Source organism: Thamnophis sirtalis, unplaced genomic scaffold (genome assembly GCF_051295495.1).
Source record: "Thamnophis sirtalis isolate CommonGarterSnake01/CBP01778 unplaced genomic scaffold, rThaSir2_p1.2 scaffold_5, whole genome shotgun sequence".
Taxonomy (NCBI): Eukaryota; Metazoa; Chordata; class Lepidosauria; order Squamata; family Natricidae; genus Thamnophis; species Thamnophis sirtalis.
Genome location: NW_028261385.1, coordinates 88,662,793 through 88,951,150, shown reverse-complemented (window position 1 = coordinate 88,951,150; position 288,358 = coordinate 88,662,793). Strand labels below are relative to the sequence as shown.

At 41.2% G+C, this 288,358-nt stretch overlaps 5 protein-coding genes and 1 pseudogene across 10 annotated transcripts; 3 read left to right on the top strand and 3 right to left on the bottom strand.

The window, feature by feature from the left end:
• Window positions 1–49,951: 49,951 nt before the first annotated feature.
• Window positions 49,952–107,230, top strand: SHOC1 (shortage in chiasmata 1). The gene is made up of 28 exons (XM_087717016.1): window positions 49,952–50,050; window positions 51,188–51,272; window positions 51,930–52,059; window positions 54,920–55,001; window positions 59,492–59,676; window positions 62,094–62,259; window positions 67,418–67,511; window positions 68,956–69,109; window positions 69,267–69,374; window positions 70,336–70,453; window positions 73,238–73,332; window positions 74,904–75,146; window positions 77,643–78,092; window positions 82,263–82,394; window positions 83,430–83,610; window positions 85,301–85,404; window positions 85,775–85,956; window positions 88,556–88,628; window positions 89,310–89,379; window positions 89,500–89,684; window positions 90,950–91,067; window positions 92,330–92,441; window positions 93,801–93,922; window positions 95,288–95,381; window positions 96,739–96,870; window positions 98,587–98,736; window positions 100,327–101,269; window positions 107,130–107,230. The coding sequence occupies exons 2-28, from the start codon at window positions 51,204–51,206 to the stop codon at window positions 107,228–107,230; spliced, it is 4,593 nt and encodes a 1,530-aa protein (XP_087573142.1). The 5' UTR covers window positions 49,952–50,050; window positions 51,188–51,203.
• A 7,872-nt stretch (window positions 107,231–115,102) lies between these two features.
• GNG10 (G protein subunit gamma 10) lies at window positions 115,103–147,690 on the bottom strand. The gene is made up of 3 exons (XM_087716165.1): window positions 147,486–147,690; window positions 116,103–116,234; window positions 115,103–115,490 (listed from the first exon to the last, which is right to left on the bottom strand). The coding sequence occupies exons 1-2, from the start codon at window positions 147,564–147,566 to the stop codon at window positions 116,109–116,111; spliced, it is 207 nt and encodes a 68-aa protein (XP_087572291.1). The 5' UTR covers window positions 147,567–147,690; the 3' UTR covers window positions 115,103–115,490; window positions 116,103–116,108.
• Window positions 121,487–123,702, top strand: LOC148045460 (E3 SUMO-protein ligase KIAA1586 pseudogene; annotated as a pseudogene).
• A 9,106-nt stretch (window positions 147,691–156,796) lies between the features above and the next one.
• On the bottom strand, window positions 156,797–164,049 carry DNAJC25 (DnaJ heat shock protein family (Hsp40) member C25). Its single transcript, XM_014054107.2, has 4 exons — window positions 163,619–164,049; window positions 159,378–159,530; window positions 157,720–158,190; window positions 156,797–157,120 (listed from the first exon to the last, which is right to left on the bottom strand). The coding sequence occupies exons 1-4, from the start codon at window positions 163,937–163,939 to the stop codon at window positions 156,998–157,000; spliced, it is 1,068 nt and encodes a 355-aa protein (XP_013909582.2). The 5' UTR covers window positions 163,940–164,049; the 3' UTR covers window positions 156,797–156,997.
• A 4,275-nt stretch (window positions 164,050–168,324) lies between these two features.
• Window positions 168,325–245,383, top strand: ECPAS (Ecm29 proteasome adaptor and scaffold). 3 transcript variants are annotated; one of them, XM_087716162.1, is made up of 50 exons: window positions 168,325–168,397; window positions 176,767–176,897; window positions 177,409–177,525; window positions 179,671–179,789; window positions 180,349–180,498; window positions 183,454–183,625; window positions 184,415–184,554; window positions 186,571–186,652; window positions 188,506–188,625; window positions 189,243–189,328; window positions 190,070–190,148; window positions 191,565–191,614; window positions 193,564–193,630; window positions 193,733–193,855; window positions 194,863–194,966; window positions 197,441–197,564; window positions 197,977–198,057; window positions 205,413–205,632; window positions 206,638–206,730; window positions 208,798–208,889; window positions 209,758–209,892; window positions 210,437–210,602; window positions 211,866–212,038; window positions 212,601–212,702; window positions 213,636–213,759; window positions 214,940–215,085; window positions 216,285–216,339; window positions 217,220–217,334; window positions 218,170–218,238; window positions 219,470–219,587; window positions 219,887–220,054; window positions 222,702–222,781; window positions 223,620–223,725; window positions 224,302–224,349; window positions 224,513–224,634; window positions 227,306–227,456; window positions 228,952–229,017; window positions 229,639–229,728; window positions 231,062–231,128; window positions 231,717–231,808; window positions 231,897–231,963; window positions 232,218–232,409; window positions 234,061–234,269; window positions 234,835–234,878; window positions 236,489–236,681; window positions 240,774–240,918; window positions 242,044–242,149; window positions 242,526–242,614; window positions 244,538–244,609; window positions 245,096–245,383. In XM_087716162.1, the coding sequence occupies exons 1-50, from the start codon at window positions 168,364–168,366 to the stop codon at window positions 245,233–245,235; spliced, it is 5,634 nt and encodes a 1,877-aa protein (XP_087572288.1). In that variant the 5' UTR covers window positions 168,325–168,363; the 3' UTR covers window positions 245,236–245,383. The 3 variants fall into 3 exon arrangements, with proteins under 3 accessions (XP_087572288.1, XP_087572287.1, XP_087572290.1); XM_087716161.1 differs by lacking the exon at window positions 168,325–168,397 and adding an exon at window positions 168,579–169,027; XM_087716164.1 differs by lacking the exons at window positions 168,325–168,397; window positions 206,638–206,730 and adding an exon at window positions 168,581–169,027.
• A 5,176-nt stretch (window positions 245,384–250,559) lies between these two features.
• Window positions 250,560–283,259, bottom strand: SMC2 (structural maintenance of chromosomes 2). 4 transcript variants are annotated; one of them, XM_087716157.1, is made up of 25 exons: window positions 283,192–283,259; window positions 281,893–282,104; window positions 281,197–281,346; window positions 280,859–280,981; window positions 279,094–279,132; window positions 278,895–279,005; window positions 278,737–278,781; window positions 276,840–277,073; window positions 275,526–275,675; window positions 274,002–274,235; window positions 267,243–267,402; window positions 266,178–266,295; window positions 265,838–265,976; window positions 264,548–264,667; window positions 263,050–263,254; window positions 261,963–262,098; window positions 260,827–260,951; window positions 259,029–259,222; window positions 257,481–257,624; window positions 256,752–256,946; window positions 255,564–255,764; window positions 254,940–255,056; window positions 253,661–253,821; window positions 252,738–252,885; window positions 250,560–251,254 (listed from the first exon to the last, which is right to left on the bottom strand). In XM_087716157.1, exons 2-25 carry the CDS (start codon window positions 282,058–282,060, stop codon window positions 251,063–251,065), a joined length of 3,609 nt encoding a protein of 1,202 aa, XP_087572283.1. In that variant the 5' UTR covers window positions 282,061–282,104; window positions 283,192–283,259; the 3' UTR covers window positions 250,560–251,062. The 4 variants fall into 4 exon arrangements, with proteins under 4 accessions (XP_087572283.1, XP_087572284.1, XP_087572286.1 ...); XM_087716158.1 differs by lacking the exon at window positions 252,738–252,885 and having other exon boundaries at window positions 251,117–251,254; XM_087716160.1 differs by lacking the exon at window positions 252,738–252,885 and having other exon boundaries at window positions 251,130–251,254; window positions 253,661–253,778.
• Between the last annotated feature and the right edge of the window lie 5,099 nt (window positions 283,260–288,358).

Here is a 288,358-nt window from a genome sequence, read left to right as displayed (position 1 = left end):
GAGGATCGGCCTAGCGCCTGCGGATCCACGCTGAAAGCAGGTAGGCAGGGGTTTGAAGCCCGGGTTCCCTGCGGCCGCTGGAAGGAGAAGGAGGGCAAGAGACAGCGTGGGCACTCCACGTGAGGCTCCGGGCTTAAGGCGGCCCTCCGCGGTGATCCGCTGTTCAAAGGAGGCCGCGCGGCAAGACTAGAGGCCTGGAAGCGAAAGCGCACCAAAACAACTGTTTAAAATGGCGGGCTATCGCGCCGCGCGCGCCTGGAGCATTGTCGGGCTGGCACGGAGCCTAGCGCTCCTGTCAGGGGCTCAGGAAGGCTTTAGCTGCCGAATCGCCCCCCCCCACGTACTCACTGAACCAGCGTTTAGGGAGAGGCCGACCTAGAAACAGCCCAGGTGGAGGCTGGGCTGTGAGCGCCCCAGGGAGCCTGCCTGCGCGATGGATTCAAGCAGAATTCTCGTAGAAGTGGAAAAGCAGGATAAAAATACCCTAACTACAACCTATCTATCCAAACCAACAAAAAAAGGAGCTACAAACTCTCTAGGAAATACTAAATTGGGGTCCAGCTTGCTGCACAAGGACTGGAGCCCCTGGAAATACGTCCTGTTGGGCGACTGAGTTTTTTAAAACTGAGCCTCTGGAGCAACCAGGAGGCGGAGCTACAACAGAAAAAATCAACTCAGTCCTTAGGCAGTAAGCTGAAATTAAACCCGAGCTTGGACACTCCAAGCAGCGCCTAGGAGAATGGAGCGTTTTTGCAAATGGCTTAAAAATGGGGAGGGGGGATTTTGTCTCTTATCCTTTCAGTCTGTGCTGACCTTCAGAACAGGGTGAGAGGCAGGAATATCCTCCTCCACATTTTCAAGCCGTTTGCAAAAACGCCCCATTTTGAGCCTTCAGTGTGAATATGCAGATGAGAAGCCACCTCTTATAGGCATGAAAATCCATACACTTGGGACATTGGAAGAAGCCCCGCGAGGAGACGCTGCTGCCGAAGTGCAGGAAATCTCCCCCACACACACCTGCAGATCGTCCTTTCAAAGAGGAATTTCAGTGGTTCCCCAAAGAAAGTCAAAGACAAAAAGCTCTTTTTGCACCATCGAGGAAGCCAGTCAAACGACTCAAATCCCGAGTACCTCGCGGGCTCCTTCTGACATCCCCCCGCCCACAGCCTTTTGTTTAATAGCGATTCCTTTCTCCAATGAACTAATTGCGAAGTGTACCAAGCAGATAATCAGCGCACCTGTTTTTAATCCTAAAAATAAAATAAAAAATAAAACCTTAAAATAAAAAATAAAAAAAATGAAAAATGAAAAATAAAAATAGATTTGCCAGCCCGCACGCCAGCAGAGGCGGGTAAAAAAAATACCACACACATACACACACACACACACACACATACACATAATAAAAACAAATTGCAATTACTTAAATTACAAATAAATTGAATTCCTCCCCCCTGCCCCCTCCCTCTGACCCACATACCTTCCAGCTGCGTCAAAAATGCAAGATTTGGTCTAGCCAGGGCCAGGCAGGCTAGGCTAGTTGCTGCTAGAGTCACCACGTGGATGACTCTGCTTAAATGTTTTAAAATAGCCTCTAAACCAAGTACCCTCTGCAGGAGGAGGTGGGAGAATCACGTGCCTCATTTGCATGTGGAATTTTTTGCTTTTTAACCCTTGGTTAACTCTTAAAAGGTGAAAAATTCCTTATGCAAAGGAGGCCCATAGTTCTCTAGCCTCCTCCTACTAACTGCACTAAGCAGACTCAGAGTCACTGTGACAGAGTCTGGGAGCAACTACCTGACCTTTTTAATTATTTTAAAATTTGTTTCCTTTTCCTAAGGAGACTGGTGAGGCCCCGCCTCCCCTGCCTCTAGTGACTGCACGTCACTGCTTCAACTTACAGCAGTTCATTTAGTAACCATTCAAAATTACAACAGCATTGAAAAATGTGACATAACCATTTAGCACTCTTAAGGCCATCCTCATGGTCACATGATCAAAATCCAGATGCTTGGCATCCGACTCATATTGCAGTGTCCCAGGGTCATGTGTTCACCTTTCATGACCTTCTGACAATCAAAGTCAATGAGGAAGCCAGATTATTTAACTGTGTTACTAATGTAGTACAGTGATTCACTTAACAACTCTGGCAAGGAAGGTCATAAAATGAGGCAAAATTCCCTCAACAAATGTCTCATTTAACAACATAAATTTTGGGCTCAATTGTGGTCGTAAGTCAAGGACTACCTGTGTTGATTAAGTAGACGGATGTTTGTACCATATTAAATGAAAAATAATAACATTCTATTATTTAGGTAACTTAGAGTGTTAAAAGGAGAAAAAAGTATTTTTATTATTTTGGTTTGTCGCAGTCAGTCAGATGTTCAGAGTGGATTTGGCATTTTTGTCCACCTATCAAGTCCTTCCCAAAGATCTGGGATAGGCAGAATTTGATGTTTGATAGTGTTACAGATATTGTTGCAGGATGCAACCTGTTCTGAATAAAGCTGCCTTTTGCAATTGACCTGTCAATTCCAATAGTATTCAAGTGATGCTCCAGTTGTTTTGGGATTGCACCCAAGATGCCTATTTCTAATTGGTATTACCCTTTGCTTTCTTTTCCCAGAGTCATTATCTTTCTATTAGCAGATGTTTGTATTTTATTTATTGGTATTTATTTATTTATTGGTACGATTTATAGGCCGCCCAATCCCGGAGGACTCCAAGAGGCTTACAACGAAGGAAAAAAGAAATAATAAAAAAAATTTTAAAAATAAAAAACAGGTTAAAATCAACACACATACATTCGTTATGATCAGGGCTGGACCTCAACAATGAGGTCAACAGCCCCAGGCCTGCCGGAATAGCCAGGTTTTAACAGCTTTTCTGAAGGCCATGAGAGTGGGTAAGGTCCGGATTTCTGGGGGTAGCTCATTCCAAAGGGTCGGAGCAGCCACAGAGAAGGCTCTCCTCCGGGGAGCCGCCAGCCAACATTGTCTGTCAGCCTCTGCTTTGCTATCGCTTCAGCTGCCATGAAACGGGGAGGGAGGGCATGGTATTTGGGAGGGGTTAATCATTGTGCTGGAGGAAGGTTCTGGAGTTCACCGGCTGATCGGACTACGCATGCGTGGGTGTTCCCGCCAGGACTAACGGCACCGACATTCCATCTTCGTGATGCCTTTTGAAGTTATCTCACACCTGACACTTGGAAGAATTATGATTGGACTGGAACTGTGATGCCTAGGGGTGGGGAATGGGCTATTCTATATATCAATCGCTTTCGTGCCTAAATAATCAGACTTCGCTTCACTATGCCTTTAATCATTCTTAATTAGTAAAAGTACACTTGATTTCCACACATGGAGTCTCGTGGTCTTTCTTTCCTAATTAATTAATGGAGAGGTGCTGACAGTAAGCGAAGTCTCATCAACACCCTACCAGGAGAATACAACCTTCCGTGGGGGGTGAAAACTACAAGAAGACGAAACAGAGAAAATGTCTTCGCACGCTAGCGATGAAGAAATTGAAAAAGAGACCACTGATTTATTATTACCCGAGAAGTTGGCTGAGCTGGAAATAACGGGCCCTGCGACCCACCCCCCCTGTTGGTCCTTGTCGGTGGGACAAAGAGAAGATAGTGCAAGCTGGGATGCTGGCGTTACCAGAAGGAAACATCAGGAAAGGCCGTTTGAAGCGGGGGCCGAACGAAACCCCGGGAAAGAGGTCAGCCTGAAAACTTGGAACAGAGGTACTCTGGGCAAAGATTTGGGGAGGGAGAAGAGGCCGAGAGGGGGTGGGAGCAAGAAAACCCACGGGCAGCTTCACACACACCCCCAGCCAGGGGTGCTGCCAGGCCAGGGGCCCCACCCCCAGAAGACGCAGAATGGCTAAAGTCCCCCCCTTAACTGTAAAGTATGATGGAAATCCTAAGAAGCTCGGGTTTTTCATTATGCAAGTTTATAACTTCATGGAAATTTATGGGCCCGGTTTTGAATCAGATGCCATGAGAGTGAGGATGATATTGCTTGCTTTGGAAGACGAGGCCGCTGACTGGTGGATGGGTTTGCACCAGACCAACTCCCCCCTCCTGAGGAATTTTAATGTGTTTATGGATGCGTTCAAGAGACGATTTGATGACCCCCTAACTGAGAAACGGGGTAAACTGAAATTTATGACCCTCACACAGGGAGATAGGCTGGTGACTCAGTACATTCAGGAGTTTCAACACCTTTGTAATTATATGAGAGGATGGAGTGAGGAAGCCCTTTTGGATAAATTTGCTTTGGGCTAGGATGAAGACATTTATCAACAATGTGTTAATCGCCACCTTCCCAAGCGCCTTACAGTTTGGTATGAAAATGCAGCTGATATTGAACTTGATTTAATTAGACTCCGATGTGCAAAGGAAGAGAGGGAGAAGGAAAGAGAAAAAGCAGCGAGATCTTCCCCCCCCCCCCAACCCGCAAACCCCCTTTCGGAGTGAGAAGCGAAGGGAGAGGAGGCCCCACAGGAAAAGCTAAACCTTTTACATGCTTTCATTGTGGAAAGGGAGGCCATCGCGCGCCAGAATGCCGCGCTAAGCTACCCACGACCGCCTCAACCCCTGCCAAGAGGGAGGGGAGATCCAGCAAGGCCCCAGACAAGAAGAAAAAAGAAGCCGCATTCACTGTGGATTCCCCCCCCCCCCCCCGCGCGTTTCGGACAGGCCCTGGAGGGAGAAGCTGATGTCTCCACCAGCTCCTCTGATGACTCCTCTGATGACGCCTTGCCTCGCTGGGTGAGTTCAAACAAAGGTCCCATGCTAATCCCAATAGAGTTAAGGATCCCGCCCGATGGGGTGTCAGAACGCCTTCCCGCCCTCCTTGACTCAGGCTGTTCCCGTTCAATGATCAATCCTGCTATGGTGGAGAAGCTGGGCCTCAAGTTAAAGACTTTGAAAACCCCTATTGTCTTTTGCCAGATAGATGGGTTCATAGCAGGGGGGGCGCCCATTTCTATACTGAACCCCTAGAGATGAAAATGGGCTCCCACACCGAACTAATCTCCTTTATTGTAGCTCCTGGGATGGACAGGCCCCTCATTTTAGGCTCCAGAAATGGAACCCTCGCATAAATTGGAGGGAGGGTTGGCTACGCATTCGCACGAAGACACCTCCGGAGGGGGAGGGCGTTTCCTCAGAGCCTCCTAGCTGCAGTTCTGATTTGGCCGCCAGAGGGCAGGAGAGGATTGAAGGTGAGGAAAAAATTCCAAAAGTGTATTGGGACCTGAGAGGAGTTTTTAGTGAACAATCTTCAGATAAACTTCCGCCCCACAGGCCTACTGATTGCTCAATCGTCATTTTGCCCGGGGTGAAGCTCCCAAAACCCCAAATTTATTCCATGTCGCCTAGGGAGATGGAGGAAATGAGGAAATTCATTGATAAAAATTTGGAACGGGGTTTCATTGAGCCTGCGCGCCCAAAGGTAGCTGCCCCTGTATTATTCAGAGAGAAGAAAGATGGCTCCCTGAGATTGTGTGTTAATTTCAAGAATCTTAATGGGATCTCGGCCCAAAACCTCTACCCGCTGCCATTGATGAAGGACATGTTAGCCCAATTGGGAAAGGGCCGCATTTTCACTAAACTGGACCTCAGAGAAGCATATTATAGAGTCCGTATAAAGGAGGGGGGTGAATGGAAAACTGCGTTTAACTGCCCTCTTGGTTGCTTCCAATTCCGGGTCATGCCTTTTGGCCTGCAAGGGGCGCCTGCAGTTTTCAGGCAATTAATTAATGAGATCTTGCACGACCACCTTTACAAAGGCGTTATCGTATATTTGGACGATATCCTTATCTATACTCAGACATATGACGAACACGTCGCCTTAGTACGCACTGTCTTGAAAAAACTCAAGGCCGCTGAACTGTATGCCAAATTGTCCAAGTGTGAATTTCACCAGGTGAAGATTGACTACCTAGGATATCACATCTCTCCTGCCGGCATTGAGATGGACCCAGGGAAGGTGAAAGCGGTCACTGAGTGGGAGGCGCCCCGAACTCGCCAACAATTGCAAAAATTTTGGGGTTTTGCTAATTTCTACCGTCAGTTCATTCCTTCTTTTGCCAAAATTGCGCTTCCTATCACGAATTTGCTGAAGTCCAAAGGTGGGCCTAAACCTAAGCCCAGCAAACCACTGGATTGGACCATGGAATGCCAAGCTGCCTTCGAGAAACTGAAACGCCTCTTTGCTGCGGAACCTGTCCTGAAGCATCCCGACATGGACAAGCCTTTCGTCGTCCAAGCTGATGCCAGTGATGTCGCTGTTTGGGGCCGTCTTGCTGCAAGCCAACAACCAAGGTAATTTGCAACCTTGCGCTTACACCTCCCGCAAGCTCATGGACACTGAAAGATGTTGGGCCGTTTGGGAGAAGGAGGCATTTGCAGTCCGATGGGCTCTAACCACGTGGCGCCATTTTCTGGAAGGCGCTAAGCACCCATTTGAGGTGTGGACTGACCACAAGAATTTGGAGGCTTTGAGGACCCCACGCCGTCTATCTCCTAAGCAGATGCGTTGGGCCCAACATTTCAACCGTTTCAATTTCACACTCAAATACATCCCTGGGGGAAAAAATTTCATGGCTGACGCTTTGTCCAGACTCCCTCAATACAACTGTTCTAAACTGAGTATTGTTCAGCCCGTTGTTCCCACATCCAGCCTGGCGGCTCCGGTGGTCACTCGCCAGCAAGCACGCTCAAAAGTAGAGGTATCTCAGGATTTCCTCTCTGACCTCAAACACGCCCTTCCCCAGGATGACTGGTTCCAAAAGCATCAGGATGAGTGCACGATGAGGGACGATTTACCGTGGATCGGCGCCAAGCTTTATGTCCCCGCCTCTCTTCGTCTCCTCGTCCTCCAACGAGCTCACGATTCCAAATTGGCGGGTCACTTTGGGTTTGTAAAGACTTTGCATCTAGTGAAGAGACAATTTTGGTGGCCCTCTTTGAAGAAAGATATTGAACTTTATGTTGCCAGTTGTCCGGTTTGTGCTGCCGCTAAAAGGGCACCTGGAAAACCACAAGGCCTGCTTCAATCTGTAGCCCGACCTGTCGCCCCTTGGAAGGAAATTTCGATGGACTTCATTGTCGAGCTTCCCGAGAGCCAGGGGCACACTGTCATTTGGGTTGTTACGGACTTATTTTCCAAACAAGTTCATTTTATCCCGTGCCACAAAATTCCTTCTGCTAAGGCACTGGCTAAACTCTTCATTTCCCACATTTACCGTTTGCACGGAGTGCCTGATCGCATTGTTTCTGATAGAGGTGTCCAATTCACCTCAACTTTCTGGAAGGAGTTTCTTAAACGCATTGGCTCCGCCCAGGGCCTTAGCTCCACCCACCATCCTCAGACTAACGGGGCTTGTGAGAGGACTAATTCTGTTTTGGAACAATATTTACGTTGTTTCATCAATTATCAGCAAGATGATTGGGTTGACTTGCTACCACATGCTGAGGTAGCCTACAATAATTCTGTGCATACCAGCACTGGATTCACCCCTTTTCGAATTGTCTTTGGTCAAGATTTTGTTCCTATTCCTGAGTTGCCTCGTGACCAGCCGCAAGTTTCTTCCGTCGCTGAGTGGAGCGAACGTCTGAGCCATATTTGGCCTTTGACTCTTGCTACTTTAGATGCTGCACATCGTGCTCATAAAAAACAGGCTGATAAGAAGTGTGCGCAACCTTATCAGTACCGGGAGGGTGACCTGGTTTACTTGTCCACGAAATTCCTTCAGACCACACAGAAGTCCAAAAAATTAGGACCTAAGTATGTTGGTCCATTTCCCATCATCAAGATCATCAATCCTGTTTCCGTTCGATTGCAGCTGCCTAAGCATCTCAACCGTGTTCATCCCATGTTCCACGTTAACCTCATTAAACCTGTTCGTGTTTCTTCTTTGCGTCCGCCTGACCACCCTCCTCCCGCTCCCTTGTTGATTGATGGTGAAGAACACTTTGAAGTTCGTGAAATACTGGACTCCCGCAGGCGGCGTAATCGCATCCAATACTTAGTGGCTTGGCAGCATTTTCCTCCCTCTCATACGGAATGGGTTGACATATCCCATGTTCGTGCCCCCCGCCTGCTTCGGAAGTTTTACGCTACTTATCCTGACAAACCTTGATTCCCCCCCCCTTTTTTCTCTCTCTTTTATGTTTTGTTGTTCGTCTGTTTGTTTGTGTTTTCTCGTTTTCCAGGCCTGACCGCCTTTTTCCGGGGGACGGCCGGATGTCAGCCTCTGCTTTGCTATCACTTCGGCTGCCATGAAACGGGGAGGGAGGGCATGGTATTTGGAAGGGGTTAATCATTGTGCTGGAGGAAGGTTCTGGAGTTCACCGGCTGATCGGACTACACATGCGTGGGTGTTCCCGCCAGGACTAACGGCACCGACATTCCATCTTCGTGATGCCTTTTGAAGTTATCTCACACCTGACACTTGGAAGAATTATGATTGGACTGGAACTGTGATGCCAAGGGGTGTGGAATGGGCTATTCTATATATCAATCGCTTTCGCGCCTAAATAATCAGACTTCGCTTCGCTGTGCCTTTAATCATTCTTAATTAGTAAAAGTACACTTGGTTTCCACACATGGAGTCTCGTGGTCTTTCTTTCCTAATTAATTAATGGAGAGGTGCTGACAGTGTCTGGCTGATGGCATCTGAAGGAGGCCCACCCTGTGGGATCTCATCGGCCGTTGGGAGGAATGTGGCAATAGGCGGTCTCGCAGGTATGCTGGCCCTAAGCCATGTAGGGCTTTAAAGGTGATAACCAACACCTTGAATTGCATCCGGAGACCAAAAGGTAGCCAGTACACCTTGAGGAGGATAGGTGTAACATGGGTGTACCTAGGTACACCCAATATCGCTCGCGCGGCTGCATTCTGGACTAGTTGCAGTCTCCGAACACTTTTCAAGGGTAGCCCCATGTAGAGCGCGTTGCAGTAATCCAGACTTGAGGTGACTAGGGTGTGAGTGACCGTTTGGAGTGCCTCCTGATCCAAGTAGGGCCGCAAAGGCCCCCCTGGTAACAGCCGACAAATGGTGTTCCAGTGTCAGCTGCGAATCCAGGAGGACTTCCAGATTGTGGGCCCTCTCTGAGGGGTGTAAGTTTTCACCCCCCAGGATCAAGGATGGACTGTCTGGATTGTCCTTCGGGGGCAACATCCACAACCACTCAGTCTTGTCGGGATTGTGTATGAGTTTGTTCACCCCCATCCAGATCCTGACAGCTTCCAGGCATCAGCACATCACATCCGCCGCTACACTGAGCTGGCACAGGGCAGAGAGGTACAATTGTGTATCATCAGCATGCTGATGATACTTAACCCTGTGCTGTCGAATGATCTCGCCCAGTGGTTTCATGTAGATGTTAAATAGGAGGGGGGATAAGACCGAACCCTGTGGCACACCACATTTAAGGAACCTAGGGGTCGACCTGTGTCCCCCAACTAACACCGACTGCAACCTGTCAGAGAGGTAAGAGGAGAACCACTGTAAAAGGGTGCCTCTCACTCCCACCTCCTCCAACTGTCGCAGAAGGATACCATAGTCAATGGTATCGAAGGCCGCTGAGAGGTCAAGAAGCACTAGGATACAGGAATGCCAGGAGGGGCACGGGTCCAGTAAGCAGGTGGAGGCACTCATTGCTCCCATGGCCTTGTCCACTTCCTCAGGGGTGACAAACTCGAACTCATCCCAGCAAATCTGACTAAGACTCTCCCTCGGCATCTCAGCTGGTGCTGTCCAAGTAGAGTCCAGGTCTGCCCGAATCTGAGTGATTTTATCCGACAGAAACTGAACAAACTCCTCAGTTCTTCCCTGCAGGTGTTCCCCCACTTCCTCACCTTTCAGGAGGGAACAGGTCACCCTAAACAGGGCGGCTGGGCGAGATTCTGCAGATGCAATAAGAGCGGGAAAATGTGCACATTTTGCCGCCCGTATCGCCACTAAATAAGTCCTAATAAAGGCTCTTAATAGTGTTCAGTCAGATTCGGAGTTACTAGCCCTCCAGCGTCGCTCTAGGCATCTCTTTTGGTGCTTCATCTCCCGGAGTTCCTCGGTAAACCAAGGTGCCCTCCTGGATCCACTGCCGCGAAGAGGCCGCAGAGGCGCAATCCCATCTACTGCCTCAGCCGCCGCAACATTCCAGGCTGCAATCAAGAAGTCTGTCAGATTGTAGGCAAGGGAGTCAGGTATCCCTCCAAGCTCCTTCTGAAATCCTTCCAGGTCCATCAGGTGCCTGGGGCGGAACCACTTAATCGGCTCCACCTCCCTGCAATGGGGGAGTAGCATCCCAAAGTCAAGCCTCACAGGAAGTGATCTGACCATGACAAGGGCGAGATCTCTATTCCCCTTAATTCAAGATCACGTCTCCACTGCCCCCAGAAAAATACAAGGTCGAGTGTGTGTCCCGCTTTATGAGTTGGACCCTGAACTACTTGGGTCAAGTCCATGGTTGTCATGGAAGCCATGAACTCCTGCGCCCCATCAGAGTGTTCACCTAGGGATGGCAAGTCCCCCAGTACCATTAGCCTGGGGAACTCCACCGTCAGCCCGGCTACCACCTCTAGGAGTGCAGGCAGGGCTCTTGTGACGTAGCTGGAAGGTAGGTACGTCAGAAACAAGCCCAATTGAACCCCTAGGTCCAACTTCAGGAGGAGAGACTCACACCCCACAATCTCTGGGGCAGGGATCCTGCGAGGAGCTAACGACCTTCGGATAATAACTGCCACTCCCCCACCCCTTATCTGATGTTGTGGTTGATGGAGCACCTGGAACCCATCTGGGCACATTTCTGAGAGGGGGACTCCTCCCTCTTGGCCCAGCCAGGTTTCAGTTATACATTTTGTTCTCTCTTCCAATTCTTTCTCTCCTGGCGCAGTGGTTAAATGCAGCACTGCAGGCTATTTCAGCTGACTGTAGATCTGCAGTTTGGCTGTTCAAATCTCACTGGCTCAGGGTTGACTCAGCCTTCCATCCTTCCGAGGTGGGTAAAATGAGGACCCGGATTGTTGTTGGGGGCAATATGCTGACTCTGTAAACCGCTTAGAGAGGGCTGAAAGCCCTATGAAGCGGTATATAAGTCTAACTGCTATTGCTATTGCTATTCTAATCTTTCCAGGTACTGCCACATCTACTATCCAGACTTGTCTTTTTTTATTGACAATTATTAAGTCTGGGGTTTTATATGACAAGTGTCTCTGGGTTTGAATTCTGAAATTGGCTACTTCATTTCCTATTATTTTCTCTACATTATGGTCCCACAGATTCTTGCTTGCAGGCAAATGGCATTTCTTAAAGATCTTTCAATATACTATTTTAGCTACTTTGTCATGTCGTTGTTTGTCACTATGGTTCACTGCACACTCAGCCAAATGTTCAGTCTGGATTTGACATTTTTATCCACCTACTGAGTCCTTCATAAGGACCTGGATTGGTACTATTGTTGTTATTATTGTTTTTGGCAGCTTCAAGTCCTGGCAATTCCTGCAGTTTTCTTGTCAAGATTTCAGAAGTGATTTGCTATTGCCTCCTTCCCAGGACTGAGAAGGCATAACTGGCCCAAAGTCACCCAGCTGGCTTTATACCTAAGGCAGAGACTGGAACTCACAATCTTCAAATTTCTAGCTTACTACCTTACGCGCTACCTACAATAAACTGACTCTCAGTTACAACGTAGGATATCAATATTACCAACATTACTGTACATATTTGATGTTTTCATTCACAGTTGAGTATATGATTGAAAAAAGAAACTGCTGTGAATTTCATCAAAGTATTTGTTGTATGATAAAGGTTTCCATTTTAGATTAATTACTTAGTATTAAAGTTCCCATTGTATTGTTACATTATTTATCTATTTACATGTTCCTAAAGAAAAAAAAATGTAACAAGACTTAAAATAGCAAAAAGTAGGGGAGGGGAGGAAAGGGAAAGGGGGAAAAAGCATAATGCTGAAAAGCTGCAGATAATATATAACCAAAAATAGTCTTATTCCTTGGATTTCTTTAAGCATCTTTTCAGACTATTCATTCTTTATCCTTTATTCGGGTTAGGGACTATGTTTCACAGTAACGAGTTGCAACATGCAATTATATGAAATTAAAGTAGGACTACTCAGTCTCACAAGCCACAATCACTATGTTCATTCAGCATAGTAAGCCAAACATAAGTAAAACATGTTATGGATTAGCTCAAGGACTATGGGATCCTTGCTGCTCTCTGTTCTTAGCTGTTTTCTTGCAGATGTTTTATTACCAAACTTGGTAACATCAGTACAACAGCCAAGGTCAGCTCAGTTCAACCCAGAGCTACAAATATTCTCTTCCCTCAGTTAGCTCAAGGAATTTACAGCAGGTGAAGAAATTTTTTATTCAAGGTAAATAGCTCTTTAATTATCTTAGCTGTTCTTTCAGTTTACTTGATCCCGCACCGCTGCTGGTCCACCGCCATTTTGGTTTTTAGTGACTGCATGTGCGCAATTCACTGTAAATTGTTCTGCGCATGTGCAAGGAACAATTTACATTGAACAGTGCATGGACACTTAGGGCACAGCTGGCTCACGCAGGAGTTGCGAACAGGTAGTAGAACCGGCAGCAACCCACCCTTGAGTGACACTTGCCTAGAATACCATTACTAATCTTTTTGTAAACAAATTTCACTATCATGCTATGTTATGTTAGCTTAACAATAGGTTAATGAATAAACACTTAATTGACTAGGTTCATACAGCAAATTAAACCAATTCCAAACAAACAGGAAGTGACAGTCAGCATGGCAATGAGGAGGCTGTGAAAGAGGAATAGATTTGGACTAATGGGCAAATATTATACTGCTCCAAGCCCTGTAACATGGGTGGGTTTGAGAATTGGATAGATGGGAGAATGTGTGGGAGACGGAGAGAATCTTGTTGTGAACCCCTTAGAGCAGTTGATAGTTTACCAAACACAGAATCAACATCCTCATAAAGGAGGAATGGCCTCTTTCCAACACAGGCACAAAAAGGTATCTGTAACTCCTTTCTTGGCTAGAAATAAAAGTTTGAATATTTGGGAAAAGATTGTATTAAGGTAGAAACAGGAATGAAGTTACTTGTTTTCCAGAGAAAAGGAATTTCAAATAAATTGCTTCAAAGGTTTCTATTTTTGTAGTCAGGGGTTGGCAACCTTAAACACTCAAAGAGCCACAAAGGTCCTAACTGGAAGCCCCCCACCCCTTCAATTCTGAAGCCAACCGGAAGTCCAGTTCCCCCACCATACAGTCTCCTTCTAGTGCAGTGTCCTTTTTCCTCTGCCAATCGGAAGTCCGATTCCCCCACCATAGAGTTTCCTCCTAGCACGGTGTCCTTTTTCCTCTACCTGTCCTAACCAAAAGTCCTATCAATGGAGCCGATCAGCAACAGGGAGCCATAAAAGAGGGATGAAAGATCCACATGTGGCTCCAGAGCCGTGGGTTGCTGACACCTGAACTAAGTGAACATCTAGCTAGAAACTGCATTAAGATCCTTTGATTTTTGAGGGCCTCTGTGTTGCTAAGAATCTATGTTTTCAAGGTCATCTATCATACCAATATAATTTATCATTCTTGGAAGATAAAGTTTAATCTCTTGTCTAATTGCAAATTATTTAGACTGGTCCAAACAGGCAATTTTGCATTTCCTATTAAATGATCAGGATCACAGTGTTTCTAGAAAAGTGACAAAATTATATGGACTATCAAAGGTAATTGGAAGATGTACATAATCTTGGTATGCATAGTTCCTGCTCCATGCAGGCCATAATGTTGATTATTTTTTATTTTAATTTCTAGGAGGGGTTGGTCTAGAGCTCCAAATTTTTAATTAAATTATTTGCTAATTCTCCTAACAAGTTCATATTTTTAATCTAACATTTTAACATTTAATTTTCAGAAAGAGTTGAAGAACAGGCTGTCTTCTACAACTTCTTTATGAAAAAAGCATAGCGAGGAGAAGACTCAATTATCTTTTTTTCTCTGTTCTGTTTCTAAAGAAATATCTAAAGTGGGGAAATAGATGCTCTGTATCTTTCTTGGAATATATTTTTCTTGGAATGTACCTAACTGAAATAGCAGCTCTTCATTCTGAACTGTATTGGGGCAACCAATAGTTTTAACCCATGAAAGATTGAAAAGTATACTGTGGCATATTGTAGTGTTGTTACCATCTGTCTCAGTGTGCTATATGCCTGAAATAGCTCTGTGTGAGTATTAACATATCATAAGAATATTTTTGTTCTAACTGGAAAGACTATGACATAGCTACTCTTTCCTGGAAATCTCAACAAGGGAAGTAGATATTATTTTCCAGTTCAGGAATCTTATAAATTACTTATTTAACTTTGTGTGTGGTTTCTTGTGGCCGATCTCATGAATATGCTAATAATAGCAATCAGTCTTCCTTCCTATTTGACCTAGAAAAAGCACTCTCCCAACATTTTCATTGCTTGGCAAGAACTGATATCTGAATTCTACCCAAATGGCTTAAATTCTGTTTAAGCAAGATGCATGCAGGAGACTGAAATAAAACAGCTCCCCAAAAACCTGCCAATCAACACATCTGGGTTTCTATCATTCATTGCCAACTTGGAAAAATGCTCACTACAACTTGATCATCAGTTCATAGTAATAACAAATACACTTTTCAGCATAGTTAAATGAATAAAGTGCTTCCTGGAATTTTATCCCTCCTTTATTTATCCAAATGAGTACAGCAAGAGAGGTGACCATGAAATGTAAAAATAAATACAACTTAACAAGATCCTGCCAATTATCCTTCAAAATCTTAACAGAATTGGAAGGGACCTTGGAGGTCTTCTAGTACAACCCCCTGCTCAAGCAGAAGACCCTATACCATTTCATAGAAATGGTTGTCCAGTCCCACATTGTCTGAAGGCAAGCTGTTCCACTGATTAATTGTTCTCACTGTTAGAAAGTTTCTCCTTAGTTCTATGTTGCTTCTCTCCATAATTAGTTTCTATCCATTGTTTCTTCTAGCATGTCTACATAGCCAGTTACGTATATCTACCCTCTTTAAAGAAAAAAAAGCAGTCCATACATAAAAATTATACAAGATAACAACTAATCTAGAACCCACATAAAAAGATGTCAGAGCTCAAGAATGTGAGAACTGGTAGAAACTAGAAAGATCAGTTGATGGAGCAGTAGGGCATGCCAAATTTTTGTAATTAAGTAACTACATAAATATCATAACTGTTTAACATTTTGTTTGTTACATTTCTGGGAGCAGAGAAGGCGCTTTGTATCAGATCACACCGCTAACAGAAAACACAAGGGATCACAGTGGAATAGGAGCTTTTCAGCATCAAAGTTTGCCTCTTATCATTGAACTAGGGGCCCTGCTTCAGGCTGATATGCTAAGCATGTGGGTGGCAAAGTTTTTTTTAGTTAAATTTAAATGCATAAATTACAATAAAAGCATTACTTAATTGTTTTTATTAAAAGTTAAAAGTGATTGCCCTCCTGATGGACAAAATCTTTTGAAATGAATGTGGTATCTAAAAATATTAAGTAAAATGAAGATTCTAGTGTTCTTCTCATTCAACATTTCTTTCTTACATCAAATCCCAGTCCTATCCCAAATAAAGGAATAACAGAGTTGAAAGGAACCTTAAGAGGTCTTGTAGTCCAACCCACTGCTCGAGCAGAAGACCCTATACCATTTCAGACAAATGGTTGTCCAATTTCTTCTTAAAAACTTCCAGTGTTGGAACATTCACAATTTCTGAGGCAAAAAAAAATGTTTTAGAATTACTATCAGAAGATTTTCAAAACTGTCTCATGACATTCTTAAGTAATTGATGGTTATCCTACCTTTTTTCACTCTGGATTAGTTTGTTGTTGTTGTTGTTGTTGTTGTTGTTGTTGTTATACAAACATAAACTGGATCTAGTAACTCCTTGCTTCATTTCCTACTATTGCTCATTGTCTGAGCTTGTACAATATATTTGTGGGTAACTGGCCCAATTTTCTAAATTTCTGTAACATTGAATCATAACTATGCCAAGTGGTTAGATTCACACAACATGCAAACCTAAAATAAAATGGACAAGATGGGTTCAGCATTTTGTATGAAAATGCTAGTCTTGGATTACTGTGGGGAAAATCAGAAGAATGCCTAACACAGCTACCCAGTACAGCTTGGGACACTAATTTTACAACCTATTACATTTTTCACAGCCCATGGATTTATGTTCCATGGGAGAACAGTGTCTGTGGTGATACTCAGACATGAAGTTTATCCTGAACATATTCAGACAAGTATTTGGGGAACTATTAAATATTGTTGCTAGAGTGTATAGATTCATTTAACAAAGGGAGAGACTATAAGTATGGAATGGAGACCAAATATGTACAGTAGGTAGCTAAAGTCATTACATCTTTCTTCATTAGCCCTGGATCAGATTGGCATAGAGACTTCTCAAAGAGGTTTCACCTGCTTGCATTTACATTCCTATGGGTGAGGTTCCCATTTACATCACTTCCTAAAATATTGGGAAAGTTGCATGTTTGTTGGGGCGTGAGAACTATGTAAAGGAATTGGAAATGATGTTTTGGCAATTTGTCTTTGGGCTAGGCTCAGCAGAGCCTACACACTCGGATTGGGACTGTTTGCACTATGGGTAGCCTTTATCTGACATACAATTGAAAAAGTCTTGCTGCTAACACTAAGAAACACTAAGACACACCTATAAACAAAATACATTCAATAGCACTGAAGAGGAATTTCTTTCTTAATTAAGCAAAGTTAGTTTTTATAATACGTATGTGGACCTAATTTATTTAATGTTCACATAGCATATTGTACAAGGTCAATAGTAACAGCTTAGCATTGTATACAAACTATGTATTTATTTATATCCCTCCCTTGTTATTTTTATAAGTAACTGAAGGCAGCAAATGCTCCTTCCTCATCCTACTTTCTCCACAACAACTCTGTGAGTTGAACTGAGAAAGAAAATGACTTACCCAGTTGGTTTTTCATGTTTAAGGCAGGCTCACAGTCTCCTGGTTTATAATCCAGTACTTTAACCACTGCACCAAATTATGCCATTTTAGCTTGTTTAGTAAATCATAGATTTAACAAATCTGACATAGCTTTATGTATAAAGCAACCCTAAAATCATCTATCATTTATGCTAGAACAATGTCAACTGTCTGCTTATTTAATCAGAGTAACAATAATGTCATATTAAATAATCCATAAATTAGATGTACCTGTTTCCCTGAAAATAAGACCTCCCCAGATAATAAACCCAATTGGGCTTTTAAACACATGCACTAAAATAAGCCCTCCCCTGAAAATAAGCCCTCCATGAAAATATTGCAACACAGCAGCAACCATGAGGTGACCATGCTCGCCACCTCCTGCACCTCAAAAATAATAAGACCTCCCGAAGGAGGAGCCACGTCACGATGTTACAACATGCAGTCTCGATACTCTGAGACCACCGTTGACACTTTTGCCGCTGGGGGATCCATCCAGTAGAGATGGTGATCAGGAAGACAAAGCCTTGCTGGTCTCAGGGATATCCCTGATAGACCCAAGGGAAGTGCTTCAAGCCATGGTAAACAGGCAGCCCCTAGGCTGATAAAATCGGGACGCTCCAGAAGGAAGGAAGTGAAAAGAGAAAGTGAGTCCATCTGGTGAGGTGTTGTTTCTATTTTGCTAAAGACTGCCCAAAGAAATGTTTCTTTAAAGCCAAATTAGATCCTTAAACAAAAGAACTGAGCGGCGAAAATAATCCTAATGGGATCGCTGTGGAAAGTTTTTTTTTCCTTTGTCTTTCTAACTATTTTTTGTGGATTGAAATGCTCGTAACGTTCTTCATCTCTCCTCTTAAAGTGAATGGATTGATTTTTTTTCTTCTGCTTGTTGCTTTATTTTTTGACTTCTGGATTAAAACATTCCTTTTTATTTTAACAATTCTTCCTACTACTTGTTATTAAATCACACTAAAAGCAATCTAAAGAATTTGTTTCCTACAGAAGGTGAAAATTAACTGCCAGTCAGAGTTTTTTGAAACAACATATCTCTTTCACAACTTCATTAACTTTGCAGCTGAAGGGTTTGCAACTTGTTTACAGAAACTAATAAAAAACCAAGGGCATGAACTGTTTTCATAGGTGCCTCTGAGAATTATTTTGGCACAGAGAGAGAGAGAGAGAGGGAGGGAAACGGGGAACAAAACCCTTCCCCTTTGAAGAGTATAAAAGAACTTGTGTTTAAGTCAATTTAAAATAAAAGTAAGAGAGGCTTGGAAGACTAGACTGGCAGTCATTATTCTTTTTTTTCTTTTCTTTCTCTCTTCTGTTTTGGAAATATGGGTCAATACTTAGATGAGGAAACCTTAAAATTCCAAAATATCTTGGCTGGAATTCAAAATCGATTAGAAGGATGTGGGAGAATGGAGAAGAAGCTGGAAAGACTAGTCTTCCTCACAGCAAAAGATGAAAAATTAAAGGGAGAGTGAAGATATAGAAGATAAAGATAAGACAATAGATGAATTTATTAATGGAGCAAATGTGGGTGAAAATGGAAAGGGAATGTGGAAAAGGGAATTCGACGAATTGGAGCTCTACCCCAGATTCCATGACACAGAAGAGAAAAAAAATACTAATGATGATAGACATAAGAAGATAATTTTTTTCAGAAGCAAGATTGACAAACAAAGACAAGTTAACTTTAGTAGCAACTGATGGGCAAAGAGATTATCTGAGAGACCCTTCAAGCAACAAAGTGTGGAGAGAAGCCTATAAAAACCTTATAAAGGAGATAAAAAGAAGACTGACTCCACAATTGGCAAGAGAGATTAGACTGTTTTGTTACTGGAAAGATACAGGTTGACAATGAAAGTTGGTAATAAAAAATGGTTTTTTAAATTGGTGATTAATAAGTAGGAATTTTGTAACTCCTAGATTGTTTTAGATTGTTATTAAATGTTTACTCGCTAACAATTAATCTTAAATAATAATGAAATGATAATGGATACAGCGTAATGATATATACATGTATTGACAATTTAGTAAAAGAAATTTGGATATAAATTGTAAATTGTGACTTGGGAAAAAGACCTATAAATTTTATTAACAATTTTTTTATTTAGATCTTGTTATAAAGGTGTAAGGTTTTTTGGGGCGAGGGCTGATGAGAGGAGATGGGGCATAAATAGTAAATGATTTTTAACCAATTATAATAACAACAAGGAAATGTTAATGGACATTGTTTAACAATATATATATGCTATGGTATTGGCTAAAGTAACTTGGATATAAATTTTAGTCAGTGAGTTGGAAAAAAGGGGAGGGAAAGGCTTAAAAACTTTATTAATTGACTTTTACTTGAAAGATGCTATAAAGGTGTAATGTTATTGGAGGATTTTTTGAAATAGCTAATGAATGCCATTATGTGGTTGTGTCTTTAAGTATGAATGATTTGAGATAAAAGCATGTTCAAATAATTGTAGTCAAATGAGAATTGTGGTACATTGATAGTAAGATATACAAAGATTTTTGACTTAAAGTGTATAATCTAATATGAACTATAAGTAATGACTGTGGAAGAAATGCACGAAAGTTATCTGTAACCAATCGACATGCTTTCTACAAGATGTAATGAAGGATGATTCTTTTTTTGTGTCTTTGTTCAATTAAAATAAAAAAAATTCAAATAACAACAACAATAATAATAATACCACCTCCTCAAAAATAAGGCCAAGCGCTTATTTCGGAGGTCAAAATAAAACGTCGTAGTATTTAAGACATCAGGTTCAAAACTGGGAGACCATCAGTTTTATTCCCACTTCAGCACTAAGCCTGCTGGGTGACCTTAGATTTCTCTCAGTTCTAGGAAGGAGGCAATGGCAAGGAGGCAATGGCAAAGTTCTAGGAAGGAGGCAATAGCAAACCATTTCTGAAAAAGCTTGCCAAGAAAATTGTTCAAACTTGTTCAGGCAGTCTCCAAGAATCAGACAAGACTTAACAGACACCCCCACACACACACACACACACAATTACCAGATTCACAGACCAAATAATGGCCTGCTGAAGTGAAATGCAAAAAAAACACGATACCATAAGAAATTTGCTGTTCTCATTGCCAAACCCTATTGCCTATACTTCAGTTCATTGCCGTTACGCCTAGTGGGTGATGGGCAACAATAGCAATAGCAATAGCAGTAGACTTATATACCGCTTCATAGGCCTTTCAGGCCTCTCTAAGCGGTTTACAGAGACAGCATATTGCCCCCAACAACAATCTGGGTCCTCATTTTACCCACCTCGGAAGGATGGAAGGCTGAGTCAACCCTGAGCCGGTGAGATTTGAACCGCTGACCTGCTGATCTAGCAGTAGCCTGCAGTGCTGCATTTAACCACTGCGCCACCTTGGCTCTTACAAATGCCTAACAGATTTTATGTGCTATTGGAAAGTATCAGAGTAGAAAGTAAAATATGTCTCTAATATCAATGCTAACAAAGACATATAAGGCTATTGGTTTAGATCCAGATGAAAGCAGAGGGACAGAAAAAATGTTGCCAGACCATGTTTAGATAATTCTAAGCCATAGTTAAACTATGGCTTGTTGCCAGAGTAAACTGGATCACATATAACCCAGATATCAGGGTTTACAGACTCCAGTTGGATTCACATAGCATAAAAGGATGGGAAGGAAGCTTAGTGGTCTAGTCCAACCCCCTGCTCGAGCAGGAGACCCTATACCAGCGATGGCAACCTTTAATTTAATTAATTTAATTAATTAATTTAATTAATCAGTGGTTCATGTGCTATAAAGGGGGGAGTTCAGGGGGATGGTGCGTGGGCGTGCCACACCCATAATGCAACGCATGAAACCCCCCCCCCTAGTACGCATGCGTACATGAGAGGCACTTCCCATTTTTTGCATGCTTTTTTTTTGCCCTCCCCAGGCTCCAGAGGCTTTATAGGAGCCTGGGGAGGGTGAAAACAGCCCCCCCATCCCCTCCCGAAGTCCTCTGGAGGCTTCAGTGACTTTCAGGAGGCTTCCCTGAAGCCTCCGGAAGCCTCCAGAGGGCTTAAACCGACTCTATGAGCAAACCAGAAGTCCGTTCCCAAACTTCCAGTTTGCCCATAGAACTGGTTTTTTGTGCTCCAGAGGCTCCAGGGAAGCTCCTGAAGCCTCCGGAGGGCCTCGGGGGGGGGGAACGCTCTTTTCACCCTCCCCAGGCTTCTATAAAGTCTCTGGAACCTGGGGAGGGCGAAAAATGGCTTTAAAAAAGGCTGAACTCAGCTGGCCAGCGCACACATGCATGCTGGCCAGCTGACAGGGCAATGCTTCACGTGCCCTGACAAATGGCTCTGTGTGCCATAGGTTCGCCATCTCGGCCCTATACTATTTCAGATAAATGGTTGTCCAGTTTATTTTTGAAAGCCTCCAGTGATGGAATACCCACAACCTCTGAAGGCGACCTGTTCCACTGGTTAATAGCTCTCACCATTATTTCTTAGTAATTTCTCCTTAGTTCCTTGGTTTTAGACATTTAGACATTTTATTGAGATTTATAGGCCGCCCTTCTCCCTGAGGGGACACAGGGCGGCTTACAATCACAGGGAAAGGGGTGCAATACCAAAAGACAAACAGTGAGTGAACAAAATAAAATAATAAAACACAACTTGCATTCAACAGTCAACACTCGGGCGGGTAAATTAAGAACCTATCCCCAGGCCTGCTGGGAGAGCCAGGTCTTAAGGGCCGTGCGGAAGGTCTGGATGGTGGTGAGGGTCCGAATCTCAACGGGGAGATCGTTCCACAGGGTCGGAGCTGCAACAGAAAAAGCTCTCCTCCGTGTAGTCGCCAGTCGACATTGACTGGCAGATGGGATCCGGAGGAGGCCCAGTCTGTGCGATCTAATCGGTCGAAGGGAGGTAATCGGCAGAAGGCGGTCTCTCAAGTACCCAGATCCACTACCATGGAGTGCTTTAAAGGTGGTCATCAGTACCCTGAAGCGCACCCGGAGATCGACAGGTAGCCAGTGCAGCTCGCGGAGGATGGGTGTAATGTGGGCGAACCGCGGTGCGCCCACTATCACTCGCGCGGCTGCATTCTGGACTAACTGCAGACGCCGGATGCACTTCAAGGACAACCCCATGTAGAGCCCATTGCAGTATTCCAGCCTAGAGATCACAAGGGCTCGAGTGACTGTTGCGAGAGCCTCCCGGTTCAGGTAGGGCCGTAACTGACGGACCAGGAGAACCTGGGCAAATGCCCCCCTGGTCACAGCCGACAACTGATGGTCAAAAGTCAGCTGTGGATCCAGGAGGACTCCTAGGTTACGGACCCTATCTGAGGGGTATAAAATTTGACCCCCCAGCCTGAGTGTTGGAATATCAGCCAAATTGTTGGGAGGGAAACACAACAGCCACTCGGTCTTGTCCGGGTTGAGTACCAGTTTGTTAGCGCTCATCCAGTTCTTAACGGCCTCAAGACCCTGGTTCATCACGTCCACCGCTTCATTGAGTTGGCACGGGGCGGACAGATACAGTTGCGTATCGTCCGCGTATTGATGGTATTTTATCCCGTGCCTCCGAATGATCTCGCCCAGCGGTTTCATGTATATGTTAAATAGTAGGGGGGATAAGACCGAACCCTGTGGCACCCCGTATGTTAGGGGCCTCAGGGACGATCTCTGCCCCCCGACCAACACCAACTGCGACCTGTCCGAGAGGTAGGAGGAGAACCACTGCAAAACAGTGCCTCCCACCCCCACCTCCCGCAGTCGTTGCAGAAGGATACCATGGTCGATGGTATCAAAAGCCGCTGAGAGGTCAAGGAGAACCAGGATGGACGCATGGCCTCCATCTCTGGCCCTCCAGAGATCATCGGTCAATGCGACCAAAGCGGTTTCAGTGCTGTAACCAGGTCTGAAGCCGGACTGGAAGGGGTCAAGATAAGTTAGTTTGTTTGTTTGTTTATTGGATTTATATGCCGCCCTTCTCACAAAGAACTCAGGGCGGTGTTTCCATCCACTGTTTCTCATCCTCCTTTTTGGTGCTTTTGAAAAGAGTTTGACCACCTTGTCTTTGTAGGAGCCCCTCAAATACTAAATTACACATTATGCTAAGCTAAAACAAAGCCATATATAAGTCAGCACACTGGAGATAAGCAACATACTATTTTATCCACTTAGAACTAACCCTATCACCCTACGCACATTTAACTGGAGTGAGTGGGGTGGGGTGATTTGCATGGGGGCAGAAGGGGGACTCGGCACTTGGCACCAAAGGCTTCACTCCCGAGACGCCCCCATCATTCTACTTATAGCCGTAGGTATTGAAAGCCTGAAAATGCCACCCCCGTATATTCATGAGGGCAAGCAGCTCCATGAGTTGCATCGGGGAATCGGGCCAATGGACAGTGATGACTGGAAAGGAGAGACATTTTGCTTTCGGGGCTCCTGCTCCACTTGGCTCCTGGGAGGGGTTAGGCAGGGGCGGGGGCAGCAACTCCTGAGGAGTGATCATGGCCACTGTCTCCCCTGAGCTGTCCGCAGAGTCTCAGGCACCTGTCGCTTGCAGGAGGAGGAGGAGGGGCGGCATAAAGCAGCGCCATCTTAAACCAAAGCCTCTGAATAACTGGCAAAGAAAGCCACGCTTGGAACCTGCCAAAAACCACCGCTAGAAAAGCATGGCTTTCTTTCTCAGTTACTCAGAGACTTTGGTTTAAGGTGGCGCTCCTTTATGCCGCCCCTCCTCCTCTTTCTGCACTAGATTTATTTTCTTCCAGAATGGCAGGGGGGGAAACCACCTCATCTCCAAGCTCCAACACTGCAGCTCTGCCAGAAGGGGAGGAGACAGAGTGCGCGCACACACCATTTCCCTCATGTCTGCCACTGACAGCGGTCAAAGCGAAGGAAGCAGTGGGGGGACTTCTTCCAACAGCTGAGGAAGGAAGAGGAGCAGACAGAGGCTTTGGCTGTTGGAAGAAGCCCCACACTTCCTTCGCTTTGAGAAGCATCCTGTTTTGCAAGCTGCTTGTCAAAGAGAAAAAAGCGGCAGGGGAAGGCTTTTTCAGGATCCCAGACCACAGCAGCATTGAAGCCGATCCAAAGAAGGAGGAAAAAGGCAGTCCCTAGCAGAAGCTCGGCCTTCTCTTCTTCGCTAACACATGGATTTCTCCCCCCTCCCCATTGGAAACCAGGGAGCTGTCAAAGAGAAGGGAGGGCCCGCCACATGGGCTTCTACCAACAGCTAAATCCTACCCTCCTGTTCCTTCTTCAGCTGTTGGAAGAAGCCCACGTGGCACACACTTCCTTCTCTTTGACAGCCACCTGGTTTCCAATGGGGGAGGGGAGAAATCCATGCATTAAAGAAGGAGGAAAAAGGCAGTCCCTAGCAGAAGCTCAGCCTTCTCCTCTATAACACATGGATTTCTCTCAATTCAATTCAATTCAATTTATTGAACTTGTATGCCGCCCTATTCCCGGAGGGACTCAGGGCGGCGAACAAACACATAGGGAAGGGGCCATACAAAACACACAAGACAAAAACAGAAAACAGAGACAATTTAAAACTACTCAACAGACGCAGCAATTCAAGTGGGGCCGGGAACTCATCAGCCCCAGGCCTGCCGGAACAGCCAGGTCTTGGCGGCTTTGTGGAAAGCCTGAAGGGTGGTGAGGGTCCGAATCTCCACGGGGAGATTGTTCCAGAGGGCCGGAGCAGCCACAGAAAAGGCCCTCCCCCAGGGGGTCACCAGTCGACACTGGCTAGCTGATGGTATCGGAGGAGGCCTAATCTGTGGGATCTAATTGGTCGTAGGGAGGTAATTGGCAGGAGGCGGTCTCTCAAGTACCCAGGTCCGATACCATGTAGGGCTTTAAAAGTAACGACTAGCACCTTGAAACACGTCCGGAGTCCAATAGGCAGCCAGTGCAGCTCCCCACAATCGCTCTCGCAGCTGCGTTCTGGACCAGCTGAAGTCTCCGAATGCTCTTCAAGGGCTGCCCCATGTGGAGCGCATTGCAGTAGTCCAGTCTTGAGGTCACAAGGGCATGAGTGACTGTCCTGAGAGCCTCCCGGTTCAGGTAGGGACGCAATTGGTGCACCAGGCGAACCTGGGCAAATGTCCCCCTGGTCACAGCTGACAAATGATGTTCTAGAGTCAGCTGTGGGTCCAGGAGGACTCCCAAATTGTGAACCCTGTCTGAGGGGCGTATAATTTCACCCGCCAGCCTGAGAGATGGAAAACAAGGCCAATCTTTGGGAGGGAAAAACACAAGCCACTCGGTCTTGTCGGGATTGAGTGCAAGCTTGTTCACACCCATCCATACCCTAACAGCCTCCAGGCACTGACACATCACGTCAACCGCTTCACTGAGTTGGCACGGGGCGGACAGATACAACTGTGTATCGTCCGCGTATTGATGGTATTTTATCCCATGCCACCGAATGATCTCACCCAGTGGCTTCATGTAGATGTTAAACAGGAGGGGGGACAGGATCGAACCCTGCAGCACCCCATACTTAAGGGGCCTAGGGGTCGACCTCTGCCCTCAAACCAACACCGACTGTGACCTGTCGGAGAGGTAGGAGGAGAACCACCGAAGAACAGTGCCTCCCACTCCCACCTCCCGCAACCGTCGCAGAAGGATACCATGGTCGATGGTATCGAAGGCCGCTGAGAGGTCAAGGAGCACTAGGATGGAGGCATGACCCCCATCCCTGGCTCTCCAGAGATCATTGATCAGCGCAACCAAAGCAGTTTCCGTGCTGTAGCCAGGCCTGAATCCGGACTGAAAGGAATCCAGATAATCGGTTTCATCCAAGGACCGCCGGAGCTGAGAGGCCACCACTTTCTCAACAACCTTCCCGACGAAGAGGAGGTTGGAAACTGGACGATAGTTACTTAAAATGGCTGGGTCCAAAGACGACTTCTTCAGGAGGGGTTTCACCACCGCCGCCTTTAGGAGGGGCGGGAAGAATCCCTCCCGAAGAGAGGTGGCAACTATCGTCTAGATCCAGCCCCGTGTCACCTCCCTGCTGTTCGCGACCAGCCAGGAGGGGCACGGGTCCAGCACGCAAGTGGAGGCACTCACCGCTCCCATGGCCTTGTCCACTTCCTCAGGCATGACAAGTTGAAAATCAATCCATAAATTCCGCTCAAGACCCTCCCCCGGTACCTTGACTGGCTCTGAGCAATTGGAGTCCAGGTCTGCCCGAAGCCGAGCAACTTTATCTGCTAGGAACTGGGCAAATTCCTCAGCTCTACCTTGTAAAGCGTCACCCGTATCCCTCCCTTTCAGGAGGGAGCGGGTTATTCTGAACAAGGCGGCTGGGCGCGATTCAGCGGATGCAATCAGAGCGGCAAAATATGCTCTTTTTGATGCCCGTATTGCCAGAAGGTAGGCTCTGATGCAAGCTCTCAACAGTGCTCGGTCTGACTCAGACTTACTGGCCCTCCAGCGGCGCTCTAGGCGTCTCTTTTGGCGTTTCATCTCCCGGAGTTCCTCAGTAAACCAAGGGGCCCTCCTGGATCCGCTACCTCGGAGAGGCCGTAAAGGCGCAATCCAGTTAAGAGCCTCCACCGCCACTGAGTTCCAAGCAGCGACCAAGGTCTCCACCGGACTGTGGACCAGAGAATCAGGTATAACACCAAGCGCCGTCTGAAAACCCTGAGGGTCCATTAGGCGTCTGGGGTGGAACCACCTAATCGGTTCCTCCTCCCTACAGTGGGGGATTGGCCTCCGAAAGTCAAGCCTCAGTAGGGAGTGGTCCGACCATGACAGGGGCAGGATCTCAATACCCCTCAATACCCCTCAAACCAAGATCACGACTCCACTGCTCACAAACACCCCAATGGAAACCAGCTGTCAAAGAGAAGAGAGCACACACCACGTGGGCTTCTTCCAACAGCTGAATCCGCCCCTCCTGTTCCTTCTTCGGCTGTTGAAAGAAGCCCACACGGCGCACACTCTCTTCTTTTTTACAGCCGCTTGGTTTCCAATAGGGGGAAGAAATCCATGCATTAGAGATGAAGGAAAAAGGCAGACCCTAACAGAGAAGGGAGCGTGTGCCGCATGGGCTTCTCCCAACTGGCGAACCCTCCCCTCCAGCAAAGGAAGTGGGTGGGTGGGGCAAGCCTAGTGCGGACAGGCGCAGCAAGAGAGAGAGAGAGCAGTGATCAGGCAGGTGATGGCAGTGAAGAGGAAGCAGGCTTGGGGAGGGATCATTCCAGTATGGGGCCTCCAGAAGCCCTGGTATGGGAAGGCATGCTAAATTCTTCGAACTGGTACACGTGTACCAGTGCATACCGGCTGAAACCCACCTCTGAGCATACTACATAATCCAATTTATCTGGATTTAGCATATCATCATGTTCAAGACAACAGATAAGGTTGAGAGCTCAAGTAGATTGCTACGTTCAAGTAGAGAAATTCTGGCATCCTTCACAAAGAAGGTATAATAATGCATTACAGTGTGAAACATAATTAGCAATGTACTGGCCACTATGGAGTCAGCTAACATGGAATAATAAGCCCTCTACCTTATGGAACACTATTTCCAGGGTGAATAGTAGGCCCCCAGCTTTTTAGGCTTTTGGAAGGACATTAAGACATGACAGTTTACCAGTGTGCTGGGATAGGATTTTATAGATTGAAAGTGTACAATGGGGGCAACTGGAGCTTGCTGCAGGACATCACAGGGCAATGATTAAGGCACAGAGTTTTTATCATTTTATTACTTTATAGTGATTGGTTTACTGTTGCTATGAGCCATCCAGAGTTGAATAAGATGGGCAGTCATATATATATTTAAATCTATCTATCTATCTATCTATCTATCTATCTATCTATCTATCTATCTATCTATCTAATATGTACTACATATTTACACTCCTCTTTCTAGAATTAGACCAACTCATTAAGTATAGGAGAAATTGTGGCTGAGCCTGTAAGTGGAGTCTAAAGAGAAATCAACCTAGGGTCTCTATGTTCACACAAGAAGTCCAACACCTCTTGAATTCCGTTACTCCTTATCTAGCGCCAAAATAGTGCTACTTACCATTTGACTAGATTCCCCTGCAGAGACATGAGCAATAAACCAGTTCAATTGCAACTTAACACATGGACCTGTTCTTTCACACCTGACATTAACAGATTTACTGTAAATAAAGCAAGGAATCTTTCTACATTATTGTTAGCCTTTCAAGGTAATCACACAAAATTAAAACTATGGGCATTAATATTACCTTTGTTGCAAGGTTACAGTATCAGAATTTTGCAAGTCTAAAAATATTCCCCCTCCTCGTCTTTATTTTTACCTTCCAAAGAACTAGGGAGGGTCCCTTCTGAGACACTTTATCCACCCCATCCTTCATTTGGATTGAGATTTCTCTTATCAAACCATTGTCTAGCTGTAGCTCTTCCTTCTGTCTCTCAAGGTTATACTCACAGCCCATTACAGCTATTTAGTCATTCACTGGAATAGATTTGATATTAATAATGATAATTATCATTATTAATATCAAACCTATTCCAGTGAATGAACCACACTAGATGACTATGAACATACTATAAAATATGGGTTTCCTGCATTGTATCAATTATGTGTCAAAGCTAATTGGATATATTTGACACAAACTGACGTGGATCAAATTAACTTATACATCAGGCTGAAACTATAATTCATTGCTGAGTGAAACATTGATAGCCATCTTCCCCTTAACAATTGGATCAAAAGGTGTAGCAATACTCAGAGGAAATGCCAAGTTGCTTATTTTAAGTTACCCCAATAAAGGAGGCAAAATTTCCCAACTTCAGCTTCCCAGTGACATTTTATTTATTTATTATTCATTTATTTTCATAAGTCCTCCATTTTGTTCATTTTATTAGTTTTTGATCAGGAACAGAAGAGTTTATCTCATTCCTTCTTTATTCCTTTTCCATACACTTTCTATATTTATTTAATATTATATTAACTGTCAGAAATATGAGCCAGCTGCTAAATGGTTGAATTTTGATCACGTAACCCCAGGGGTCATGTGAAAATCGGTCGTAAGTCACTTTTTTCAGTGCTGTTGTTACTTTGAATGTTCACTAAACGAATGGTTGTAAGTCAAAGATTATTTATAAACTAGCAGATCATTCTATTACATAATAATTAGTAATATTAATAATTATATTAATAATTATAATTATATTACCATGTGCCAACTATTTCTTCCAGGTGTTGTTTTGCTTCCGCTTCCATTCCATTCCCAAGTAATTTGGCTTTAAAATTCCAACCAGAGACCTACGTACATTAAGGTGACCAGACGTCCCGCTTTTGGCGGGACACACCCGCCTTACAACGCATTTTCCCGCGTCCCGCCCGCCTTTTTAAAAGGCACGCTTTTTTTGGCGCTCGCAGCTCCCGCCCATCAGCTGCTGGGCTGGCTCATCGTTCTGTTCTATGCTACCTACAAATTTAAGCCAGCCCAGCCTGCCGCTCATTGATTTAATTGGCCTGGACTCCAGCCAATCAGTGAGCTGGCTAGGATGGAAAACTTTAAGCACGCACGAGGGTGCTTAAAATTTTCCATCCCAGCCAGCTCACTGATTGGCTGGAGTCCACTTAAGCACGCCGCGCAAGTTGTGACTCTCACGAGTCTCCATTTCATTTCGCCTCCGCTGTTTGTTTTTGCTGCACTGCCCTGGTGAGTAACTCCGGTGCCGGTGGGAATCGGGAGGCTTCGCCGCTTCGGGTGGGCGGCGGTGGCCTTTAGCAAGGGAAGGGAAGGCCTTCCCTTGCGAGCTACTCATGAGAGGAACTGGGGGGGGGGGAACCGGGCAACCTGAGAGAGGGGAAGAAGATCGTCCCTCCCCGCAACTCCCCAGATTTTGGAAGCCGGGTGTGTGTGGAAGGCGGGGTTTTTGAGGAAAGCGCTTGGCCATCCCTGTTAGCCGCAGCCCCAGACGGAGGAGTGAAGCCCGAGCTTTCATTGCCGTTCCCGCCAGTCGCAGCGGGGAAGCCGGCATCGGTGACTCCGAGGTGCGCTAACTGAAATGCGGTCTTCCTTTAGTCTCTGCTTGCAGTCTCTGGGATGATCGTTGGCGGGTGGGGGAAGCGAGGGCGCAGCTGAGCCGGGGAGGCAGAGATGAGAAGTGAGGGCTAAAAATGCAAAGCGCGCCGAAGAGAGCAAGCGAAGGATCCCCAAAGCGAAGGACGGGCGGGTAGCGCTTGACCAGCATGTGAGAAGGCAGGCTGGAAGTGGCCGCGGAAGGGAAAAGAGGCGGCCACGTGTATCGGTTCTCCTTGTGGAGGTTCGTAGCAAGGGTCCGCTGGCAGGTAGGTTTGGGCGGGGCGAAGGCCTCAGTCAAGGGAGTGAAAATGGGTGGGGAGGAAATGGAGCCGAGCCCGGGGAAAGCAGGGAGACTAGCCGCGAGGAAGCCACGGTGCCTGCCCTCCAGCTCAATGGATACCTGGCCGGTAAACTCATGGTACGGGCGAGGGTTGGCCGGCTGGGGGTGGGGGTGGCTGCTGCCGAGGCCTCCAGCCTTGCAATCCTGGGCGGGAAGGCGAAGGTTAGCTCCGGAGCTGCGGAAGACCGTTGCACCGGGAGGCCTCCGCCCTGGGGATCCCCTGCTCCACCCATTCAGATTAGCCCCAAACCCAAAGGAGCCTGGGCGCAGGGGTGCAGGCCAGGGATGACGGGGTTTGGGCGCTCGGAAAAGGAAGGGGTGATCTCCCCCTCCATTCGTCTGTCCCGCTGCAGAGCTCCTCCCAGGGGAGGGGGAGGCAGCGAGTGCGCTGATCCCCGTTTGCAAGGGAAGCGCCGCTGCCCACACAAAGCCTCCCAATTCCCACCGCCGGAGTTACTCACTTACGTGAAGCTGCCCGCCCTTCCCTTTTTCTTTAAACGAGCTTCAGTTTCCAAGGGGGGAAAAAAGCTTTATGTGCCACCATTATTGAGTTCCTCATCAATTGAGATCCGCCCACGATCAACTGAGGCACCTGCAAAGCAAAGGCATCACATCGCCACCACCCATGTTCACGAGGCGCCAGGCATCGCAGGGCACAGAGGAACTCAGCAGACAGACGGGAGACCGGGGGGTGGGGGAGGAAGAGATCCCGTCCAGGGTAGGCTCTCCGCTTTTCCCTCTTTTTACCCTGGATGGGATCTCTTCCTTCCCCCCTCCCCCGGTCTCCCCTCTGTCTGCTGGCTTCCTCTGCGCCCCCCAACTGGCAACGATCAATTCCAGACCCTCTAACTGGTAAATAGACCTGAGGCCATAAGTGGAATTGGGGTCCGTGGGGTCCGTGCAGGGAGGAGAAGAAAGATTCCTCCCAGCACGAACTCCACTGACTAAAGAGCTTTCACATGGAGGGAGGAATCTCCTGTCCCCCCAGCTCCCTTTCGCCCGCAGCAGAGATCAGGCGGGCCAGAGGAAGCACTTTATTCAGTGGATGCATGCAGGGAGGAGGGGATATATTCGTTCCTGCGCATAGTCCACTGATTAAGGTACTTGCTTTTGCTCGCCCGAGCTCTGATGCCGGCAAAAGAAAAGTCCTTTCCTTCACCTGAATCCTGCCCGAGCTCTGATGCAGGCACCGTGGGGTCCGTGCAGGGAGGAGAAGAGAGATTCCTCCCAGCACACACTCCACTGACTAAAGGGCTTTCACGTGGAGAAAGAATAAACTGACAGTTGGTCGGAGGGAAGGTGGGGGTGGGGGTGGAGGCTGAGTGTCCAAGGAAGCCAACCCAGACAGGCATCGCAGGGCGCAGAGGAATCCAGCAGATAGACGGGAGACGGGGGGGGGGGGAGAGGGAGGAAAAGATCCCATCCAGGGTAGGCTCTCCGCTTTTCCCTCTTTTCACCCTGGACGGGATGTCTTCCTTCCCCCCTCCCCAAGTCTCCCCTCTGTCTGCTGGCTTCCTCTGCGCCCCCCAACTGGCAACGATCAATTCCAGACCCTCTAACTGGTAAATAGACCTGAGGCCATAAGTGGAATTGGGGTCCGTGGGGTCCGTGCAGGGAGGAGAAGAAAGATTCCTCCCAGCACGAACTCCACTGACTAAAGAGCTTTCACATGGAGGGAGGAATCTCCTGTCCCCCCAGCTCCCTTTCGCCCGCAGCAGAGATCAGGCGGGCCAGAGGAAGCACTTTATTCAGTGGATGCATGCAGGGAGGAGGGGATATATTCGTTCCTGCGCATAGTCCACTGATTAAGGTACTTGCTTTTGCTCGCCCGAGCTCTGATGCCGGCAAAAGAAAAGTCCTTTCCTTCACCTGAATCCCGCCCGAGCTCTGATGCAGGCACCGTGGGGTCCGTGCAGGGAGGAGAAGAGAGATTCCTCCCAGCACACACTCCACTGACTAAAGGGCTTTCACGTGGAGAAAGAATAAACTGACAGTTGGTCGGAGGGAAGGTGGGGGTGGGGGTGGAGGCTGAGTGTCCAAGGAAGCCAACCCAGACAGGCATCGCAGGGCGCAGAGGAATCCAGCAGATAGACGGGAGACGGGGGGGGAGAGGGAGGAAAAGATCCCATCCAGGGTAGGCTCTCCGCTTTTCCCTCTTTTCACCCTGGACGGTTTTAAAGATTGACGGAGGGACGACGCGCAGCCAGGATTTCAACTAACAGAACTCTTTATTCAGGTGACGGCGATTCAAGGGACGGAAAACTCGCGCCAAGGTATTTATATTCTTGTTTAACCAATCACTGGCCGGGGACGCGACAGCAACTGCTGACGTCAGTCCCTCGGCCAATCAACAATAACAGTGCGTCGGCAACACCCTCTGGAGCTCTCAGCCAATCAGAGAGCTCAGAGGGTGTTACTGACAGTCAGAATAAATAACCAATATTTAACACCCCTTTCCCCCAGTTCTGCGCATGCCCGAAACGGAGCATGCGTAGTCCTTAAGATATGCTGGGCGGCGCCGGACCCGCCCAGATCTTCTCATTGCAGGAGAAGTCGTCGGCGGAGGAGGACCTCCTCGTAGTAGCTCCTCCCCGAAGGGAGTGTAGCTCCGAGGCACGCCCTTTCGGGAAGGCCCAGAAGGCGGGCTCAACTGCAACGGTAGGTGTAGCCGTGGGGGCGCGTCACTTGTCGTGGGGGGAATTCTCTGTGCGTCCTCGGATTGAGTTGTTGGATTGGCGTCCCCTTGGGCGGCGCTTGGGTAAGCAGGGCCTGGTGTGGCGAAGGCCCTCGGTTGCGGACTGCCGGATTGAGGACGCTGTTGTTGAAACAGGAGGGGGCCTGGTGTGGCAAAGGCCCATGGATGTGGTCTCTCGGATTGAGGGGTTTGTGCTTGGTGCAGGTTGAGGCCTGGAGTGGCGAAGGCTTCACATTGCAACCCCGGGGCTGCGGTGTTGTCGCTCAGGGGTTCGCGGCCACCAGCCTGCGACGGGAGACGCCTCCTCAATTGATCCAGGTGGCGTCTCCATTGGGTTCCATCAGCCAATTGGACCCTGAAAGAACATGGGCCAGTCAGGGCAACGATAGCACCCGGCACCCATTTTGGTTCCCCCGTAAACGACCGAGCCCACACTGGATCTCCTAGCTTAAAGGACCGGGGAGGGAGGACCCCCAGATTGCTCGGCTGATCCCCTGAATAGAGCGGGTGAAGCCTATCCAGGGAAGTCCGCAGGCGCCTGCCCATCAAGAGCTCCGCGGGGCTTTTGTTGGTAGTTGGGCAGGGGGTGGAATGTTGGCTTAGCAGGTAAGCCGCCACCCTCGCCTGCCAGTCGCCCCGGTCCATGCGGCTCAGTGCCTCCTTAGCTGAGCGGACCGCCCGTTCCGCCCGGCCATTGCTGGCCGGGTGGTACGGGGCTATGGGCGCATGCCGGATCCCCTGCTCGGCCAAGAACTCCTGGAAGGTGGTGGATGTGAACTGGGGCCCATTGTCCGACACCACCACGTCCGGCAACCCGTGGGTTGCGAACATCCTCCGCAGGGCCCTGACCGTACTCTCGGCTGTGGTGGAGCCCATGAGGACTAGCTCCACCCATCGAGAGTAGGCGTCCACCACTACCAGGAAGTCTTGGCCGTGGAAGGGACCGGCGAAATCGATGTGGAGACGAGACCATGGGCCTCTCGGAGCCTCCCACTCACGAGCAGGCCCGGCTGGGGGGTTGGGTCTGGATAATTGACAGGTCGTGCAGCGGCCCACATGGGCCGCTATTTCTGTGTCCAGCAAGGGCCACCAGACATAGCTACGGGCCAATGCCTTCATTCGTGCTATGCCCGGGTGGTCCTTGTGGAGCAGATCCAGAACCAGTGGCCGGAGTGCGGTGGGGATCAGCACCCGATCCCCCCAGATGAGACAACCCCCGTGGAGGGAGATCTCAGCCTGGCGATTTTTAAAGGGCTGGAAGCCCTCTGCCACTTTGTCTGCTGGCCATCCCCTTAGAACCCAGGAAGAGACCTGGGACAAGATCGGATCGGCCTTTGTGTGAGCCGCCACGTCCGCGGCAGAGAGTGGGAACCCGGAGGCGGCAATGGAGAGGACTGAGAGAGAGGGAACGGGGGCGGTGTCCGTCTCCGGAAGTGGGCAACGGCTGAGGGCATCTGCATGCCCTAGCTGTTTGCCTGGACGGTACAGCAACGTATAAGAATACGCTGCGAGGAACTCCGTCCAGCGAGTCATGCGGGGGGATAGAATGGAGGGGGTCGGCTTGTCCCCCGCCAAAAGCCCAAGGAGTGGCTTATGGTCGGTGACAAGGGTAAAGTGCCGACCATAGAGGTAATCGTGGAACCTCTTAATCCCGGACACTGCAGCCAGAGCCTCCTTGTCGATCTGGCTGTAATTGCGCTCCGCTGAGGAGAGTGTCCGAGAATAAAAGGCCACAGGGGCTTCTGAGCCATTAGGGAGGATATGGCTCAGGACAGCCCCTACTCCAAATGGGGAGGCGTCACACGCCAACGTCAGAGGCAACCCATCATGATATTGAATGAGGACTGCCGATGACGTCAGCGTCTCTTTGACAGCCGCGAACGCATGCGCTTCGCGGCTTCCCCAGTGCCAGGCCGCGGATCGGTCGAGCAACCGATGCAGCGGCTCGGCTAGTGACGCCTTGTGAGGAATAAAGGGGGCGTAAAAATTGAGCAGCCCTAGGAACGCCTGTAGCTCCGCCCTGGAGGTGGGAGCAGGGGCGTTCCTAATGGCGGCAATCTTAGAGGGTGTAGGGTGAATGCCTTGGGCATCTATTAAGAAGCCCAAGAATTCTACCTTTGGGACAGCAAATGAGCATTTGCTGCTTTTTAATTTTAATCCCGCGCCCCTGAAACGACAGAGGACCTTCCTTAATACTTCGATGAGTTCTGAGCGGCTTGTAGCAGCGATCAGAACGTCATCGAAATATGGCACTACCCCCGGAAGTCCATGGAGCAGGCGCTCCATGAGACTTTGGAAGATCCCCGGGGCCACGGATACGCCGAATTGTAGGCGGCGACAACGAAAAGCCCCACGATGAGTGACGATGGTCTGGGCAGCCGCCGCATCGTCATCCACCGGGAGCTGTTGATAGGCTTGCGCCATATCCAGTTTGGCAAATATGCAACCCTGCCCCAGGGAATGGAGCAGGTGTTGCACAACAGGGACTGGATAGGGGTTTGCCTGAAGGGCCAAGTTGATCGTCGACTTGTAGTCGGCGCAGATTCTCACCGAGCCATCCGGCTTGACCGGAAGAACTATGGGTGTCTCCCATGGAGCATGATCGACTGGCTCGATGACACCCTGCGCCAATAATTTGTCAAGTTCGGCGTCAACCTTGGCCCTTAAGGCAAAAGGCACCCTGCGGGCTTTCAGCCTAATAGGAGCAATCTGAGGATCTAAGCTAAGGGAGATGGGGGTTCCCTTATAACACCCTAGCTGTCCATCAAACACATCAGAGAACTCCTGCAGGACGTCCTCAATTGTCGCAGTTTTCACTTGGTGGACCCCCCCGATGGACAGTCCCAGTGTCTTAAACCAGTCAAGGCCAAGAAGAGCCGGCAAATTGTGTTTTACAATTATGATAGGCAGCTCTCCCTTGAAATTGCCATATCTAACAGGGATAGGAAAGGATCCCAGAACAGGGATCAACTTCCCTTGGTAGTCCCTTAAGAGTACCCGGGATGGGGCTAACTTATTTTGGGGAACTGTAGGGCAGAGGTTTGAGAACATGTCCCAAGATAATAACGATCGGGAGGAGCCGGAGTCCACCTCCATCTGGCAAGGCTGACCTGCCAGGTGGACATTGGCCGTGATTTTGCGGTTGCCTGAGGAGGCCTGGTTGATGGAAGTCTCCACTTCCTGCGGCTCGGAAACAGTGTGGCAGTCATCTCCTCTGCGAGCTGGTCTCTGCTGGCGGCGCTGTTGCTGCTTGGTCCTCTCAGAAGTTTGGAAGAAAGCAGGGGCCGGCAAGGAGGCTCGGCACACTTGGGCGAGGTGCCCCTGCCTCTGACAGCGGCGGCAGATCGCATTTTTGAATTGGCACGTTTGGCGGTCGTGGCGGCCTCCGCAGCTAAGGCAAGGCACCCTGGCGTTTTGCGGTGCGGCTGTGGATTGAGCAGGTGGCTTCCGCCGTGGTTGTGCGCGGACTTGATCGATGTTGTCTTGCTCCCGGTCCTCACAAGGGATTATATCATCATAGTCAATGTCATGCACTTGTGAGGCCGGTGCCGGGTTAGTTGACAGCTGTAGCCGCTCCAAATCGGCGGTCGATTGCTCCGAGAGCTCAGCTGCTCTGGCGATCTCGACTGCTTGGAGCAGCGTAATGTCATGGTGGCGGAACATGCGGCTTCTTAAGTGTACATCCCGCACACCGCACACAAACTGCTCGACTAGGTTTTCTTCTAGGTTCGAAAAATCGCACTGGGCCGCCACAGTGCGCAGGGCTTCCAAAAATTGACTGATCGTCTCCCCCGGCTTCTGTACCCGCCTCCTGAATGCGAAACTGCGGGCAATTTTGGATGGCGTTGGGGCATAGTGCCCCTTTAATTTGGCCATCAAGTTGTCCCAGCCCAATTTGTATGCGGGTCTGGGAGCAGCCATGGCTCTGGCTGAGGCAAACATTGAGGGTTCGCAGCACGATAAGAAAAAGCTGCACTTCTCCTCATCCGTTTGAGCCTGATTTTTAGTTGCAATTAAATACGTTTCAAAGCGCTCCATGAATCCTTCCCAGGATTCGCCGGCGGAGCCGAAGGGAGCGAAAGGCGGCAATGAATTCATACTGGCTAAACTGACTTGTGAGGAGCGGATGGACTGAAGTCGTGACAGGAAAATTTTCCTCAGCGTTCGGTGCTGGCGCGGACAGCGACTTACAGCAGCTAGCTGGAATAAACTCTCTGTCTTTAAACCTAGGCTTGCGTGGAATCGCCGGATCCCATCCTCGTCGCCAGTTTTAAAGATTGACGGAGGGACGACGCGCAGCCAGGATTTCAACTAACAGAACTCTTTATGCAGGTGACGGCGATTCAAGGGACGGAAAACTCGCGCCAAGGTATTTATATTCTTGTTTAACCAATCACTGGCCGGGGACGCGACAGCAACTGCTGACGTCAGTCCCTCGGCCAATCAACAATAACAGTGCGTCGGCAACACCCTCTGGAGCTCTCAGCCAATCAGAGAGCTCAGAGGGTGTTACTGACAGTCAGAATAAATAACCAATATTTAACAGACGGGATGTCTTCCTTCCCCCCTCCCCAAGTCTCCCCTCTGTCTGCTGGCTTCCTCTGCGCCCCCCAACTGGCAACGATCAATTCCAGACCCTCTAACTGGTAAATAGACCTGAGGCCATAAGTGGAATTGGGGTCCGTGGGGTCCGTGCAGGGAGGAGAAGAAAGATTCCTCCCAGCACGAACTCCACTGACTAAAGAGCTTTCACATGGAGGGAGGAATCTCCTGTCCCCCCAGCTCCCTTTCGCCCGCAGCAGAGATCAGGCGGGCCAGAGGAAGCACTTTATTCAGTGGATGCATGCAGGGAGGAGGGGATATATTCGTTCCTGCGCATAGTCCACTGATTAAGGTACTTGCTTTTGCTCGCCCGAGCTCTGATGCCGGCAAAAGAAAAGTCCTTTCCTTCACCTGAATCCCGCCCAAGCTCTGATGCAGGCACCGTGGGGTCCGTGCAGGGAGGAGAAGAGAGATTCCTCCCAGCACACACTCCACTGACTAAAGGGCTTTCACGTGGAGAAAGAATAAACTGACAGTTGGTCGGAGGGAAGGTGGGGGTGGGGGTGGAGGCTGAGTGTCCAAGGAAGCCAACCCAGACAGGCATCGCAGGGCGCAGAGGAATCCAGCAGACAGACGGGAGATGGGGGGGGGAGAGGGAGGAAAAGATCCCATCCAGGGTAGGCTCTCCGCTTTTCCCTCTTTTCACCCTGGACGGGATCTCTTCCTTCCCCCCTCCCCAAGTCTCCCCTCTGTCTGCTGGCTTCCTCTGTGCCCTGCAATGCCCGGCGCCTCGTGAACATGGGTAGCGGCGATGTGATGCCTTTGCATCCGTATTGAGGTTGGCATGTTTCCGGTGGTGCTCTGGGAGGAGGGGGAATGATGGAGGGGAGGACGGCGGCGCGGCGGCCCGTGCCTAGAGCGGAGCCAAAAGAGGTCCGTGACGGTGGCTCGGAGCAGAACGGGAAGAAAAGGCGCTGGAGGCCTGGGGAGTGGGGGAGCGGGAGGAGCGCTGGTGGTTTGTTTTTGGGGTGGGGGGCGTGACGGGGAAGGGGGTGACTGCGCGGAGAGGCTCAGAGGCAGACCGCGCAAGCTCCCTTTCCCAGCGCACGCCCCTCTCAGCACCGTCCCCATCGACTGCCAGGCGTATCCGCCTCTGAGCCTCTCCGTTTTGTTCCGAGAACGGGCTGCTTGGTGAGAGGAAAGGGAGCTCCCTGGGAAGCGAGAGCAGCGAAGAGGTGATGCAGTTGCAGAATTCCCCGACACTCGCTTTTTTAAAAAACCCAGCCTACCTCGTAGGGTTGTTGTTACGGGGCTAGACTAGGAAAGGCAGCCTCTCTCCCGTTTTCGAGAAAAAGTAAGGATGTCCATCTGGTAGAACAACCACCTGTGCAATTTGGTGGCGATCCGCGAACGTTCAAGCCATGTAATGCGTGGGAAGGCATAGAATAAAGTTAGCATACTTGAAGTGAAATAGGCTTTGGTTATGTTTAGGTTGCATTAGCTAAAATGTGCCAATACCGTCCTTGTTGGTAAGAATTGTTGTCATGTTAGAAGAATGACTAAGGCTGACAGCCTAATCTACTCTGTATTAAATAAATAAATGGATGGAAGGAAATGAAAGAATACAGAAAAGGTTGGTGAGGCATTTAGTGGCCTATGGATGAGAATGGTGGCTGTTTAGTAAGAAAATCTGTTTGGAATGTGCATATATATTCATATGTGGCCATAGCAAAATAATAAATAGAAATAAAAAAGCATGAGTGATTTTTACTGTTTTTGATGAAAGTGAGAGGATTAGAGAAGGCTTGGTGCAGCAAGGATCCCACTATCTTACCATTTTATTTTTCTTTATGTACACTGAGAGCATATTCACCAAAGACAAATTCCTTGTGTGTCCAATCACACTTGGCTAATAAACTATTCTATTCTATTTTACTCTACTCTATTCATTTCTATTTCAATTCTAACAAGGAGTTTAGCTTCTCTCTCTTGAAAATGTAAGCTGGCATAAGGCATTATAATGCAAGTCTCAAACAGTTCATTTAGTGACCAAAGTTACAATGGCATTGAAAAAAGTGTCTGATCACCATTTTCACACTTAGCGACCATTTTCACACTTAGCGACCATTGCAGCATCCTCATGGTCACGTGATCAAAATTTTGATGTTTGCAACAGATTCGTATTTATGATGGTTTCAGTGTCCTGGGGTCATGTTTGACAAAATATAAAATTTTTAATCAAGGCCCCCCCCCCCCCCCAGTCAATGGTGTCCCTCTTTACCAATCTGAAAATCTGGTCACCTTAACGTACATTTACCTAAACCAAAATAGTTACCTTATGGTTGCATCCAAAGATTCCCATAATTGTTTTAGTTTTAACCAGATACTTGTCTTATTTCTGGCTTAGGAGAAAAATTCACAGTAACAAAACAAAAGAAAACAATGCTGAATGTTGAACCATTTTTAACCAATAATATCTATGTTGTCAGTTGTAGATTGCTAAGAACGTCATTGTGTTTTTCCATGTCATATTTTTCCTACATTCCACTAGGTGGACCTGTTCCTTGTGATATGTCACACTACAGTTATATAAGACAGCTTAGGTTGAAAAATAATGATTAAATTATTTCAAAAGATTTCACAAGTGAATCAGTATTTCAATGCAAACTTTCCTAGTGTTGCTTTGCATCATACTTGTGGATTCAAAATATCCAGTTTCTCAATCTTAGTTTTTTAATAATTCACAACAGTTTTAAAATGCATTAGAGAAAAACAGAGAACACAGAAAACAAAGAATAGAAATACAGCTAGAGCACTTGGCTTGGCTACAAGCATATTAACCATGTTTAAACTATCTTTTAAAAAAATCATATTTAGTCAGTTTTGATCCACACTAAACCATAACTATTATTTACAAATCACAGTAACTGTGTTCAGACTATCTATTAAACCAAGAATATACAAGGGTTTTTTTCAGCAGTATGACACAGAATGAGTATAGAACTTGACCTCAATCGAACACTGTAGTTCAGTGCTAAACTAAAATCAAACCAACCATATTATGATTTACTGCAATATCCAACTTAGTTATATAATATTTGACATAAGATAGAACTAAAATTTACTTAAGGAAATATATTTAGAATTGTAAATAGAACAGAAAATAAGTTAATAGAAAATGTATATGAAATGCTTGCTATAACTTCTATTATTCCCAGGTCTTTTTATTTCTTCCTGCCAAACATCCTTATTTCCAATTGATGACTTTATTCCTCTGCCAAAAATCCTAAAGCAGATTAGGCTAATGCATCAAATTCACATCTATAAATGCTAAATAACTACTGCAGATTCAGTTGGTGTCAGGAGGACAAGCTCTATCAAGTTTATGTGCTGAAAAAATTGACTGCCAATGAAATTCATTATAGTTGCCAAAACTGGATATTTGCAGTTGAAAAAAGCTACCGGTATTTGTCTACGTTTGTAGTTAGGTGAAATTTGCTTACCAAACTGATCTGTCCGCCCCTTCACGGCTCTTAACAAACGCAGGCAGACAAACTTAAAAAGAAGTCTTTTTATCAGTTCTCAGCTCAGACTGGCTTCGAGCCCAAAAATAACAGAAATACAGTCTTTGACCAGATAACGTAATGAAAACAAATCTTTCTTATGGCAACTCAATTTGAACAAAACGAAAGCAAAACACTTCTTCCAAAGTCTCTATGAATCAGGATTACAGACATAGAGAGCACTTATCCAAGTGAATCTTACATAAACCACAACTGATGATCAAACAATGTTGTACAAACCAAGGCACGAACGAAGGAACATTGACTCCTGCGACTAGGGAGTGGCAGCATCCGTCCTTTTATCTCCAAACCTGCCTCTACAAGCCCCAGCTGCATAATGAATCTTGTATCCCAAAAAGACTCACAGCAGACATCTGCTGAGTCACAACACTATCCCCCACCGCAGGGCCCTTTCCCCGGGGTTCGATGGTCTGGATGTGGTGGGAATGTCATGTCCACAAGATGACCCGCACCCATTTCCCTTGGTGCCTTTTTCATGAATCCCAAACCTCTGGAGGCATAGCCCCCTTGAATCGGAACTCTTTAGGTATCCAGTGGCCACCATGTTTCCTTCCGCCCTTCCCGGCTTCGACACCCCGTCCAGGGTCATCCACCCTCCACAAGACCAACCCACCAGCCCCCCTACCATCGGAGGTTGATGGCAGTTCTACCAGCTTCGGTCGAGCCTTAACACCCTGTCCAGGGTCCTCCACCCTCTGCAAGGTTGACCCACCAGCCCTCCTACCGTCGGAGGTTGATGGCAGCTCTACCAGTTTCGAACGAGCCTTAACACCCTGTCCAGGGTCCTCCACCCTCTGCAAGGCCGACCCACCAACCCCCTTTCCGTCGGAGGTTGACGGCAGCTCTACCGACTTCGGCCAAGCCTTAACTCCCTGTTTAGGATCCTCCACCCTCTGCAAGGCCGACCCACCAACCCACTTTCCATCGGAGGTTGGCAGCAGCTCTGCCAGCTTTGGCCGAGCCTTAACTCCCTGCCTAGGGTCCTCCACCCTCTGCAAGGCCGACCCACCAACCCCCTTTCCGTCGGAGGTTGACGGCAGCTCTACCGACTCCTGCCGAACCACCACGCAATCCCCTCCCGCAGAGCCCTTCCCCTGGTTTCAATGATCGGGGTGTGGCCCAGAAGGGTTGGTGACGGCCTCCCTGGAACATGGTCCAAGACACTGGTACACCACTGGGAACCTAGAGACAAGTCCAGTGTTGCGGGGACCGGAGTCGACAACGGCTGGAATCTCGGCGGAGTTCTCTTTGTAGACCTGGCCCAATGACACTGGGCACATGACTTCACGCACCTCCGTACATCATTTTTTAGATGGGGCCACCGAAATTGACGGGAGGCCAGGCCCAACATCCGAACAAACCCCCAATGTCTTGACGCAGACGCGCAATGAATCTGCGCGAGCACCCGTCAACGGATGTGCCCTGCCAGAGCATAGAACCAGCCCCGACACTTCAAAAGATCCCCTTCCAAAGTCCATGGGGACTCCGGCCCCACTTCCGCTTTTTGTCGCTCCACCCAGTCGTCACCCCACTGCGCATCCCGTATCAGAGCCTGCATGCTCACGGGATGACAAACGGCAGCGCAGGATGCAACGGGTAGAACAGTCCGAGGTGCAAGCGAGTTCGCAGGGTCGGAGTTCTTTACTTTACTCGGCAGGGCATCCGCCCTGGGACTCCACACACCCCGAACGTATGCTATCTTGTGTGAATGGGGTAACACGGCCGCACCAATGTGCTGGTTGTCCGACTTGATCGTGCATTGCTGAGGGACGGCTGCAGTCCGCGCAACCCTTCTGTTCTTCTTGGGGCAGCTCCCTGCCAAGTGTCCAAGATCCCCACAGTAAAAACACAATCCCTCCGCACGTCTTCTGTCCATCTCTGTCCGTGACACTCAAGGTCGAATAGCACCCAACTCCATGGGCTCCTCCCAGTCCACTGCAGTCCCTTGCTGAACCGGCATGCTGGTGGTCTCCTGGAATACATGGCGAGGCCTTTGCCTCTGCAGCCGGGCGTCTATCCGGAGGCACAGGTGGACCAACGCGTCAAACGTTGGTGGCCTGTCCACCCTCGCCAGTTCATCCTGCAAGGCCTCAGACAATCCATCTTGGAACGTGTCCATTAGAGCTGGTTCATTCCATGTGGAATCCTGGCTACGTAGCCTGAATTCAGACACATAGTCCTGCAATGAATCACGCCCCTGCTGCAGTGATTTCAAACTTCTGGCAGCTGTTTCCCCTTTGATCGGATCTTCAAACATCCGTTTGAAATGCTGACAGAAGCCCTGGAAGTCATCCAACAAAGGGCTCTGCTGAACTAACAAGGGGGTGGCCCAATGGGCAGCTGTGTCTGAGAGCAAGCTGATAATGAATCCCACCTTCGTCCGGTCAGTGGGAAAGTCCTCCGTTCTCAGGCTAATAAACAGCTGGCATTGTCCCAAGAATGCTGTAAACATGGCCAGACTCCCATCATATTTATCTGGCATGGCTACTGGGCACTTCCTCCTTGGCTGGGGGGGTCTTACAGCTCTCTGCAATTGTGCCATTTGATCCATCAGGACAGCCATTTGCTGCGCGAGTTGCGTATGTGCAGCATGTAATTGCTCCATAGTCAATGAAATGGAGGCTTATCAGGCAGGAGTCAATCTGTTCTGTCCCCCCCTTCATGGCTCTTAACAAGCGCAGGCAGACAAACTTAAAAAGAAGTCTTTTTATCAGTTCTCAGCTCAGACTGGCTTCGAGCCCAAAAATAACAGAAATACAGTCTTTGACCAGATAATGTAATAAAAACAAATCTTTCTTACGGCAACTCAATTTGAACAAAACGAAAGCAAAACACTTCTTCCAAAGTCTCTATGAATCAGGGTTACAGACATAGAGAGCACTTATCCAAGTGAATCTTACATAAACCACGACTGATGATCAAACAATGTTGTACAAACCAAGGCACGCACGAAGGAACATTGACTCCTGCGACTAGGGCGTGGCAGCATCCGTCCTTTTATCTCCAAACCTGCCCCAGCTGCATAATGAATCTTGTATCCCGAAAAGACTCACAGCAGACATCTGCTGAGTCACAACACCAAACTGTCTATTCTATTGAGTTAATATTATTTGTTGCAATGAAATTCTGAAAAAATATAGCATGAAATCCTTTGAGTGACTTTGGAACAATCACTTTCTTTCAGCCCACCCCACCTCATAGGGCTGCAGTTGTGAGGAAAATAGGAGGAGGAAGTCAAATTAGGTATGTTTGCCATCTTGAGTTACTTATAAAGTAATAAAGGTGGAATAAAATCCTAATAAATAAATAAGGGTACACAACTTCCAGATTCTTTGGCTTGTAATCACATAAATCCACATAAATGGAGATGGAAGATAATGCATGATCATAATTGTAATGCAAATCTCTTAAGAATATTTGGTTTTTTACTCTGGCAAGATGTACAGCACCTCCTAAAGTCATACCTCGTAGTCAAATTTTATGAACTGTTGCTCTGAATTTATTAGGTGTTAAGAGTTGGGCTATGCCAGATTTCATCAACCTGCCCTCCACATGTACTGGGACTATAATTCCCTGAATTTCCTGAAAGTCAGCAAGTATAGGAATTGTGGAAATAGCAGTTCTCTCCAGATATGGAAGAAACAAATTTGAGCTTTCCAACTGGAGAATTAACGTAACAATAAGGATGTAAGTGCTTAGATATCATTTGAAACCAGTAACGTGCGGTGAGCTTTATGGCTGGTGAGGCAAAGCCCTGGCGCGGCTTTCCAAAAGCCCCACTGAAGCCCCGTCGCTGTGTCCGCCATACAGGCGGGATGCATCCCGCTCTATAGCGGACACAGTGCTGGGGCTTTGGCGGGGCTTTCCGAAAGGGCAGCACTCCGAACGCGGCATAAGCCGCGGCCAGGGCAGAGGGGAAAGCGGCGGCAGCAGAGGAAGCGGCAGTGGCAGCCGATGAAGTTTCCGCGATGCAAAGTGCCCGTCTCCACAAGAAAGAAGCGAGGGCTTCTCCCGCCTGGCTCTTGCAAGGAAACCCCCGGCTAAGTGTTTTATGGATGGCTGAAATGCACGGACATTTCCAGCCACCCACAGGGCGAACAGCTGCCCAGCTGCCGCCGGAGAGCAGCCCCCGGTGCCATTCTTGGCATGTTTTTCTCCGGGTAAAGTGGAGATGGGAGGGGGACTAGGAGGGAAGGGGTCGTTCCTCGGGAGTCTATCTAGCCAGCAGCCCCAGGAGACACCACCCCCCAGAGAAGAATTGGGGCCACCAAAGCTCCCACACCCACCCACCTTTGGGATGCAAGAGACGGCAAGGCTCTCATGCATTCTCTTCTGACAAGAGCGGGCCTCCTCCTTCTCCCCCACTCCTCTCTCCTCTGAAGCGCGCCCTCCGAAATAACCCGCCCAACGTAAGCGTACTCAACTGCAACAAGGCATGATTTGCTGCTCCCAGATCAGGAGGCGGGATAATCAGTGCCTCCTTTGCATATGAAATTTTTCACTTTTTAACCCTTGCTTAACTTTTAAAAGGCGAAAAATTCCTTATGCAAAGGAGGCCCATAGTTCTCTCACCTCCTCCTATAGTTAACACTAAGCAGACTCCAAGTCACTGTGACTTGGAGTCTGGTAGCAACTACCTTGGCTTTAATTATTTTTAAAAAATTCTTTAAAATTCTTTCCTTTTCCTCAGGAGATTGGTGAGGCCCCGCCTCCCCTGCCTCTAGTGACTGCACGTCCCTGTTTGAAACTAACATTATATTGGTCTAAAGTTGCAGAAGAGAGTATATTTACAGTGTAGTAGTATTATGAAGAAATGTACATGTAGTCATTGTCTTATAACCACAACTGATGTCGGAATTTTCATCATAAATTGTTGCAGTTGTAAATAAAGTTGGACCCCATTCAAAGATGTAATGGACTCCTAAAGAACTTCTAAAACTACAAGAGAAAGATCAATTTTATTATTAGGGTTGAGTACTTATTAATTTATTAATTTTGACTAATTGTGATTAGCATTAACAATTAATATATATTAATATTATGAGGGGAAAACAGTTATTATGAGATTACTATTAGAGAACACTATTATTATTACTATGATGAATATTACTCAAAAGAATTGTAACCAGACAACGCAGTCTATATGGATTTTGAACATGTTGCTCTTTCTATTTATATTAATTTAGAAATTTTGACATAATGGACTCTATATTACAGGATCTAAAATGCCTCAATTGTGAAGCTAAAGAGAAGCTAATATTGCCTTGCTCTCAAAAGAAGATCAAAAACTATAGATTGGTTTCTTTTTTGAATAATGATTATAAATCTTTTATGGCAATGTTGCAAGAGAGATTGAATATGATTTTGCAGAACTTTATATATAAGAACCAATCAGGTTTCTTATTAAAAAGGTAATTGGAGATAATGTCAGAACACTCCTGAATGTTATTGAATTTGCAATATTATAATGAGAGTCAAGGAGCCTAATAATAAGATACAATAATCTTAGATAGAAAAAAAGCTTTCAGCTACCTTAAACTGAGCTTTCCTGTAAATACTTTTGAGGTAATGACATTGGAGAGTAATTTATTCAAGGTATTAGATTAATCCATAAACCCCAAAATACATATATTATGGTTAATATGTGTAAAGAATATGAGATTGAAAAAGGACAAGAATGTTCTCTGCTACCACTGTTTTTTCACTAGTTTCATCCTAAAGCTTTTGAATAAAGATATTAGACAAGATGAAAAAATTATGGATGTGAAAATCAAAAAAGAGACTTATAAATTAAGAGTCTTTGTGGATGAATCAGTTGTATTTTTGCAAGACAAAAAAACCCAGCTTGGAATGTCTGATGAAGAAGTTGAATGACTGAGTCCCTCCAGGAATAGGGAGTCTAATAAATACAGTCTAATAAATGGAATGGAGTTTTGGCAATTTTAAAGAAAACACACAGGTTAGTCAAGAATATGACTGCATATGAGCATGAAATCTTAACAAAAAAAACCCAGCTTTTAAGGTGGAGAGAAAGGTAAATATATTCTAAAATATTAATTTTATCCCATACACTCAGTTTAAGTGAAACTCAAACATCCAAATATGTTGCAATTTATAATAGTGCTATTAAATTAATACTCAATGCATGGCAAGTCATTGCCTGAGCACCATCAAAACAACTCTGGGATCACTAATTTTGACAACAGCCTTAAAGGACATCCGCTTTAATTTAACCAATTAACATTAGATTGTGAAAAAGCTCCACATCTAACATTTGGACTCACTGTAACTATCAGTGACTTCTTGGCACAACCTTAAGTGAACTCTTTATGTTAGAAAGGAAGCACCTTTTCTAATTTGCATTTAATAGCTACACATTCCTGCAATTTTGATACTGAAGATTCAGTTTTATCAATAAAAAACCCAAGAAATTATCTACAAACAATAGTATTTAATACTACTCGCCCATGTAACAACTCTATTTGCATTGACTACAAAGCATATAAAAAAAGCAATAAATCAAGCAATAACTCAAAGGACCCTGTTGAATATCTCTCTCCCTGTGGAAAAAATATCAGAGTAGAAAGGAGTGCAAAGAAAACCTTCATAAAAAAATTGAAGACTATTTGGGAGAACTAGCAAGAGAAAATAAATGACAACTCAGTCCTGAGAGAGGAGGAAATGTGAGAAAGATTTAACTCCACATTAATGCTATTTTGTGTAAGAAACAACAGGCTCTTAAGATTCTGTTATTATTGAAGCTAATTAGATGACTGTCAATCATTCTCTCTCAGCCACACAAACCTCACAGGCTTGTTGTGGAGATAAACAATTGGAGGGAGGACTATAGATTTCTATCTTGTGTTACCAAATGGAAGACAGGGTACAAACCTAAAAAATAAATAAAATAAAATTTTCAAGTGTATTTTTGCGCAGAATGAAGAAAAAATTAAATCCTGAAGAAAAGAATATTTTTTAAGAATAAAATGTCTTGCCAATATATTTTACATTTTGCCTAGGTCACTTAAAGTTAGGATTCTCCAAGGTCAATATCAAATCCCCAAAAGCTGGACTGTCCATTGTTGTTTTAGTATTATTTGTAGTACTATTAAAATCATATTAAATCATATCCATATAACCAACATTTGGGGGGGGGGTCAATGAAAAATCTGAAATTTCATGAGGGAATCCATAAACTGAAGTGTTTGGGGATTCCTGCTTTAACTAACTGTTAAGTAAGCATTTAGCCCTCATGATGAACCCTTTGCATATTGAAATAAAAAATAATTCCTGGTATATTATGACCCTTGAAATAACAATAACAATTTTGATGGTCGCAATTCCACACATATGGAGGATATTGTATATAGGAACATAGAATCATACGATTGGAAGGTATTTTCAAGGTCTTCTAGTCTAACCCCCTGCTATAGAAGAAGACCCTATACCAGTGATGGCGAACCTTTTTTGGCTAGAATGTCATAAGCGGGGGGAGCGCAGGGGGGTCGGGCGCAGGCATGCCGCACCCATAATGCAATGTGTGACCCCCCATTGCACATGCACGCATGACAGGCGCGACCCCCCCATTTTTGCATGCTTTTTTTGCCCTCCCCAGGCTCCAGAGGCTTTATAGGAGTCTGGGGAGGGTGAAAACAGCCTCCCCGCCCCCCCCCGGAGACCCTCCAAAGGCTTCAGGACCTTCCCTGAAGCCTCCAGAGCACAAAAAAACGGCCCTAGGCAAACCGGAAGATCAGGAATGGACTTCCAGTTTGCTTGTAGGGCCGTTTTTAGTCCTCCGGAGCCTTCAGGGACCTTCAGGAGGCTTTCCTGAAGACTCCAGAGGACTAAAAACAACCCTACGAGCAAACCGGAAGTGACTTCAGTGTGATTCTATAAAAAGCACACCTTTCCATCTCTCCTGTGTTATATGAGAAACATTTTCAAATTTCAAAGTAAGATCATTTTCCTGGGGTAGGAAAGACAGAGGGACCGTGGACTGGTCTACAAGAAGGATGACCAATGTGGTAAAAATGGCACACACCCTAATACCCCCCAGCACCCACAAAGCTTGAGGGAAATAATTGCCTAAGGGTATTCCTGAGACATAAACAAAGTATATGGGCCTTTTTTTAAAATCCTTTTTTCATGATGACATCTTAGAAGTTTATAAGCACAAAAGACGGAAGGATTAAAATGCCAAATTAAAAAAAAAAACCAAGGGGAAATACTACATGGGAGAATTTGCTAACACTTTCTCCCTTCCTTTGTCCCCCCCAGCTGTTAGTATCTACTTACATATTTATTTGATGCCTTTCATCCTTCATACTGTTTGCTTATCTCCATTTCAGCTGTTGTTTTACATAAGTCTTGGGAATCTTTTCTTCCAGATTCCAAAATACCTAAATTTAAGGTGTTAACATAAGGGGAGCAATTCCTACTTACGTCTGGTTAAATTTTCACATACAAACACACACGCAACACACATAGTTGAGCATTGCAAGAGCAAGATCCTGATTCTCCCTCAGACCACAGAATTTAAAGGATAGGCCCGAGCTATAGAACCAGAATCAGAGGCTGCGAGGGCCTCACTAGGAGGCGATTTGAAGCGAGGTAATGTTGTCTTATAATTCCTCCTTCCAAAGCTTTTTTTCCCCTTCAGAAATACTTAAGGATTCAGCTGAGTCAAGAGGGAGAAGCCTACTTAGGTCTCAGCTGGCTTGTCACAGCCTTATTGACTTAAAAGCAGTAGAAACAGTTTAGTCGCATGAGCTCAAATCTAATTAGAATGGTAAGATTATATGTCTATGGGCCTAGCAACAATATGTGAAATCAGCCTTTCTGGCAGCAGCATTGCGCAAGTTAAATGAGTACTATTCTTAAATAAGACTTAAGCTGCATTGCTTGCAGAAATTTAAAATTAAAATTGTTACCTTACCGAGGTGTGTAATCCATAGTAATCTACAGTACCATGGGAGGTTTGAAATTATAAAACCAATTGTGAATGCACTAACACTCACAGTTTTACCACATGAAATGTTTAGTGGGTTACTTATAGTACTGGTTGTAAAGTTACTTTTTTGTCACCATCATAACAATGGCTAAACAAGGCAGTTGCTAAACAATAACTACCTGTACTACTCCTACTACTAACAGCCAATATGGAAAGAGGCTTTTACAATTAGGAGTAACACTCATTTAATATTTCTACCGTTAGCAACACAATCCTATCCTGGCAAAAATCTTTCCAAGGCAGTTTTGGGATTTTCTGCTTTTTTTTTTTTTTTTTTAAAGAGCGTGCAATTCTGAATTGGGAGATTCAGGGAACAGCTTTTTCTATGATTGGAATGGGGAAAACAAACAAAAAACAAAAAACTAGGCCAGTGAACTTAGAGATCATTTACTAGCTGCCTTTTCCATATATAAAAGCGAAAGAATGCAAAGCATTTAGTTCTTTTAAAAAAAATAGAGTATATATATCTAAATACACTTTCTTGATTGTCAACATATTTAAATCAAGTAAAAATTGCTTCCACTAACACTTTTCCACAGACTTTTAACATTGATTCAGTTTCTATGTCCTATTATGCTTATCAAATCGTCAAATTTTATTCATAAAATAATCATGCTGACTGTATATGTTCATGCATCAAGCATGCTGCAAATTATATTTATATTAAATCACCCCAATTCTGTCTTAAAAGTTCTTGCCATATACAATCATGTTGTCTGTTTCCAAAATCCCACTAAGCAATTGCAGAAACAGCATAGCAAATTATGCAATAGAATTTTTTCCTAATAAAAATGATTTGTCTTCTTGGCTTTGTATGTAAAAGATCTATTAGAAATTAGAAAGTGTAAAAGATAATGATATGTACCATTATAATTTATGTACAAGATGGCCATCTTTTCTATTTTCTTATTTCAGACAGTTAAATTTGAAAATGTATCAGAAAATGAGAAATACTATGTTTTCACCTGTGAAGTTCCATGCAATTGACTATACTTATGAGGTATGCTATCAAAGTTCTAAATGTCTTGGAATTTCAAAAATATAATCAGAATAGAAAAAGAAGAGAAAGCAAGAATTAAAAGTTATGTTAGTCATAATTGTAATAAAATTAATAATTTTATTAGCCTGATTTTTTTGTTTTCAGTAATATATTTATGCAAAGAACTATTTATTTGATCATATAAAATTATATCATTTTAAGAAATCTGCCAGAGTATTGAAACTGTTTTTTTTCCCTAATGTCTGTATATCTTACTTAAGAATACACTTTGATGGAAGACATTTTTTATTTATATTTCCTTTTTCTGGGGGGAATATATTGAGGGTGGAAAGGTATTAAATTTATTTTATTTTTCTCTAATGTATAGAGAAACCAGGAGCATAACCCTATCCAAATAAAAAATGTACATATGCTAAATCATCCTATTTAATATTATAACGAGAGCTATAGTCTTAAATATACTCAACGAAAAAGCAAGCGCACTAAACATAGTTAGCCTTACTTTAAAATGAACATATACATGTTACGAAATACCCCAGTGTGACTTAAATTTTAGCTTTATTGATCTATGAAAATTAGGACCTAGGTGAGAATTTCTGCATTTAATCAATTTGGAAATGTTTACTCAGGATCATGTGGTCTATTTTCCTTCTGCAGAAACTGGAAAAAGAGAGAATTACCTTTCAGTTGTTATCAATTCACCTCCCTTTTAGTTTATACCAGGATATACATTACTATCATAATGGAAAATTGATTGATAATAAATATAGAAGACCCTGGACAAGAGGTATGTAATATCTAACTTTCACTTTTTATATCTTTTAAATATAATAGCTTTGCTGCAAGAGAAAGGCAATATATTATTAACTGGCAGAAATATGTTTTCTCAATAGGCTATAACAGCCCACTGCTCTCACATAATTAAAATAATTGTTAAGGACAAAATAGAGCTATTCTGATTTGTGTAAAGATCTACTGTAGATGGTACCCACTCTGCTATTTTTTAAAAGAGCCATCCACCTAAATCTTTTGGTGGAGGAGAATGAGCTCACTTGTTTTGTTTCCATCTGTTTGTCCTTGCTATCTTGCCCTCTTTTATCTTGATTTTTTCCCTTTTATTGCTTTTATAGGTATTGTAATTTCTTTGTGTTGCTATGATAACTGACTGGGTTAACTTTAGGATATAACAGTGTTTTTCAACCACTGTGCCGCGGCACACTAGTGTGCCGTGACATAGTGTAAGGTGTGCCGTGGGAAAAAGACTTTATATATAGTCAATATAGGCACAGAGTTAAAAAAATTTAACATTTTCTAATGGTGGTGTGCCTCGTGATTTTTTTCATGAAAAAAGTGTGCCTTTGCACAAAAAAGGTTGAAAAACACTGGGATATAGGATTATATCTCTAACCATTTTACTTGTTTCACAGGATATCCACTATCTTTTATATCTTCTAGCATCATCCATCCATTACTGAGACAATGTCCTCATTATTGTTATTTTGGCCCTACAATATTGGATGGCTCTAGAATATGTTGCAAATCACTAGTGTGGTTTCTACCTTTAAAAGGTTTTTTAAAAATGTTTACAGTCTGTATTCTATGAGTAAAGGCAAAACGGAGAGTTGTAAACTCTGAGCATGTACTAGTTTTATGCACAAATTAAGTATACAAATTGATTTTTGAATATGAAATTCTTAAGTGACAGTGGCTAAGACTCTATGCTGTTACAGTAGAACAAAACATTGTGTAGATTAAAGCATCAGAGATAACATATATGCTGGGAATACAAAAAACAAGATACTTAGGAAGATGGGTGCAAATTTATATTTATATAATACACAATGACCTGCTACTTCTGTAATGATTAATTTAGTTGTCCTATATTTACAGATGGGTGGGCCAAGGTATTCAGATTGTCAATGAATAAGCTGCTGTTTTTATTTTTCCCTCTCTTAATTTTTTGATTTGTCCTTATTTTTTTCCCTGAACTTCTGTAGAATCTGGTCCATTCAGCAATTATAATTAAATACTGTTTTGAGACATGCATTTTGATATACATTCAGAATGGCTGAATGTATATTAAGGTGACCAGATTTTCAGATTGGTAAAGAGGGACACCTTTGACCCGGGGGGGGGAGGGGCTTTTCATATAACGCAAAAATAGTATTGTAATTTTTTTTTATTTCAACATAACTACAATTTACAAATATAAATTGTAACTGTTGCCAAGCATCAAATTTTGATCACGTGACCATGAGGATGCTGCAACGGCCGCTAAGTGTGAAAATGGTCACTAAGTGTGAAAAATGGTCATCAGTCACTTTTTTCAATGCCATTGTAACTTTGGTCACTATACCACCTTTCTTGCCACAGTTCTTAAGTGAATAACTGCAGCTGGTATTTTATATTTTGGATAGAATCTTTTTTTAAATAGTCTAAAACAATCCACACAGAATAAATTGAAGTAAAACATTTCAAAGTATTGTGCATAGAATTTTTAAAAATGGTTTCACCTCAATTTATTTTGGATAGAATCTTTTTTTAAATAGTCTAAGTCAATTTAAAAAAGAATTCACACAGAATAAAACTATTTTAAAAAATCCTATGCACAATAAATAAAATATTATTTTAAAATACATTAAAAAAATAAAAGAAAAAAACCCAGCTCACTTACCAGCAGGCTTGCACTCCAAGTCAATCCAGAATGATGTAGATGTTAATACAAAGAACTGAGCAAATTAAAATGGTGAAATTAGTCAGGGAAATATTTTTCAAAGAAACTTTGCCACCATTTTTCCCACACGAGCCGACCTCCAACCTCCGTGCCCCTCCCCTCCGGAAAATCCAGGAAGGAACACTCGCGACTTCTCTAGCCAAGTATTTCCTGGAGCTCTATGGTACTGGGTCATTTTTTCTTATAAAATGAGGTAAAAGGGCGGAGGGGTCCGTTTTGTTGCTTTAACGTTTTAATATCTTCAATGAAAGTACTGAGACAGAGAGAGGGTTTAGACAGAGTGTCTTTTGTCTTGCCCTGATTAGGATTTCTTAAGCAAATCCACTGGGCTTTCAACATGAAGCCAGAAAATCGGGACTTTTTAAAAATGCCCCGAGACATGGGACAAATTGTTAGAAATCATGATTGTCCCGCCGAAATCGGGACGTCTGGTCACCTTACTCATTATAGTAATTTTGTGGGAAAAGAAAACAACACCATTCTATAACTATCCATCCTTCATTTTTTACAATCTTTTTAGTGGGACAAGCAGTTTTATATACTCTGCTTTCATTAATTTAAGAGTTGTATTGTATTGTATTGACTATTATAGTCAATACACTCTTTGTCCTTCTTACCTGTTCATTTGCAACTGCACAAAATGTGCAGATTTTTTTAAAAAAAGGTTACATTTCCAGAATTTCAGAATATTATAACGTCTTGATTTTGAGATTTGCTCCATATCATATGACCAGAAAAATGTTATTTTTGCAATGTATAGAATCTCTGTAAATACTGTGAACATTACTCAAATTAGCTATACCAGCTATTTCTTTATTATAAAGTTTAGTTCAAGATTCCTCCTTGAAAGATAAATAAAGAAATAAATAGTTATTGTATTTTTTTTCTGACTGTTTTCTTTTTTTGGCTCTAGCTTCAGCTGATTCCACTGCGATGAATATTTCAGTAGCTGATATTTGGAAAAAATGTTTCTTCACTGAAGATTTCTTAGAGAAGTGAGTCTTCTTTTAAATTGGAAGCGACAATGTTGCATTCCAAAATTAATTTACATAGGGATTTTCCAAATGAAGGTGCCAGCAACCTGATAATGAGACATAGGTTACTTCAGGTTAGAGAAATGCTGTTTCAAGGCAACAAATACTAATTCAGAAACAGCACGGTATTGTTGCCTTGTGTTTGAGGCAGACATTCATGCTCCTGTTGGTAGAGGATCCTTGACTAGTCCTAACTCTTGGTATCTGGTGGTAGAGTCAGCTAGTGTAGTTTTAGAAAGTCTAATTCGTTTATTAAATTTATAGGCCGCCCAATCCCAGAGGACTCTTAATTGCAGAATTAGTACCATGCCAAAATTAAGAAATGGGAATGTAACAAGACTTGTTGCCTTGATAAATGGGAAGATTTTTACTGTATTAACCTTCCCTTCTATAGCTTATTAAACTACCTTATGTGCTAGTTCTATGTGGTGGAATCTGGGCTGAAAGGAAAGTTATAGTGAAAAGACTGACTAACATTGAATTGCTATGGGGAAAAAGCAACAAAAAGCAAATCCCCTCTAGATCTTCAAATGCTTATTTAGCAGTTTCTGTAGTCGGTGCATTATTAGTCTGGTGAGATTCCTATCAACAGGCAAGTAGCAATAAACATATTCTGATGAACTTCCTGTGTCATTCTAGTTCCTTGTGCCTAATAGTAGCCTTGTTCAAAAGAAGCAATCCAAACATTGTCAGAAATTTGGCAATATTTTGTTTGAGTTATTGATAATTTTAAATTGTTTGTAGGTGGCAATAATTACTGCTTATCATTTTAGAACATAGAATAATAGGATTGGAAGGGACCTATGCTATTCTGGACAAATTGCTGTCCAGTCGCTTCTTGAAAAATCTCCAATAACAAAGCACTCACAACCTCCATGCCACTGATTAATTATTCTTACTGTCAGGAAATTTCTTCTTGATTCTAGGTTGGATCTCTCTTTAATTATCTTCCACTCATCATTTCTTGGACAATATTATGCTTGTTTATAAACTTTTTAAAACATATTTGTATAAGAGTTAGCATATACCTCTCATCCAACTATTTCAAAAAGTGAATGATTTTCAAACTCTGTTCTAAGAAAACGTGACTTTCTCAAACACTCCTTGGTGGTTCTTTATCTTAATCTGCAATGTGCTAGACATTGGATGAATTGTTTGTATAGTAGATTTCCATTTTAAGTGCAACCCCCATTTTGCCTAATGGGTTTTTTTAACACTTAATTGTCAGACGGGTTTAAATAGGGTTTTAATTCCCAGAGAAAGTGGCACAAAATAGTATAATATACATTTAAAACTTACCGAATTGTGCTTGTGATAGCACTTATAATGTTCAAAGGAAGAAATAACAGGTCTCCTTTATGCTGCATTTAAACACATGCTCATTCATTGCATTTTACAGACACAGTTGCTAAGGAAAGGAGAATCTTTAATATCACCCCTTCAGGTGAAATTGCTGAAAGCTTCCAGACAATGGTGCTTCTGACCATTGGAGGAAATGTTACCTTTTTCTTATCCCACCAAGTCCTCACACCATGACTCACCAAGTCTTGGTTTGTAATTGTGACCTATCTTTGTGCCTGGGCCATTTATACTTGGATGTGGAAACAAATGCTTCTTCAGAAATCCCAATTTATCACTACCTTGAGCTTCAAGGGGCGGTCTATATTTCCATTTGAAAAGATTCCTGCCTTCTCCCATCCCATCCCATCCTACCTCCTAGCTGTTTAGCTCCATTTATAGCAACATGATTGTATGCTCCAGGAAATGTAGCTAAATACAGAATTGGTGTATGCCACGGCCTAGAACCATTAGGAGTCAGGCAATATATAAGTGATCTGAATAAATTAATAAATTTTGTATATAAATATATTGATTACAGAGTCACCTAACCTTCTATTATCCCAGAATTCAGGACATATAATAATGATTTTAATTTATAGAAAGACAGTTTATCTTCAATGTTAAGAAAATATTCTAATGGTAAGTAATTTAAATTAACAATGGTTGACTTCCATATGCTGGACATGCTCATTCAGGCAGAGGTTGATATCCCTCTTCAAGGGTGCTTTAATTTAGACTGATATCTTGAGGAAGACATTGGCGGGATGATTTAAATGACCTTTTCCAAATTTATGATATTGAGGACATTTCCCATAGCAGTTTGAAGCAGACTTGCTCTTGTTTTCACTTTTGCCAGTCTTGTTACCTTCAGAACATACTGGGAACACAAAGAGCCAAATAGGGCCATTGCACATGCTCCCAGGTTCAGCTTATAGTCACTCCTTCACACATATGAGATCTCTCAACCCCCCTTGCTCTTTACCTGGATGTTCCAAGTAGATGTGCCTAGAGCAGAGGTGTCAAACTCGCATCATCACAACAGTGTTATGTGATGTATCACAACCTTTTTCCCCTTCGCTAAAGGTGTGGGCGTGACGAGCCCATGATGCAGCCAGCCCATGGGCCATGGGTTTGACCGCCCTGGCCTAGAGCATACAAGATAGACAATGTAGATCAACAACCAGAAAATTATTAGGAACACACTAATTAGAAAATTAGGGAAATAATTAGGAAATAACTTTCATCCAAACACTGGCGTGTCAGGTTCTGATGGAATATACAAAATCCAATTAATTCACAATGATAACAAAACTGTATTTATTAGAATGTACAGTTGCTCTCTCATACACTCATACCTACTTACCCACCTGTTTCTAAACTAGTAGGGTATGTCAAATTTTTCAACTTTCAATTTTCAAACATTAGGGGTACTCAAAAGTTGTGACTTGTCTTAGGGATTATAAAGATATTTTGGTTACTTTAATATAATTTGGATGTGCTTGGTAAGTAACTACATAAATATCATACCATTGTTAATATATTTGTTTGTAGACTGCTAGGCATTAGCGAGAGAGACAGAAGCCACCAAGTCTTGATCCAGGATGACTCCCAAGAGTGGGTGGGCTTCAGGATCTTTTTATCACCCCAACCTTTGTTTTATTCTTTCACAAGGGTTTGGTAGTTACACTTGGCTTGTTGCTTCACAAGTCTGGTAGCTTTCAGTGGGATTAAGAGGTGCTTTCAGTGTGCTCAGCATACAGCATCCTTTTCCATCTTCTGGTGAAATTTCTCCTTTAATCCTTAACTACCTGGTTCCTTCTCATCTACTTCCCAAAGGAATCTTTTTGATAAGTCTCCTGGCTTTTGTCTTTTTTGCATTCATGCCTCTGCGGCATTTTTATATTACGGTGTCTGGACTGCCAATCTGGAGAAACAATCAATTACTACTATTTTCATAACTACAGTTCATTTTAATACATCTTGTGTAGAGTTCTGAAAACTGTGTCCTTGATAGGATACTTAACTTCATGGACATATATTTCTGCCTTATTTAGAGATATAGGTGCATCACTTCATTTTAATGAAATGTCAGAGTGGATCCAATCTACCTTGATAATAAATCTATCCTGCTATCAGCAGCTGCTATGCACTAACAGAAACTACTGTGACTAAACAAAGCAAAACAGTACAGTTGAATTATTCTATGGGTTAGAATCAAGGTACCTTCAATTTAATAGCCAATGATGCAAAGAAAATCTATAGAAATCTGCATAGCAAATTTCTTAGCAAGGTTTTTCAGAAGTGGTTTGCCATTGTCTCGTTCCTAGAGATGAAAGAAACTGGTTGGCATAAGGTCACCCAGCTGGGCTTTCTCTCTAAGATAAAACTAAACTAATAGTCACCCAGTTTCCAGCCTGATGTCCTGACCACTATACCAAAGTGGCTCTCAGTAGTAGAATGAAAATGTGTGTTTACCAATTATTAAAACCCTGCTGAAAATTGTAAAAGTAGAATGATACTACGTCAGCTCTGTATTTATATTCTTTTCCTAATTTCTTTCACTGTGGTTACCGGTTACAGCATTGACTAGGGTGGGGGAGAAAGGATTTCAATAAAGCTCATTCTTTTTAGATTACAAAACCTAGAACTCTTGTCTAGGCTCTTCCATAACAATTTTACTGTTCTTCAACTGGAATAATAAAAATTCCCTTAAGGCCAGTTATTTTTCATAAAAGGGAAAATATTAAAAACCAAACAGCCTAACATTTTGCACCATTCCTATTTTGTACCTACCAAAAGAAGAAGAAAAAGAGACAGATACTTGGACAATTTGAGTTAAACATTTAACCTGCCAAAAATAAATTGGTTGAAATGTTGAACACAATCAATGATGTGGGACCACAAAGACTGAAGCTACTTTTGAACTGGTACAAAGTCTGAGTTCGATTCTATCTTTACAAGGATGGAATAGATGTCATTATTACGAAGTTGCTTGGTAAGTAACTAACACAGCACTTTGCAAATCTGTCAGAAATACCATAAATAACCAGTGCAGATCATTAACATATCGTATTTCATGGACTAAAATATTTTAACTTTTCACTATTCAGGAAGCCTGTTTCAAATATTGCCTTCCATACTCCTAATGAAGATGTTGAAATTATTCCAAGTTCAAATCCTTCTTCTCAATTCAATACACAAGATTATATGCTTATGAAACTTGACAAGGGGGAACTGGCTGATAGACATAGCTTGCAGCTGGATTATGTTCCAGTTGCACTTAAACAAGAAGGTAAAATTCATTCCATTTTTCTTACAGCCAAGACTTCTAAATTACTATGGCATGGCGCACAAGTACAAAATTGTACATACCTTATTAATTCTCTACCTACATATAGCAGAACGGTTTTAAAAAATTTCCCAAAAGAGGCTTGTTGTTGTTGTTGTTGTTGTTGTTGTTGTTGTTCTTCTTCTTCTTCTTCTTCTTCTTCTTCTTCTTCTTCTTCTTCTTCTTCTTCTTCTTCTTCTTCTCCCTCTCCCTCTCCCTCTTCTTCTTCTTCCATATCCGTCATTGGATGTTGGCGATCATGTTGACAATCTTATTTTTGTCAACAGCTGCATGAAAAAGTACTGCTGAGTTTTGTCCAAACCATGTGTTTATATGTGTTTAATTCTGCTTTATTACACTCTGAAAGCTGTGATAAATTTTTTTCTCCCCCTGAAGTAAAATTAGAGTTGCATTCTACTCTTCTCATTAGAGGACACTATTATTTTGTGACTATTGTGATTATTGTTCTTGGTTGGAAATTCATAATGAGAGCCTCCTGAAGCTCTTGCTATTACAATTAACTAAACCTAAACTCAATATACTCTTAAGTGTGTGGGTTTGGGTGTGGGGGAAAATATTGTATTTACTTCAAAAGCTTATACCGTTAATGTAACATTGCTGGTCCACCCTGCTTCTACCATATCTGCACTTTGGCTTGAAGAAGCAATCTTAATCATTCTCAAAAGACATGCCAATGTGGTGCAGACTTCCTTTCATCCTCAGCCCAAGATTAGATACTTTTTTCTGAGCCAAAACTGAAGAGGGATTTTCCAGCCTCTCCAGACAGAAACCTAATGCAATGCATCATGTTTGATTGTAACAGAGATGATGACACAACAAAGGCTAGGCTTTTCCAAACTTCCATCAGTTGCTTTTGGATGGTGTAGACACCCCTTCCCCTTTTCTAGTCATTTGCAGGGGATAATAGATTGAAGGCAAGCTGTAGGGTGAAAGGAGAAGTAATTTATTCTCCTCTTCCATATTCTTCTCGCAGCATATCAACAGTCATATGTCAGTAGGCAGCATGGGGATTGAGAGCGTGCCGAAGCTGCTTCAGCCAGCACTTCTTTTTAATGCATAGTGCTGGCAGATGATGTGTGATCACAGTTCTGACAATAGCAGGAATCCTCTCACTTCCGTCGCTACTCAATACCCATGCAGTACTCTAGAAGGTTCTCAGGAGGTTCTGAGAAAAGTGTATGACTGAAGTAATCTTAACTCTCAGTACCCCCATGTAACATATTGAATGGGATACCGGCAGCCATGTGAATTAGGAATTTCCCACTAAAAAAAGAAAGGAAACTCCTTTTATTAGTTTTCCACCTTCCTAATGGAGGTGGGGTTCTAGAGGCTAAAACTGATATATGGGATGGGTAAAGTTTCCCAATACAGTAAAGCAGAATCAGAAACTCTCACCTTACAGATCAAGTTCTGACAGTTGGGCTAAACCTACCACACTAAACTTGACTCTTTCCCCAGCTCCCGTCCATATTTGGGAAGGCGGTGTATGTTTTCCCTGCCGTCAGGACATAGTTTATGCTAAACTGTTCAGACCAAACTACTCATTGCCTTCATTAACAAGAAAGAATAAAGGCCAGCACGTTCGGGCTGGTATATTTTGTGCTGCTTCACAGATTGGAGGATAGTGTTTTAAATCTATGGTCTGAGGAATTCATTTGTTTTAATAGGAATATGAGTTCTACCTAGTCTTAGCGCAATAATACCACTGCCAGGTGTTGAGAAGAAATAGTTTTAAACACTAATTTGATAATGATTAATTTAATCCTTTTAAAACTAAAAGAAAATGGATATATGTGACAGACAAGAAAGAAAAGAGAAAAGGAATATCTCATTCAAGAGTTTCCACTAAACTAAAGATGTGTATGATCTTTTTTTTTCTTAGAGCAACAAATCATCACACAACATTGCAAACATCTGTAAAGATTCTCTCCAAAATCTGTTTGCCATGCTGTAGTGACCACTCCTGTCTGAGAAAAACAAATGTAAAACCTCCTTGGGCTCACAGAATTAGTATCATAATTCTTTCAAACAAAATAATCCGGAGGAACAGGGATATCTGCCATGCAATGTATTCATAAATATTAATTGACTGTTTTTTTAAAGTAAATACATTTTGATTGTAATTTTGTATCTCTGAAAAGGTAGTAATTTTTTGCTACAGGAATTATTAAGTTATGTAATGTATCCAAAATACATAAAAATGCAGTCAATATAAATAGTTCACACATACAAACATACATAAGTACGGTAAAAACAAGAAGAAAAAGGAACCAGAAATCTTTAACTTAGATTTCTATGGTATCTTTCAAAATGCAAAATGATTGATAAAGATGTCACATTGATTTTTTTGTTATTATATTATTAAGGTTTATATATTGAAGAAGAACTTGTTTTCACTAATAATTTGGCACAGTCTGCTAAATGTCTACCTTCTCTGCAAACACTCTTGAGCCGACTAAATGTTTTCCAAGTGCAAGATCCCCTTTTAAATTTTAAAGATGACAGTTTCATGGAAGAGAAAATATTGAGGTATTATACTACTAAATAAGATGCAATAAGGGATGTACATGATTATTATCTTAATTTCTGTTTTTGATTTTATTTCTACAAATTTTGATGGTTATTTAGGATGAAGTAGAACATCACTTCGATAAATGTTTGTGACTTTTAGTAATTATAATAGCTTTGGTTATTAACTGTAGTTTTACATACTGGCTATGCCAACATGGAACAATAAACTAAAATTATGGAGAATTATTGTAAATATGCTGCATGATATCCCTAGACTGTTATCATTTTTTATATTTGTTCTATTCAGTGGCTCATGAATGCAAAAATTCAGTGGCTCAAGAATGCAACAGTGCTTATGTGTGATTCTTGAAGCCATTTTCAGCCAAAGCTTCAATATCTGTCTTTTTTGGAAGCAAAAGCCCAGAATCCCAAGATTGGGGGGAAATTATTAACAATATATTTATTTTTGTCTTATTCACAGTTATGAACATGAGGAGCCAAAAAGAAAATAACAAACTGAATGCACTCATTAGTTAGTTGTTGCTTGCATTTCAGGCCCTAATTTGATGATCACCTAACACTATTAGTATCAATGCTGATTGGGGATGATGGGAAATGCTATTTGACATATCTAAAATACCAAGCAATGAAAAACTGCTATATACAAATGACCTATTGACTGCTATATACAAATGACCCAGAGACACGGGAGAGGGCCGGAGCATTACGGTCGTAACAGGGAGGGGCAGATATGGCGGGGACTTTAGGGCTGGCCATTACCGGGGAAGGAGGGTTCGCTACGTTACAGAGATCCCTCCTTCCGGCCCTATGAGTTCCACTCCGAGGCCAGATGGCACGAGTAACCAGGACCCTGGTCTCAGGCTGCTGTCGCTAAATGCCAGGTCTATGGTTCACACGGCTCCTCTCGTCCGGGACTTAATTTTAGACGAGAGGGCAGACCTGGCATGTATTACTGAAACCTGGCTGGGCCCGGAGGGAGGAGTCCCCCTCGTAGAGATGTGCCCAGAAGGATTTCAGGTGCTGCACCAGCCGAGAGCCCAGTGAAGGGGTGGGGGTGTGGCTATCGTTATCCGGGAGTCGTTAGCACCTCGTAGGATCCCTGCTCCGGAGCTTGTCGGGTGTGAGTCTCTGCTGGTAAAGTTGGACCTCAAGGGTCAAGTGGGTCTGCTGTTAACGTACCTGCCTCCCAACAGCGTTGCAGCAGCCCTCCCCTCGCTCCTCGAGTCGGTAGCCGAGCTGGCAATTGAGTTCCCTAGACTTATGGTCTTGGGGGACTTCAATTTGCCTTCGCTCGGTGAACACTCTGATGGGGCGCAGGAGTTCATGGCTTCCATGACGGCCATGGGCTTGGCCCAGGTAATTCGGGGCCCAACCCACTCAGCGGGTCACATGCTCGACCTCGTATTTCTCTCGGAGCAGTGGACTTGTGATCTTGGTCTGAGGGGTAATGAGATCATACCCCTGTCGTGGTCAGACCACTGCCTACTGAGGCTCGACTTTCGGAGACCAAACCCCCACTGTAGGGAGGAGGAACTGACCAGGTGGTTCCGCCCCAGGAGACTTATGGAGCCTCTGAGGTTCCAGACGGAGCTTGGGGTTATTCCTGATACTCTCGCCCACAGTCCGGTGGAGACTCTGGTTGCTGCCTGGAACTCGGCAGCATCGGAGAACCTTGACCGGATTGCGCCACTACGGCCCCTCCGAGGCGGCGGATCCCGGAGGCCTCCTTGGTTCACCGAGGAGCTCTGGGAGATGAAGCGCCGGAGGAGACGCCTAGAGCACCTGTGGAGGTCCGATAAATCCGAATCGAACCGAGCAACCTTAACAACCAGCACCAAGGAGTACATCAGGGCACTTAGGGCAGCAAAAAGATCTCACATTGCCACCTTGGTTGCGTCCGCTGAGTCCCGCCCAGACGCCCTGTTTAGGATAACCCGTTCCCTCCTAAATAGGAGGGATACGGGGGAACCCTTGCAGGGTAGAGCTGAGGATTATGCCCAATTCTTAGCGGACAAAATTGCTCGGTTTCGGTCGGATTTGGACTCCATCCCTGCAGTTCCAGCCGAGGCACAAGAGGATGAATTGGTAGACCACCTCTGGGTTGAGTTTCAGGATGTTGCCCCTGGGGATGTGGACAAGGCCATGAGAGCTGTGAGTGCCTCCACCTGTGTACTGGACCCGTGTCCCTCATGGCTGGTTGCTAACAGCAGTGAGGTGACACGAGGCTGGATCCAGGCGGTTGTTACCGCCTCCCTTTGGGAGGGGCACTTCCCCACCGCACTTAAAGCGGCGGTGGTGAGACCCCTCCTGAAGAAGCCATCTTTGGATCCAGCTGTCCTTAACAACTACCGTCCAGTCTCCAACCTCCCATTTGTTGGGAAGGTTGTTGAGGTGGTGGCCTTCCAGCTTCAGCGGTCCTTGGAGGAAGCAAGCTATCTCGACCCCTTCCAGTCAGGCTTCAGACCCGGTTACAGCACAGAAACCGCTTTGGTCGCATTGACCGATGATCTTTGGAGAGCCAGAGATGGAGGCCATGCCTCCATCCTGGTTCTCCTCGACCTCTCCGCGGCTTTCGATACCATCGACCATGGTATCCTTCTGCGACGACTGCGGGAGGTGGGGGTGGGAGGCACTGTGTTACGGTGGTTCTCCTCCTACCTCTCGGACAGGTCGCAGTCGGTGTTAGTGGGGGGGCAGAGATCGACCCCTAGGCCCCTAACATATGGGGTGCCGCAGGGTTCGGTCTTATCCCCCCTACTATTCAACATCTACATGAAACCGCTGGGTGAGATCATTCGGAGGCACGGGATGTGGAACGACCTCCCCGTTGAGATCCGTACCCTCACCACCATCCAGACCTTCCGCGCAGCCCTCAAGATCTGGCTCTCCCATCAGGCCTGGGGATAGGTTCCCAATTTACCCGCCCGAGTGTTGACTGTTGAATGAAAGTTGTGTTTTATTATTTTCTTTTGTTCACACATTGTTTGTCTTTTGATATTGCACCCCCTTCCCTGTGATTGTAAGCCGCCCTGAGTCCCCTCAGGGAAAAGGGCGGCCTATAAATCCTAATAAAATGTCTAAAAAAAAATGTCTAAAATAAGATACCATCAATACGCGGACGATACTCAATTGTATCTGTCCGCCCCGTGCCAACTCAATGAAGCGGTGGACGTGATGAACCGAGGTCTTGAGGCCGTTATAGACTGGATGAGGGCTAACAAGCTTGTACTCAACCCGGAGAAGACCGAGTGGCTGTTGTGCTTTCCTCCCAATAATTCGATCAGTGTTTCATCGCTCAGGCTGGGGGGGTCAAACTTTATACCCCTCAGAGAGGGTTCGCAACTTGGGAGTCCTCCTGGACCCACAGCTGACTTTTGACCACCATTTGACGGCTGTGACCAGGGGGGCATTTGCCCAGGTTCGCCTGGTGCGCCAGTTGCGACCCTACCTGAACCGGGAGGCCCTCACAACAGTCACTCGGGCCCTTGTGACCTCTTGGCTGGAATACTGCAATGTGCTCTACATGGGGCTGCCCTTGAAGAGCATCCGGCGACTTCAGCTAGTCCAGAACGCGGCCGCGCGAGTGATCATGGGTCTGCGTACTTGAGAGACCGCCTCCTGCCAATTACCTCCCTGCGACCAATTAGATCACATAGATTTGGCCTCCTCCGAGTTCCATCTGCCAGTCAGTGCCGACTGGCAACTACACGGAGGAGAGCCTTTTCAGTAGTAGTTCCAACCCTTTGGAACGATCTCCCCGTGGAGATTCGTACCCTCACCACCGTCCAGACCTTCCGCACAGCCCTTAAGACCTGGCTAGCCCATCAGGCCTGGGGACAAAGATAACTGTCCCCACCCGAATGATGAATGAATGTTGCTTACTATTTTACTTCTATGTATTGTTGTGTCTATTGTCTGTATACCCCCCCCCCCTTATTTTATGTAAGCCGCCCTGAGTCCCCTCAGGGAAAAGGGCGGCCTATAAGCATTAATAAAATACTAAAATATAAAAAAAATACTAAATACTATTGATCCCTAAGAGGCTTATTTTTAAGTTGTGGTTCGAGTGGAATGTGCTAACTTTAATGGATAAATAGGTAGATTCAGATTCAATACTGTAACTAATTATCAGTGAATTTCTAGTTTACTATATGAAGCAAAATTACACTGTGCCTGTAGGAAAGTGAAAATACTGGATTTTTAAAACTTAATGAGATGAACTAGGTTCTGAGTTGTTCACAAACAGACAAGAGTTCCTGGAATTAAAGAATTAAAGAACATTAGCCTATTGTTCTTTAAAAGTATGGAACATTTATTTAATGAAATTCGTGTTGCCTTAACAATTAAGACATATTTCAACATTCCTATGCCTTAGAGAAAAGTTTCCACTAAAATGATTTGGACAGTATGCTATTCAGTTAATGTTACCACCTCATCTTTCACCTTTTGGTGTTAATATATGGAAAATGCTTTATAAATTATTAAAATGAAATCATATTCTATCCTCCCTTTGAAGAAAATAGGTGGCTATATAAATTTGATTTAAAAATATTTGATAACATTGTGCTGACATGCAACACATTTATTTTTCAGTATATCTTCATTTGTATATATTTTAGACTGCATATATTTAATACAAACAGTATTCTTCTAATTAACCTAGATTGTTTTCTTATCCTGTTATTGCTGCATCAAAAAGTAGCTTCAAAATGCCTCTGCTATATATTGCTGGCTTGTGTTAGTCAAATGTTTATAATGCCTAATAATAAATGTTAGAATGTTAACATAGTGTATCTTACATTTTTGGAAGTAAATACTTCTGGAAACTTTCATTATTTCCTCATTCCTCATGTTTTGCTTACTTCTTATGAAGAACACTTATTGTATTTCCCCTGAAAAGAAATATTTAATGAATTATGAATTTTGGAAAATTCCTCCTTCCCCCAAACCAGCAGCCTTAAGCATAGTTCAATGGGGTATGTATTATTAATCATGCTTTTCCAACCTGGGAGTAGTAAAAATCTCATTCTCCAGATTTTAGTGTAACATGCTTAACTTGTTTTACAATTGGAAAATATGCCTCTGTATTACTATATTATTTCCAAACCAAAGAATGCCTAGTATAAAGTGTTATACATGTGCTTTCATTTAAAAGGGAGTGTTTTACTTTCAAAAGAATAGTGACACCTCAAGAAAAAGGGATGGAATTAAGTGAAGATTTCTGCAAAGTTTCTTTAACGGATGAAGAGGTATAAGAATGATTCAATAAATTGTGCAGAAGATATCAAATCACTATGCAGGTCTATTATAAATTATTTTTTTCACAGAAATGTAAAAGAAAATACTGACAGACTATGACAATAGAAAACAGCATATTCACAAAGTGTTCTTTAATTAAGTTTATTTTAATAGGTATTGGATTACAGAATATCAAAACATGGATATTTTTATTTAGAACCAGGTTATTTCAAAGTTTGTTAAAGTGAGACTTTTAAATTCTTATACTAACAAAATTTGGTCAATCTGGGAAATAGATATCTATTTTCCTGATATGGAGTCATGTGCAAATGTCCTGAACTATTAGTGTTTAATGAACTGTTATCAATAGTTTCCAAAGCTATTGTTCGTCTGTCTTTAGTGGAATATTCCTATTTCAGTGAAGCTCTCAGTATAGTTCATAAAGAGTTTACTAAAAGTCAGCAAGTTTTAATGGTAACATAATGTTTTTGGGAGGGAAGCATACAGCTAGTGAAAATACTATTTAAATTTATTATTTTCTTAAATAAGAAAATATTTTTATTTAGTCAGAACATTTAACCTACTTAAATCCTAGGTTATTTACATGATGTATTAATATCTTTAAAAATTAATAAATCAATGCCATTGTTAAACATATGTTTAAAAAAATATCCCTGCACCATGGACAATTTCAGGTTCTAAAAGCAAATAGGGAAAATAAAGTTTTTAGCACTTTCCAAAATTTTAATAAAGTGATGGCCAACTTGATATTAGTAGGTAAAGTTTTTTAAGAAAGTCAGATTGCCAATGAGAGATCCTGCTTTTTTCAGGAGAAATTATAGAAGAATACCAAGCAGCCTTTTCAGAATAATTTAAAATGATTGATTAACACTTTTTAATGTACTGTACAATAAGAAACAAACTTAAAACATTAAAACAGCCAGTGTCTCCATGTAATGCTTGACATATTTTCAGTGGTAAAGTAAAATCTATGTCCTTGCACAAGTGGTAGGGAATATTGATGAGAAATTAGGGGATTATGTTTTATTATGTTTATAAATTAAATTATGTTTATACAATGAAGGCAGAAAAGCAACATTCTGGGCTGATTTTGGGCATTTCTTCTATGTACAAGAAATTGTGAACTATAATGTGAGTAGATCACTACAGTATAATGCATATGAGGTCTGGGTGAAAAATTCTTAATTGACAATAGATGAGTGCACTGATGTCATATCAATATACATCTCAGTTTTGCCTGGAGGTAAATGTAGGCCATTTAAGTAAATTATGGGGCTTTGATTAGAATGAGAAAGATCTGGCCTTTTTTAAAAGTTTTCTTGTGTCTTCTACAATGGAGTATTTCTATAAGCTATCATGAGCTGTTAATAAAGTAGATAGGATACAAAAATATCTACAAGCTATTGTGACAGATACTGTTGTCTTTCTTTCTAGATTCCTTTATTTCTTGTTAAGTTTCAGTTCTGTGAAGCAACAAACTCAAAAGTGGATATGGAGATTCGCACATGTTTAGCCCTTAAATCTTTATTACAAGTAACTCCAGAAATTTTAGAAAATGAAATTGAATGTCTCAGAATAACTAATGAAAGTAAGAATACAAAGTGTCATATTTTGGCACCAATTCTCATATTTTGCATTGCCCATTATTTTATTTATGTTCCTTTTATGAATGCAGTTAAACATTAAGCATATTCTCTAGGAAAAGGACGTTACAGTATTGAGTTTTGTGTTAACATCTTTTCCAGAACTTAACATGACAATTATACCAGAGATGATAAAGAGTTCAAAACATTATTCTACTCAAGAAGTTTATTCTAGTCAGAACAAAGATATACCAGAATTCAACAATCCAAGTACGTACATTTGCACTAGGGTTACATCTGGCAGAAGGAGGACATATTCCCTTTTTTTGTCTTGTATTCTTCATCCAGAAGGCATTGTCTTAAAGTCAATTGGCTTCTTGATTATTTCTTCCTGAGCAGCTATTCTCTGCAGCACATCACATTTCTAATAACTGCTCCTGTAATCACAAGTTAACAACGTTCACTCTGTGACCTTAGTTATTTAGTGCCTCTGTCTACTTACACTGCTGCCTGAAATTGACAACACCTTAATCCAGGGCTGCGGCCGGCAGGCCAGATGTGTCATGCACTGGCCACACCCACACCAGGTTTAATGAAGGAAAAGTTGTGATATCTCATGCTGCTGCTGTGATGATGCGAGTTCGACATCCCTGCCTTAATCACATTGAAGGTTTTTGCCTCCTAAACTGCTCTAGCACATTCCTGCAATTGAAAATTGGTCTTTCTAATGCTGGAAAGAAGAATTTTATACACATGTACTAAGTACTTTTTTTTTTTTGCAGTTTTTCACTGCAATTTTTGTCATTGATGCCAAAAAAGTTAAACAATGCGTCCTGTTTCCCTCCCTTATCCTCCTTTCCTATTATGTATGTCCTCCTTTGCCTGTTCAGATACCTGGTAACCCTTATCTGAACTAGAATTCAGGTACTTTGGATAATGTTAAATTTCAGAAAGATCTCTTGATTTTATCTCATTAACAAGTCTGTAGGATTTTGATCAAAAATTGAGTGCCTTACAAGATTATCTGATTAAGTACAGTATCAAGCTTTACTTTGGAGGAAATAGTTTATTAGATTGGAAAAGCGATGAGGAAATCTTGTGGTTTTATTACTAAACCTCGTTAAACTGCAAATTGCTTCCATGTGTTTGTCAGATTATTGTATTCTTAATATTGAGAAATACTTAAATCATTGTATCTTAACATCTTTTCTTCTTTTTCTGAAATTGCCAGTAAGTTACAATGGAGAACTTGAGGTGCCATTAACTCCTCCATGTAGGAAAGAAAATATGTGCATGGATTCATTGTATGTCCACTTAAAACCAGAACCTGTTTCTCCCATTAATAAAAAGTAAGGGTGTTTTTTGTCTTTACTGTATTTTATGTGCTCATTGAGGAGAGGAAGGAGACCTTTCAATGCTGCTTCCCCTATTGTTTTAGTCCTCCTTAGAGGAAGTTGATTTAATTGTAATTTAGTGTGTGTGAGTGTGTGGGTGTGGGTGTTAAATGTGCTTTTGTATTTATATTTTTATGATAATCTTTTCAAGTTAGATGCTGGATTATTTTTCACTTATACTGAATTTATTTATTAAGATTATATGCCAGCTTTTGTTCAGAAACCCCAAGGCAATATATATTGTGCTCTATCCTTCTGTTTTTCCTTATGCTCACAGCACTGTGATGTAATTTGGGCTGAGAAAGTGTAGATGACCCAAAGCTGTAGCTGAAACTAGAGCAGAACGGCATGCCCTAGGCGTCAGTCTAACACTTTAACTACTATACTGTAGAAAGAAATGTCCTTCTGGGTTCAGCTCCAAGTGGGGAAAAGGACACTGGAGACATGGAGGCTGCTTGGAAAGATGGTTTATTGTTGGACAGGGCCACATGGCTTGAGCCCTGAACAGAAAAGGTGATCACATGCTTCAATGTTGGTGGAGAAGAAGAGAGAAGGGCTGAAGGAGGGGTTTGCTAGGCTTTTTATACCCTGTTTAGTCCCACCTCTCTGTTTCCTGTTCCTGTGTAAGAAATGTATTCTAATTGGTTGTCAGACTCCCATGGGGCCATGCAGAGGCTACTCTCTAGGCTGTGTTTTGAATCCAGGTATGGATGAATTCTCAGATGCCATGTGCTCAGTTGAGTAAAGTTCCAATATTATCATGCCTTTCTGCTGCAGCTGCTGGTGAAGTCTTTATTATGTAAAGTGACTAGCCTGGCCATGTCAATGGCCCATTAACAAAGTGGGGATGGGCAGGAAGCTACAGGCAACTATTCTGTCTTTTAAAACATGTTTCTTTTCACATCCAGAGAAATATTCTGCCTTTTCAATATTTCCTAGGATATTTCATTTTTCTGGGAGAGGGCTGGATGATTCAATTCAATTCAATTCAATTTATTACATTTATATGCCGCCCTTTTCCCCCGAAGGGGACTCAGGGCGGCTCACAACTCAAACCAGGGAAGGGGAATACAGACAAAAATTTAAAAAAACAAAGCATAACAATACATAATTTAAAACACACAACAGTCATACCATTCGAGACGGGGGCAACAGCTCTTTAGCCCCAGGCCTGTCGGAACAGCCAAGTTTTAAGGGCTTTGCGGAAGGCCTGGAGGGTGGTGAGGGTCCGAATCTCCACGGGGAGTTCGTTCCAGAGGGTCGGAGCAGCCACAGAGAAGGCTCTCCTCCGAGTGGTCGCCAGTCGACACTGGCCGGCGGATGGAATTCGGAGGAGGCCTAATCTGTGGGATCTAATCGGTCTAGTGGAGGTAATTGGCAGCAGGCGGTCTCTCAAGTACCCAGGTCCAATACCATGAAGGGCTTTATAAGTGACGACTAGCGCCTTGAAGCGTATCCGGAGACCAATAGGCAGCCAGTGCAGCTCGCGGAGGATAGGTGTTACGTGGGTGAACCGAGGTACACCCACGATCGCTCGCGCGGCTGCATTCTGGACAAGCTGAAGTCTCCGAATACTCTTCAAGGGCTGCCCCATGTAGAGCACGTTGTAGTAGTCCAGTCTAGAGGTCACAAGGGCGCGAGTGACTGTTGTGAGGGCCTCCCGGTTCAGGTAGGGACGCAACTGGTGCACCAGGCGAACCTGGGCAAATGCCCCCCTGGTCACAGCCGACAAGTGGTGTTCAATAGTCAGCTGTGGGTCCAGGAGGACTCCCAAATTGCGAACCCTGTCTGAGGGGCTTCCCACAATACCATACAAGCTCTTTATAAAGATTGCAAGGTTTTTTTTGGGAGGGGGAATAGAAAAAATATTTAGGAAAGTAAATATATTAGTTTGAGAAATACATAAAGCTCCTAATTAAAATTTCACCTGAAACAGTTCTGATTGATTTATTAAATGTTACTGGAATTCAGCAACTTCTGAAGAAATACACAGTCTCTGTTATTGTTTTTTAAACAGACATATTTGCTGATAATTTCTTTAAGAAATGACCATGACTGTCTGGAGGGACAAAATATTTTCAACAGGAATGTACAGCTTATTCTGCCTAAGGGATCAACTGCTGATTATGTAATTGACTAGTAAACTGCATTTTGGTTTAGTGGGTCAAAAAGATAGCAGCTTAATTTTTCTCACACATATAATTTTCCACCCTATGCATTCCAGCAAAATAACCAAATATTTCTAGAGCCGAGGTGGCGCAGTGGTTAAATGCAGCACTGCAGGCTACTTCAGCTGACTGCAGTTCTGCAGTTCAGCTGTTCAAATCTCTCCGGCTCAGCGTTGACTCAGCCTTCCATCCTTCCGAGGTGGGTAAAATAAGGACCCAGATTGTTGTTGGGGGCAATATGCTGACTTTGTAAACTGCTTAGAGAGGCCTGAAAGCCCTATGAAGCGGTATATAAGTCTAACTGCTATTGCTATTGCTATTTCTAGTATGAAAATAGTTTTTTGCTTTCAACTATGTTAACTAATTATTAGAGATATTTAAGCTGCACAAGGGAAATGAAAGTTTCTGTGTGGAGTAAAACAAAAGTTCCTTCTAGTTTATATTTGCTGAAAATGAAAAATTGGTGTCGAAAAGAGACAGCAGTATTTGTTAACTTGCATCTATCTGTGTGTTGGTCTGTCTGAAAACAGGATACAGAATCTAATGTTTTTCCTGTACTCTTTTTCCTTAGTGATTTCATTACAGAATCTACTTCAAACTATTTGGAAGGGCTTATGTGGCAGTCAGAGAAATACCAGAAAGCTATGTCTTCACTTTTCCTATTAGGTAATTAAGCACAAATTTTGAATTTAGATTTAGTAAAGGTCCACACACTTTCCCACACACACAAAAATATGTATCTTTGGATTGCTTTCCTCAATAAATAAATGAATAAGTATAATGTTTTTGACTCATTTGTTTAACTGGGTATTTTCATCTAGTCTTAGCATGTGTGGAGAACTGATAATATTTTAGGTCATATTTATGCAGAAATATTGAAAGTTCAAAAGGATTCATAAATTTTAAGTACTATTGTTGACAATACTGAGCTAGATTGACTAATATGAGTATGAAACAAATTTCTGTTTTCCTAAGTAAGCTTATTAGATAATACTTTAGATAAGTATAACAAACTCAAAATCTGCCTCTTGTCGGTTAAATATGTCTTTCTTTCTATTAAAATGTATTTTAATGAGAAAGTTGTTTATGTAATCAATATAGTCAGTAGAATCTACTTAGAAAATTATTTACAAGATACTGTATGCTTCAGAATATGCAGGAAAATGAGATCAGCATATCTTTAAAGCATTCACATCTTTTTTTCACACTTTTTCCTGATTTCAAAACAGACAAAGCTCATGTAAGATTATTCCTTTAATGGGTCAATTCTTTAAAACAGCCATATCTATTTTCAAGATTACAAGGAGGCCCCAAAACTGATGTGGCTGTTTTAAAGCAATGTTGTATTTGTGTACTTGTGCTCCTGCACATTCCAAAAGTTTTCTTTCAAATAATTTTCAAAGCATATTCAATTGCCTTACTGATATTCAAGTAAGACTTGCTTCTTAACGCTGTGGACTTACATTTGCATCTTGCAATGTACCCATGATTGATTTCATTCAAATTTACTTTTGTGTAATATGGTTGTGATTTCTCAAAAGGAAGGGTTTGTATTCATACTTTTCAGTCTTGCAAGGCTAACCAGCAGGATATACAGTATTTGGAAAATAAATATTCACAGATAGAAATGTGTTCTGACCCCCCTCGTTCCACACCAAAGCACACTCTGAGCCAGAGATAAATTACAGCATTTAATTAACAGGCAAACATGTCCTTGACAGTAACCCAGCACAGACAAGCTTGAGCAGCAATAAGCACAGATAAGGCTTGGCAGCAATCCAGCCTGCCAAGCTCCTACAAAGTTCTCCGACATTTGATTCTGTGTTGACTTCTGACTTGTGCACAAGTAGTTTTTGATAGTTTGGAGAGGAGCCTAATGATCACCAGCTGAGCACAATTACCTCCTGTAATTGCATAATTGTTCCTGACGCCTAGTAGCTCTTCGATGGTGTACATCCAGGAACAACTCACTCTCCAGCTCACTCTCCCTTGTCTCCTCCCCACTGGTCCAAGGCTCAGGTGCCTCCTGGTGACCAATCATCCTCTCTGCGCCTTGCTCGGAGTCGGAACCTGTCCAGGGTCCTCCACATCCTCCAGAGCCAACTCATAGGGCCCCTTGCTGTCGGAATATGGTGGCAGCTCCAACGGCTCCTGCTGGGCCACAACAGAAATGTATGATAACTTAACTGGAATGTAGGGATGAAAATAAACTGGTCTGTGTCATATTTGTTTTACAGTACCTCAGAATTCTGTTGCTTTATGTCAACAGTTTTCAGTCATAGAACTGAAGACAAAGTTGTCTATACATGAAAATTCCATGATTATCGGAACCTTGGAAGAAGATGAGTGGATTAATTTAAGAGGAAACTTGACTGTACCGTGTGTTTTAGAAGCACTGAGCATAAACGTAAATGATGAAGGAAGACTTGCTAATAAAGCTATTGAAGTTTTTTCCAAAGTTACTAATTTCCAGTTAGATGGTAAGTATTTTAAACTTTATTTCAGTGTTTTTTAAGTGAAAATAAGATTTTTCATTTCCACTTGAATTTGTCTAAAAGATATTAGAAGTTGTAGGATTAGTATGCTAGCTCCCAGCATTCTATTAATGCTATGGCACTCAGGGAAAGATAGTGTGGCACGCAAGTACATCACTAATGACATCATTATAGAAAATGTTGGCACTGGAAATATGCTGCTTGAGGCAATATTGTGCCTGCTCTACTGTCCTGGGAACTACAGCTAACTATACTTACAACAGAAATCAGTCTGTCAGGATCATGACTATTTTTTAACTACTACTCTCTTCTTTTATTTGAATAAGTCTTATCTTTTTCATTTTCATTCTTTGGTTTCTTGTGATAACTTGAAATTGAACTAGATCGATATCTAAACTCAATTTGAGAAGTTCATGTCTACAGACTGTCAAATGAATTACCACATGTGCTTGGAACAGGTTTTTCTATTCTCATTTCCAGTATATTGTATTTTTGCATGTGCAGATAGTACCATTTTGTGTTTTTCTTAATAATTTTTATTAGAACTTTTCAAATATGATTAAAGTATAAAAAATAAAGAAGATAGAAGTGAGAAGGAAAAAAGTGAACTATGACTTCCACCCCTCTTTCCATTGAATAATTGCCATCTTCATTTTCCCCTTCATCATTAACACTTTTTAATCTCCAAATCCATACTTCATCTATTAAGTATTTTCTCTTTCAATAAAAAGTCTATATAAGGCTTCTAGTCTTTTAAATGAATCTTTATTTTTTTCCCCAGACCACAGAAAGTACTGTTTTTCGGGAACATAAATTATTATGGTAAAGGAATTGTTAGTCCTTTTTTCATTTCATTTTTGATTATGTATTAAATCATCGATTCACTTTATAAATCACAACATAATCAAATAGCTCAAGGTAGCATACAATGTGCAGCCCTGGTTTAATTCTGTGTATTTCCAATGGAGGCTTTCAGATCAAGGAAAAAGCTCAGTTATTGTTCTTCTGTAAAGGCATTGGTAAATACAGATCCATCAAAGAATGCAAAAGGCAATCACATCATTGTGGGGCACTTGGCAACTAGTCATAATTGCAAAAGGGTTGTCAAGCATCCAGATCACAATCACATTATTGCCAGATAGGTGTAGTGCAGCATTTTGTTATGGTCAGAAGCGTTTTACAGGCTGTAAGCACCTTTCTGAGGCCATCCATAACTTCAAATGATTGTTAAGTGAGTACCACTTGTACCAAAGTGTATTGGGAATGGAGATGAATTCCCTTCATTCTTATTTTGCTGACAAGGACTTTTGCCGCATAAAAAGAGTATCTGTTATCAGATTAATGAGATGTAATTAATGAGATGTAATCCAATAACATAGGTTTTGATGGTATGGAAACATAGAAGTTTCTATTTCTAATCCCGCATAGTTACAATATTTATAGACATAAAAGGAGATATTGTATCAAGCCTTAATAACACCATCCAAATTTGATGGGCTACAAATAGGGTGCTGATTGGGAATGGACATAGCCCAATGCGTCTGGTAGGAATCAGGTTGGTGAAAGCTACTGTGATAACATGAATAAATCCTTTGAAAAGCTATATTACAGAAAGCTTGTGGTTTTACTAAAATATTTAAAATTGTTGACCTTCTAGAAAGCCCTTAAACATGATTCTGTCAATTAGCTTGAGGATCTCATGATACAATGAAGGCTGCTAGTCAGCTGATTGACAGTTTGTGTAATTCTCTCTTTGTATGTACCACTACCATTCTGCTTTTTTTGTTTTTGTTTGTTTACTTTAAATTGCTTGTTCTAATGGTTTTCAGGTATTATGTGTGTATTTTGATTGTTTATTATTACCAGTGGGTCTCAACCTTCCTAATGCCGTGACCCTTTAATATAGTTCCTCATGTTGTGGTGACCTCCAACCATAAAATAATTTTATGTTTCCTGTATTTTTTCAAAAATATGTGTTTTCCAATGGTCTTAGTCCCGACCCACAGGTTGAGAACCCCTGACCTACACCATCCAAAGTCACCATGTCAGATGGGCAGTATACAAATGTGATTAAATAATAAAATTATGTTTTCTTAATTATACATTGCTTTGCAGGTAGTACTCGTTTAGCAACTACCTTGTTTGGCAACAATTTGCAGTTACAATTATGAAAAAGTAACTTTACAACCAATGCTTGCATTTACAAGCTTCATAGGACTGTAAGGCGAAGAAAAACTGAAGTAAGACCACAAACACTGTCGTGGTTTCAGTCGCAAACAGCTTCAATTAACCACCACATTGTTGCTTCCAATTGTCCCTGTGCAAGGACTTCCTGTATATCCTAATTTCAATGGATATGAGTGATTGTTTGGGTTGATTGTGATATCCCATAATAATTCAGAATATGTTTTTCATTGAGCTGTGTTCAATTGAAAAATAAATATATAGATAGACAATGACAAATATTTGTTTTCTTTTCAGAATGGATTGATGACGAGCATTCCTTCTGTGACAGCAACGTGAAGATTTTTAGTATCCCTCATTGTATTGGGTCCAAGGATTCTTGTTCTCCTAAAAAAAATGAGACTTTTTCTTCACTACCTCTGACACCTACTTCACCACAGTATAGTATCTCTATAGCAGACAACAATGTATCTGCTGAAAGTTATATCAAACAAACCAAATTACAAAATGAAATTGAAAAGCCAGTGCAGATTGGAAACCATGAAGTAGAAAAAAACAATCTAGTTGGTTGCAGGGAAGTCTGTATCTCAGAAAATAGTAGATTAAGAAATAAAAAGTCAGTTCTATCTGAACAGCCTAGAAAATGTAAAGATGACTTTGATCTTTTGAGTAATTTTATCATGCTGAGATCTAAACAGGTGATCAGTCAAAGAGAAGAAGGAAATACTGTGGATATTCAAGAAGAAGGTAGTTTAATTGCTTTTATTAAGATTTAGTTTAGGATCAAATAGTTTAGCATAGTTTAGGATCCAATTTTCTTTTCTGATAAAACATTACAGTTGTATTAAGAAACACCCATGTAAACCATCGACATCAGAAAGGATCAGATAGGAATGTGGGAATATTTAGATTATATGGTAAACCTACTTAATGAGATATTCCCTTAGTATAGGGAACATTTTGATCTATGTGGAGAAAAGAAAATTAAATATTTCCAATAGTGCATTCTCTAGTATTTGAACAAACAGTAAGTCTTAAGAGTGTTTAGAGATACCAGTAATTATTACAGTACACATACATTTTATTTATTTTATTTATTTTATTTATTTTATTTAATCGATTTATAGGCCGCCCAATCCTGGAAGAGTCTGGGCGGCTTACAACGAAAGAAAAAACAAATAATAAAAAATGAAAATAAAAACAGGTGAAAATCAACACGCATACATTCGTTACGATCAGGGCTGGACCTCAACAATGAGGTCAACAGCCCCAGGCCTGCCGGAATAGCCAGGTTTTAACAGCTTTTCTGAAGGCCATGAGAGTGGGTAAGGTCCGGATTTCTGGGGGTAGCTCATTCCAAAGGGTCGGAGCAGCCACAGAGAAGGCTCTCCTCCGGGGAGCTGCCAGCCGACATTGTCTGGCTGACGGCATCTGAAGGAGGCCCACCCTGTGGGATCTCACCAGCCGTTGGGAGGAATGTGGCAGTAGGCGGTCTCGCAGGTATGCTGGCCCTAAGCCATGTAGGGCTTTAAGGTGATAACCAACACCTTGAATTGCATCTGGAGACCAATAGGTAGCCAGTGCAGCTCGCAGAGGATAGGTGTAACGTGGGTGTACCTAGGTACACCCAATATCACTCGCGCGGCTGCATTCGGGACTAGTTGCAGTCTCCGAAAACTTCAAGGGTAGCCCCATGTAGAGCGCGTTGCAGTAATCCAGCCTTGAGGTGACTAGGGCGTGAGTGACTGTTTGGAGTGCCTCTCGATCCAAGTAGGGCCGCAATTGATGCACCAGGCGAACCTGGGCAAAGCCCCCCCTAGTCACGGCCAACAAATGGTGTTCCAGTGTCAGCTGTGAATCCAGGAGGACTCCCAGATTGCGGGCCCTCTCTGAGGGGTGTAAGTTTTCACCCCCCAGGATCAAGGATGGACTGTCTGGACTGTCCTTCGGGGGCAACATCCACAGCTACTCAGTCTTGTCGGGATTGAGTACGAGTTTGTTCACCCCCATCCAGATCCTGACAGCTTCCAGGCATCAGCACATCACATCCGCCACTACACTGAGCTGGCACAGGACAGAGAGGTACAATTGTGTATCATCAGCATACTGATGATACTTAACCCCGTGCTGTCGAATGATCTCGCCCAGCAGCTTCATGTAGATGTTAAATAGGAGGGGGGACAAGACCGAGCCCTGCGGCACACCACATTTAAGGGGCCTAGGGGTCAACCTATGTCCCTCAACCAACACCGACTGCGACCTGTCAGAGAGGTAAGAGGAGAACCACCATAAAACGGTGCCTCTCACTCCCACCTCCTCCAACCATCGCAGAAGGATACCATGGTTGATGATATCGAAGGCCGCTGAGAGGTCAAGAAGCACTAGGATAGAGGAATGTCCTCTATCCCTGGCCCGCCAGAGATCATCGCTCAGTGCGACCAAAGCGGTTTCTGTGCTGTACCCAGGCCTGAAACCAGACTGAAAGGAGTCTAGATAATCTGCTTCATTCAAGGTCCGTCGGAGTTGAAGCGCCACCACCTTCTCAACAACCTTTCCCATAAAAGGAAGGTTGGAGACAGGATGATAGTTCTTAAGAATAGCTGGGTCCAGAGAAGGCTTCTTGAGGAGGTGCCTTACCACCGCTTCCTTTAATGGTTGCGGGAAAGACCTCTCTTATAAAGATGCGTTCGTAATCATCTGGAGCCAGCCTCGTGTTACCTCCCTGCTGGTTGAGACCAGCCAGGAGGGGCACGGGTCCAGTAAGCAGGTGGAGGCACTCATCGCTCCCATGGCCTTGTCCACTTCCTCAGGGGTGACAAACTCGAACTCATCCCAGCAAATCTGACTAAGACTCTCCCTCGGCATCTCAGCTGGTGCTGCCCAAGTAGAGTCCAGATCTGCCCGAATCTGAGTGATTTTATCTGACAGAAACTGAACAAACTCCTCAGCTCTTCCCTGCAAGGGCTCCCCCGCTTCCTCACCTTTCAGGAGGGAGCGGGTCACCCTAAACAGGGCAGCTGGGCGAGATTCCGCGGATGCAATAAGAGCGGGAAAATGTGCACATTTTGCCGCCCGTATCGGCACTAAATAAGTCCTAATAAAGGCTCTTAATAGTGTTCGGTCAGATTCGGAGTTACTAGTCCTCCAGCATCGCTCTAGGCATCTCTTTTGGCGCTTCATCTCCCGGAGTTCCTCGGTAAACCAAGGTGTCCTCCTGGATCCACTGCCGCGGAGAGGCCGCAAAGGCGCAATCCCATCTAGTGCCTCAGCCGCCGCAGCATTCCAGGCCGCAATCAAGGACTCTGTCGGATTGTGGGCAAGGGAGTCAGGTATCCCTTCAAGCTCCTCCTGAAATCCTTCCGGGTCCATCAGGCATTATACTCTGTGTACCCATATTGGGAAGCTACATGCAGTATTGCAGTTCCTATCAAATAGTCAGTTGGTGGGGAGCTGCAGCACTAAGAAAAAAGGAGTCAAATTACAATCTGAACAACTGGGTGATATGCAATCAAGTGCTTCCTAGGTTGAGCTATAATATTACAGTGGATTTAATTTTTACTTGAAAGTCAACATAGTTTAAATGTACAGTGAAATGAACCTTGGTTTAAATAATGTTGTAAAATTTGTACTTACTGGTAGAAGTATACTGGGAGAGATCAATCAAAATGTGCTGACACAATGAAGGCATATAGATATAATCTGTATATGCTGTAGCTAAAGGATGTCAGGTAGGGGTGTGTGTGTGTGTGTGTGTGTGTGTGTGTGTGTGTGTGTGTGAATCAATAGCTCCCTGTACTACTACCACAAAAATTCGGATATAGACTCTCCCTTTAGCTCCCTTCCCCTCCCTTTGGATTTCTCCACTGTTGATTCTCTTTTGTTTTCCAAATGGAAAGCAATTGGAATAAATCAGGCTCATTCCATTTAATTGGATCATGCATACCTTATTGCCCCTAATGGTTAGCAAATTCTGCTCTCAGAAGCAACCAGTCCCATTTTGTTAAATAATTATGCTAATTAATGTGTGATTCAATTGGGGTGCAAATTAACTAAAAAGTATCTTGATATATTTAATTAAAAAGAATTTCCACTGGATGAATAATGAGTTTGTTGTGTAGAACCAGCACAGATGATAAAAATGACGAATGTCATAGATACAATAATTGCCACTGAAATAGTAAACTATTTATGTTCACATATATCAGACCCTCAAAGCTTAGACTTTAATTAAGTTCCATGAGTAATTTAAATACTTATTTACTAATGAGGAGCATCAGTTACTATGTTAGATTTTCATTGTTTATGAATATATTTTTTCAGCTGTACATAGTACAAAATTGTAGGAACTAATAAGTCCTGTCATAGAGCACTGCATCTTTTCTTAGTCTTATGTTACCATCTAGTGATCTCATACTAAAACTGCAACTATATGTTACATTCTATATTTTGGAATTTCTCTGTAGGAAACTTCCCTATGATTTCTATTAAAGAAAGCAAAAAGCACAATAGCCACCTACAGCCACTTATATGTGCCACACAGATATTATAGCTTTTCAGGTCTCTCATTAGATAAGAAGCTATTATTTTGGGTCAGGTAGGTTGCTTTCAGTTTCCAAGTCTTGGGTACACTTCAATCTCTTCCTTCCCAAAACTGGTATTAACCTGTGATTTTTACAGTTGGAAAATGGGGATATTGCTAAATACAAATCATATCATAAGGAAAGAAACATGAGAAATATTAACAGTGTTTAATTAGCCTCAGCTGAAAACATTAGTACTGTGCTGATCTCATTCATGAATCCATTTATTTTTAAACATGCCACTCAGGGTGAGTGTTGATCCAAAAAAAGGGCATCATTCAGTAAGAAATTAGATTGCTTTAACTTATTTTATGAACCTCTTTTTGTATTTCCTAAGTATTTGATGCTGAGGACGAACAACCTTCAATTGAAGTCCACAAAAGTCCTGGGGTTCCTGGCATGGCAGTTCCTATGGAAAACCAATCAAAAGACAACCATACATTAGCTTTCCTCAAAATTAAAGCATCAGGTACTAAACATTTTAAAGCACCATTTTAAAGTTTCTTTTATAACAGGAGCTCTGGATTTCAAATTCCTCTATAATGATCTCAAAAGTTCCCCAGTTAAAGAATGAACAATTATATGTATGTAGAATTCTGTTCAGAAAAAATGGTCAGATGAATGCACATTTATGAGGGAACTGATTATACCAAAGAAAAAGAAACAGAAAACATCATAATCCCCACAGGCGGCCACTTATTTTTCATACTGAAAATGAAGTGCCTCACCAAAATAGCCAGTTAGATTGGAATACATTGTATTACAATGACAAATGCTGCTTTTTATGTAGAGAAGCACGTTTTAAAAGTACTATATTTTCAAAATGATGTTTCCACCTCTGTCTGCTGTCTAAGAATTAACTCTTGAAGGGGCACTGATTCCTATGGATCTTCATTTTTAAACGGGTTAAGAGTTGTTAGGCTTGGAAACACAGAATTGCCCTCTATGTGCCATTAAAGCAGAGGAAATGACCTGTAAAATAGGATACATGACATATTAGATCTCCTATACAGAGAAAGATGGAACGTCTTTATCTTTCTATGCATTGATCAGAATTTGAAAAAAAATAGTTGTGTAGTATCTCTTTAAGCATATGTTTTCCTGGAATTGCACCACACTTACCGAGAGCAGCAGCACAAGCTTCTGCAAAGAGTTACTGACAAGTAGTATGTGACGTTCCAAAAGCCTGCCAAATCATCTTTTCCCATTCAAATCTGGATTACTGCTAGCCTAATACATGGGACTAATATGTCTGTGGTTGAGAAATAAAGAACTCCGAAAGGAAGATAAAGCAGAAGTAAATATACCATTGTACATTTGTCCTAAAGAAAACATGAATTTTTCAAATCATGATCACAATGCCCTTTAGTGTTCATGAAAACCATGTGGTTATCAGCAAACTTCAGTTTCTAGACCATCAGTCATAAAACATAGAGATTTGTTTCAATTTTGTTTTGCAGGACTTTAAAAGCTTTTTGTTACATCTTTGCTTTGTTTTAACCAGAGTGTCAATCTCAGGCATATCATATCCTGGAAACTGCAGCGGCTCCAGTTTTGAAAGAACTTATAAAGTTTGGCATACAGAATTGGAGGTTTGCCACACTTGATTCTGATAACACCAGATTTTTTTGGAAACAACAAGAGAAAGTGATCAGTGACACATTGAAACAAGGTGGGACTGCTGTGTTTTTCTAAAACTATATATAGTTTATATTTTATATAGTAGAAAGGTACAATTCCGTTTTTATTCATTTCTTTTTCTTTAATGTTGGCTTGCATATTAACAAGATATTGGGGATTGAATCAGGAATCTTCTTCATAATAAGACATGCTTTGATTGATTGATTAATTTTATATAGCCAGCCTGTCAAAAAGAATTCAGAGTAGCATACAATTAAATTGGTGTTTCTCAACCATGACAACTTTAAGGTAGGTGGACTTCAACTCCTAGAATTCCCCAGCCAGCATGATTAGCTGGGGAATTCTGGGAGTTGAAATCCACAAGTCTCTAAATTGGCCAAGATTAAGAAACACTGAATTAAATGCATACGCAAACACACAAAATAAATCATGCAATACATTCTGCTAAATCTAATCAGCAATCAAAATAATCACATTGGGCGGGAACACAAGTTATCCTAAACAATACAGATCATAAAAAGCAAGCAGAGTCAGGGTCATATAGACTTCAAGAGTAGTGTAGGGAGAGACAATGATATTCTCTAGGGCAGGTGCAGCAACAAGGAAGGCATCTCTTCTGCAACCCATGAAATAACACTGCTTAAGAGACAGAAGTGGGATTAAAACTTCTGCATAAATTGCAGATAGCCCCACAAATGATCACGCCCTTTGCCAAGAATGATTTTAGATATAATCAGCACTCTGAATTATACCTAGAAGCCTCTGGCACCCAGTGCAGCTCATGAAATAATTGTGTTACATTGGCATGATGAGATGTGCCAGTAATGACCTAATGCATCTCCTTTACAAGATGGATCTGCACAAAGATGGGGAAAAACTGAACCAGGACCCTCTGAGCCACAACTGCCACCTGCTTTTCAACCAAATATCTTGGTCAAAAAATGGTGTAAAAGAAGCAAAAAATTATGAAAAAAATATTAACTAAGACCATTTGCAGGTCTAGAATGGAAAATACCATATTATTAGAAAGTATTGGTGAACCCTCATTTTAATTTTACTTCCAAATAATTATAAAAAGCAATGCTTTTGAAAAGTTAAAAGGTACTAATATAAAAAGCAGTCTTAACTCTTTTCCCACTTGTACGGTAAGTAGCCATGGCACAAGCATCTGCTAGCAATGTTTTTTTCTGATGTTCCCGCTATATGTTTTCATAAGTCATCTGTAGCTATACCAGTATTAAAGTCATATTCCACACTTATTCCAACACCATATGGCAATCCTCTCCAGTATGGGTAAAATAAGTGAGGCTTTGCCATTCTTTATCTTGAAATGAAATTACCTGACCACAGGTTTAAAAAAATTTAAAAAAGGAACAGAAAACGTGGGATAAAGATCAGCAATGGAGAGAGGACGTTTCAAGTCAGTGTAGTTTTCTACTTATGCAAGGAGGGGTGATAGCACTTCAATTCTACAGCAAAAAAAGCACCTTAGACTGCACATCTAAGGTATGCAAGAGGACGTCTGACTTACGCTAAGATGTCAAATTCCTCCATATGTCAAATTGTCTAATTTAATGCTCAAAATTACTCCATTAAGTGCTAGATGTCAAAGCGCTCAAATTTAATAACAGATTTTTTGTTATTATTTTGTTTTTGTTATTGTGTTTACTAAATAGTTTTTGTACTTCAGGAAGAATAATCTCTAATATTATTTTTCTCTTTTTTTATAGGTAGCAAAGATGCAAAATATTTTTTGGTACTCAGACATGCTGCTATTCTTCATTTGCTGGTTACAGTTCGTGATCTTTTATTAACCTGTAACTTGAACACTGCATTAGGTAATTTTTATAAAGAGATGTAATCCTACATTGGTTTATTGAAAGATAGCATTCTATGACTACCATAGATTGGAAGATGTAAAATCCATTTTTATTTTGTACAAATTTTATTGTCAGGCTACATGTAGTGAAATCTCTTTAATTTTTAAAATAAAAATAGTAGCAATGAAAAAAATTACCATGAACATTTTAAAAAGTAATGTTTTACCTTGAATGAGCAGATCTTGGGCATAAATCTTGGTTTAGTGTTCAGCTTTAAAATGCATTAAGAATCATTTAAAAAGGGAAGACACGAGGAGGAAAAATAGGATTTGAAACTGACTTATGTGAAATATGCAGAACATGTGATAAATAATGTTTATTTGAACAGATTATCTGTCCAAGGCAAAAGACAATCATAAAGATTTCCGAGACTACAACCTGGATATTATTTGGAAACAGCTAAAAATTGTAGAATTTGTTGTGCAGGACCACAAAGTCAGTCCCAAAGTGACAGAATTACAGCATCTAATGTCTAAGTGGGTACAGAATAATGCAAATGATCAGAATAAGGTAAATAACACAGAAAACTTGGTATTTGTGGGGTATTGTGGAGAAAGTAGTCAAACTACAGCTGCAGCGAACCCTGGGAGAAAGAAACATTTCAGTCAAGTTGCAAGCTCATGTTCAGTACATAATGTTAGTCATACTTCTAGATTATATCTGAAAGAACCAGCATAGAGATTTGTGAAAGTCTGCTCAACCTCTAAATAGCTTTCAATCACAATCTCTCATGGATTTCCTGGATTAGGGCACTGTTTTGTGGCAGTTCCTCTTCTTTCTGAAGGAACAGCTCCAGTTCATGATGATATGTGCGAGAAAGACCAATCATTTGAGCCCCTCTGTTGTGGTCTTAAAAGCAGGGATGAAATTCAGTAGGTTCTGACAGGTTCTGGAGAACTAGTAGTGGAAATTTTGAGTAGTTTGGAGAACCGGCAAATACCACCTCTGCTGGCAGTTTCCTTCCCCTGGATTGGGGAGGGAATGGAGATTGGGCAGTTTCCTTCCCCTGGAGTGGGGAAGGAATTGAGATTTTGCAGTATCCTTCCCTCAGCAGTGGGGAGAGAATGGAGATTTTGCAGTATCCTTCCCTTGCCACACCCACTAAGCCATGCCCACAGAACCGGTAGTAAAAACATTTGAATTTCACCACTGCTTAAAAGTCCTATTTCAACATCTACATGAAACTGTTTCTTCAGTATGTTGTTGAGACCCAACTCCATATGTTGATTCCTGACTGAATATCTGATGCTGCCAAAATGCTATCCAGGTATTGGAAGATAGCCTGGATGGAGAATAACAGGTTGAAACTCAATTATAGAGTGGCTTTAGGTCTGAAGGGCCACCAATTCCAGTTAGATTCCACTTTAATTCTGAATAACTGATTTGCAATCTGAGGATCTTCTTGCCCTCACAGCATCTGCTGGAGAAGATGACAGCTATGCTGAAGAGGCATTTTGCACCAATTGCAACTTTTCCTGGCATAGGAAGGGTAGTCACTGACAGTTATGCCTTAGTCAACTGTAATGTGCTGCATATGGAACTGGCTTTGCAGAACATCTGGAAACTATAGCCTTTCCAGAAAGCAGTAATTCAAATAATTATGGGTGTGTGCATCCCAGGTACCCACATAACACTTCTGTTTTAAGAGCTGCATAGTTGCCAGGTACTAGTTTCAGTTTAAATCTTTCATGGTTCAAACCTGGTTAACTGTGGAATCTGGTTGTGTGGGCTCTCAATGTGTTCTCTTAATGTGGTTTTCTTGAGTTAGTACTGAGACAAAAGGTTTAGATATACATCCCTCCAAAATTAGGGCTGTTTTATTATACAAAAATACAGTGTTGTTGTTATCCTACTTTCTACTTTTAATCTTAATTTTAACACTATAGATTTATGTCTATTTTTACTGGCTAGGAGTTTCTTATCATTATAAGTTTTGTCTCTACTTCTTAGAATTACTACCATCTTATTCAATCAATAAGTGTTTCTTATCTGTAGCTCTGTATCCTGGTTGTAGATTTTCTTACATCTACCATTTCCAATCTTGATATTTTTGTAGCTAAACAATTTCTACAGCTATCTCTACAGATTTTAATTTTCCAGGTCTTCATCTCTTCCCATCCATCATCTGTTTCTCAACTTTAGCAACTATTGTATGAGATATGTGGGTTTCAACTCCCACAATCCCTAGCCAATATAAAGTTGCTGAGATTTAGAAATGCTGCTGTAGAGGGAGGAAAATCATTCTAGGTGGTGATTTCATCATTGACAGACCTTTATTTCAGATTGTCTATTTCAATCACAGAAACATATGTTTTAATTCAATTCTGCTAAATGCTAGTCCCCTTGACATTTGCTCACTGCCCCTTCCTAGTGTTAAAAAAGTGATGTAAACCTAAGTATTTCATCAAGCAAGGGGAATTGTCATTGTGTCTATCCATTCAGATATTAGATTAGTTTTTATTGTTTTGACTATAACCCCAGATTTTACATGATTATACTCTATGGTGTTTTTATTAATTTAGTTTGAATCCGTCTGTTTTAATTCAAATTACATACTGGATTGCTGTATGCTGTTCAGAGTTGGCTAATCTGAGCAGTCTATAAGGATAAATAAATTCTATGCAAATCTATGTCACAAACTGAATTAGGGACCCAATGTGAGCAAAGAAGAAAAGGCACAGCTATAGTCATGAATGCTTCAGCTTCTCAAATTAAATAAAATGGATCAACTTAGCTGATCTTGACTAGAAATTCCCTAGAAAGTGCAAAAGATTATTGTGACAACACACATGCTTTCAAATGAGAGAGAAAAAATGTTTACTAATTGTATTGCCAATAATCTCAAGTAGGAATAGACCAGCTTTTCACAGAAAAAGCTCTCATTAGAACCAGAAAATAGGGGAAGTCTACATATAAACAGAATAATCTTTAGTTCAGTAAAAAAAAGGACATTGCATTGAATTTTTTGACATTAATATATATTTATTTTTCTTGTTTATTGTTGCTTCAATCCTATAGTCATGGAAATACTCTACCAATGATTTGGATTACTGTTAAATATCAAATGGATATTATTAAATTGTTTAATTGTCTTTTAATGCTGTATCAGGTAATAATTGTAATTAGAATGGATTTTGATGAAGAAACAGAAGTCCTAATCAATACCATTAATACAGTGCAAGGTAAAAGTTACTTTTAATTTTCACATTGCTTTGAAATCTGATGTTATATAATAGGTTTATTCCCTATTTCATTTCAAATACAGTTGATGAGGGTACCAAATCTCCAATATTATTACATTTTCTCCACTTATTATAATGGAGCTAACAGAATAACATGCAGAAAATGTGTATATGCAGCTTGAAGTAAAAATATTAGCACAGCATAAAAATATGATAATTTAACCAACTTTATCAGAGCGTACTGGTTTAACAATCAAGAGATAATGCTATAGGCTTAATAAAATAACTTTGCTTACAAAATCTTTTTAAAAATTTCAGCATCAGTTTAATAGTTTAAGAGCCGAGGTGGCGCAGTGGTTAGAGTGCAGTACTTCAGCTGACTGTTATCTGCAGTTCAGCAGTTCTAATCTCACCGGCTCAAGGTTGACTCAGCCTTCCATCCTTCCGAGGTGGGTGAAATGAGGACCCAGACTGTGGGGGCGATATGCTGACTCTGTAAAACGCTTAGAGAGGGCTGAAAGCCCTATGAAGCGCTATATAAGTCTAACTGCTATTGCTATTGCTAATAATTTTATGCTGTTACTAATTTATCCACTCAGCTGGATAAATGGCTAATCATTGCCCACATATCAATTCCCAAGACTGCAAAAGAATGTTTAATCTATTTGTCTCTTTATATAGGCTTGAAGGCCATATATTTGAATTCTAAGAAAAGAGGAATGTTGTTCGAGAGTAAACATATAATAAATAGGTAGGCCTGGTTAATTATTATTGAAAAATATTAATTTCTTGAAATTATTTCAGAAAAGTATTCTGAAGATGTGACTAAAAGTACATATACTAAGATTCTTTCTTGACTTTTCATCTTTAGTTTGGACATATATTCTTGTATCATTGTACATAATCAACATATTGGGCCTGATTTCCCCTGGACCAATTTCTCATTGGTGATAGAATACAACTACAATGAGAATTCCTGCTGGATTGATCTATGCAAAAAAAAGAATATATCTTACTTAATTTTCCAAACAGCTCCCCCAGAAGCAATTGAAACTGGTATGTGAATATAAAATTTAAAGGAAATAAGATAGAAAATTGGATCTTGCTTTGTAAAATAATATAAAATAATGTAGATACATACCGTAAGTATTTTCCAGAGAAAAAAAACTTAATTTATAAAATTATTTTTAATTATATAGCTGTATATAATTAGTCTATATGGTAAATTATTTATGTGCTAGTTTAGAGTATTTATCATATTAATTATTCAATTTGAAAGCTGTTTATGTGCATTATCTCTGCAATCCTTGGTATGACCCTGAGATATAAATTTTATAAATAAATAAATCCAGGGGGAAAATCATATTAGGTTCATTTTTAATACTGATTGGTGCAGAAATTGACAGCATCAAATGGTTTTTTTTCTTTTGTAAATAGGTAAGATTTTGAGTTTTAGACAATTAATTATATTAATTGTACTTCACATCTTATAAGGCACTTCAGGGTATGGAAATTCTAATTTGTAGTGTATCTCAGTCTTTACTAGAGAGAGAATCGAATCTGCACATATGTTCTTTTTATCTGTTAATTTGCTCCTCAGTTAAAATGAATAGGATATGACAATACCAGAGGTGAGTTCCCACCGGTTCGGAAATCTGCAAATTTTTGTGCGCACCAAACTGGCAATAATGCCAGGAGCAACCTACCCCTGGACAGTCACAGTAAATATAAGTGCTCCATATTAACATCAAATTAAAATGACTTTTCTCACTGAGAAGTTGCTAAAGAGCTAAATGATAGGATATTTGCTTTAGGCAGAAATGAAATTTAATGCATTAAAAGCAGGATAGCACTGAATTTGGACACTGGAAAGTATAGTTTAAGAATTATTTTCATCTAGTAGGAATGTAATAGCTTGTATTGATTTTGTGCTGACCTAAACAGCTTCCAGGAATGTACCAAAAACACAAAACATTATAGCAATTAGGAATTGTATTTCCCAGAGGGAATCTCTGCACATCCAAAAGCACAATGAAGCTTTTATCTGGAATTATACATTCTGTAATTTTAGCAATGAATTCATGGACATTCTGAAAACAATAATTTCTAAAATACTATTTATAAATCTATTCATAAAAATAGATAATTGACCCAAAAGATTGTATGTTAATTATTTTTTTGCTTAGCTCTTTCATTCCATTTAGCTTCTAAGATTCTAAGTCATTTTGGTGTGCCTTTCTGCATTATCAATAAATAAATATTACTTAGTAGTATTTGCAATATTGCTTTTAATGAGCTGTTGATATTATTTTGTTTTTTAGAAGAGTTTTTGCCAGATAATCTTGGATATGATCTTCTGAGGTTATCAATTCCTTATGTTTTCTTGACATCTGAAGGACTTCTCAATACCCCAGAAATCCTTCAGTTACTAGAATCCAAGTAAGTAGTGAAACTCCAAGGGTGGAGAACTTCATATTTTCAGATCCCTTTCATTGTCAGGTGTCCTTCCATGTAATCTTACATTTGTCATGCCTTAGACTTATGTCAATTTACTTTTTAAAATAGTTTTAATCATGCATTGAGGTCCACTAAGATTCAACTTACTTTTTTCTGAGAAATAGCCAAAAATACAGAGTGATGTGTATGGATTGGACCTTGATTTGTGCTCCAGCATTAGGCATATAAGGGTCCGTAGTATTGTCAGGGACTTTAGATAACCTCTTCATAGCTGGTTTTTTTGTTGCCTTCTGGGAGATGTTATCAGAAAGCAGAACAACTAGATTCTGTAACAGCTTTGATCTATAGTGTAAATTTTGTTAACTCTCAATAGTCTTTTTTCTACTAAGTTTTCAAAACGGACTGTGATTAATTACATTTTACATTTTAGTGTCATTTTGGTATAACTTGGCATTTTTGGGGTAACTGCTGCTATTATATTATTACTTTATCCTTGGGATGGTGACATTGTTCGATGGGTGGCATTTCTTCTTTTGAGAGTGAGATATCGTGTTTTCATTTTAATGTATGCTGTTGTGATTGTAATAAATTACAGTAAAGGTTATCTTGTCTCACATGAGTTGCAAAAGGCACGAGAGAACTGTACTTAGCATATTACATCCTCAAACCATATTACATCCTCAAACCCGCACAGCTTCAACTGTAAACTGTCTACCGTGGACCACACCCCATTCCTAAGAGGTCCATAAAGGGGGCGTGCATAAGCACACCAGCATGCCTACCAGAAGTGGGTTCTGGATTTCTTTACTGCCGGTTTGCTCAGGGACACACTTCGCGCACGGACGTGCTTAATGCACAGTAGTGACTAGTGAAAAAAAACAGAAAACAAGATGGCGCCATCATAGGCGCCGCCAATAAAACCAGTTCGGAGGCGTGGGCACCGCCAATAGGCACCACTAATAGAACCAGTTACTACCTACTCAGCCAAACCGGTCCAGGCCTGTAGGAACCCATCTCTGGTGCCTACCATCCCTGTCCTACTGTCCCCGTTTACTTGTATTCATTTTCTTTGTTCATGTCCATGTTCATACTTATACCTGCTATCCTGTACATGTTTGACAAACTAATAAATAAATAAATAAATAAATAAATAAATAAATAATTGTTGGGACTTGGACTGTGGGTACAGCGGAATTGTAATATATTCAGTGGATTACTAATAGGAACTTTCACATGACATGCAGGTATAATATTACTTTAATTGAAAGAAACTGCTGTGAGTCCTTAAACTATTTTGGAGGCACAGAACATTATGTGGTGATGACTATAGATGAATGCACAGCTATTGTTATGCAGGTAAAAAAATATTATCATGATACTGTTATCACATATCCCTATAGTATAGTTGCCTCACATTCATAGCACAGGCACGTACAGGTAGTCCTTGACTTACGACAGTTTATTTAGTGGCTGTTCAAAGTTACAACAGCACTGAAAAATGTGACTTATTTTTCACAGTTAGAACTTCTGCAGCATGCCCATGATCATGTGATCAAAATTCAGATGCTTGGCAACTGATTCATACTTATGGTTGTTGTTGTGTCCCAAGGTCATGCGATCACCTTTTGCAGCCTTCTGACCAGCAAAGTCAATGTGGAAGTCAGATTCACTTAACAACTGGGATACTAACTTATCAACTGCAGTGATTCACTTAACAACTGTGGCAAGAAAGCTTGTAAAATGGGGCAAAACTCACTTAACAAATGTCTCGCTTAACAAAAGAAATTTTGGGCTAAATTGCGGTCGTAAATAGAGGGCTATCTGTATACGTTTTTAATTATTTGATAAATATCCACAATATATGTTTTAATATATATACTAGAATTATTCTCACTTTTTTACGAAGAGAAACTGAATAATCTGTCTTGCATGCAACCTGTTTCGTGAATTAAACTTTATTGAGATATATCAGTATTTCTCAACCTTAGCATGGCTAGGGAATTCTGGGAGTTGGAGTCCAGACCTATTAAAGTTGCTGTACCAACAGAATCTTACAAGTCTGATTGTGTTCCTCCCTCTTATACTCTATTGAGTAAGGAAGGGACAGCCTGAGCTTCCTCCTAATGTTATCTTCTTTCCGGGACTTAAGGAACAATTTTATCCTTGTTTTTAAATGGTTTATGAATGTCTAATTTAATGCCATTGCCGTGACTCTCTATAGTTTAGCCACTTCATGCATATGATAACACTCAAGAAAGCTTCTGCCTTTAAATAAAATTTGTTGGTCTGAAGAAATACTATCAGCTTCCAGAAAATATATAATTTGCCACATTTATGGCTACAATACTGTATCTGGATAGTAAAACTTCAGTCGCCACTAGATGGCTGCCTTCTAGGGTTTTTCCACATTTTTGCAGCTCAGATATAGTAGTCTTAGCCAGCTTATTATAGTATCAGTCATATCTCTGGTCAATTATTTTATAATGCTGCACATCAGTTTATTTACTTACTTCATGGCAATTTTATTAGTAGTAGCTTTATTTATTATTTATTTATTTGTTTATTTGCTCTCAGCTTTATTATTTTTACAAATAACTCAAGGCTGTGAATATATCCAACACATCTTCCTCCCCCAATTTTCCCCACAACAACCACACTGTGTGGTGGACTGGGATGAGAGAATGTAACTGGGCTTTTTTCCCCATTTTGTTATAGAACATGGAAGAACTCAATTATGAAAACTCATCTGATAATATTGTCTTAAGACTGATGGCGCTATCACTCCAATATGCCTCCTGTTGGATTATTTTATACTCCAGAGAAAGATTAAATTCTAAGTAGGTAAAAAGCTTTAAATTAATTCTTAAGATTAAATTTTGGAGTATACATTTTAAAAATTAAAAGTTAGAATTATGATATTCTTGCAGAATTGTTGCTGAAACAAAGGAACTATTCTGGAATACTTTAATACATTAAAATTTGTAGTTGTTAAAAGGCAAAACAAATCATGGAAGCAATAATCTAGCCTGTTCAAAATAAATCTCTATCTTGTGATTGCTTGATTATAATTGGAGAAACACTTTTTATTACTATTTCATGCATTAAATGTTTGAAGTAATTCAAGTTTCAGCTATTCTGACTTTATCTATTTCGCACATCCCCATGTACCCTGTTTCCTTGAAAATAAGACCTCCCTGGATAATAAATCCAATCAGGCTTTTGAGCAATGTGCTAAAATAACCCCTCCCCAAAAATAAGGCCTCCCTGAAAATATTGCAGTGCAGCAGCAGTCATAAGGTGACCACACTCACTGCCTCCTGCACCTCAAAAATAATAAGACCTCCCCCAAAATAAGGCCAAGCACTTATTTGGGGGGGTCAAAAGAAAATAAGACCCTGTCTTATTTTCAGGGAAATACGGTATCATTACCCTTTTTCATCAAAAAACCTCTTTGTTTGTGACACATACTTTAGCATTAATAGGAATACTCTGTTGTTACTGTTGTATGGTATACTGAAGATACAGATTTTCTACTATAACACTATGAACTACTTTGTAGATATATCTGTTAAGTCAGTCTACATGTAGAGTATAGGCCATTAAGGTTCATTCTGTTTTTGTTTTTATTTCTCAGATGATGAGACACTGAATCTATTTCTGAACTTTGCGAAGTAGATATACCAAATAACTTTAACCTGTTGTAAATATTTTTTACCCAGCAAGTTCATGGGATAAGTCAGAGTTGTTTGAATTTATTCAGTCATCCTTAATTGCAATTGACTCATATAGTTTTCTCTTTGTATGGTTCAGGAAAGATTTGTGTGGGAAATAGAACATTTTGTTAGGTTTTTCTCCTTTCATTGCAGCATTTAGCCTTGCATATATCAAATAAACATAATGTTATCTAGTTAGGATATTAATATTATACAAAAATATAATATTTTGTAGCATTTTTGCCTCAATCTATATGTTTAAGCAAAATTACCATGCAGCAACTTTGGTGTTCTTAAAATGTAAAATATTAAAGAGAAAATTTAATGTTCAAAAAAGGCTTTTAAAAAGGAACATTCCCTCTTCTCTTTCTCTCCCTCTCTCTCCTTTCCCTCCCTCCATCCCCCCTTCTGTCTTTGTTTGTCTTTCTGTGTGTGTGTCTGTTTATGTGTGTGTAGAACAACAATAATAAAATATGCTATTTTATTTAGATATAGCCTAACTGGAAAAACTCTGCATCATCTTGCTTTGATTTATGCAGCATTGATTTCTTTTGCTCAGAAATCAGAAGACTTTGAAGTGAAGGTAATTTGTGTATAAATGTATGTGTCACTATGTCCCCACATTAGAAATAATGTAATCATTATGTCCAGACAATAAACGGTTATCATATATGCAGCATTCAGTACCCAGATTTGTTGTGTATACATTTTACTGGCCTTCTCACTATCATTCCAATCATGTGATTCCTAATTTGGGAATCAGGATACTTTGATTGAGTATATTTGACCCTTTGGATTTTGTACTTTTATTCTTTTACTAAACTAATTCAGACTGTGTAGAAGAGCAGATAGAGGTGGAGGGTGGAGTTAAGTGAGTCATCAGCCTAGAGTCATTACATTCCCACAAACAGTGTAAAGCCAACCATCCTTGAATTCAGGCTTGGGTTCTGGATGGCGTTACTGCCGGTTTGCTCATGCGCGCGCTGCGCACACATGCACAATTCAATAGAAATTGTTCTGCGCATGCACAGAACTCAAAAAAAGATGGCAATGGCGGCGACCGGAGAACCAATTTGGAGACATGTCTATCCTGGGTCGCTGCCGGTTCTGTGACCCAGGCCAGCATACCACTATCGGTTTGGCCAAACCAGACTGAACCTATCGGAACCCACCTCTACTTGAATTCCATTGACTCTCACCTGGTGCCAATTTAGCAATGAATGTGAATTGAATAGATTGATGTCAGGAATGAAGGATCAAGATGACACATAAATTCCAGTTCACCAGATATATTACTCAAGCTCATACATAAGAATATTGTCAACTCACATTCAATGCTAAATTGGCACCAGGTAAGGGTCAATGGAATTCAAAAGGAGGTTGGCTTTAGACCATTTGTCTAGGCCAACAGCTGATGACTCTCTTAACTTCACCCCCCCCCCCAGCTCTGCCTTCTCTTTCCCTATAGGCTGGTCTAAACACATATTTCCCTCTTTCTGACCTTGTTTTGGGACTCTCAAATATGTGTGACAAGGCTCAGCCAAAAGTGATTGTATATGTAGATATAGCCTAAAGCTTGATTCATACAAGAAAGTTTAGTAGTGACTAATCCTTCATTCATTTAGTCACATTCTCCCTTTTTCCTGTGGACAAGAATACTATTTTAAAAAGCTTTGTCTTTTAAAGTTAATGCACAATAGAAGTTCCCCTACCCTTAATCAATTATGCAGAACAATACAGGAATAATATATTTATAATTCTCAATCCCAGTTAGTTTATCAAAGCATAAATAATAGAGATAACACTTCCTACATTTTTCCAACTAGGCTAAGAGGGTGAACATGCAGCATCACTTGGGCATTAAACTATCAAAAGATTATTTTTGTGTTTTTTACTTCATATAATTTTCATTCTAAATTTAAAAGGCAAATATATTTTAGATGGCCCTTACACCAGGTGTTGAAGAAACAGCACTTTTGGTTTGCCAGATAGCTAACCATATATTATTGGCGTCTAAACAACATCCTCAGGAGTGGCTGAACAAGTCTTGGCTTTCTGTCCTGCCATCAGAAGTAAGTGATTTGGCTTCATTTTGCTTACAGGGCACCATTATTTCTAGTGTTAATGTCCTGGAGACCATTTAGGAAATGTGAATCCCAAGATGTGTTAGTTTAGTTCAGCATTTGTTTGGGGTGGCAATCCCAGGGAAATTGGCTGATTTTCTTAGAATAGGGGTATTAGTTGACAAAGAATAAAAGTGCCCTGCTTTATGTGGAACAGCAACTCCTTGCTTCAGGTTCCCCAGGGAGCTCATACACAAAGATAAGCTGGAGCTCAGGAATAAAATATCTTCATTGGAGAGTCAATTCAAAAACAACTGTACAAAGCAACTGATCAACTGATCAAAGAAATTTCATTGGTCAATCTATTAGGCAAGGTCACCACATGAAAAAAGTCTCAAAGAGAAATATTTTTCAAGCAACAAGAAGTTTGCACCTGAAGATTTTACATATGAAATTTCAATATTGCACTCAAGGCTGTGAAAAAGATTCTTGCAGATACTTACAGATCTTGCAGAAGAAATAAGTTTCTACTTATATGAACTGCTGCTTATATGTGCATTTTTACATTCATCAGCCTGGGATCCTTTGATGCTGGTGTTCTATAGGACTAAATAGAAGCTCAGCTTTTTTTAAGACGCAGAGGAGAGATTTGTTCAACTTCATGATTCCTCAGAGCAAATTCTTCTTAGGGAAGTCAAAATGTTAAAAGGAATCCTTCTATGGCCATGATGGCGAACATATGGCACGCATGCCGGAGGTGGCACACAGAGCCCTCTCTGTGGGCACACACACCGTCGCCAGCTGCTCTTCTGGGTTCTATCACACACATGCGTGCCAGCCAGCTGGTCTTTGTGTGAAGACCATCTGGCAGGTGCACACATGCATGCTGGAACCTGGAAGAGAGCAGCTGGCTGGTGCGCATGTGTGCCAGACCAGCTTTCTGGCACGCATGCACACAGAAAAGCAGCTGCTCTCTTCCAAGTTCTGGTGCTCTGCACGCTCCAGTTTCAGCACTCAGTGCCAAAAAGATTAACCATCACTACTCTATGGTAACATGACAAAGTGTAAGAGGTTAGTTGGAATGGCAATAGAAGTAAGTACATTGAAAGTTATTTGAGAAGAAATTGAATTGGAGGGGAGAATTTTATTTTGAAAATAATCTTCCATTGGACCCGGAGAATATATTAATTTTAGAAGCGTTTATTTAGAAGGATTAATTTAAAGATGATTTGGGGTTTCTGTTTTGTGAGATGAATAGAAGAGAATATTGTGGATTCAAGAGAATGTTATATTTTGGAAATGAGTCCAAGTATCACTGCAAGTTGGAGGCTTTCATAGTGAATTAGTTATCTATAATTTTTCAGATGCAAACTTAGTTGACCATCAGGAAATATCAGTTTATCCTGTTCATCTATTCACCCAACCCCCTTTTTCCTTCTTATAATTAGACAATTATAGCAGTAATGTAATCTCTTTGCCAATCAATCCACTTTTATTTGGTCATAGACCAGCAATTTAAAAAAAAAAAGCACAGTTAAAATAAAAAAGGGAAACACATAAAATTCTAAACTATTTCAGAAAAGAAATGGCTAACTATCCAAATTACAGTTAGCTATGGTCAACAGAATAACCACATATCATCTTCAGTTGCCTGGATTCATTTATGGTAGAATACCTAAACAAAATATACAGTAAATCTAATTCTAGTTCTATTTTTTTCTCTAGGCAGAGAAATGCTTGCTTACATTTCCATGCATGAATCCATTAGTTGCTCAAGTCATGCTAAAGAAAAGTTCTTCACTCGAATGGCTCCTGGCAGCATCTTTTGCTGAGCTTCAGGAACTTCTGCCTGAGGTACCAGAAAAGATTTTGAAGGTCAGTTGTCCAGGATATAAGCATGATGTATATAATTCAGTTATACTGTTGCTTCGGTTGTTGTTGAAACAGGAAAGAAACCAAAATAGCTCCTGAGACTGAATTTGTTTGGATGTTTTAATTCATTCCTAAGCATATTTGCTTATGTCAATACAATTGTAAAAAAAAAAAAAAACTTTTGCATTAAATTAAAAACAAACATACAGTATTGCAAGTCATTCCTAATCCTATGCAAAATCACATACAGAAAATGCTGCTTAGGAAAAAGGTTATAAATCAGCAATTCACATATATTTTGATATTAATTCAAATTAATGTGATAACACAACAACCTGTATTGTTCCTGTAGCATTGTTTAAGATATCCTAGGCTATCACTGTACCAGTGTTAACAGTCTGATGCCCTATGTAATCCTTGTTTGAGATATCATTATTGGGCTACAGATGTTTCCTCTTCAGGGTAGGGCTATATTGAATGCCAGTATTTTTCAGTAGCAACTTAATAATAGTAATACTATAGTTTGAATTCAACTTTGTGAATACTTTCTTTCATTATTGTATGGGTAGAAAAGATTGAGGGCAACTGCAGCTTGCTGTAGAGCATCCTAAGGAGACAATTATGGCTCAGGTTTTTGTTTTATTATTCTATTGTCTTACTGTTTTATTATTGTTTCATAGTTGTTGATTTTATTATTGTTGTAAACTGCCCAGAACTGCTTAGAATTGGCAGCTATATGTACGTTTTAAATAAATAAATTATGGCATACAGCCTTCAAAATAAGTACTTCTGATCTTTTTCAATTGTTAAGGCAGTTATGTCTTTATCCAAGCTTATGGACTTGCTCTGTGTATGCATGCACTGCTACTTTCCTTTGCATTTCCCATGTGAGGAGAAGCACGTCTTCCAAAGAATTTCCACAGCTCTAACCCACCAAGGGAGTTATTGGTAGTATTCTGTAATGCTATTTTTTCCTAAAAATTCTGAAGTATTTTCTTAAAATGTTGCAGTTTGTATGGGAACAGAATGATCAACATAACATTACTAGCATTTCTTCCAGTCCATAAATTTTCCCCCTTATTCCCAAGCTGTACTCTTCTTTGGGTGTTGATAATATTTATGTACAGGTTGGAGTTTCTGTAGTAACTGTTAAAAAGGTAAAGGTTCCCCTCGCACATGTGTGCTAGTCATTCCCAAATCTAGAGGGCAGTGCTCATCTCCGTTTCAAAGCCAAAGAGCCAGAGCTGTCTGAAGACGTCTCCATGATCATCTGGCTGGCATGACTAAACGCCAAAGGCGCACGAACACTGTTACCTTCCCACTAAAGGTGGTCCCTATTTTTCTACTTGCATTTTTACTTGCTTTTGAACTGCTAGGTTGGCAGAAGCTAGGACAAGTAACAGGAGCTCACTCTGTTACACGGCACTAGAGATTTGAGCCGTCGAACTGCCAACCTTTCTGATTGACAAGCTCAGCGTCTTAGCCACTGCATCCCTGTTAGTAATTGTTACATATTAGTTGAATATTCACACTAAAAAGCTGCATGTGTTTTATTTTTATGGACTCAGATCTACCTCTTACCTTTTTCCCCAGAATTTTAGTGATATCACATCATTATACATCCTCAAGCCACTAAAAAGACCAGGAACACAAAAAGAAATAATGTCTCTTCATGGAAATAATAATTCTGTCATCTGTTCTTGTTCTCAACTTCCATTTCCTGAGGCTTTGTTCTCCAGATTGCAAGGACATAGTTCCTTTACCGAGTATTCAGAATGCTTTCTCAAAGAACAGAAAAAAAACTGCTCCCCAGATTTCTGCCAGAATGGATCTTGTGGTTGTCTGAAATCAACTGGAGAGCATAACTTAGTTGTACCTTCACTATCATATGAAGAAGACACCTGTCCCTTTCAGGATAATGTAAGGGTAGAGAGGCAACTTTATCTTCCATTTCTGAAACAAGTGGAAACAGAAACAAGAATAAATGCATTGCATTTAACCCTGAACAATATTGGGGAACCTTCCAATATCAATAATGAAACCACAATGCCACATTTGCACTGTAACCAGGACACTAACTCTTATTTTGAGAATTGTCCACTGAATAGAATGACTGTTTCAAAAGTAGACAGAGGCAAACAATTAGATATCTCTGAGTTCTCAAAAAATCCTATCTACCATGATGCTAAAAATGAACATATGGGAAAAATTCAACCTCTTGCACAACAACTGAATTCTTTCCGTGATTTCAAGCATTCTTCTCATGTCATTTCTAGTCGAAAAGATGCTCTGTTTCAGGAAAGCTCAGGCAATGTTTTCGAAATAGGAAGAAAAGCAAGCAACAGTCCTGCATTACAATCTGAGGAAAGATTTTGGGGTAACCCCCCATTCATACAAGCAATGGATTCTTCTCCCTATGATTCCATATCCAGTCCAGATAGGTTCATGAACTTGGGCATTCAGTTTACTGGAGGATATACCAGGGGGAAAGGACGTAATTCATTATCAAGTGAACAAAGACAACAAGATGTTTCAGGTAAGAGCATAAAGTAAAGTGCTGTTACTTTCTAAATTATAAAATACTAAAAATTACAAGGGAATATTCAGTGTTGTCTTTGTTCTAGTTAAAAACAGTATTTATTAATTTTTATAAATTGTTCTTTTGGCATTTCTCCATTGAGTGCTCATCAAAAACATCCTAGGAGTAAACAAAACATCAACCAACCACTGAAGCCAAGGTGGCGCAGTGGTTAAATGCAGCACTGCAGGCTACTGCTAGATCAGCAGGTCAGCGGTTCAAATCTCACCGGCTCAGGGTTGACTCAGCCTTCCATCCTTCCGAGGTGGGTAAAATGAGGACCCAGATTGTTGGGGGCAATATGCTGACTCTCTGTAAACCGCTTAGAGAGGCCTGAAAGGCCTATGAAGCAGTATATAAGTCTACTGCTATTGCTATTGCTATTGCTATTTTTCTTCCTTCCATAGGGGCAAATGGCAGAGTCTCCCCTTGGGGGGCAGAAATGCATCTTCTTTTTGCATCCAAAAGCTAAACTACCCTGCTTCCTAAGAACAGGAATCATAGCCCTATTTTATTCTAGATCAGTGATATTTAATCTGTAGTTAAATTATCATAAGGGGTCTATAGAAGCCCACCAGTGGCTTCTCCACAGCCTTCTGCATTCACTAGCCAGAATCTGCTTGCCAGCTCATTCCCTGATCTTTGTCTTCACAACCAACCAACCAGCCAGATCAGAACCAGGAGTTGTCATTTCTGATTGGTGCAAATACATCAATGACTAAAACTGTTAGCAACTTGAACACTGAAATCTAGGAAACTGACAATAATGAAATGGTCTCAATGCGGTGAAGAGTCCATGTGCACAATCATCATAGCTGTCATTTTTGCACCAGTACAAAGATGCTGACCTCTGTTTCACATATGTGCAAGCAGGACAGATGCCATTTTGTTCTATGAAAACGATTACTGAAATGTTTTGTTGCAAGCAAATTTGTGTTAAGAATTATTTCTTAATTGATGTATTTGACCAAGTGCCATATCTGTAGAGTGCAACTAGGGCCTATTTGTATTAGATTCTGATACTATCTTGCTTTGATTATAGCTCCCAATTTGCTGCTTCAAACATTGTCAGGCTGACTAAGGGAAACTTGGGCTAAATAGAAAAAAAAGTTAATTGAAATGTTTTGGGCAGTTCATATGGTCAAACCTTGGGGAGCTAAGATAATTGTAAGAGAACTGTAAGCAATCCTATAATCTATTCCACACGGGGTAAAGATGATACAGTATTCTAGAATCTGTATTTCTACACACAACTCTTTTTTCTATATATTTTCTAATGAAGTGTGCTATTCGGTAGTTCTTCAAATGAGAAAAAATTGTGAAACATTTTGAAGATTATTTTAATTAGGATAAAGGCCTTTTTGGGCCAGGCTTTACTAACAGAGGCAGAAAAGATTAAAAGTGTATATAGAAAAAAAACTAGCAGTACAAGGGGAAATGAAGTGAAAAATATTTACACTGCAACAATTTTAATTCAAAGTTAAAACAGGGACATGCATATTTTTCAGGGCAAGGAGCAATACTTCACTGTGGATAGCAGGCTTAGAACCATTCCATAAAGTGAATGACTGATCAGAATAAAGATTAAAGTTAATTACCGTAAATTTAATTTCATGAATCAAATAAAGTTATTTTGACAAGTTAAGAATTTCAAGAGTTCTTGATTTTAATCTGTACATTTATTAGATTCACATTAGATTCAAAACATGGAATATTTCATTTGCTATTTGCATAGAATTGGAAAATAACAACTGAAATACAATTAGCTTTGTTTTATTGAACAATTGAGAGATTAACACATATTAAAATTACATTTAAAAAGATATACAAACATTTACAATTTTTCTTCAGGTTAAGCTTCTTGATCATTAGAAAGCAAAGATTTGATTCAAGAAGAGATATAACAATGTTAGAGTTAGAGTTATCTATAATGAATTTGCTAGTAAGTATTGAGCATTTTTTAAAATTTATATCAGATTAAAAGGGAGTTTGGTAACATCTAGAAGGTTTTAGAGGACACATGAAATCCTGAAGCCTTACATTGTGTGCATCTGGCCTGGAATTTCATATTATTTCTCTGTATAAGTAATATAAATAAGGTGACCAGACGTCCCATTTTTGGCGGGACAGTCACGATTTTTAATAATTTGTCCCGTGTCCCGTGGCATGTTCAAAAAGTCCTGATTTTCCAAAAGAAAGAAAATCAATTTTAAAAACGATGCCGTTAAAAAAAAAGTTTTTATTTCTCTGAAGTGTCGCTCCCGATGTGGCCTTTAGAGGGCAGTGGTTTCCCTCCCCTCCTGCGCGTGAGCGTGCCGACGCATGCCATTTTTCTGCAGGGAGAGCAATGGCTTTCCGGCGGCGGCAGCGCAGTGAGGAGGAGGCTCGGTCCCGGGCCAAGCAGCTCAGCCGTCGGAAGTTTTTTTTTTTCCCACTTCTCTCAGGCACCACCCTCCCTACAGCCATGCCGCTGTCAGCAACCTGGTCCTGGTGAACCGATGGGAGGCAGGCGGGGATCCGGTTGGATGGCTTTTGAAAGGGTTGGGGGGTGTTGGGGGAAGGCAATCGGGGGAAGGCTGCTTTGCAACTGCCAGCGAAGTCCCATCCCCCCCCCGCTCTTGCCTTTCCTTCTGCTGAGCCCGCCTCTTATTTGGACCTCCTGCATCCCCCCCAAATGGAGCACCCCATTTCAAGCAACGAGGGGCGCCAAGCAGGGCAGGGTTGCAAACACCCCCCTCCCCCCAAGGCTGTAGGCGAAAGCTGCTCTCCAGCATCCCTGCCCTGCCTTCCCGGAGCCATCTCTGTGGAGGTCCTTTTTGGCTTTAACGTGAAGCCTTGATGGGGGAACAGCGCGCGCCCAGGCACCTGTCTCGGACTCTGCCCCTGAATCAGGAACGCTGGAGAAGTGGGCGCGGATCGCTGGCTTTTTAAATCAACTTTTTGGAAGGAGGATGGGAGGACGGATGGGGTGAGTACTAAAGGCATCCCGGCTGAAATCACTTTTAAAAAAGCCATTTTAAAAAAATCCCACTTTTAAGGCGGTGAGCAGATCTAATGCTCCTTCCGACTCCCCACAACAGAGAAAGGGCTGGGGAAGAAAGTTAGGGAAGGAAGGAAAGAAGGAAGGAAAGGAAAGAAAGAGGGAAGGAAGGAAGGAAGGAAGGAAAAGAAGGAAGGAAAGGAGGAAGGAAAGAAGGAAGGAAGGAAGGAAGGAAGGAGGAAGGAAGGAAAGAAGGGAAAAAAAGAGTGACTGGCCTCATTTCATCCAAGCAGGTTTTCATGCCTAAAATGGGACTAGAAACTCCTGATTTCTTGTCTGGTGCCTGAACCACTACTAGGCAAACTGGCTCTCTTATCCATATTTGATCTACTGTGACCAAATATCTTCCAAATCGTGCCAGGAAAGCAGCTCAGCACAGCTACATTGAGCAACAGGAATTATTTTTATGGCTGTGTAGTTTCTCCTTTTGCAAAACTAGCAGATTAAACAGCAAACTCACCACAAGATTGCAAGTAACTTCTAAAAGTTCTCCTCAAATAGCAGTTATCTGAAACTACCCAGTGAGCAGAGTTGGGTGTTGATATTATTGTATCTCTGTATAAAGCCATGAATATGTTATAGAAGGTCATAGACAAATAGCTGTCCTTTGGGGTCATTACAGGTGTCTTGAATAGAAGAACATGGGTGTTTTCTGATACGGAAGCATTTTGTATAAAATAGAGTGCAACATTGGCTAATAAACAATAGCTCCAAATTTAGTTTTAAATTCATACATTTAAATTCATTGCTATTTTCACATACTATGTGAACAAGACAGTTTTTATATTCCAACACTTCAGGATACAATGTTAAGCTTATTGCATTGGGAGATTTTGTACAACATTTGCTTAAAATATTTAAGAAAAAAATGGTTGGATACTTTGTTGTTTAGAATGCAAGGCAAGCACACTTCAATTTTAAGGGACTGGGATTATTTCCATATACTGTACAGCTAGACCTCGATTTACAACCACAATTGACCCTAAAATTTCCATTGCTAAGCAAGACGGTTCCTCATTTCATGACCTTTCTTTCCACAGTTGTTAAGTGAGTCACTGCAATTGTTAAGTGAACCATGCAGTCATTAAGCAAGTTTGGCTTTTCCCTGTCACTTTGCTTGTTGGAAACCAGCTGGGAAAGTGACAAATGGTGATCGCATAATCCTGGATACTGCAACTATCATGAACACATGCCAGTTGCCAAGCAAATTTTGACCATGTGGTCATGAGGATTGTGCAGTGGTCATAAAGGAGAAAAACAGTCACAAGTCAAAAGAGCAACAAAGATGATTAGGGGACTGGAGGCCAAAACATATGAGGAACTGTTTCTGGAACTAGGTATGTCTAGTTTAATGAAAAGAAGGACTAGGAGAGACATGATAGCAGTGTTCCAATATCTCAGGGGTTGCCACAAAGAAGAGGGAGTCAAACTATTCTCCAAGGCACGTGAGGGTAGAACAAGAAGCAATGGGTGGAAACTAATCAAGGAGAGAAGTTATGAATGTTCCAACACTGGAAGTTTTTAAAAAGATGTTGGATAACCATTTGTCTGAAATGGTGTAGGGTTGCCTTCCTAAGCAGGGGGTTGTATTAGAAGATCTCCAAGGTGCCTTCCAACTCTGTTATTCTATTCTAACATATACTGTTTTAAAGAAGCACAGAGGGAACAATCCTCCAGGCTTTAGTGACTATCACTAAGTGTTGTAGCTTATGATTCTTGATGAATGTATTCTATTTTATTTTTCTTTATGTACACTGAGAGCATATTCACCAAATACAAATTCCTTGTGTGTTTAGGAGTTTAGCTTCTCTCTCTTGAATATGTAAGCTAGCATAAGGCATTATAATGCAAGCTAGCCTTAGCTTTCAAACAATTCATTTAGTGACCAAAGTTACAATGGCATTGAAAAAAGTGACTGATGACCATTTTTCACACTTAGCGACCATTTTTCACACTTAGCGACTGTTGCAGCGTCCTCATGGTCACGTGATCAAAATTTTGATGTTTGGCAATAGATTCGTATTTATGATGGTTTCAGTGTCCTGGGGTCATGTAATCGCCTTTTGTGACCTTTTGACAAAATCAAATGAGGAAACCAGATTCACTTATGTTACTAACTTATCAGCTGCAGTTATTCACTTAAGAACTATGACAAGAAAGGTGGTATAATGATGTTTGGCAACAGATTCGTATTTATGATGGTTTCAGTGTCCTGGGGTCATGTAATCGCCTTTTGTGACCTTTTGACAAAATATACTTTTTTTAATCAAGCCCCCCCCCTCCCCTGATCAATGGTGTCCCTCTTTACCAATCTGAAAATCTGGTCACCTTAAATATAAAACCCATAAATATACTTATTAGGAGAGCTCAGGTATATGTCCCTTTGGAAGACCAGCCAAACTTCTACCATGCTTTTAGTTGACTTTTTGTTATGCCTAATTACTTGGTTTTACTTTAGAATGAGTATATATATATACTCATTCTGCCTAAGATGTAATACAGCACAGGTTCTAATCCCAGTAATGGTATGGCTAGCTGATGAGAGCTAAATAGCTTGAAATAGATCTATACTAGTCTCCCTTTATTTATTTATCAGGACAAATACAACACACATGCACACACACACAGACACACACATATAACACACACACACATACACAAACACTAAATCTGTATAGTTGTAAACTGCTTATTTGATAATGATTTATTATTCTTCTTTTCTTTCTTTTTCTTTCTTTCTTTCTTTCTTTCTTTCTTTCTTTCTTTCTTTTTTGGCAGGTTTAGAATGTATGCAATTCCCACAGCTTAAAAAAAGGCGTCTAACTTTTGAAAAAGATCCTAGGAGACATGATGGCCAAACACGTCTCAAATTTTTTTAGAAGAAATGGAAGCTAACATTTCAAGAATCTTATTATTTGCAATACATAAAAACAAATTTAATCTTCTTTTTTAGTAATTTATTTACAATTTGTTTCAATCCTATATGTAATCATTTTTTTAGAAAAATATGGACTTTTTGCCATTTTAGGAATAAGATAACAGTTAAGAGTTTTTTTGGAAAAATGGATGCTATTTATGACAATTACATTAAATCACTACAGTTTAATTATGCATAATCTATATAATTCATTTATATACTCTGTACATAAGAGAAATATATTTGAAATTGCATACAGACTTTGGAAGTTTGGTCAGGGAGTCACCACAGTTGTCAGAATATGATACATCAGAGTTTAGTAGTCTGCCTGTTCAGTTCTACATAGCAGTTGTTATCCCAGTAAATGGGTTAGTATCTGGGCAAGTGAGTCAACGGAGTAAAATCTCAAAACAAAAACAAAACTGGCAGGATCGTTAGATATACTTTCTGCCTCTGTAAGATAGTTTCCCTGATCTCTGCCTTCAGTTATATATAAATCAATGAAACTACAGTGCATAAATCCTGCCAGATATAGATTGATCAGGCAGATGGTATGGAGGACAGACAGTCCTTAAAGTAACTAGGCCCTATAGGTTTTTATAGACAGCAACCAGCACTTGAATCACAAGAAGCAAACTGGCAATCAGCGTAGCTTGCAAACAGATGTGTTAAATGAGGATACCAAAGCAAGCTATCACTGCTCATGCCACTACATTCCAGACTAGCTGAAGCTTCCATGTGATCTTCAAGGACAGTCCATGTAGAGCTCATTGCAGTAATCAAGCCATGAAATGACCAAGGTATGAGTGATATCTGACTTCCACTTACCCACCTTTATTCCTAGGAGGGCTCTCCTAGAACTAGGCATACTGCAGCATAGCAAATCTGCACAAAAGTCTTTATAGTAGTTAATAATAGTATAGCCTTTATTGTCATTGTACATCATATATACAACAAATACATACACACATCTTCCCCAACAGTTATTTCATTGCTCCAACCCTTCTACATTTTGCAAGGTGATGTTGCTACATAAAATACGTCTTTAATGCTCAGTCTTTTAATACTTATAATGCTCAGTTGAAACTAAAATCGTAAAGTCTTTTTCCAAACATTATTATTATTATTATTATTTATTTGTCTTGTATGCCGCCCACTCCCGAAGGACTCCGGGCGGCTCACAATAGACAAGGGAAAGGGGAAACTAGACAAAGACAACATATTTAAAAACAAAAGCGCAACATTCATAATTTCCGTGGAGCTGGATGTTTCACAAGCCCCCCGGCCTGCTGGAGCAGCCAGGACTTGGTGGCTTTGCGGAAGGCCGGGAGGGTAGTAAGGGTCCGGATCTCGACAGGGAGATCATTCCAGAGGGCCGGAGCTGCAACAGAGAAGGCTCTCCCCCAGGAGGTCGCCAGCCGACATTGGCTGGCAGATGGAATCCAGAGGAGACCTAACCTGTGAGATCTAATCGGTCTGAGGGAGGTAATCGGCAGGAGGCGGTCTCTCAGGTACCCAGGTCCGATGCCATGTAGGGCTTTATAGGTAGCGACCAGCACCTTGAATCGGATTCGGAGACTAATGGGTAGCCAGTGCAGCTCGCGGAGGATAGGTGTAACGTGGGTGTACCTGGGTGCACCCACAATCGCTCGCGCGGCTGCATTCTGGACTAACTGGAGTCTTCGAACACTCTTCAAGGCCAGCCCCATGTAGAGCGCATTACAATAATCCAGTCTTGAGGTCACAAGGGCATGAGTGACTGTCTGAAGGGCCTCCCGATCCAGGTAGGGTCGCAATTGGTGCACCAGGCGAACCTGGGCAAAGATCCCCCTGGTCACAACCGACAGATGGTGTTCTAAAGTCAGCTGGGGATCCAGGAGGACTCCCAAATTGCGAACCCTCTCTGAGGGGCGTATAATTTCACCCCCCAGCCTGAGAGATGGAATAATTGGCCAATCTTTGGGAGGGAACATCAGAAGCCACTTGGTCTTGTCTGGATTGAGTGCCAACTTGTTTGCTCCCATCCAGACCCTAACAGCCTCCAGGCACTGGCACATCACTTCTACTGCTTCGCTGAGTTGGCACGGGGCAGACTACAACTGCATATCATCTGCGTATTGATGGTACTTAATCCCGTGCCGGCGTATGATCTCACCCAGCGGCTTCATGTAGATGTTAAATAGGAGGGGGGACAGGACCGAGCCCTGCGGCACCCCGTAATTGAGGGGCCTTGGGGTCGATCTCTGCCCTCCGACCAACATCAATTGCGACTTGTCCGAGAGGTAGGAGAACCACCAAAAAACGGTGCCTCCCACCCCCACCTCTCGCAACCGTCGCAGAAGGATACCATGGTCGATGGTATCGAAGGCCGCTGAGAGGTCAAGGAGCACAAGGATAGAGAGGTGAGCCCTATCCCTGGCCCGCCAGAGATCATCGGTCATCCTTGCATTAGTTGGGATTAGGTGCTATTTCAGTGATACTTCTTCTAGTTCCTACTAAGCCTCCACCAAGATATCTGCCTACCACAGCTTGTGGTCCTGCCAGTTGAATGTTCTGTTGTAATAGCTGCCGATCTCCAGATATCACTTTTGCTTTCTTGTCTGTAGGTATTTTGCTTTCACCATTCCTGCAGTCCTCTTTCCGTTCTTTCTTAGCATTTGCTTTTATAAGTTCAAAAGCCTGGGTGAAGCTTCCTCTGGACATCAGCACATCCTTGAAAACACCAATAGGTGGCTCATTTAGCAATGCAAACTGGAACACCAGCTTGAATGCCTGTGAGTACAGTTCTGGGGGAATGGATGAACGATTATGGGAAGCGGGGGGAAGCATGTCTGCATGAGTACAGCTGTTTGAAAAGAGCAGACATGACACAACTTCCCTCCTTCACACACACCTAATCTATGAAAGGGTGCAATTGGTACACCAAATGAAGCTGGGCAAAGGTCTCCCTAGCCATATCTGTCACCTGCTCATCATTTCGTGAGCTGAGAAAGACCCCCAAATTGTATGTTTCCCTTGCATTGGGAAGTGCAACCCCATCCAAGGTCAGAATATTCCCAGATCCAAATTGCCCAAACACCCCTAACCACCCGGTTCTGATATGACTGTGTCAGTTCTTCCCCATCCAATCCCTACACGTATTGAATCCCAAACTGGCAGATGATATTCCCCAACAGTTTCATGTAGATGTTCCAAAGGAGGAGAGCAATAGAGCTCTGCAGGATCCCCCAATGGAGGGGCCTGGAGGATAATTACTCCTTGCCAACGAACCATCGGGTGGAACCATCCCATAGACAAAGGAAGACAACCACTGTAAAATGGAGGTCATAAACAAAAGCTAGTCTCCCTCATTTTTGTCTTCTCCTTGGGATAGTTGCCTCTTCCTTGTGTTTTTTTAATTGAAGCTCTTCCCTATCCCCTTTGTGTCTCCAGCTCATGCCCTGCAATCCATAGAGTTGAAAATAGCCAGAACAGCATAGACACTGCTCCAGGAGTAAATCAACATGTGAGCATTTCTGCCATTTGTCTTGGGAGGTCCAATTTCCAGCCTTAGTTCAGACAATACACTAGAACATGTTTACAGTGAATTAAGCAGGCTTATGTACAGTGATCAAGCTGCTGCATTGTTTACATTGTGTGCCAAATAAAATGCAAACATGTCCAGTGAAATACCATCTATATGTAGAAGGATTTTATGGGCCACATTGTTAACAGCTATGGGAAAACCCAAATCTGCTTCAGGAAAGCATTCTTGATGGCATTACTGTCATCAAGAAGTGTGATTATCTGTAGAATTCACTGCATTGAGTGGGTGGGGGGGAGTGCATGCATATACACTTGTGTTTTAAGCTGCAAATCACCAATTCTTGTAAATAGAGGAGAAAAGGGAAATGGTTGGGATTGGTGCTGACTATGGTAGATAGACACAAATCCTAAAAATTGTTTTTAAAACTAAAAAGCTTTTAAAACAACATTTACTTATTATTTGTAACACTTGTGACCTGAAATCTAACAATTACCTATTTGTACAATTTTTGCATTGTTCTTAAGTATTTTTTAACTGCTGATCTCAACAACATGGTATTTCAAGCAAGTTTCTTGGGTTAATTTACTTTTTTCCTTTCCACACTTTTTCTCTTCTGTTATCCTCTCATTATAATTATTGTATCAGATTTTTTTTATATCGACTTCCTCTCAAGATACATATTGCATCTTCAAAGATTTTTCTTTTCTCAAATGTAATAGTACTATTGTCCACTCCTTGGAGAGGGAGGGTGTTCATCCATGCAACTTAGTATAAATCTGGCAAAAAAAATAAAGTGCTGAAAATAATAGAACAGCGTAAACAACCATAAATGTGGGCTGGTTGCCTATCACTTACAGTTGCAAGAAAAAGTATGTGAACCCCTTGGGATTACGTGGAGTTTTGCATGAATTGGTCATAAAATGTGCTCTGAACTTCATCTAAGTCACAACAATAGAAAAACACAGTCTGCTGAAAATAATACTACACAAACATTAGATGTTGCCATGGTTTAATTGCACATAACATGTAAACATTCACAGTGCAGGGAGGAAAATGTATGTGAACCGTTGGACGTAATAACTGGTTGCCCCTCCTTTGGCAGCAATAACCTCAACGATCTGGAGTACTTTTGGACCACTTCTCTTCACAAAACTGTTTCTGTGTAGCAATATTCTTGGGATGTCTGGTGTGAATCGCTCTCTTAAGGTCATGCCACAGCATTTCAATCGGGTTTAGGTCAGGACTCTGACTGGGCCACTCCAAAAGGCGTATTCTGTGCTGTTGAAGCCATTGTTTTTTTGAATTACTTGTATGCTTTAGGTCATTGTCCTGTTGCATCATCCTCTGCGGAGCTTCAGTTGGCGGACAGATGTTCGTACGTTTTCCTGAAAAATGTCTTGATAAACCCTGGAATTCATTGTCCCATCAATGACAATACGTCCAGGACCTGAGGCAACAAAGCAGCCCCAAACCATGATGCTCCCTCTGCCATGTTTTACAGCAGGGGATGAGGTTTGATGTTGGTGTGCTGTGCCTTTTTTTCTCCACACATAGTGTTGTGTGTTTTTCCCAAACAACTCAATTTTGGTTTCATCTGTCAACAGTATATTTTGCCAGTAGTGCTGTGGAACATCCAGGTGCTTTTTTGCAAACTTCAAACATGCTGCAGTATTTTTTTTTTTGAACAGCAATGGCTTCCTCCATGGTGTCCTCCCATGTACTCCATTCTTGTTTAATGTTTTCCTTATTGTAGATGTGTCAACAAAAATGTTAGCATGTGCCAGAGATTTCTGTAGGTGTTTAGCTGACACTCTAGGATTCTTCTTTACCTCATGAAGCATTCTGCACTGTGCTCTTGCAGTCATTTTTACAGGACAACCACATCTAGGGAGAGTAGCAACAGTGCTAAACTTTCTCCATTTGTAGACAAGTTTGTTTTACCGTAGACACATGAACATCAAGGCTTTTGAGATACTTTTGTAACCCTTTCCAGCTTCATGCAAGTCAACAATTCTTGATTGTAGGTCTTCTGAGAGCTCTTTTCTGCGAGGCATGGTTCACATCAGACAGTGCTTCTTGAAACCAGTAAACCCCAAACAAGTATGTGTTTTTAAAGGGCAGGACAGCTGTCAGCAACACATCCAATATCATCACACTGATTGAAGTCAAGGTTGGCTCACTCCTGGCTCCAATTGGAGAAGTCACTAGGCTAGGGGCTCACATACTTTTTCCCCCCTTCACTGTGAATGTTTACATGTTATGTTCAATTAAACCATGGCAACATCTGATGTTTGTGTAGTATTATTTTCAGCAGACTGTGTTTTTCTATTGTTGTGACTTAGATGAAGGTCAGAGCACATTTTATGACCAATTCATACAAAACTCCACATAATCCCAAGGGGTTCATATACTTTTTCTTGCAACTGTAAAATGTGATCACATGATCAAAGGGAGGGGAGCCTCCCTTTGGAGGTTGGAATTTTGAAACCAGTTTGTAAGTAATCCGCGGGTGGTCCATTGTAACTTCAGTCAGTAAGCAACCTGTTGTAAGTCGAGAACTACCTATATGAAAGTTCCTGTGGGCTGGATACAAGGGAATACTCTTTGTGAGCTCTGCAAATTACTGACATCAGCATCTATGGGCAGAATAGTAATTTCTTGGCAGGCTGTTAACTTTTGTCACGGATGTATTGGAGGTAGTGGAGACGGATGCGATCTTTTCTATTTTTCTAACATGGGTCAGATTCTTCAAACCCCACTCCTATCCCCATTAAATGGGTTTTTGTGCGATAAAAAAAATCCCAGGATTAAGAAAATATTTTTTAAAGCTTTTAATATATTAATACAAACCAAAAAGAACATTCTTTTAAAAAGTAAACAGCGTGTATAAAAGTGCTTGGTAATCCAAAATCAAAGATACCTGACCCACGAAAAAAGGTGAATTGTTCCAATAATATTGCAAATGCTAGGAAAATTTTGCCTGTAGATTGCCTAAATTTATTTGTCCCTCTCTGAAACTGAGTAATAGATTTTGTAACTTCAGCAGGAGACAACATCAGCAAAGAAATGAAGCATCTTGATGCAGATATCCAGTATAAATTGATTGATTCTTAAGTTTCTTTTCACACTCTTTTAATACATGTCCAAATTCATCCTGTTCTACGTAAAGTGTTTTCTCTCCTGTACTGTAGCATCTTTTCATCCATGAGAAGGGAATGGTTAAAAATAAAAATAAAGGGTGGGGAAAAGGCCAATTTTCCTTTCCTTTCCTAAGGCTTGCAGACATCTGGCAGGGTTTAAAATTCTTTGGAGTCTGTGACATTGGAATGTCTCAAATAGCTGGCTTTTTCTGCAAGGTAACTATTTTATGTGAAAGCACAGAGACAAAGAAGAGATCTTCGGTAGTGAATATGCAGGCCCAAGGACTGTATGTACTAAAGGGTCAGGAGCCATGTGATTAGTAGACTTGGCCAAAGTTCGTGGGTCCTCTCCTACTCTTCCTTCCTGATCTCAGTGAACTAAGCTCTTCAATCTCTCCTCCCTGCACCTTAATCTCACTGCACAATCCTCCCCTCTTGCATACTGGCATGAGGAGTGGTTTATCAATCCTTGGCAGTTCCCAGTTCTATTTAGCTGCAAAATGGGTGACTGTGCACAGCTTAAATGGGAAAGTGATTTATGATGTGGTTCTTCTTGTACCTCTCAACCCTCCGAATACATTACTGTCCTTCCTAATCAGGGGCGGGATTGTACCAGTTTGGACCGGTTCAGGCGAACTGGTAGCTCCAACGGTCAGCTGGGGGTGAACCAGTTCACTCAGATGATCAGGTGGGCCTGCCTGCCCCCCTGCACGCTATACTGACCTATATCTTCTCAGTTGATTCACGTGGCAGAGCAGATTGCTGCGCCTCAGCTGTGTTACTCCCCAGCAGTAATGCAGAAGTTAAGTATTCTTAAAACTGCGTGCACGCGCAGAGCGCATGATCACCAAACCGGCTGTTAAACTGGCAGGAGCCCACCACTGTTCCTAATCCACTGGAAAGCTGAACAGCAAGATTATATTTCTTAGTAAAATTGGGGCTTGGGCACTCAAGGGAGCTATAGTAAATGCCTTTAAATATGAAGTGCATCTTCTTCATTTCAACCAACTGGAACAGAGAAGCACTTTTCTTTTTAACAAGCTGGATATACTCCAACTAATGCAAGGTATTTTTTAGGGAGCTCCAATTTTAGAAATTCTGTAACACTAACTAGGAGCTATAGTTCCTAGTATATTTCACGTTGATTCAAAAGTAACAAATGTGTGTAAAACTGTAGCCTTAAGTGGCCAACTTTGCCTGGATCAAAACAGCTTGAAAACATCTCTGAGTAGAATATAGAAAGCCGATAATAGGGAAGTACCTGGCGCGTGTTTCATTCAGGCACAATAGAAACACATCATTGGCATTGTCCTTTTCTAAATGTAAACACCTCAGAGAATTAAAGAAAGGATATTGAATCAATTACAAAAGGAAAAACGTTTCCTTATAAAATGCTTTACATTAGCAAAAGATTTAACCATTTACTAAGACAGTCAAGCAGACTAATAAATATCTAAAGAAACTGTTTAAGCCCTACATAAAGAAACTGTCGGTTTGGAAAACACGGAAGACCGCTGGGATTCTTCTTGTACTTGAGGATTTTCAGGAAACCTTCCCTGAAACATGGAGAAAAAAACATATTTTATTAAAAACTGCTCTCCTTCAAGATTCCATAAATAAGATTACATTAGAGTAGCAAAATTTAGTTACTGTATAAATGTTACTTTACTCCACACAATTCATATGTAAAGGAGAACTACTCAGCAGAAAAATAGACACTCTGCACTCTCGTTATTCCTTTATGTATAGAATAAAGCGAATACTTGGTTTTCATTATCCTTATTGTTAGCTCATGTTTTTAGGAAAAAATTAAAGGGATGTAGCACAAAAGTCCCCAAATTTGTGCAAATCAACTCCATAAATATAATATAACAAGAGCCGTGGTGGTGCAGTCGTTAGAATGCAATATTGCAGGTTACTTCTGCTGATTACCAAGTGCCAACAGTTTGGCAGTTCAAGTCTCACCAGGCTTAAGGTTGACTTAGCCTTCTATTCTTTCCAGGTCAGTAAAATGTGGACCGAGATTGTTGGGGGCAATATGTGGACTCTGTAAACCACTTAGAGAGGGCTATGAAGCACTGTGAAGCAATATATAAGCGAATTGCTATTGCTATATTAGTGAGAGAGAGAGAGAGCAGTATTTGACAAAGCCATGGACTTATACCTACCCGTCTTCAGAGCAACGCACAGGACCTGGGCTCTCGAAATGGGTTGCTTCCAGCTGGAACTCCAACAAGCAAAGCATCTTTGCAAGCGTTCTGCATACAATACTGCTGAAGCTCTGCAGCTGCCTGAGATACCTGGATAAGAGGAAGCACAAGAAAATGACAGGCAACTGTTTTTTGTTTGTTTTTTTAAGAGCTTGGCATGAAAGTCCTGGTGGAACTATATTTCTCAAAAGTGAAGTAACTGGTATTATCTGAAGATTCAACAGCTATGCTATGCTTCCTTTTCTATATTTGTAGCTGGGCTGCTTCAGAATGGAAGATGGAGACCTTCCAGCTTGAAGTAACACTGGCTGAGGAGTACTAGCTGAACAATACAGCTGGAAGGCTAGATTGATTACTTTTTTAAAAAGGGCCAGGGAACAACTGTAAAGCATGTGAACATGCTTTTTCTGTAAGCTGCTGAAACTTTTTCTTTCATCATGACAATATAGGAATAGGTTTAATAAACAAAACAATAGTATTTAATAAATGAATATCTCTATGTAGGCATGGGGACTCAATTACAGAGGCAGGGAGTCATCCTTTACAAGACCAGAAGGACTAGATTGGGGAGAGGGGTGTGAATAGTCCTGGAGAAAATCCATCAATATGGCTGCTGAGTGTCAACACAGACTTGATGACACATAATCAATCAATCAATGCAGACACTAGGAAGTACAAGGTTGGGCAGCATATGCTCAGCACCAGGGCTGGGTTCCTACCGGTTCGCACCGGATCGCACGATCCGGTTCGTCGGTGAACCCGGAAGTAAGGAACTTCCGGGAACGCCGGTACCGGTCCTGGGCCCTGTCGCGCGCTCCCCCGCCCGTCTGGACTAAGCGCAGCCTGCCGTTCACTGTTTGGCTGGAGTCCAGCCAATCAGTGAGCGGGCTGGCTTCGTTTAAAAGTGTGGCGCCAACGGCTAACATTCCTCTTTTGAAAAGAATCTTTCTCTCAAAGAGTCTTTTCCAAAGGGTTTGTTAACTTTGTTTATTGCCGAGACGCCTCGTTTCGCGCTTCACGCCTTCCCTTCGCCTTCCAGGAGCTTGCTGCTTTCCCCACAGGTAAGCAACCAAGCCCTGGCGGCAAGACTCGGGACGCTAGCGGCGGGACTTCGGGTGGGCGGTGGCGACGGCAGCGGTGGTAGCGGCGGTAGGAAGCTGGGGGGGGATAGGGGTGGCAGCGGTAGCGGCCTAGGTTTCGCCAGGGAAGGCCTCCAGGCCTTCCCTCGTGAAAGCCGCGGCGTCGCGTAGGCCACGTGGCTGCCTCCGGGTGGTGGGGGCGGCGGCCTTGCTTGCGAAAGCCACGGCCTCGAGTAGGCCACGTGGCCGCTTTCGGGTGGGGGGGCCGCCGGTAGCCGCCTAGCTTTCGCGAGGGAAGTCCTCCAGGCCTTCCCTCGTGAAAGCCGCGGCGTCGCGTAGGCCGCGTGGCCGCCTCCGGGTGGCGGCGGCGGCGGCGGCCTCGCTTGCGAAAGCCGCGGCCTCGAGTAGGCCACGTGGCCGCTTTCGGGTGGGGGGGCGCCGGTAGCCGCCTAGCTTTCGCGAGGGAAGTCCTCCAGGCCTTCCCTCGTGAAAGCCGCGGCGTCGCGTAGGCCGCGTGGCCGTCTTCTGGTCGTTGGGGGGGGGGGGGGCGGCCTCACTTTCGAAAGCCGCGGCCTCGTGGCTGCCTCCATGCGGTGCGGGCGGCGCCGGCGCCGCCGCGGCCTCGCTTGCGAAAGGGAAGTCCTCCAGGCCTTCCCTTGCAAAAGCCGCGGCCTCGCGTACTACGCGTGGCCGTCTCCGCGTGGTGCGGGCGGCGCCGGCGCCGCCGCGGCCTCGCTTGCGAAAGGGAAGTCCTCCAGGCCTTCCCCTGCAAAAGCCGCGGCCTCGCGTACTACGCATGGCTGCCTCCGTGCGATGCGGGCGGCGCCGCCGCCGCCGCGGCCTCGCTTGCAAAAGGGAAGTCCTCCAGGCCTTCCCCTGTAAAAGCCGCGGCCTCGCGTACTACGCGTGGCCGCCTCCGTGTGGTGCGGGCGGCGCCGGCGCCGGCGCGGCCTCGCTTGCGAAAGGGAAGTCCTCCAGGCCTTCCCTTGCAAAAGCCGCGGCCTCGCGTACTACGCGTGGCCGTCTCCGCGTGGTGCGGGCGGCGCCGGCGCCGCCGCGGCCTCGCTTGCGAAAGGGAAGTCCTCCAGGCCTTCCCCTGTAAAAGCCGCGGCCTCGCGTACTACGCGTGGCCGCCTCCGTGTGGTGCGGGCGGCGCCGGCGCCGCCGCGGCCTCGCTTGCGAAAGGGAAGTCCTCCAGGCCTTCCCTTGCAAAAGCCGCGGCCTCGCGTACTACGCGTGGCCGTCTCCGCGTGGTGCGGGCGGCGCCGGCGCCGCCGCGGCCTCGCTTGCGAAAGGGAAGTCCTCCAGGCCTTCCCCTGCAAAAGCCACGGCCTCGCGTACTACGCATGGCCGCCTCCGCGTGGTGCGGCCGGCGCCGGCGCCGCCGGGGCCTCGCTTGCGAAAGGGAAGTCCTCCAGGCCTTCCCCTGCAAAAGCCGCGGCCTCGCGTACTACGCATGGCCGCCTCCGCGTGGTGCGGCGGCGCCGGCGCCGCCGGGGCCTCGCTTGCGAAAGGGAAGTCCTTCAGGCCTTCCCCTGCAAAAGCCGCGGCCTCGCGTACTACGCATGGCCGCCTCCGCGTGGTGCGGCCGGCGCCGGCGCCGCCGGGGCCTCGCTTGCGAAAGGGAAGTCCTTCAGGCCTTCCCCTGCAAAAGCCGCGGCCTCGCGTACTACGCGTGGCCGCCTCCGCGTGGTGCGGCCGGCGCCGGCGCCGCCGGGGCCTCGCTTGCGAAAGGGAAGTCCTTCAGGCCTTCCCCTGCAAAAGCCGCGGCCTCGCGTACTACGCGTGGCCGCCTCCGCGTGGTGCGGCCGGCGCCGGCGCCGCCGCGGCCTCGCTTGCGAAAGGGAAGTCCTCCAGGCCTTCCCCTGCAAAAGCCGCGGCCTCGCGTACTACGCGTGGCCGTGGCTGCGACCGTCTAGTTTTCGCTAGGGAAGCAAGCCCCCCACCCCCCCTCTACCCTCGCCTGGCTTGCTAAGCATGCCAGGCAACCTAAGTGACTTTACCTAGCCTTGTCCCTCCAGTCAGGTTTCTTACCTGTTCCTGCTGCCTGCCATCGCGACGAGGATCCATCCATCGCATCGGAGTGCTGCTGATTCTGCCTGCTGCTGGTAAGTGGCCCGGTTTTATTTAATTATTATTTTAATGTATTTTAAAATATTTTATTTAATGCATAGAATTTTTTATAATAGTTTTACATATAAGTATTGAGTGTAGAATACTTTAAAATGGTTTACTTTAATTTATTTTGGATATAATATTTTTTTAAATCGTCTTAGACGATTTAAAAAAAGATTCTATCCAAAATAAATTAAAATAAACCTTTTTAAAGTATTCTTCACTCAATACTTTGAAATGTATTGTGCATTGAATTTTTTATAATAGTTTTATTGTAACTTATTGTGTGTGGAATATTAGTAATGGTTTCATTTATGTTATTGTGTGTTGGCATAGTTTGAAATGAAATATGAATTATTGCTTGTGCTTTGAAATAATCCTAATGCATGAAACTAATTATGATTGAATAGTTTACTGAAACCTTGGGATCTAACATCAAAATTTTGATCGCGTGGCCATGAGAATGCTGCAACGGTCGCTAAGTGTGAAAATGGTCGCTAAGTGTGAAACATGGTCATCAGTCACTGTTTTCAATGCCATTGTAACTTTGGTCACTATACCACCTTTCTGGCCACAGTTCTTAAGTGAATAACTGCAGCTGACAAGTTACTAACATAAGTAAGTGAATCTGGTTTCCCCATTTGACTTTGTCAAAAGGTCACAAAAGGCAATTACAGGACCCCAGGACACTGAAACCAGCATAAATACGAATCTGTTGCCAAGCATCAAAACTTTGATCGCGTGGCCATGAGAATGCTGCAACGGTCGCTAAGTGTGAAAATGGTCGCTAAGTGTGAAACATGGTTGCTAAGTGTATGTATCCTAGAAAATCAGATTTAGTGTGTTTCACCCTCATTGTTTAGGTAATTCTGAGGTGGTTGATGGTTCTGTGAATGCCTGTCCTTTAAAATTGCCCGCAATGCCTTGATGGTTTTTATTCCAGTGGCTTTGTCTTTCCTGTCCTTAGGCTTAGGGAAAAAAAACCTGGTTTCATTCGCAGTCTTGGGGGGGGGGGGTTGTTCTTATTTTTTTGTGTTTTCCATCATAGTTTGTGTGTGTGTGTGTGTGTAATGTCCCACAGTTATCTACGCATTAATAATCTAGTAATATTTCCTTATACATTTTAGGGACCTTTCTTTACATAATTGGTCTTTTCTTTCATACTTTTGGCTTTCTAATTCCTGTTTCCGTTAGTTGGCAATAGCTAAAACCAATCCCACGTGAAAAAGTATTCAAAGCCTTCTTGATTTTAATTGTCAATTTATTTATTCCTGCACATTGTAATATTTATTCATTTACATATCTCTGTTTTTCCACTGTTGTGCAAACACATCCCACGTAATCTACCTTTACGATTGCTCTTCTAACCACTAACTTCTGAATAGCTTCTTGGACCGACCTAAGTACTAATTCATAATTTCATATGCATTCATATATTCCTGTCTTTTGGAACTGAGAACTAAATTTCAGAAAAAGGAAATCTGTATTGCTCTGGGAATATGACATTCATTCTTGAACTATCTTCTTGGATGAAAGACTATATCTTTCCTGTTTGTTTATATCTTTCCTGTTTCTCATCCTTCCTGAAAAGACTGTACATTGTTGGTTGAAAGCAGAGGTCCCTTCTTGTTACCTACAGAGTCCTCAACTTACAACCACAATTGAGTCCAATATTGTTTTATTTCTTTGGCAGCAGTTACATCTACTTAGCACAATGAAGAAGAGGCAACAGAGTTTGACCGCTTTCTTCTGCAAAAAGCCAAGAGTTGATGAATCAGCTGATCCAAAGCAGTCACCAGCACCGCCAGCTGCACCAGCACCGCCAGCACCACCAGCTGCACCAGCACCACCAGCTGCACCAGCACCACTAGCTGCACCAGCACCACTAGCTGCACCAGCTGCACCAGCCGCACCAGCTGCACCAGCACCACCAGCACCACTAGCTGCACCAGCACCACTAGCTGCACCAGCACCGCCAGCCGCACCAGCACCACCAGCTGCACCAGCTCCACCAGCTGCACCAGCACCACTAGCTGCACCAGCTGCACCAGCCGCACCAGCTGCACCAGCACCACCAGCTGCACCAGCACCACCAGCCGCACCAGCACCGCCAGCACAACCACTACCACCAGTTGAGGTCGGAGAAAGCAGCCATTCCATCGACTCCACTGCAGTTTTACAACTTCCTGACTGCTGGAATTTGCAGCAATACACAAACTTCAAGGAGAGGTTTGATGGACTGGAAGTATCCAACAAGAAGCTGGGTTGTGCATACTGTGCAAAACCCATGTTCGCGTTGGAGAAAGGTATTCATGTTTCCAAAGAGTGGAAACATTTCCAGGTGTCAACATCAGGGAAAAGCAAGGATGTACAACAAGCATCGCTGAGAAAAAAATTAAGGGAACATTTTCAGTCAAAGGCACACCTTATTTGCGTGGAGACCAGTAAGCAACAGGAGCAGGAAGCTTTCACCAAATCCCTGGATAAGTCAACTGAGAAACATTTATCCAGTACCTGCACAATATTTTCCACCGTTTACGATCTGGCGCAGAGATGTAATCCATTCTCAGACATCGAAGCGCAAGTGAATTTGCTGAATACGCTTGGAGTGGATGTTGGAGTTGGCTTGCATTCACGAAGAACTGCAGTAAAAATTATGGACTTCATTGCGAAACAGATCAAGACCACCGTGTTTTCAACGATTATTGCAAATAATCGAAAGGTGTGCCTAATAATTGATGAAGCCTCAACACTTTCAATGACAGCAGTGCTGATAGTTTTTGTTAGAGTTGAGGATCCAGAATGCCCAGCAACCATCTTCGTTGAGCTTCTGGAATTAGAGAGACAAGATGCGGAGACCATATATTCCGCAGCAATGGAAAGCTTGCACAAAGTTGGATTCACCACCGAATATCTACGGAAGAACTTAATCGCTTTCTGCTCCGATGGCGCCAACGTTATGCTTGGAAGAAAATCTGGAGTCAGCGCCAGAATAACTCAAGAATTCCCAAGCATCATCATCTGGCACTGCTTGAACCACCGCCTGCAACTTGTGCTGGATGATGCAATAAGAGAAGTGAAGCAGGTCAACCACTTCAAGATCTTCCTGGATAAAGTGCACACCATCTTCCACAAATCCTGCAAGAGCCAGAGGGACCTATTCGTCATTTCTGAGCAATTGGGCATCGAAATAGTGAAGATTGGCAGAGTTTTGGGACCAAGATGGGCTGCCTGTAGTTTAAGGGCAACCATGGCTGTGTGGCGTGCTTATCCAGCGCTATATCAGTTTTTTCAAGGCAACGAAAGGTTCCCAGGCATGGCTTCCCGCTTTCAAAATTTAAATTTTTTGCAGGATTTGGCCCTGATGATTGACATCCTACGTCAGATTGCTGCCCTGTCAAATTCCCTACAGGAGAGAGCAACAAACATCATCGTGGCCGAAAAGCTAGTGTTGCGAGCAATCGATGGTGTTGAAGTGCTACTACAGAGAAAGGGCGAATATGAGAATGAACTTGAGAAATTGTTAAAAACACAAGCCTACCAAAACATGAATTTAGCTCCAAATCAACGGTTTGTTGCCCTTCCCCGTGAAAAACTTTTGGAAAGCATCATCACCAACTTAAAGAAAAGGCTGATGGATTGCGACCATCTAAGAACAGGTAGCCTATTGCCAGCAGCACAAAAGTTACACTTTATCACCTATTTGGAGCCAGATAGCTGGGACATGAAAGATGTAGTCGTTCCATGGGCTGATGGAGAGGAAGCATTGGTTGAATTTCGCCGCGTTTTTAATTATGAAATTGATTTGAACGACTACAGGGATTTTTTGGAAAATGTGCTGAAAAATCCAAAGAACTACAAAATTCCTGACACTGTCAGAAGAGCTAGAGACATTGTCAGGACAATTGCTGTGAGTTCAGCAGAGGCGGAAAGGGGGTTCTCAAAAATGAACCTCATATGTTCACACCAAAGAACAAGCCTAAGCATTCCAAACATCAGTAACCAGATGGTGATAAGTGTTGTTGGCATACCTGTTGAGAGATGGGATCCAATTCCTACTGTGAAAGTTTGGCTCAGAGCGCACCACCACACGGCTGATGATCCACGCGTAAAGAAGAAGAAAGCTGCAACAGAGGAATCGGGAAGCCTAAGAACAATATGGAGATATCAACAACCAGAAAAGCAGTAAGACAAGTAAGTACTTGAGTGTATCTCTTTCATTGTGTTATTCTTATGTAAGGTGTAAGTGCCAGCAATTAAGGCGTTTCTTTCCGTGTCTGTCCTTTGTGCAGGTATTTGGAGCCAAGCAAAGCCAATCAGCCCAGATGTAATACGGTGGTGTGCAGAAGACCGGCAAGCCAGAGATGCTTCCCCTGTAAGTACCTGTCTTTATTGCTGGGTGTGGTGTGCTCTGTGTTGTCTTCCTCCTTGAGATAGTGAAGTGCCAGCAATTAAGGTGTTTCTTTCCGTGTCTGTCCTTTGTGCAGGTATTTGAAGCCAAGCAAAGCCAATCAGCCCAGATGTAATACGGTGGTGTGCAGAAGACCGGCAAGCCAGAGATGCTTCCCCTGTAAGTACCTGTCTTTATTGCTGGGTGTGGTGTGCTCTGTGTTGTCTTCCTCCTTGAGATAGTGAAGTGCCAGCAATTAAGGTGTTTCTTTCCGTGTCTGTCCTTTGTGCAGGTATTTGAAGCCAAGCAAAGCCAATCAGCCCAGATGTAATACGGTGGTGTGCAGAAGACCGGCAAGCCAGAGATGCTTCCCCTGTAAGTACCTGTCTTTATTGCTGGGTGTGGTGTGCTCTGTGTTGTCTTCCTCCTTGAGATAGTGAAGTGCCAGCAATTAAGGTGTTTCTTTCCGTGTCTGTCCTTTGTGCAGGTATTTGAAGCCAAGCAAAGCCAATCAGCCCAGATGTAATACGGTGGTGTGCAGAAGACCGGCAAGCCAGAGATGCTTCCCCTGTAAGTACCTGTCTTTATTGCTGGGTGTGGTGTGCTCTGTGTTGTCTTCCTCCTTGAGATAGTGAAGTGCCAGCAATTAAGGTGTTTCTTTCCGTGTCTGTCCTTTGTGTAGGTATTTGAAGCCAAGCAAAGCCAATCAGCCCAGATGTAATACGGTGGTGTGCAGAAGACCGGCAAGCCAGAGATGCTTCCCCTGTAAGTACCTGTCTTTATTGCTGGGTGTGGTGTGCTCTGTGTTGTCTTCCTCCTTGAGATAGTGAAGTGCCAGCAATTAAGGTGTTTCTTTCCGTGTCTGTCCTTTGTGCAGGTATTTGGAGCCAAGCAAAGCCAATCAGCCCAGATGTAATACGGTGGTGTGCAGAAGACCGGCAAGCCAGAGATGCTTCCCCTGTAAGTACCTGTCTTTATTGCTGGGTGTGGTGTGCTCTGTGTTGTCTTCCTCCTTGAGATAGTGAAGTGCCAGCAATTAAGGTGTTTCTTTCCGTGTCTGTCCTTTGTGTAGGTATTTGAAGCCAAGCAAAGCCAATCAGCCCAGATGTAATACGGTGGTGTGCAGAAGACCGGCAAGCCAGAGATGCTTCCCCTGTAAGTACCTGTCTTTATTGCTGGGTGTGGTGTGCTCTGTGTTGTCTTCCTCCTTGAGATAGTGAAGTGCCAGCAATTAAGGTGTTTCTTTCTGTGTCTGTCCTTTGTGCAGGTATTTGGAGCCAAGCAAAGCCAATCAGCCCAGATGTAATACGGTGGTGTGCAGAAGACCGGCAAGCCAGAGATGCTTCCCCTGTAAGTACCTGTCTTTATTGCTGGGTGTGGTGTGCTCTGTGTTGTCTTCCTCCTTGAGATAGTGAAGTGCCAGCAATTAAGGCGTTTCTTTCCGTGTCTGTCCTTTGTGCAGGTATTTGGAGCAAGATGGTGAGGTGGTGGTGCAGAAGACGCAAAAAAGGAGAGTAATTTTCCTTTTCTATTATTTTGTGTGCTGGTTTCATCCCAATGCAGTGCATGCAATTAAGGCGTTTCTTTCTGTGTCTGTCCTTTGTGCAGGTTTTTGGAGCAAGATGGTGAGGTGGTGGTGCAGAAGATGCAAAAAAGGAGAGTAATTTTCCTTTTCTATTATTTTGTGTGCTGGTTTCATCCCAATGCAGTCCATGCAATTAAAGTCTTGCTTTCTGTGTCTCTTCTTTGTGCAGCCCATTCATTGGAGTCCGTGATTCTGAAGACTGGCAAGAACAGGCATCTTCCATCTGTAAGTAGCTCTTTTATTGTTTTTGTACTTATTTTAATCATATTGTAGTTGGGGAAAGAATTCAGTGACATCGTCTTGGACACTCCCATCCGGTCACATGGGTGGCAAGCCACTCCCATCCGGTCACATGGGCGGCAAGCCACTCCCATCCGGTCACATGGGTGGCAAGCCACTCCCATCCGGTCACACGGGTGGCAAGCCACTCCCATCCGGTCACATGGGTGGCAAGCCACTCCCATCCGGTCACATGGGCGGCAAGCCACTCCCATCCGGTCACATGGGCGGCAAGCCACTCCCATCCGGTCACATGGGTGGCAAGCCACTCCCATCCGGTCACATGGGTGGCAAGCCACTCCCATCCGGTCACATGGGCAGCAAGCCACTCCCCAAAGGAGGCCACGCCCACGGAGGTGGTTCGAACAATTTTTGAAACCCACCCCTGCTCAGCACAAAGGGGTCTATGTCAATTCCCTGCGGCCAACTCGCCACAGACAACTCACCAGGGCCAAATTACCACAGCCAATTTGCCGCCGGACCACTCACCATGGCCAGTTCACCACGGGACAACTTGCCACGGGAGAAGAGTTACACTAATATCAAAGAAATGGTGGAATAGAATCCTTAAAGAAAGGATGCAAAAGGAGGGACAGAATGAAATGTGAAGGACAAAAAATAATTTGTATTCATTTTAAATACATTGAATTGTTAAATTGTCCCACAGTGAGTTTTGCTGCAGTGAGTTGGCCATGGTGAGTTACCCCACGGTAAATTGGCTGCTTGGTCGTACCAAGTTGATCATGATGAGTTGGTTGCAGCAAGTTGGCTGCAGCAAGGTGTCCCATTCCGGCACAAAGAGAGCTCAGGATGGAGCAGTCACCAACATTTGAAACCACTGCTTAATTGCCAAAGGGATTTATTAGGGAAATTTGGAGAAAGTTTTCCCTGTACAGTTCCTTGTGTAATTCAGCCATTTCAAAATTGATCTCACCTCTGTCAATCAGTCCCCTTCCTGATCTATTCGGGTTTTGGATAATCGTCCTGCTGACAGATGATCATAAACAATCTTGAACCCTTCTATATAATTTCTTTCCAATATGTTGTTGGGTTGGGAAAGAAATAAGTAAAACACAGGCTTAGGCATCTGTTTGTTTTGAAATGAAAAAGCTTCAGCCTTTGAATGCTTAAAAAATAAGAAAGATGAGTCCTCTTAAAAGTCTATATATTTTTAAACACATTAGAAACATACCAAGCAAACCTCTAGGAGACTCTTACACATCTGAGATACTACTACCAACTATACCCTTCTGATATAATTATATCCATTATTTCACCTTTACAGCAGGGACTGTCACGCTTACTCTGCTCTATGTTAGTCAGTTATGGCTAAGTTATTGGTCAGTTATGGCTACAAGTTATTACTTAAAGCCTCAGTGCTGGTTTCATGAGTATTCAAATAAGAATAAATGTCACCAGAATCCAAACACAAGGAACTAACCTGGAAATGTCAACCCTAAGGACGATCTTCATCTAGAGCAGGGGTGTCGATTTCATTGAGGGCCACATCAGGGTGATGTTTGACCTTGGGGGGAGTGGGTGGCCAGAGTGAGTGTGGCCTGCTCAATGTCACTCATGTCGGGGGCACCTGTGGCAGCCTGAGCGCTCTGCCAGCAAAAACGGGCTCCCAAGCTCCGTTTCTGGCTGTGAAGGCCTCCTGCAATCCTCTGCCAGCGAAAACAGAGTTCAGGAGTGCCAGATGGCCCTCCCTCACTGTTTTCAGGGTGGTCCCACAGGCCAGGTCTAAGCATCCCATGGGCCGGATCTGGGCCCTAGGCCTTGAGTTTGACACACCTGATAGAGCCAGCAGTAGAAAAGGACATGTTGGCATGAAAACACTCTCACCTCCATGGCTTAGGCCCAGGGTAAGTGCGAGATCACCTACTGCCACCGGTAGCCTCCCATCGTCCAGTGCGATCCCACAGAGTTGCCTCCTCAGGGTGCCGTCGGCCAGACAGTGACGGCTAGTGACCCCCAGGGGGAGAGCCTTCTCTGTGGGAGCGCCTTCCCTCTGGAATGAGCTGCCCCCGGAGCTTCAAACAATCCCCGACCTCCGGTCCTTCCGACACACCCTAAAAAGTTGGCTTTTCCAGCAAGCCAGCCTGGCCTGAACAAAACAAAATACAGTATTGATCACTGTTAATTTTAATTTTAATTTTTTAAAAAAAATGTATTGTCAATTTTAATTGGGTTTGGGATATTCCATTTAATTTTTTTAAAACTTTTATATCATGTGTTTCTTTTAATTGTTGTACGCCGCCCTGAGTCCTGTGGAGAAGGGCGGCATATAAATCTAATAAATCTCAAATCTCTCTCTCACACAAATTTACAAAGGGATTGGTACCACATTATGGGGGGGAAGAGCATCTGAATCACAACACCAGGTGGAACTCAGGTGAGATCACCAAATAAATCTCTAAAATACACAACACATTGTACCAGTTTATGGCTGGAGGGTGTTGGTTTGTCAAAATAATATTTTTATTTCATTTATCTAAAAATGAACAATCCTAAATTATTTATTTACTTAGACAAAGTAAATAAAAGCAGTGTAAAATGCAAACTCCCCCTGGAACAATGAAGGTGATGCCTTCCTCACAGATAAATGTTTACGTGCATGAAGGAGAGATGCATACATTTGTGCCTGTGTCAGTATTTCAACCCTGCTCAACTTCAATTGATAACTATAATTGGCTAAAAAGACAGAGAGGAGGAAAAAAACCAGAAAGACCAATTTAAGGACTAGATCAAAAAGGCTGAAATGAATGCTTTTTGAAGTAAGCATGAGCTCCTCTCAAATCTTTGAAAGCATCCAAAGCAACATTTGTAGCCATCTGTAGACATTAGATTAATTACTCCCAATTATGGCTAATCCACAGGAAAATGCTGAGGGAAAACCTTGCATTTTTATTAGCAAACGAACTGGCCAGATTCTATTGTATATTAGATGGACAGTGGCCTGTACTGTGTTTTTCATTCATTTTTTTCTGGTAGATGGAAGTGGATATGAGTCATAAGGTAAAGGTAAAGGTTCCCCTTGCACATATGTGCTAGTCGTTCCTGACTCTAGGGGGCGGTGCTCATCACTGTTTCAAAGCTGAAGAGCCAGCGCTGTCCGAAGATGTCTCCGTGGTCATGTGGCCAGCAAGACTAAATGCTGAAGTCGCACGGAACGCTGTTACCTTCCCACCAAAGGTGGTCTCTATTTTTCTACTTGCATTTTTATGTGCTTTCGAACTGCTAGGTTGGCAGAAGCTGGGACAAGTAATGGGAGCTCACTCCATTACACGGCACTAGGGATTTGAACTCCCAAATGCTGACCTAAATTTGAATGCTGTGAACTCTCGATATTATTACTGTAGAACATTTAATATTTAATATATTTAATGTATAATATTTAACAATAAAATATTTAATATAAGCATTATAAGTTACAGATTTGTTTTGTTTAATATGGAAAGCTTGAATCCATGCACTGATGCTTTTTTTTTTACACAAAAGGCAATGACTGCTATGGGGGGGGGGAGACTTTTTCCCTACTTTACACATTATTTTTCAGAAACACAAATTAGCATTCTGCCAAAGGCTAATTCAACCAAAGCCCAATGCTGCTTTTATACAATTCCCATTCATTTCAGTGGGGAATGCACACAAAAAATTCTATACAATCAGATATACTACTTATTACTGATAAATTGTCTGAAAATTTCCTGGGTATTGTTTCAAAATTAAATGGTTCTGCCATGTTTGCCTCAATGCTGATCAAATGACACTCAAACAAAATAAGCTGATTTTTATCGGGAAAAATCAACCGACAATTAGCTGTAATTCTGACAATTCCATCAGATATCTTCATGTAAAAATCTAGAAGGGAAATAATAATATAGAGAAGGGTATTTCAACTGGAGAAGGAAGAACCCGTTTTGTTTTCATATGATCGACATACTTCACTAAAATAAAAAATCTCCACACTGCAATTAGGGTGTTTTTGGGGGGGAGGGGGGGAATCCCCATGCCTATAGAGTAAGGTGACCAGATTTTCAGATTGGTAAAGAGGGACACCATTGACGAGGGGGGGGGGGCTTGATTAAAAATTTTATTTTTTGTCAAAAGGTCACCCCAGGACACTGAAACCAGCATAAATACGAATCTGTTGCCAAACAAAATTTTGATCACGTGACCATGAGGATGCTGCAACGGTCGCTAAGTGTGAAAAATGGTCGCAACGGTCGCTAAGTGTGAAAATGGTCATCAGTCACTTTTTTCAATGCCATTGTAACTTTGGTCACTAAATGTTTTCCCCCTCCTCGAGACACCTCACTTCTTCCTTCATTCCTCTTGCTTATCTACCTTCACCTTATCCGTCTTCTGCTCTTTCCCTCTCTTCCTTCCTTTCTCCTTCCATCCTCTCTTCTTTCCTCAATCACTCCCTTCCTCCTTTTCTCTTCCTTCCTCCTTCCATTCTTTCAGCTTCATTTCTTTTGCCTATCTACCTTCTCTGTCTTTCTGCTCTTTCCATTTCTCTTTTCCTCTTCGCTTCTGTTCCTTCCTCCTTCCCTCCTTTCCTATTTCTTCCTTCCTTCTGCCTATCTACCTTCACCTTCTCTGTCTTTCTGCTTTCCCTGTCTTCCCCTTTTCTCCCTCCCTCCCTTCTTTCCTTTCTAGTTCCATCTTTTCTTCTTTCCTCTCTCCCTCCCTTTTTCTTTTTTCCTTCCTTCCTCCTTCCTCTTGCCTATCAACTTCATCCTCTTTGTCTTTCTGCTCTTTCCCTCTCTTCCCATTTTCTTCCTACCTCCTTCCCTCTTTTCTCCCTCCCTTCTATTTTCTTCCTTTCTTCTTCCATCTTCCTCCTTCTCCTTCCATTCTTTCTCCTTCCATCCATCTTTTCTCCTTCCATCTTCTCCCCCCCTCCCTTCTTCTTTTCCTTCCCCCCTCCCTCCCTCCTTCCTCTCCTTCCCTTTCTCGCACACAGGAAGGGGAGAGGGGGCATTCTAGTCGCTTTCACAGCATAATTTCTTTATCTAACTTTTAAAAAACAGTGTGCAAATCAAACTTGAGATTTTCGTAACCTGCGAAGCACCAAGTTATTATCTTCTGTTGTTGTTACAAATTCGCAGCTACTCCATTCTTTCCGATAGGGAACTGCATTTCCCAAGATGCCTCAGGTCCTCAAAGCGCGGAACGCGGTTTTGCAATTGACTCCAGCGAGGCCCGGTAGCCGCCGGCTGGGGTGGCTGTCAGGGCGCTGACGGCGGAGCGGACGCGCCGTTTGTTACTGCTTCCAGCAATCGAGACGGACGAGGGAAGCGGTGGTGGCGGACGTCGGCAGCGACTGTAACGACCGCTCGTGCGAGGTGCAGAGGAAGAACGGAAGGTCCCTCCTGCCCGCGACGACGGCTCCAGCCATGGACGAGCAGGCTGGCCCCGTCGTCGTCTTCAACAACAACAACAACAACAACGCGCTGCTCTTGCCGCCACCTCCGGGTTGGAAGCAACCACACCTCGCGGACTCGCTTCCCACTGCAGCACAGGCGCCGCACAGGCGTGGTTGCTTCCCACCTGGAGGCGGCGGCAAGAGCAGCCCGTTGTTGTTGTTGGGGCCAGCCTGCTCGTCCATGGCTGGAGCCGTCGTCGCGGGCGGGAGGGACCTTCCGTTCTTCCTTCGTACCTCGCCCGAGCAGTCGTTATAGTCGCTGCCAACGTCCAACGTCCGCCACCGCCGCTTCCCTCGTCTCGATCCCTGGAAGCAGTAACAAACTGGGCGCGTCCGCTCCGCCGTCAGCGCCCTGACAGCCACCCTGGGCTCTGGAAGAGGCGGAGGTAAAGAAGGCGGCGGCGGCGGCAGGGGGGGACCCGCAGTTCGCTTCCCACCACAGCACAGGCGCCGCCAGTGGGCTTGCTTTGCTGAACACGGGGGCGATTGACACTAGTTTGAGCGGCCGCGGCCGGCACAAACTACCGTCAGTCGCTCTGTGCTCATCAAAACAAGTTTGCTAAAAGGGCCACAGTTCCCCATTCCTGTTCTAAAAAAGCATCAAGGAGCGAGACCACATGGAGGTACTGCTCAGCACACGCTCAGCCCCGCTAGCTAGTCCCAGCGAGTAACATTAGGCAAAGGGGCAGAATAGCCCGACTTTAACTTGCTTCTTTGACAACTCTTCTGTCCCGAAGAACAGGAGAAAAGAGTCTGGAATTTAGCCTGGCCACCATCCTTCTGCATTACAGGAAAGCGATAATAACGTACTGAGCATTAATCTCGTGGAGCCTCCAGAGAACACCAGGGCTACGGAAGGAGGCAAAAGACGCTCCGAAGCAAATTGCCTTTCTCCTCTCGACACTCACCATTGCTGCGCTCAATATTAATCAATAAGCCAGGCTGAAGGCACTTGTAAATGTTGGAATCCATACTAAAACTGCCAGAGAAATCTCAAGATACCTGCAAACTAGCCCGCTACCGCACAAGAGCACTCAACCAACTGCCGCTGTTTTGAATGGGGCGCAACGAAAAGGCTGCCGGGAAACAACGTCCGTCCAGAGACTTTGACATTTGCAGAACTACATCTCCCAGCATGCAGTGGGAGCTCCTCGTGTTGTCCATTTTAAAATTACATTTCCAAGAGGCTTGGGAGGAGAAGATGGTAAAATCGATTTAAATCTGATGCAGACAGTTCAGAAAGTGGTAGTCCTTCTCAGGGCGGCCCGCCCAACTCCGCAAAGGGGGAGAAGGAGAGGAGGGCCGTCTCCTCCCAACAGCTGCCCTACTGTGGAGGGACAAAGGCTAGTGGAGGAGGTGGGGTGGGGGGGAAGCCAGCCCGCAGCGGCTACTGCCAGCCCGCGGCCTCCCTAGAGAGGTCCGTCTCCGCGTCTACATGTGAAATTCGCTTCACCTGGGCAGCCGGGAGGCGGAGCTGGCGGCTATGCACTGGGCCAGGCGGCAGAACTGGGAGGGGGCAGCAGGGGTTGCTGGCATCGCAGCGCGAGTCACTCGGCGCACCCCGCTGTTACTGGCGGGGACAGCGATGAAAGCTCGGGCTCCGCTCCTCCGTCTGGGGCTGCGGCTTTTTTAAAAAATAAATATGATGACTACAAATTAGAAGCCTGCTCCTTTTATGTGCACGCAACACATGCAACATATATGAAAAAGGAATGGGGCTTCAACTGTTCAGTTGTACCTGCTATAATTATGTATTTGACACCCCCACAATTGCTCTTGAAAGGCTCATAGGTTCTTATGGAGCTGCTATGAGAGCCACCACACATTCCAAATCACAAATTTCTCCTTTCAATCTGGTCAATGCAAAACCCAAGAGGGGAGCCATCAATTTAAAATAGTTCCCATTCCCCACTCTAAGCTAACAATAGCAATAGCACTTAAGACTTATATACCATGTTACAATGGTTTGTTACAGCCCTCTAACTAAGGAGTTTACAGAATCAGCATCTTGCCCCCAACAATCTGGGTCCTCATTTTACCCACCTCGGAAGGATGGAAGGCTGAGTCAACCTTGAGCCTGGTGAGATTTGAACTGCCAATTTGCAGGCAGCCAGCAATCAGCAGATGTAGCCTGCAGTACTGCACTCTAACCACTGTGCCACCGTAGCTCAACATAATGACTGAACAAGACTCTCAAAGGGTCACTGATCTTAAAAATAAACATATATACTGTACTTGATCTAGCTCCAAGGTCATCTAGGGACAGAGCAGGATATCTGGATGGCATTGTAGTGAGATCAATAAGATGTCATTATTTTATGGCCAAAGATCAAAATAAACCTATTGGAAAACAGAAAAGCTCATTATGGATAACTAAATGTAATAAGCAAGTACTAAATAAGAAGTATCACAGTAATCAAAACTGCTAAGAGTCGGTGTCAGCTCCTCTCCATTAGTTAATTAGGAAAGAAAGACGAGACTCCATGCGTAGAAATCAAATGTACTTTTACTAATTAAGAATGGTTAAAAGGCAATGCATAGCGAAGTCTGATTAATTAGGCGCAAAAGCAGTTGATATATAGAATAGCCCATTCCCCACCCCTTGGCATCACAGTCCCAGTCCAATCATAAGTCTTCCAAATGTCAGGTGCAAGATAACTTCAAAAGGCATCACGAAGATGGAATGTCAATGCCATTAGACCTGGCGGGAAACACCCACGCATGCGCAGTCCGATCAGTCGGTGAACTCCAGAACCTTCCACCAGCACAATGAGTAACCCCTCCCAAATACCATGCCCTCCCTCCCCGTTTCATGGCAGCTGAAGCGATAGCAAAGCAGAAGCTGACATCCGGCCATCCCCCGGAAAAAGGCGATCAGGCCTATAAAATGAAAAAACACAAACAAACAGACGAACAACAAAACACAGAAGAGAAAAGGGGAGGGGGGAAGAGAAAATTAAGGCTTGTCAGGATAAGCAGCATAAAACTTCCGAAGCAGCCGGGGAGCACGAACATGGGACTTGTCAACCCATTCCGTATGGGAGGGGGGAAAATGTTTCCAAGCCACTAAGTACTGGATGCGGTTACGCCGCCTGCGGGAGTCCAGAATTTCACGGACTTCAAAGTGTTGTTCGCCATCAATCAACAAAGGAGCAGGTGGAGGAGTATCAGGCGGACGTAAAGTTGAAACACGAACAGGCTTAATGAGGTTAACGTGGAACACGGGATGAACACGGTTGAGATGCTTAGGCAGCTGCAAACGAACGGAAACAGGATTGATGACCTTGAGGATGGGGAAAGGACCGACATACTTAGGCCCCAATTTTTTAGACTTTTGCGTGGTCTGAAGGAACTTTGTGGAGAAGTAGACCAAGTCGCCCTCCTTGTACTGATAAGGTTGCGTACGCTTCTTATCAGCCTGCTTCTTATGAGCGCGATGAGCAGCATCCAACGTAGCAAGAGTCAAAGGCCAAATACGGCTGAGACGCTCACTCCAGAATTGTTGTAGGCGACTTCAGCGTGCGGCAACAAGTCCACCCAATCATCTTGCTGATAATTAATAAAACAACGTAAATACTGTTCTAGAACAGAATTAGTCCTCTCACAGGCCCCGTTAGTCTGAGGATGGTGGGCGGAGCTAAGGCCCTGGGCGGAGCCAATGCGTTTAAGAAATTCCTTCCAGAAGGTTGAGGTGAATTGGACACCTCTATCAGAAATGATACGATCAGGCACTCCATGCAACCGGTAAACATGGGAAATGAAGAGTTTAGCGAGAGCCTTAGCAGAAGGAATCTTGTGGCAGGGGATAAAATGAACTTGTTTGGAAAATAAGTCTGTAACGACCCAAATGACGGTGTGCCCCTGGCTCTCAGGAAGCTCGACAATGAAGTCCATCGAAATTTCTTTCCATGGGGCAACAGGCCGTGCCACAGATTGGAGCAGTCCTTGCGGTTTTCCAGGTGGCCTTTTGGCGGCCGCACAAACCGGACAACTAGCAACATACAGTTCAATGTCCTTTTTCAAAGAGGGCCACCAGAATTGTCTCTTTACGAGATGTAAAGTTTTTACGAAGCCAAAGTGACCCGCCAATTTGGAATCGTGAGCGCGTTGGAGGACGATGAGACAAAGAGAGGCGGGGACATAAAGCTTGGCTCCGATCCACAGTAGATCATCCCGCATCGTACACTCATCCTGATGCCCTTGGAACCAGTCGTCCTGGGGAAGTGCGCGTTTGAGGTCAGAGAGAAAATCTTGAGGCATGTCCACCTTCGAGCGCGCTTGCTGGCGAGTGACCACCGGAGCCGCCAGGCTGGAAGTGGGAACAACTGGTTGAACAATGCTCAGTTTCAAGCAGTTGTATTGAGGGAGTCTGGACAAAGCATCCGCCATGAAATTTCCCCCCCCCCCAGGGATGTATTTGAGCGTGAAATTGAAACGGTTGAAATGTTGGGCCCACCGCATCTGTTTAGGGGACAGACGGCGCAGGGTTCTCAACGCCTCTAAATTCTTGTGATCAGTCCACACCTCAAAAGGGTGCTTAGTGCCTTCCAGAAAATGGCGCCATGTGGTCAGGGCCCATCGCACCACAAACGCCTCCTTCTCCCAAACGGCCCAACGCCTCTCAGTGTCCGTGAGTTTGCGTGAGGTGTAAGCGCATGGTTGCAAGTTACCTTGGTCGTTGGCTTGTAGCAAGACGGCTCCAACAGCGACATCACTGGCATCAGCTTGGACAACGAAAGGCTTATCTATGTCGGGATGCTTCAGGACCGGTTCCGCAGCAAAAAGGCGTTTAAGTTTTTCGAAAGCAGCTTGGCATTCCATGGTCCAATCCAAAGGTTTGCTAGGCTTAGGTTTAGGCCCACCCTTGGACTTCAGCAAATTGGTGATAGGAAGCGCAATTTTGGCAAAAGAAGGGATGAATTGACGGTAGAAGTTAGCGAAACCCAAAAATTTTTGCAACTGTCTGCGCGTTCGGGGCGCTTCCCACTCAGTGACCGCCTTCACTTTCCCAGGGTCCATCACAATGCCGGCGGGAGAGATGCGATAACCGAGGTAGTCAATTTTAGCCTGGTGAAACTCACACTTGGACAACTTGGCATAAAGTTCAGCAGCCTTGAGTTTTTTCAAAACAGTGCGTACTAGAGCGACGTGTTGGTCATAAGTGTGAGAATAGATAAGGATATCGTCCAAATATATGATAACGCCTTTGTAAAGGTGGTCATGCAAGATCTCATTAATTAATTGCATGAAAACTGCAGGCGCTCCCTGCAGGCCAAAAGGCATGACCCGGAACTGGAAGCAACCAAGAGGACAGTTGAAAGCAGTTTTCCATTCATCTTCTTCCTTTATACGGACCCTATAATATGCTTCTCTGAGGTCCAGTTTAGTGAAAATGCGGCCCTTCCCCAATTGGGCCAACATGTCCTTCATCAACGGCAACGGGTATAAATTTTGGGCCGAGATGGCGTTAAGGTTTTTAAAATTCACACATAGTCTCAGAGAACCATCTTTCTTCTCACGGAACAGCACAGGAGCAGCGACTTTAGGGCGGGCAGGTTCAATGAAACCCCGCTCCAAATTTTTATCGATGAATTTTCTCATCTCTTCCATTTCCCTAGGTGACATGGAATAAATCTGGGGTTTTGGCAACTTCACCCCGGGTAAAATGTCGATTGAGCAATCAGTAGGCCTGTGGGGCGGAAGTTTGTCGGAAGATTTCTCACTAAAAACTCCCCTCAGGTCCCAATACACTTTCGGAATTTTTTCCTCTCCTTCAATCCGCTCCTGCCCTCTGGCGGCCAAATCAGAACTGCAGCTAACAGGGTCTGAAGAAACGCCCTCCCCTTCCGGAGGTGCATCTGTGCGAATGCGTAACCAACCCTCCCTCCAATTTATGCGAGGGTTCCATTTTCGAAGCCAAGGGAGGCCCAAAATGAGTGGCCTGTCCATCCCAGGAGCCACAATAAAAGAGATTAGTTCCGTGTGGGATCCCATTTTCATCTCTAAGGGCTCAGTAAAGAAATGGGCGGGTCCCCCCCTGTGATGGACCCATCTATCTGGCAAAAGACAATAGGGGTTTTCAAAGTTTTCAACTTGAGGCCCAGTTTCTCCACCATAGCAGGATTGATCATTGAGCGGGAACAGCCTGAGTCAAGGAGGGCGGGAAGGCTTTCTGACCCCCCATCGGGCAGAACTCTCAATTCTACGGGGATTAGCATAGGGCCTTTGTTTGAACTCACCCAGCGAGGCGAGGCGTCGTCATCGGAGTCATCAGAGGAGCTGGTGGAGACATCTGCTTCTCCCTCCAAAGCCTGGCCGAATTGCGGGGGGGGGTGGAATCTACAGCGAACGCGGCTTCTTTCTTCTTCTTGTCTGAGGTCTTGGTGGATTTCCCCTCCCGTTTGGAAGGGGTTGGGGCGGTCGTGGGCAGCTTGGCGCGGCATTCAGGCGTGCGATGGTCGATTTTTCCACAACGAAAGCAAGTAAACGGTCTGGATTTCCCAGAGGGGCCTCCCCTCCCTTCGCCTCTCCCTCCGAAAGGGGTCTTGCGGCTTGGGGGGGAAGATTTTGCAGCTTTCTCCCTTTGCTTCTGCCTGTCCTCCTTAGCACATTTGAGTCTCATTAAATCCAGTTCAATGTCCGCCGCGTTTTCAAACCAAACTGTTAAGCGTTTGGGAAGGTGGCGATTAACACATTGTTGATAAATATCTTCATCCAAGCCCAAAGCAAATTTGTCCAAAAGGGCTTCTTCACCCCATCCCCTCATGTAATTACATAGGTGTTGAAACTCTTGAATGTACTGGGCCACTGGCCTGTCCTCCTGCGCGAGGGTCATAAATTTCAGTTTGCCCCGTTTCTCAGTCAGGGGGTCATCAAACCGTCTCTTGAAAGCTCCCATAAACGCATTGAAATTCCTCAGGAGGGGGGAATTTGCCTGGTGTAAACCAGTTCCCCAGTCAGAGGCCTCTTCGTCTAAAGCAAGCAAAACCATGCGTACTTTCATGGTATCTGATTCAAAATCGGGCCCATAGATTTCCATGTAATTATAGACCTGCATGATGAAAGACCCCAGCTTCTTAGGGTTTCCATCATATTTTACAGTTAATGGGGGGACTTTAGCCATTCTGCGTCTTCTGGGGGGTGGGGCCCCTGGTCTGGCAGCACCCCTGGCTGGGGGGGGGGTGAAGCTGCTCGTGAGTTTTCTTGCTCCCACTCCCTCTCAGCCTCTTCACCCTCCCCAAATCTTTGCCCAGAGTACCTCTGTTCCAAGTAATCAGGTTGATCTCTTTCCTGGGGTCTTCGTTCGGCTCCCGCCTCAAATGGCCTTTCCTGGTGTCTCCTTCTGGTAACGGCTGCATCCCAGTTTGCACCATCCTCTCTTTGTCCCACCGACAAAGACCAACAGGGGGGACTAGCAGGGCTCGATATCTCCAGCTGAGCCAATTCTTCAGGAAACAAGATATCAGTGGGTTCTTTGTCCTTTTCTCCATCGCTGGCTGGCGAAGACATTTTTTTTTCTCTGTTCTGTCTCCTTGTAATTTTGCACCTTCCACGGTAGATTGTAGTCTCCTGGAAAGGTGTTGTTGAGACTTCGCTAACTGTCAGCTCCTCTCCATTAGTTAATTAGGAAAGAAAGACCACGAGACTCCATGCGTAGAAATCAAATGTACTTTTACTAATTAAGAATGGTTAAAAGGCAATGCATAGCGAAGTCTGATTAATTAGGCGCGAAAGCAGTTGATATATAGAATAGCCCATTCCCCACCCCTTGGCATCACTGTCCCAGTCCAATCATAAGTCTTCCAAATGTCAGGTGCAAGATAACTTCAAAAGGCATCACGAAGATGGAATGTCAATGCCGTTAGACCTGGCGGGAAACACCCACGCATGCGCAGTCCGATCAGTCGGTGAACTCCAGAACCTTCCACCAGCACAATGAGTAACCCCTCCCAAATACCATGCCCTCCCTCCCCGTTTCATGGCAGCTGAAGCGATAGCAAAGCAGAAGCTGACAGTCGGTATCTGATAGCAAGGGCAATTGCATTAAATCGGTCTTGGAGATAACTGGTGACCTATCAGCTAAAAGGAGAACAATCTCTTCCTCAGAGTTGGCATAAGAGAGGGTTTAAAAAGACATTATTAGGGAAGCTTACCATAAGCCATGAAGAAGACATGGGAGGTTTTCTATTTCTTCTAGTAAGCAAGAGGCAGAATTGTTCTTATGCAGGGATGTGACTGAAGAAATGGTAAAAAACTTCAATGGGTAAGAATAAAAGCTCTTCCCATGGGACAGGCAGGAGAATGTTTGCTACATCCTTGGCAAACAAGTTTTCTTCACCCGGGAACATAGGTCATGCATGTTATGGGACTTTGCTTCAACTCAGAGCAGGCTATCTAAGGGCCAAGCAAAGGCAGATGGTATTCATAATTCATAATATTTTAAATCGATGGTAATGTTTATATAGCAGGCATTTTCACAGATTGTCGTACAAAACTAGGAAAGTAAAAAAAAAACATTAACAATATTTCAGGAGGCAAAGCTGCCCATAGGTCTCCACAGCAATTAGACCAGCTTCCAATCCCAGGAAAGAATTTTAATACACAACCGAGCACTTGCAACAAAGCTCTCAAAATTGAAATTGCACTTCTTCTGCAGAGTTTATGTTGCAGTAATGATAAATCTGAGCACCCTATAAGTGTGGCTCTTGACAATAGCTCTGAAAATAATAATAGCAGTTGCGGTACAGCTATGGCCATTGCAATTAGTGAAACACCACATTGCATTTCAAAGTTTACAAGGCCTAATGGAAAATCCCTTGGCTGCTGATTCCAGGACTTCAAAGCTGGGAAGAATATGCCCCAATATTTTTTAAAAAGCTGAATCTGATCAATATTATACTTACTACATATAGGTAATCCTCAGTTAATGGCCAACTTTTCAAAGTTATGTCATTGCTGAACAACAGGAATTTACAAAGTTCCAACTGCTGCAGTTTCCCTACAGTCACATACTTGTGAATTGGGCACTCAGCAATCAGCGTGAATTACATCATAGCAATCTCTTTATCGCCATTAGTGACCTTCAATTCCAGCTTCTGACAAGCAAATCAATAGGGAAGTCAGCAAGAGGTTGCAAGGGCAATCACATGACCATAGCACATTGTAACCAGATGGGCTTACACATAAGTAAATATGGGAAATATGAATACTTTTAGTATATGGTATATAGCATTTCTATACAGTAATTTTAGTATATACGAATATATATATATGTGTTGTATTTGTGCTGATAAATAAATAAAGGGAGTATATATATATACTGGGATTTGAACCTGGGCTATAAATCTAATAGATACCTTTCACCCTGGCTTCATTGATAACGGATAAGAGCCTGTGGCCTAATGGCTAAGAAGTTTGCCTAGGATGTAATATAGCCCAGGTTCAAATCCCAGTAAGGGTATGGCTAGCTGATGAGAGCTAAATAGCTTGAAATAGATCTATACTAGTCTCCCTTTATTTATTTATCAGCACAAATAAAAAAAAACACAAATATAACAAAGGCAACAGTAAAAATATTGGGTTTCTGTCGTGATGGACTCTTGTGACGAGCCGATAGACAGATGATGGAAGCAGTTAGCTTCCTCCCATAATTGGGGCTTACCAGGGGTTGTAAAAAATCTATACATATATATACATACACACACACACACACACACACACACATACACACACCTGGGTTTCCCCAAAAATAAGACCCAATCTTATTTTCTTTTTGGACACAAAATAAGCACCAGGTCTTATTTTCAGGAGACGTCTTACCCGCTTATCTTAGGACCACCGCAGCCACGCATCCCATGCCTATATCTGTTGTGCTGCTGCCCTATTATTATAGGGTTAATACACAATATGGTATTAATTTTCAAAGAGTGGCCGTGAGTAACAGACATTGTAGAGAAGCTGCCGCGTTACTCATGACTTATTGTTATGAGTAACCATTGCCACTCCTCGTGGCAGTAAGAGGCAAGAACACATAGACTTTTAGGCTTGCTAAAACCGAAGAGGAGACTTTGCATCATTTAAAGCATATAAAGTAGAAGCATCTAAAATAGTAGCATAGAGTCAGGTCTACTGCTTGGAAGCAGTATCTGAACTAGGGCATTCTCAAATCTTGAACCATCAGACTGATACTTCAATACAAAAATATCAAAGAAGCCAAAATATAACCCTTCTTCCCTATTTTTGGACACAACATATAAGATAAAGATACCCTGAAGTACTTTGTGAAAAACATTTCCCGTTGTTTTGTGTGGTTTTATATTGAGCAGCAAAAGGCATCAATTGATAGAATCAGCAGTCTCCAAAGGCCAAGCTCCAGGGATCAAATCAAAACTGCTTTTAAATCAATAAAGGGAACCCCGAGGATCCCTCATGGCTAATTGAAATCACGAGGGATAAAGCGCACTTACCATCCCTTCTAGAAACCGGTTTCCTCCTTCTTAGTCTTAGTCTTCCATGTTCGTGAGAGGAAGGCTGAATGGATATGTGCTATGATGTAGGGGAAATGTGTAAATCTATAGAAGAGAATCTCCATCATCTCTGTTTCTAACCATTATGGCATAGGTCTGTGATGGCGAACCTATGGCATGCATGCCAGAGGTGGCACGCAGACCCCTCTCTGAGGCCATGCTAGCCATCACCCCAGCTCAGTCATGCATGTGCAGCAGGGCGGGGTGCATGAGGGGGTACGCATGCAGAGGGGGCGGGGCACATGAGGGTGACCGCACGCACATTGCATTTTGGAGGTGCATGCATATGCACATTCAGGCATGCACACACATGCTTTGTGCACTCGGTCTGGAAAAGGTTAGCCTTCACTGGCATAGGTCTTAAGCAACTTAGAACTGAGGAGAAATTTCCTGACAGTTAGAACAATTAATCAGTGGAACAACCTGCCTCCAGACGTTGTGAATGCCCCAACAGTGGAAGTTTTTAAGCAGCTGTTGGATGGTAATAGCAATAGCAGTTAGATTTATATACTGCTTCATAGGGCTTTCAGCCCTCTCTAAGTGGTTTACAGAGTCAGCATAATCAACTATAGAAATGATAGCCATTTGTCTGAAATGGTGTAGGAATTTCTGCTTAGGCAGGGGGTTGGGCTAGAAGACCTGCAAGGTCCCTTCCCCCTCTGCTATTGTATTGCATAGTATTGTATTGCATTGCATTTGCTCTTTGCCTAGTCACCCCCACCCTTAGAAAGCCTTGGGGGAGGGGGGTAATCTCTAACCTGATTGGAGGTTCTTCTGTCTCTCCCTGGTGGCTGCAGCCTCTAGCAGGCGGGCTGAATACTCTTCCCCCCTGTGTTTTCCAGGCTGCCGGGGCTGCCGGCTTGGGCCACGTGGGGCCCCTCCCCCCTTCTTTCCAAATGGTTTTGCAAGGCAATTGCCATAGCCCCGCCCTCAGAACTTAGCCACAAAAAAACAGCTTTTGTTAAGGGGCCGGCCTCCTTCTCAGGGACTTCCCGCCCCTCCCCCCTCCTTCTCCTACTCAAAGGAGAATGCTCTTAAGGGGGAAGCGAGACTTAGCCCCCAAAAAACGCAGCTCTTGCTGGAAGCCTTTTTCTGATGACATTCTCGCCCCCAAGTCTCTTTCTCCTACTTAAAGGAGAGTGTCCTTAAGGGGGGGGGGAGCCTTCTCCTGTTACTATGCAGTTAGAAAGGGACAGAACGGGCTTTTAGGCAGGATTTCTGAAGCACCAAAGCCGAAGGGGATCCTCCCCTGGGAGGGGAGGAGTTCTCAGGTTGGGGGGGGAGGGTTCTTCGTGTAGTCTTGTGGCAGCTGCCTCTGTGATTCATCTAGGAGGTAGGCTTGGGGGGGGTGTCCACTGCCTGCCTCTAACCTCCTTAAAAAGCCTCCTTTTGGCCCTTTGCTGCGTCCCCTGCCCTTGGCTAATGCCTCTGCGATGGTTTCTCACCTTTCAAGGGCTCCACAAGCCTCCGGTTGTTGCTGGAGGGCTGAGAGTTGAGGCTTCTGCCTGCCTCCTCTGAGCTGCTGGGGGCAGCCATCTTGGACCACGTGGTTTCAAGATGGCCCCCGGCTCCAAATTCAAACGGCTCCTCTTTGCTGGAGCACATGGAAATGGCTTTTGCCTTTGCAGGCTTGCCATGCGGCTGCAGCTCGCCTCCCCCTGCCTCCCGCAGCTCTTTCTAAGCCTTCCCGGCTCTCACCTTGTCAGCACAGGTGTTCCAGGGTATTTTAACAACCCTCGTGGCTCAACCCCTGAGGGGAGCAGAGGAGCGCTTCTGCTCCTGAGAAGCCTCTGCATCAAGGGCTGCCTCTAGGAGGCATGTGTGCCCGGTTCTCCTGCTTGCAACGGCATCAAGGGTCCTCACTGAGTGACTCCGTCTCACTCAGTGGCCAGGGCAGTGTGCCGCCCCAGAGGGCTTGTGGCAGTCCAGTCCTTGCAGGAGGAGGCTGTCTGTGATGTAGGGAGGCAGGATTCGCCGCGTCCAAGTTTATTTTCTTTAATCCTTTGTAAATTACTGGAGGTCCAGAGTGGTGCAACCTTTCCCTTGAGTGGGATGAGTCAAATCTGGGAGGGCCTGCTGGCCAGGGGGCGTTGCCCAAAGAGCTTATCTGACTCATCCAATCATGAGAGGACAAAGTCAACCCATTCTGGATACTCCTCCCCCCTCACTATGGAGAACGTTCAGATTGGGTGGGCGGGTTGAGCGGCTGGAAGGGCTGGGTGAGCAGTGACCGCACAACCAGGCAGGCGTGGGCGGGGCCACCAGAGATTTTTGCCACCAGTTCAGAGAACTGATACTAATCGTCCCTAACGGTTCAGCCCGGTTCGGCTGAATTTCACCCGTCTTGGCCCAATATAAATCCTATACAAGTAATCCTCAACTTACAATCATTAATTTAACAATGGTTTAAAGTTATAATGGCCTGGGGGGGAAGTTATTTGTGATGTTATTTTGCTGATATCAGCCCTACAATCAAGAGACTGCAATTCTGGCACCAGGAACCCTTTGCATTTATAATCGATGCAGTGTCCTGCAGCTATGTGATTGCATTTTGTGACCTTCCCAGCATACAACTTCAATTAGGGAAGCCAGATGCACTTAATGGCTGTGCGATTCACTTAATTATTACGGAAAGCTGGAGGTATAATCAGGCCTGGTCACATGATGATTCACTTAATGACCACACTGCTTAGTGACCAACATTCCAATCCCAATTGGGTCATAAGTTGAGGACGACCTGGAGCAATTATGTTTGTTTATGGTACCTCCGCTGAAAAAATAAAATGACTCAAGGATCTAGATAGTCAACATTCTGGAAGGGCAATTTTGTAAACACTTATTACAAATTTTCTTTACAGAATCCAGCTGCCTGTTTCTGAAGCACGGGCACTGTTTATAACATATTTATTTTAATGTAATCAAAATGATGAACAAAAGTCAAAACACAAATGAAGAACAGGTTGCTCTAACTGCAGCCTATCTATCTTCAGGCCTGTAATGCTTTGATGGCAAAAACCTTTGGTCTTTTATAACAACCATGGGAAAAGCTTCCATATTATTCATGTTGCAATCTGCCACCCTAGACAGATAGCCTTTGTTTCTTCGGCCTCATTAACCATGATGACATGAACTGAATTGAACTGACCTGGCACATTTTCCACAAAACCACCCATAGGATGTTTCAGCCACACCACCCTTCCTACAGCACAGGATAGATACACATACAAATGATATGGATTCGCTATGTAATTAGGTGAGCAGATTTATCAGTTAGACTGCTGTGCAGGTTACATATTATATGCCAGAATTTGGCTCCATTTGAATCTGAAAGCAATGACAGGATATTTAATCGACTGTGGAATTAACAGCTGATCATCAACATAAAATGGATAGTATGGTAAGACTGATGGTGTCTGTAGCTTATTTTCACCCTCATATGGGCTGAGTTTGGATTCAATTGGAATCTGTTCATATTTTCCCTCCAAATCCTTGATTGAAATGTGTTAACCTGTCCTATCTCCATGTCATTCACTAATTGAAACAGGACCTACCACGCTTTCTGTAGCTTGGAGATGCACTCATTTTAGTTGAGTTTTTCCCTCAGTGGTCAAGGCATACATGGATCATAGTACTGACCGATCATTTACTAGAATGTCCTTCTCATTTTTATTTTAGAAACATGGGCATTTTCTAAAACAAAATGTTCATCAAAGTTATTGGATGCTTAATACATTCAATCTGTTTCTTCTTTGCCCCCCCCCTCATTACAGCAAAGTTATATCCCTATCATTTGGACAGTTGTCAACATCTGGGAGCAAAACTTGTAGGGCTCCAGTGAAGGAATCATTAAAGAAGAGAAAAGGAGGTGTGAGGAAATGTCTAGTATTTAAAGCAAGCTGCCTTGCAACAAAAACACAATGTAAGAGAAACCCCTTGAATATATTCCTGGGAACTGAAACCAAATAAAACTATAACCATAAAAGTTCAATCAAGCAGAGCATGAACCCCACTGAAAACAGTAAAATGCATTCTTAGCTAAACAGTCATGCAAGGTTTACATCTTTCCCTAAACTGACTGTGTCAGAATGCTGAACTAGCATGGGAATTCTGGGACACTGGAGGACATCCAAAAAATGTAATCCGAAAGGCTAAACAAATAAGTTAATTATGTACTGCTGGGATACAGAGCTTTCTCTTTACAAAAACGGCTACACAAATTGGTTTTATATATACATGTAGCACATAGTAACCTCTAATGATCTAATTGTACCTATTCACCATGGTCTGGGATCCTCACCATATTTCAATTACAAAGTATTTCTTTATAGATGATGCCCAGAAGAGCCAACCAGCAAAAAAACAGGGAAGAGTGGGGCAGATAATAACATAGGCTCCTCTCTTACCTCTTCTCTTACTGGAAGAATTCCAAACAAAAAAAAAAAAAAAGGATAGACAGAAGATGCTTCCATCAATGGGAGCAAATTTACTTAATATTCTGTTCTTTTAAATGAACTGCCACCCATGTGACAAACTTCATAAGAGCAATTTGACAATTACTCCTCTTCAGGGAAGTGTTCAAGTAGAAAATGGGTATAATTGTGGTGATGTTGGGAGGGGTGTTGCTTGAAATTAGATAATCTATACATGACCTCCTTCAACTCAAATTCTCTGCTTCTTATCCATTTATCAAAAGTGACATTGATGATTTCTTTTATTTTTATTAGCTTTTCATACTGAAGAACTGTGTAAAGTCTGTGTCACTTGATTTGGTTCACGATTTCTCTGTACTGCAGAATTACAAGAGATCTCTTACATTCTTGAAATTAAACACTGATATAAATAAACATGCCCATTCTATTAGTGATTCTTGAGAACTAAGGTATATTCCAAAAGCAGATTCTAAGAGTCAACCAGGAGAACAGAAGTATTAAAACCCTGCTTTGGCAGAAAATAAAATTTCAACCATTCAAAGCGGCTCAAAGAATGAGATTTGCTGAGGATGGAGAATTGACGAAAGTCCGTTGAAAAATATAGAATTTTTGGCAAAGATCTCTTTTTTTTTTAATTGTATCCTCTCCACCCTGGGACAGGCAGCTATCGGGGACTTTCTCTCTTATAAACACAGTCACAAGTGTTACCTACAGCCACAAAAGGGATTATAATCAAGGCCGGTTCATTTATAACCACCCCCCCCTTTTTACAACTCCATTGTACTCGGCTCGGTAGTATGGGATACTATCAAGATACTACAAGCTACGCCAACGATGGCCGATCCTTTGCATTTTATACCAGAAGTCACACCCTCTTCGGGGGGGGGGGGACGTCTTAAAAATCAACACCCGAGCTTTTACAACACGCCAGTTCATACAAGAGTCCAAAATCCTTCCCTGAAAGAGGTTGGTCGGAAAGCACCTCGACGCCGATGTTCAAAATAGCAGGAGAAGAGAAATATTTAAGCCACCCGCCACCATTCCAGCCAGACGAAAAAGAAAGCCAAGGCGACTAAATCAAGGTGCAATGGTGTGCCCCCCCAAGGGGGGGGGACCCTCCCTGCCCTTTGTCAGCCCGCTTAGATCGTCAACCGACAATGGCCGATTTCTTCTCAGCGCCCATTCAAATCTCCAACGTCAGCGGATCAAGATGATCCGGAGACAAAAAGCAAAGCCCAGATCACCATTGCTGCCCCGCGTCCGATCCAGAAACAAGAGCCGAGGGCGGCCCTCCCTCTCTCTTTCTCCCTTCCCGGCGCTTGGTCGCTCGAGCTCCAGCGTCCCCGCCTTCCGAATCGGCAAAGAAGACAAAGGGAGGCTTGTGTGATGCCGCCACGGGGCGGGGGTGGGGTGGGGAAAGAGAAGCGGCCCCGGTCCCTCCTCGCCTCGCCCGAAAGCAGAGCCCCCCCCCCTTTTTTTTCCCCTTTGGGAAAGGCGGCTCACCCTGATGCGTTCCACACCGGCCTCGAGTTTCAGCTGCTCCACCAGGCGCTGCAGGGTGTTGACGCTGGAGCTGGAAGACATGCTGGCAGCGAGTAAGCGCTCGGCGGCTCTCGCTCTCTCTCTCTCCCGAGCGAATCCGCGCCCCCTTCCCCCCCCTCACTCTCCGGTCCCGAGCCTGGACGCTTCCCGTGGCAAGGACGGAGCGCAAAAAGGGGTGGAGGCAGCAGCCCTCCAGCCCTCCTCCCTCCCGCTTCCCTCCCCAATGCCTCCGGGGAAAGAAATGGCGAGGCGAGATGAGTCGATTTGGCAGAGCGCAGCTGCTCTGGAAGGACAAATCGCTCCCGACCTCTTTGGATTTACCCTCTAAAATTCATATCCTGCCCGCTCCTTTTTTTATCCCCCCCCTCCTGCTTCCCCATCGCTACCTCAGCCTGTCTGCTGTACAGTATGATCCGGGCCTGGGTTGTTATTATTTGTGTCCCGTCCCCCCTTAAAATCCAATTTTAAGGGTTGCGACAAAGAAGAGGGAGTCGAGCTATTCTCCAAAGAACCTGAGAACTGGACAAGAAGCAACGGGTGGAAACGTATCAAGGAGAGACGCAAACTAGAACTAAGGAGAAATTTCCTGACAGTTAGAACAATTCGTCAGTGGAACAACTTGTCTCCAGAAGTTGTGAATGCTCCAACACTAGAGTTTTTTAACAAGAGATTAGTCCACCATTTGTCTGAAATGGTATAGGGTTTCATGCCTGAGTAGGGAGTCAGACTAGTAGACCTCCAAGGTCCCTTCCAACTTATTCCACTCCATTCTCTTCTCTTCTACACTACTCTACTCTACTCTACTCTAGTAATCTCTGGGTTTCCAAGTGCTGATAAATCTGCCCAATTTGTTATTCATTATAAATTGGCTGGATTTGCAAAAGCAGGCTAAGTCCTAAACCACGGCTTATGAGCTCAAAATGATTGGATTCAACAGCAGCCTAAGCCAAAAGAACACAAATCGCATTAATGCATTAAGGGGTGGGGGGAGGAACTGGCTGCTACCAAGATATGTATAAAGATTTTACTTATTGTTCCACCCATCTTGTATTCCAATTCAGCAATTAAGCTGAATAATCAAGGAGAAAAGCAACCTAGAACTAAGGAGAAATTTTCTGACAGAACAATTAACCAGTGGGACAACCAGTTGTGAGTGCTCCGTCACTGGAGGGTTTTAAAACGAGACTGAATAGCCATTTGTCTGAAATGGTATAGTGTCTTCTGCCTGAGCAGGGGGTTGGACTAGAAGACCTCCAAAGTCCATTCCAATTCTGTTACTCTATTCTGTTAACCTATATGAACCTAGATACAATACAATACAATACAATACAATACAATACAATACAATACAATAGAAGAGTTGGAAGGGATCTTGGAGGTCTTATAGTCCAACTCCCTGCCTAGGCAGGAAACCTTATACCGTTCCAAACAAATGGCTATCCAACATCTTCTTAAAGACTTCCAGTGTTGCGCCATTCACAACTTCTGGAGGCAAGCTGTTCCACTGATTAATTGTTTTAACTGTCAGGAAATTTCTCCTCAGTTCTAAGTTGCTTCTCTTCTTGATTAGTTTCCACCCATTGCTTCTTGTTCTACCCTCAGGTGCTTTGGAGAATAGTTTGACTCCCTCTTCTTTGTGGCAACCCCTGAGATATTGGAAGGCTGCTATCATCTCTCCCCTAGTCCTTTTCATTAAACTAGACATACCCAGTTCCTGCAACCGTTCTTCATATGTTTTAGTCTCCAGTCCCTTAATCATCTTTGTTGCTCTTCTCTACACTCTTTCTAGAGTCTCCACATCTTTTCTACATCGTGATGACCAAAATTGAATGCAGTATTCTAAGTGTGGCCTTACCAAGGCATTATAAAGTGGTATTAACACTTCACGTGATCTTGATTCTATCCCTCTGTTTATGTAGCCTAGAACTGTATTGGCTATTTTGGCAGCTGCTGCACACTGCTGGCTCATATTTAAATGGTTGTCCACTATGACTCCAAGATCCCTCTCACAGTTACTACTATTGAGCAAGGTACCACCTATACTGTACCTGTGCATTTCATTTTTCTTGCCTAAATGTAGAACCTTACTCTTTTCACCATTGAATTTCATTTTATTAGATAGTGCCCAATGTTCAAGTTTGTCAAGATCTTCTGTATCTTAAGCCTGTCTTCTGGAGTGTTGGCTATTCCTGCCAGCTTGATGTCATCTGCAAATTTGATGAGTTACCCATTTATTCCCTCATCCAAATCATTGATGAAGAGTACTGGGCCTAAAACAGAGCCTTGGGGTACTCCACTGCATACTTCCCTCCATGAAGATGCAGTTCCATTGCGGATTACACCTTGAGTGCGGTTGGTCAGCCAGTTACGAATCCATCTGGTGGTGATGCTGTCCAACCCACATTCTTCTACTTTAACTAGTAGTAGGTTATGGTCTACCTTATCAAATGCCTTACTGAAGTCCAAGAAACTATATCGACGGCATTCCTCCGGTCCACTAATTTTGTCACTTTGTCAAAGAATGCAATAAGGTTAGTCTGGCATGATCTGTTTTTGACAAAACCATGTTGGGTTTTTGCTATTACTTTGTTTACTTTTAGGTGTTCCCTAATTCGTTGCTTGATTATCTTTTCCAGAATCTTTCCTAGTATTGAGGTCAGGCTGATAGGTCTATAGTTTCCTGGATCTGTTTTTCCCCCCTTTTTTGAAGATGGGAAACACATCAGCTCTTTTCCAATCCTCTGGTAGTTCCCTGGTGCTCCAGGATCTCTGAAAGATATAGTTCAGTGGTTCTGAGATCTCATCTGCCAGTTCCTTCAGAACCCTGGGGTGTAATCCATCCGGTCCTGGTGATTTGAACTCGTCTAGGGTAGACAAGTGCTCACTTACCATTGTGGGCCTGTCCATGTTGTGCAGGTAGTTGTCGATTTACAACTATAATGGAGTCTACCCATTGTGGTGTGAGATTGTAAAATGGAACACCTTGCAACCAGATCCATTTTATGACCGTTTTTGTGTTAAGCAAATCCATTGTTTACCATGGGGCTTTTTTACCCAAAACTAGAAGCAAATGCCGATTTTCAGCAAAAATGTAAATAGTGATTATGGGTTGCTGCAAATGATTGTAAAAGCGAGGTAGTTGTTGAACACCTGAAATGTGATCATGGGGGGCGGGGTGGGTGGGTGGCCATTGAAACTTCAAAACCAAGTCATACATATTTTCGGGAGGAGGGATTTGTTGTAACTTTGGACTGTCACTAAATGATAGGTCGTAAGTCAAGAACTGCCTGTGCCTTGCTCATGTCACATCTGAGGCTTTCATCTCCTGTCATAAGTAGGACAAAAGCAAATGCCAAGAGAAACCGAAATCAGCTGTTTGGCCCCTATTGTACTGTTCTTTGCAAAAACATATGGACTTTTCAATTTTTGAAAATTATTGTCATGTTTGTCATATTCTAATGAATAGAAGAACGTGCTCTTTAATCAAGGAGGATCTGAATTAACAATCAGGAACAAAACCAGTTACCTCAGGATAGATGAAAATGTATTGGTTTGTTTATTGTTCCCCAATGTGGGGATCCACAACATACAATAAAGCATCCAATTTCAGAAGATCCGCACCTTTCCAAATTTGATAGAAAGGAACACTATTTTTGTATTTTCTCAAATGACCTTTCTGTCTACATTTTCAAGGAATATTACTTCTACAAAGATGCCATAACTAACATTAGCCTTAAGAATATTCTATCCATAAGGCTGCCACTAAAATTTCCATAATATTTACTTCCTCCCCACTGGGTATGGTGTGGGGGGCGGGGAGCAAAAAACAACAATAATGCTTAGCATCTGTTGGATCTTTTCGTTTAAGAAATATTTTGTCTACAAAGACAGCAATTAAATAAACTACATGTCTTCACCAACTAACTTTTTTTTTCTACTACTGCATTTCCATTCCTTACATCAAAGCACTGTATGTAGCTGGCAATTTCACGATAACTAGCATCTGAAAACAGATGATAAAAAAACCATTTTGGACAGTTCTGTATTTGCTGTTTAAAGAAGGTCAGAGATTTTAAAAAATCCTTCAAGGCTGATGACTGTTTTGTGGAACTCTAGAGCCAGGCAACATTGAGAAACAGTAGCTGATATCCAAAGTCATCTTTTAAAAAGCTTTTCATGTTCCAGTACTTTGAGCATAGTCAGTGGAATGTTTTGACTTTCTTTTTCCAAACAGCAGAAACGCAGACAACCAGGATCTATCGTTCCTCAGTTACAAATGAAGCTTGCAGGACATACAGTAGCTTCTTAAGAACACAACTTGGTAGCCTCGGGAGTTACATAGGTGTATACTTTTTTTAAAAGCAGGGCATAAATGAGATCCCAAACAAGACACAAATTAGCTAGCACTGTGATTAAAAGCTACTTATGTGAGCTGCTCTTTAATTTTGTGACATGTAAAGCTATGTTATTTATTATTGGGACAGAAATAATTTCCTCTCTGGATGGATGGCTCCCCATTACCATTCCATGGCCATTCCCCTGCTTTCTCTTCTTTTTACATAATATAAATAAAAGAAACATATATGAATGTTGAAATCCTGTTTATGCAGTAGGGCAATGAGAGGAAAAAATGTCTAATTCCCATTCTTCTGAATGGCATAGAAGAATCTTTTCCATATTGCAGAATAGAGAATTGCCTATCCTTTTCTGCTTCTCACCTTGAAAGCTGTATAAAGTTCCTCTTTCAGCCAATCACTCGGAACAGTGAGAAGGAAAAAGATTTTTATCTTGGTGCCAATGTACTATTATTATAATTTATTGCAATCAGCCAGATATTTAGAGTGGATTTGACGACCGTCAAGACTACCGTCTTTTGACTCCCGAAATAAGCACTTGGCCTTATTTTCGGGGAGGTCTTATTATTTTTGTCGTTCAGGAAGCAGCGAGCGTGGTCACTTCATGGCTGCTGCTGTGTTGCAATATTTTCATGGGGGGCTTATTTTAGCGCATGCACTCAAAAGCCCAATTTGGCTTATTATCTGGGGAGGTCTTATTTTCAGGGAAACAGGGTTTTGAGTCCTTCCTAAAGGACATGATAGGCATGTGTTGTTGCTTGATGATGTTAAAAGTATTGTTGCAGGATGTAAGCCTTCCAAGTAAAACTGCCTTTTGCAATTGACCGATAGTGATTTTGTCAATGCTGACAGACAGATGTGTCAGAGAGAGCATCTGATGCTCCAGATGTTTGGAGATTGCACCCAAGCCACCAACCACTATTCGTACTGTTTTTGTTTTCTTTTGCCATAATTATTTGCAGGACTTTGTATTTTGTGATTTTCTCCAGTTCTTTCTCCTTTGTTCTGCTGTCTCCAAGTACTACTATGTCCATTATACAGACTTATTTGTCTTTTTTATTGACAATTTTGTCTTACTTATTGATACCTAGGTTGCGTGTTTGTGCCTGCTTGTTTGAATTCTAAAGTTATAGAGCACTATGGCATTTATCATTCACCTTAAAAGACAAATAGAGCCAAGGTGGCGCAGTGGTTAAATGCAGCACTGCAGGCTATTGCTAGATCAGCAGTTCAGCGGTTCAAATCTCACCGGCTCAGGGTTGACTCAGCCTTCCATCCTTCCGAGGTGGGTAAAATGAGGACCCAGATTGTTGGGGGCAATATGCTGACTCTGTAAACCGCTTAGAGAGGGCTGAAAGCCCTATGAAGCGGTATATAAGTCTACTGCTAAGTCTACTGCTATTGCTTATGTACAATGTAAATCTTTCTTCCTTAGCAGAATGGTCATTGCAAAATTATTCTGAATATGAGGTTTGAAGCAGAATAGATTCTTGGAAGATCTAAGCACAGGAAAGACTTCATTTAATTTTTTTTAAAAATTCCTTCTAGCAAGACCATGAAAAATCCAGAACCCTCTTCCCAAGCTTCACAACCAAGAAAGAAGAATCACAATCACATGCCCTGTATATATAGAGGAATATGTTGTAAATGAAGCTGACTGAAAAATAGCAAAAATAGGAAAGGGCTGGAGGCAGAAAGGTTGAGGAAATTTAAGCTAGTTGGACACAATGGAGCATCTATGATTCTCAAAATTACTTTCCCATTTAGAAAACAATTTATCAATAATACAGACATTGGCAGTCAGGTATAAATGTGAATCCTAAAGTCAAAGGCTGAGATTACTGCAAATAAATGGGATTACATTTCTTGAAGCTATTTCACAAAGCGAATTGAATTTCTAACAATTCAAATAAGTTTGCTTTAACACAGTATGGGTGGCACACTTACTAGAATATGGAGCAAGTCCCATTGGACTTGGTGTAATTTACTTCTGAATAAACACACTCACTGCAAAGAATTGTAGCCATAGTTGTCTGAAGAGGGACCTAGACATTTTTCCTTATAGACCTCGTCTAATATAAAATGTTAACTCCCATGTTTCTTGGGGAAATAATTTCTGATTTAATTAATATAGAACTTAGTTTTAACCTTTTCTGTCACAAGTTCTGTCAAATTGATGAAGAAGCTGCATCTTACCATCGATGATAGAAACAAAATGCTCAGAAAATTTCAGTTTAGAGACATTGTGGTATTATTTTATCATTTTCATTGAAAGTTTAAATTAAACTGGCCATCTTTTTCTTTGTCCCACATCTGGCTACCTCTAGATTCCATCTTGGTATACCAGCAGCAATTGAAATTCCTGGTTTAAATACAGTTACTCCGGACTTGTGATGCTCAGGTTCTCAAAGCACCCATTTTACACTTCTGAGCAAAATGACATAAATAAAATTCAATATGGCTTTGAGGTTGTAAAATTACTCATGACTCATCAAGCCTTATTGAATGAGAAAAAGTCTTCTGTTCTAAACACTGTAGGCGTAAAGTGGTAAAACGCCTTGCGAGTTCACAAAGCAAGACATGTAATTAGGGAAACACTCCAAAAACAATGTATAACAGGAAAGCGTAGAAACATTTTACCATAAACTACTTAAGGGTACATGTTTATATTTGAGAAAATCCTCATCTGATCTGAGAACCACTCAAATCCTAAGGAAAGATCTCTCATGCTCCTGCAAGTCTAATATGTTTCTGTCTGCCACTTAGCTGAGATGCACAACCATCTAGGCAAAGGAAGCAAAACACCATTTTTTTAGTTCAGAGAAACAAGGGAACAGAAGTCCCCAACCCTCGACCCATGGGCTGGCAGTGGGCCGTTGCATGCCAGCAACTGGGCCATGCAAACAAGCCAAGTGCCATCCGCAGGATGCAGGCAGCATGCTAAACCATACCTTCTCTGGTCCACGGAAAAAACCTCTCCCATGGAACAGTACTTGGTGCCCAAAAAGTTGGGAGCTACTGTGGTAACATACTGTAAAGCAGAAGCTTGGGTTGATTACTCTTCTCTATAAAAGCAGGCTTAGCCTTCCTTTGGGGTAGATTTCTTGGTTCTATCTGCCTAATGAGATTAACAGCTACACTGTCCATATTCCCCTTGTACTCCTTGTCAGCAGCTTCATTTAAAAAAGTTATCCAAAAAGTGTGCCTGCCTGGGGATAATAGGGGCTGTAATTAAATACAGTTAGACATCAGGCAGGGGAATGGGGACATAAGGTAATGGTGATCCTGATTTTGGTCTGTTTACATTAGAAATTATGCTCTTTCAGATATTTCTCAGCTTAGCCTTAGATGGTCATGAGCATTTATCTGGAGAAATGCTCCCAAAAGCAGTCCAGATGGATTGTTTTACGTTACATAAATTCACATCTCACTAGTCACAGTGGAGCTTTCCCTAATGAATAAATATAAAAGCTCTCTGTACATGAGAGTTAATGCGTTTCAGATTCTAGGGCTTAATATCTGTTTTATTCAAATGCAAACAAAGGAACTGGAATTTAAACAATAGAAGATAGATGTAATTTAAACAATAAAAGCAGTGGTCGGTTTCCTATTTTTTTACTACCAGTTCACTTCTGTGCATGCGCCGCTTCTGCGCATGTGCAGAAGCCCCCGGGCAGGTGGGCGGAGCCTCCCGCCACCGCTACTACTGGTTCGCCCAATCCAGGCCAAACTGGGAGCAACCCACCTCTGAATAGAAGGTAGTTTATCATCAGCAAAATTGCATACCAGTTATTAATAAAGGCAGTTTAAAAGTTAAATATTTTTTCAGCAGTAGAAATCTACCTGTTTCAGATACACTAAGATTTTGAAAAACTTAAAGACTGTAAAAGACATAAGGCATACTCCATTAACATTTTAACTTGTCCTATGTAGATTTAGCCAATTTGTTGAAATAATTCTGACTGTTGCAATTGTACATGTTTCACTATCTAATACTATGGAATTTCAGCAGATGCTTGCCAAAAGTACTGTTCCTGCTCTTACTGGAAATCTGTCTTTGCCAGCTCAGGCAACGATACAACCAACCTGCCATTTGCTTTCAATCTTTAATCATTATTGTTTTTCCTGTATATAAGCAAAGGTGACTTTCATAACAGGATTATTCCTCCAAGTGCTGGGATTGGGTGTTGTCAAAATGGAATGAGATTGAAGTGAATGACATCAGAGAAGTGTAGTTGCGGCATCAGAGTTTTCTTTTTTAGGTTTTATGGTTTCTTGTGTTTTTATTGCTGTAAATATTGTTTTCTTTTTGGACTGTAAGCCAACCAGAGCTCAACTTCAAGGAGGGTGACTGTAGAAATGTTTTAAATAAATAAAAATAAGTTTATAGAGAAGAAAGCAAAGGCAATTGCATTTCAAGATTTGTTCAATACCTAAAATTCAGTTTTTGCAGATTATACCTAGATGATTACAGGCAGTAATCGACTTATGGCCACAACTGAGCTCAAAATTTCCATTGCTAAGCGAGACAGACAAATGAGTTTTGCCCCATTTCACCTTTCTTGCCACTGCTGTAAAGTGAATCACTGCAGTTGTTAAGTTGGTAATACAGTTGTAAAGTGAATCTGGCATCCCTTTGACTTTGCTTTCAGGTGGTCACAAATGATGATCACATAACCCTGGGACAACCGACATAAATATGAACCAGTTGCTAAGCATCTGAATTTTAATCATGTGACCATGGGAATGCTGCAATGGTCATAAGCATGAAAAACTATCATGTCGCTTTTTCACTGCCGTTGTAACTTTGAATGATCCTAAATGAATCGTTATAAGTTGAGGACTACCAACATAATAGCAGTATAAAGGAATTAATGCATCTGCCTCAGAGAGTTTTAATTCCATAGCACACCAATAGTGGGAAAAAATATGTATAATTAACATATTTACTTTTATTTGTATGAACATATATAAAATCATAAAATGTTACTAGTTTTCTCCCTGATTAATTCCTGAGTTTTAGGACACCACTGAAACACAGCAGTTAAACTCTGAACATTTTAGATATGAATAATCCTGTCAATCATCTGTGACATGATTGTACATGTTTCGCACATGTCAATCATCAATAAATGTCAGTCTTCCAGGTCCTTCATTCCTCATCCATCGCCGGTATCTTTTCCATCGAGGATCCAGTGCCATTTTTTTCTTCAGCTCCTCCTCTTGCTCTTGTTTATAAAGCTAAAAAGGGAAGGTTTAATGAAAGCCACATCAGTCTGTGATAGATGCCTACACAAACTCATTGCAAATTTCAGTGCAGACACATCACTTTCAAATGCAGACTCATCCACATAGATCAGGTATTTCAAATAAGATTATTGTGTTACATAACTGTTAAGTGAAGAACTGGTTCTAGAACTCTGCTTCCTGAACTATCTTGTGTTTATAAATAGTGAATAGCAGTAAGCAGAACAGCTTTAAAAAAAAGTCTCCATTAGAAATCTATTAACTAGACATTATAGAAACGAACAAAAGTGTACTTTATGAGACTATAGTGACTATGCATTTATTGTGTACTATTTAAAGAGAAAGTGACCTTTCTACACCAATGAAAAGTAGGAGATTATCTGTTGCACCTTAACTGTCAAACCCAGATAACGATTGAACTGTGGATGATAAAATATTAATCCTGTGGCTCAGTATAAATCTATTAATAATTATTTGGGTTTTGCTGAATGAGACCAATGTTGTAAAATTGTGAAAATCATTTCTATAGTTACTCAACAGGCCTAAATTATGGGGGGAAGGGGGGTTACTTCTCTGGTGCCACCATCACTCACCTCGTAATTTTCTTTTATCCAAAGCTGCCGTTCAAGAAAAGACTCTCTCTGATGATCTTCTAAAGTGTCAAATTGGGATTGTGACATTTTCATATGTTTGCGTATGATGTATAATTTCTCTTCTTCACCATACTCTTGCCTTTTGATATTGAAAGAATAAATCCACCAAAAATACCACGCTATGTATTTGCAAAGATAAAAAGGTGCTAAAACAATTTGAAACAAGAGAATGTCAGAGATTCGAGGTTTCTGGTAGCCACCCTTGATATCTATTTTGTTTTTTATTACATCTTTGATAATTTCTTCTTCTTCTTTGCGCATTTCTTCCTTTGATCGCCTGCTTTTGCCCTTTTCTTTGGCTCTGTTCAATAGCCCCTGTTGCCTAGCAATCTCAGTAGCTTGTATTCGATATTTTGGCATAGTTGCTAGGTAGTTGATAGCTTCATTGTAGCTAGTCCGCCAGCTGAAGAACTAAAACATGAAATGGCAAGTTCAATTTTATCTAGAGTTTTAACTTTTGAGAATCCTTTAACCTTAATTTTCCCTATACTACTTGGTCTAAATATAAAATTCACTTTGTTGAGTGTGTTCTTTTTGCCTGCATAAGTACAACCTTGTTCATTTCGTATTTTCTGAAATTCTGCAGCTCCTATGTATCTAGACGTATGAGTTACAACATGCAATTTTTAAGGAAATCAAATACATTATTTTCATGTGATACGTGCTTGTGTTTTTATCACATTCTCCTTTTGTTCAAACACGGACAGATAATCCTCACCAGGCTGAATTGCAGCCATTATGTGAGGATTACCTGTATACATACTTTTATGTATAATCATGTCATGACAAAAAACAAAGAAATGTGTAGTGATCTGAAGCTTTATGAATCATAATACACAAGCTCAATATTAATAAATGACACAACTCCCACTTTGTGGCAAGGGTACGGCAAGCCTACATACCAAATTAGAGATAGTTCTCAACTTATGAGCCCAAAATTTATGTTGCTAAGTGAAATAGTGAAGTCAATTCTGCCCCATTTTGCAATCTTTCTTGCAGTTAAATGAATCACTGCAGTTGTTAAATTAAATTAAAGTGAATTTGGCTTTCCCATTGCTAGTCAGAAGGTTGCAAAAAGTAATCATATGACTCTTACCCCCATCCCACCTCAGAACACTGCAACCACCATAAATATGAGTTGCCAAGCATCTGAATTTTGATAATGTGAACATGAGGATGTTGCAATGGCCATTAGTGTGTAAAACAGTCATACGTCACTTTTTTCATTGCTGTTGTAACTTCTAATGGTCACTAAATGAACCTTTGTAAGTCAAGGGCTGCCTCTATGCACTGTGTCTTGACCAAAGAAAATCTGCACAAGAACAATGTTTAAAACTTTACAGGCTTTATTGCTTACTATTCACATAAAGAAGAAAAACACTTAGCATATTTACCTTGGCCTACCGAGCTGTAGCATGAAGGGAGAAGTAATCAAATCCCTCTTCCCCATGTAGGCGCCCCACACAATGGGCGCTAAAGAGAGAAGGAATTTTCCTCACCTCCACCCTCCAATTGGAATTCTGGATCCAATACCACACATTATGTCCAAACTAGAGGATAATACTGGAACAGGTAGGATATAAGCATGCAGTACTTACCTGAAATAAAGAAATGGCACAAACAGTGACAAGAATCACTATTCTGACATCCACCTTGGGTGCCAATCTTCTAGAATAATAGTGATAGTAATGGCTGTAATACTCCTCAGGATGATCCAGCATATAATCATAATCCTTACGAGTTTCTTCATCCTGAAAAAGCATTGGCAGTTTTTAAAATGTTGAAATATTTCATTTCAGAATGAAAGAAAATAAATTGTATGTTGGTATAAGTAAATGCTTTTTAATGTAGTTTTCTGACAATTATATATCTAGCATTGCTGATTTAGCAATTAAACTGTCAAAACAAATTAATTATATTTATGCAATAAAACAAAACAACTAAGAAAGCTGAATTTAAACAAAGCAATACATTTTATTTTACACACAAATGAAAAAATACTCTGTATTTCAGAATAACATGATAACTCCATGGCTGAAATGTTTCCTTAGGTAAGACAAGGGTCTCAATTTTGTTGACTAGAGGACATACATATATATTTGACAAATTGCCCCTGATGCTTTTACAAATGTCTGGCAAGGAAAAGTTTGGTAATTTATAAAATGACTGCAATAAACAATATGATCAATCACAAATTATATCTGAATGCTTCCTTCAATTCCATGCAGTCTTCCTGAAGAGCACACTTTACCGCCCTTGCTTATATTTGTCTTTTTTACCCAAAATAATTCCAATCAAGCCACTATGGATCTCTAACCATCCATTAATCTTATTTTCTAAAATAAAATGTTTATTTTTCTAGAAGAAAGGAAAGCACTGCTCCTGAATTCACTTGCTTTAAAGACTTTTAGCAACTGCACTCACACAACTCAGAAATCCTCTTCAATTTCTTCACATATTACTTTTAGTGTGATTAGACATCATGTTAATAATTTTTTTGTCCATACTGAACTTAATGAAAGAATACCCTAGCTCTCAAAATATTCAATGTACTGAAAGGATAGAGAAATTACAGAGCATCTGCTAAGTTTCCTAAGATTTCCATTGCAGTTATTTGGATGAAGATCTGAGATACTCCTGTTTGTCTACTCATTGATCAATTTACTATTCCTCATCTGATGCAGATGAAAAGGATTTATCCCAACCTTCACATACCAAAGAGGTCTGGTTTTGAAAGAACTGAAACTTTTCCACTCTTGCACCTAACAACTAAACAGATGTACCCCACCCCTTACGTTTAAGAATAAATGAAACAGAGAAGATGTTTGCTAAAAACTGAAAGCAAGGTAAAGATTGCTCCTTTTTACAGCAAATCTCAACACCACAGACTTTGTAAAAAGGCTGCAAATACAGAGGGAAGCAAAACATTAAAATTTCACTGCTATCTACTCATCATCCAGATTTTTATGGCACTGAAAGTGGAAAGGCCTTTTTTTAGAGATGCTTTAGAAGAGGTATAAGAGATAAGGGATAGAAAATTGATTTATAAAGATCAGACCACTACCATTCATCTTGATTAGTTTCTCAAATATGAATGACAGTTACTCTTTACTCATTTCAATTTTTTTTAAAGTCTCTATTGCAGATGGAAGATGTTGAATACTGTGTATAGGACTTGCTTTTTGTCATGTTACAGATAAGTAGGACTGGAGAAATTCCACCGTGAAGCTATGGCCCACTCAGTGTTGAATTTATCTTAAAAGGGGAAACAGGAATATTTCTGATAAAATTGATTCCTAAATAAAACTTTTTTAATATATGTATTACAACCACTGTATTTTTATAGTCCTCAAAGTCAAGCATTACCTATATTTAATAATTCAAAGGATTCTTTACTACTCAAAGTCCTTCATGGACTGGTTTGCAATGATCTAACATGGCTGAAGTTTTTCTTAAAACATTCTCAGTCCTCATCCAACATTTTGAATGGTCTTAAAAGCACAATATAATTGAAGCTGGAGAGAAAAAGTAAAATTAATGGTTTTATTTAGATATCAGCCTATCCAGAAGGAATGTTTTAATATATGATAAAATCCTCAACTTGGCTTTTGGGGACCTCTAAAAATAATGCTCATAACTCATTTTTTCTAATCTTGTCAAGTTCAAGGGATTTTCATTTCATGGCTGACTTTCATCATTTTTAAATATGCTAATTCAAATTATTGGAAATTAATGATGTTACTATCTGTATTCTGTCATTCTGTACACTGGTGCAATCTAAAGAGCTATTTTAGACTCACCCATGAATCCTGGCATATCACCAAATATGCATAAAGTTTAGAGGACAGGATTACTTTTACACCTAAATTGCGTGTTTACATGAATACACCTCTTGAAAAAGCATATATAGCAGTGGTGGGATTATACAATGCCTCTAGGACAGCTCCAATTTATGACAATTGTTCTTCATTGTTAGGAAATATTCACTTCAAATAAATTATCTGTCTCAAAGCCCTCTTCTTTGAAATTCTGTTTCTTTTGAAGTTTGAGAATGAAACTTAATCTTAAATTAGAAGTGTAGACACTACTAAAGTACATGGAACACTTTAAACACCTGCATGATGTGATGTGTTATTTCCCATCTCAAATCCTAATGCTGACATTTCAAATATTCAGAACATAGAAAAGCCTCAAAGGGATTTAATTTTAAAACTTTTCTGCAGGCTCCCTTCCTGAAAACTGTGGTGTGGAAACAAGCCAAAGATTTGTCTAGCCCAGATGTTATTTGTTACCGCTGCTAGGCAAATGCTCCTTGAAGCCCGCAAGTATAGTACAAAAGAACCCATCTTCTCTTCTTGTTGTCCCTAAAAGCTGGTACCAAATATAGGTAGCCCTTGACTCACAATAGTTCATAGTGGCCATTCAAAGTTATAATGGCACTGAAAAAAGTGAGTTATGATCTTTTTTCACATTTATGACTGTTACAGCATCCCCATGGTAACACGATTTACACTTGGATGCTTGACAGCTGACTCACATTTATGACAGTTGCAGTGTCCTGGAGTCATGTGATTCCCCTTTGCGTACTTTTTCTGACAAGCAAAGTAAACAGGAAAACCAGGTTCATTTAACAACCGTGTTGCTAATTTAAGAATTGTGATTCACTTAATAAATGTGACGAGAAAAGTTGTAAAATGGGGCAAAGCTCCCTTAACAAATTTCTCACTTGGCAACATAAATTTGGGGCTCAAGTGCAGTCATAAGTCAAGGACCACCTGTATACTGCTTCTAATGCAGGATGGTTCCATTTACCGGTAACTGCCAAAGCTGATTGTCCCAAAGGGGCTTTTTTCCCCAAGAGGCAACTGGACTTTCTTGTTTTTGTTTGAAGATGTTTTGCTTCTCAGCTAAGAAGCTTCTTCAGTTCTGACCGGATGGTGGGGAATGGAAGGATTTCAAGATGGCTTTAGATTAGATTAGAATTCCTTATTGGCCAAGTGTGTAATTGGACACACAAGGAATTTGTCTCAGGGAGCCAGAGGGACACAAAACATTATTTCTAATAACGCATGCTGGATAATTGAGAAAGCCAAAGATTTGTACTCCTTGAAAACAACCTGCCATCCAGTCAAGAGTATAAATCCTTCCATTCCCCACCATCCAATCAGAGCTGCCTCTTGGATGAGAAACCGTCTTCAAAGAAAAACAAGAAAGTCCAGTTGCCTCTTGGGGGGTAAAAAAGCCCCTTTGGGACAACCATGACCTGGAGGACTGAAAATCTCCACAGACATTTGCCAAAGCCGAGCGCTTTTCCTGAAGAAGCCCTTTTTTTAAAGATAAAGCAGGACAAATTTCTTGATTTTATGGGGAAAACAACACTGCTGGATTAGAAAAGACTTGTAACCTGATGCAACAGAGCACTCTCTCTTTTAGTTTTGACTTTAAGAAACCTTTCCTAATTTAACACCTGTGGGTCTGCCTAGCCCTGAGATCGCTCCATTAACACGGCACTACACTTTGCATCATCCCCAGCCAGCCCGTGCAAGCACAGCGACTGGGGACGAAAGGACCTGCAATTAAAGAAAGGAAAAAAAAACCCAGCATCCTAAGGAAATACTCCAGAGGCCCGAGCAACCAAGGCCACTTCTATCCCTGAGTCCTCCATATCGGCGTCAGCCATTCCTGGCCCCCTCAACAGCTGCTCCATCCTCTCTCAAGGCGACCGGCGGGAGGAGATGCGCGTTCGCGGGAAGGGGAGAGGGAGCCGTGGGGGGTCTTACCGGAGGCATCCGCCCAGGCCGGGAGGAGGGAGGGGGCGGTCCCGGCCCCGCTCTCTCACCTTGAGGGTCTCGTAGGCGGTCGCGATCAGCAGGAATTTCTCCTGAGCGGCCTCGGCTCCTTTGCCATCCCGGTCGGGTTCCCGCTGCCGATCCGGATGGTATCGCAAAGCCAGCTGCCGGTAAGCCCGGGCGATTTCAGCCTTGCTGGCGTCGCGGCTGACCCCCAGCACGTCGTAGCACACCAGCTTGCCGCAATACAAGCCTTCCACCAGGGCTTCCGCCGGCCGCGGGCACAGGCAGTGGATGGCCCACACCACCAGCAGCGGCCAGTGTCCCGCCCGCCACCGAAAACGGCCCCGGGATGTCGGCACCGCCGCCATCGCCCCGGCCGCTTCCGGGAGGCTTTCGCCGTCGGGCCTGGCGCGCGAGACGGCCGCAACCTCCGCCGCTCCTGCTGGTCTCCTTTCTGCCCCGCCGCAGCGCGAGCCTAAGGGCGGGACCAGAACGTTTGGACGTGGACAAAGCGAAGGGAGGTTGGCGAAGCTGCCACCTTACGTTTCCCCGAACCGTCCCGGCGTCAAAAGGGAATGGTTGGGAAGGAGGAATACTCGGCCAATCGGCGAGCGGAGGGAGGAGTTCGCAGGCAGAGGCATCATGCTGCTCTGCAAAGGGAAGAGGTTAAAGACGCAAGGGGCGCGGGGGAGGCGGGGGGCGGAGATAGAGCGACCCGAGCGGGCCAATGGAATCGAATGGGTGGGGTTTAGAGGGAGGCGCCTAAGGCATAGGAGCGACACGTGGAGCCGCCTCAGCCAATAGATGGGAGAGAAAGCGTGCAAGCTCCAAGATGAAAGAACCAAAATCAACTGTAAATGAGGCGCCCGAGAATGTGGGCAGTGCTTTTTTTAAAATAATTGATTGGATTGTGCGCTATCAAATCAGTGTCGACTCTTAAGGACCACTTAGATAAATTTTCTCCAAGACGACGCACGGACTGTCTAATCAGCATGTAGGTTGAATAAACGACAGTATACAGCTTTGTCTCATTTTCTGCGCATTTTCTGCCTTTTTGACTTGCAATAGGTTTTTGCATGAGAACAAGGAGGTGATCTGGGATTCCCATTGCACGGCTTGACACGTTTACATGATCAAAGGCCTTTCTATAATCAGTGGGCACATATTAACCTTGATTCTGGTATTCTTTGGCTTTCTTAATTATCCAGCATGCATTATTAAAAATGTTTTGTGTCCCTCTACCCATCAGAGACAAATTCTGTGTGTGTTAAGTCACACTTGGCCAATAAAGAATTCTAATCTAATTTAACCTAACCCAATCTAACCCCCTCTTGAAAGTTGGGCTTCTCCCTTTCTATGCATGACTCTATTTTACATTGGGTGATTCTAAGCATTATTTGGCTAGCAGGTAGAAATTATGTATGCACACTCTGCTGAGTTTCCTATATTGGTATATAGAATAATGTCTTCTAATCTGTTGGCCACTGTTGCTCACTAGACGTGGCATAGTTTGGTTGGATCGTTTACAGGTTCCTCTGTTACTTGCCATAGTTCTGAAGATAATTCCACCAATCCCAGAAGCTTTCTGATTTGATAATGACTACAATGCTAATCTAATCTGATGTTTTAATGCTAAATGTAATCAAATATCTTCCAATACATCTTGGATGTTGACATCTTTAATCCTTCCATCTTTATGTGATGTTTGTAATCAGTTATTATCTGTCCATTAGAATCCTACAAATTCAAGGTTGGAATAAATTTGAGATTGCACTCAAGATCCTTTGAAAGACCTTGTTTTCTATGTCTGCTTCCATCTTTAATGTCTTTACAGGTATCATTGTAATACTGCTCTGGATCTCTTCTAACAGGTTTGAAGCTCTCTTCTTTCCTGATATTTTTGTCTTTCATAGCTTTGGTTTTATTTTTTTGGCTATTTCCATAGTTTGTTCCAATATCCAGTTGCTTTCTTCTGCTTTTAGGTCTTTGGTAGTCTCTTTTCACATTCATCCTTAGCAACATTTATATTTATTCCACATTTCTTGTTCCCCATCAAGGTAGTTCAAAACTTCAAAACGATTCCTGATGTCCTCCTTGAAAATGGTAGGTATTATTCCCAAATTCATATTGTAAAAACAGATTGGTTTTCTGCTCCGTGACCTTAACATGCAACTTGCAACATGGGTAGTTCCTGCTTTGTTCTTCAAGCAGCCCCTGACCACATCTTTGGAACTGAGCTCTTCCACTTCCTTGTGCCAGTCATGTCATGTGTTTCATTTCCATGTGCTCCATTTGGTGCTGTCACTCATGACAGTGATAGCAATGAAGAAGTATTTGGATTAGCAGACATTGCTGAGTCATTCTCTTTCAATTCATTTCTTCAATTCAACCACATTTTCCTCCATATTTCCAACTTTGGCTTTCCAGTTTCTAATGAAAAGCAGCATATCTTGCTTTTATGTTCTGTCAAGTTCAAATTGAATATAGCATATTGAGTGCCATCCAACATAAGGGGCTCATCATCCTGCACTGTATTATCAATAACTTCATGTTGGCTCTCCATGTGGTTTTCTTGGTCCACAAAAGTGTGGCTTATCATTGTCTTCTTCCATGAAATGATGCCTTTATTGTTGTTACTAAAAGAATGATCTGCCTCCAGTATCTTATATCACTGCTCTCCAATATAGGTGCTTGCTTACTTTAGCTGGTTACCTGGGAATGACACCTTTGGTTTCATGCCTTGGGGTTTTTAATCATGCTGGAATAATATGCTTTGGACATGTACTTCTGGTGTTCTCATCATTCCTGACATTGGATGACAATGAACATTTATGGAAGATAGGCTGTTTTGAATTATTTTAGGACAGGTTTTTCCATCCTGGACCCTTCAGTTACATTGACAGTAACTCCCGTTACCCGGATAGCATGGCTAATGACTATGAAGTCATTACTACTCTTCTTAAATAGTATTGCTCATTTGGAAGGGCAAAGTTCCTTTCTGGTGAGGACCCTTGTAGAACACTTTTGCTCTATTCTCCTCTCCACACACGAGTTCTTGGGAGGGGAGTGGCAGTTTAGACTCCTCATCTTCTAAAACCACTGACAGCTGTGTCTCCTTGTTACCAGGCAGCATAGCTTCTTCTGCCTGCAATTCCTGCATGGCTAAATGAAACAAATTGATTATAATTTGTACTGATCATAATTAATTATCCAAAATGGCACCTGTTTTGGGAAAGAACTAGAGGCCCAAGGATGCCGATATATGGGGGAGTCTGCTTTTCTTTCCAGCTCCAGAGATCTTCCAAAGATAAGTATATGATCAGTGATGGGGGCCAGGAAAGAGTGTGGGATTCAGTGGGATAGGGAGCAGAATCAAGGTCTGTGGGGGACCTGGTTTGGTGGGGGAAAGTAGGCCCATGGCCTACAGGGAACCCAAGGGATGAGAAGTGGGGAAGGGGATGCCTCAGGAGATGGGAGAGGTATTGAAAGGCCTGGGGCAAATGGGATGTGCCTGTGCTAGATCTCCCAGATGTCATGTGAGAATAATTAGACCCACACCTGAAGAATTTAAACTAGATACTTTAATGTTCTATTACCCATTTCATAGGAATCTTCCTAGTCTGGCAGTTTGCCCCTGGGAAAGACTAAATAAAGTTCAACCACATTCAAGGAAGTGGGTGGGACCTTGCTCTCTTATGTCTATGTAAAGATTCTAGACTACTCCCTTGCTTGACCCTTTCTCCCAACTCTGCCAGTCTCTTTCCAACATCAGGGCCTCTCCCACCCAAGGCACCCTGTGCTCCACTTAACGACTGCATCAGTAGTCATTAGGACTACATTTTACATCCCATGCTTGCTAGGACATCAACAACAGCCACATTTTAGAGATCTAAAACGACTATTTTCCTAGCTGTCTTAAATATCCCTATTTTCCCTTTATAAATTTACTAGCTGGATACCCGTGCTTTGTGACGAAACTGTGATCGGGAAGTGCAGGGGAAATCCGTTTCATTCCGGTTCAATCTGTTGGCTCAGTATTAGACATAAGGGAATAGTGTTCCCACCACCTTGAGTCCAGAAGCAGTTCCATTGGTGGAAGGTGTAGACATGTTGGTGAGATACCCACATTTAGTACTGTAAGGAGCCCCAGACTGTTCCCAAGTAAAGAAGTGGAACGTCTGCCAGTTTGAACTAAAGTAGCTGAATGTGAGGCAACTGGCAGTCAGAACAGAGTTATTTTCAGGTGGGGAGGAGGAGTAGAACTCCTTAGCATCAGAACATGTTAATTATTGTATAAAAATACTAATGATCTGATGGTCATTTTGAAAAATCCTTTCTTAGCAAGCACCTAGAAGCTAAGAGGAACATACATCTCAAATTTCAAGTTTGTAGGCTTTACAGTTCTGGAGATTTTGTGATGAGTGAGTGATATTTGGCTTTATATCTATAGATGTGTATGTATCTATAAATATAAAGATTTTTTCAGCAGAAAAAAAGGTACAGTACATCTCTGCTTGAAGGTTGTTTAACTACTGAGTTCCTGGCCCCAATGGATAGCATATGTTTAGGAGGCCTGTGCATGAAAATTATCTCAGGTTTTCTAAAACCAACCTAACTGAACACCTTTCAAGGTAGGAATGAGTCAGCTTGTTAGAAATACCTTCTGCAGATAGGGGGAGAAACTCATTTTTTAAAAAAAGATTGCTGATCCTTTCTCCACCACCCCTTGAGGTGGGGGGGAAACGGGTGTAGGAGTGTGTGTGTATGTAATGTGTATGTGTACACTGTACACATGTTGCCAATCATGGAGGTCAGCATGGATTCAGGTAATTTCCTTTCAGCGGCATTCTCGGGAAAGTACTGAATGAATGAAATGAAAGGGGGGGGGGAATCGTAGATCACGAACGAGGAACGTAGGGGCGTTTTATATATATAAAAGCTTGGTGCGCCAAAGGAGACACCATTGTAGCTGTGTAGGCAGTCCAAGGAGGAAGTGGTTAAAGAGAAGGAGCTGGACTCGATCGCCGCCCCGTTCTTTTTCAATCTATAAAAAAGTAAAAGTAAAAAAGGAGAGGGTGGAGTGCATGCGTGTACGAAGACGAGGCAGGCAGGGAAGAAGATATTTGCCAGGTTATTTAAGCTTTGTGTGTCTCTCAACTGCGGTTGGCGTTTTGAGGGGGGAGTCAGAGGAGGGAGGAGAAAAAATCAACCATCGGCCTCCCCCCTCCACCCTTGGACGCCTTTCTCTGGCAGCTTAGTCGCGGGGGGAAGCCTCGAGGAAGGGAGCTGAAGGCCAAGGAGGACTGAAGCCCCCACCCCAGTTGCCTTCTCCTCTGCTCCCTACGGCTCCATCGCCTCGCAGCCCAGAGCGAGGAGAACTGCCGGCTTAAAGCCGCCTTCTCTCTTCCCAGCTGACAACATGGCTGCGGCCGCTTCTGCTGCCCAAGACGAGCAGAGTAAGTGGGGGTCCGGCGGCGGCGGCGGGGAGGGGAGGACATTGTTCGTACGGACCCGTTGAAAAGGGGGCGATTTGGCCCTCTCGAGCGTGTGAATGCTTTCTTTTAACGGATCGGCTTTCTTAAGCGCGTGCTTCAGGCCTTCGGGAGGCACCCCTGGGCCTCTCTCGGGGAGGGTGTAATTCCTTCCCCCTCCCGACTGGATGGGTACTTTCCACCTCGGAAACGGGAGACCTTTACAAAAAAAAAGAAGAAAGAAAGACAATAAGAGAACTGGGGGGTGGAAGCTGGTTGTCTCATAAGCGATGCAGGATCGGGTGTGGGGGAGGGTGAGGAGGAGCCCCGGCCATTAGGCCTCGGTTGTGCAGAGTCATATTAGGAAATGGACCTTAAAAAGCTTCAGGATGATGGGAGGAGGGGACGACCCCGTCCTCCGAATTAGCCTCTTCGGTTACTGATTCTCTCTCACACAAATCTCCTCTCTCCCCCCCCCCCTCCTTTTAAAGATGCGTGGGTACGGGCGCTTTGGGTCACTGTTTTACACAGACACACACACAATCCCACACATCCCTTCCTTCTCTCGCTCCCCCTCCCCATTTTAAAGATATGTGGATACGGCGCTTTGAGCCACTGTTTTATACACACACACACACACACACACACCATCCCACACATCCCTTCTCTCCCTCCCTCCCCCCCTTTAAAAATATGTGGGTATGAGCGCTTTGGATCACTGTTTTACACACATACATCATCCCACACATCCCTTTTCTGCCCCCCCCCAAGATATGTGGGATATGGGCGCTTCGGAGATCACTGATACACACACACACCCCACCCCACCCATCCCTTCCTCCTCTCGACCTCCCCCTTTAAAGATATGTGGGTGCAGAGAGTTAGTCCTTGCGAGAAGGGGGGGGATTCCTCCCCCCCCCGGGCCCTCTTCACTGGAGGGAATTCCAGATTGCCTTCCTCCTCTCAAAGTCGGATTCTTAAAAATCTGGTGGAAAGCGCAGGCCCCGCCGTGACTTTGCTTTTTCCCCGGGGATTAAGATCCGGCCTTGGGAGAACCGTGCAGGGTGTTTTTGAGTTGGAGGGCGGGGAAGAAAGGGCCTCCGCCCTTTGCAGTGCCCAATTTGGCGACGGCCGGTCTTTCCGATGTGCCTTTACCCCCTCGCCCTTAGCCCCCCCCCCATAAGAGAAGGGTGTTGGGTATTGCAAGTGCAGAGGGTGACTTGGCCGTTTCGAGACGCATTTTTGCCGGTTCCGTTTCGCCGTCCCTCTTGCCCTTTTAAAATGTGGTGCTCCACTTCCCATTCCACATCTAAGTTATTGAGGCCTGCTCGGTGAGGCGTGGTATGGCCGGGAAATGCTTCTTTGTGACAGGAAATTACTATAGTCTTTGCCACTGAGGCAAGCTTGAGTGTGTGTGTGTGTATGTATGTATGCATGCATTCGTGCATAGTACATAGAGGTAGTCCTTGATTTATGACTACAATTGAGGCCGAAATTTACGTTACAAAGCGAGAAATGTGTTAAGTTTTGCCCCGTTTTGCCACTTTGTTCGCCACGTTTCTTAAGTGAATCACCGGTTGTTAAATAGTAACACCGTTGTTAAGTGAATCCGGCTTTCCCATTGAGTTTGCATGTCAGAAGGTAGCAAAAGGGGATCACATGACCCCAGGACATGGCAACCGTCATAAATATGAACCAGTTGATAAGCATCTGAATGTAAATCACATGACCGTGAGGATGCTGCAACAGTCATAAGTGAAAAATGATCATGTCACTTTTCAGTGCCATTGTAACTGAATGGTTGCTAAATGAAATGTTATAAGGCCAGGACTACCTGAACATACAGATACATATCAAAACACATACACATAGGTATGTGTGCACTCACATATAGGTGTGTGTGTGTGTGTGTAATATATATGTGTGTGTAATATATACAAAGAAGTATGGTTTCAAAAACATACTTGTATGTTTATATTACACACAAAAATAAAGTGTCAAAAATGTGCAGTTATTTATTGCCTATATAGCCCGCAGAGTTCAAGAAGGCTGGGCATATTAGCATACACATGATCCTTGACTGGCACTGAAAAAAAGTGACTTATGACCATTTTTCACACTTGTAGTAGCATCCCAAGGGTCATGTGATTTTCATTCATATGCTTGACAGCTGGTTCATGCTTATGACGGTTGCAGTGTCCCTGGATCATGTGATCCCTTTTGTGACCTTCTGACATGTAAAGTCAATGGGAAAGCTGGATTCACTTAACAACAGTGTTACTAATTTAACAATTGCAGTAATTCACTTAAATGTGGCAAGAAAAGTCGTAAAATGGGATAAAACTCACTTAACAAATGTCTATATAAATTTTGGGCTCAATTGGGTTGTAAATCAAGGGTTACCTGTAGTAGGCACCTTTCCTCAGTTTTATATCCACAACACAAACCTGTGAAAGAAGCTGGATTGGGAGTGGCCCAAATTCATTTGTGTTCACAGGTAGTTGTATATATGTATGGAAGATGTACTAATGAATTTACAAGATTATGCAATAGTTTAGGAGAAAGTACCATTGCACTCCATGGAATTAAAGGTTTTTGGACGAGGAACAATTGCACCTTAATTGCAGTGTCTTTGATGTTTGGATAAGGCATCCCTGTAATAACGTTTTTGACTTCTTTATTTGGAGTAAATATTATCCAATCTTGAGTAGGTAATCTTTCTCTTTAAACTTGCATGATTTTATACCATGCCTGAACAAAGAATGTTGAGAAATTTAGTGATACATATGAATGATTGACTGTAGCTTTTTCAAACCTGTTGGCCATGATTCCTAGTCAAAATCTACTCTGATTTGGAATTGTGGTTATTGTAGTCCATTAGGGAGGAATCAGGAAGACTAGTTTGGAGAGCATGAAAGACAGCACAACTTTTCTGTTTATTTCCAGAATCGTTGAGAAAACACTTCTTTCTCCTGTTATCTAATTAGTTTAAGTAAATGTTTAAAAGTCAACATCTATTAACCTATACTAATAAAGGATTCTAATACTATAAATATATTATGGCTGTGCAGGACAGCCCTGTCCATAAAGCCTTGTGCAATTAATTTAGTACTTTGCAAGACATTAGATTACATCTGGTACCCCCTGCATAGCTAAGATTGAATCTGTCAAGCCAGTAGGAACATGATGAGAGAGCCTGTTTCCAGTTCCTTCACATATTGGAGGTTGAGGGCTAAGGACAAGAAGACTGTCTTTTTAGATGTAATCCTCATGTTGTATAACTTTCGTGTGGCGCTTCATCACTTTGGAAGGTGATTTCAAACAAATATTGCTTTGCTATGATTTCAGTTTGAGTTACCTATGTATTATTATGGTTCATCCCACAGTTAGATAGATGTTCAGATTGGATTTGATATTTTTATCCACCTTCCCAAGGATCTTGGATAGGCAGATGTTAATTGCATTATTATTATTATTACTTTGTTATACTCTATCCAACGTTATGCACTGGGCCAGGCTACAAAAACTGTAAATAAATAAAATAATCATAAATACATCTATAGATGTTGGTACCCCCATGAAAGTATGTCTGTTTATGTAGACAATTGGGAACTGCTCAATGCTTGTAGTATGGGAACTTTAATCTTTAATCCTAGCCCAAATATCAAGAAACTATTATTTCAGTATATAACTCTATGCAGTAAAGATCTTAAAACAAAAGGAAAATATATGTGCTATGCTATTGGAGATTTGGGACAACAGTGGTGAAGAAACTCTTTACACTTGGATTGTGAAGTTTGGAAACCTGGAACAACATTGGTGGAGAAAGGTGTTAACCTGGGTATGAGAAAGCCTTGGGGGGAAAACGGGGGAAGGAAATCCTTATATTTCCCCTATTTTTTCCATTTTATTCTAAGCCTATTTCTATCCACATGATAGGTTCCAGAATGTGTCATTATTCCAATGATAGAGGAAGAGGGATATTGCATTTGGAAGTCATCCCAAGGATTTTCTGCCTCCTCTAAGTTTATTTTCTACTGATATTTATTCTCTGCTCATGCATTGATTCATGTCACATTTCACTAGAGGTAGACCTTGAGTTACAACTATTTGTTTAGCAACAGTTCGAATTTACAGTGACACTGAAAAAGTGACCTACAGCCAGTTGTCACGCTTAAAATTTACAGCATCCCCACATGATCAAAACCGAGGTGCTTGGCAACTGGCATGTTTCTCTGGCAGGTGTCTCTTGCTAGGATCATGTGATCATCATTTGCAACCTTCCCAGCTGGCTTCTGACAAGCAAAGTCATTGGGGGAGCCGAATTCTCATAATGATCTCATGATTCATTTAATAACTGCAGTGATTTGTTTAACAACCATGGCAAAAATTATAGAATTGGGTGCAACTCATATAACAACTGCCTTGCTTAACAGAGATTCTGGTCTCAATTGCAATTGTAAGTTGGGAATGACCTGTTCCTTCTTTTGTCTATTTATCAGATCAGTATTTTCTTCCATTTTTGAGAAGTTTCCCATATTGCACTATAGCTCTTTATTTTTCCTAGAGTGAGAGGGGCAACTTAGTTTCTTTCTTTTAAAAATTAATCTATATTTTTTCTGGCTCAAGGTATTTTATTACTGAAACTAAGAAATAAGTAAGAAAGTGTCTCAGTATTTGATTAAATAAAAACAGATAAAATGAATAAGTTAAAAAAATAGGATTCTCTTTTGAAATTAAAAATAATATTTTAAATAATACACAATTTAAATAATTCCCTGAAATTGTTTCCTATCTCCACAACCACACCTTTCACTCTGTGTATTTGTAATTGTTAACATGTCATGCCTTTAACTGAATAAATTATAGGAAGACTTAGACTGTAATACTGTTTTCTCCAACCATGCACTAGACTAGACAGTTTTCTCCTGCTATGGTGGTTACATGTTGCTAAGCACCCACTGTTGGGATTGTCAACCTGGTTGCTAAATAGAAAATTACATGACTGCAATTGGACTTATAATTTTACTTTCCCTTTGGTCTTTAAGTAAAACAGTTGCTAAGTGAATTGCTACTGAGGTTACAATTTTGCTGTATTGTATTAACTCTGCTTGTCGCAAGGAAAAATGTGTGCTGGTTGTGAAGCACATAAATAGCAATCATGATTGCAGCGGTCATAAATGCACACCTGTTGCAAAGCACCTGATGGCTACTGTGTTGTTGACGGATGCCGCAATTGTAAATGCAACAATCAGTTGCAGTGTTATTTTTTAAGTACCATTGTAACAACAGTTGTTGCATGAGGCAATCAGTAAGTGAGGATTACTTATTAACTATATGGTTTCATGCAATGCAAGTTGAAGTACTCTACAGTACATATAGAAAATTCCTGTTGGGTAAACTTGCCATAATTTGTCATAATTTTGTACAGTTTAAAATTTAACAGTTGTTTGTCGTACAGCAGTGGGAAAAATGAAAATAAGTACTCATACAGTGGTTTTGTTGCTGAAATATGGTTTTATGCTAATTTGTAGGGCCAAGCTAGAGTTGCTGTTATATTAAAGTTTTGAAATATAAATTACTAGTACAAGCAGTTGGAAGTTTAGCACATGTAGATGCTATATGAAACTGAATATCTTTATATATCTTGAAATGTTATATAACCAATCTCAGATTTAAGATTCATTTTGTCATAAACAAACAGCCCATATTTTGTTTTTTCATACTCCTAGAATGGCTAAAATAAAACCTTTTTTCTGTTAAGATTATAATAGAATAATTTATGTTTACATTACTCAGATCCATTTATGTTGTCATTTTGCTCTTTTATGAGTACCATCTTGTGTCTACTGTGTTGGAGAACTTTCATTTCTCTTGTCAAGGAGAACATTGTGCCTTGGAACACACGTGTGCATGCATGTGCATGCACACACACACACAATTGTGAAACATTCAAATTTCCCTCCTCACTTTAACTAGGATATTTTGTGTTCTAGATTAATGCTATTAGATTTTAGATACGATATTTATTTTCTCCCGTACTTTTGCTCTTATCAGACTTAATAATTTTAATTTTTAAAACCAACGTATATTCTGTTTACTTTTGAATAAATTGATTACATAATGAAATATTTCCTCTTACTGTATCAAAATATATTAGAAGTCTCTGAAATCCATTTATCCTGATTAGTCATTAAAAAAATAAGGAAATGAGGTCTGTGCAGGGTATTTTGACTGGGTTTGAGTTCACTTTCAAATGACCCTGGCTTCCCTTTTCACATCTGAAATTTGGCTTGGAGTAGTACTCTCTGGTTTGTGTCTCTCTTAGATTAAGTAAGAATAAATGTTTTTTTTTTCTGTTCATAATCCTCCCTGGATGAGACAGCATGATACATTGAGCAATTCAAGGTAGATTGTGTAAACTATCTCAGAGTAAGACAGTTTGCATTTTTCTAATTATGGCTGAGATTACCCTAGGCAGAAATGTGTACAGATAGTCCTCGATTTATGACCACAATTGAATCCAAAATTTCTGTTGCTAAGTGAGATTTTTTAAAGATAAAACATGATTACTTGTACTGAATTTAGGTAGTGAATCTTGGAAGGTTTGTAATATATGCCATGATGCAATTGTCCCTGCTTTTCTTCTCTATGAACTTATTTTTACTTATTTAAAACATTTCTTTAGCCATTCTCCTTAAAGCTAAGCTCTGGTTGTCTTACAATCCAAAAAGAAAACAATATATATAGTCAAGAACTATCTTTATAGACAGAACTATGGTCCATGAAGTTCTGCAGTCTATTAATCTAGAATTGGGAAATACTATATTATAGCATGAAATTATTACTTCTGAATATAAGGGATATACTTTGCAAATTAGTAAGATGCTTTCTTTATAAGGAAAAAATCATATGTTCTTTAAAAATTTAAGAGGAAATTTGACTTCATTAGATTCAATGTTCTCAGAGAATCAAATGATATAACTGAAGGCAGTGCAATCTATAATAAAAAAAGTAAGGTAATTTACTTATTTTGTTTTAAATTTTGCATATTGACTTCTCAATAATAGCCAGATCTAATATATACGTATTATACATGACTTGTCTTTTAATACATTGAGAACAAAAAAGCAACTATTTTTCTATTGTACTACTGCAATTATTCACCAAAATCTGAGTACATAAAACAATGTGTCCTGAGCCTATCGTCTGTTTGATTAAAATTTTCCTTCATTGATCAAAGTAGCATTTATTTCATAAATTAAAATTTGCATTTAATAGAATACATTACGATTTGTGTAAAAGTATGTAAAAAGTATGTGACCCAAAAGCAGTGGCAGAGTTTTTATGCTCTAAGTGTGATTCAGTCTTTCTTGTTCAAGAAATCTTTATCCAATGATGCACATATGTAATAATCACAGCAAACTAGAGTGATCGAATTAGAAGCAGATGGGTCTCTTTTTTCCTTCCCTTGAACAAAACAAAGAATCACTAGACAGGGAGATATACATTTAATAAATAATTCCCTAAACTTTCTGGTATTAAATATGTGTTGCATCTGTGTAAAACACACATGACAAATGCAGGGTAACCTTGCAATAAGGTCATTAGTAAAATCAATTGAGAACTAAGCTACTATTTAATGCTGAACTTGCTGGTATAACAGTGCTTATTTGAACTGTTTGCTGTTAGTTATAGATCAGGGTTTTTTCCCTTTATTTTAGATCAGCTTGAACGTGTATTTTTGCGTCTCGGCCATGCAGAAACAGATGAGCAATTGCAGAATATTATATCCAAATTCCTTCCCCCTATTCTTTTGAAACTTTCGAGTACACAGGAAGGAGTGCGTAAAAAGGTATGAATATTATCTGTATGTTGAAGTCTGTCAAACATGAAATGCTTAATAATCTTCCCCTGTTGGTTTTATATATAGATAGAGTGTCCTTTGAGACGAATTTAACTCATGATCACTTGATGAAAACATGTAATTTTCAACACAAAGCTATTGCTTTCATCCGGGGTGCATTTTCAGTTGCCCTTTCCAGCCTAGAGTTTGTGTGATGATCTTCTATACAAGTACTAACCAGATCCAACCTTGTTTGAGTAAGCTGTGTTTCCCTCAAGCTGGAAGCTGTATATCATAATAATATATTCCTTGAAGCCATTGCAAATATTGTTACCTTGTAATTCTTTCTCAGGTTCAGGTCCAAATAATATAGTCACTTGTTTCTTTTTTTTTCTGTGAAAGGTCAAATGGAAAGACAAATAGGACATTTGATAATATAGATATTTTATTTATTATATTTCACAATTGGGAAATGAAACCTAGATCAATAAAATGAAGGAATGATATTTTTTCTTTTTAGGTTATGGAATTGCTAGTTCATCTGAACAAACGAATCAAAAGTCGCCCAAAAATCCAACTTCCAGTGGAGACTTTATTAGTACAATATCAAGATCCTTCTGCGGTCTCCTTTGTTACAGTAAGTCCTTTTTTCTTAGAGAATTTTACACATGATTTCTAAGGTTATGATTGTCTTTGCACATCGTGCTTAAGTATAATAGCTGGTTATCTCCTGCCTAGGTATTCTTTGTCCTGCTTTTGAATAATAAGCCTTCTATATAAACAGCAGATAAAGAAAGGTTTACTGGCTTGCAGCTGCTGGGAAGTTCTTTCCTAATTGTAACCCTTGAAGACTCCAATTGTGTTTTAATGAATGTTTATATGTAACTACATCCTTTTGTCATATTTAAATAGTCCATTAAAATAGATAGAAACAAAATATTCTGAGTGTTTTATTTTCGTATACATTTAATGTTCTTGCCAATAACTAAATCTCATTAGGAAAGTTCTGTTTAATAAGTTGATGTCAATGCTCTGTCCTTGCAGTTTAAATTTACACATAACATATTACAACAAAGACATTGTGGCTTTACTGAGAATTGGTAGAGTTAAAACAGTAATGTTAGGGTTATGGATTGCCACCACACCAACTTGGTCCATGAACGCTAAACTATAATTTGTATAATTTTGGTGTAATGTATGTGAACTGCACTATTACCCACTTGGTTCACACATTACTCTAAGCCATGGATTATACAATTATAACATATGGAATAAACACACTTGGTAGAGTCTTGGCTGGTACACTCAACAGATGTGTGCATTTAGTCACTGATAGTTTCCGTATGTTTTCCAATTTACCTGAAGATGCAGGTGGATTGAACTGGGATTTCTGCCCATAAGTCTTTACCACTGAATGTCAGCTTTTCTCAAATTGCATAGGAAATATATAAATATTTATATAGATGGGTATGTAAATAGTGCAATTTTTAGTGGAAGTTTAGGTAAAGATAATCCTTTAGTACATGCTTTTAGATTTATACCTGGCCATCCCAGTGACAAAGACCTTATTTCATGTCCAGGTAAGGTTTTAATACACTAGTGCAGTATGGAGTGCTTAGACATGAACTGAAATACACATTTTGGCCAGTTAATAACAACTGCTCTAAAACTTTCTCAGGTAATTGCTAAGATAAAGTGTCCTTGATATAATGGTCTACATCTTTAAGGTCATAATTGGTTGGAGTTAGAAACTTGAAATTAATGCAATCACTAGAATGCAGGCGTCAGAGGCTCCTAGTATGAAGAGACTTTTATTATGAAATTGGTAGATGCATTCCCCATGTCAACTGTTAGCTTTAGAGGAGGAAAACAAGAAAAAAAAATCTGTCTCCCCCTCCCAGCATCCATCCAGTATTCATCTGGCTAGCGTCCTTGCAGCAAACAGCAAACAGCCTGGTCAGCTTCAGCACATTATTGCAACCCCAGCACATGGCTTGTGAGGGATCCTCTTCATTGCGCCCATCACCAGTCAACTGAGCTGAACTGCTGCTGCCACCGGGGAACACTGAAGCCTTTGCTGCCGAGCAGCTGATTAGCAGTTGGATTGACCTCCCAGAATACAGCCAATCAGCTGTTGTAGGTAGCAGGAATCGCTGCCGCCAATCGCCACTGAAGCCAATCGCCACTGCTGCATTCGGCGGCGGTGATTGGTAGTGGCAGTGAGCGACATCAGTGATCCCCGCTGCCTAGAACAGTTGATCAGCAGTATTCCGGAAGGCCGATCCAAGCACCAAGCACCTGCTCGGCGGGGAGGGCTGCAGCATTCCCCAGCAGCAGCGAGTGGCAGCCGTAGTGACAACCCTTCTCCACCCCCGCCGCAATATTCGCTGTATAAGACACACAGACATTTCCACCCACTTTTTTGGGGGGGTGGATTGCGTCTTATAGTGCGAAAAATACGGTAGTTCAAAGGAATAATTTTTGGTGAGTTGCCATTTATGCTGTTAATAAAATGTGTTAGTTGGAAAAGGTGCTATTAAACCTCATCTGCTCTTTTCCTTCTGTAGACAACTACATGTGAGGAGTATTTTTCTAAAGTTATTAAAATAAATGAAATTGTGGAATATTTTTGGTGAGCTGGACTACTTGAACAATGTAAACATTTCAGTGGTATTTATCAATGAATTTTAGTCATAAGTTTCTTACAATTTGTGGGTATTGTACTATAGAGCTGTTTTTTGTAGTAGTACTTTTCAGTTCAGATATATCTTGCATTTTACAGAATTTTACAATAATATATGTTAAGATGGGTTACCCTCGTTTGCCTGTGGAAAAGCAATGTGAGCTGGCACCCACTCTTCTTACTGCAATGGAAGGAAAACCTCAACCTCAGCAGGACAGGTATAATATTCTTAGAAGAAAGCTTTCATTGTTATATTTTTTAAAAAAAACACATTCCTTTTAATAAATTAGCCATTACAGACTGCAAATACATGTTCAGAGAAATGATGGTGTAGTTCCCTTATTGACCTGAACTCCACTCCTTCTTAAATCCCAACAAATGAGGGATTTGTCTAATATATCTTGTTTCCTGGGACCTAAAAAAAGGTTTCAACCATCTTTCCTAGGCAACGGTTATATTTTAAATACCTTGCTTTTTTGCCATCCAACATTTTGTCATACAGGTAAATCTTAATTCTTGGATCCAACCTACTTAACATTTAAAGTTTCAGTTTAATTCATTTCAGAGCAATTTGTATAATACAGATCCATTTGGAATTAGCTACTAAATATGAAAGAAAGGAAAGTGGTTTCATGAAAGCCATGAAGTTTTGTGGTCTTCCTTGTCGGCAATTCCCACTTAAAGTTTTTAAAAATGCAAATGGCAACAAATGAAAGTGTTTATGAATGTTTAGGCAGATTCTTACATATAATTGCAATATAAACAATTGTTTTGCAGCCTAATGCACCTTCTAATACCAACACTTTTTCACATGAAATATCCTGTTGAACCTCTGAAAGCAGCTTCTCCGTTTAATCTTGCTGAAAAACCAAAGACTGTACAACTGCTGTTGGATTTTATGTTGGATGTTCTCCTCATGCCTTATGGGTAAGTAATAATGAAGTTTATCAGGTGATAGGTACTACTGGTACTAGGAGAGGGAAGACTCGTCTTTAAAGTGATATTCTGCCATTGATGACATTCTCTAGAGAGTATTTTTGTTTTTATTGTTTTTTTAATGAGAATCATGTTTTTGCCTCAGATCATTTAAAAATCCATAGGCAGCTCAGTGAATGCAGATTCTAAAGGTAATATAATCACAGGGAAAGTGCTAGAAGCATTGTGTCTTACCCAGATATTTGTTAGCTTTTCAGCAGGAGTTACATATCACATTAAGTTCTAATTTGATTAGTTTAGTTTTGGCTTACTTTCTTATCATTGAGGGAAAGTTTGTGTAGTGCAAATCACTGTGATTGGCATGGTTGACTTGCCATCTTAAAGCCAATTATAGATAACCCTTGATTTAATAATTAAACCTGGAATTATGATCATAAGTCGTTAAGTGGCATTTAACCAAACACCATAGTCATTAAGCAAATGCCACAATTCTTAAATGAGTCTCATTATACTCAATGGGTGCTTTTTGTCAGAAATAAATGTCAGAAACCACATAACCATGTCAGCAAATAGCTCAAATCTGCAAAGATGAAGTCAGGAAAGCTAAGGCTCGAAATGAACTAAGGCTTGCAACGAAAGTTATAAATAACCAAAAAAGCCTCTTTCAATATCAAGGAAGAAGGAAAAACAAGGAAAAAAGTCAAGGGAACAATTGGTCCATTAATAGAAGAAAATGACAAAGTGATGAGTAGCAGGGAGAAAGCAGAACTATTTAACTCATTTTTTTTGCATCTGTTTTTATGCACAGAAAAAAACCAATATATATATATATATAAATACTGTAGATTAAATGCGGATTAGATAAAATGCAGATTAAAAATGCAAGTCAAAAAAGCAGAAAAATGATAACACAACACCTATCCACTCTAGATGAGTTCAAATCATAAGGACAAGATGGATCGCACCCAAGGTTCTGCAGGAATTGGCAGACATGATTTCAGAACCATTGAACCATATCTTTCAAAGTTCCTGGAAGAGCAGACAACTGGAAAAGGGCTGATATAGTTGCCATCTGCTAATCTATATCCGATGCTGTGGATATAATTTACTTTGACTTCAGTAAGGCATTTGATAAAGTACACTACAAGCTACTACTTGATAAGATAGAAATTTGTATATTAGACAGTATCACCACCAGATGGATTTGTAACTGGCTGATTAAGCGCACTCAACAGGTACACCTTAATGGACTTGCATCCACATGGGAGAAGGTATGCAATGGGGAATCCCAAGGCTGTGTCTTAAGCCCAGTATTCTTCAATATCTTCATCAGTGATTTAGACAAAGAGATAGAAGGGGAACTCATCCAATTTGCAGAAAACACCAAGCTGGCAGGAATAGCTAACACTCCAGAAGATAGCCTCAAGGTACAGAAGGCTCTTGACAGACTTGAATACTGGGCCCAATCTAACAAAATGAAATTCAGAGATGAGAAAAGTAAAGTTCTACATTTAGACAAGAAAAACAAATGCACAGGTACAGCATATCTGGCTCAATTGTAGTAGATGCAAGAGGGATCTTGGAGTCCTAGCGGATACTTATTTAAATATGAGCCAGCAATGTGCTACAATTAGAACAATTAATGAGTGGAACGACTTGCCTCTGGAAGTTATGGGTCCAACACTGGAGTTTTTAAAGAAGAGATTGGACAGACATTTGTCTGAAATGGTATAGGGTTTCGTGCTAGAACAGGTAGTTGGTCCTTTCTGTTATTCTGTTCACCAGCAAAACCCACCAGAAATTGCCTTCACATGACTGTGGGCTGCAAACAGTTGTAAAGACAAACTGGTTGCCATGCATCTAAAATATGATTGTGTTATCACAAGCGGGTATATGACTGTCAGAATTTAGAAAACAGATTGTAAATAGTTCTGGAGAGATATGTTGTAACTTGGAACAGTCGCTAAACGTCTGGTTCTTAAGCGAGGACTATCTGTGCCTGTTTAATTAGCCTTAGCAGGAGTCCCCAAAAGTTAAATGGGACTTCTGCTTCAGAGAAATCTGTGTCCTAGAAGGTGATAAAATACACAATTGCTTAAATGCAGCTAAATTTCATGCCCAATCTGTCACGTGCACAATTTAAAAGAAAAATTAAAATGTTTGTAAGTTCTTCTTTAATGTACAAATGGTCCAGCAGCATTGTAAAAGTCCTCAAATCTTAGGAATCAGTAGAATTTTTTTATCTTGTCTGCTATGCACAAAGACATCCAAATTTAACTGACAGAAATTAATACTGATCAAGTTAATGGCCTAATTAAAATGTATTCTGTCTAGATGCTTTTTTTATTGGTCTCTGGAAATGGATTCTCTTATACAGATGTCCTGATTAACTAATGTAATTATTTATATAGTTTTTAAAATGTTATGTTCCGCCTTTATTATTATTTTTGAATAAAGTGGCAAACATATCCAACACACCTTCCCTCTCCTATTTTCCCCACAACAGCAACCCTGTGAGATGAGTTGACCTGCAAAAGAGTGACTGGTCCAAGGCTGTCCAGCTGGATTGCTAAAGCAGAACTAGAACTTACAGTCTCCGGCTTTCTAGTCTGGTCCTTCACTTAGTAGACCAAAGTGGCTCTCTAGATTTCTATTATTTTAGAAATGTGTAATCTCAAGGCCTCAGAGCTTATATGGTTCCTGACGGCTTTGAATAAGGCCTCCCAAATACTTCCAAAATTGATAAAATAGTGTTTTTTAATGTGACATAAAAATAATTATCTATTTTAATATCTTGCTTTTTCAAGTCCAATTTTTGTTTCCATAACTGAGGTTATGGCTGGGTTTTTCAGACTGACATAATTTAAGCAGTGCAGAGCTCATAGACTGATACATTCACTCACCGTTCCTAATAGAGGATTTTATAACCCCCCCCTCTCCTTCTAGATATGTGTTAAATGAATCCCAGAGTCGCCAGAATGTACCAGTGGGCCAGGGTTCCTCTTCATCAAGCACTTCTGGAGGATCTGGGATCCCTCAGCCTCCTCCGGGAATGAGCTTTTATGCAGCCAAGCGGGTAATTGGAGACAGTCCGTGGACACCTGAGCAGCTGGAACAGGTAAAAGCCAAATAATTATAGTCCAATGGGTGGTGGTGTAGAAATAGCTTAATTATAACAAGTTGTCAAACATAATGCGTAGTAACTTATCTTGTGAACTTTTATTTGTCTCCAGCTCATGCATACTCTAATTATATTGTATCTTTCTCAGATTGTAAACTGAAATAAAATACTAGAATATAAAACCAAAACTAAACTAAAAAAGTGGTAAAACCAAGTAGCATCAGCATATGATGTTGCGCCATTCAAAAACTCTGAACAATGAATGTAATATGCATGATAAACAGCATATTTTTATAGGGATGAGAGGTATTTTGGAAAATATCATCTTAAACATTTTAAACCACTTTGGTAGGAAGTAATAGCATTCCATGCATCTTGACATATAGTCTGACCATGGAAAGGGTCTTCAGCAATGCTGCTTCTCTCAGCTAAGAAGTGGAGATTAGCACTTCTCCCTAAAGTCAGACATGATAGGACAGAAGAAACCTTTACCTTTACCTTTAAATGACTGAAAACCTCTGACCCCCCACATATGGTTGGATCAGAATTCCCATTCACAATTACTTAGATTGACTAAGTTGACTTAGATTGAGAATTCTCCTCCTGTAATGTATTAAGCCTCATAATTTCCCCATCTCTGCTTTAAGGCAAAGCCTCTTATTATTTCTTGGATAGAAATAACTATCCAGTTCTATCACTCTGTAATTATAATAAAGGAATTCTTTCTATAGACAATGTATGAGATTATACTGAACAACTTTTATTGTCTTCTGCTTTGTTGGGCAGTGTAAATTGGGTATTGTGAAGTTCATCGAAGCTGAACAGGTGCCTGAACTTGAAGCTGTCATACATTTGGTTATTGCATCTAGTGATACACGGCACAGTGTCGCTACTGCAGCAGATCTTGAACTCAAAAGCAAGCAGAGGTAATGGGCTATAATATAGATGTTTAAAAACAAAAGTGATGGTTTATTATACATTTTTAAAAGGTTGGTTTTGTTTAATACAAAATTAATGGAACATTCTGGAATTGCATTTGAAAGGATGTAGACATCTCTACATTTGACCACAATGATAGCAGCACTTCATTCATTCTAGAATATTGGCATCCATATATTAGTATAAATTGTAATACTGTATCACCTCAGGTTTGATAGATACCTGCTTCTTAGCAGGTAATTATTATCATTAAGGTAGTTTTCTGTGCTGTATTTGCTAATAAAGAGCCTGCCAAAGCTTTTATGATCAGGGATTCTAAGCATATTTAGTTTATCTCACTCTCCCCATGATTGAAAAATCTGATTGGGGAGGATTTTAAGAATATTAAGCTATCTGCAGAATGAGGCTCCTGTTCAGATTTCATTCATTGTAAGAAACTCCAAAATGAAATTGTGTCCATGGCTTCATTGCTCCTAAATACAGTAGGTTTAGTGCATAATACTGCAATAAAGGTAGACAAATTTCATTCATATGGCCATTCTAATAGTTTGGGTAGTTTTTAAAAGACCAGTGCTTATATGAATATTAATCAATCTTTAACAATATCTCAATTTATCTGAAGCAAATCCTTTAGTAGTTTAGTGATTTTACTTAATCACACTGTAGGTTTTCAGAACTGTGTATGTCATAATTTCAAAGATGCTTTTCTAAACAGGTACAGTATTAATTTCTTTACAATATATTTAAATGTCCCCATAGCTAGTATTTTATGAAATTATTGAAGATATATGCTAGGAATGACCTAGATTCCAGTATTAGTTTCACAAGTTCCTGGTAACTATTGGTGATTTGTAAGATTACAGGAGTGTTCCCTAGTATTGCTATTAAAATAAAAAAGGATTGTAAAGATGGGAACAAAAAACATTGTAAGGTACAGATATTTTTTTAAAAGTTAATTCCGAGATCCAAGCACTTGTTATTTTCAAAAGAGGCAAATAGACAGCAGTTGTTGCTAATTCCAGTACAAGTAGTCCTCACTTAGTGTCCATTCATTTAGCAACTGAAATTATGACAGTGCTGAATGAAGGAGTTTATGACTGGTCCTTAAAGTTCCTTCCGTTGCAGTATCCCCGCAGTCACATAAACAAAATTTCCTCCCACCCTGCATTCACGACCAGTTTTGCCTGTCTTCTGCTGCCAGTGGCTTCTGCTGTCCAGTTCTGCCCCGCTCCATAATATCTCCTGAAATGCATGACAATATTGTACCAGTGGAGTCTTCTTTTGCACCAGTTAAGCTAGGGCTTCTCTCATGCCCTGACCAGAGCCTCTATTAATGTGCCAGCCAGGACTTCTGATTATGTTTCAGCCAGAGGTTCCAGTCACATGCCAGGCAGGGCCTCCATTTGTGCTCCATCCAGGGTATTATTTTGTGAAAATAAGGCATGCATGCAAAAAAAACACCAGTTGCATGCTATAAGTTTAGCCAGATCCTTCCTTTGAGTTGGCATAAAAGAAGGAAGGAAAGAAGGAAACTGCACTGGCACAAAAGAAAGAAGTGTGAAACAAGGTCCCAGCTAGTAGCACGGGGGGGGGGGGAGGTGCAGATATGGGAAACGGGGGTGGGGGGGGACAGCTGATGCTAGTGAGAAACAGGTAGCCAAATGAATCCCAAAAGTGCTTTTCCAAATGGCAACTGTATTCTCTTGTTTTTTTCCTTGAAAATGTTTCGCTTCTCATCCAAGAAGTTTTTTCAGTTTTCAAGGAATTATTTTCAAGGGGAAAAAAACAAGTAAGTCCACTTGCCTTTTAGAAAAGCACCTTTAGGACAACCATAACCTGGATGATTGAGAATCTCCACAGACATGCTTAACTGAGAATCAGTAAAGTTTTCATTTGGGCAACTCAATTACTGAAAAGAGAAAATATGGAAGAAGAAAAAAGAATTTTGGCAATCAATTTGATTTTTAGTAAATTTCTTCTTCCTCTTTCCCTTCATCCCTTAGTTTAATTGACTGGAATAACCCAGCCATCATCAACAAGCTGTACAAAGTTTACCTTGGGGATATACCACTAAAAACTAAGGAGGTAAGAATTGCTTATCTAAATCTGCTTTCCTTCTTATTTTCTATTTTTTGCACTTTGTGTATCATTTGGTATTATACTGTATATTGTATAATGTGGATTATTTGCTATGGTAGAGAATATCATTTTCAGAGTTATTTACATCCACATTTTTCCTACTCTTTCATTAACCTAGAAATAAAGGAAGAAAAATGTTTTCTAGAAAAAAGCTTCTGTTCCTTATTCCAAGCAACTGGGTATAGGTAATCCTTGAGTTATGACCGTATGGATCTTCCCTATTATGGTTGTAAGTTGGGACAGCCATAAACTGGCCATTTTACTACCTTTTTAATGGTTGTAAACAATCGTAAATGCAAACTGGTTGCTGAGTGGCCAAAGTGTAGGCTTATGACTTGGGGAATGAGGAGAAAGGGCCCTCAACATTAGAACTTTGAATCTTGTTATCAGGCAACCGTAGGGCACCTTGATTGGACCATGTGACTGATTGTTTGGGGAAGGGAGAAAATTTTTAATTGGGTGAAAACTGCAGGAACACTCAGAGTCGGTTTTCACCAGCCTGTGCCAATATGATATATCCAAATAAAACTATTCTTTGAGGAATCTGCCTGCCTTAGAGTTCTGTTCATTATGGGTGTATTACTTGGAACCCTGACATCAAACCGACTCTTGACTGTTCCCACGGGTGAATGCTAGTTCTGCCACAGATTGCTTATGCTTATCTCTCAATCACCCTGTTGGTTATTACTATTTCCTCCAGAGACCTGAATGCAATCTGTTAGTTACACCAATGGATATTAGTGCTGCCTTCAGATTGTTTGTAGTGATTAGAGCCAGATACGAATCATCTGCAGGCAGAGTAGTGTCCAGAGAATGCAGTAAGGTTACTGAATAAACATGCAAAGCAGAAGAGTCCTAAAAGCCACATATTAAAAGAGGGCAGTTCCCTCTATTAATCACTGTTAGAGGGGCTCAGAAACTAGCTGTTGCAAAGAAGCTGTTTGGAGTTTTGCAGCTGGACTAACTCAAATCTTTTATAAGTGAACAATGAAAAAGTGAAATAGATCCAGCTGCACTGTGCAGATGATAGCTCTGGGAGGAAGACAATGGCTATAGGCTTTGCAATCTTATCCTCCAGTTCCCATAAATGTGAACTCATCTCATTATCTCAGGTTTTGTTATTCAGTTTTATGCTGGATCAGAACCTCTACAAATAATGAGAATTGTCAAGAATTCTAACCCTTGAAATAGATGCAGCTGGTTTAAGGCATTTCAGGTAAATGCTTTCTTCACACTTCCAAGCGTCATTAGGAGATCAAATTCAAAGAGTAGGATAACCTGGATGTACAGTTTCTTATCTTGGATAATAGCCTGTCATGTTAGGAGTGGCCCTTGGCTTCCTTTGAATATACATGTAGTTCTCAAACTAGGGCACCACTGGATACATTCACAGAAACACAATGGCATATTTTGTTGCCTAATAACTGGAGCTATCCCAATTCTCTCCTTGGTTCCATAGTGCACAGTTTGAGAACTGCTAGGAACACCATGAAAACGTTATTGAGACGCTAAAACCAGTGTGAACCAAGAACATTTGGGCACCTCTGGAGTACACTAAATTGTATCTTACTTTGTAGTAATCTCAGTTTTGTGTGTGTGTGTGTGTGTGTGTGTGTGTGTAAGTATGTAATTTATACAGTTCCAGTGCTTTGAAACATTGTAGTTATATGTACAATTGTTACCTTGGTCAATGACCAGAATAAAAATTTGATGTGTACACTCTGATTCCTTTTCTGAGTGATTTAGTTTTTTTCTAATCACTTTATGTTTCAAAATATTCATTTGTGTGTTTATAACAGGGAGCTGTTCTGAAACCAGAATTGAAACGTGATCCTGTCAGTACTCGGGTGAAGTTAAAGATTGTCCCACATCTTCTGCGTTCCAGGCAAGCTGCAGAAACCTTTCCTGCAAATATTCAGGTATTGGGGGTTTTTTTTGTCTGTCTCATTACTGTATTTCTTAGTGAATTCAGTATTTAACAGTATGCTTGTAACTCATTCCCCTACATGAGGGGTGAGTATTCTACACGCGGATTGCTTACCAACTGTTCTATGCAGCAATGTTTGAAAGTACATGCAAAAAACAAAACAAAAAACCCAGCATTCCAGTTTTGCTACTAATCCTCATTTATCCTATACTCAGCATTCTTCTCTATGGGTTTGTGAGAAGCAGAGTTAAGGAAGAACATAGAATTAAATTGCAGAACCTCCACAATTGCAGTTACACAGTGATTTGCTTAATAACCAAATAAGAATTACCATTATAACCCTGTTGCAGTCATGTGCTTTTCCACTTAACAACCATAGTGCTTAATGACTGTCCCATTGTGATAGCTAAACAAGGACTGCTTGTATCTTCAGGATGTTATTTATCTTTTTTTAAAAAAAATATTTTTTAAATTAAATAAATCAATTTAATTTAATCATACTTACTTGAGATGCAGAAGATTTTTTGATATTATCCTCATTATGAGATTTGAAAAATAGTTTGAAATAATATTTCTCCTGAAATTTTTTCATTTGTTTTATTTTTTAAGGTTGTTTATGATGGGCTTTTTGGTGCAAATGCCAATGCTAAACTGAGAACTCTCTCTCTTCAATTTGTGCATCATATTTGTGTAATGTAAGTATTTTTATGTCATGACTTTTTTTTCTTGACAAGTTTTTTAAAGATGTGGTTTGCTATTGTCTCCTTACTGTGGCTGGGAAGAAAGTAACTGGCCCAGCTAGCTTAGTGCCTTTGGTGGGATTAGAACTCACTGTCTCCCAATTTCTAGCCAGACGTCTTAACCACTGCACCAAACTAGCTCTCTTATAAAATCATATGTGCAATTGAAATAGAGGTTAAGTAATTTCATGTGAATACAACATAAAGTTTAGAGATGTAACTCAAGAAAATGCATTGTTATTATTTTAATAATATTCTTATAACCTGCAGTTTATTCTGGTCCTACTTGGTGTAGTTGTTAAGGTACCTAGATAGAGACTGGAAGATGTTGAGTTTTCTGAAAAAAGTTCTCATTATCTGCCAAAACAAGAACATTGCTACACAGAGTTGACCTGGGCATTTTTATGGCTTCAGATCACATCTGGCCCTTAGGCTGTCCTGTCTGGCCTGCAACGTCGAGGTGGCATCAGCGGCGGAGTGGTGTCAGCGGGGAGTGGGGCAGGGGTGGGGTGGGGTAGCGGTGGCAGCCTTTCACAGCAGTCCAAGTTTCTCATGTGGCCTTTTGGCCACATTAATTTCCCACTCCTGATACACAGACATCCTTTGAAAAGAATTTTCTTACATATGAAGGACAATTCTTATTATTAAAGCTTTTTGCTTGTTCACTCATTACTATTTTCATCTTTTGAATTTTAGTTGCCCTGACAGCAAGATAAAACCTTTAGGTCCGATGCTTTTGAATGGACTGACAAAACTGATAAATGAATATAAAGAGGTGAGTACAAAGGGAGCGCCTTGTAAAGAATCTTACTTATTTGTAGAACTTAGAATGTTAAATGTTCTCATTACTTGCACTTTTTTTCCTAAAGAACTAATCTCTATGGTAGTACTAGTATAGCTAGTTATAACAAAATGCATTTACTATATTTGGATTATTGAATGCTGATATAATCAACCAGGATATTCCCTTTGCATATCTTTATCTATATCTGTTGAAATTCTGTTTCATTCTTTTGTTGGTGCATGTGGGAGAACACACAAACTGTGATCATAATTAAAGCTTCTTGGGTAAAACCATGGCTTCCTGGCTTGTTCCCTTGTGCAGATGGAGGAAAATCGCTTCATGTCAGTTTATGAGTTTCTTCCACTCCTAGATTGATTAGTAATTTTCCAGTCCTAGTAATGTTTCGTTGTTTGTTTCCATCAAAAAGCATTGAATTTTATCCAGGGCTTAAAGCTGGCCATTCTGGGTTTTTCCACTTAGTAAATTTGAGACTGACCAAGATGTGTTGACACTTCCTTCTTATGATTATTTGTGGCTTGAATTCTTTCATTGTTCAATACTTTTAATTTCTTGTTAGTTAGATGATGAAATGATTGAAGGGTTGTCCGTTGAACAGCTAAAAGCTTATTTATTCTATTGAGAGTCCTTATGGCTGTAGCGCATGTTTAGTGCCTATGAGTGTAATTCATAAGAGTAATTGGTTGCAAGGATAACTTTTTTCCCTATTATTTACTGGCAAGTTCCTATCTAGGAGGCATTGGTTAATGAGCTAATAGATGTAAAACCTCCAAGCTATGTTTCTTGAAAAATTCTGGAGACAAGTTAGCATTCAGAAAGACAGTAAAAGCAGGTTAAGAGATAATTGGCATGTCTAGCTAGGAAGTAATAGGGTACTTGTTTGCCGTGCTCATTATATGTACAAGATTCAATATTTCAAAAGGTTGACCTACATGTACATTGTTATAACATTGAATATGAAGTAAAATAAAATCTATTTTAGGTACATTGAAATTGTTGATTTTCCAGATTATATCTGCACCTGTGCTCAAATGTACACTTCCAATTATTTCTCTAAGTCTAAGGCATTGACATAATGTCTGTCTTCATGTGCAGTTGGGTACTTCCCACTCTCTTCTATGACAGAAGTCAGAAGTAATTTTATTGCTATGTGATGCAGTTATTTTTGTGTTATAATTATAGAACACAATTCCATCTATTTAACAGTAACAAACAGGCCTGTTTTAAGATTATTCAACTTTTAGAATGTTTTGTGTCTGTGAACCATATTTTAATATGAATACAGATCACACGACAGAAACATAATTGTCAGGATAAACATGAATGTATATTGTCTCTTTGCTTTCATAGCTCTTTGCTTATCTCACAGTTTTTTTTTAATAATTGAAGGATCCCAAACTGCTTTCAATGGCCTATTCTGCTGTTGGAAAACTTTCCAGGTAACAAAATTGCATTTAGACTGGTGAAATGTCAGTTGATTGTTCTAAAACAATTGTTACTCTGTCAGCAAGCAAGCAGGTTGTCTTAGTGTAAAGGGTTGATCAGATGCTATCTTTTGACAGTTCTAGAATTATAAATTAAATATTTGGAAAGGTGAATGCTAGAAATAATCAATTTTTAAGAAAAGGAGGAATCAAATTGAAAAAATGGATTGTTCTCTACATTGCTTAAGTGGTACACATTTAAATTTAATCGGAGTAAAGACAGCAACATCATGCTAAAGAATTCCAAATGTAAAAACTGTCCTTAAAAAGGCCTGTCAAAATTGAGCTGGTTATATTCTTTTTTTAAACTGTTTTTGCTCAGTATTAGGAAAAGTATAAATCTTCACAACAGTTATTCATTTGGCTGATCTCAGAGAGATAACCAGAATCATATGTTATTAATTATCGAATAATTATGAGCCGTGGTGGCACAGTGGTTAGAGTGCAGTACTGCAGGCTACTTCTGCTGACTGCCAGTTGCCTGCAATTTGGCAGTTCAAATCTCACCAGCTCAAGGTTGACTCAGCCTTTCATCCTTCTGAGTGGGTAAAATGAGGACCCAAATTGTTGGGGGCAATATGCTGACTCTGTAAACTCCTTAGAAAGGACTGTAAAGCACTGTAAAGTAGTATATAAGTGCTGTTGCTATAGTAATGAACAAGCATGTCCATGTAGTAACCAAGCCTCAAACTCAGAGCGCCTTTTAAGTAGGGGGAAGCCCATGTAAGTCTATTTTATGTGCAAATATAAATTATTAGCGTCTGACATTATTCTGATTGAGAGCTAATAGTGCAAAAAGGGCAAATAATTAAAGATAGCGAGCTACTAAATTCTCATCCTTATCTGCAATCCTAAACAATCTCAATATAATATAAACAGAATGGGATGCATTTCAAAGCAAGCATGTAAAGGATTGCATAGCAGGACAAATAGCTATCTCTCAGTTTTAAGTTGCAATCCTAGGTTTATTAACAATATAGCAATACAGATAAATTATACTATCTGACTCCCACTTAACGGAAAACTGGAATCCATTGTACTCTTAATTCAGCCTTTCCCATTTGTTTCCTATCATTTTTCATTCATCTGCACATTGTTATTTTAACCTTTTCGTTGATCAAAAATGGGTTTAGGTATTTTAATCGTTACTAGTAGTTTTTAATCTAGGTGCAGTATAATATGAGATAAAAACCACAAAACAGAACAGAAATCCATTTAAACATCTAATCTCAGTGCTATGATACTTTAACTAGCATGTTAAGGACCTTTTTATATCTTAAGGTATGAGATCCAAATATAGTTTAAGGGTGGGAATTGATTCCATAAATTAGGGGCTAGATGGGATAAAGCTCTGAAATGAAAGGTGGTCATTCCAATATGAAGAAAAAGTAGGAGATCCTGATTGTGTGAATGAGATAACTGAAAAATGATAGGAAACAAATGGGAAAGGCTGAATTAAGAGTACAATGGATTCTTCAGTCAGGATAGATTTTACAACTACAGAGCCATTTTTCTGTTAAGTGGGAGTACATAGAAGAATGAATTGTGATGAACTTCAGAAGGCCAGTGCCAGGAATTTTAATTGGTAATGCTTCTAAAGTCCTAATCACATGGTTTGGCCAAAAGACGAAATACCGGTAGTGGTGAATCAGAAGACAATTTATTTTTACTTCAGTAACGTGGTATTTAACATTTTGGAACCCAATATTTTTGGTGTTGACATAAAAATCTCAAAATGTAACATATAAACAGAAGTTAATAATTCTGGGGCACTTTACAAATTTCCATTAGAACAAAATAACTAGTATATGAGAAATACCATTTGAGAAAATGTCTAGTTAATAAGTTAACTGAAATTCCTACTTTGTTTCAAATAAAATCCTTTTAAAAATACTTTTTTCCAGCCGAATACCTCAACTGTTTACCAAGGATCTTGCACTGGTCCAACAATTTTTTGAAGCTCTTTCTAAGGTTGGTGATTTTATTTTAATTTTACCAAAGAGTTTATCTAAAAGGTTTTTATCCTTATTTGTGGAATACTTATTAGATATTGATACCTACATATCATTTCAGGAAGACCCTGATACCAGACTAGCTATTCAGGAAGCTCTATCCATGATGGTTGGTGCATACACCAGTTTAGAAGGAGCACCTCGTACTCTCATGGAGGCACTTGTAGCCTCTAACCTAATCAAGGTAAGTCACCAGGATATGAAAGGAGTGTGAAAACCTGGGCTTAGTTTTCCTTGAATCCCTTGTACATAAGAATGGTTATATTAATTTATGGTATGCAACTAGGAGAAGAAAAATCTCTTTCTCCCTCTCTTGTCTCTATTCCTTGTTTTTTCATTATCTACATACATGTATACAGTCAGTTATGTTGGTTTATATTTTTTTAGAATTTCCAGGCAATATAGAAATTTCAGCTAAGGATTTTGGGGATTATAGTCCAGTGCATTAAGAGGGAATCATGTTGCTTAAAATTAGTTTATCATACTGTATACATGAACAATATGTTTTTTATTATGGAACTTCCACTTTAATAATTGCATATTAATTGTTCTTTAAAAATATATTAATAAGTGGAGTCACAAATAATGCCAGTTGACCGCATACAGGCATTATTTGATCTATGCAATATGTTGTTAAAGACTACTTTTAGAACTACATATAAAGCCAGCATCAGCACATTTTTAACCCTTCAATTATATCATGGAAACCTGAACATTTTATGGCCGACATAAGATGCTATACTGTGTTTTACATTGTGTTGCATCACACCTATAATTACTGACCTGGTTGTGCTTGCTCTTGCTGCACCAAGGGAGCAGTAAAAATAATTATGTGTGCTATTTCAAATATTGAGAAATGTTGATTCCTGAGAAAGAATCTTCAATAATCTGTTCTTTGTCAGGTAAACTATGCATGAGCAGAGATCTATTATTTATTCACAAAGAGGTTTTTTCATATTATTTTGTTTAATTGCAACATATAATTAATGCCTAAGTCATTAAAGGAGGTTCAGGAAAAAATATTTTTTTTAAATCGTAACTATGAAACAAAGCATGCTATAAATGAGACCTTTTTGCACCTGCCATTTTACTTTGGGTGCATACAGTATTTTGAATATTGTATGTAAGTGCCTGATTTGGTAAATAGTTTGTTTCTGATTATTTCTTTGTCTTTCTGCCTTTTTTTTTTAGCCTCAAGTCCAAGTCCGCCAAGTAGCTGTAAAATTTGCCAGCACAGTGTTTCCTTCTGATCACATTCCTTCACGATACTTGCTACTTCTAGCTGCAGGAGATCCGTACGTTTAATATTGCATTATAGGCTGGGTATAAAATGCTAATGTTATATAACAATATCTTAAATAGGGATCAGTAATTCTTATTTTGAGTCTTTTAAACTATTACTTCAATTGATACCCATTTTACTTGTTGTGTAAAACATTATTCATTTATTAGAGTTTTATTATGCCTTTATTATTTCACCTCAAATCACTGAATGCACATAATCCTTCCACCTTCTCCTCTTTCCCCCACAACAGCAACCCCGTGAAGTGAATTGGAATGAAAGAGAAAGTAACTTCCCCATAGTTACTCAGCCAGCTTTCTTGCCTAAGGCAGAACTGGAACTATGGTTGCTAGGCCAGCACCTTAACCATTATACTGAACTGGCTGTCTTTTAATTGACATACTTTAGACATCAAGTCTTTCAAACATATAGTATGGGATTATATTGATCCTTGGAAACTTACTTTGCATCTTTATTTATATTTGACACACACCGTTAGTACATGTTATTGATGCCAGTTTGTATATCAAATCTAAAACTCATTGCTTTATCTCAAAAATTGCTTCCACCATCACTATCAGAGCCTGGCCTGGTAGACGATAATTAAAAAGATATTTGGAAAGTCTTTTAGTAAATAGTATCACCTTTGATTTTGAAGCTAATATTTATAGCTTTCGACATAGACAGAAGAAGACAACTGGGGCTTCTTGCCACTCTGCAAGGCAGGTGCCCCAAACGGAACAAATAAAGGGAGATAGATTAGGGGCAGTGGGGTGGCCAGAGTATACTTTGTATACTTGTGGTATACCAAAGTATATTTTGGCCACCTAATGAGCAGGAAGGACTCACTGGAGAAGAATGCTGGGAAAGATTGAGGGCAAAAGAAGAAGGGGACAACAGAGAATCTGGATGGAATCACCGAAGCAGTAGGCGTGAGCTTAAATGGACTCCGGGGGATGGTAGAGGACAGGAAGGACTGGAGGAATGTTGTCCATGGAGTCGCGATGGATTGGACACGACTTCGCAACTACAACAACAAGATGGTGGGGAGGTGGAGGTGGAGGCAGTCCTTTATCTTATTGAGACTCAGGCCTAGAAGGGACCAAGGCTGGAATAGCTTGGCCAGGAGTGAGTATTTGATTAATGACCTGCATTTCTCATTTAACTGCAGTGGGGAGTGCTGGGATTGCCATTGTAAATTGGTGTGGTCCTGTGAAGTCTTGCTTTACAACCACCCAACCTATGACTGCAATCCTACTCCCAATTGGGGCCATTAGGCATGGTTGAACATATAATAATTAGGTTTTAAAGAATGAAAGATCTGTAGGAAGCTGATGAAGATGAGAAAATAATAGCTAAAGTTATGTCCAAAACTAACATTGTAGGCCAAAATCATAAAGGTTACTGACCCCTTTAGACCTGTGGAAATAGTAAAACCATGGAAACAATTTTCATAAGATTGTGTCTAATAAATGGTATTCAGAGTTGTATGAGTGGTTTAGAAAGTTGGTAGAAAAATTAGAAGCAAAGCACTGATGTCCAACCTATGAGTAGAAACGGAAATAATATTTGCTGTATTTTGGAATATAGAAAGCTTTGCTAGATCAGATAAAATGTTTATTTAATTTAGCAACACATTGCTCAAGATTACCAGGCATAATAATATCTGGTTTACTCTTTGTCCAAATTTTTAAATTCTAAACCTCACCTTGCATCAACAATTGGACTTTGGACTTTGGACACCAAGAAATCTTTTCTATAAGGTTTTGTCAAAATAAAAAAAGTCTGAAAAATGCAATGTCCCAGTTCCTATATAATAAAAGCTAGGAATTTAAATTATGTATCTGCTAAAAATGTCTTCCTCTTTATTACAGCTGGCACAATGAATAAATCAGAATACATTTTTATTTTTGCATTTTCAAAAGTAGCTTACATTTATGAGAGAGGTATTTTTTAAAGTCAATTTGTAAGTAAAATCAGCTTTAAGTCATGGGTGATTTGTTTAATGTCTCTGTTAAGATTTGATAAGTCTAGAGTCTACTGAACCAAACCAAAGTTTAGTTTATTGTTAGCCAGTGTCCAAATAAGAAGACATTAGAAAGAGGATCCTGGCTGTTTCTTGTTTGTGCATGTGATGCTAAATAATTGGTTCTTAGGGTTGTGCAATCCTGTGGAAAACATTTCAAGCAATGTATTTTGGAATGCAAGGGAGCCCAATGGAAAAGAAGTGTCTTTTCCTAGAATTCCATGGCTTCCCTCTTTGAATTATGTATGATTCCAGGAGAGGATGCAGCTACTTTAAAGAGTTGCAGACAGGTGCTACAATCTACATTCTGAATTGCCTTTTTGAAATCAAATCCAGAATATAAACAGCCCTTGCATTAATATGAGCTGACATATTAATTAATATTATTTTGGGAGGCTGATGGAGAAAAGGTTCTATTTGCTTGTGCATATATGAAAATGTTGTATTTTAATTTTTGAAAGGCGGGAAGAAGTACATGGAGAAGCACAACGTGCTCTGAGAACATTTCCTGGTAAAAATGAAAAGGAAAGTGCTGATAAACAGATGCCTTCATTCCCAGAAATGGTTCAATATATTCAAGAGAAGGTACAGGACTTCAGCTTAAACCTCTGTGTAATACTATGGTACACACTGTTCAAAGTATAGCCATAATACCGAACTCCCAACCCCGTTCCCTATTGAGGACATGAATTGAATTACATGTAGTTCTTGTTTAGTGACTACAGTTGAGACTTTAAGTGGTCTCTAAATTAAAATCATATGACCATGATTGTTTTTATTATTTTACTTCAGCTTTCCTTTGCTTTTTAGCCCTGCACAAATTGTAAATGCAGGCATTGGTCACAAAGTTACTTGGTTACTGTCCAAGGCAGTCATTAAGCAGGGACTACCTATAAAGGCATAGGACTAGTTGTAAAGTCCAGTAATTTGTATAAATTGCAAAACATTTGAGGAATAAGTGTCATGTTCTGTTAAATGCATAAATACTTTATTTTAGGCCTCTCACCGAATGAAAACTCCTGCTAAATATATGACTGGAACAACAGTAATGCCTTTCAACCCAGCTACTTTTGGAGAGGTATGCATCTCAGTTACAATTTAGGGAAAGCCCTATTTGTTAATAGCAAAATTATCTTCTGTATATATTAGGCCATCTTGAAATAGCACGTACTTGAAATTTTATTGGACTTTTTTGTGGGTTGTGAGTGAGGACGCAGCATTTTCCAGCCCCTCTGCAAGTTGCTCCTGATATTCAGTGAGAAAATGGGACGTTATTTTTTCCTTTGCACAATAAACAAACAAAAAAATGTTAACTCCATGGTAAATTTAATATGCTGATATATTTTAGGTGAACTAATTTGATGTGATTAAGCTTACAGGATAGAAACCATGAGTTCTAGTCCTGCCTTAGGCATGAAGCCAGTTCTTGGGTCAGTCATTCTTTCTCAGCTCTAGGAAGGCATTGGTAAACCACTTTTGAAAATCTTAACAAGCAAACTGCAGGGGCCAAATCCATGCAGTCACCTGAAGACAAAACCGTTTGGAAGGTACCCCCCCCCCCCCAAGTATTTTAAAACGACTACAAAGCAAAACGGAACATTATCAGCCATGCCTTCTTCCAATGCCTAATAAATAAATTTAAAAAGTGATCATGAAGAAAAAAATGATGCTTTTTCCTTAGACATTTATTAAAAATTGAGTAGAAAGTTGATATTAAGAAACTTTCTGTACCCAATATCTATATGCTTTGTTCTTTTCCTTTGTGAAATTGTACTGTTTCCAGAGTGAGGTGTGGGAGGAGTAACCATTGGGTATTAACCCAGCCTTCTTGCTCTTGGAGTCTGAGGATAATCTTTTGAAGCCACGCCTCTGATCCTCCTCTTGCTTTCCCAGATTAACCTCAGACTCCAGCCCAGAAGGAGTGTTTTCCAGACTCTCCCTCACCTGAAAAGTTTAGGGTTTTTTTCCTTCAGGTTTTTCTAGGATTGCAGCCTCTAAGAATCCCCAGGATTCTTCAGGCTGCATCACCTTGCCTTAGAATTAAGGCTTTTTTTCCTTACAGCATTTTTTCTCTTTAAGAAGATTTCTGTGAATTACTCACCCCTCCTGCTGTGCTCTCAGCACTAGACAGCCACACTGCTGGCTAGCGCGATTCCCCAGCAACAGGAGGGTTGCGTAAGAGGGCAAAAGGAGCCCAGTGGAGGAGCGGGGAGCCGAGGAATCTTCCCCCAATGCTCCCAAGCAGCTGGGAATCAAAGCGGTGACTGGCGGCCGCCATCTTGGATCCCCACCATCTTAAAGAGAGCACATGGTCGAGCGCGTGATCGGCTTTCCCCATGGAAGCCGAAAGCGCTCAGACAGCATTGAGAAGGCCGGAAGAGGCCTGGAGCGGCCCTATTCTGCCGGTGGATCCGCAGAAGGCCTAGAAGCCTCGGTGCAGGCCGGCTGGGAAAGAGAAGATCAGCCGGCAGAGAACAAGGAGGGAGTGAGCAACAAAACTGTGAGTGTTATGGCGGAGGCGGCGAAGCGTGGGGGTGCAGGCCCGAGACCAGGGGACCCTGATCCAGGCGAGGGGTCTTCCAAGGGAGCTTCTTGGGGCCCCAGATGGAGATCCCTCGACAAAAGAGGAAAGCCCAGGGCACCCAGGAAGGAGCCCTGCTCCCAGGGAAGCCGAGTCACCAGGGCCTCCTCAAGAAGGTTTAGGGACACCGTCAGTCCATCACCTTCCAGGTCATGCTCCCCTCGCAGGCTTCCTGCACTGGCAGAGGCCCAGCCTCCCTCCCCTGGCTCCTCCAGGGGCTCAGGCAGGAGGCATAGCTCCATTTCGCCCCCCCCCCCTTTTGCCTGCTCATTCCTCTGAAACGAGGGGGTATCCCTTTGGGCGCAGGGTTTCCAGCTCAGCTAGGCCCAGGCTGGCACCAAATTCCCCAAAGGCAAGGGATCACTTACAGCCCCCAGAGCTCCGCCCTGCCCCCCCCCCCCCAGAGCTACCTGAGAGCTTCCAGGAGGTCCTAGCCAGGGCCTTAGCACAAGTGATGGCCGCTGGGATGCAGCACCAACCCCAGGCCTCACAACCTTTCAGGCAATAACCTGAGCCATTAGGGCGGCCGCTTCTGCTTCCTTTTTTAACAGGTCCACGGTGTTGTGGCTGGAAGACCTGAGGGACAGAACACCTGCCACGGAGGTGCGACTGCTGCAAGCCCTTTCAAAGATGCTGGCAGCCACACAATTCTCTGCGGACGCTACCCTGGATGCAGTTAAGTATGCACCCTGAGCTTTATCTTCCTCTGTAGCGTCCAGGCGCTTACTGTGATTGTGCCACTGGCAGGCGGAGTCCCGAACCAAATGGCACCTTGCAGGAGCAGACTACATCGGGGACAAGCTGTTCGCCACCTCGCTGGACCCGCTTCTGGTGGAGGACAAAAACAAGAAGAAGGTCCTCCCATCCACGACCAGACGGTCGGATAACTGACGCGCCCCCTACCCCAGGAGAATGTCCTTCCGCCAGCCTGATTCGGAGGCTCAGTCTCACAGGTATCAACCCCCCAGGTTCCAGAGGCAAGGGGACAGGCAGTCCTTTAGGGACAGATTCAGGGGCCAGCAGCAAGGCAAACGGCCCTTTCGAGGAGGAGACAGTCGCCCATTCCGCAAGTTCAAATGATCCAGCCACGGATCACCCCATTGGCAGTCGCCTCGCCCTTTTCGCGGATGCCTGGGAACGCATCACCTCTGACGAGTGGGTCCTCCAGACGGTTAAACTCGGGTTACACCTGGAGTTCCGCTCGCAACCCCCTAACAGGTTCCGCACCTTCACCTACTGTGCTGATCCAGCCAAACGAGCCCTTAGGCTAAGGCCATCAACACCTCCTGGACATCAAGGCCATTGAAGAGGTCCCAGAGGGGGAGAGAGGTTCCGGATTCTATTCCCATCTGTTTCTGGTTCCCAAGAGCTCAGGAGGGTGGAGAGCTATCCTGGATCAACTCAATTCCAGGGTAGTCTACCGTAGATTCAAGATGACTTCCCTGAAGCCCATCTTGGAAGGCAAAGGACAGGGTGACTATGGCCTCCATCGACCTTACGGAGGCCTACCTCCACATCAGCATCACCCCGGAACATCGCAGGTTCCTTAGGTTCTCACATGGGGGAAATCACTTCCAATATAGAGCCCTTCCTTTCGGGCTGGCCTCAGCCCCCAGGACCTTTACCAAGGTGCTGGCTGCAGCTGCAGGTCACCTGTGTTCCCTACCAGTCCATCTATTTTGCTATCTAGACGACATCTTAGTCCTAGCCAGGTCCCCAGCCACGGCCAGACAGGATCTGGGCACCACCATTGACACTCTCAGGTGCCTGGGGTTCTCTATCAACCTAGAGAAGAGCCAGCTGGTTCCATCTACCAGGCTCCAACACCTCGGCTCTATTATTGATTCGTGTCTGGGGAGGTGTTCCTTCCCCAGGAGCGAAGGGACAGCATTGTGCAGATAATTCATGAAGTTCGTAAATTACGATCTGTCCCTGTAGTTCTTCTTTCCAGGCTCCTTGGGAAATTCATTTCTCGTATAGGGATCGTGCCTTGGGCTCGCCTACACGCCAGGGAGCTGCAGTGGTTCCTGCTTCCATACCAGAAGGCGGGGACAAGCGATGCCAGATTTAAGATCCGAGTGTCGCCCCAGGTGCTGCTTTCATTCCGTTGGTGGCTGACCTGGCACAGACCAAGGGATCCCTCTTCAAGGAGCCAGCGAGGAAAATACTCACGACGGACGGGAGCCTGTTCGGCTGGGGAGCACACCTGGAAGCTCAGATGGCCCAGGGACGCTGGACTCCAACAGATCTGCGCAACAACATCAACTGGTTGGAGCTCAGAGCCATCCACCTGGCCCTATGACACTTCAAGACCACAGTCACCGGTCATCACATCCTGGTCCTGATGGACAACGTGGCAGCCAAGGCCCACGTGAACAGGCAAGGGGGAACCCATTCCAAGGCCCTTCGCGACGAGGCCCTCCGGTTAGGCAATTGGGCAGAGAGACATCTCCAGTTCATCAGAGCAGAACACATCTCCGGGATGGAGAACCACCAAGCGGACTGGCTCAGCAGGGAGACGGTCGACAACGGAGAGTGGCAGTTCCACCCCAGCATCTTCGAGCGGATCTGCGAAAGGTTCGGACAACCGACGGTGGATCTCTTCGCAACTCCAGCGAATGCCCAGCTGCCGAACTTCATAGCGAGGTTTCCCTCCAGAGGAGCCATGGACATGGACGCCCTCCGCTGCAGATGGCCACCAGGTCTACTTTACGCATTTCCCCCCCTTCCCCTCATTCCCGGGGTTCTGAGGAGGCTAGTGTCAGAGGGGGCAGAGATGATTCTAGTAGCTCCCTTCTGGCCATGCCGCCCCTGGCTAGCAGACCTGATGGAGCTGTCCTCAGCTCCCCACTGGAGGATCCCCCCGGGGGAGGTGTCCCTACATCAGAGATCTCTGGAGCATCCGGACCCGGAGTGGCTCTATCTGACCGCCTGGCGATTGAGCGGGAACAGCTAAGAGAGGCCCAATATTCCTCCAAGGTCATTATGACCGTTGAGGCGTCCAGGAGGCAATCCACCACTCGCATTTACAACTCCTCCTGGGTGACCTTTGCCGACTGGTGTAAAGCAAAGGACATTCAACCTGCCGCTGCCTCGGTTCCTCAGGTCCTGGACTTCCTGCAGGAAGGTCTGGAGAAGGGTCTCACCCCCAACACTCTTAGGAGACAGGTCTCGGCCCTCTCCACCATTCTAGGGGGGGTGGACGCTCCACCCTTATCCCAACACCCGGTCCTCAAGCGTTTCCTCAAAGGAGCGGCGAATCTTAGGCCCCCAGCGGTCCATCGCTTCCCTTCCTGGGACCTACCTACGGTCCTCCAGGCCTTGACGGAGGCACCGATCGAACCCTTGAGGGAGGTTTCCCTCCAATTTCTGACCCTTAAGGTCATCTTCCTGGTCGCCATCACCTCGGCCAGGAGAGTTTCTGAGATCAACGCTCTCTCCAGCAGAGCGGACCTTTGCACATTCCTAGAGAACCGAGTAATCCTCAGATTGGACCCCGCGTTCATGCCCATGGTCAATTCCCCCTTCCACAGGGCTCTAGAGATAATTCTGCCGGACTTCTGTCCGCAACCCTCCGGGGATAGGGAAAGATCGTGGCACAAGTTAGACGTCAGGAGAGCCTTGCACATTTACCTTAAGCGCACGGCTCCCTTTAGGCGCTCAGAAGCGCTCTTCGTGTCATATCAACCTTCCACCAGAGGCTCTAAGGTTTCCCCGGCCACCATCAGCAGGTGGATAAGGGCGGCCATTTCACAGGCCTACCAGGCACGGGGTATTCAGGTCCCAGAGGGCATCACAGCGCACTCCACGAGGAGTGCAGCCACCTCAGCAGCCTGGGCCACCCAGGCCCCCATAGAAGAGATCTGCCGGGCCGCCGCCTGGGCGTCTCCTTCCCCTTTCATTAGATATTACCGTCTAGATACCTCCGCCTCTGCGGAGGCAGCCTTCCGCAGGAGGGTGCTGCAGGGAGTCCTAGACTCTTGAGGGTCTCAGGCCCAATAATCCCTCCCTAGGACATCTAGCTTTGGTATGTCCCAATGGTTACTCCTCCCACACCTCACTCTGGAAACTGGCAGTTGGTCTTACCTGAACTGCATGTTTAAGAGTAGGTGTGGGAGGAGTCACTTCCCCCCCTTGTTTAGCGTGCCCCACGCCAGGGGCCTGAGTTAGCTTCGTGGTCATTCAGGCTCAATAGGAAGGATAGGCGCTTGCGCTGTTCTGTGTTCTTTCCTTCCATAACTCTGCTACGACTATCGGTTAATCTGGGAGAGCAAGAGGAGGATCAGAGGTGTGGCTTCAAAAGATTATCCTCAGACTCCAAGGGCAAGAAGGCTGGGTTAATACCCAATGGTTACTCCTCCCACACCTACTCTTAAACATGCAGTTCAGGTAAGACCAACTGCCAATTTATGCAACATCAGGCATGATCCATCTATTTTAAAATTATTTCACTAAAACTGACCGAGTTAATATATTCCCAAAGAAATAAATGAGACAGCACAATTCAACTCTACAGTCATCTCTTTAATAGATTTTCTTCAGCAGACTAGGCCAGCTTTTGCAGTAGTAGCTTCAAGCAGAATAATGTATGTTTATAATTTTAAGAGTAAGGCTAATTCTGCTGACTGCCAGCTCCTTTAATGCTCACCGGCTTGGGGTTGACTCACCTTCCATCCTTACAAGATCGGTAAAATGAGGACCCAGACTTTTGGGGGCAATATGCTGATTCTGTAAACCTCTAACTCTACAGAGCGGGCTGTAAAGCATTATGAAACAGTATATACGTCTGCTAATGCTTAAAAAAAAAATTTGATAGAAAACAGACTGTGTGTGTGTGTGTGTGTGAGTGTGAGAAAAAGAGAGAGAGAAATCCCACCCCTAAACTCCCTAGATCAGTGACAGCTAACCTTTTTGTCCTCACATGCTGAAGTCCATACCCACAATGCAATGCGCCCCACCCCCTGTGCATGCTCGCATGACACTTCTCGCACTCTGCATGTGCATGTGTGCAACCACCCCTTATTTTGGGCATAGCAGGCCTCCCTGAAGTCTCCTGGGACCAAACCTGGGGGCCGGGGAGGCGCCGCACCCCCCCCCCCCCAACACCCCATTTTTGACCTAGCAGGCCTCCTTGAAGCTTCCTGAAACAAAAAAATGGGGCACAGGGGAAGCACCGCGCTCCCCCCGTGCATGCATGCATGACAAACCCCTCCCCACTGGCGGGAGGCACAGCTGCATGCATGGTGGCACTGAGCTGGGTGATGACTCGTGTTCCTGCAGAGAGGGCTCCGCATGCCACTAGTGGAATGCGTGCCATAAGTTCGCCCTCACAGTCCTAGGATCTTCATTATTTTTCAGGCCAGGTGGAGAGTGAAATAACATGAGCTACTATTACTTATCTTTTTTATTCAAAATAGGCTTATAAAGTCCAAAAGCATTCATAGAAATGGTAATTTGTTTTTGAGGGAGTTTATTTTGCAGCATATTGACTACTGTTTTATTTTATTTTTATTTTTAAAATCTTTTAAAAAATAGGTTTGGCATAGGGCATCAAATTTAGCTATCCAGGATACAGTGTGGCAGAGAGCTTAGTTTAGAATATGACATGTTTTTAGGCAAGTTACTGTCAGCCTTAACTTCCTTAACTTTTGAACATTGGGATAATTTGATTGATTTGTCCTAACAGACCCTAGTAATGAATGAGACCGTGACATCTTTTGGACATTTTAAATCACAGTAACACAATAGATGTGATTATTGTACTGTGATTCGTGGCTGAAAAAAGAATCACTGTTGTTTATTCCGTAAGGAAAAGTTGGTGATCTTTATATATTTTTTTCTGCTTTGCTTAGATAGTGCTGTATCTTCGGATGTGTCTTGCTCACAGTGCTGGTGTGGTGCCTACTTCTCAGAGCTTAGCTGATATGCAAGATCATGCTCCAGCCATTGGCCGTTATATAAGAAACCTCCTCTCTGGAAATGTTATAACATCTTCATCCTCAAAGGGTGGTGAAAGCAATCCTGTACAGATCTATATAAGTCTCCTTCAGCAGTTGCTCTCTGGTGTTGGAGGTGAGAAGCACACATGTCACAAAGCTTAAAAAATTTGTTTTATTGCCTTTATCGTGAATGAGTAATATACTGCTTCAAAAGATGAATTCAGTATCCATTGTTGGTCATTTTGTTAGTGTGAGCAGATTCAGTTCCTAGAAATGTAAGGTCTGTTTTAATGCAATAAATTAGGTCAAAGCCACCTGTCTTTATGAGGCTGATACTTTGAAGCTCCAGTGGTTCCAGTTTTAGAAGAACTAAAAAGTGTATGTTCAGCGAGTATATTTTGGGCAAACCCATTGTTTTGAAAACTGCATAATTTTGACAGGGTGATTTTTTTTACATTTAAAAAAAACAATTTTTATATTCCAGTGACCTAATTGGAATATAAATTGAGTGATAGCCCCTCTTACTGTAACCCTTGGCCAGTAAAGAAGGAAAAAAATGGAAGTGTAATTTTTGGCAGAGAAAAACTGCCCATTCTGCATGAGAGCTAAACCAAGCTTTAGCTGATTTAGAGATCTGTTCTCATTCGCTAGTCAGATCTGTCTGTCCTCAAACCAGGCATAAAAGCAATGTATTTTCCCAATTACTTACTACCTATCTATACAGAGGTTCTGTGCAGATATCAAGTGGCATAATCAGTGTTAGACCTAAACTTTGTTTTTTCTCCCAGTTCTTTCAAAAATAGATGCCTTAAATTTTAGGCTATTGCCAGGACTTCTACTTTACCATGTGTTTAACTGAACATTTTCATTACCGTAGCCGTATACTAATTCAAGATACTAGATAATAATTTCATCTTCTGACGGGGGAGTGTGGATAGGAGTGAAAAACTATAAGGGAAGCGGCTAACTAATTTTCAGAAGTTAATTTGCTAAAGATAGCTGAAAAAAACCCGCAGGTTTTCTAATCTTGCATTCCCTGCTATATATTTCTTTTTCCACTTTTTGGCATCTCTTTCATTGATTCCAGCATTCTAGGCTTTCCCCATCCCTGTCTTACTATCACTTCCTCTTATCACAGCGACACCGGAAGTGGCATCACTTCCAGTATCGCAAGATTTTGGCAGCTGCGCCACTCATTCTTCCATCTTCCCTGCTTTTGGGTTCTGCGTGGGTGAGTCACTGACAGTGTGGGTTCATATCTTATTGCTTAAGTTTTGAATTGCATTTAGGTTTATGTCTCATTTTAAGTTGGGCGGGGGGAGGGATCCAAACTGGCCTTTCTCCAGTTTTTTTTTTAAATTGTAAGTATTAAATGCTTACAACCTATCTTTTAAGCAATTACAAGAGATTTATTATAAAACAGTCAATCTCAAAATCAAATAAATTTGACTTTGAGATGTTTTGGGCTCTATAGATAGATGCGCCACTTAGTCTTGGAATGTGTTTCATTCTCATTGCCTGAACTGAAGTATCTGTTATGAATGATGAGATGAGCTTGGATTGGCTACGGTAGCTTTTTTTTTTCCAGGAATGATTTGCTAGTGCATCCAAAATGTTAGTAACATAGAATATGTTGTGGCCTTGAAATTCCACAATAGCACACAAGTTTTTGTTGCATCTCTATGTCATAACATTTATTAACAAAATACTATGCATGCACAATGCCGATTGCTGTGTGGGTCAACATATGTTGTACAGCTAAGTCCTCGACTTACGATCACAATTGGATCAGAATTTACATTGCTAAGCAAGGTGGTTGTTGTGATTTGTGCCTGATTTTACAAGCTTCGTTGCCACTAATGTTACGCAAATCATTGCAGTTGTTAAACGAATCACATGGCTGTTAAGCAAGCAAATCCAGCTTATCCCATTGACTTTGCTTGTCAGAACCCAGGTGGTAAAGTGATCACATGACCCTGGGATGCTGCAACCACTGTAAATACAGTATATGCCAGTTGCCAAGTACCTAAATTGTGATCATATGAGCGTGGGGATGCTGAACTGGTTGTAAGTGCAAGAACTGGTCACAAGTCACTGTTTTCAACTGTCACTGTTGTAACTTTGAATGATCATTAAACAAATGGTTGTAAGTCGAGGACTATCTGTAGAGCCCCTTATGGTTCAAATATATATTCCAATATTAACATATTGAATATTGTTAAGATTTTTGTAGAGAATCCTGGATTTCATTTTTGAATATCTTCATCTTATATTTCAATTCTCAAGTTTCCTGATGAGATGACACTTTTTAGATGCAGGTTTCTTTGGCCAGAAATTTTTTGACATCCATCCATACAAACCCATTAAGCAATTCCTTTTCAACAACAACATTCAGAATGCAGGGGAAAATAGTAAGAAATAACAAAAGAAACTTAACATTAGAAAAGAATAAAGGAAATACATCCCCTCAGTACCTGATCCCATAAATTGTTGTTAGTTGTAAAGTCATGTCCGACCCTTCGCAATCCCATGGACAATGTTCCTCCAGGCCTTTTTGCCTTTTGTTACTGTCCGTAGAGTTTTCATGGTAAAGATACTGGAGTGGGTTGCCATTTCCTTTTCCATTGGATCACGTTTTGTCAGAGCTCTCTTCTATGACCTGTCTGTCTTGGGTGGCCCTGCATGGCATAGCTCATAGCTTCATTGAGCTACGCAAGCCCCTTCGCCACGACAAGGCAGTAATCCATGAAGGGGAATCCCATAGATACTGACCTCTTAACACCTATTGTAACTTTGGCCAATTGAGCTTTTTAGTAAGATAGAGGATATTTTTAGGTTATATTACTAGCTTTAGTTGTAACTATGCCACATGCAGCATTTCCTGCTGCAAATAAAGTCTCCACTCATCAATTTAGGTATGTTTTTACAAGTAAACTATAAGCGCAACAAGGATCCCTTTTACTGTGCAAGCTAAATTTCTACTCCAGAAACAGCTTCGCAAGACAATGTATTATCGTCTGCATCCCACCCATTATGACGTACATGCAGTCGGTCAATGCAAAATATATCTCATAATATTATTAGGTTACATGGTAAAGTGAATGTAAATATTTGTTCCGAATAATTTTGGCATGCCTATTATGAAGACAGTGAATCATATTTGTATGCATGGTGATTTCATTTAGCAAGTTTAGCATTTCATGGTGATTTCATTAGCAAATTCATTTACATAGCATACAATAATTTCTGTTCAAATTTTGGTCATTTTAATAATTTGAGAACTTTTTAAAAAATATAGGTTTGCCAGTCATGTACTGTTTGCTGGAAGTTGTTTCAGTCTATCCTGAAAAGCTGGCTGCAAGATTTATAGACAAGATGGATTGGATAAAGGTATGCTAAAGAAAGAGATGATTTTATTCCAAAATTTTGCACATCATTCCAGTAGAACAGATTTTTTTCCCCATACCCAAGTACGGAATGATTGTGATAGGATTAAAAGTATGTATCTCAGTAGCTCCTAATCTGTTAAAAGTAATTTCATGGAAGCCAATATGGCATCATTGTTATCCACATACTTTTAAATGTGATGTTTCTCAGTGAATTATATAGGCCTCTATAGATAAGTCATAAGGATATCTTTACAATAAGATTTTAAAGAAAAAATCAGTGACAGGAAAATAACAACTTCTGTTAAGAATGTCATTATCAGAAATAAAGATTCAGAGGCAACATTAGTCAGAATTTCTATTAAAGCACCAAAAATAATGTGATAATTAATAGATTGTGGTTTTGTAGTGAATGTTTGAATTCCTGTCCCTAGTCTAGTTTCCCTGCATTGCACATAGTATTGCAAAAAGCTGTGGTGACACAGTGGTTAGAATGCAGTATTGCAAGCTACTCACTGCCAGGAGTTCGATTCTGCCCAGCTGAAGGTTGACTCAGCTTTCCATCCTTCCAAGGTCGGTAAACTGAGGACCCAGATTGTTGGGGGCAATATGCTGATTGTAAACCACTTAGAGAGGGTTATAAAGCTCTCCATTTAATTGCTATTGCTAATGGTGTTAAAAAGCAAAACCGGTGCAGAATTCTAAGTATCATTGTTCTCCTTCCTCTTCAGTTAAATATTCTTTGAAGAAGATGCTGTTTAGCCATTCCCCACAGAAAACTTGGATTTAATTGGATCAGTCTTTTTATTATTTAAAGGCTAGTAGGGTATTATCTATTTTTAACATATTGTATTCCTTTATATTGTTTTCAGAATCTTATGAATACTAATAAGGAAGAAATGCGGGAACTGGCTGCTCTATTTTATTCAGTTGTACTTTCGACAGTGTCAGAAAATGAATTCAAAACATCTGTTCAGCACCTGATAAAAACAGCAAAGGACAATCATGTAATATTTTTGTTTTTACTCCACACCACTTTTATGAATGAAAGTATAATAGTATATTATGTATCTTAAATGCCCTTTTCTGTTTAAGGAATATTGAACTAAATTACGAGTGAAGAGTTTTTTTACGAATATCAAAAAACTGGAAGAGGTCAATAGTTATGACTAAAATTGGTTAATTAAATGAGTGATTCAGTTCAAATACAGTTGTATATAATGTGAAGTCCTTGTCTGAGGAAAAAAATCTTTGCTTTTAGTTAGTGCATATATATCGCAGTAGCTTAGAAAAAAATCACTTTCATCAGAATGAAAGCATTGATTTTTCTAAGAAGCTATATCGCATGTTTATAAGTAGAGGGGAAAATAATCAATATGCATGGATATACTATTTTAATTTTAGGCTATTAAAACTCACACTATTATCTTTAAATATAAGAAGGCTGTTCAAAATGTTTTAAATACTCATGTACACACATATGCACACATATATAGATATATCTTAATGAATTGTTAACTTGTTTTTGGATTGTCATTCTTTTCACTGCAGAATCTGGAAATGCAACATGGATCATTATTGGCTCTGGGGTTCACAGTAGGACGGTATTTGTCAAAAAGAAAAATGAAAATAATAGAACTACATGGTATAGAAGACCGAAATACCATTGTAACACCGGAACAAGACCAGCTGATAAAATCAACAACAGAAACTATAGGTCAGTCTGCACGTTTGCACTTTCCCTGTATTCTTGGCCCATTTCGTTGGTTTTGAAAAATGAAATAACTTTTGGCCCATTGTGCTGCTTTACCTATCTCTTACTTGAAGTCTTTGTCATAAAACTCATATAACATAATAGTAATCTCAAACTTCTCTCATTTCATTGTTTAATGATGTGATATTTGATTCACAAATCATATGAAAACAGATTTAACTAGTTGCAAGTAATGTACCTGGCATTAAAAATATATTAGTGTTATCTGAGCATGAGCCACTGGCAAATAAAGCCACATAATGGGCTGCTATTTAATTAGCACTGAAGATTCTGTCTTGAAATAGATAATGAGATAAAATGTAGTGTGACTGAATATAAAATTTAAATGAACTAGGATTATGCATATTAGAATAAAGTATCTTTGAGATTTTATAAGTAATAATCTTGAACTGTACTCAAATACGTTGCTCTGCATGTTGCAAAACTTACCGTATTTTTCAGAGTATAAGACGCACCCTTTTCTCTCAAAAAAGAGGCTGAAAATCTGGGTGCATCTTATACACTGAATACAGCATTTTTTGCCTCCCGAAACCCTACCCCTTCACCAAAATGGCTGTGCATAGCCTTTTGGAGGTTTATAGGATGCTCCTGGGGGCTGGGGAGGGCAGACATGAGCGACAACGGACTGTTTTTTGCTCAATTCCCCGTCCCCCCAGACCCCAGGAGCACGCTATAAGCCTCCTAAAGGCTATGCATGCCCCTTTTTGCTTGTTTTGGGGGGGACTCACCCCCCCCCGGAGCACTCTACAAGCCTCCTAAAGGCTATTTGTGCCCTTTTATTTGAAAAAAAAAACAAGCCCGTTTCCCCAAAAAACGGGCCATTTTTGGGAGGTCTGCAGAGTGCAAAAAATATTTTTTTAAAAAATTGCCTCTTCAAAATCTTGGTGCGTCTTATACTCCGGTGTGTCTTATAATCTGAAAAATACGGTATTTTTTGTTGGTACAAATGCTGGGAATTTCTGCGAGTATTCATTTTCTCTGAAAAATATACTTCTCCCACTTGAGGCATGTGTTCAGAAGAATGCAAAAGTTATTAACTGTTTTAAGTTTGGCCTGATATAGGCATAAGGCTAGAAACAGACCATGAGTTCAAGTCCTGCCCTAGTCACTTATGGGCTAAGACCATCTTAGAGGCTGTTCCTTCAGGATACAATCTGCTGGATTTTAAAGGGAAAAATACCAAGTAATCTTTCTACCTTTCACTAGGTTCTTTTTTGGATAGTACATCACCACTTCTAGCAATAGCTGCATGTACAGCACTGGGGGAAATTGGCAGGAATGCACCTTTGCCCATCCCCAACGAAGGCAGTGGTTTTACAAAACTCCATCTTGTTGAAAGTTTACTGGCCAGAATTCCCTCTGGCAAAGAAACTAATAAGGTAATGTTTTGCAACATTGTTACAATTCTCCTATGAGTAAAAGATCTTTGAGCTCTATTGTTTTCTTGTAGACATTTCACTGCCCAAACTAGGTAGCATTATCAGTACTAGAAAGGAATGGGAATTGCTTTCACTTATATTCTAGTGCAGGGTTGTCAAACTTCTGGCTTGTGGGCTGGATGCGTAATGCACTGCCACGCTTATGCCCGGTTTAGCAGAGGGGGAAAAAGTCCCGATATGTCATGTGATGCCACCGTGACAATGTGAGCTTGACATCCTTGTTCTAGTGGCTTACTGTATCAGTGTTGGTGGGAGTAATCTTGGTCAGTTCTTTTTGGTTGGGCTATTTACTGTTAGCTGGTTTGGCAGTTCTTTGACTAGGGTATTGTTTATTTCTTGATTGTTGGTCTGATGTTAATCGTGGTATTAATTTATTAAGCTCATCTGGTTTTTTTCCTGATGGGGAAGTGTTTTGGTTTTCCCATTTTAATCTAGTAGATTTTAAAATAACACTCTTTCTCACTCTTACTCTTCCTCCTCCACCCCTCATGATATTTTTAAGATGAAAGAAAGAGCTATTCAAACACTGGGCTACTTTCCAGTAGGGGATGGAGATTTTCCTCATCAGAAGCTACTCTTGCAAGGATTAATGGATTCTGTAGAGGTAATTATTTAATTGTCCTCTTAGAATATATATGTGAAGAAAGGGTTGCTTTTATTAATTCATGCCAATTTCTTAAACTGTATCCTCAAATATTTTTTTTGTTCCATTATTTCCCCCCGGTTATAAATGTTTGTAAATGTTGAAAAAAAGTGTCAAATTTAGGAAAACAACACTAATTGCACTCAATGCATAATTATTTTTCACAGTTGCGCTACAGTCAGGAAGTATTGCTACCTTGAACAAGAAGTTTTTGTATAACCTCCTATGCTTCTACATTTCCTGATACGCAGAAGAAAAAATGTCCAGGCCTTGTGTGCCCTTTCAAAGAACTGATCAATCCATTCTTTCGTAATCATTGAAATGATTTCCTCCTTTGTGCTGCAGTTTTGTTCACATATGCCTTTCATCCCATTTTAAATGGGAGGGGGTGGATGGGTGGAATCAGCATCTAATTGGTTAAAATTGAAGTGTGAGCTCTTTCAATTTATTTATATGATGGCCCTATGACTCTGGCCAAGATACAAATTTTAAAAACCAGCATTAAAACCCATGATTCCCCGATGAAATGATCCAATCACCATAAAACCATGAACAAGGCTAACCTAACTTGAATGCCTGGAGAATTTTGTGGCTTTGGAGTGTCCCTATGGGTTGATGACTGAAAATAAATATCATGGTACCTTTCAACTTTTAGTTGGGAAATGGATGAAAATAATGTTATGAGACTTGAAATTAATTTTGACTTGTGACTTAATTTTGATTTAAATGCAGGAATGATTTTTCAAATCAGCTGAAAATTCCATGGTAGAATGTGTAATGACGTATACTATAATTTACTTCTTTGTAATAAATGTACCAGGTTTCTTGCCTAGAAAATGCAACTGGTTTTGATAGTGAGTGAACTGAAATTTAATGTTGTTGTGTGTTTCTCAGGCCAAACAAATTGAATTACAGTTTACGGTTGGTGAAGCTATTACCAGTGCTGCAATAGGGACCAGTTCTGTAGCTGCCCGTGATGCATGGATAGTAGCTGAAGAAGAGTATACTGCTCCTATTGGTAGGTTTGGGCATAGGAATATCTAATAATATGTTTCAGAGAATGATTTTAGTTCCTGATGTATTAAAAAAAAGCTTCTGTTGTTGACCAAACCCAGAATGACAGATTTGTGTTGAAATTTCGCTTCTATTGTTATTTTGACTTTTGAAAAGTCATTTAATATGGAATCTGCTTCAGCATAATTTTTGCACCTACAATTAGCTTTGTGCTTATGAGTGATAATAGAATATAACTCAGTCAAACAACAACTAAATTCCAAAACTAATCTAGTTTCTGTGATGACTTAGAAGGCAAATGCATACTTTATATCCCAGGGTAGTTTGTAATGGTTTTTTATCTATTCATGTTAAATATGTATATACTTTTTTCAAGAAAACAAACTTTTAAAGCAGTTAATACAAACATTACAATAATAACAGCATCAACTTTTCTATTCCACCTGTCAGGCTTGAAAGTAGTCTGTATGATAAAAAGAATCCTGTCATTTATGCCTCTTGTAAAATCTGGTATAATAATCTGGCTTGCTTTGGGAAACATTGGAGAGACTGATTAAAAAAAGAGAGAAAGAAAATATGACAAAATAATCTATATAGCCCTTATTTGTGTATCACTGTAAACTGTAAACATGTTGCATCTTTTGGTAAGCACAAGTTTACATGAACGTATCTGAAATGGGACAAAAGTCCATAATTTATATATAGAATATTTATAGGCAGAATGTGGTGGATTTCAAAAAATTTTAGAACCTTGAGTGGCTTGCTGGCCATGTGACCGGGTGGGAGTGGCCTGCTGGCCATGTGACTGGGTGGCATTGCCAACTTGTAAAATGTGGTGAACCTCACTTAACAACGCTCTTGCTTAGCAACCAAAATGTTGACTCAGAAACTCTGGCATTTGAAGCACGCAAGTCTTAAAGCTGTCAAGTTACAAGACCTTTGCACCCCTAACCCTTTAGAAAAAAAAACCCAGGGGTGTTCAAACTTGACAGCTTTGAGACTTGTGGATTCAACAAGATTTGTGGAATCTCTTCTATAGAAGAGGTTAGAACTGGCAAGAACCCACCCCTGGGCAGAACCCATGAATATTGAAAGTGAAAACATGGCTGACAAGGCTCTATTTTTCCAATCCTTTTGTTTGCATTATACTTAACTTCTTCTCTGCAATGGTTTCAATGTAACAGATGTGAAAATTAATGATGTGGTTCCCTGGGTCCTGGACGTCATTTTGAATAAGCATATCATAAGTCCCAACCCTCACATAAGACAAGCATCCTGTATTTGGCTGTTATCACTGGTGAAGAAGCTGAGTGCCCACAAAGAAATTAAGGTAGGAAGAAAAAATTATGTCTCATTCTCTTTTTTGAGGTTGTAGGGCTCTGATTTAGTTGACCTGTGATTATATGATGCAGTCTTTTGTCCTCTTGCTTGTCTGTTTCTGAATTCCCATTTTTCTACTTGTTCTCGAAGTGCACTTGCTGGGCAAAAGGGATATGGGTCCATTAATGGAGTTTTTCCAAAACTCATACAAAAGTAGCAATAGCAATAGCAGTTAGACTTATATACCGCTTCATAGGGCTTTCAGCCCTCTCTAAGCGGTTTACAGAGTCAGCATATTGCCCCCAACAACAATCTGGGTCCTCATTTTACCCACCTCGGAAGGATGGAAGGCTGAGTCAACCCTGAGCCGGTGAGATTTGAACTGCAGAACTGCAGTCAGCTGAAGTAGCCTGCAGTGCTGCATTTAACCACTGCGCCACCTCGGCTCTTCAAGTAGAAGAAATTTGTTTGAGACTCACACTTTTATTGTTTTGACAGTGAGGTTGCATGATTCCTGTATTAGCTTGGAAAAAAATCTGCCCTCTAATCATATTTCAAAGGATTATTACCACATCCTTCTACAGAGGATAAAAGAAATTGACATTGTGTTCCCTCAAGAATAAACAATCGGAGGCTTTGCACCAAATGTTGTTCTTCCCTGCTCACAGAGCAAGCCAGAAAAGGGGAGAATTATTCTTATTGGTGAGATTTTAAAATTGGGTTTCAGGTAACAGGTATAAGGTCCTACTTACCACCTATAAAGCGCTCCATGGTAGTGGGTCTGGCTATTTGAGAGACCGCCTTCTGCCAATTACCTCCCTGCGTCCCATCAGATCGCATAGAGCTGGCCTCCTCCGTATTCCATCCGCCAGTCAGTGCCAACTGGCGACTACTCGGAGGAGAGCCTTCTCTGTTGCGGCTCCGACGCTATGGAATAATCTCCCCGTGGAGATTCGCACCCTCACCACCGTCCAGGCCTTCCGCACAGCCCTCAAGATCTGGCTAGCCCGTCAGGCCTGGGGATAAGACTTTACTCTCGCCCCTCCCGAATGTCGAGTGAATGTTGTGGTTTACTGTTTAATTTATTCTCGTTCACACTTCTTTTTGTATTTGTCCTACACTCCCTTTCCCCTTTTACTGTAAGCCGCCCTGAGTCCCCTAATAAATACCTAAATAAAAAAAGTTAAAATCCTCTTTTTTCTTTCATAGTCACATCTCAAAGAGATTCAAACTGCATTTGTATCTACTTTGTCTGACACTGATGGTAAGTAGGAATATGCCTGCATTATTTTGTTCATTGATTAAAAATGCAAGTCCTTATTAAAAACAAAAGTGCTTAAGCTTACAGATGTGGAAAAAAACACAAGATTTCAGTACATAGATATTATTTAAATTGTAACTTGCTCTAAAAACACTAAAAATTTGACATTGAAATTATGTAATACCATTGCAAGATTTTTTCGAGTTGTGATTTTTTTATAAAGCCTTATATTTTTCCAAGTAAAATGTTATTTTACAAAAACTAAATATGAATCATTCTTGAACTTGATCCTGCACCTGTTTTTAATTACATATAAAAATGAAATATGTTGCTGTTGCTGAATGCCACCAAGAAAAAGAAAGGAAACCAAATTGTAGAAGTTCTGCAATGATTTCTATTTGATCTGAATTCTAGTCTTAGTGAGGATTGAAACCAATGTATATGCTGTATAGGAGTTTATAGTATTACTGATTAATATAGCAAAATCAGAAGTAAAGCTGAGAGGTTTTGTTTGTTATCATTTAATCATTTAGGCATTTCAAGTGCAACAGCTTGTCTCTCAAATAAGAACCTCCAGACCTCTGAACTTTCTGCTATTTCAGACATTTTCAGTCTCACAAAGAATTACTTCCATGTTGTGATATGAGAGACTCAGAGGAAACTGCTTGTTATTCTTTCCTGAGGAGTTGGCTTTCTAGCATTAACATCTCTGGCTGTGGTTTTAGAAGTTCTATTATTGCTGTAGATTGTGATATTTTTATACTTTTGATGGCTATATGTGATTGAACTGGTATTGCACTGGTTAATGTTTGGGCATGGAGAACGATATATAGATGTAACAATTGAGTGTAGTAACATTTAATTTGCTTTCTATTTCTTATAGAACTCAGTCAAGATGTTGCTTCTAAAGGTCTTGGTTTGGTGTACGAGCTTGGAAATGAACAAGATCAACAGGAACTAGTTACTACACTTGTTGAAACTCTTATGACTGGGAAAAGGTATTTTAAAGAAACCTTAACTGATAGAATATGTATCAGGAGGCAGGGAATAATTAAAAAAGGGGATTAAAAGTAAGTGAGTTTAAATATAAAGAAAGTTTGGAGGAATGCTTCAGAACATCTGAACTCTTCTGTTCACGTTTCCTATGAATTATATTGAATCAATATGAGCTTTATTTTAAAATTCTGACATTATAAGATATATTTGCTTTCTTCCTGTATGGCAATCTATAATTTGATCTCAGTATGTTATGTTTCAATGTAATTTATTTGGGACTTGTATCCTAAATACTTTAAAGAACAAAGAGCATCTTAGGATAGTGTGGAATGGGTTTGAAAAAGTAATAAAATCCCTTTATCTGTGCAGTGACATTTTTATATTAATAATGTTTCTTGTAACATCTGTATATGATATGGTCAGGTACTTAAATTAAACCTTTTTAAATGGGCAAAAATTCTGCCAGTCATTTGTTAAAGTCTGAGAGAATAGTTGAATTCAGCCTCTTCTTCCTCCTTTTTACTAATATAAAATCAATTGAGTAAATATTTCCAGTTACGATAAATTTAAGAGAAGAGTCCCTATTATGCAAGATCCCCATTTGCAGTGGTGTTTCAATATTCAGGTGAATTTTCCCCCCCAAAATGCACATGTATTCTCTTAAGGATCTTAACCTCTTCTTTTTCCAATTAATTTTGAGATGTAGATCTGCATAAAAATGAGAAGAAATTTGACATGTATAAGTGAGGCAGAACCAAGATATATAATCTGATCCCAAAGAGATACAAAATTAATCTCTTTCACAAGCTTTCATATAATAGACCCCTCTCTTTACAGAGTCAAGCATGAAGTGTCTGGGGAAACTGTGATGTTCCAAGGCTCAGGCCTTGGCAAAACTCCAGATGGGTAAGTTCCTTGATTAATCATGCTATTTGTGAGCCATTGTGTTACTTTAATCTATGGCAGGAGTGTCAAACTGGATTTCTTCGAAGGCTGGATCAGACGCCTCCAGCATTCTGCCGGCCAAAACAGTGCACAGGGGGGCTTGTTAGCAGAGGTACTGTGGGGGCTTGGGCTCCTCTACAGAAATCAGTTCCTGAAACGGTCAGCTTTATGGGGAGCCATCATTCAAAGGCACTTGGTTCATCCTAGTAAATTGATTCTCTGAACTGCTAAAATGTTCCGTGAGCAGCGGGGAATGAGAACAACGTGAAATATTTATACCATTATGGGAACTGGGAAACTAAGGCTCTGCAGTGATTAAGGGCAAATGGGCCATTGCCATCCTTATTTCAAGTGGGGTATATTTTAACCAACATACCCCCTTCAATCTTCTGTACGGGAGCATAAAGAATAAAAGATGCTTCAAAAACTTGGAGGGACAGTTCAGGTGTATAAACCATGTTTGCACCTGTGGCACCATTAGTGGCATCTAAGCAGAGGTTAGCAAAATAAGTCACAATGAAGTTTGTCAGGCATGCCAGTGTCCAAGTTCAGTGGAGAACAGGTTAGAAAAGTATGATGCATCAGCCTTTTCATACATGTCATAAAAGCCCCTGTTCTTGTTCGTTATGGCTGAAACCCAACACAAGCAACATTGTCTGGATTATAGTTTTGTTAAATCACAGCTGTAGCTGGAACTGTTTGCCAGAACCTCCGAAACATTAAAAAAAACCTCTATTTTGTTCCATTTTGTGCACTCATCTGTTAAGCATTGTGTCCAAAGAGCAAATGTCACTTGTTGGGAACTGTGATCATCTGTCTTTCATAGCTGAGCATGGACTAGAGGCAGCAAATGTGAAACCAAAAAAGAAAATAGAAAGCCTTTTACTTTTACATTTAGAACTGTACTGAAGCCTCAAAAAACAAAGAGGGAACAAGACTAAAGCCTTGCCTCTAACTGTATGATCATACTAATTCTGAAAGACAATGGTTTGTTTATTTGATGTTATAGAATATGGAATTGTGTAATGGTGAAAAGATTTTGAATTATTGCATAATTGTCTTAACAAATTTGGTACAAATCTATAATTGAAATATTATTTTGACCCCCATCTCTAAGTGTGCCCTTATCATTGTTTCAGCAAAATAGGACATGTAAGAAGTAGCATTAATCATTTGTTTCTGTTTTCCCAAGCCAGGGTCTTTCTACTTACCAGGAGCTTTGTTCACTTGCAAGCGACCTCAACCAGCCAGATTTGGTGTATAAATTTATGAATTTGGCCAATCATCATGCAATGTGGAATTCTCGGAAGGTATTTGCATGTAGTGGGAATGGTAGAAATTAGAAACAAACAAAAAATCCATCTATGTTTGGGATAATTTTGAAATACTATATCTTCTGTTCTAAATTCTGATCTGAAGCTCAACATTATGAGTAATTGGGATGAATCCGTTACAATGGGAACCTTATATAGAAGAGCTGTTGATTCATATACAAAATACATAATGTTCATTTTGCTTGAATAATTTATGTCTGTTACCAGAAACCTGATTGAACATAAACAGGACACCTAAGTGTCATATAACAATTCTTTTTTCTTGGTTTTCTCAGGGAGCAGCTTTTGGTTTTAATGTGATTGCTACCAAAGCTGGGGAACAGCTGGCTCCTTTTCTTCCTCAACTGCTTCCTCGTCTCTATCGATACCAGTTTGATCCCAATCTTGGCATTCGACAGGCTATGACCAGCATTTGGAATGCACTTGTTACAGATAAATCTGCTGTAAGTGAACACAGAATAATTCTGTCCCAATGTCGTCACCTTTTTCCATTGAGCTGTCACCACTTAAAGTTAATTGTAGATTCTCTCAAATGAAAAAAAACTCAAGGGAAGCCTTGTTGGAGAAAAATAATGTCCTTTTCTAAATGTAAGAGGCACAGTGTGTAATCTTGGATGAGAAAAATACATCAAATGCTTGTTTTTTCTTGTTCAGAACATCAATTTAACCTAAAGAATTTATCATTCTTGGGTCCTGCAAATTAGCAAGATGATACAATAGGATGCATTCTAGTGGAGTTTAGGAGGGTGGTGGTCACAACTGCATGTTCTTTATTTTAATAATGTAATATTTATTTGTAAGATTTCTGATACCCTGTTTCCCCAAACATAAGACCTACTTGGGTAATAAGCCCAATGGGGTTTTTGAGCACATGTGCTAAAATAAGCCCATCCCAAAAATATTGCAACATAGCAGCAGCCACGAGGTGACTATACTTGCAGCCTCCTGCACCTCAAAAATAAGACCTCCCCAAAAATAAGGCCAAAAGAAAATAAGACCCTGTCTTATTTTTCGGACACACACATATATACATATATACATACATATATACATACATACATACATACATATATTTTGTATTTGTGCTGATAAATAAATAAAGGGAGACTAGTATAGATCTATTTCAAGCTATTTAGCTCTCATCAGCTAGCCATACCCTTACTGGGAATCGAACCTGTGCTGTATTGCATCTTAGGCAGATGTGTTAACCACTAAGCCACAGAGTTCGACTCCTTATCAGCCAAGCCAGGGTGAAAGGTATCTATTTAGAGTTACAACCCCCGGTATGCCCAAATATGGGAGGAAGATCACTACTTCCAGGGTATGGCTAGCTGATGAGAGCTAAATAGCTTGAAATAGATCTATACTAGTCTCCCTTTATTTATTTATCAGCACAAATACAACAAATGTAACAAAAAGGCAACAGTAAAAATATTGGGTTTCTGTCTGGATGGTCTCTTGTGATGAGCCGAAGGACAGAGAATGGAAGTAGTGATCTTCCTCCCATATTTGGGCATACTGGGGGTTGTAACTCTAAATGGATATACACACACGCACACACACACATACACACACACACACACACACACACACACACACACATATATATATACATATATATACATATATATATATATATATATATATAAGCATTGAATAAGAAATTGTTTTATCAATAAACAATTATCAGAATACAGTATATACACACACATATAGTCCTATATTACATACTTCCAATATATGTTGTTTATAGGAATACAGCAAATACATATGAAGAAGCCTAAGTCTTTCTTAAGTTCCTGCCTGCATTAAGGATTACAGTCAAAAACACAATAGACTGTTTTTAATTATCTATTTATCTAAAAGAAAAAGAAAACATGTGATAAGTACATGTGTGAAGTATGAGAACATGTGGCTAGTCGTCGTTTTTCTTTTCTGTATTTGTTAGAATGATATAAATAAATATATATATATATATATATATATATATATTTATTTATTTATTTAAAGTCACAACCCCTGGTATGCCCAAATATGGGAGGAAGTTCACTGCTTCCATTCTCTGTGCATCAGGTCGTCACAAGAGACCATCCAGACAGAAACCCAATATTTTTACTGTTGCCTTTGTTACATTTGTGTTGTATTTGTGCTGATAAATAAATTGTATTTATTTATTTATTTATTTATCTATCTATCTTTATCAGCACAAATACAACACACAGACACAGACACACACACACACACACACACACACACACACACACACACACACACACATATATATATATATATATATATATATATATATATATATATATATATATATATATATATATATAGGTTCCTTCAACACATAGAGCAAAATCAACATAGGAAAATCACTGTATAAAACGTATACAGATAGCCCTCTATTTACGACCGCAATTTAGCCCAAAATTTCTTTTGTTAAGCGAGACATTTGTTAAGTGAGTTTTGCCCCATTTTACAAGCTTTCTTGCCACAGTTGTTAAGTGAATCACTGCAGTTGATAAGTTAGTATCCCAGTTGTTAAGTGAATTTTGATCACATGATCATGGGCATGCTGCAGAAGTTCTAACTGTGAAAAATAAGTCACATTTTTCAGTGCTGTTGTAACTTTGAACAGCCACTAAATAAACTGTCGTAAGTCAAGGACTACCTGTACGTGCATGTGCTATGAATGTGAGGCAACTATACTATAGGGATACGTGATAACAATATCATGATAATATTTTTTTACCTGCATAATAATAGCTGTGCATTCATCTATAGTCATCACCACATAATGTTCTGTGCCTCCAAAATAGTTTAGGATAATAGTTTATAATAATTAGAATGATTCTAATTAATCTCATATTAGCCCATTTTGTTATCTTCTTACGCTGTTTCTGAATGATAATACCTACAAAGCAGTAAAAACGCTTTCAAGATAATCATTTTTTGCATTAGGTTTCTGTTTCATTGTAGTTTATTGTTGACTTATAGGAAATTATTGCTATAAATGTTCAGTTTCTTCACTCTTTTCGGTGTGCGAATGCTTTTAATAGTTCAAAATATTTTCTACTGATTCAGGTGGACAAATACATGAAAGAAATTCTTGATGATTTAATAAGCAACCTGACTAGCAATATGTGGCGAATTCGAGAGTCAAGGTATGCATTTCTAAAGTCAGCTCATGATTAAATTAAAATAATTGGTGTTTTGAAAATCAAATACTTACATGCATATTTTCTCTATATTGGGTTTTCAGGATTTATTTATCTAATTCTGTAAGTTATGTGAGCTGTACATTTTGGAGCTGGGGGCAGATTTTGTAATATTAGAGTACAAATATTTGGAAGTAAGTCATACAAGTTAGCAGGAAAGCTTAATTATGAAAAATATATTATACATAATTTTTTGTTTGTTTTCTACCATATAATTTAAGTTGATATAAGCTGTACTAAATAATTACATTTCTGGAACTTTTTTTGACATTGATGCAAAGTACCATTAGGGACCTTATATAATACCACCCATAATATTTAATTAAGAGGGGTATTGTACTAAACTATAGCAAATAAGCCCTGTCTTTGCATGCACACTCCTATATAACCTAGCCTTCAGTTCTGCTGTGGGCATGAACAAGGAAATATTTATTATGTTGTAGAACTAAGTGAATTGTGGTTTTTGTTAAATATGGTTTGTTTAAAACAGTTAATTTAAATCATTGATGCTAGTTATAGATGAATACATAATCACATTAAGTGTTTCCTTAGAAATAGAGAACATGTTATAAGCACTAATTGTAAGATTGCAGTTTGTTTAAAAAGGTAGCTTGAAAAGGGAGATTAATTCTACTTTACGAAATTTAGGTGTACAGGCATTACTGTCTCCGAGTTATGTTATTCTTCTACACTTTTAAATATTGTACATGTTTGGGGAAACAGAATTTTTTATTTTATTGAAACTTCATATTATCAAAACATGGTAATTAAACTCTTTCCACAGCTGTTTAGCACTGAATGACTTGCTAAGAGGAAGACCTTTGGATGAGATTATTCATAAACTTCCAGAAATATGGGAAACACTCTTTAGAGTGCAAGATGATATAAAGGTACTAAAAAGTTTCATTTTCTAATATTGGGAAATTACTGTAATCATTGTAGGCAAAGAATAGCTCACAACCAATAAGGCTTGTATGCTTCCTCTGGTGTTATGCTGGGAATTCCCAGAACTCAACGTTCCTGAATGATAAACACACTTTTGTTGTCCATTTTAGATTTCAACCTTTATGGCAAAAATATTTGAGCTTTATACATAAAAGGGAAATACTTAGACTAGAAAATGATATTCAGCCTAGAAATTGGGCTGTATTTTGAAAAGTATTTATAGAACATTAAAGGAGTCAGATGGTTTTGATTTAGATTCTTTCCTTTCTCCTCATTTCTGTAAAGCGGGATTAGCAATCTTATTCTCTGCAAGCTTTATACACACAACCCCTTGATATCAAGGAATGTGAATTTTAAATTATTTTTGTGGGTTTCCAAACAAGCACCTTTGTTTGAAAAAGAGATTTATATTTTCTTGAAAATATACACCATTCAGGCAAAATCACTCCATTAATAGTGTCTGAGATTAAAATTGGAAATTTAAAATTTTTCTTTTCCCCCTTTCTCCTTTTCTTTTTCAGGAATCTGTACGAAAGGCAGCAGAGTTAGCCCTGAAAACGCTAAGTAAGGTATATTCTCATAATCACTCCAATAACTTCAAGAATTTTACATCATTCTGTGACTCAGTTTGAGCCATAGCACAAAGAATATCTTCAGAACATCTGTGCTCATAATGGTTCCCATCTGCCATTTGCATGTTGTTGTTTTTGTTTTGTTTTGTTTTGTTTTAAGGTGTGTGTGAAGATGTGTGACCCATCTAAAGGAGTTGCAGGCCAGAAAATCATAGCCGTACTTTTGCCATGTCTTCTTGATAAAGGAATGATGAATACGGTGACTGAAGTGCGGACCCTGAGGTACCTTATCCTTAAATTTTTTTCCCTGCTCACGTTTCGAAATCTCATATCCAGAAACGATTTCAGCAGGACTTTACCCATCGTTCTTTCTCTTCATCGCTGAAATGAAATAAATGAATCCGAGGAATATATTTTTACAATAAATGATAATTTCTAGATTCCTCTATGATAGCATCCAGTGGTGGATTGCTGCCAGTTCAGGCAGTTCAGGCGAACCGCTAGTTCCGATGACCAACTGGCCCTGCCCATCTGCACCCGCCCTATCCTGTTCTATATTTCCTTTCTGTCCATTTCCTTTCTGGTTCAGCTGATTCACGCGGCACAGTTGATTTCACACCTCCACTGTTCTACTTACGGGGCTGCCTTAGAAGGTAAGCAGCTGAGCTTCAAATTGCTGTATTTTGAACGCTGCATGCAAGCGTCTTAGGCGCACAAGCACACGAGCACTGAACCTCTTGTTGAACTTGTTGCAGCCCACCACTGGTAGTATCCCATGATTTGCTTAGGTGTGCTTTTCTAATTGAATCATAGTTGGCTGGCCTTGCACCACCCACTAAAGTGATTATCATGATTTATGAACCAAGGAAAGTCAATGTAGAAAATATGCTTAATTATATGCATAATATACAACCACCTAGGTGGGAAAATCATCATTGCACCAATTAAAGAGTCCTACAGTTGCTACAACCAGCTGTGGAAAGAGCCAGTCTAACTTGCTATAAGTACAGCCGCTGAAATTAATAGATTGGATGAAGCTGTCTACCTGGATCCGTTTCAGTCGGGTTTCAGGCCCGGATACAGCACGGAGACGGCATTGGTCGCGTTGGTCAATGATCTCTGGCGGGCCCGGGACAGGGGCTGCTCCTCTGTCCTGGTCCTATTAAACCTCTCAGCGGCTTTCGATACAATCGACCATGTTATCCTACTGCGACGACTCGAGGGGTTGGGAGTGGGGGGGCACCGTTTTACGGTGGTTCTCCTACCTGTCGGATTGGTCACAGTTTGTGTTGACCGGAGGGCAGGGATCGACCCCGAGGTGCGGCACTTGTGGGGTGCCCCAGGGGTTGGTTCTCTCACCCCTCCTGTTCAACATATATATGAAACCACTGGGTGAGATCATCCATGGTTTGGGGGTACGGTATCATCAATATGCTGATGATACCCAACTTTTCATCTCTATCCTAAACCACCCAAACGATGCCTTCGACGTGATGTCCCGATGCCTGGAGGCTGTGCGGATCTGGATGGGGAGGAACAGGCTCAAGCTCAATCCCTCCAAGATGGAGTGGCTGTGGTTTCCGTCATCCCGATTTGTGCATCTTGTTCCATCTTTGATGATAGGGGGAGAAATTTAGACCCCTCAGAGAGGGCCCGCAATCTGGACGTCCTCCTGGATACACGGCTTAGTTTAGAAGAACACCTGACGGCCATGACCAGGGGGGCCTTTTACCAGGTTCGCCTGGTACGTCAGGTGCGCCCCTTCCTGGATCGGGATGCTCTGTGAACAGTCACTCATGCCCTCGTCCTTTCTCGCCTGGACTACTGTAACGCTCTCTACATGGGGCTGCCCTTGAAGAGCACCCGGAAGCTTCAACTGGTTCAGAATGCGGCTGCGCGGCTTATCATGGGGGCACCCAGATGCTCCCATGTTACACCCCTTTTAGGAGGCCTGCACTGGTTGCCGGTTGTCTTGGTGTGATTCAAGGTACTAATTATAGCAATAGCAGTTAGACTTATATACCGCTTCATAGGGCTTTCAGTCCTCTCTAAGCGGTTTACAGAGTCAGCATATTGCCCCCAACAACAATCCGGGTCCTCATTTTACCCACCTCGGAAGGATGGAAGGCTGAGTCAACCCTGAGCCGGTGAGATTTGAACAGCCGAACTGCAGAACTGCAGTCAGCTGAAGTAGCCTGCAGTGCTGCATTTAACCACTGCGCCACCTCGGCTCTGTGACCTTTAAAGCACTCCATGGCTTAGGCTCAGGATACCTGCGAGACCACCTACTGCCACTGGTAGCCTCCCATCGTCCAGTGCGATCCCACAGAGTTGGCCTCCTCAGGGTGCCGTCGGCCAAACAGTGTTGGCTAGTGACCCCCAGGGGGAGAGCCTTCTCTGTGGGAGCGCCTTCCCTCTGGAATGAGCTGCCCCCGGAGCTTCGTATAATCCCCAACCTCCGGTCCTTCCGACGCACCCTAAAAAGTTGGCTTTTCCGGCAAGCCAGCCTGGCCTGAACAAAACAAAACAAATTATTGATCACTGTTAATTTTAATTCGATTTTCTTTTTAAAAAAATGTCATTGTCAATTTTAATTGGGTTTGGGATATTCTATTTAATTTTTTTTAACTTTTGTATTATGTGTTTCTTTTAATGTTGTACGCCGCCCTGTGTCCTTGGGAGAAGGGCGGCATATAAATCTAATAAACCTAAACCTATACCTAAACCTTTTGATGAGAGAGACATTTATGGCCCAGAAAGTAGATAATATAAGCTTCCTGAGAATTTGCTGCATTTCATTTATCTTTTGAACTACTTTGTTTTAGCGAATGGAAGTTAAATTCGGGAGCAGATTGTTTTCTGACACCTAAACAATATTCATTATGCGGCTGGATGGATTACCAGCAATGGAGAGGAATGTAAATGTGCTTGTCTTCCTCATTTTTATTTATAGCATTAATACCCTGGTGAAGATCAGTAAAAGTGCTGGGGCCATGCTAAAACCACATGCACCAAAGCTCATCCCAGCTTTGTTGGAATCCCTGAGTGTTTTGGAGCCTCAGGTCCTCAACTATTTGAGCCTGCGTGCTACAGAGCAAGAAAAGGTAAGGGCACCATGAAGTAAGAAGATTTCTCATTTATTTATAAAAAGCATCAGCTATGCTGGACTAAAGGCTGTCTAGCAGAGGAGGGAATGAGATTAGTTACATCATCAGTTATTTTCATACAGTTGAGATATCTACATGATATTTTAATTTTTAATTAAAATTCATAGTAAATAATTAGCAGTGTATACAAATTAGCTTTACTTAATTTGTTTATACTGTTTAACTAAAATATTGTCGAGTTTAAAAATTTTATGGGAATTATTCCTCAATCACTCTTAACATAATATTGCTTGTTACCAGTGACGTGCGGTGAGGTTTATGGCTGGTGAGGCAGTTCTCTCCCCCGACACCCCACTGACTAAAGCATTTTCTTTCGCCTGCCTGTGCTCGCAGCAGAGCTCAGGCAGGCAAAAGGAAGCGCTTTAGTCAGTGCGGTGTCGGGGGAGAGAAGAGAATGCCTAAGTATTCTCTCCTCTCCCCCGACACCCCACTGACTAAAGCACTTTCTTTCGTCCGCCTGAGCTGGCAGGCTGCCGTGGACACAGATGTGGGCGAAAGAAAGTGACTTTTGCCCACCTGTGCTGGCGGGCTGCCGCTTTCTTTTGCCCACCTGTGTCCGCGGCAGCCCACCAGCAGAGGCAGGTCTTTCGACCGCCTCTGCTGGCGGGATGCCGCAGACACAGGCAGGCGAAAGAAAGTCTCTTTCGCCGGCCTCTGCTGGCGGGCTGCTGTGGACACAGAGGCGGGCAAAAGAAAATGAATTTCGCCTGCCTGAGCTGATGGGCTGCCCTCCCTGCCTCTCCTACCCCCTTCCCTCTCTTCACTCAAACAAACTCTCAAACAAGGACACACACAGACACACAGACAAAGTTGCACCAGGAGGATTAAGTTTGAATTCCTCCCTCCGACCCACATGTACATGTACCTTTTCCAGCTGTTTCAGAGAGGATTTCAACTCTGCTCTTGCCTGCCATCATGAAAAGAAAAAAAAATGCAAAAGGAAAAAGGCAAGAGCTGAGGTCAGGCTGGGCTAGTTGTTGCCAGAGTCACCGTGGATGACTCTGCTTAACTGTTTAAAAAAGCCTCTAAAAAAAACGCCCTCTACAGGAGGCAGGAGACCGACGTGCCTCATCTACGTCAGGAATTTTTCGGCTTTTAACCCTTGCTTAACTCTGCTCGAGTGATCATAAAGTCAGACTAGATGAGGCACGTGGTTCTCCTGCCTCCTCCTGTAGAGGGCGTTTTTTAGAGGCTTTTTTAAACAGTTAAGCACTAACCAGAGTCATCCACTGTGACTCTGGCAGCAACTAGCTCAGCATTTTTCCTTTTACATTTTTTTTTCTTTTCATGATGATAGTGGTGAGGCTTTGCCTCCCCTGCCTCCCCTGACTGCACGTCCCTGCTTGCTACTATGCATCCACATGGGCCTTCTGTGTTCTCTTGTCACCTTTTAAACCCTAGGTTTTCATCCTTTTTTCTTTTTATCATTAAGGCTGCAATGGATACTGCAAGACTAAGTGCTGCTAAATCCTCCCCAATGATGGAAACTATAAATATGGTAATAATTGACTTTAAGTTTTATATAACATATATAAAGTTTTATATATGTCCAAGAAAGATTGCAAGTAATAATGAAATTACTGTGATTATAAGTGATAGCAGACTATTGGTATTTCATATAATTATTTTATTTAGTAAAGGAAAGCTGGTGTTATAGCAGGAAGTTATCTACTTCTAATAATATCTTGATCAATAACCAGGAAGACAAGATTCACAAGATTGTTTCATGAGTTTTTAAAACAGACTAGCTTTCCTGACATAACAGGGATGCAAATAAAGTAAGGGGTAAAATAGCCCTGAACACTTAACACCTCTCCCTCCCCCTGTACACACTTATATGCACACCCATACAAAGGGAAAAAAATAGTGGTTGTCATTTCTGTTTTTATGATAAGCTACACTTTAAAAATTGATGGCGAAGCAGCCATTGATAGACAGAAAAACATTTTTGTAAAGAAAGTACTGGATAAAAGTGGATGTATTTTAAATTGCTTCTGCTCCAACAGTAGTTCTTCCAGCAGAATGCTAATAAGCAGCTTGTGGGCAACAGTCTAGCAATTTATTTTATTATATTAATCTCTTTGGATGTTTTGATTTTCTTTTGGTTTTGTTTCTCCAGTGCTTGCAATATTTGGATGTGTCTGTTTTGGGAGAGCTAATTCCTAGGCTCTGTGAACTGACTAGAAGTGGATTAGGCATTGGCACCAAGGTATGCTTATGCTTAGGAAAAAAGGGTTTTGCATGAAAGTTAGGAATGTTAAGCACATATTGAAATTTGCATAGCCACCAACATATATCTCTTGATTTGTGTAATTATAAGTATACAATGATTTCATCTTGTGATGTAAGTGAATGTAGTTTGTAAGACTTATGCAGAAATGGGCTATTGGGAAATTCAGGAGAGAAAGTCAGGAAAGAATGATAGTGTTATGCCAGGGCTGTTGACCTCGATTTCATAGAGGACCGCATCAGGATTGTGTTTTACCTCGGGGGGGGGGGGGCAATTCGACATCACTCATGTCGAGGACACCTGTGGTGGCCTGAACACTCTGCCAGCGAAAAAGGACCTCAAGAGATCCACACACTCCGTTTTCGATGGCAGAGACGCTGCTGGCTGGTCCTTTGCTGTTCCAGGGTGGCCCCGCGGGCCAGATCCAGCCTGCAACCTTGAGTTTGACACCCCTGTTTTATTTAGAAGGTGATGCAATTATATCACATCAATTATGTCTTCCTTGGCAGTGCCATTGGTGGCGTGCTGTCGGGACTCTGCCATTGCCATTCTACTGAGATGAACAGTGACTGTGAATATGAGGAAGTCTTAATGCTTGGGGGAAGGATACTTGGGGGGGGGCAGATAACATTGGGGCAATTCAGCTAACCTAAATTTTTTAGATATTCTGCACTTGTAGATCCTGCAAATAAAATTCAATAATGAATAATATGGTGGCTATTTCCCTGTTATTCATACTGTCAGAATTCTGACTAGTGGTCTGATTCTCTACGTAGGTAGCCCTCATTTACCGACTGGCAACTTTGTTGCTCAGCTATGCCATGGTGAAGAGAAAATCAAATAACTATGATTTACAATATTACTTTGTCAGGCATGGACATAGTTGTTAAGTGAATCACATTGGGTCATTAAGCACGATGCCATGTGATCACACTGTCAGCTTCCAACTGGCTGCCAGCGTCCGCAATAAAACCACCTAGGAAAGCTGCAGAAGTTGATCATGTAATTGTGGAATGCTATGACCGTTGTAAATGCACAGCAGTTGGTAAGCATCCCTAATCACAATCACATGACTGTGGGGATACTCCAATGGCCAGAACTTTGAGGACTAGTCACAAGTCTCTTTTTTTTCAGTACCTTTGTAACTTCAAATGGTTGCTATGTCGGTAAGTGAGGACCGCCTGTGTTCATTCAAAGTAGGCGTCACAGAATTCAGTGGAGCTTGTTTCTAAGCAAATGTGCAAACATAAGCTTCTTTTTCACCCAGAAGAATAAACTAATTTCTGTCCTTTCCTATTTTTACTCTTTTTAGGGTGGTTGTGCTAGTGTAATTGTGTCACTAACCACTCAGTGCCCCCAAGATTTGACACCATATGCTGGTAGGTTTTAGAACCACATTTTCTTCCTTTTAAACCTTGCCTGATAAACTCTTTTTCTTTTTTTCTATTTTGTGAATAAACCCCCCAAACATTACTAACACACAAAAGATTTTCCTAATCTGCCGTAAGGATTTTGAACTTCTGTTTGAATGCAACCTTTTATATAAGATAATTCTTTTTAATAAAACAATTTTTCAACAAAGTGGTGAACGAAGGATAGATTACTGCTCCTCCAATTAGAGAAGAAACAGAGGAAGCTTTCCCCATTACATGGATTTAAGTCAACATAAAGCCAGAAATCAATTCCTATAGTTAACAATGATCCCTTTATTTGAACTAATGGTTACAAACCAATACTGTATTGAAACTTATTTGAAGAAAATTAAATTATAGTATTGGTAATCTGCCACTATATTTTGTTGTTTTGAGCCTTCAAGGTGTATTGTAGCTGGTCGGAGTAGTTGTATAATACATTACACCACATCTTTTTATTGTATTAATTGTATCAGAAGGATTGGGAATTGACTTTTTACTTGCCTGTACAGAAACTTACAGTTGATTGCTAAAGTAATTTCCTCTCTTACATAGGTAAACTCATGAGTGCGTTACTTAGTGGCCTAACTGATCGCAATAGCGTGGTGCAAAAGAGCTTTGCGTTTGCCTTGGGACACTTAGTTAGAGTAAGTCATGCTTCTTCAGTTTTAAGATTTTTCTCTCCGGTTTTGTGGGTTCAGAAGTGACATGAGTTTTTCTGGGTTTTATTTTAAGACTTCACGAGACAGCAGCACTGACAAATTGCTTCAGAAGCTCAACAGTTGGTACATGGAGAAGGAAGGTATGCGCTTAAGATAACTATTTTTACAACATTGTGCATGTTAACGTAATTGCAATGTAATTCTCCACCTACTAAAAGTTACACATCTTTGATTTATAGGTTTGAAAATCTATAGCCCATGTTTTCTAAATAAGCAGAACTTTGAATAATGGTTTGAGCATCGTTAGAAAGCAGAACACTGAGCCCCTGGGCTGCAATGAAAGCAGGGAGTCATGTTTTTCTCACTGTGTTTTTTTTTATTATTATTACGTTAGAACCAGTGTATAAAATGGCCTGTGCTTTAACTATGCATGCTATTGGACGCTATAGCCCAGATGTATTGAAGAATCAAGCCAGGTGTATTTTACCTCTGGCTTTTCTGGGCATGCATGAAGTTCCTGAAGAAGACAAAGGGGAGAAGGAGGAAAGCAACCTGTGGTGTGAGGTGTGGCAGGAAAATATACCTGGTAAGTGGATCTATCATTCATGGTTTTCGCTACTATTGACCACTTTGAAAGTACGAAAACCCAAAATACAAATTCTAAAATAAAATAGTCGTCTTGGTCTCTGAAGGTAGAGATTATGCAAAATCCTCTTCCTTCATGTTATTATTTATTTTCTCCCTCCCCCCCAAAATCACACAGATATACCGATGTCATTGTGCGTTGTTGTTTTCATCATTTTAGTTATGCTCAGACTTCCTTTTTCCAAGTACAATTTGAACTGGGACTTTTTGCCTGTTTATTTATTTAATTATTAAATTAATTTCATTTATATTCTATCTTCTCCTCTTAAAACCCCACAGTAGTATATATTCTTGTTAGTTTTAATGTAATTGTTTTACTCTTTTATATTATAGTTTTATCAGATTGTAAACTACCCAGAATTGTGTGACAGTGAGATTGGCAACAAATAATTTAAATAAATAAATAAATATATGGGTCAACTCTAATTTTATTCACATAGTAATAATGACTGATAGGGTATGTTGGTATGAGAGAAAACAGCTGGCCCAAAATCACAGTGAATTCATTTTACATACTGAACTGTTTGATTTGCAGTCTAACATTCAACCATAAACCATTGCTGGTTTACTTAACTTCTCCTTAAGCAGGAATCGCTGTACCAGGCTACCTCTCAGTACATATTAGAGCAGTGGTTCCCAACCTTCCCAATGCTGCGACCCTTTAATACAGTTCCTCATGTTGTGGCCCCCAACTATCAAATTGATGTCTCGATTCCTAAGACCATCGAAAATATATGTTTTCCGATGGCCTTAGGTGACCCCTGTGCAAGGGTTGTTCGACCCCCAAAGGGGTCCCGACCCACAGGTTGAGAACCGCTGTATTAGAGGCTTTGTCCCCAAACTCTGTATCGGTAGATCTTGGTTAATGACCACTTCTTCAGCAATTGCTCAAAGTTGCTGTTGAACATGCATTTCTTAGGACCAGTCACCAAAGTTCTGGCCGCTGCAGCATCTGGAGAGTCACATGATCACAACCTGGGCACTTGACAACTGGCTCACAATTATGATGGTTGCAGTGTCCTGTCATCACCATTTGCAACTTTCCTGGCTGGTTTCACACAAGCAAAGTCAATGGGGAAGCCATCAGGGGAGGTTAGGTTGCAAGTTACTCCCACCACTTGATTTCCCAAGGAGCCCTGCTGCAGATTATGAGATCCCAGGCAGCCCCTCCCCTGCCCAGCTGCCCTTGCATGGTGCTGCAGCACCCACTCACAGAGCAGCAGCACACCCTCCTCAGCCCTCATGCCCTCACATGGTGTAGCAGCACTCTCTCTCTCCACCCTGCATATACTGTTTGCATATAGCAAAGCAGCACTCTCCCGTGCCTAATTCCCTGGTACTCCCCTGTCCTCCAGCCTGCTTTCCCATTACTGATCCACAATCCTCGCTTAATGATGGCAATAGGAACTGCTAGGATTGCCACCACTAGGTGCCACAGCCACATGACATCAGACTTTTTTAACCACAACCCTTAGCGATGAAAATCCCAGTCCCAATTGCTACTGTTAAATAACGACTACCCATATTAATATCCATCAGTGGTGGTGGTTCTCTTATTCATTCTAGCAAATGCTGTGTGTCTCAATACATAGGTACCTATGGTGGCATTAGGCTCTATATGGAGGAATTGATCGCAGTGACCCAGAAAGCTTTGCAGTCTCCGTCTTGGAAGATGAAAGCACAAGGAGCAGCTACCATGGCATCCATAGCAAAGCAGACTGGTGCTCTGGTACCTCCACACTTAGGCATGGTGCTCACAGCTCTGGTGCAAGGTCTGCCTGGAAGAACATGGGCTGGAAAGGTAAAAGCACTGACTGATGCAGTGGGTTGTCTCATGGTTAGAAATGGACATTTTAAAAAACACCGCAATTCATTTCCTTTTTCATGACTGCCTATAATTGGCTGAACGGCTTTTATTTTATAAACTGTCCAGAGGTCATTAAGGTGAGATGAGCAGTGTATAAATTTGATAAATAAATAAAAATGGCATGTTGTCAAATAAGTTCTAATGTGCTGGGGTATACATTTGTGAGTTTAATGGATCTGCGTTTGCAGAATCATTAATATGCTAGCTAGTGTTTGAGGTTAAAATGAAATTCTATGAGGCCAATTGGGAAAATCAAGTTTACCATTGAAGGAATAGCTGTTTAGTATTATAGTAACGTAAGTCGGGCTGAGTTGGCTCTGCTGTCGTGCATTGTTTTTGTTCTCTCAGGTCTTTCACCCAACTATATTATTATAATTCACATCAAATGTTCATAAAGATGTAACTTGCATATTTGATTCTGCACTTCTAAATTTTTGTGGGGACAATATAGAAATCATACACTGAAATTTATTTCTTGTGTTATTTATAATGATTTTAGGAAGAGCTGTTAAAAGCAATTGCCAGTGTCGTCTGTTCATGCAGGTAAAAATATTTTCATCTCCTAGTCTGAAAATTTCTCTCTGTATAAACACTTTGGGGTGAGATGAATTTCCTCATTGATTCCTGGGGACAGTCTCTTACTTATTAAAAATATTGTGGAAGTATTTTTAAAATTATTTGAATAGAAATGAACTAGAAGATTTCTAGTAATTGATAGGATCAATGAAATTGAGTTTGATCTAATGGTTAAGGCATCAGGCTAGAAACTGGGAGACCATGAGTTCTAATCCTACCTTAGGCCCAAAGCCAACTGGGTGACTTTGGGCTAGTTCCTCTCTCCCAGCCCTAGGAAGGAAGCAATGGCAAACCACTTCCAAAAACCCCTTCAAAAGAAAACTGCAAGGACTTCTTCAGTCAAGTCCCCAGGAATCCAAAACTGACCCTTAAGCATCTCCCCCAACACACACAATGGATGTTAAATAAAAAGGATGAAATAGCAAATGGACAAGTGCATTTGAAATGCATGTATATTCATATGCACAACACACTTCCTCCATATTTACATGCATTCCTTATATAGATATGCATAATTCATTAAACAACCAAGGAGATAGCACTCCTTGCTCGTGCTGAACTTTTACTTGGTATTCTGGTTTTTTCCCCACTGCTACTTTACACAGATACTGTATTATTCTTACTGCATTCAGGAATGAAGTTTAAGGTCCACACTTTAAAAGAATATTTCATATTTACTTTTAACATATGCTTTCCCTAAATCAACAAATAAATTTAGTTTTTACAATTCTTTTCCCCTGACTTGCTGAAGAGCAAAAAAAATCTACCAACTTAAAAGTGCCTTGCACTGCCCAGATTTTTCTCAGAGACACGCTTAATTGCCTTTTCATCAAAAATATGCCAGAGACCTTCCCAAGCACAATTTAGAAACGAATTTCCTGTAATTTTGCATATCTGCTTCCTACCTTTCCTTTTTTATGGGGGAATAGTAATGACAATATCCCAATCAGAAGTAGACCACGTACAGGTGAAACTAGTTATAACTCTACTCAGTTATACTGTCTACGCCAATGATCCCCAATCTTTGTGGCTTGGCCCAGCTGGGGGGAGAGAGGGGAACTGGGCTGTGCAGGCAATGAGTCAGCACATGCACACACACAGCTCAACTTGCACAAGCAGCGGGTTGTGTGAGTGCCTGCCAGCCCGCCGCTCACACGGCCCAATTCCAAATAGGCCACAGCCTATTTGGACTTCTCTCTTAAGATAATTTTTCCTGAAAACTATTGTAAAGGTGCAGTTCTGGGATATGCATTGGGAAAAAATATATAGTTGCTGAATTGGCATGGGTATAAATGATACACCACGAAGCTTTTCTTCATTAAAGGAAGAATGAAATTGCAAACTCTATGCTTTTCAGTGTTCCATTAGCTGATGTTTTGACAATTCAAAGCATTTTACAATAAAATAAAATGCAAGTTGTCTATACAGCCATATGACAGGCTTTACGTACCTAACGTAAAGGGAAAATGCATATTTTGCAAGAGATATACTTAAGCTGAGCTAAATTAAGAGGCTTGGTGTAATATCAAGGAGACAAATTGATTAGTCATGTCCTGTTCATCCTTTATTGGTTTTAGTGTGGAACTGCGCAAGCCTTTGCCCAATCAGCCCAGTATTGATGATGTTGTACAGGCAATGTTGAAAGAATGCCGCAAAGAAAACCTCCGGTACAAGATTGTGGCGCTCCGGTGTATGGCTGATGTGCTTAAAGCCACCCAAGAAAATAGGTTCCAGGAACTGACAGACATAATCTTTCCAGTAATAAAGAAGGTAATCTTTCAGCCCTCCTTGGATTTGAATAATAGCATCACTAAAAATAGTACATTGTTGGATTTGCTACTTCTGTGAATTGTTCTATGTAATCCATATAAAAACCTTTGTAACTCTGTTTGGGATTAACTGTTATGTTATGAAAAGAGGGGAGGAGATCTCAAGGTGAGCCAGGCTGAACTAATAAGATCCCCCATTGAGGTGAAAGCAGAAGCACATCTTAGTTTGCTGCTCATTCCTGCTTTTAAAAAGCTTACTGTTCAGTCTGACCAAAGAAGAACTAACAATCTCTTTAGAATTTTTAGACTAATAATTTACAGCATTACCAGCTGGTGCTAGGATGATATATGGCACAGTGATTATAATGCAGTATTGCAGGCTAATTCTGCGATCCTGACCAGCTCAAGGTTGACTCAGCCTTCCTTCCTTCCAAGGTCAATAAAATGAGGACCCAGATTGTTGAGGGCAATTATGCTGACTCTGTAAACCATTTAGAAAGGGCTGTAAAGCACTGTGAGGCGGTATATAAATCTAAATGCTGTTGCTATTGTTATGTAGCAGAAAGGCCTCATGAACTGCCTGCTAACTGGAGGAAGCCAGAAATTGTTAATGCCTGTGTACTTCTTGTTTCTTTTTTTATATATAATTTTTTTTTATTTTTTATTTTTGTTACATAGACAACACATACCCACAACAATGAAAAGAAAAAAACAAAAAAAAAAAGAAAAAGAAAAAAGAAAAAACCCATCATCACATATAGCATGTCGTTTGGTTACAAGTGTTTTAGCATTTATCATTCTTATACATTTATTATTTCATTTAATAGGTTATAATATACAGTTTGGGTTGCTTTATTTACCATCCCTTCCTCCTGTTATAACACCACCTTATTTTCCCTTTCTTTTGTCCCTTCCTCCCTTCTCTACTTTCTTCCTTCCTGCTCTCCCTTCCCTTCCTTCTTCCTGTACCTTTCTCCTACTCCTGCTCTTCCTCATCCCCCTTCTCTCATCCTCTTTCTCTCCTTTCCATCCTCCTCTCCTTACCTCTTTCTTTTCACCCTCTCTCCCTTCTCTACTTCCTTCCTTCTTCCCTTACCTCTCCTTTGCTCCTACTCTTCATCTTTCCCTTCCTACCCTCTCTCCTTCCTTTTCTCTCCCTTCCATCTTCCTTTCCTTTCCCTTTCCTTTCTCCCTCCCTCCCTTCTCTACTTTCCTCTTTCCTCCTCTCCTTCCCCTTCCTTCTTCCCGTGCCTTTCTCCTACTCCTACTCTTCCTCTTCCCCTTTCTACCCTCTCTCCTCCTCTTTCTCTCCTTTCCATCCTCCTCTCCTTACCTCTTTCTTCTTTCCCCCATCTTCCTTTGATTCTCTCCTCCTTTCTCCCTTTCTTTTTCTACTATTATTGGTGTGTCTATTTTAAATCTCAGTTTATGTTTCCTTGGGATGGTACTTCCGCCAACCCAAATATAATTTAGTATCATTTCTTATTCCCTTACCTCTGCTAATCTATACTAACTATATTTCCCCCCACAGACACACTTTGTATCTTTCTATTGTATATATACTTATATCTTTGATAAAAAACCACAAAAAAAACCACAACATACATATGTTATATCAGCTGGTTACAAAAAGTTTTTGTGCATCTCTTCCATTAATTCATATTAATTCGAATGTCTTAACTCAAATATTTACTATATTAACATCATCATACCTCCACTTTTAGTTGACTACAGTTATTTAAACATCCTTCATCCTTAACTATACCAAAACTTCAATCCATAACCACATGCTGGCGTTTCATTTACTTATTTACAAAATCCTCCATTAACATTAAATCCTCATATCCTGTTTTAGCTAAACATCCATAATATTTAATACCAAAGATTTCTAATTTCTAATCCTCCATGTATATAATTTATTATCATTCTCCTTTCTTTATTTAGTTAAATCCTATATCATAACATTTCCCCCTATTAGTTAAGATTTAACTGTATATAGTTTTATTTTATTTTTTTATAATAATTATTATTGTAATTAATAATCTTTATATATAGTCCAAAGATATTTCTAACCTTCCCTTCTCATATCCAATTATTACTTATCATAGCAATTCAACATTGTATACATTACTATCATTATCAATTCTTATTCAACTATACCTATTGCAAATGAATTTAACTAGGTTTAGCTAATTTTGAATTATACTCTTCCATCTATCAGCCTGTATCTCTCCAATAACAGAACAGTCTTATATCTGCTGCCATTCAGGGTCCAGTTCTCCAAACATCTTTATGAGCAAGTCCATACGAAGAAATCTTTGCACCTTTTTGTTTGTAGTGCCTCTCATATAATGTTGCCACCCTCTTTTGATTTCCTTTATCAGCTTGTCTTTAATTCTCAGTAGTGGTATCAAATGTTTTGCAGATGGTATTTCATAAACTATGAATTCTTTAATGCTTCTCACTCTTCCTGTGCCCTGTCTTTTGAAGTAAATTTTCTGTGTGTTTGCCTCCTCTTCAAACATTCCATTCTTTCCTCCCTCAGAAGTAAACCAGTTGCCCCGAATATCAACAAATTCAGAATCTTTATCTCCGACATCCTTATTTTGTATTTGAAAAACATTCTCAGTTTTTTCCTCGTACTTTGTTGCCAAAAACACCAAATAATCCAATTTTCTCTGAATTCTATCTTGTGTGTCAGACAGCTTCTGTAGTGCTGAAGAAATCACTTGAATAGACACTTGAATAGACGCCATGTTTATACGCAGTTAGTATTTTTTCTTGAGAGCTCTGAAGTATTTGCAAGTAAAGGCAGACTGAAAGCTGTACAATCTTATCAGATCTTAAGCCAATACTGCCAAGCAATAAAAGTGTCAAGATGTAAACAGCCAAATTATAGTGAATTGGTTTACAGCCCATTTGCGGAAGATCAGAGGAGATGTTGGAGTAATCTATCCATTATCTGTGTGAATAACTTTTAAAACCACCACCCAAAACCATTAAAAGGATCAAAATCGCCACTAGATTCTTCTGTTCTTTAATTTAAATTAGTTTGAATTTTTAGGTGGTCCGTTTCTCTCTAAATAATAAAATATTCTTACCAGCTGGAAACACTTTCTCTTTCTTTAGGGCTATCTGCAGTTTCAATTAGCCTTGTGGCTAATCCGGAAGTCACTGGCAAAGGAGGTTTTTCCAGGGTCCCCAGAGACTTTGAGAACGCCTCTGGGACCACTGGATCTCCCCCTACCTTTCACTGTCTCTTCGGGACAGCTTGGGTCCAAAAAGGAACCGTCCAGATGCTTCGGAATAGAAGGAGATTCAGGGAGAGCCTGAAAGTCCGTCTTCTCACTGCTAAGCCCCGCCTTCTTCCCCTGTACTTCTTGTTTCTGAAGACTCAGTCTCAATCCTATATCTTTCTTTGGAGAACAATACATTTAATCAGCCTTTTATATGTCACTTTCCTCTTTGAAGGATGCTGCTTTCAAATGGGTTGCAGATCCTTAATAAAAATATGGCAGATGTCAGCTAATGCACCTATAGCAGAAGGACTATTTTCAACTTTTTTAATATCTTAGGTTTTTGGGACACTTCTTAGTACAGTTCCGTAAAAATTTATTTTTTTCTACATCGATTACTAGTTTTTTTTTAATTTCCTTGGCTGACTTCCTTGTCAGTGAAGGTAATTGTAAAAAGTTGTAAAAACAATTTGTGAAGCGTACACTATCTTGGGATCTGTCTCTTTATGAAACAGGTATGGCTAGTGGGACTTCTTGGCTGAACTGTGAGATTAAGAAAATGGTCCCTGCCATCATCTATTGGATTTAAATCATTATTTTTATTGGTATGCTAATTAAATTTTGCAAGTTTGATCTCCTGCAGTAGTGATGCCATTATTAGCTTTCATGTAAATAAACTGTTTTATATTTCAATATATTACTCTGAATTCTTTGTTACTAATAAAATGTAGAATAATTTAATGGAACTGTCAGGATGTTTGTAAAAAAGAGAAGCATAAAAGCTAAACCACCATTATTATTTTTTCTTCTGCTTGTTCTTTCTCTTTCAAATTTCACACCCTCTGGTTCCACTGCAGAATTGTCCTGAGAATGTAGGAAAAAATTCGTCACACAACAACGATGAGGATGAGAACGAAAATGAGAAAGAACTCCAAGTTGAAGCTCTCCTCTGTGCCTTTGAAAGTTTAGGCAAAGCCTGGCCTAAAAACTCAGAAACACAGTGTAGGTCTAATTCCAGGAATTTGAACTATTTTATCTTTAGCTTTTGCAAGAGCTCATAGGAGAGGAAGGAAATAATGTATTAGTTGTTGGTTTTGTTGCAGTTCTTTTGCTTTGTATTTTTTAAGGTTACCTTTCTTAATGTCTTATGATTTAACCTAAATATAAGGATTATAATAAGTGGGGTGAGCATTTTTTAAAAGTTCAGAAAGGAAGCGGAAAAAATGGAACGATTACAATCTGAATATTTCAAGGGAGAAGCCAAATTTTGTCATTTGTTTTTAGGTTCCTGTCTTTGTTCCTGATCTTTAGTTTTCATTGAAGCTATATTTATTTAAGCTACTGGGAACAGTAAATCTGCTTGGAATAGAATATGAAGATTCATTTGGGAGATTGGTGTCCAGAACATAGATGGGTGGCAAGGATACGGGACTGAGAAAATGGAAGTCATAGGCGACAACCAGAATGTGTTCTAACCTGGCTCCCAAACACGACAAACGCTCTGTAGTTAAATAAATGTTCCCTTTATTAGGAGCACCAGCAGTCCTGGCAAAAAGTCTCTCTCTCACACACAGACACCGTTCATGTCTGTGAGGGAGATGACTAGTTGTCTGCCACACCTATTCATCTCCGCCCTCTCCCTTTTATCCCCAGAGCTAGGATGGGACTTGCTAGCAGTGGTGGCTCTTCCATCCCAAGGATCAGCCCTTAGAACCGTTCTTTTCTGCTTTTGCGCATCTGCGCATCAGGCACTGGTCCCAGCTGTTCCTCCTATTCCTCATCAGCCACTTCCAGACCTTGGGGCTGTTGACACTCCATCTGAGAGCTTATGGGCAGACGCCTCTGCGTCTTTCTCTATCTCTGACAGCTCCAATCCCTCTTCCCCCTCAGGTTGCCTTGAGCCTGGCCCTGACTCCCACGCCTCCTCCTCATCTGATTCGGCTGCTGGAGGAGCCGTCGACAGGACATAACAGAATGCATGGCAGTACTGACAGAAAAGTCAGTCTGGCTCCTGCCTCCTTAAACAACCCAAGTGCCATTATCAGATCTTCTAAGGCTCTCTGTAACTGAGCACTAACGGTTATTGGGATACAGATTGTCTATATTTTGGTCTCTTTTTTTTTAAAGGCTGCTATCGACAAGAGCTATGCAGATTAATGTGTGAGCGTCTGAGACTTAGTACATGGAAAGTACAGCTCGGCGTTCTCCAAGCCATGAAGGCTTTTTATCAAGGGTAAGATTTCTGCGGGTGCTGGAACTCCTGCTTCTGTTCTTGTTCATTCACTCCTCCCTCACAGTAACATGTGGAGATGAACAGATTCAAAATCCTTTGCCTGAGCTTTGTGGATTTCATTGCCTCTTCTCCCTACCTACTTCCACTGACTGGCGTGGGGAAACTGTCATGTTTTAAGTCAGAGATGTATGTAGAATTGAAAGTTCAAGCTCCACAAGGCTCACCCAATAACTGAGTGTATAGCATCTTCGGTATTTACAATTGCCACACGAAAGACCTCTGATGATGACTACAGCTCACTCAGGTGGAATTTTAAGATAGTAAAGGCCCGTGTTCTTTGGGGAAAAAATAATGCTTATATTCTTCAATTTGATAGGTTGTTATTATTTGAAGCAGAACACTCTGACCCCGAGGCTTTGGCAAGAATATTGTTGGAAACCTGTTCCTCCATCACTCATTCACTAGGTAAATCTCTTTTCAATCCTGTGCTTGCTTTGTCCACTTATTTTTGTTTGAAACCTAAATGGAACTAAATCAAATCTTCCAAAGATTCATTGTGACAGCCAACTGATCAAGAATTATGATTGCTTCTCTGGCCAACAGAGCAGGATTTGCATATATTCATATCATATCTTTAAGATGTTCTCTTATTTGGATGTTCTGCTCAATGGATTAGATGTAAGAAAGTTTGGAATTTCATCATTCTGCTTCTTCCCAACTTTTTAACAGAGAGAGAAAGATTGTCCCTATTTCAGGCACACTAGATAGACCAAGCCATGAAATCAACTATCCTATAACTTATTTTTATTGAATTTTTATTGATTTTGCAATAGCTCTTCCTCCTCCTTATAGTTCAGGATGAGGATGGTCTTTTCTGGGCCACTTCCAAACAAACCTGGATGCTCTTGGCTTAAAAATTGATTTAACCTTCTTGCCTTGGCCATGGAGCCTGCACATCCCTGTCAAGGTCATATTCCTTGCTATCCACATACAGGTAATCGTTAGCTTACAACAGTTCATTTAGTGACCATTCAAAGTTACAACAGCACTAAAAATGTGATTTATGACTGTGTTTCACACTGATAACCATTGCAGTGTACAATGGTCACGTGATCAAAATTCAGACGCTTGGCAACTGATTCATATTTATGACGGTTGCAGTGTGATCAACTTTTGCAAACTTCTCACTAGAAAGATCAATGGGGAAGTCATTTCACTTAACAATTGTGGCATGAAAGGTTGTAAAAGGGACCAAAATTCATTTAACTATGTTGCTTATCAACATAAAGTTTGGGCTCAGTTGTGGTCCTAAGTCGAGTATTACCTGCATATGTAGAAGATCAGACCAAGAGCTATTTGTCCATGGCACAGAATGAAGAGGTAGGTCCATATGATTTAAGGTTCTGTCTGCAGTCTGTATACTGCAGGTATAAAGAGAACAAATGGGGCGCAGAGGCTCAGTGGTTAAGACATTGAGCTTGTCGATCAAAAAGTCGGCAGTTCACCGGTTCAAATCCCTAGCGCTGCATAACAAAGTGAGCTCCTGTTACTTGTCCCAGCTTCTGCCAACCTAGCAATTCGAAAGCACGTAAAAATGCAAGTAGAAAAATAGGAACCACTTTGGTGGGAAGGTAACAGTGTTCCATGCACCTTCAGCATTTAGTCATGCCGGCCACATGACAACAGAGACATCTTTGGACAACACTGGCTCTTTGGTTCTCCTGTGTGCTGCTTGGGGAATCCAATCATGGGTTAACTTTGTCCATTAGCATGGCATTTCTGGCACACGTGCCATAGGTTTGCCATCATGGCCTTAGAGATTTTAAAAACTGTACTTATTTATCATTAATCTGACAAAATGAGAATTATCGAGAATAAACAAAGACAGTAAATTACATGAATTATTTTACATTAAATTGTATTACCTGTAAATTATAAATTAAGTCAGATTTAATTTTTGTCTTAGGTACCACCAGTTATTCTTTAATGGATACTTCCCAATACATTATGAAAATACACAGAATAACAGACCAGAAAGATCATCCATGTTGAATTAACTTTAGGTGAATAATGTATAAACCAGTTGCTGGTAATCATCTAGACATGCAACAGTTACTTACCGTTGCAAGTTCATTTCCAACACAAATCAATTAATTTGTTCAAATAACACTATTGTTTGATGAATAATTTAACAATATTACTTAATAATAATATGGTCTATTATTAAATCCATGCTAAAATTGGGGTTAGGAAAAAGTAAAAATTGAGATACTGCATACCACTGTCAAAGTTGTATAAATTCTTCATGCTAGTAATTCAGGCACAAAATTATATTATTATACACATAATTTGTATTCACTATTTTAATTGTAAATCTTATTTCATTAGAGAATAAAAGTTATACTTCCATAAGGACTGAAGCTTTGTCTGTAATAGAGGTGCTGCTCACCAAGCTGGAAGGTAAGAATTACAGTTCTGAAAATTAAGATGATTCCTTAAATCTGAAGACTGAAGGACAGGATTGTATCCCATTTTGCTTTAAAGAACAGTTTTGGCCAACCTGACTCCTGCTTTGTTTTTAAGTTTTTAATTATTGTAGTTTTTAACTTGAAGTTGTAATTTCATAAAATAGCTGAATTTGTCCTTCAACAAAGGTTATAGAACAATTTTATAAAATGCTACTGTTTTCATCATTATTAGGCAGTCATGTTGCATTATTCAGAGAGGATCTTTCATCAATTGAAATTTGATGGTGGGATAGGATACTTAGATCAACTGTGTTTTTACCACTATCAAGCGATACTAGCATGTTAATTGTATTGTAATTGTAATTGTATTAAAATTGTATTTTAATTATCAGAACCCATTTTAAGAGCTAATTTTAGCTGAAAATGTAAGTAGAAAGGTTAATGGCGATATCCTTCTTTTTTCTCTTTTCTTGCATAGAATCTAAACAGTGGGAAAGCCTGAACACTGAAAGTAGAGAAGTCCTCATTGGCTCTTTAACAGCACTGACTTTGGATAGTAGGCCTGAACTACAAGAAAAAGCATCTTTATTAAAGAAAACTTTAGAAAACCTTGATTGAATTGAATACCAATCAAGTGCCACGTGAAACAAAGCAAGCAAAACAAAAAAAGTGCAATGAGCTCCGTATTACCTAGAGGAAAAGTAAAGATGATTTTTGTAGCATGCATAAATTCCCTGGCTGAAATAAAAAACACCTTGATTCTCTTCCCCATTATTTCCTTTTTTTTTCCTTAAAAGAAACAGTAATAACCTATGAAGCAGTTTAATTAAAATGCAAGCCTTGAAAGTATTAAGCGAAAAATATCCAAGCTACATAAGGACATTTTTGGAAATTGTTTGTTTGTGAAGAGACCCTTGTTTTATGACTTAAGACTTGCGGAATCTTTAGTTTACACAAAAATGGCCCTTATTATATAAATCTAATGAATGAAAATCATAGCAAAGCACCAGAGAGCAAACTTTTTGTGGATTTCATGTGGGCCAACTTTTAGTATTGTGTCATGATGGCAGTGTTATAATTGGTATCATTACTAATGATAGTACAAAAGAACAAAGTTGCCAGAAATATTAGAGAGCAGCAAAGAGTAAGAGTTTTGTGTATCTTTTTATTGTAACTAGTGAGTATCTAGATTTTTTAGCCCAAACCTCATAGCCCTACCAATAAGTTAAAAGCATGGGTGTCCAACCTTTTTGAAATTGAAATTGTCTTGGGCCACATATAAAATATAATATAGTTAATGTATATAAATAACAAATTTCCTTAAGTTTAAGATCTCATGGGGCCACATTATTAGGTGTGCAGGGCTGCATATAGCCCATGGGCCGTGGGTTGGACAGGACTCCCTTAAGGGGACTTAGTTTGCCTCTTGTTTTGGAATGCCACTAGTCAGTGTTGGTTGCTTTGGACCATAAAATATCACTTCATCCCATATAAACAGAGTATATAAGATTTGGAAAAACCTATGCCTTCCTGCATTAAAACATGAGAGTTCTCTTGGATAAAAATGCACACAAGAAAGCACTTTAATTGTCTGGATATAAGGGTGTATAGAGCAGGTTTTTAAGACCTTACATAAGGTATGTTTTTTTAAAAAAGAAATTCTACATTTTCCATGCAAGAATTCATAGTTAAATTAGCCTTCTCACAACAGTGACCACTTACTTATTTTGGGAAATATTCTTAAATAAAAAAGGATTGTGCTGCTAAAACATTATTAACCTCGGCCTCAGCCATTTGCATCTTCTTTCTAGAAAGTACTTTTGATTTTCACCATAAGCTTTGACATTGCATACATCAGAGTACAAATGTTTAATCAAATCTGTTCTTGCAATTGTCTAAAAAACAGCATCTGCTCCAATTTTAATAAAGATTTCTTAGTGAAATTGTTAATTTGGTTAACATCACAGTTTTCTGCTAGGTTTGTAGAGTTATGTTAAAAAGATAAGCGAAAGTATTATATAAGACTCAATATATTACTTTGTGGTAGATTTTTCATGCTAAGTAAATTGTGGTCTACCTCTAGGTAGGACGTCTTGATTTCTATATGGAAATTCTTACATATTCTGTGTAGGAATTTTGAAACATGCAGAACTGACCTCTGAAGAAATCTTATATACTTGGGGTCTACCCCTGTAGAGATTGTGAGATTGGGCTAGACCATCAGTGACTTTTGAAGCTACCCCAGGATCCTTCAGATGAGTTAGTTTATTAACCAATATCACTATGGGATGTTTTTTTTATTCTCAAAATTTTATACAGATGTAGAACATAATTGCTATAACTTCATAATTGTCTTAGATTTGTACCCTAATACCCCATATCTGAACTTGGAATGATTTTTCCAGTAAAATAAATAAATTCTTTCTTTTGGGAGGGAATGCTTTCGTGCTCTATGATTATATTATAGATGCAAAAGAACAAGGTATAGGTTCTGAGTAGAATAAGAGAAACCTTGATTCTCAGACAAGAAGGCCTCTCAGTCCCCGACAAGTTTGCTTTCTCTGGAATTGAAATAAGAAATGCTGCTGAGTCCATTTTTCTTCTTTACCAGCTTTGGTTGGGGTGGTACTTTCACTCTTCAAAAATCCAGTAGATTTCAGGAAAAGAATTCTGAAGATTGTTGCATGCTGCTGCCCAGATATTCAAAAGCATAAATAACTCTTCTCACATTACCTCAAGAGGGACGGTGGGATCCCATTCTAGATGTCCCATCCTGTTTTTAGGGCTGCTAGAATACGTTAAGAATTTGAAATAAGTTAAAACAAATGTTTATGTCATTGGACTGCCTGTAAAAAAAATTATCACCTCTAATACCTGTAATTTTAAAAGATGGTAAGGTACCATAAAACTGGTTTAAAATAATTTGGCATGTCATAGAAGGCAGCTTTCTATTGACTTTGCCCAGAAGAACCATAACATTGAATGTAGATACAAGATCTTTGTGATTCTGTTGTCTAGCAGCAGCATATATTTTTTGGGTACTAAGCAGGAATGTCAAATGTTGCCTTTTTTCCTTGAGTGTTTTGTAGAAGCCATGATAATTGTAAAAGTGCTAAGTCTCTCTAGACCAATGATGGCGAACCTTTTCAGCACCAAGTGCCAAAACCAGAACGTGCGTGCATGTGTGTGCGCCAGAGCGCCGGAAACTTGAAGACCAGCTGGCCAGCATGCACCTGCCTGTTTTTTGGCCATATTTCAGGCTGTATTTCAGGCCATTTTTCGGGCCATTTTCAGGGCCAAAAACAGCACGGAAAACAGCCTGAAAATGGCCCGGAAAACAGCCTGGTTTTTTTACCGTTTTGGCCATTTCCAGTGCTCAGGTGCCCGTGAAGACCAGCTGGGGGTGGCGCAGATGCCCAAAGAGAGCGCTGTACGTGCCACCTTTGGCATGTGTGCCATAGGTTCACCATCACGGCTCTAGACCTTTGAAGCAAGAACTTCAATATTGAGAAATCTAAAGTCTAAGTTTGCAACTGCTGCTGTGCCAGATGTTTCCAAGTGGAAATGTTTTACTTAAGCTGAAGACCTGGGGGTGGGGGGGAGGAATTAGCTAAAGTGTAATTTTAAATAGTTTGGAATTTTTTTCCTCTTCAAAATTTATTAACAAAAAAACGTGCCTCTGTGAGAAACCAACTTACAATATTTTATTTAGAGGTTAGATACTTGTTCCTTATTAAATTTGTAAACTTGAGAGGGAAAAAGTGGCCTTTGGAGTTTCCTCTGAAAACAATTGCACTATTAAACACCGTTGCCCAGATACGGGCATCTGTGCTGCTATATAATGCTGCTTTGTATACCTGGATTAAAGTGTGAAAATTTGACACTAAAACCCCTGCTGACTTTACAAAACTGTTTTATGTTGAAAGATTTCTAATGTTGCAAGAGCTCCATTAAATTCAGTGCATTGAATTTTTGTATCTGGATGTTGCATATGTACATGAATTGACTAAAACCTTTTTTTTTCCTGCATAAGGAGAAACATTAAATAAAGGAACATGAGCTTTCTTGGAATAATTGGTAATTCTGTTGCTGGAAGAGAGCCTAGAGTGAGTTATCTCCATTTGGCTGAATTGTTCCTCTTACACTGGGCTTCCATTTTGAGGATTATGTAATGTCTCTTCGGAGTTTTTACAGTCCAATTATCCTTTGAGTTCTTTCTTACGAATGCCAAAGACCATATTAATTCCTGCTTGCATTTAAAATATTTTTAATTCCATATAGGTAGTTCATGAGAATGGTTGATTTTGGAATCAGGATTGGAAGGGGCCTGGTCTAATTCCATGACCTAGGCAGGAGACTTTATGTCATCCTGGACAATTTTTTCTTTAAAATCTCCAGCAATGGAGCAGCCACAATTCAGAGAGGCAAGCTGTTCCATTAATTGTTCTTCCAGGAAAGTCCTCCTTCCAGGTTGTATCTCTCTCTGACAAACTTCCAGTAACTGCTTCTTGTCCTACCTCAGGTAGGAGTTGAAAATGATTTGATTACATGATCTGATTACTGTCAATCTAAAAACTCAGCTCCTTTGACAAGTCTATAATGCTGGAAAACCTATTTGTGAAGGTTCCCCCAATGTAAAATAACATTACCATTGGGTATAAAGAATTGGCTTTATATGATATCCTCTTACCCCCCAAAATAAGATCTCCCTAGATAATAAGCCCAATTGGGCTTTTGAGCACATGCACTAAAATAAGCCGTCCCCTGAAAATAAGCCTTCCCTACAAATATTGCAACACAGCAGCAGCCATGAGGTGACCACGCTCACCACTTCCTGCACCTCAAAAATAATACTTCCCTGAAAATAAGGCTAAGCGCTTATTTTGGGGATCAAAAGAAAATAAGACCTTGTCTTATTTTCGTGGAAACGTTATTGTTGTTTTAAAGTCTTAAAAGTTATCTGTAAGAAGCTGGTGGGTTTGTCTCCATGCTGTCAAGGGCAAGGCGGACAATGTAAAACTAAAAAATAATTTTATCCTTGAAACATTTAATTAACTATTAGTAGAGTAGCTGCTTGAACAGAATTAAAATTCCATTTAATTCCCCTAGTAAAAGGTTAAATACATCATTACTCCCAAGAAAATGTAACTCTGAGTCCATAAATTCCTAAGAGGCTTCTGTTGTAGACTAAAAATGATGTGCTGAAGTTGAGATTGTGCCAACCAATTTTAGACCAGCATGTTACACATATTTAAACCACATATATGATATAGTATCTAAATTTGGATTGAATAAACTATAACATGGTTTATGCATATGAACTCAAGCCAATATAAAATAGAATATTTGCTACCTTAGCCAAAGGTGATAAACTGTCCCACCATTTAATACCAATTCCTGATACATTTTTAAGGCTACATAAAATCGGTCAAGTTTCTTTTCTTCTCCAAAGGAGCGGGTAAAAGGAAAAGGAGGCTTGTTTTACAGGCACTCACCACTCAAACGGTCCATATAAAAGTTAATATTTGAGCAGTTGAACTTTTTAAGCTGAAATCAGGATCTCCTATTTTCTATTGGTGAGTCTGAGAGTGGATCAGATCCCCCACAAAATGGCTGTGAGGTTAATCAAAGTCTGACGTGAAACCTGTTTCAAATGGTGTTGTGGCTCCTTCCCAGCATGCAATGCACTTCTGCCTCATTCATTTATTCATTCATCTGGGCAAATGTTACAGTTAAAGCAGCCTTCTCTTCTTCCCTTCAGTCATTTCCTGCTTTCCAAAAGGACCACTTTTCTAATAGTTTGGGACCTCCAGCTCTGAGACAATAACAATAACTAAAAAGGCTTCAGGTAAGCCACTAAACCAGCTTGCTCATATAGCAATCCACATTAAGTTCTAGTAAATACAGTTAAGGAAATCCAACAGCAAATAAAGGCAGTATCTGAGAGGATTTTATTACTAATACAAATATATAAGGACAGATTTTGCTGCTATACAAAATCACACATTTAAATTTAAAACAAGAGCACAGAACTCAGAGTCAATGTTACATAGTAGTACACAATTTTATAATCTTCTGGTTATGTAGTATTTATTTTTATATGGTTGTGCATTCCTGGCCAATAAGTAGTTTGCTTTATGGAAACAGGTAAATTTTATGGGGATGATTTTGTTTCTTAAACAAGTGCAAGCTTTTTTGTAATGAGAAAAAAAAATAGAAGAGATATTTACAAGTCTTTAAAATATTTCTAATCTAGATTAAGAAAAATAGCTGCATTTACAGATTAACCCTTCTGTACCTCAAGATGTTGAGTACAGAGAATCTCAATGCTCTATAGAGATAATACATTGATATTGCTATGCTAACGAAGAGGCATTTCTATATTTTAATTGCATCCCATTTTCTCTTTAAAAATATAAGCGAACCACCAAGCTACAAATATTTTTCAAGCATCCACTGGTATTTTTAGTCTCTTTTCTTTCTTGCTTAGTTTATCGGCTCTTTGTTGTGCAGCTCCATTATTTCCATTCTGAGCCTGTGTATATCGTGCCACGGTAGAAACACCATCCAAAAATTTGGTCTTGTACAATACATTTGCATTGTTGAACATACCATCCTTCAATGAAACTACAATAAACTGGAAGAAAAAACAGAAAAATCATGTTAAACTATTAAACTAGGCTTTCAGCTGAACCTAGCGTTATCTAACTAGTTATGAAACAGATAAAAAAAGTAAAAATAACCATGTTATCAAAATGTTAATGTACAAATTTTATCCAGACTAGACATCATCATAGCATGTGAAAACAAACAAGATACTTAAATAATACATATTCATGTATATATTTAAATTATTTGTATTTATACTTAGAGTTTGAAACACTCTCTAAAATGTTACCTTTTCGAGCCTCTGATTAAAAAAAAAAGTTTGAAATAGTTCACAACTCTGAAAGTATCCTAGGACTATGCATTAGAAGAGTTAGCTATTTTGAAAAAAAAGGTCTCTAAAGAATGTCCAGTTTTTTATTTGGGATATTAGTAATTAGCAATTCTTCAACTTTGCTGAAGTAAAATAGCCGGCATGATAGTGAGAGAAAGTTACCTATACTTCTGTGCACCTTGAAAAAACATGCATTAAAAAAGCAGAGTCAACGAAGTGTAACTGCATAGATGGCCCTTGTTTAACAATTTGTTCAACAACTGAACTTGTGATGACAATGAATGAGTGGTATTTACAAGGTTCTGGCCATCTCACTGCCCTCCCCCGTTCATGTCATTGAGATCCAGATGTTCACCAATTGGCCCAGATTTACAATGGTCACACTTTTCCAGTCATGTGATCACAATTTGCAACCTTTCCTGCCGACTTTCCAATAAGCAAAGACATTGGGAAAGTTGGCAGGAATTTGGAAGTTATGATCATCTGGGGTCCTCACTTAACTGGTGAGGTCCTTGCTTAATGATGGTAGAGCAGTTGTTAAGCGGTGCAGACACATGACATTGTGCTTTTCCACCAATGAAAATTCCCATCCCAATTAGTATCCTTGAGAACTACTTGTAGGTGCTGACAAATGGCCCACTAATTTAAAGGCAAAGACCCTTTCAAATTAGGTACAAGGCTCTCAGTGATTCCATGGAAATATCCATGTAGTCTTCTCTACCACAGTATAAAACTGGTTTGCTACTTCAGCACTTTTTTGAACTCTGCAGTCTACAGGGCTGGGATTTCCTGTTGGTCTCACATTTAAGTTCCAATTAGATTTGACCTCATTAAACTCTGAGAAGCAAAAATAAAATAAATTCAAGAATCAACCAATGACTTATGGCCACTAAAATGAACTGTATGTTATGCAAATTGTCTTTACACAAAATGGATTTTTTTTTTTTTTGCCCATATATATAGTGGCAGACCACCAGAAGCTGAGAATAGGGGGAAAAAGGCATTTGTTTTATATGAATGACAACCTAGGAGAATAAGGGATCCAATTCTGGAGCAAAGACATAGGATCTGTTTGTCTGTAAAGCAAATTAATTCAGGAACAGATTTCCCCTAGGGTAAATAGAGAAAAGAAGAGTTTCAAAACTTGGTGCAGAAGATGCTTTTGGTAAATTGTTGATACCTGAGAGTGTCTGAAATGGGTCCGAAGCATCTGCCCAATATTCTGAGTATGTGAAAGATCAAGGGCGGCATCCACTTCATCCAAGATGTAAATGGGAGCAGGTTTGAAGAGAAGCATGGCCAAAATTAAGGACAAAGCTACAAGGGATCTAAATATATAATATATATTTTAAAAGAACCGTACAAAAATAAAATCCCATCAGTATGCTAACATCAAAGAAAATGCCTTGCTTTTTATCAGCATAATTTGTCAAAACAAAATTCTTGCAGCAATTTTAAGAATCACTCTTTTTTCATTATATCTATCAAGCTGAGCTCTTGATAAGATTCTAATTTTTAAATTTCTCCTTTATACTTTTGCTCCCTTTCCTCTTTGTATGCAGAATAAATTTTATTTCATTCTTACTCTGAGTGTACTGTTTAACTCCTGGTGACATTAGCAATTTGTCACTGTAAAAAAAGGCATAGGAACCCTTTTTAAAAAAATGTTCACGGTTATCCAGAAATTTACAAAGTATGAGGCACAGTTTGAAGCTGGATTTCATGTTGCAAATAAATGTACATTCTTCCAGGAATAAATATTAGATTTAAAACACCTATCAAAACAACATATTCCACCCTGTAGTTAAAGATAGAAAATGTTCCAGTTTTTGTTTTACTTCATTTACATATCATTCAATCCTGAAGACCTTCAACCAATAATAATAATAATATATATTATGGTTCAGGTACCCATTATCTTCTTGGAAGTAATCCTCCTTAAAACATTTTTGTTCTTTCTCTGGACTTAGGCATTTTATATTTGTTGCACTCAAAATACCCATGTTCTTTGCATGCTTTTGGATAAATGCTAGAAGAATTAAAAAGAAAAACTTCAAGCCAGAGTTGTCTTATTTTGTTTATTCTTTTTTAAAAAGTACTAACCTTTGGCCTCCACTTAATTCAGTTAAATTCTCCTTCCAAGTGTTCCCCAGGGCAACTTTAAACTCCAAACCATCAAGGACTGACTGCCCTTCAGGAGGTGACAGCATAGCATTGGCTCCTGGCAGAAGGGTGGAAAAAATGGATCCAAAGTCTTCATTTACCTAGAAAATTGTACATTTATGTCATCACAGAAATTAATTTGCATCCAAGGAATATCATGGAATCGGACGATTCAAAATTGTAGACCATTTTAGCCTAGCAATATTATGTGAATTGATTCTTGCTTCTCAAATAGGGTTTCCTCTTACCCCTGGGCCTAAATTATTCCTTCAAATTTGATTTGTGGGTGTTTAAGAGGAGTTGAATCCACTAGCAGAGATGTTCGAGACCATGTGAATGATTCCTGCAGTCTTTCCAAAAGTGGTGATGTCACTTTATTAAATATTTGGAGAATAATTATTTTAACCATACCTAGTTTTTACTAAAATGAAAGAAAATCTATTTTTGGTCTTGATTTCTCTGATTTTTTGGAATGCAGTCCCAGCACATCAATGATTACTCAAAATGAGGCTACAAGACACCCAAATGTGTATTCCTGCATTTGTAGGCATCATGTAATGCAATTAATAAAGTCAGTAGATGATGATTCCTTGTTCACATAATTTTGTTGGACTGGGCCTCTGGGCATGGTAGGTGGGATGGTAATTATCAGAGTAGTACATCTTAATTAATTAAGGATGTACCACTCTGGATAAAATTAAAGAGAGACTTGAGAGACCGCCTCCTGCCAATTACCTCCCTGCGACCGATTAGATCGCATAGATTGGGCCTCCTCCGAATTCCATCTGCCAGTCAGTGTCGACTGGCAACTACACGGAGGAGAGCCTTTTCAGTTGCAGCTCCGACCCTTTGGAACAATCTCCCCGTGGAGATTGGTACCCTCACCACCGTCCAGGCCTTCCGCACAGCCCTTAAGACCTGGCTAGCTCGTCAGGCCTGGGGATAAGATCACAACCTGCCCCCTCCCGAATATTGAATGAATGTTGTGTACTATTTTATTCTTATGTATTGTTTTATGTTTATTGTTTCGTATTTCCCCCTCCCTTATTTTATGTAAGCCGCCCTGAGTCCCCTCAGGGAAAAGGGCGGCCTATAAGTATTAATAAAATACTAAATACTAAATAAATACTAAATACTAAAATTAAAGGACTAAAGGATGAAACAAGGTATGATCTTGAGTCTGTTTTAAAATCTTTGGACAGGAAGCATTGAGACTTACTTTTTTCCATGCAATATTTAAAGCTTCATTTTTCTTTTGGTCAAGCTCCATAATTGTTGCAAGAATTTTAGATTTATCATTCTCAACAATTCTCTTCTTCTTCATCAAGTCATTGTACTATACAAGAGGAGAATCAGGATTAGGCACAGGATATACAGGCTAATGATATGCAAGGAATTGTTTTTGACTAATCTAGGAAAGGATCTCTGTCAATCTTTCTTGATATCACTGTTATCTATCAGAGAAAACCAGTTTTTGTAAATGCCTATCAGGCTACCATTGATTTACCATTTGACATGAAATTAATTTTCATGTTTGCATAGGCATTCACTGACAGGATTACTGATGAATGCCTACAATGAATTGCATGTGCAAAAACCACCTAGATGGCCAAATGAACAAAAAAAAAACATGTTACTTCCACATTACTCAGAGCAATGCTAGAAATAATACACAAATCTTCTCCAATGTGGTACCCTCCAGATATTTCTAATTTCTACCATATGCCATCTAGGGATTGTGGAAACGTGATTGCCCAGATTTGGGAAATGTTAGATTAAGAAGACTCTTGTTTATGGTAACATGGAGGGGTAAGGGTGGGGAGTGAAATAAGAGCAACTCAACTCTTTCTTCAGCTTCTGAAAGCATATTCATGGCTCTCATGTTGACATTCCTGCCCAGCTTCTCCTTCTTCTCCTGCAGTTTCTGAAGCCTCTGACCAGCTTCCTTTGGATTATTGGTTTTGAAATCATAAGCCGTGTTTGGCTGGCCAAAAAGATGTTTCTCTGAAGATATCCATTCATAGTCTGCAAGCATCTTAGAAACCTGCCAATATGCATAAAAGGAACAAGCAGAAAGCATTTGGAAATGTAAATCAATGCACAAATCAGCTGCGATGTTATCAGCATGGAAGCCTCTAGATTGCACGGTGCGGCACACAAGTCGAAGTTTCAAAACCCACACCATTTTTGCTGCAACTTTCTGGTGAACTGAAATAATTAAAAAGATTTTGCTATTCCTTTCTCTGTTTGCCTGTTTTGAAAAAAATATCTTTCTGCATCATGCAAATATGAACAATATGAATTGTGACATAAAACCAGATAGTCTTTATTGGATGACCCATGTACCTGTCACTGTAGGAAAAATATTTGAGTAGCATTAGGGGTTTAAAAGTACACCATCCTGGCCTTGAAAGAGGCCATTCTGAATGTTCCAGTTACCAGAATCAGCCAGGAGCTTCAGACTTGACGTCATATATATATTGGGACCTGAAACAGCCCATTTTGATGTTAAGAACGCACCATGGAATATTTTGTGCACACCTAAGCAACAGCATCTTTCCAAGGTAATAAAGATGCAATTCCTCAGACTTGGTTTAGTATTTTATCTGCTTCCATAAATGGAGTGTTCACTGATTTGGCTACACAATTACAGGTGTTTCCCAGTCAGGTAACAACATGAAAATATAAACAATTTTATGTCAAGAAATACACTTTAGTGGTTGAGGTTCATAAAAGGAAGTCCAATCTGGTGTGGGAGGTGACCCTAGATTTAAATATAAGTATAATGAAATTGAATAGAACTAATATGAAATTTCTCCTCATGTATTTAAAAAAATATTCCTTTCAGTCATAATTAAAAATTGCACCATAATATGGTGGCAACTATTGGAAGATTGTGTGTAACTGCAAGTTCTGTACCAAATTTGGGGATATGCTTTGAGATATTTGAGGGGCAAGTTTTTATTGACATGAAATATTAACATTATGAACTATAATTGTTGGCAGGGAAATAGATGTAACATTAACTTACTTTTGCTGAAGCATCCAAAGCCTCTCGCTTGTGTTTATTGATGTTGTGCTCTAGCTCTTTAATTTTAAGCTGCGATTCATTATTCTGTTCTTTATATTTTACGGCTTCTGCAGATTTGCCTTTAATTGCTTTATCTTGAGCTAGCACCATCTCTTTTTGCTTTGCCAGTTCTTCTTGTGCTTTCTTCACAGATTCCTGAAGAAGAGATATAACAGAAAGCTCCCCAGTCACACTACCACTAAACTAAAGGATAGGTCAATTTTTTTAAATTTTTAAGTTTAAATCTAAAAGACTGCAAGAAATTGAATTAGCTAGCTGGAGGTTCTGTGGGAGGCCCATTTAGAGGACAGGACCTCTACTCAGTGCCGTATATGAAGTATAGACCAATTTCTGATAACTACAGTAAGATTTGCCAACAAGATACTTAGGGCATAATGTGTTGTTCACTATGCAAGACTGGAAGCATTTAATATTGGAAAAGCTCCTCCCACCCCCCAAAAATGTTCTGTCTTCTAGGTAAGGCATATTTGGTTAAGAGCCAATTTGGTCTACTTTTTAAGGCACCGGGCTAGAATTCTAGTCCCGCCTCAGGCATGAAAACTGACTGAATGACCTTGGGCCAGTCACCATCTCTCAGTCCAACCCATCTCACAGGGTTGTGAGTTGCAATAAAGGAATTAATTAATTAATTAATTCAGTATTTATTTTAGTAGTTAGAATGAGACTAACCTTATTTTTTGCTACCTCAGCTGATATGGTCTCAATTTGTTCTTGGAATGATTTAATGGCTTCATTCACAGCCTCTATCTGTTGGTCATAGGAGGCTGCTTCCTGTTTTAGTTCTTGAAATTCCAAAACAAGTGCTTCAACCTCCTAAAAAATATAATGCAGATATTAACAATATAATCTTATTCACATCTAAGAGTGAGTGCTGCCGAGTACAAAGGGGTGTCTGTATTAGTATTTAAAGGTTTGAGCTGCATAAATAATTATTGAAGCTAATTGTATGGTGTGGTATAAATTTGGATCTCAGGGAGGAATTACATTTTGTTACATTAATGCAGGACTTCACTTATAGTTTCAGTTTCTTGTTCCATTATCTAAGAAGGATTTTTCGTATCTCATATCGGGACCATGTCACAAACGAGGAAATTCTACAAAGGAGTAATTCCCAAAGACTCTCTGACATAGTGGCCGAATGAAGAATGCGCTTTGCTGGACATGTTCTCTGCATGAGTGAGCAACATCCAGCAAAGACCATAATCAATTGGATACCACCAGACAGTCAGAGAAAAAGAGGAAGTCCAAAGAAAACCTGGCACCAAACATTTCAGGAAGATCTGAAACATATAAGCCTTAAATGGAAGGATGCAGAGACTGTAACTGCAAACTGAAAACTGTGGAGTATGCTTGTAGACCAATGTGCTTAGACAGGACATCACCATCATCACTCCCAAGCTCCGTTTTCGCTGGCAGAGGGTTGCAGGAGGCCATCACAACTGAAAACACAGCTGGGAAGCCTGATTTTGCTGGCAGAGCGCTCAGTTCACCAGAGTCACCCCTGATATGAGTGATGTCAAACTGGCCCTGCCGACCCTGGCCACGCCCACCCCAGCCCTCCAAGGTCAAACACAAGTCTGATGCGTCCTTCAATGAAATTGAGTTTGACAATCCTGGTATAGGGCTGAAATGCTCAAGCAGAAGGTTGGACTAAAAGACCTCCAAGTCCCTTCCAACTGTTCTTCTGTTCTATTTCAAAAGATGACACAAAGTACCAAACAGAGCTGCTCTTCCTTCAGCATAAATTCCTTCAGAAATTTAACCACAAATAAAAAGGTAAAGGTTCCCCTCACACTTATGTGCTAGTCATTCCCTACTCTAGGGGGCAGTTCTCATCTCTGTTACAAAGCCAAAGAGCCAGCGCTGTTCAAAAACGTCTCCGTGGTCATGTGGCCAGCATGATTAAATGCCAAAAGCACACGGAACACTGCTCCCTTCCCACCAAAGGTGGTTCCTAATTTTCTACTTACATTTTTACGTGCTTTTGAACTGCTAGGTTAGCAGAAGCTGGGATAAGTAACAGGAGCTCACTTTGTTATGCGGCGCTAGGTATTAGAACTGCTGAACTGCCGACCTTTCTGATTGACAAGCTCAGCGCCTTAGCCACTGCATCCCTCTTGAACACAGATAGACAATTTTTTTAAAAAACTTATTTACTGGTTGAGCCTATTTCTTTCCTAGGCTGGGCTTACAGTGACTTTGCTATCAAGTGTTTACCTGTTCCTTTTCCTTCATCTTCTTAGTGGAAGCATCGGCCTTTTTCTTGGCTCCGTTCAGTTTCTGCTGGGCATTCTTCAGTTCTTTCTCCCTTTCCGCTTCAGCGTTTTTCATTTTATTTTCCAGCATTTTCAGTTTTTCCTCAGCCTTTTTTTGCACTTCTTTTGTTTTCTTTAGAGTCTCCTCACTTACCTCTAAAAATAGAGAGCTTTGATTGTAGTTTTATACAGAAATGTTGTACAACAGAAAGAAAATTATCCCTTTATGAAATTTAAGGAAAAAAATTACTATTCTATCTAAAATAATATCCAATGTCATCATTAATATTTTAAAATAATTTTAATTATGGATTTTTCCCATTTTGAGATCGTGGTACTTAAATTTTATTTAGATTACCATATTTTTTGGAGTATACGACGCACCAGAGTATAAGACGCACCAAGGTTTTGAAGAGGCAATTTTTAAAAAAAAGGTAGGTAGGTAGGTAGAGGGAGGGAGGGGGGGAGAGAGAGAGAGAGAGAGAGAGAGAGAGAGAGAGAAATACAGTTGGTAGGTAGGGAGAGAGAGTAGTTAGGTAGGTAGGTAGAGGGATAGAGAGAAAAACTGTGTAAAAACCAAACTACAATCGAACTTTACCTAAGAAGACAACGACTTAGGTGGTTTGGACACGTTTGCCGTATGGACAATAGCCGATTACCTTACCGATCGATTAACTCGCTGCGACCGGATGGGTGGAAAATCGCACGAAATGCCCCAAAGAAAACGTGGATATCCCAAGTGGCTCACGATCTTCAACCACTCCATTTTTCAATAACCGATGCCCAACAAGCCGCCCTAAATCGGAATCAATGGCGTGCTGTAATCCGTGATGTCCTGCCCCTGGCCTTCACAATGCAACGGTCACTGCCTTATGGACGTTGACATTTACGAAGATTAAGTCTAAGTCTAATAGAGAGAAATAGAAAGAGGTAGAGACAGAGACAAATACAGTAGATAGGTATGGAGAGAGAGAGAGAAGGTAGGTTGGTAGAGGGAGGGAGGGAGGGAGAAAGAGAGAGAGAGAGAGAAATACAGTAGGTAGGTAGGTAGATGTTTCCAGGTGTATTTATCCATGTGCTGGAGAAGGAAATCGCTGACAATCTGCAGCACCTAAGACTTTTTTTCTGCTAGCACAGCACTTGATCAATGTAATTCTCATCAATCAGTTAAAGAGCTTTCCAAAAGGGGGGAAAAAAGTTTTTGCACTCTGCAAACCTCCCAAAAATGGCCCGTTTTTCTTTTAAAAAAAGAAGGCATGAATAGCCTTGGGGGGCTTGCAGAGTGCTCCTGGGAGATTGGGAGGGGGGGCAAAAACAAGCAAAAAAAACAGTCCATTTTTTGCAAAAACATGTTTTTTGTCAAAAAAAAAATGCTTGCATAGCCTTATGGAGGCTTATAAAGTGTTGTTGAGGGCTGTGGGGGGTAAAAAATGGCCCATTTTTTGCTCATTTCTGCCCTCTCCAGCCCCCAGAAACTCTCTGAAAGCCTCCATAAGGGTATGCATGGCCATTTTGGTGAAGGGGCGGGGCTTCGTGAGGCAAAAAATGCTGTATTCGATTTATAAGACGCACCCAGATTTTCAGCCTCTTTTTTGAGGAAAAAAGGTGCATCTTATACTCCGGAAAATATGGTATTTTATTTGCTTAAAATGTTTTAAGTTTTTGGTTCAAAGCCAAGTTTTCTTCCTAAGCAATATTTATAGGTTGTAATTCAAGACAGTAACATTTTTATAGTATTTACAACTGTTTTCTCTTCTCACCAATGGTTTTTTTCAGGGCATCCAGTTCTTCCTGATGCTTGTGATAAGTGCTTTGCTGTAACTTGGTTTGTAAGAGGTCAGCTTCTTCAGATTTCATTTCCCATTGTTGCTTCAGTTGATGATACCTTAACAGATGTAATGATTTAAGCACATATTTATATTCCACCAACAAAGCTTTTATACATTTGAAAACGGTTCATGTTATTTTCTGATTATGAACATAACGTTCCAAAATGATGTACAGCCTGCTTTAATTTTGTCAGATTTATAATCAAGAAGACACATAATAATATTATTTGATAAGGGTGCACATAGTTCTCTTAGTTTTCAAAAGCAAAACTTTCATAGGCAGTCCTCATTTAATGACTATTTGTTTAACGACTATTCATAGTTATAGCACTCGATTAATTAGTTATGGCCAATCCTTGAAATTACAGCTATAGCAGTGACCCGGCAATCATGTCATTAAAATTAGATGTTTAGCAGCCCATTTGCATTTGAGTGTAGGAGACACTTTTGACAACCCCCACCCACTTCCCTCAATATCTGCCCATTTGGCTATCCTGTGTTCTGCTTCTACCCCCAGCTGGCCTTCACTATCTTCTTCCTCCTGCTGATGCTGTCCCTTTATAAGGCCATCCGCTGCATTACAGAGGCCGCATGAGTCCTTGCCTTGTCCAGGCACACGTCATCAACAGCAGGAGGAAGAAGGCAGTGAAAGTCAGCTGGGGCCAGCAAGGAGTGGCAGAGATAGGCAGTGGTGGGTGAGGGGGCAGCCAAAGGGCAAAGATGGGGATGAAATGAAGGCGAGTATGGAAAGGCAGGAGAGGCCTGGCATCGTTGCCTAACAATGGTGGGGTCTTTGCTTAATGACTACCAGGACTGATGTTGCTAAGTGGGGCAGCCATGTAACTTTTAGCTTAACGACTGTACCACTTAGCAAGTGGAAATTTTGGTCCCAATAAGAGTTGTAACATGAAGACTACCTATATACAAATTTAATCTTTTTATAGATTTTTGTCTAGAGGAGATCCAACTTTTTCATGTATTAATTTATAAAAACCAATGATACTGAACTAACTTCCTTCCTATTCCCAGAGTTCCTGAATAAATAAAATAAATTGGTCGGTGCATACTTTTCAAGAGTCACCTGTAGACTTGCTATCTCTTTTCCCGTCGCCTGTAGCTCAGCCTCTTTTGCTTTCAATTCATCTTGCACTTCTTTCATTTCTTGAAGTTTGGACAAAACTGAAGCAGCCTGAGACCGGGCACCTGGTTTACAAAAGACAGAATTGCATACATGAAAACTAGGTCAAATATGTGTTCCAGTATTACTTATTTGTTCAAATCCCGGCACATAAATCTTTTGGATTCCAGACAAATGTCATAATACTGAATCTGTGATACCTGGGCAACATAAATTCTCACAGCATCTGACTGCAATGATACATACAAGATGATATTGGTGGATTATGAAGATCTTAGAACGATCTATCCAAGAGTCTGTAGAGATTCTCAGTCATCCAGGTCATGGTTGTGTCAAAGATGCTTTTTCAGGAAGCAAGTGGACTTGTTCTTTTTTCTTTTGAAGATATTTCACTTCTCATCCAAGAATCTTTTTCAGCTCGGACAGGATAGCGGGGAATGAATGATTTATATTCCCCTTTCAGACAGATGATCATTTGCATCTTTTTAGAGGGCCATTGAAGCATTTGGAGGTTTATCTGTGTCCTCAGGGTCAACTGAGTAGTGCTCTTGGTTCCTTGTAGTCTGCCATTTTTCCTCTGGAAATCCATTCCTACTCGCATTCAAAGGGCGTTCATCCCGAATTGTATAGCTAAAAGTCTGTAGAAATAAAAGTCCAAGTGCTTCCCTGCCCTCCAAAAGGATACAAATGACCAGCTGTCTGCAAGGGGAATATAAATCCTTCCATTCTCCACTATCCTGGAGAGCTGAAGAGCTGAAGAAGCTTCTTGGATGAGAAGCGAAACGTCTTCAAAAGAAAAAAACAAGAAAGTCCAGTTACCTCCTGAAAAAAACACCTTTGGGACGATCTATCCAAGATCCTCATAATAGGTTGGTCACACAGGTGAATTTACACATGTAGGTTTTGGACAAGCAGATAAATGTAGTTCAGTAAAAGAAAACTCGATATTTTCCTTAAATATAACAGAGACTTGTCAAAAAGTGTACTGTAGTAAGGAATAGAAAATTAGCCAGTACCTCCACTCAGTGTGCCCTGAGGATCAAACGTGTCTCCACCTAGAGTGACTGTTTTTGTCATTATCCTTTTGTCAAAGGTGACTCTCTTGGCATTATCCATGTTATCGCAAACCAAGGCCTGCCCAAAGACATACTCCATTGCCTTTTGGATTTCAGAATCATAGCCCACCAGGCTAAGGGCCAGATTAACATTGTTATCACCAACCTAGTACAAAAAGAGAAAGTGCAAACTTCAGGAAAAGAAGGCCTGACTCAGGATTTATTTTTTCCTAAATTCTATGATATAAGAAAAGTGTATAGAGATTTGTTTTCAGCTTATGGTCATTATATCATAGTCTGCTGCTGTTCAGGCAGAAGCTACTTATAAACATAGACCAGACTGCATCCTAGTGTGGTAATTGGGATATACAAAACGCAGCATTGAAATTTGATGTCAAGGAAATCTGTTTGCCTCCTAGAATGTCTCTGTTGTGGGCCAGTCCTGAAGGCTGAGGAAGGCTTCGACGAGGGCTCTGCATTGGAGGCAGAGATGGGGCCAAGGCCATCTGGCAGTTTTTAGCTGCCTTCAGAGTTAGACAGCAGTGAAGCAGAGGAACAGGTGGAGCCTGTTCCCAGTGTGTGCATGTGGAGAGCTGTCAGAAGAAAAGGACAGTTAAGAAATCAGGGTCAACTTGAGAGTAAAGCCACAAGTGGATGGTGAATGGCCCCTCCAATAGGAAATAAAAGAGGAGCCAAAGGGGAGTGGGCTTTTGCAGGAAACAATTCATTCGTTCGTTCATTTGTTTCAGGAGTGTGAAGATCTATCCATCAGAGACTCTGTGCCAAGTCTTTCCTTGCATAGCACTGCAGATAAGATCTGTGGTCATAAATTCACCTTTAAAAGACTGTTTACCAGGCCTTTGCTGAATGTGAATGAGGAATTCACATTCATTTAATAAAAGGAGTTTTGTTGGGACCAGGATTCTGCTTCGTGATCTTTTGTGGAAGAGTAGGTCAAAACAGCCTCATATTCCAAATCCTGCAAACCATTTTCTCTTCTGGAATATTTATTTATGGGAAATTACAATGTCTTTGTAACAAATGGATGATAATATTCCAAGAGAAAAATGAAAAATTCCTCCCTAAAAATAATGCATTTGCGCTGAGTGGTAACTGCAACTCCCAGCATTCAATGCTGATTGTGAATTCTGGAAGTTGTGATCCCCACACATCTGGGCAACGCTATTTGGAAAGGGTTAGTGAACTCCATCTATTTTATTCTCAAACCTACCACTGCTAAGATAATCACTTTGCAATTGAAATATTAAATTTAATATCATTAAAATAAAATTACACTTTGATGGAGATATGTATTAAGAAAAATAAAGAACAAGAAAATACATATTAAAAAATAATTGTCTGGTTCATAACAACATGCAGAAAGCCGAGAAAGAGAATTTTTTTTAAAAAACTTCTCAGTATAGAAATATGTTCAAAACCTCCACAAAAGAAAATATACCAAGGTTTTGGCCACTTTGATAGTTTCTTTTCCAATACATCTTGATGAAATTTTATTCAGTGGAATAATAGTATATCGACGTTTCAGTTCCCCTTTTTCTAACAGCTTTTTTCCAGTAACCTAACAGAAAAGAATTTAAAAAATCACATATTTGCTAATCCATTTTATCTCCAGCTACTACTGCTAAACTTATTACAAAATATATAGTGTTAAAACATGTCTTTCAATTTTTATTATGACTCATCTAATTTATCATTAAAAACTATATACAATATTATATACATTGTACAGGTAGTCCTCAAGTTAAGACCACAATTTGGCCCCAAATTTCTGCTGCTAAGTGAATCAGTTGTTAAGTGAATTTTGTCCTATTTTACAACTTTCCTTGCCACAGTTAAGGGAATCAAAGCAGTTCTAAAGTTAGTAATATGGTTGTTAAATGAATTTGGCTTCCCCATTGATTTGGTTTGACGGAAGGTCTCAAAAAGTAATCATGTGACTCTGGGACACTGCAATCCACATCATAAATATGAACCAGTTGCCAAGCATCTGAACTTTAATCACATGACCATGGAAATGCTGCAACAGTCTTAAGTGTGAAAAATGGTCATAAGTCACATTTTTCAATGCCATTGTAACTTTGATGAGAATTATCTATATATTTTTCTCACACACAAACTCTGTCTACACCCAAGGATGTCAAACTGGTGGCACACAGACCAGATGTGTCATGCACAGGCCACTCCCACCCCAGCTCCGCAAAGGGACAAAACATCACAAACATGAGTGTGACGCCATACGTTGACACCGTTGGTCTATACAAATACTATACAATAAAACCTCTGGTCACAACTATAATTCGTTCCTTAACTTTGGTCGTAAACAGATTTGGTCGAGGCCTAAACCTAATTTTGGAAATTTGACGCTTACAAAAAAAAATGGCCCTGAAGAGAAAATCGGCCGCAAAAAAAAATATGAGAATTTTTTGGTCAGAACCCGATTTGGTCATGGTCAGAAGCGTTTGTGACCAGAGGTTCTACTGCATGCAAGTTATTAAATATAGTTTAAATGGTCATCTTAAATATTGCAAAAATAATACAATTAAGAAATGAGAACTCTTTTTTAATTTATCAGAATCATATGCTTAAGCAATTACAAGTATATCATTCAGATACACTCGTTAATACAAGTCTAGCTCCTATTTGCTATTAGATCTGTATTTGGTTTGCTGTTAAACAATTGAGAAAAGACCAGAAGTGATATGTTAAATAACATCTTTGAGAAACGCACCTCAGTGTCCACCACAACATTATAAAGTCGACCACCAGCCACTACTTCTAGTGCTGTTGCTGTAGAAACATCTTTCACAGTAATCAAAGACGCAACCAGTCCTTTCACACGATCTGCATTCCAGTTTGTTTCTGGATTTCTTGAAATCAATTAAGAAATTGTTTTGTGAGAATACATCAATGCTTTTAGTATGTATATTTCATTGATACTAAATAATATAGTGAAATCTCTTGCGAAAAGACAGAATGTTTCTTCCCAGTTTCCAAGTTCAACTGTAAAACATTTTAACATAATTCTTGTCCGGGAACAGAAAATACAATTTAATGTTCTGTAGTTTCACCTGTAATCAAAGCGTAGATTGGGGAACCTGGCCAGGAAAGTTTCATAGGATTCCCTCAAACGATTTACCACACGGGATAACTCCTTTTGCTTTTCTAAAAGACGTTCTTCTTTTTTATCTGGAACAGACAAGGAATAAATAACATTAGGATTCAGAAGAAGCTGATTAGACAGAAACATAACCTGATATAGAAGCTACCTAATATAAAATGTGTAAAATGGGCACCATCCAGAGGTGGTATTCAACGGATTCTGACCAGTTCTGGAGAACCAATAGCAGAAATTTTGAATAGTTTGGAGAACCGATAAATACCACCTCTGACTGGCCCCGCCCCCATCTATTCTCTGCCTCCCGAGTCCCAGCTGATCGGGAGGAAATGGGGATTTTGCAGTAATCTTCCCCTGACACGCCCACCAAGCCATACCATGCCCACCAAGACACACTCACAGAACCGGTAGTAAAAAATTTTGAATCCCACCACTGGCACCATCTGTTACGAATTCATCATATATTCTAGCTCATATAGATGCCACATCACACACCTATGTACTGGTAGTCCTCGACTTACAACAGTTCATTTAGTGACAGTTCAAAGTTACAACGGCATTGAAAAATGTGATTTATGACCATTTTTCAGTTAAGACCTTTGCAGCATCCCCATGGTCACTTGATCAACATTCGGTTGCTTGGCAACTGGTTCATATTTATGACCATTGCAGTGTCCCGGAGGGTCATGTGATCACATTTTGCGACCTTCCAACAAGCAAAAGCAATGGGGATGCCAGATTCACTTAACAACTGGGTTACTAACTTATCAACTGCAGTGATTCACTTCACAACTCTGGCAAGGAAGATCGTGAAATGGGTCAAAAGCCACTTAACAAAGGTCTCACTTTACAACAGGAATTTGGGGCTCAATTGTGGTCTTTTGTAGAGGACTACCTGTGCTACTGTTAGTGTAGAAGATGTTCAAATTGAGCCTGGGGTTATTGTCCTCCAAGTAAGCAGCAATTTGTCTTGTACAATGTGTAAAACCAAACCCCTCTGTTCGAGAAAGAAACAAACCTTCATAGTTGAGCTCCTTCATTTCGTGTTCAAGTTTCTCTTTCTGCTTCTCAGCTGCTTCAAAGGATTCTTGATCTTTCTTGTAGCCACCATCCATTTTTTTTACTTCATTTTGTTTAGTCTTTAGCTCTTGCTGCGCGTGTTTCAGTTTCATCTGAGCCTTAAAAAAAAAGAAATGTTTAGTGTGAAGTTAGGATTCAAATGTTTTACTTTGGAATGAAGTTAACTTTCCTAGAAACAGTCATAAAAAAGTAAGCATTGTGAAGATTCTGCCTTTATATGCACCAAACATCTTTACAAAGGCAGGGAATGTTGGCCATTTAAATGGATAAAACTGTCAAAGGAAGATGGTTCTGACTGTAAAGAGCAGAACGGGAAAACCAGAAACCCCTTGAAACATAAAAATGAGCCTGAAAATGTCAGCTCTGCCCTCTCTACAGATATCTTTATGAAGGATTCCCCAGAAATAGGAATGGTTGCCCCCAGGTCCCAAAAGTTTATCCAGTCTGGTAGGGAAACAATATTTCATGCAAAGATATCTTATAATAGTTGAAGGTAAGACAAGAGCAAATCTGGGCCGCAGAAAAGAGTTATATCCTAATCCTAAAAATAGGAAGATGTGCAAAACATCTTATATACCAGTGATGGCCAACCTTTTTGTCATCTTGTGCTGAAAATGTGCGTGCACACCCATAATGAAATGCATGTGTGACATACACACCCCGCATGCCCTGTGTATTCAAATGCAACCCCCTTATGTGCACTCCGCACATCGCACGTGACTCCCCCATGTGCCTCGCCCCCACACATGCGTGCATGACTCCCCGCGCTCCCGCGCTCCCTGGGCATGCACGCACAACCTCCCTGTCAGCCTCCGCTTTGCTGCTGCTTCGGCTGCCATTGAAACGGGGAGGTGGGGCATGGTATTTGGGAGGGGACTGATTGTTGTGCTGGAGGAAGATTCTAGAGTTTGAACTGTCCACCTTACTGCGCATGTGGAGGAGGAGTGTTTCCCGCCAAGGCCAACGGTCCAGCATTCCATCCTGGTGATGCCTTTCAAAGTTATCTCACACCTGACAATTGGGAGAATTATGATTGGACTGTGCACAGGATGCCAAGGGGGGGGGAATGAATTATACAATATATTATTCGCTTTCACGCCTAAATAATCAGACTTCGCTTAGCTTCGCTTCTATTCATTTATAATTAGTAAAAGTACACTTGATTTCTATCAATGGAGTCCTGTGGTTTTCTTTCCTGATTTTTGAATGAAGAAGGGCTGACAATAAGCGAAGTCTCAACCTCCACCCCACCAGGAGCTACAACCTACTGAGGGGGGTGTTCTCACAAGAAGAAAAAGAATGTCTTTGCATGTGAGTGATGAAGAGGAAACTGAAGGGGCGGCAGCAGAACCATCTTTAACTGAAAGGCTGGCTGATCTAAGAGTGGAAGAGCCTACTGTTCGTCCCCAATGGACTTTGGGTGTGAGGCAAAAAGAGGAGTCTAAGGAGTTGGATGCAGGAGTCACGAGAAGGAGACCGGAAAAAAATCAACAGAATGGGGTGACGTTGGGGACGAGGATTACAAATTGTCCCATGCCATGCGACTCCTTGAGGAAGCTATGGCCGAACGCAAAAACCGTGGGAGAGCATTGGAAAGGGAGCAAGCTGAAGAGTTTGAACAAAGGTACTCCATGCATAGGTTAAGGGAGGGTGAAGAGGCCGAGAGGGGTTGGGAGCAAGGAAACCCAGAACCAGCCTCCCCCCCCAGCTAGGGCCGCTCCAAGAGTAGGGGGGGGCAGGCGACGCTGATTGGCAAAAGTCCCTCCCTTAATAGTGAAATATAATGGCGATCCCAAGAAGTTAGGGTTGTTTGTCATACAGATTTGGAACTATATGGAAATTTATGGTCCTGATTTAGAAACGGATGATATGAAAGTAAGAATGGTTTTACTCTCATTGGAAAACAAAGCGGCCGACTGGATGGTGGGCTTACACCAATGCAATTCCCCTCTCCTGAGGAATTTTAATGACTTTATGGCTGCAATGAAGAGGAGGTTTGATGACCCGCTGATTGAGAAACGCGGGAAGGTGAAATTTATGGCCCTGAAGCAGGGACATAGACCGGTGGCTGAATGTATTCAGGAGTTTCAACAGCTGTCAGCCTATATGAGGGGATGGTCAGAAGACGCTTTGTTAGATCAGTTTGCTGGGGGATTGAATGAAAAAATTTACCAACAGTGCGTTAACAGACACCTTCCCCGCCGAGTGACTGCTAGGTATGAACATGCAGCAGACGTTGAGTTAGATTTGGCCAGACTTCAATGCATGAAAGAGGGAGAAGCGGAGAAGTCACCCCCCCCATCGGCCCAAAAAGCCCCTGCACGCACTAGAAGCGAAGGGAAGGGAAGCTTCGCCGGCAAGAACAAGCCTTTCACGTGCTTCCGCTGCGGGAAGGAAGGCCATCGCGCCGTGAATTGCCGCGTTAAACTGGCTCAGACCGCTCCACCCCCACCCAGAAGAGAGGGGAGGGCAAGCAAGGCCCCGGGAAAGAAGAGAGAGGCTGCGTGCGCTGCTGAAAATGTCCCCCAGCATTTCCAGCCGGAGGAGGAGGAGGGTGAGGTTACCTCCAGCTTGTCTGACGAATCAGATGACGACCGCTCGCATCGTTGGGTGAGTTCAAACAAAGGCCCCATATTGATCCCTATTGAATTAAGGGTGCCATCTGCTGGCGAGACTGAAAAGCTTTTAGCTCTGCTGGACTCCGGCTGTTCTCGCTGTATGATTAGTCCGGCGATGGTGGAAAAACTGGGGTTGAAGTTGAGGACTTTAAAAACCCCTATTGTTTTTTGCCAGATTGATGGTTCTATTGCAGGTGGGGGCCCTGCTCTTTTTTCTACTGAGCCGTTAGAGATGAAGATGGGAACCCATCGCAAACTCACTGACACGGAGAGACGTTGGGCTATCTGGGAGAAGGAGGTGTTTGCTGTTTGTTGGGCTTTGGCCACATGGCGCCATTTTCTAGAAGGCGCCGTTCGAGGTGTGGACTGACCATAAGAATTTAGAAGCTTTGAGAACTCCCCAGAGACTTTCCCCTAAGCAGATGCGCTGGGCTCAGCATTTCAATTGTTTTAATTTCACCTTGAAATACATTCCGGGGGGGAAGAACTTCATGGCTGATGCTTTGTCCAGGCTCCCTCAGTACAACTGTTCAAAGCTCAGCGTGGTCCAGCCGGTCGTTCACACGTCAAGCCTTGCTGCTCCTGTGGTTACTAGACAACAGGCACGTTCTAAAGTGGAGATGTCCCAGGATTTTCTCTCCAATCTCAAGAACGCCCTCACTCATGATGAGTGGTTCCAGCAGCATGTAAATGAATGCACCATGACGGATGACTTGCCATGGATTGGGGTGCAACTTTATGTCCCTGCATCTCTTCGTCTGGTGGTTCTCCAACGGGCTCATGATTCCCGGATGGCGGGGCATTTTGGTTTCGTGAAGACGCTGCATCTCGTGAAACGGCAGTTTTGGTGGCCTTCTTTGAAAAAGGACATTGAACTTTATGTCACCAGTTGTCCCATTTGTGCTGCCGCTAAACGCCCGCCGCGGAAACCGCAGGGTTTGCTCCAGACTGTGACTCGCCTTGTCGCCCCATGGAGGGAGATCTCTATGGACTTCATTGTCAAACTCCCTGAGAGCCAGGGGCACACCGTTATCTGGGTGGTTACTGACTTGTTCTCCAAGCAAATCCACTTCATCCCTTGCCCCACGATTCCATCTGCTAAGGCTCTCGCAAAAATGTTCATTTCTCACATTTACCGTTTACATGGGTTGCCTGATCGCATCATTTCGGATAGGGGTGTGCAATTCACCTCCGTGTTTTGGAGGGAATTTCTTAAGCGGATTGGCTCCGCCCAGGGCTTAAGCTCCGCCCACCACCGTCAGACTAATGGGGCTTGTGAGAGGACTAATTCTGTTCTAGAACAGTACTTACGTTGTTTCATCAACTACCAGCAAGATGATTGGGTGGACTTGTTGCCACATGCGGAGGTGGCTTATAATAATTCTGTGCATAGCAGCACTGGTTTCACCCCTTTCCGGGTAGTGTCTGGACAGGATTTTGTGCCTATTCCTGAAGTTCCTCGTGAGCAACCGCACGTTTCATCTCTCTCTGAGTGGAGTGATCGCCTTCGGCATGTTTGGCCTTTAGCACTTCAAACTTTGGAGGCTGCGCATCGCGCACATAAGAAACAGGCGGATAAGAAACGGACTGAGCCTTCTCATTACAAAGTGGGTGATCAGGTTTATCTGTCCACCAAGTTTCTTCAAACTACCCAGAAATCCAAGAAGTTAGGGCCTAAATATGTTGGCCCATTTCCTATTATCAAGGTCATCAATCCTGTTTCCGTTCGTCTACAACTGCCTAAACACCTCAGCCGGGTCTATCCTGTTTTTCACGTTAACCTCATTAAGCCTGTTCGTTTTTCGTCTTTACATCCGCCTGTTGATCCGCCGCCCGCCCCGCTGTTGATTGATGGTGAACAGCATTTCAAAGTTCGCGAAATTTTGGACTCCCGCAGGCGGCGGAATTGTATTCGGTACCTGGTGGCTTGGAATGGAAGCATTTTCCCCCTTCTCATGCCGAATGGGTGGACAAATCCCATGTCCGGGCCCCTGAGTTGCTCCGCCAGTTCTATTCTGCTTATCCTGACAAGCCCTAGTTTTCCATATTTCCTGATTTTTTCTCTCTCTCCCCCCATATATATATATATATATATATATATATATATATGTATGTATGTATGTATGTATGTATGTATGTATGTATGTATGTATGTGTATATATATATATATATATATATATATATATATATATATATATATATATATATATACACACACACATACATACACACATATATACACGTATACATATACATATACATATACACATACATACATACATATATACATACATACACATACACACACACATATATATACACGTATATATATACATACATACATACACACACATACATATACATATACATACATACATATACATACATACATATACATACAATATAATTAGTAAAAGTACACTTGATTTCTATCAATGGAGTCCTGTGGTTTTCTTTCCTGATTTTTGAATGAAGAAGGGCTGACACTCCCCATACATGTACATATGTCTCCCATATGCGCCTCCCATATGCGCCTGCAGTCTCCCATATGCGCCTGCCCCTACGCATGCGCTGCAGAGACCCGAAAACCAGCTAGCCAGCAGGAGGCATGCACGCATGTGCAATGGAGCTGAGCTGGGGTGCCCGCAGAGAGGGCTTTGCATGTCACCTGTGGCACGTGTGCCATAGGTTCGCTATCATGGTTATATAATGTTTTCCCAACTCCACATTAAGGAAACAATGATTTCCAAGAGAACAATTTGGGCAGCCAACTTCTTTCTCCACCTGTAATCCTCAATTGTAATCCTTGGCAATCTGGCCAAGAGGGAATGAATCAGGAATGGGGCCAAATATTAATATCTAATCAGAGAAAGTGACTATTGCTAAGAATGTTCTTAACATGCAATCGTCAAGGGAAGGCTGATGGGGACCATTGTGCCTATGAATCTCTCCCTTATTGCAATTTTTAACAAATGGCAATTTAGAAAATGGATGCTTTTAGGGTTTGACCAATGAATGTAGGCAGAGCAGAATATATTTTACAGTAGTACACATTGGCTCAAATGTCCTGATGTAACGAGAGAAAACATTTTAAAAAATGATATTTACATTCTCTTCCAGCTATTTAGGAGCATATTAATGGAACTTAGGAAGAGGTATAGAATTCATGGCAGCAAATTAAAATTCAAGAGAGCCCATAATAGAAGATGAAAAAAAGCTCATCTTTAATGCAGAAAATATATATTGGATTCCAAAAAACAAACAAACCCTCTTCTTCAATCCCTTCCTTATTCCAGATACTTCTTTTTATCACTGCTTTTGTAGTCAACTATCTGACTTCATGAGTTGAAATCCCACAGCTCACAATAGTGTTTAAGTTATTTTTGATACAGGTACTCCTCACTTAACTATTTGAAGTTATGACAGACCCCCTCCACCCAAAAGCTACTGACAACCCAATTTTAGAGTTCTGATGGACACTAGCAACGGTCTCACTTTTATGGCCGATTGCAGTGTTCTGTGGTCACGAGACCACAATTAACAATGTTTTTTCCCCTCATTCCTGACCTTTTTTAAGTTTCCAACAAAAAACACCCATAGGAATACATAGATTTGCTTCATGTCCACAGCATTCCATTAACAACAACTGTATTCACTTAATGACCACAGCAAAGAAATCATAAAAGTGTCTGGTCATGTGACTTACTACCGTCATGACTTATGACAGAAATTTTGGGCTCCATTATGATCGTAAGACAGAGTGCTGAAGTGGCCTAGAGGTAGAGCTCTCAGCTCACAATCAGAAGGCTGTGAGTTCGATCCTAGGTAGGGGCAGATATTCCTCTCTTTGGGCACACTGAGAATGTATCTGCCGAACAAAACTCCACATTGGCGACAGGAAGGGCATCCAGCCATTAAAACACTCTGCTAGTTCCATTCAGTTGCCCAGACTCCACCCCGCAAGGGATTATGGGGTCATTAAAAGGAGATTACGATAGTAAGACAAGGACTATCTGTACATGGCATTTGAATCATATGGTGCACCCAATTTGCCCAGAGACACACATTTATTACTTACTTGTTTTGCTTCTGTCTCTGCTTTGCTTATGTCATTCTTGCAAGTCATCATCTGTCCAGCAAGAGTAGCATCTTCCCCATCTTCACTGCTGGACAGTCCAACTGACACTGCATTGAAATGCTGCTGTGCTGCAACCAGAGCCTGAGTGTCTTTATTGTTTTCCTCTTGAAGAACACTCAAAGCATCACTCAACTTCTTCACTTCTTTTTCCTTCAAAGCTAAAGCTTTAGAATCCTAAAACAAAACAGAAGTATGATTAAAAGGCCAATTTAAAAAAGGAAAAAAATATACAAATTAATAAGAAAAGCTAAGTGCAAACCTACTTTATCCCATAATAAAGTTCCAATGAAAGTCAAGAATTAAAACAACAGTAATCCTAAAGGAATAATTAATTTGGCTGGCCAATCCTGAATCCGGGGCTGTTTTGGCGCTTTTCTGCAGTTTAGATCACATCTACATATAATTATTTAGAAATAAGCCTCACCGTGTTCATAAAGTTCATTTATGTGGTCATAAAGTAAAACGTCACATGACTGTGCCAAGTTGTATCCGTTTCAGCTGTAGGTCATTAAATACAATGTGCTTTGACCCCCTCCTGTCCAGTAACGAAAGCCGAAACAAGCTTAGCTAGAATGTACTTTTAATAGCAAGAAGCCAAAATCTCGGTGGCTGAAAGCCAAGCAAACAGATAAGGACCTTGGCAGCAAGTCAGACAAACCTTGGCAGCAATCCAGCCTGCCAAGTTAGTTACGTTCTCTTTAGTCAATGTGTTGACTTCTGCAAGAGGGGCATGTCACCAGCAGTCTTTTTCATAGGCTGGAGAGGAGCCTAATGACCACCAGCTGAGCGCAATTACGTCCTGTAATTACATAATTGTTCCCGACGCCGAGTAGCTCTTCGATGGCGTGCATCCAGGAACAATTCACTGCTGGCTTCTGGATCACTCTCCCTTGTCTCCTCCCCACTGGTCCAAGGCTTAGGCGCCACCTGGGGGCCAACCAGTCTCTCTGCGCCCTGCTCGGAGTCGGAACCCTGTCCAGGGTCCTCATCCTCCAGAGCCGACTCATAGGGCCCCTCGCTGTTGGAGTCTGGTGGCAGCTCCAACGGCTCCTGCTGGGCCACAACACAATGTCATGTGACCAGGTTGGCTTTCCCATTCGCTTTGCTTGCCTGAAATCAACTGTGAAGGTTGTGAGTGGTGATCATGTGACAGTGGATGCTGTAACCGCCGTACATGAACACTGGTTGCCAAGCAACCGAATCGCAATTACTTGATCAGAGGGGCGCTGTGACAGCCACATCTTTGAGGACCAGTCATAAAATTTCCTGTTTTGGTGTCATCATAACTTTGAAGGATTACCGAACTAAGTGAAAACTATATGTACTTTTAAAATACTGTGATATCCTAGTGTAGAAGTACTTGTATACAGTACACTATATATTTTCAAACATATGCTTATCATGAATATAATTGTACGGGGGGGGGGGATAGTGTATATTTTAAAGAGCATTTCCATTGCTTACCTCTTCCATGGCTTTAACCAATTCATTCCGCTTTTTCTCTTCACTTTGTAAATTTTGCTTTTTGATAGCAAGGGTACTTTGTACTTTGGTATCAGTTCTCTGAATCTCGGCAAGACCTTCCTCTAGAGAATGGAGCGCACCACCAAATTCCTATGGATACAATTTGTTTTAGTAGAAGCAGATATGTTTGCAATAGTACCTCTACACATCTTCCTCAGGCCCTTCACTAACACAAGAAAAATGAGAATGAAACAAAAGACAATTAACAATTAAAATCCTTCCCTGAATGTCAGCTTCTTGAATGATTCTGTACCAAACAGGAACTTAACTATGGAGCACACGGAAAATATCTTTTTACAGTAAAGCACATTGTCTATGCTTACACATTATACAAAGCCCCCTGTTCATATCAGCTTAACATGCTCTGTGATTGTAGCCCGTTCAGTATTTTATGCCAGTTTGTGAGTTAGCGCTCTATGAATCCAGGCATTAAACATGCTTGCTCAGTGCCCTGAACTATAGCAAGTTTGAGCCTTTCTGACCTGGCTATAGCAATATAGCACTTAGACTTATATACCACTTCATAGTGCTTTACAGCCCCCTCTAAGCGGTTTACAGGGTCAGCCTATTGCCCCCAACAATCTGGGTCCTCATTTTACCCATCTCGGAAGGATGGAAGGCTGAGTCAACCTTGAGCCAGTGAGATTTGAATTGTCGAACTGCAAGTAACATTCAACTGCAGTCTAAACACTGAGCCACCTCGGCTCTATACCACTGTTTAGTGTTCAAAAGTGGATTAACATTTACAGGATTAGAAACAACTTCTGGACAAAGACTCTTCTTTTTTGTTGTAACCCATTGTTACCTAGTTCACTGGTCCCCAACCTTTCCAGCTTGGTAGAATTGCAAGGGGGGATGATTCTGTGAGAACGACAGGTGCATGGCTGAATGTGGAGCTTTACGGACTAGCATGATTACCTTCCACTCGCACAAATGGAGCTTCGCACACATGCCCCCCCCCACTGCTTGTGCAGCCCAATTCCAAGTGGGCTGCAGCCCAGTAGTGGGCCGTAGTTCTGGTGTTGGGGACCCCTGATCTAGATACCTGTAATGTCATTCTGAACACTTTACTAGCTTCTAGTTGTTCAATTAATTGTATTAAACATGTTTCTAATGTCATTATTTCTTCAAACAAATAAAACTTTCTAGTTTTATTTTTTACACATGAGCAGCCTATAATTTTAATAAAGTGGCTAAAATGAGTTTTACTATTCATATTAGCATATTGTAATAAAATAACTGGACAGGTCTTACTTGATCCCTTTTCTTTTCCATCTCTGATATTTCTTTGCTAAGTTCCTTCACTTTCTTCCCATTTTCAGTCATCTCTTCTTGAAGTTTTGAAATGCTGTTTTCCATCTCCTTCAGCACATCAGCAGAATGTCCCTTGGTTTCTTCAGCTATTGTAAACTGATACGCCACATACAGACGGTTCAGATGTTCTATCTCTCTCACAACTTTTTGGTATTCCAAATAGGAGGATCGTTCCTGGTTAGGCAAATAAAATAATGCATCATTGACAGCTACAGCAAGCCATAATATACAGGAAGTCTTCCATTTACAAGAGTTTATTTAGTGACAGTTCAAAGTTGCAACAGCACTGAAAAATGACATGTGACCATTTTTCACACTTCTGACCATTGTAATATCCCTATCATCACAACAGAGGTGGTATTCAGCAGGTTCTGACCAATTCTGGAGAACCGTAGCAGAAATTTTGAGTATTACCTCTGACTGGCCCTGCCCCCATCTATTTTCTGTCTCCCAAGTCCCAGCTGATCGGGAGGGAATGGGGATTTTGCAGTAACCTTCCCCTCGAGTGGAAAGGGAATGGAGATTTTACAGTATCCTTCCCCTACCATCCATACCAAGCCACGCCCACAGAACCTGTAGTAAAACATCACATAAGCAAAATTCACTTAACAAATGGAACATGAAAGGCTGTAAAATGGAGCAAAACTCACTTAACAACTATCTTGCTTAGCAACAGATGTTTTGGGCTCAATTGTGGTCATAAGTTAAGGACAACCTTTATTTCATTAGAATACAGGTAGTCCTCAACTTACAACCACAATTGAGCCTAAATTTCCGTTGTTGAGACATTTGTTAAGTGAGTTTTGCTCTGTTTTACAACCTTTCTTGCCCCAGTTGTTAAGTGAATCACTGCAGTTGATAAGTTAATAATAGCAATAGCACTTAGACTTGTATACCGCTTCACAGTGCTTTTACAGTCCTCTCTAAGCAGTTTACAGAGTCAGCATATTGCCCCCAACAATCTGGGTCCTCATTTTATCGACCTCAGAAGGAGGGAAAGCTGAGTCAAACTTGAGCCTGATGAGACTTGAACTGCCAAACTGATGGCAGCCGGTGATCAGCAGAAGTAGCCTGCAGTACTTCACTCTAACCACTGCACCACTGTGGCTCCACCAGTAACCTGGTTGTTAAGTGAATCTGGCTTCCCCATTGACTTTGCTTGTCAGAAGGTCATCACAAAAGATGATCACATGACCTTGGGACACAGCAACGGTCATCAATATGAACCAGTTACCAAGCATCTGCACTTTGATCACATTATCATGGAGATGCTGCAAAGGTCGTAACTGTGAAAAATGGTCATAGGTCATTTTTTGCAGTGTTGTTGTAACTCTGAATGATCACTAAAACTGTTTTAAGTCGAGGACTAGCTGTATGACAGAATAGCTGTTCTGCATAAAAGAAACTGACAGATTCCTTCTCTTTCTTGCGGTTCTCCACCGTTGCTCAGATGATGATGAATCGAAGGAAAGGGGGAAATTTTTATTGCATAAATACTTTTCCACTTTCATATTTTTGGATTTTGCCCATGGGTGCAATAGAAATGAAATGCAAAGTCTAATCTCATTGAATCAAATTATTTCAGAATTTCCATTAGCAAGCTAGGATTTGTAACTTGCTTAATAGTAAATCACGCTGAATTCAGTAGCATTAATAGCTGTATAATAAGAGATAATGTTCTTTGCTTTTGATTGAGGTTGCTTGAACACAATGAATTAAATAGTTAATTTAATAGTTAAATAGACAATAGTTTATAATGCTGCACACTATCAGTTTGTAGGACTAAATCTAATCAAAGATGGAGTTTTGTAAACTGTTTAGTTTAAACTGTAAATACCTCTTTCAGTTTTTGCAAGGTGGGTGTGATTTCTTCCTCTAAAATCTGTAAATAAAAAGCAAGATGTACTTAATTTTTCTATTCTCAAATTGAACCACAGCAACTTTGTTTTCTTAAGAAGATTAATCTAAATATAGGATCAAGTAACCATAATGTACCGTGCAAATTTCTTTGAGTTTTGCTTCTTTTTTCTCAATAGTTTTTTGTGCTGCAAGTTTCTTACACTCATACATTCTTGTGCCAGCTGCTTCTTCAATCATAGCCAATATCTAGAACAGCAGTAATAAAAAATATAATACAACCACAGATCAAGCTGTTTAAAAGATAAGAATCATATTAATAGAAAGTCATGCTTACCTCTGGAGGCTTCATATTGAGTACTTTGGTAATTCGGCCCTAAGATAGAAAGGAAAATAGCCAGCCATTAATATCTTAGTATTTTAAAGGCCTTATAATAATCTACATATAGTGAATTATGGTGCTTATTTCCTTTGGAAGAGAAAGGAGCATCTAGAATGAGACAAAAATTATCATAGCACATTTGGAACAAAAAATTGGGCAGGATGGTAGCTCATGGAAAGCTTTGTTACTATGTTTTTCCACCTATAGTTTTACAAGATGATCAGAGATATCCCTGCAATATCCTTTTGGATATTTCACTAGAGGCATGCAACCAATTGTAACCAATAAAGAAAGAACAAGATATCATATGTTTAATTCTGGGCTGAATTAATTAGGTTAAGCTAATTAGGTTTTGACAAGGAAAGGTGAGTTTAAAAACAGGAGAAGGGCATATTAAATTTGATTTGATTTGATTTGATTGGACTTATATGCCGCCCTATTCCCAGAGGGACTCAGGGCGGCTCACAAACCAAAGGTAGGGGATACAGACAAGAGGAAAAACAACAAACAAGCAACTACAGAAAGAATTTAAAAACAATCAACAGCCACACAATTCGAGCGGGGACGGGAACTTGTCAGCCCCAGGCCTGTCGGAACAGCCAGGTTTTAAGGGCTTTGCGGAAAGCCTGAAGGGTGGTGAGGGTCCAAATCTCCATGGGGAGCTCATTCCAGAGGGCCGGAGCAGCAACAGAGAAGCCCTCCTCTGGGTGGTAGACAATCGGCATTGGCCAATAGATGGGATTCGGAGGAGGCCTAGTCTGTGGGATCTAATAGGTCTGTTGGAGGTAATTGGCAGCAGGCGGTCTCTCAAGTACCCAGGTCCAATACCATGAAGGGCTTTATAAGTGACGACTAGGACCTTGAAGCGTATCTGGAGACCAATAGGCAGCCAGTGCAGCTCGCGGAGGATAGCTGTAACATGTGTGTACCGGGGTGCACCCACAATCGCTCGCGCGGCTGCATTCTGGACAAGCTGAAGTCTCCGAATGCTCTTCAGGGGCTGCCCCATGTAGAGCGCATTGCAGTAGTCCAGTCTTGAGGTCATAAGGGCATGAGTGACTGTTGCAATGGCCTCCCGGTTCAGGTAGGGACGCAATTGGTGCACCAGGCGAACCTGGGCAAATGCCCCCCTGGTCACAGCTGACAAATGGTGTTCTAAAGTCAGCTGTGGGTCAAGGAGGACTCCCAAATTGCAAACCCTGTCTGAGGGGCGTACAATTTCACACCCCAGCCTGAGAGATGGAATACTTGGCCAATTGTTGGGAGGGAAACACACAAGCCACTCGGTCTTGTCAGGATTGAGTGCAAGCTTGTTTACCTCCATCCAGACCCTCACAGCCTCCCGGCACTGACACATCACGTCAACCACTTCACTGAGTTGGCACGGGGCGGACAGATACAATTGTGTATCGTCCGCGTACTGGTGATATTTTATCCCGTGCCGCTGAATGATCTCACCCAGCGGCTTCATGTAGATGTTAAACAGGAGGGGGGACAGGACCGAACCCTGCAGCACCCCATACTTAAGGGGCCTAGGGGTCGATCTCTGCCCTCCAACCAACACCAACTGCGACCTGTCCGAGAGGTAGTACAACCACCGAAGAATGGTGCCTCCCACCCCCATCTCACGCAACCGTGATAAAAAGCACCACAAGTTTAAAATCTAGAAGAACAATACAATTTTAAAAAAGGAAGGTTATGAACATATATACTTCATTACCTGCATAATAAGAAAATGAGGATTATTGACATTCAATCCAACAGAGCAGAAGAGATCTTGTACTCTGGTATTGTTTGCATTGACACCATTGATTAAGTATTTATTTCTGCCTCCAATCACCACCTTAAAAATGAATGACAAAGGACTATTAGCATGTATCATCTTATCATCTCAAACAAATTAATATTTAGCATATACTGTTTTAAAAATGACCTAACTTCAAAACTATTTAGAAAAAAGAAATCAAGGTTTTCATTTTTTCTACTTGAACCAATTTTTAAAAATACTGTAAGGACACCCTTTACAGAAATGTTTAAAACATTATTACATTGGCTCACCTGTCTTGTGACTGTTATCTCATCATGATTCTCAAATCCTAGTGGACTCTGCTTCTTATCAAAATTATCAAAAGTGATAGAAACAGAAGCCTTAGTAATTCCAGCCTGCCCATTTTTGTAAACAAGATCTTGCAAGTTGGAAGCTCTCACCTAAAATGAATTTTAAGACAAAATGATATCACTAAGATAAACAGATAGGGATGCTTGGGTTATAGGATTGCATCACAAAATAAATGTACTGATTCTATTAAAAACAAATATTATGCTCCTGCATAAACCTTTTGTACATTTTACATGTATTGTCAACCCATCATTCCAATCTACAATTCAGTTCACTCAAGAGAGACCGGGTAAACCGATTTTAAGGGATGTGGTATAGGCAAAACTTATTATAAAAGTTTATCGGAGTCTGTCCTTCTCACAATATTATGTTTATAAAAAATATTTATGAATAGGCCCATGGCCAAAATTCAACTGAATTTTTCCCCAATGTTATACTTTTATCAGATGAATTTGCCAAGTTAAATTATCATTCTCTTGCAAATAAAGATCAATATACATTATCAGGATTTATGTTGAATTTTAAGAAGAGAACCCTCCTAAAATATACTTCAGAGCTAGTCCAAGAGGCAGTAGTAAACATGCTAAGAGCAGGATTTTTTAAAGGTAGCCAATATTTGAGAGATATGTACTTACCTGTGACAGATTGGTGATTCCCAATAAAAAACAAATGGAGTCCAGGATATTTGATTTGCCACTTCCATTTAAGCCAGTAATAGCATTGAATAGAGGGTCAAAATCATTAACCTCTGTCCTCTGAGCGTAAGACTTAAAACCTTCAAGAACAATTGACCTGATGTACATTTCTGCTTATTTTCCTATAAATTACAAATATATTCACCTCCAACCTATAAAACAAACATTTGTTCCATTATTCAACAGATCATTTCTATATAAATGGATCATATACATCATCTTGATACAAAAAAAGCAAGATCACAAATTAAGTCCCACTGACTTCATCATTATTAGACCTCCCATATTATGTGGGAACAATTAATATTTGCTTTGTAGCCCAGAGAATATATATGAGGAATTGACAGCGTATCTTTAAAAAAAACACCATTTGACAAAAATGTATCTCAATATGAGTAACAAGCTTATATTAATTATCCTCGTTGAGACAAAACCCACAAAATTCTTGGTACTATTTAGGTTGCAGCCCACACTCTTGTTTATGAGTAAATGCAGTTAGAATAAACAGGTAGTCCTTGACATGATCACAATTGAATCCAACATTTCTGTTGTTAAGTGAAGCATTTGTTTCATAAACAATTTGGACCCATTTTACGGCTTTTCTTGCCCCAGTTGTTAAGTGAATCACTGCAGTTGGTAAGTTAGTAACACAGTTAAGTGAATCTGGCTTCCCCATTGACTTTGCTTCTCAAAAGGTTGCAAAAAGGGGATCCCAGGACCTAAGGACGCTGCAATGGTTATAAGTATGAACCCATTGCCAAGCATCTGAATTCTAATCACATGACCACGAGGATGTTGCAATGGTCCTAATTGTGACAAATGGTCACATGTCACTTAGGTGTGTGACGCTGCATCTAGATGAGCTAAATAATAAAGATCCCTATCTTCAAAACACAAAACTTGCAATAAGACATTTTAGATATTTTCCAAACTGCCTACCCGGTATAAGCCAAACAATTGACAAACAAAAACTATAGATCCATCCACGTCTGGCATACCCCGCCCTGCCTTTAAAAGTTTCTACTACGGGTTATTTTTTTCTATAAAAGGGAATCCGAATTGGATTTAATCGGATTTATGTCGACCTAAAAGTCCCTTGATTGATAGTCTAAAAGTGTCCTTTGATTAGTTTAAGATGCGGCGGGAGGAAGCAAAACAAAAAACAAAAACCCTGGCGGATATTTGGGCCCCTAATAATTTAGGAGACTCCGATTCCCCTCAAACGGCATTAGTCCTCACCGCCAGGCAGGGCTGCTTTCCTTCCCAACCGACTTGACCAGCAGCCGCTCCAGCGCCTTTTCCGCTTCGTCCGCTTGAATTTGGCGCGGGGGTCCTTTTGTTCCGTTCCGCGCAGAAGTTCAACTTAGGGCTGTCCCGCATATTGCCTGATTTATTTATTTTTTTGCTTCGTCAAGAAATCGAGTGAGTCAGGCAATTTAGAGAGGCTACCCAATGAGGAAAAACAACCTGACGGGCTCCTAAGCTCCATTTCACGCAGCAACGCGATTGGTGGGAAAGAATTAGACCCAAGCGGAGGGGCCCCGAGAAATTAACAGAGCACGCTTACTTTCTCAGGCCCCGCCCTCCATTTGGATTTAAAGCGGCAGTAACTCCAGAAACTGTTACATTTTGCAAGGAGGGAATATGCCTGTGGTTGGAGCCCTGAATTAGATGAAGCTGTAGTTTCAGAGGGCTGCCTTATTTTTTTGTTAACCCCCAAGTTTCTTTTTTATTATTATTGTATTTTACCATGATCATGTGACCAAAATTCATGCACTTGGTTCATTCTTATGACAGTTGCAGTGTCCTGGAGTCCAGATCATAGTTATTAAGTAATGGAAGTTACTCCAGCTAACATTTTAAAGAGAATGTTACTATGATTGAGTCCAAAATTTATAATTATTAAGTGAGACATTTGTTAAGTTTAGAATTTTGCCCCATTTTACGACTTTTCTTGCCACAGTTAAGTGAATCACTGCAGTTGTTAAATTAGGAACACGGTTGTGAATCTGGCTTCCCCATTGACTTCACTTGTCAAAAGGTTGCAAAGGGGGATCACGTGATTCCCAGGGATGCGCAACTGTCATAAGCATGAAACAGTTTCCAAGCACCTGAATTTTGGTCACATGATCATAGGGATGTTACAAAGGTAGTAACTGAACAATGGTCATAAGTCACTTTTTTCAGTGCCTTTGTAACTGAACAGCCATTAAGTGAACTGTTGTAAGTCAAGGACTACCTGTATTTTTCAGGTTGTAACCCGTTTCGTGTTAACGGGGTTAAGGATTGGAAATTTTACTTTTGTAAACTATAAGAAGCACCTGCTGAAGAACTATTTTTTCCTTTTAGAAAAATAAACATTTTGGGCAATAAGGATAAGAGTTGGGCAAAGATTAAGAAAATTACATCCTAAGAACTGTAAGTCCATTTTAAGATAAAGCACAATGGTGATATGGGCTTTATTTCAGAACGCTGTTTTTTATTAGAATATAGATCTTTTAAAAGTTTTTCTTAGTTTTGCTTTTTAAAGCAGAGATGTTAGCATAAACTATTTTTTAAAATAAAAATGTGAACTTCTTTCAGAGTTTCCCCATTTTCAGGTTTATCTCTCTTTTTTGCAAATAAGTGTCATTTGTCCCCATTAGTGACATGGATTAACCTCAAAAGCTAGTGAGGCTGGAATTGGTTATTGGCTGAAGGCAAGGCAGAGGCATATCATTTAAGTAATATTCCCAGGAAAATGAATGCTTAGCTCTTGTTTAATACATCCATAATTATTCAGTTATTAACTTTCCTGGCTATAGTGAAATAATTGGATTTGAGACCTGTGTTGCATCTACTGCTAGATTTGCAAAAGTGCAAGACTTAGAAGGACCCTTGTTCTTTTTGTGCTAGCCCAGTGTTTCTCAACCTTGGCAACTTGAAGATGTCTGGACTTCAACTCCCAGAATTCCCCAGCCAGCAAACACTGGGCTAGCCAAAATGTTTTTGCCCACTTTGTGCACCAGTTGATTATGTTTGCTTATTTCATCTGTCTTGGGCTTTTTTCCCCCAGCTAAAAGGATTAGGGTTATCAATCAATAGTTGACAATTACCTCTGCCAATGTATTCACCCATCCACAAATCAGAACAAGGACATCACTTCAATTGGTAATACTCCCATAATAGGCAAAAAAAAAAAATTCAAACTTTTTGGAACACCTTAAAAGGTGGCTTTTCCCCTAGGCTTTGGAGCAGGATGAGGCTGGAGCCCAGTGATTGATATTCCTTAGGTACTGAAGGGTATTGTTTTAGGGAGCTGGGGGGGGGGAGATGGTTTTTAATTTTTTTTATGGTTACCACCAGTGGCGGGATTCAATTTTTTTACTACTGGTTCTGTGGGCATGACTTGGTGGGTGTGTCAGGGGAAGGATACTGTAAAATCTCTAATCCCTCCCCACTCTAGGAGAAGGTTACTGCAAAATCCCCATTTCCTCCCCATCAGCTAGGACTCAGGAGGCAGAGAATAGATGAGGGCAGAGCCAGTCAGAGGTGGTATTTATTGGTTCTCCAAACTACTTAAAATTTCTGCTACCGGTTCTCCTGAACTGGTCAGAACCTGCTGAATACCACCTCTGGTTACCACTGTTGCTATGAGTCATATCTTTATGGCTCACTAGATGGGCAACCATATTAAGTCTAAATACAAATATTTTTACACTAATAACAGTTAGCAAAAAAGGAACAAGGGACCAGAGAATTTAGTTCACAGTTTTGTAGCATAAGTGTGTAATCAGATTCTTGAATTATATGTGCTGTGTCCAAATCTCAGGATGGTTATTTAGTTACATCTGTTTGTTTATTGTATATGCTATTTAGTCTAATGTTGCCTCTCTACCTTCTTTATTATGTGTGTGTGTGTGTGTGTGTATGTGTGTGTGTGTATGTATGTATGTATGTATGTATGTATGTATTGTGTCCCTTTTATTTATCAGCACAAATGAAATACACACACACACACACACACACACACACACACACACACACACACACACACACATATGTTATATTTATGCTGATAAATAAATAAAGGGAGACTAGTATAGATCTATTTCAAGCTATTTAGCTCTCATCAGCTAGCCACACCCTTACTGGGAATCGAACCTGTGCTCTATTGCCTCTAAGGCAGATGTGTTAACCATTGAGCTACAGGGCTCGACTCCTTATCAGCGAGGCCAGGGTGAAAGGTATATATTTAAAGTCACAACCCCTGGTATGCCCAAATATGGGAGGAAGGTCACACTTCCACTCTCTGTCTTCGGCTCGTCACAAGAGACCATCCAGACAGAAACCCAAATTTTTTTTTTTACTGTTGCCTTTTTTGTTACATTAAATATTTGGGCATACCAGGGGTTGTGACTTTATTTATATTTATATTTATATATATTTATATATATTTATATATATTTATATATATTTATATATATATATATATATATATATATATATATATATATATATATATATATATATATATATATATATATATGTATATATATATATATATATATATATGTATATATATATATATATATATATATATATATATATATATATATATATATATATATATATAATTCTATAAATGTTGGGGTGTGTGGAGTGCTGGCTTTATTTCAGTAAGTGGATTGATTGGGTGTGTGGCTGTATCATGATTGGTGCTGCCTGTGGGTCTGTTGTTGTTTTGTGTTGTAACGGCCTGGGTGGTGGGTGGAGCTTGTTTGTTTACCAGGGCTGGTTTCCAGATGTCTGGTAGGTGGGAGGTCAGTTTATTCATGTTGTGGGGGGTGTTTCTCTATTTCGATAGCTTCCATAATTATTCTCTTGTTGAAGTCTTCAGTTTTGGAGATTAACCTGGTTCCTTCAATTAATTTCATGTCCTGTAGCTTTAAGGTGCTGGAAAAGGGAGGAAGTTTTTTTCTTTTTTTCTTACTGCGTTCTTGTATTCTGCGATGTGTGCATTTATTCTCCTGTTTGTTTGTCCTATGTATGTTGCATGACAGATTTTGCATGGTATTTTGTCGACTCCTTGGTTTTCTACAAAACCATACATTTTTCTTTCCATACATAGGACATTTTGAAGGAACCAGGTTAATCTCCAAAACTGAACACTTCAACAAGAGAATAATTATGGAAGCTATCAAAATAGAGAAACACCCCCACAACATGAATAAACGTGACGATACCTCCCGCCTACCAGACATCTGGAAACCAGCCCTGGTAAACAAACGAGCCCCACCACCACCACCCAGGTCATTACAACACAAAACAACAATGGGCCCACAGCCAGCACCAATATACATACATACATACATACATACATACATACATACATACATACATACATACAGTATATATATCCTTCTTTTTATTAAACTAGACATACCCAGTTCCTGCAAACATTCTTCATATGTTTTAGCCTTCAATCTCCTAATCATCTTTGTTGTTCTTGTTTGCACTCTTTCTAGAGTCTCAACATCTTTTTTACATTGTGGCGACCAAAACTGGATGCGGTATTCCAAGAATGGCCTTACCAAGGCATTATAAAGTTGTATTAACACTTCACGTGATCGTGATTCTACCCCTCTGTTTATGCAGCTTATAACTCTGTTGGTTTTTTGGCAGCTGCTGCACACTGCTAGGTCATATTTAAATGGTTGTCCACTAGGGCTCAAAAATACCTCTCACAGTTACTGCTATTGAGTGAGTACACATATACTGTATCTATGCACAGTTTTCTTGCCTAAATGTAGAACCTTACTTTTTTCACCATTGAATTTCATTTTGTTAGATAGCGCCCAATGTTCAAGTCTGTCATGATCCTTCTGTATCTTAAGCCTAACTTCTGGAATGTTGACTACCGTATTCCTGCCAGATAGCATTAGTGTTTTGTTCCTTATACTGGTAAAATATCTGGATAGTATTTTCACTTTTGTCTACCACAGTGTAGGCTATTATTGAAGTTTTGCACATGTATGTATACTATACCACACATAAGATGTTAACATTTTAATTTTCCTTACAAAAAATTGCAGAAAGAAGTACCCTCAATAATTCATCTAGTCCAATCTTTTTTCTGAAAAGCTGTCAACCATGAGATAATATTTAGACTTTTAGTTAAAATGTTATCTCCCTGTACTGATACAACATGAAGGAGATGTTTTGGTATCATTAAATAAAGAAAAATCCCTTGATAGGATGCAAAAAATTATGTTTTGGATTTCTACAGGTATTGTGCATAACTTCTAATCCGTTTGATTGGGAAATTACAAATAGAATTATTTGCATTATAATCAAACTGTGATGTTGGATACTTCAAGGTCCTTTAATTTTAATGTGCTATTGGAACTCCAGGTTGTATAGTAAG

Bases quoted from the DNA above. Each gene is read 5' to 3' on its own strand.
- SHOC1 (XM_087717016.1), top strand. From the start codon at position 51,204: ATGTATCAGAAAATGAGAAATACTATGTTTTCACCTGTGAAGTTCCAT. The intron at 83,611-85,300 runs GTTTTTCTAAAA...TTTTATAGGTAG, and splicing joins AAACAAGGTGGGACTGCTGT to CAAAGATGCAAAATATTTTT. The intron at 96,871-98,586 runs GTAAGTGATTTG...TTTTTTCTCTAG, and splicing joins TTTCTGTCCTGCCATCAGAA to GCAGAGAAATGCTTGCTTAC.
- DNAJC25 (XM_014054107.2), bottom strand. From the start codon at position 163,939: ATGGCGGCGGTGCCGACATCCCGGGGCCGTTTTCGGTGGCGGGCGGGA. The intron at 159,531-163,618 runs GTGAGAGAGCGG...ATGCTTTTTCAG, and splicing joins CCGCCTACGAGACCCTCAAG to GATGAAGAAACTCGTAAGGA. The intron at 157,121-157,719 runs GTGAGTGATGGT...TTCCCTTTTTAG, and splicing joins GGATAAAAGAAAATTACGAG to CTTTATAAACAAGAGCAAGA.
- SMC2 (XM_087716157.1), bottom strand. From the start codon at position 282,060: ATGTACATCAGGTCAATTGTTCTTGAAGGTTTTAAGTCTTACGCTCAG. The intron at 263,255-264,547 runs GTATATTTTCTT...TTTTTGTACTAG, and splicing joins TCAAAGTGGCCAAAACCTTG to GTTGGTGATAACAATGTTAA. The intron at 260,952-261,962 runs GTATGCACCGAC...ACATCTGTTAAG, and splicing joins CTACAGGTGACTCTTGAAAA to GTATCATCAACTGAAGCAAC.
- GNG10 (XM_087716165.1), bottom strand. From the start codon at position 147,566: ATGTCTTCCAGCTCCAGCGTCAACACCCTGCAGCGCCTGGTGGAGCAG. The intron at 116,235-147,485 runs GTGAGCCGCCTT...CCTCTTATCCAG, and splicing joins CCGGTGTGGAACGCATCAGG to GTATCTCAGGCAGCTGCAGA.
- ECPAS (XM_087716161.1), top strand. From the start codon at position 168,991: ATGGCTGCGGCCGCTTCTGCTGCCCAAGACGAGCAGA. The intron at 231,129-231,716 runs GTAGGTTTTAGA...TCTCTTACATAG, and splicing joins AGATTTGACACCATATGCTG to GTAAACTCATGAGTGCGTTA. The intron at 234,270-234,834 runs GTAAAAGCACTG...TAATGATTTTAG, and splicing joins GAAGAACATGGGCTGGAAAG to GAAGAGCTGTTAAAAGCAAT.